This window comes from Camelus dromedarius, chromosome 2, assembly GCF_036321535.1.
Source record: "Camelus dromedarius isolate mCamDro1 chromosome 2, mCamDro1.pat, whole genome shotgun sequence".
Classification (NCBI taxonomy): Eukaryota; Metazoa; Chordata; class Mammalia; order Artiodactyla; family Camelidae; genus Camelus; species Camelus dromedarius.
In genome coordinates this window covers 47437226-47656778 of record NC_087437.1, presented here as the reverse complement: position 1 = coordinate 47656778, position 219553 = coordinate 47437226, and the positions used below count along the sequence as shown (strand labels likewise).

Here is a 219553-nt window from a genome sequence, read left to right as displayed (position 1 = left end):
TCCTTGGCTTAGGGCTACATAACACCAATCTCTGCCTCCATCCTCAGGTGAACCTTCACATGGCCTTCTCCCGTTTGTCTTCAATCTCCCTCTCCTTTCTCTGATACAGACAGACACCAATCACTAGATCCAGTATGGGGCTTTGGATCCTGGATCCTAAATCCAAAACGATCTCAAGATCCTTAAGTTAATTACATCTTCAAAGGCCCCATTTCCAAATAAGATCATACTCACAAGTATCAAGAGTGAGGACCTGGATATATATTTTTGGGAGATACTACTCAACCTTTTACATATGTGTTATAAATATTTTCTTTAGCCTACAGCTTGCCTTTTCACCTTTAAAATTTTTTAAAATTTGGTCAATTTACAATAGTTTCTGATGTACAGCAAAGTGATTCAATTTTTATATATGTTCTTTTCACATTCTTTTCCATGATAGTTTATTACAAGATAGTGAATATAGTTCCCTGTGCTATACAGCAGGACCTTATTGTTTATCTGTTTTATATATAGTAGTTTGTATCTCCTAACCCCCCAAATCCTAATTTATCCCCCCCACCATTTTCCCCTTTGGTAACCATAATTTGTTTTCTATGTCTGTGAGTATGTTTCTGTTTTTTAAATAAGTTCATTTGTATCATTTTTTAGATTCCACAAATAAGTGATACCATATATTTGTCTTTCTGTATCTGACTTACTTAGTATGATAATCTCTAGGTCCACCCATGTTGCCGCAAATGGTATTATTTCATTCTTTTTCATGGCTAAGTAATAGTCCATTTTGTGTGTGTGTGTGTGTGTGTGTGTGTGTGTGTATGTGTGTGTGTGTATATATATATATATATACCCCCCACATCTTTATCCCTGCATATTTTGGATTTGCCTAAGCCAGCCCTATATTCCTTGCAGTAAATTTCTTTATCGTGAAATACATTTTGATAGAAGCGCAATTCTAAGGATTCCTAGCAGAAATGACTAGCATACTGTTTATGTAAGTGTTTTTGTTTATGGTATGGAGAGGGAGGGTGGGGAGAAGAGATAAAGGATTAAAAAGCACAAAATATGGTGTAATCAAAAGCTTTCCTTTGTACTTGCCTGACCAATAAGCACTCTATTTTACAATCATGTTAAGGCATTAAGCAAAAAGGAATGAAATTTTAAGGATGAATTTCAAGCATCCACTAGCATGTGAAGGGTGAAAGCCAGTTACCACTTTAGGGATCATATGTTCATTCAACAAATATATATTAAAGAGGAAATTAATGAAAAAGCATGGATCTTGATCTGAAGACTTCAGTTCAAATCTAGACTATGCCAGTTAATAGTTATGTTGAAACCCCTAACCACTGAAATCAATTTTGAGCATAGGGACTCTCAAAGTGAAGTTTTACTTATATTGCTTGAATTTTTAAAATCATAATGATATCCCTTTGTTAGTTCTGTAAATAATAACTACATGTTTAATATAATTCTGGTATTTCAAAGTAAAAATGACATTGCATATTATAAATTATAAAAATAAGTGTTTTAATATAATAAGTAATAAATAATTTAATCCATTGTTTTTCTTTTCATGGAGGAGACTCATAGGCAAAGACCAGCAGAGTAAACATAAAGAAGGAAGGAAAAAATGAAAATATAGAGGCTAAAACAAATAGAAATTAACAACAACTAAAATTTAATTATGTGAAAAACTTATACGTTTGACATACTACTGCCAAATCTGTTTAAGAATGTCAAAATGCGTGAAGACACAAACCAAGGGGGAAATAACTCTAGATATATGATATCATAAAGGCCAATAAATTTGAAAACTCAGATGAAGTTTGAAATTTCTGGGAAACCATCAAATACCAAAAGTAGCCTAAGAAAAAATAGGAAAAAAGCTAATAAGCATTCAAAAAACTGAAATGGCAATTTCCCATATATACAAAAAAAAAAAAAAAAAGCCAGGCCTAGATGATTTTAGAGATAACTTTTTACCAAATCTTTAAAGAAAAGATTAGTCTTATCTCATACAGGTTTTTGCAGTGCATAGAACAAGAGAAGAAACATCCCAACCCACTCATAAGACTAAAATAACATTGATACCATGCTGGATAGGAGGTAGAAGTAAAGAAAATCGCACTTAACAATGTAGAAGTGAAATTTTAGCTAACTGAAACCAACACCATATTAGAAAAAAATAATTTTGTCCATGTCGGGTTTTCCTAGAAATACAAAGATAATTAATTCAACATCAGAAAATCAACCAATGTAATTGATATTAGCAGACGTAAAGGAAAAAACCCACGTTTGTCTCAATAGCAACAAAAAAAGTCATTGCTAAAAAAAGGCATTACATACTTATAATAAAAGGTCTTAGAAAACTGAGAAACCTGCTAAAGGCTACTTACCAAAACCTACAGAAAACATACTTAATGGGAAAACTTTGGGAGTCTTACCTCTAAAGAAATGTCTGCTAATGCTATTTCTGCTCATTATAGTAGTGGAAGTAATGACAAATTCTATGATAAGAAAAAAGAGCCATTCAGGACTCATAGACTGGAAGTAAAGAGACATATGTAATATATAGCAGATTATATGATTATTTATGTTAAAAATTAAGCAAAGACAGCTATTAGAACTAAAAAGATTAAAACCTGAAAAAGGTTTCTGTATACAAAATCCATGTTTCAAAATTCAGAAGCTTTCCTATATACCTGCAACAACCAATTAGAAAATTAGACAGCATGTCAAAGAAACCAACTGTAAAGAATCTGGGGGAAAAAAGAACCTAGGAATTGACTTCAACAAAAACTGCTAACAACCTATATTTTTAAAAAATTTAAAGGACATTAAAAGAGACCTGAATAAATGGAGAATTATACAGTGTTTACAAAAGAAAAGACTTAACATTGTAAATATGTCCAGTGCCTCTAAAACGATTATAATTGTTATGCAATTCCAACAAGACTTTAGATGGAAATTGAACTAATCCTAAATTTACATGGAGGTAGGAAAAGTCTACCAATAACTAAAACAGTTCTCAAAAAGAAGAGAAGAGAGAATAAACTCATACTACCTGATATTAAGACATATTGCAAAGCCATAATGTTTAAAGCAACTGTTAAAGTATGTGATACTATTGCAGGAACAGAGGAATATAATGAGTACAGACACAGATCCATATGCCAGTTATGCCCATGGGGAGTTAATATATGACCAAACTGGTATCATGAATCACTGGGGGAAGATGCAACATTTAACAAATATTATTGAGAAAATTGTCTCACTCAAATGAACAAAAATAAAACTTGAATCATTCTTACACACAAAGAAACTCAGACCTAACACAAAAGGTACAACCAGAAAATTACTAGGAAAAAAATGTAGGAAAATAGGTTTATGACATTGGGGTTAGAGAGGGGTCTGTAAACCAGATGTAGAAAGCACAACCTGTAAGGGAAGATGTGATGAATTTGTCTACGTTAAATTTAAAAATTTCTCTTCAACAAAAGACATTTGTAACAGATGAATGACAGTCTGGGAATCTATTTTTTGCAGTGTGTGTTGTCAATGGACCAATATTTAAAATTTATAATTTCTGAAAATGAACCAAAATACCCAATAGCAAAGTGAACAAAGAATATGGAGACCAGTCCACAAAATGAGAACCCAAAATGAGCACATTAAGATATTTTCAATCATATTAGTAATCAAATAGTGCAAATTCAAACAATAGTAACATGGTACTTTATGACCCTCAAATTTACAGGAAATTAAACAGTTGTATGATATCAACTGCTGATTAGCATGTAGGGAAATATGATTAGCTGATGGGAGTATAAACTTGAGCCATTCTGGATATTTTAGAAGTATTTAATCACAATAAAAAAATGTATGTATATGAAGCCCATCCCTGCCCCAAGAAAAAAAAGAACAAAATCCCCAAACACCTCAACACATACAAGAATATTTACAGTAGCCTTGTATATAAAGCAAATACTTAGAAACACAAAAGGCACTCAGTTTGATACTTAACTGAATTGTACTTCAGAAGGGTGACAGATTTTCCTGCCCTATGTGGTAAATCTCTTTGAGGACAAGAACCATAGTTTATATCTATGCATCCCTGTGCACATGGCTTGATAGTAGATTTTTCATAGCTGTTAAACTGACTAGTAGTGAACTAGAAGTTTTTGAGGAGTTGCAGAGAGTCCATGGACTGAGAAAAATCTGGTAACATTACATCCATGACGTTGGTTATAGTTACACAATTTATGCTTAGCAAACAGGGGGACTAGAAATCACAGCCAAATACCATGGTCCTGTATTATTCTGTTATTTTCTCTCTTTAGCTGTCTGGTATAACATTCCATGAAAAAAATAGGGCACATTTTAACTTTTTCTGAAGAAAATTCTTTGAAGAGTGGTAGAGAGTTGGAAGTCCTATTTATTCTAGCTTAAAAAGCATTTGCCTAATGAGGTTAGAGAATCATTTTTCTAAGCTATAAACAAGAAGTTAAGATCAGAATTTTGTAATCTCAAATTTCATTCATGTTTCTCCTGTCCAATTTTTCCGTGTCCGGGTATGATTATTTACTTGTTTTTGTTTTTCTTTCAATCAACTTGCTTAAAAAAAATTATTTGTCCTAAATAAAAATATTAATGAATCAAATTTGATGTTACATTTTACAACATACAATTTACAATTGTGAAAATAAAACTATGTACTATACACAATTATTTTTGTATGTTGTGCACTTCATGAGTCTGAATGAGATGATCTCTGAGGTTTCTCCCAAACTAACATTCTGTCATTTTAGGTTAGTTTTTCTACTTCATTAATTTAGTTGTTCACTAAAGAATACCTTGTGGCACTTAACTATAATCTTCTAACCATAAAGAAGTATTAAGATCTGTGCCATGATATTCTGCTTCTTAAAAATAAAAAAAAAAAGACACATTGAAATTTATAAATTCAGCATTGCTGTTAGACAGGAATTTATAAAATATTTACAGGGTATAGAAGTGAGTGATATGGCATATGGTGCGAAGGGAATAAGTTATTTTAAGACAGTTCAGTAGTAACCTATAATAAAAAAGAATATGAAAATGACTATATGTATGTACGTGTATAACTGACACATTATGCTGTACCCCAGAAATTGACATGACAATGTAAACTGACTATACTTCAATTTAAAAAAAAAGCTGAATGACAGAAATGGTCTAATTAACATAAAAAACAAAAATAAAAATGTTTGGAGAATAGAGCGGATGAATTAAAGTAAGTCCATTCTCACCTTGTCAGTGGGGAACATTTTAAACTTTTGAGACTTTCTGAAAATCCAAGTGAGGTGAGGAAAAGCTGCAAAGAGGAGGGTAATCAGTCATAGAATATAGTTTGAGCAATGTTTTAGAAATATAATGCCATAAAGAGAAGAGGCAGCCCTAAATAAAATGTGCATGATAGGCACGAAAAGAGAATTCAATATTCTCAAACTCCCAAACTCCAAATTCAAAACATCATGATGAATGGCCTTTAGAAAGAGGATTAAAAAAAATTACCCACCAGAAATTACATTACTGTGTAATTTTGGTATGATTCCAATTCCTAATCTCAACTTACTCTGAAGAAAAAGGGCAGAAGTATCAGTTATTTCAAACTGTAATGTTTTTTGGTGGTGGCCAGTATCTTGCTATTGAAAACTAGAAAACTTTCAGTTTTTATTCAAAACATACTTTTCATTACATTTTTCAATATATAATTCATTCAGCTCAGTATTTTTAGTAAGAAAAAAGATTGTCTGGGTCATAGTTGTTTGCCTCTTTAAAACCCAAAATAAACAACAAACTTAAAGGTTGTGATAACAAAAATTTATTTTAAAAAGTATCTAAATAACCATCACTTTTAAGGTATGGGAATAAGGCTAGTAGATAATACAGTATTTCTACTTAGCAATGTGAGAAAATTATCTTTTTAGAATGAAGAAATTACTTTTCACAAATATGATTTATTTTGGGTTCAGGTAGTTACCAGTTTAATACCAAAGTTACTAAAGAGAATAAACTTAATAAGGAAATTGTGGTGATGCTTTAATGTGGAAAAATTTTATACAGAAAATTACTTTTTAAATCACTAGTATGAAGCAGACTCCAAGCAACTATTAAGATTTTTAGTTTTTTAAACTTATATATTGAGCATATAAACTTCATATAAACATGTACATTACATGTAACAACTTTTAGCTTTGTCAGTTTATATTTAACATTATAGGTGTACACATTTCTTTGTCTTAGACTTGAAGTTGTCTTAAGAGATTAATTTATGGAAAGCTAAACCAATATATTATATTTGTAAATCCATAAACTCAATGCCATGAATAAAACTTCTTGTAGATACTCTGTATCTTCAGTCACCAGAACTGAAAGTTACAAAGGAATATACATCTGAAAGTTCATTTTGAATTTATAGGGATGAATCTGTTAAGTTGCAGTGTAAACCTGAATAACCAAATTTGTTTCTGTGTTGGGATTTACAGTTGGTCTTAACTATTTCATTTAAATAAATAGTATTGATTTTTTTTAAGTCAATCTGCTTCCCAAGAGGATTGTAGCTATTTGATTTTTATTAGCTTTTTCAAATTTATGTCACTTATAGTGCTTTTAAGTCATCAAAATTCCATTAAAAATTAATCAACAGTATTTGGGGAATATATTAACCTGCTTGCAAAAGGTACTAAGACTGACAAAACAAGCTAAGTAAGGTTAACTGTAAAGTGTCAGGAATTAAGTAACTTAATGTGAAAATCAAGATTTAAAAATTAGGAATAGTGTTAGTTTATTGAAAAAAAAACAAACCTGTATATGCTTTACCTGCCAGTAACTCAGCAATCACCTAACAGGCTATAGACCCCGTAAAACTAAGAAACTGGTTAATATGTGATAATATACCTTCAGAGGAATCTAAGGTGATTTAAAACTGGCAAATTTATAAGCAAGAAGAGAGACTTTTGAGTAGCGCACATTTTCAACTTGTAACAATAACAACTCATTGAAAGGTGAAGATAAAAAAAAGAAAACAATAAAAAAAGATCCATCACTACTGTTCACTGCTGCCAAGAATACTATTGTGATGCTAATAAACATTACTATCAGTTATGAACTCTCAAGTCACAGAAGAGTACAGTGAAAATGTCTGTCTTTGAGTAGAAAAAACCCAGGAGCAGTTAGAAATTTTCTTTTAGGTAGGTTTGTTAAGCCAAAAATATAAACCTGCTACCTCAATTTATGGTCACAGGCTTATTTGAAAGCTGAGTCAAAGCAGAAAGGTTTTATCGGACAAACTGTCACTGGGATGTGTCCTCAAGCTGCAAAGTCATCAAAAAGCACATTATATGGTACTAAAAGTTGGGTTTAATGTCTCTTGAGTAGTTTCATTAAAACCTCTAATTTGATTACTAACACCTGATCAAATGTAAGGCTGTAAAATATACAAAAATATAAAAACCTATCAAGGCATTACTTAAGGTTTGTTTTCTGAAAATCAAATTCCTGAAGCTGGATGTATATCAAAAAAGTGTGAAAACAGAATTACCAGGAAGGAAGCTGAATGGCTAGGTTAAGTAGCCATGAAAAACATCCCAAGGTCAAAGCTTAGGTTTTTATGTAACATGATGTAATGGAAACATCATTGGAATGGGAGCCGAATAACTTGGATTCCACTCCTGCCTTTTATAACTGGTTTTGTGACCTTGACCTAAAAATAACCTAAGTTTCTATTTCTGTAAGAAACTTAGAAACCTAGAGGGTTAAGACCAAATGGTTGGTAAGGTTTTCTTCCAATTACATCTTCTAAGAAACATTTGTATCAGATAGCTCTACCTGGAATGTTACAATCAGATGGAAAGGTAGTTTCTAGGAGTACAGGTATGCATAGAAGACAGAACAGTAAAAATAAACGATTGGTTTTGAAAATACTTGTTGCTGCCACCATTCTCTAAACACTAAATTCCCACAGGTCTTGCAGTAGGAAAACTATGGGTCAACAACTGGTCGTTGCAACTACATCAATAATTGTTAACAATATTGTCTGTTAGCAGCAATGTTTATATTTGAGGCCAATGATATACAAAATTCTATCTTCTTGATAGTGCTATTTAAGAAACTGTTACTGAATTATGGTTGTCTCTCCCTCACTCATCTCAGTTCGTATATTGAAGTCCTTGGCCCCAGTACCTCAAAATATGACCTTATTCGGGGATAGGGTCTTTGTCAAGTTAAAGTGAGGTCATCAGGATAAGCCCTAATCCAAAGACTCATTCCTCGTAAAAGGGGGGAAGTTGGAGATAGACTTGCATACAGGGAGATAAACAAGCCAAGAAGAATGGCCAAGAACAGATCCTTCCCTTACAGCTCTCAGAAGGAACCAACTATGCTAACATTTCAAACTTCCAGCATCTAGAACTGTGAGACAATAAATTTCTATTGTTTGAGTCACTCTGTGACAATTTGTTATGGTAGCCACAGGGAACCAATCTAAGAGTTAAGACTGATTTGCTATTATAAAAAGTAATTTATTCCTTATCATACCAGCAACCCCTATCTTCCAGATCTTCCTATTTCTATTTTAACACTTCAGCGGCTTTTCTCAGAAAATAAATGACTTGTTATCAGAAGTTTGGGCGTGACTTTGCAGTTACATAACTGAAAATGAAATGTGAACAGATTATAAATGACCAGTTTCATTTATAAATGAGTTATGAAATGTTACTTTATTGTTAAGCCCCTTAAAGCTCCTCCTCACCACCATGTAAAATTATTTAACACACAGATAGGGGCTAAAATAAAACGAGAATTTAAAAAAAGACTGCCAAGAAAACCAGATTTTTCCTTCTTGCCATAAAACTGGCTTCCTAGTGTCACTGAAAGAATCACACAGGTGGGAGCGTTCACTGATAGCCTTGGGGAAAACTGATGGGGAATTCAAGAGGGTCCTGTTCTTATTAATGAGAGTATCAATGGACTTAACTGTGTGTTATGTATGTTGCACTTTAGTTCTGGTAGTGCAGTATTTTAATGACTTCATACACGAAAAACTGAGCTTGTTTTGAGTTTAAAGAAGAAAAAGTTTACAGCACCTCTGTTTACAGAAGGAAAGTCTAGTTTCTTCAGTACATCTGTTTCTTATCAATTTATGAAATCAGAACACATGCAAGAAACAAGACGACAGTCACTAAAAGTGGTTAAAACTATGAACTACAATGCATTGAAAATACCACATTTAGGATACAATTATATACTGAAAAAGGTAGCAATGCCAAGAAAACTGGACAGCTATAAAAAAATCTTGTTAGACAATTCTCATAAGTTATGTTTGAAATCATCCATCTTTATATCTCCAAAAAAAGTCAAATTTATTATTTTACATCAACATTATGGAAGTTAAAGAGAACAATTAAGTTGTCTCATGGACTGGAAGGTGACTTATTAATTCCCTTTCATTTCCAAACCTCATCAGGCAGTCACTGCATTTATGAGGTAAATCAGCCGAATGCTTGAAATCTAGATGAATTTTAAGATCTTCAATCTGTCCTGTTGAATATTCACAGTACTGACATAAATAAATCCCTTCAGATAAATGTGAATTTAAATGTTTGCAATACTCTAGCATACTTGAAAAGCCCTTCCCACAGTCATCGCAAACATGAGGGAAAATTTTGGTATGTTCAATAGCAACGTGCCTGTTAACATTTGTATGAAGTCTACTCCGAAAACCACATACTTGACATACGAAGAAGTTTTTACATTTGTCAAATGTAATTTTGCTTAAGAGGCTGTACTGTCCATGTTCTCCATTGTTATACTTATCACTTAACTCTATTAACTTACACGCATGCTCATTCACCACATGGCTGTGCAAGTCTTCTGGATCATTCGTTTCATGTTCACAGAACTGACACAAGTATTGTTCATCACAGCTGTGCTCCTGGAAATGTAGGTAGAGCTCACTGCTTGAGGAGAACTGTACATCACACTGCTCACACCAGTAAAGGTGATCACTGAAATGGGTGTCTGCAATGTGCTGGCTGAGATTCTCAAAAATGACTGTCTTATAATCACAGTATTTACAAATGTAGGGATCCTCTTCATGCAGTTTGGCGTGTTCGATCAGAAGCATGTTGGTGGAGAAACTTTCCTTGCACACTCGACAGACATTTGAATCAGTACGCTTATGCTTCAAGATCATATGTTGTTTTAAATCAGAAAAATACTTGCTGTTGAACTCACACAGTTCACATTTATAGAGGCCACTGCTATTAGCTCTCAGTAAAGGCCATTTCTGCTGGGCAGTCACATTCAAAGCTTGGCTCTTGTCAAGAATTTTGCAAAGTTTAGCTGGTGGCTCTTCATCATTTTGGTCTTGGAGACTCTCAGAAGAATTATTTTCTGCCTCTATATCATAATCTTCAGAAATTGCATGTACTTCTGCAGCAATTGGAACATCTTCAGCAGTGTGAACTTCTATAGGGCTCTCCTCTTGAGTTTGCTGGTTGACTGACTCCGGGGAGTCACACTCTTCATCACAAATTTCAATATCAGTAGATTTTTCTGAAAAAAATAAAAGAAGTATATTATTATTATTACTACTACTATTAAATAAGACCTATTAAATAGATAATTGGCAAAAAATAAATTTATTTTATTCATTATTTTCTCATTGATCTACACAAAATGTGCAAATGCTATTAATTAGTTTCCTTTACCTGCAGAAAAGGTAGCGTGGTCTAGAATTCTAAGTACAGGACTGGGAACCAGGTAGTTCTGATTTCTGTTTCTGGCCTTGATTCCATCTGTAAATTTTGGCAAGTCACTGGATGTCTCTGTATCAGAATCATCATCTGTAAAAAGGGATTTGGAAATATACTAATTATTTATATCAAAGCATTAAACATTACTATAAAACAAAGCACCAAATGTTTTAAATAATTTAGAATTCCAACAGAACTAAGGACTTAGATTTTGTTATGAAAACCTTGTTATCTGTGTACCACAGACATATTGAAAATCTGTCCAAACAAGCAACTACTTTCCCTTCCATGTCCCATTTGGACTAGAATACACTTTTTAAAGTTACTTGGGAATTTTACTTTAAATTACTGAGTTTGAGTAAGTCTTTATTCCCTTAGCCAAGCCTCAATGTTACAAGTGCATGAAAAAACTGAAATGCCAGTCAGTAGAGAAAACTGGGCTTCAACATCATGTCTTTTTTTAAAGACTATTTTTTAGAAGTTTCAAACTTACAGGAAAAAAAAAAAAAAAGAGACGATAGTACAGAGAATTCCCATATATCCTTCATTCAGTTCCTCCACTATTAACATCCTACATCAACATGGTACATTTATTACAATTAATAACCAAAACTGGTACATTGTTATTAACTAAAGTCCATACTTCATCCAGATTTCCTTGGTTTTTACCTAGTGTCCTTTTCCCATTCCAGGATCCCATCCAGGACAAATAATATTTAGTTGTCATGTCTCTAGGCTACTGCTAGCTGTGGCAGTTTCTCAGACACCCCTTGTTTTCCAATACCACGACAATTTTGAGACTGGTCAAGTATTTTGTAGGATGTCCCACTAATGAAGTCTGTCTTGTTTTTTTCATGATTAGAGTGGGATATGGATTACTGGGAGGTAGACACAGTGGCAAACTGACATTTTCATCACATCGTATTGAGAGTACCTACTATTAACATGGTTTATGACTGCTGATGTTGACCTTGGTCACCTGGGCTGAGGGAGTATTTATCAGGTTTCTCCACTGGAAGTCACTCTTTTACTTTCTATGCTCTACCCTTTGGAATTAGGTCACTATGTACAGTCCAACCTTCAGGAGTGGAGAGTTATGATCCAACTCCTTGAGGGATGAATATCTACATAAATAATCTGGAATTCTTCTATATAGGAGGTTTGTTTCTTCTCTCTTATTTATTTAGTTATTCGATCATTTATGTATATCAGTATGGACTCATGGATATTTATTTTATTCTTTGGGCTATAATTCATTTTTTTCCCTGTCAAATTGTTTCAGCTTTGGCTGAACAACTGACTATTGGGAGCTCTTTTAATTGGCTCCATATGCTCCTTTAGCATACTTGTATTAAGTGAGTGAGTGTGTGTCTGTGTGTGTTTGTGTTTTCTGAGTACTTCCTTATTTTCTGGCACTACAAGATGTTCTGGGCTCATCTTGTATATTTCCTGCCCCAGAACTGGAATCAGCCATTTCTCCAAGAAGCCTTAATTCCTTTTATTGGAAAATGGTATTAGAAACTAAGATCTGGGCACTAGATGTGCTCATTGCTACTGAGGTGTCATTACTGTTAGGCTCTCTCAGCTAACAGAACAAAAAATATGTGCCTGTACACTACCACATATATATAAACATATCTATAAATGTTTCTGTACATAACTATTTGTTTCTATATTAAGCCAAACATGAGTTCATACTGATGTCTCTGACTCTGAACGTTTTTTAAATAATTTCTGTTTCTGTGCCTGTAATAGGAGCTCAAAGGAATTGGGAGTTTTGATGGTTACAGAAGGAGATGAGAACAAATGCACGTTGTTATTATTCATCCAAGGCCCTAGAAAAGAGGAGTCAATAGAAAATGTAAGATTGAAAATGATCAAATCCTTCATCCTCTGTTCTTTCCTTCCATTAGTCCTCCAGACTGAAAGGTATAGCTGAGTGGAAGAACTGTGTACAAAAACATTCTTAACCTTTCACAATAAGCGCTCCAAGCTCTGGGTCATTCCTGCTTTGACACTGATTCCTAGCCCACTAAAACTGATTTAGAAGGATGTGCTTTTGATCTATATGTCTGAAATAATGTTAATAATTAAAATTCACTTACTTACTTTCTTACACAAAACTCTTCTGTTTTCTTAAAACAAGTTTAAACACTTGCCCTCATTTTCACCCACATTTTCAAATAAGAAATAAAAAATTATATAAGCAACTTAAAGAAAAATATTTTGGAAAATATTAGATATACCTTTGTTGTCAAAATATTTTAAGTCTGGTTGTCTCATAGAACAAACACTATAACAATGATCAGAAAAAATTCCATTGAATCCATCTGCAATTCTGCTTATTCCAGAGGAATCTAAACATAAAACAAAATTAAAAAAATTTCAAGCATACTAAACATACATACATTTAATGACAGTCATCTGTTTATTCAACATATATAAATTTTCGTAGTATTTATAATAAAGCATTAATATTTCCCTCAATTCTGAAGGCTTTTATATTTCAGATCTGATACTGACTTCAAGCTTTGAAAGAACTATAAATTATACAATTTAAAATATAACACTTTGAAGCACAAAGATACATTTGCCTAAGTCAGAATCCCACAAAATATAAATATGTGATAAATGTGTTAACTCCAAAAAACACTGAATTAACTACTTAGAAGATCTACCATGTAGTGCAGAGAAAGTGAATACACAGGGGAAGGTCTGGGGACCAGTTAGGGCTTAATTTCAAGTCTTGCCTGGGAAGGGCCAGTAAGCAGTAAACCAAGATCAATTGCCTCATATGTGAAAAATGTGTAGGTTGACTGGTTAACAGGTATACCTGAGACTGTCCCAAGTATATGTATGTGAGCTGTAATAATTACAGATGGCCACAAAGACCTTTTATTTGCCAAGAAAGCAGAGCCAACCTCAAAGAAAGGATCTAAAGTTACACAATCAGAATGAAAGCTCACATTTCTGAAAATAATGTATAGGATAAAGTTTTCTCCCAATGATGTGAAATATCTTCCACCAAGGTTATTGTTGTGCCTTATACACAAGCTTGGGAATCACATAGGCAAATCTCAGTTATGCTGTATAAGTATGTAACCTCAGATATCTAATTTTAAGTATCTATAAACCATGGAGTTGTGAGGATTAAATGTCTGTAAAATAAATACATATATTTTATATATACACACACATATATATATAAATAAATATATATATACACACACACAAAGAAGTTAAAAGTTTTCTTTTACCTAAAAATTGACCCAGATATTTAACTCTTATCAGATCATTCATGAGAAAATGGATGGGAACACAACTGCATGGGAATTAATAAATGGCCTAACTTTTAAAATAATTTAATTATACACTAACCTGAATAACGAGAAGGGTGTAATGTCTTCCTTTTTCTTTTTTTAGGATATTCATTCATATCTCTTTAATCTAAAAATGGAAAAATTTAACACATGTATCACAAACAACAAATGTTAATATTGTTATAAAAATTTCTAACCAAAGAATTTACTGGTAATAGGAAATGGGTACCATGCGAAAATCCATAAGAGGCATGTTAAACAATCCTTTTGCTTGTATTTTGTATTTATTTTTCTGATCAAGTTTAAAGGGAGGACACCGAGTTCTGTTTTCTTTCTTACTGAGGTCAAGAACTCTTTTTCAAATGTTCATGTAATTGTGAGAATTGGATAATTACAGTAAATCTTATGCTTAAATTATTTTTTATAAAAGACTAATTGTGCCTACAGCACCATATTAAGAGTTTTACAGGTACATTTCTTATAATTGGGAATATTCTGATACAGTTTTGACACTACAGGTAGACACATTCCCTTAAAAAAAATACTGTCACAAATCTGTATTGACTCCCTGGCTTCCAGAATAAAATGCTCATCTTATAGAAGTTCAAAATATAATTTTCAAGAAAAAATCCTTTTCTTACTTAAGAGATCACATTCAACATTCTACTGAGAACAAAACAGGTATGGCAGCCATTGAATGATTACATTCCCATGGACTGTTATAAAGTGACTCATTAGCTTTACTATATCCCACTTACTTGGTATAATTCTTAATACCGAAGTGAGGAAAAATGAATTACAAGGAAGTTTTCACAGATGGAAAAAAATGCCTGTAGAAAAAGCATGACAGAAGTCATATAAGCAAAAATGTAGTTCATTTTTGAGACTCAAGAATACAGTGGTACCAGATCTTTAATCAACTGGAAAGTTATACAGAATTAACTCAAGTATAATATTACTTTGAACATACAGTATTAAAGTACTAAAATATGTATCTATTGATAAACATGTGACTACATGTAAATATGTGTCATATTTCTTTGAAATGAATTTACCTTCTAACGCTATAGCTATATCTTAATATCAGAATAGGAATTTAAGTCTGCATTAATTTATTCAGCCATGATGAAAGCCAATATAATGAAAGCCAATAGCAAATCACAGACCTTAAACTGTTTAAATCCTTACAGATTATTCAGAAATAAAAATAATAATGATCACTTACTGAGCACCAATTACATACCTTGCTGTGTACATACTTCATTTAATCTCATCATTTGCAAAAATCCACAACAGTCAAAATCCCTACCATTTACCCTTTGTTACTGATAAGGAAACTGAGGCATAAATAGAGGAATACTTAATAAGTGTTAGGGTTGGGATTTGAACAAAAATTGAAATGACTTTCAAGTTTATGCTTTCAATCCCTTTATTTCAGTTTTGGAAACAAATAGGGAGGTAAAGTGATCACCCCAATTCAAGTAATAGATTAGTGTTAGAATCAGAACTGCCTCCTCCATTTCAGATTTGTGTTCTTTCCACGTAGCAGTGGGAAAGTAAGAAAAAGAAATGTGAGGTTTTCTCTACCAGCTTGATAAGCTGCTTTTCTTATCACCAAGGTGATGATATATATGTACAGAGCAGGTAGAACCTGGCATCATTACTAAGACCATCTCATTTTTACTGGTAAGGAACTTGAGGTGGACATATTATATTTGCTGCTTCACTAAGTTCTGCATATATCAGCACTACACGTGATGTGATCATTTACTTAGTAGTGCTGTTTAGTTTCTTGCATTTCCCTTATTTTATTTGATCTTCACACAGTCCTGTGGGGGCACATAGAAGGGCTACCATCGAACCGGCCCCAATTTTACTGATGAGGAAACAGACTCAGTGAAAAGTCAAGTCAATTAAGCAGCAGAACCAGCAGCGAAAAAGCATGTCTTCTGACTCCTGGGTTTGGAACATCTAACTGTGTGAGCAAATCTTCATTGCTAATCACTGCTACCAGCAAGTTACATCTTGCTTCCAGTTCTTATTCAGCCACCAATTGGGAGAGGAAGGGAACTCCCTGAAGAAACTGATGACCATGATAGTTACAGAAATGGTATCAATATAAATAAAACCTCACCTAACAACACAATGCTCCTTGAGTCTACCCCCATCAAGTGCATTAAAAAAATCAAAAGAAAAGCTGTTTTCATGTTTATGCAATAAACTAAAATCTCAAGATTTATTACTAATACCTCCTTTGTATACTTCCAGAATTAACAGTTAAAAGCTTTATACTTCATATTTTAAATGTATCAGAGAGAACACCGAAAACTGTCAGCTAAGCATGTCAAACACTTCAAATTCTTTCAAAAGAGCAAGAAAAGGAAACCAAACATGGCATTAAAATTAATGTTGCAAGCTGGCTTGGATTCAGACCGTCAGGTGAAAGGAATAGGATCACCCTGATGGCAGGAAATGTTTGACTCCTACTTAGGGCTGAATATCGAAACACTTATCAGACCTCCTTTAAGCAAGATGGTAAAATGCCCACTCAAGACTAAAAATGCTTCCATCCATCATTTCAGCAAATATTTTTGTGTGCCTTTTGTTCGTATAACTACCCTGATGAGGAAGTTTGGATTTTTACTTAGGGATGTCATAAAAACATCTGCTCGCTACTCCTTTTGTTGGGCAGATTCTGAATATACAACTTTTCATTCAACCCCCCTTCCTCACTTAAAAAACACACCACAGGTGGTAGAGTGTATGCTTGGCATGCACCAGGTCCTGGGCTCAATCCCCAGTACCTCCATTAAAACAAACAAAAACATAACAAAACTCTACAGATGTAATATATAACATTGCCGTAAAATTAGAAAAAAAATGTAAATCAATTAAATCACTTAGAATCCATTCATCCAGGAAAACCACTGTCAACATTCTGGTGTACAGATGGACGTCTAGATATATTCTCAAGCTAAAGTACTCATACATATTTGACATTTACAAAAGGAGATCATACCATCTAAAACATTTTTTAAAAAGGCAACTTAAGACAAAACACGTCAGTATCTTTCTACCTGTCACTTTTCAACAATAAGAACGTCTACGTGCAAGACAAACTACAGATAACAGGCAGTCAGCACATGTTAAATACTTCAACCTTTTAAAGGCCTCTCACGCAACGTAAATACTTTCCTCCTAATTGGTATAAACATAAGACAAGCATTTACAATAAAAAGCTATTTTATACTAGAGTTTTAAAAGCACATTCTTTTCCACCCGTAGTTTGAAACAAGTATATATTTTTCAGATTTTAAAATAAATAAAACAAAGATGCTGTAGGAAAACTTGAACTAGAACCCCACTATATGTCCAACTTAGAATCAATCTTGGCTTAAGTACAACTCTTTATCTCTTTGCAAAGAGATGAACTGCTTCAAACTACTCGTGTCCCTAGGTGGTACCGAAAAATAAAACCAAAAGGGGTTTTACGTATATATGCACCCTAACAAGTGACTTAGGCTACTGGCTGGGGACTTAAGAGCCGGGACCGACGCCTGATGGCTGCAGCTCGCGGCGCGGGCACGGGATGCGCTGCCGGAAGGTAAAGATGCCGCCCCGCAGGGCCAGAGGGCCAGAGGGCCAGCGTGGCACAGACGGGCGTCCGGGGCCCAGATGCCCGAAGGAGCTGCGCAGGAGCCACCCGGACCCAGTCGTCCCCACCCTCGCACCACGTACCGGCCCCACCCGGGCCCGGCGACTAGCGGGACTCTCAAGGCCGTACTCTAAAGGCACCGCATGGAAAAGAGCAGCAGGGGGCCGAGGCGAGCGGGGGCGGAGGCGTCCTCCGCAGAGGTTGGAACTGCCTTCGGGATGGGGGAGGGGAGCGCCATCCCGCCAGAAAAACGCAGGCAGGGCTCCAGTTTAAGAGACGCCATCCGGTCTTCCCTGCCCTCTCCCGTAGGAAGCTGCGCCCGCACGCCCGTGGCCCCTGCAGCAGTCCAGCGCCCCGCCGGCCTGCTCCGCCCTCGCACTCACCAGTCCCCGGGGCCCGCCCGCCCAGCCCAGGCGCAGCTCGGAGGCGGCGGCGGCCCAGGAGCCCGAGCGCGGGCGGAGGGGCGGCGCACCCCTGCCCGCGGGCGCTCGGCGGCGGGCGGCGCCGCTCTGGCCCTCGCGCTCCAGGGCGCTCCGCGAGGCCGGCCCCACTCCCTCCCCGCGCGCCCTACGCCCAGCCCGCCAGGCCCCAGGCCCAGGCCGTGCGGCCGCACTCACCGCCTCGCTCCGCGCCTGCGCCGCACACCTCAAGGGCCCGCCGAGAGGGCGGGGAGGTGACGAGGTGAGAGTGGGGGCAGGGGATCGGACCGCGTGGCCTCGCCGCACACCCGGCCTGGGAGGGACCACCCGGCTCCAGCCCCGGGGGTGGCCCGACGGCCCGCGCCCCCTGCAGGCCGCTCCGCGCCGCGGCAGGTCCCTTCCGGGCGGGGGACCGCCCCTCCCGAAACGAGCGAGTGATTCCACCCTCTAGAGTTGCTCCCTGCGAGGCTGCCGCGGGAACTTCCCCCCACCCCCGCCCCCGGCCCTTCCTCCCTCCCGCCCGGAAGAAGTGGGAGAAGCGACGCGCGCCATCCGGCCTTTCCCCATCCAGCTCCTCCAGGGGACGCGCGAGAAGGGTCTTGCTCGGGTTAGGCAAAGCTTGGGGCATTTCGAAGAGGGGCGGGCAGCCTGTTGGGAAGAAAAGGGCAACTGTCCACAGAGCAGGAGGGTTAAACTCTTAAAAGGTCGCTAGTCATTATTAGGCTTTAGCCGGATTCACTGACTCAAGTCTTAGTGGAATGAATTGGATTGGATTAGATGATTTTACTCCTGTTCCGACCTTGAGTTTCTAGGAACAAATGTAGAGAAGATTGAATTAAGTAAGCGTAAATAAACTTGTGAGCACGATGTTGTCACATGTTTAATCTTTTTGACAATGAGTTAAGGTTGTTAGTCCTGATTTACAGATTAGTAAAGTGAGATTGTGAGGTTCTAGAGGCTGGGTTTTATTCGTTTTTGTAGCCTCAGCACCCGGGTTCAAATAATTGTTAAGTGGATGCTGAGGCCCATGTGGATTATTGTGTGCCCACGGTCGGTCAAATAGGGCAGCAATGTGTGTCTTCATCCACTCGTCCCCTCTGCTTTTCCTGATTACCACATACTAACCAACCAACAACCGGATAGTAATCGCCATAGACCCCTTCAACTACTATCTCCCAGGAGATAAAGCCATAGTTGAAAGAGACACTAGTTTGTGAGGCTCGATTTTTACCTCATTAACTTTTATCTGTGTTCTCAGCCCCCAAAAACGAATGTTTACGATTGCTGGCATGGCCTCAATAAAGTACGAAAGAATTTAGAGGCATCTTTTTTAATCCTAGGACAGTTAGTACCTGGCACGGAATAGAGAATTGACACGTTTGTGGTTTTTTCGTTCCCTCCTCTCGGTTGGTTGGGCTGTTTCTTAATCTGTTTTGGTGGAAGCCACAAGGGGGTGCTATGGAACCATTTTTAAGGCTTCTCTTTGCCAGCAGCGGTGAAAACCTTGCAGCGGTCCTGGGAAGAAAGCCGTTTTGCCCGCCCGTACCAGTGCCTTCGTTCTGCTGGCGTGGTGCTCTGGCAGCAAGGGACTGTTGATTTGCGCTGGCAGCTGGACATCAGCTCTTGGTTGGCTAAGATGACTCCTCTGCGAACCAACTCCTAACAAAGGTACACCTCAACTACATTTGGACTTTATTTCTTTCACCTCCCTTCTGCCTGGAACAATAGTGATAATTAACTTATCCTTGGTTTGGAATATGTTATTTCCTTATTGGCTCATTAAGAGACATTATCCTGTATTCTACTGGCTTGTAAGGTATTATTATAAATTATAATTCCCGCTGTGAACCTGTGTTAAATGAATTACTGGCAAAGACCAGTCTCTGAGCATAATTTGCCAGTTTCTGAGCATAATTTGCCAAAAAACGAAAGTTTTTTTTGTGTGTGTGTGAACTTGGCCATTTGTATTTCTTTTGTCAATTTTCAGTTTCTGTCCTTTGCCCGTTTTTCTGCAGGCTCTTTATAATTTTTTTAAAAGTAAGCTTTTAAGCGTTTTATTTGGGATAATATTTTACATACGTTTCTTGTTTTTTGTTTGCTTTTTAGTTTTGTTAATGACACAAACATTTAAAATTGTTGTGAAATCAAGTCGACTAATCTTTTCCTTTACAGGTTCTTTTGTTGGCCTTATGCTGAAATAATCTGGTTGCATTTTTTTACTGTAACTTTTTAGTTGATCTGTAATTTATTTTGGAGTATAGGATGAGAAGTATTTTTCTCTCTCTGTCATAATACTTCTTTCTTATTGCTCTTTATCTCATATAACAGCCTGACATTAAATTTGTGAAAATAAAATAGCTTCATCTGATGCTAAAGTAACTTACTAAGGCATTCATTTTCAAACTTTAACTGCATCAGAATCACCAGGAGGTGATTGTTAAAATATAGAGGTCTGTGTTCTATCCCCAGAATTTCTAATTGGATAAGTCTGAGCTGGAGCCTGAGTGGCTGCACTTCAAACAAGTTCTCAGGTGATGCTGCTGCTGCTGCCCCAGGATCACACTCTGAGAACCACTAGCCTAACGCTTTCCCCACCCAACCCCACATTAGCCAAACAGTACAGTACTTCTCACTGTCCCATGAATAAATAGGCTGTAGCTCTTTCTCACCTGTGTGTTTCCACATGGTCTTCCACCTGCAGTTTCTTTCCTTTGTTTCTGTCTGAAAGATGAAACTCACAATTTATCTCTTCTATGAAATCTTTGATTTTCCCTAGCAGGGATCTCTGAATACTCTTCAGAGATTTTACAGTATTTGGTACATTAGCTCACTTATCAAAATACATTTACTGTGGAGCTAATGAAGCTTAAGCTTCAAATCCCCTCAATTGCATGAACCTCTTCTAAGCTGAGGTACTTAATTTTGCATTCATAATTTTATGTTACTTTTCTTAAATTGGTTCCCCCAGTTTTCATAAGCTTATGCCCTCACAAAATTTGGATTCACTCCTGTGTATCATATTGTCTCTCTACTCAGACTTTGAATTCTGGTTCAATTATATTCCACTCTGTCCATCTCCCTGCTTCGCACAGTGTCTTGTATAGATCCTCAATAAAATATTTATTGCATGTCTATCTTATGTCCAGCACTGTACTAGGTACTGGGGATATGGCATGGATCAAGATGGACATGGTCCTTGCCCTGCTGGTCCTTACAGTAGAAAAGATGGGCAATTAAACAGCACTGGAATGTGATGGCTAAATGCGAAGTAAATAAGAGTGTATGGGAACTCATGACAGGTGCCTAGCTTGGTCTAGGGAGAATGGGGCAGGTAAAGAGTCTAGGAATTCAGCTTGTTGAATTAATTGATAAACTCTATCCTGGCCACCTAGCCTGATGACACTTGTGTAGACCTAACTGTGTGACATAGTCCTGATTCAGACATGAGGCAGCTGCATGCTGTAGTCTTACATCAGGGACCTCATATCCCCAGCTGAGACATCTGGATTCCATAATTCTGAGCCACCTACACAGCAGAGGTCTTCCAAACAGCCAGCCTAGTGCTTTTGAAACCAGCAAGCTCAGATCTGGCCAGCCAGTCAACCCACTCAGATACTTTGCTTCCTTATAATGGAACAGAGATGTCTTTTGGCTTCAAAAGACTTACCCTATTTCTCCTTCTCTGAACGTAACCTCTGCGGGGTCAACCTTGACTTGGTATTAGGTCGAGTTCCCTGTTCAGCTATAGAACTTTTTCACTGAGTGTTCAATTTCCAATTGCTATCAGTCTGTATTTTTTCTGTAACGGAATGAATCAATGAATGTAATATCAGACTAGACCTTTTTGTTAGAATATTAATGATACCTTCTACAGTGTTTGTGTGGCCCTTTTCATTTTCTAGAGTACTGACTTTATTTCTAGCACCTGGGAATGAAGGTCAAGTGTTGTATCCATTTGATAGATTTGAACTCAGAAACTCATACCTGTGAAGATCCAAAGGCTAAAAACCCTGTTGAGGGAGATTGAGATTTATTGATGATGAAAAGAAGCATTTCTCCAGTGAATGGATATATCTGATATCCCTTGGAAGAAAACTCATTGATAGTTTAGGTCTTTGGTTGGCATTAATGCTATTCAACGATATCCAGCTTCTGGTGCTTGCTACTCTCAGGCATACAGGCGATTTTACTCCCTGTTCCATTGGTAGCTAGGAAGAGCCATATGACTTGCTTTGGCCATCAAAATGTCAGTGGAAGAACTATGTTTTACTTCTAGGCGGAGGCAATTTATTTCCAGTGCTTGCTTCTCTCACTTTCCCTTCCTCTGTCTGGAGAGCTGTCAGGGCACAAAGCAGACAAAACATGAGCAAGAAACACTTGTTGTGTTAAGTTGATAAGCTTTTGGGACTATTTGTTATTAAAGAATCACTTTTCATCACTGACTGATGCAAGGGCTAAATTTATACATTCATTCATCCAAGATGTGAGTCTAAAATAAAGGACAGAATCTGTTAAAATCTATATTTTGTTAGTGTGCCTTTGGCGTTTAAATTCAATTATTCATTCATTTAACAAGCATTTATGAAAGCCTACTATTTACAAGCTAACTGTGGTAGCCACTATGGAGGGACAATACAAGAATATATTTTCAATTACTTCTATAGTGGTCTTAACAGGCCACACTGAAAATCCATGTAAATCTGTTAGAACTGTAATTTTCTTAAAGTATTTTCATGTAGCAGTTCTCATGTCTTACACCAAGTGGTGCCACATACTAAATGGTAACCATGGGAGCTGTTTCTGATGATCAAGAAATTCCAGAGTTTACCTATTCCAAACTTTGACTAGCCTAAACTGCTTTTCCTGCTAGCAATGGGAGTCAAAAACCGGAAAGCATAATTATTTAAAGTGATCGTAATTACAATAAAACACCACCTCCTGGAGGGAGTGGACTGGGACTCTCTGGTGTCTTCTGCAGTAGACTGTGTGCTTTGTGAAGGCAAGAATGAGTCTATGTTGTTGATTGCTAACCTCTAAAGCTACCCTAGCACAATGCTGATAGAGTGATCACCTAGTATTTATTGTATGAATGAAGCATAAAAGGAAAGGATACATGAAATCATCACTGCAGTGTAAACATTTGTATAAGGTTTAGTCCATTTTGTGTGTTCAAAGTATGTTTAAGAGCCAAGATTTACTTCGTAGGCATTCCTCTCATTTTCAATTTTCCTCCAAAGTATGTTTGAAATGTAAAATCTGTTTTGAAGTAGGAAAATTGGTGGGTGAGGGTGACACCAAAACAAGATTAACTTAGTTACCCTTAAAGCTACAAGAGTTTTAGGTACTTTGGAGCCATTAAGAAAAGAAAAAAAGATTTAAGGAGGAACATCAAAATGAATGTAGGTCACGATTGTTCTGCCTTTCACAGATGTAAAATCCCTTTAAGAATTTTTAAGTGGATTATGTATCATTGCTTTGCTCATAAAAATGATGAGGCTTGGTAGTTTATTTGGACAATAATCTCACTAAATTTATTATTTCCATGTTTAATCCGCATGCCTTTTGGATATTTTTCATGACTTTTTATCAACTTTCCAAACATATATAAGAACAGAGAATAATAAACGTACCCTCATATGCTCATCATCCCATTTTCAGTAGTTACCAAACCATACTTGCTTTATCTTTTCTTTTTTTCCTTTTGCTCTTCTGCCTTCCCTCCTTATTTCCTTTCTTCTTTTTCTCTCTCTTTCAAGCATTTTGAGAAGAATCTCAGGTCATTTCAGTCTTACACAATTCTCTATAAAATATGGAGATTTTCTTACATAGACACATTTCATTTTCACACCTAACAGAAAGAACATTAATTCCTTGATATCATCAAAGACATTAATTTCTATCTCACACGTGTCTTTTTTTCAACTGGTTTGTTTAAAAAATATGATCCAAGCAAGGTCCGTAATCAAACCTACTTGTCATGTTTCTTTAGTTGCAATTAAGCTGGGAAAAAACCTCTTCCCACTTTTTTCATGTCAGTGACTGTAGAAGATGAATTTATGCTTTTTTAATTTCAAATGTTCTAAATTTTGTTACAAACAGAACTCCAAAGATTTACACTTTAAGGAATTTTGCATCCCTTAGTCTTTGCCAGCTTATAAAAAGAAGGCAGAGTTAGTTACAAAACAAAATAACCAGGCTTATGGGGTAGGGGAGAGAAATTACTCTGTTTTTGTTAATTTATTTGGCTCTATAATATTAAACAGATCCAGAGATCTCATTTTCCAAGTAGAAACAAAACATTATTGAGTACAATTAAATTATTTCAGTCACAGTTTCCAAGCTTATCACCATTAACACTTCTTGCTTCTTTGGCTGCTTTATCTTTCTCTCTGTAAGGACCTCTGAAAAATAAAGATTAAACAAAAATCAAGAAATCATTGAGACTGAGACTTCCAGTTCTTGATCTATGTATATCTTACTTTTTTCCTTGTGAATGAAACTTTGACTTAAGACTGAAATGTGTCTAACTTAAAAGCTGTGCTTTCCAACCTCCCTTTAAGATAGAGGTGGTATTAAGACTCAGGTCTGGCCAAAGAGATGTAGGCACAGGTAGTTGTGAGGAGACATGAGGAAAGCTCCTTTTAAAAATGGAGATGAAACATTTTCACTGAGAAAGAAATAGAGGTGGCCCTTAAACATATGAAATTTAAATGCTCAAATTAATTCATATTAATATAAATACAAATGAAATCTACCCTGAGCTGTCATTTCTTTCTGATTGGCATAAATCCCAAAATTTGACAGCAAGCTCTTTTGGAGAATTTGCAGGCAAACAAGCGATTTCATGAATGCAAAATGGTATGACCACTGGGGAAGGTTTTGGCAATACTAGCAAAATTACAGATAAATTTACCATTCAATTGGTAAATCCCACTTCTAGAAATTTATACTTAAAACACACCAGTGCAAATATGAAGTCACATATCTCAAGCTGTGTGTGTATGTTTTAACCTTTTCCTGAGTTTTCTACATCGTACTTGATTGTTGAAGCAAAAATTATAACATATAATTTGGTACTCATTGTATGTAGAGGAAATACATAAGATTATTGGGTTTAAAAAGTGGAAAGAGTAAAGGCACCTAAATAAAGTAAGGCTTCTACATTTTCCTTGAAGTGATAAAACATTCATACCAATAGCCTATGGTAAATTGCATATATATGTTCTAATAAGTAGAGCAAACACTCAGAAGACTCAATGCATTATACTAAAAAAGATTTCAAATAAATCAAGATGGAATCCTAAGTGTCCACCTAATCTACAGAGAGGTGAGAAAAGAGAAGCATAGGATTGAGAAACAGAGGAAACAAACAGAAAACAAATAATAAAGTGACCTACGTAAGCCCTAACATATCAATAATTACTTTAAATGTAAGTGATCTAAATACATCATTTAAAGTCAGAGACTGGCAGTGTTGATTAAACATTTTTTGATCCAACAATAGATGCTTACAGTAACTCACTTCAAATTCAATGGCATAGGTAGGCTGAAAATGGAAGAAAAAGTAAAATGCCAAGTCCATGTCTATTTGATTTCTTTGTAAGCTTTTGCTAATATTATTTATAGTGAGCAACATTTCTTACCAAATTTCTATGGAGACTGCAATTTCAAAATTATTTTTATTTTCTGCCAGATCCCTTGACCCATTTAAAAAAATCTTTTATTTTTTCCAGCTTTTTTGAGATATAATTGATATATAACATTGTGTAAGCTTAAGGTGTACAATGTGATGACTTGATGTACACGCATATCACAAAATGGTTACCACAGTAAGATTAGCTAGCACATGGACTGCCACATGTGGTTACCATTGTGTGTATGTGTGTGTGTGTGGAAAGAACTTTTAAGATTTTTTCTTTTAGCAAATTTCAAGCATACAATAAAATATCGTTAACTACAGTCGCTATGCTGTACATCAGATCCCCCGGATTTATTCATCTTATAAGTGAAAGTTTGTGCCCTTTGCCCACCTTCGCCCATTTCCCTTACCACTTCCCCACTGGCTCCTGGAAACTATCAATCTGTTCTCTGTTTCTGTGAGTATTTCTTTTAGATTCCACATATAAGTGAGATCGTACAGTATTTGTCTTTCTGTGACTTATTTCACTTAGCATAAAGCACTCAAAATTCATCCATGTTATTGCAAATTACAGGATTTCTTTCTTTTTTATGACTGAAATATATATATATGATATCACAAATATATATATATGTATATCTCACAAAAATCTTTATCCATTCATCCACAGATGGACACTTAAGTTGTTTCCATGTTTTTGCTATTGCAAATAATGCTGCAGTAAATATAGGGGTGCAGATATCTCTTCAATGTAGTGATTTCACTTCTTTTTGGATATGTACACATAATTGGAATTGTTGGATTATATACTTTTACTTTTAATTTTTTTAAGGAACCGCCATACTGTTTTCCATAGTGGCTGTGCAAATCTACATTCCCACTTACTTTTCTCCACGTCCTTGCTAGCACTTGTTACCTCTTATCTTTTTGATAATAGCCACTCTAACAAACGTGAGGTGATATCTCATTGTGGTTTTGGTTTACATTTCCATGGTTTTTAGTGATGTTGAGCACCTTTTCATATTCCTGTTAGCCATCTGTATATCTTATTTGGAAAAATGCCTATTTAAGTCCTTTGCCCATTTTAAATTAGATTATTTGTTTCTTGCCACTGAGATGTATGAGTTCCTTATATAGTTTGGATAGTAACCCCTTTTCAGATAGATGGTCAAATCCTCCGCTATCTTGGGCCTCATTGGTTCTAACCAGTTCTTATATCTTCTCTTTGTGGCTGCTTCCTGAGATTTAAATAAAAGTAGTTGGTTTCTATTCAAGGAAGGGGCAGAGGTATGATCCTGGGGACAACAGCCTTGGTAACAAAGAGGAAAGTTGCTTTTAATCAGAGTGCTGGCAATCTGGTGGACTCAGTGTCCCCCAAAAACCATCTCTGAAAAGTCTGCTCAGCCATGAGGGGGAAATGGGGATGTAATCTCAGTTGAGTAATCATTGAGATAGATGGTCAGAATCATCACTATCCCCCCTGAACCCCGTGTGCAGATTTTCCTAGTCATCAGTGGCTTGAGCCTGCTCTTTGATGACTCAGGAAGACCTGGGAGACTTCAGCTTGTCTATAAACAAGAACCGGGGGTGGGGATGGGGGCTGCAGGGTCCTAGTTGGTACCACCCATACCATACTGTTTTGATTACTATATTTTTATAATATAGGTTGAAACAAGGAACTGTAATGCCTTCAGATTTGTTCTTCTCTCTGAAGATTGCTTTGGATATTTAGGGTCTTTTGTGGTTCCATATACATATTTCTGTGGAAAAAAAAGCCATCGGAATTTTGATAGGGATTACATTGAATCGAATCTATGGATGGCTTTGGGCAGTATGGGCAGGCATTTTAACAATATTAATTCTTTTACCCATGAACATGGACTATCTTTCCATTTGTTGGTGTTTTTTTTTCAATTCCTTTCATCAGTCTTATAGTTTTCAGTGTATAGACCTTTCACTTTGGCTAAATTTATTTCTAAGTATTTTATTATTTTTGATGTTATTGTAAATGGGATTGTTTTCTTTGTTTTTCAAGTAGTTCATTGTTAGCGTATAGCCTAGCTAAAGGTTTGTCAATTTTGTTAATCCTTTCAAAGAATCAACTCTTAGTTTTATTTGTCTTTTCTATTGTTTTCCTACCCTCTGTTTCATTTATTTCTTCTCTAATGTTTATTATTTCCTTTCTAGTGCTAATTTTGGACTTAGTTTGTTCTTCTTTTTATAGTTCCTCAAGGTGTACTGTTAGGTTGTTTATTTGAGATGTTTCTTTTTTTCTTAAGATAGGTATTTATAGCTATAAACTTTCCTCTGAGAACTGCTTTTGTTGCATTCCACAAATTTTGATATGTTGTGTTTCCATTTTTGTTAGTCTCAAGATTTTTTTTAAATTTCTCATTTCTTTTTTGATCCGTTGGTTTTTCAGGAATGTGTTGCTTAATTTCCACATATTTGTGAATTTTCCAGATTTCCTACTGTTGTTGATTTCTAGTTTCATACCATTATGTTGGAAAAGATACTTAGTGTAATCTCTACTTTCTTGAATTTGTTGATACTTGTTTCATGGCTTAACATATGATCTTATTCTAGAAAATGTTCCGTGTGTGTGCCTGGGAAGCATGTGTATTCTTCTGTTGGATGGAATGTTCTGTATCTGTATTTACTTGATCTACAGTGTAGTTCAAACTTGTTTCTTTACTGAGTCTCTGTATAGATTATCTATCCACTGCTGAGAGTTAGGTATTAAAGTCCCCAACTGTTACTGTATTGCTGTTTATTTCTATTTTAGTTCAGTTAGTATTTGTTTTATACATTTAGGTGCTCTGATGTTGGGTGCATAAATATTTAATATTGTTATATCTTCTTGATGAATTGACCCTTATATCTTTATATAGTAAGCATCTTTGTCTGTATTGGCCATTATTAACTTAGAGTACATTTTAGCTAAAGTCTGTCCCTTCTTTTTTGGTTACCATTTGCTTGGAATATCTTTTTCCATTTGTTCACTCTCAGCCTACGTGTGTCCCTTAAAGCTAAAGTGAAACTCTTGTAGGCAGCATATCATTGGATGTAATTTCTTTTATTCATTCATCCATTTCATGTCTTTTGATTAGAGAAATTAATCCAATTATTTTGAAAGTAATTATTGATGGGTAAGGACTTACTATTTCCATTTTGTCAGTTCTTTTCTGTTTTATAGATCGTTTGTTTCTTGATCCCTCTCTTGCTGTCTTCCACTGTGATTTGATAAATTTTTATGGCAGTGTGCTTTGATTCCTTTATCATTATCTTCTCCATATCTACTTCAGGTTTTCCTTTGTGGTTACCATGAGGCTTATATAAAATACCATATAGGTGTAACATCCTAGTTCAAGTGATAACAATTATTTAACTATTTGATTATTTGTAGAATGTATGTCATGTGCCTCTGTTTATGCTACTCACTGGGAAATACAAGATTGAATAAAAGAAAGCCCCTACCCATGAGGACCTGATAGTCTTCTGGGTTAGACAAATGTTGCCTGGCCTGGGAAGGGTAGGGTAGGCAGGGCTTCTTGGAAAATAAGTAGGAGTCAACCATGTGACAAAGAAAGGGAAGTTTTGTTGGCTGGAGAGAACACATACACAAAGGAGATGAGAAACAACCTGTTTGGTATTTCTGGAATAAAGCATTCAATTTGAAGTTGGATGTGTTTTTAGACTGGAGAAATGGACAGTGACCAGGTCTGGGGGTGTGGGGGGGTTGTCTTGGTAAGGACCTTTGACTTTATCCTGTAGCCAGAAGGAAGCCATTGGCAAGTGGTGGCATAATCATCAGATTTGCATTTTTGGGGGGAGGGTAATTAGGTTTATTTGTTGATTTATTTTTAGAGGAGATACTGGGGATTGAACCTAGGACCTCATACATGCTAAGCATGCACTCTACCACTTGAGCTATACCCTCCTCACCTCAGATTTGCATTTTAATGGTGACTTCTAGCAATAACAGTATGGAATAAGGATTGCTTCCCAGGAGGTAGAGAGAAGAGTTAAAAAGCTGTTGCATTATTCTAGATGGCAGATGATAAAGACTTTGAAATAAGACTGTAGTGTTAAGGACAGAGGAACAGGACAAATTCAAGAAGTATTTAGGAGGTAAATTTGTCAGAACTTAATAATAAGAGGATGTTTGGAGATGAAAAAGAGGAAATAGTATAGAATGAATTTCCAGTGTCTGGCTTGTGTGACTGATTAAATGGTAGATTAACTGGCATAGGGAGTGCAAGAGGGGGAGCAAGTGTGGTAGCAAAAGAGGATGAATTAAGTTTTGATTTTGTTGAACTTGACATACGATAGAGTTTGGTAGGCAGGTCTAACACTTCGTAGAAAGCCTTAGTCTGGAGATATATGCTCAGGATTCAGTGTCATGGCTTACATGCGGTGCATGGGAGATGCTATCTCAGATCTATTTACTGGTGGATTTTCTGCCATTAACCCTCTCAGGAGCCTGTTGCAAATGATAGAAATCTGATTTTAACAATTTTAGGCATTAGAGAATTGGCTCATAGCAAGTGGGAAAAGGGGGATACAACTGTGGTCACCTCAGAGAGAGGGGTCAACAATATTTTAGAACCTGGGAAGAAGGTATACAAGAGTTAACTAACCTAGCAGACCACAGAAAGCTGAATTCTGTCAATGTTCACCCATCAGAGATCACCAGGAACACACCTAGAGTTCAACAATGTTGTATTTGTTTAGTTTTCTGCAGTGAGGGGGAACACACCCCAGAGGAATCCTGGAAGCATCTCAGTAAGGGAGAATTGGGAAAGAATTCTTGGAGGGTTGAGTTTTTGCTGCCTGATTCTAAGGAGGGATCAGGGAAGTGAGGTACCATCTCTGGATGGGATGTGGTTGAGAAATCAGGGCATTTCAGCACTTGGATATCTCAGAAATCTTTTTTTCAGGAGACTGAAAGAACAAAACCAGACCGGAGATGTCATTGGTAACAAAACAGCAATCACTTAGAAGAAAAGATTATTAGTCATTTTTGCAGCTGTGGTATGGCCTTGTATAGAAATGCTGTTTATATGACCTTGTCCATGTCCCTTGGAAACATTGTTTATGTTCTGTTAGGAATATCACATCTGATTGCCAGCAGGGCTGTTTTTCATTTTCTCAGATCTAACTGCCTGCAAGAGGGTAACTCCAAGGAGCAGGCCAGTTTTCACAGCAGAATCCTGGAAAGCCTCGAGTTAGACACAACAGGCACGGGTATGAGTGAGACTGAAAATATGAGAAAGTCTGGATGAAAAAGAAAGTCTACATAAGAAAGCAGTTAGGGCTTATTATGGATTGAACGTATGTGTCCCCTCCAAAGTTGATATGTTAAAATCGTGACCCCTTATGTGATGTTATTAGGAGGTGGGGCCTTTGGGAGGTGATCAGGTCATGAGGGTGGAGCCCTCATGTATGGGATTGACCCCAGAGAGCTCCCTTGTCCCTTCCACCATGTGAGAACACAGTGTGAGAAGACAGCCATCTATGAACCAGGAAATAGGCTCTCACCAGACACCAAATCTGCTGGCATCTTGATCTTAGACTTCCCAGCCTCCAGAACTGTGAGAAATACATGTTTGTTGTTTAAAGCATTCAGTTTAGGGTATTTTTGTTATAGCAGCATGAGTGGATTAATACAAGTGTCTAGAATTTTTTCTCTTCTTTATGTAGCCAGGCTCCTACTCACTACCCCAATAGAAGACTGAAAGTTTACTCATTAGAGAGGTTGAATTAGAGACTAGATTTGGAAATACGAGAAATAGCAAAGGGACAGAAGGTCCTACTGAGAGTGGGAGCTGAGGAAAGTTTACAGAGTTAATGGTTAGACTCCAGCCTCTTTCCCACACAAAGCTGTCAGAAGACTGATATTCAGGCTTAGTAATGGGATGGTTCATCTCTTGGGAAACCAGTTAATCCAAGGAAAAATACTTACAGATATTGGCAGTATGGATCCCAGCCTGATCACCTTATAGTGAAATCCACACTTAGCTTCTAGCTAGCTTTTTCATGCCTTACTCTTAAATATGGACAGCACCCAAGAATCACAAGAGATTTGGGGAAATCATTTAATCTGAAAGAGAAGATAAAACATTTTTAAAAATTTCAGAAGAAAAGAGATAATCCAAGGAACAGAAGATGATAGTGAATCCATGAAATGAGGAAAGACTGCTCTAAAAATGAATATTCAGCAGTCAAGGAAGAGTTTTTGAAAAATAAAAAGGTATTGGTTAAATTAACAAAATAAAAATTTTTTGAAGTATAGTTGATTTGAAGTTTCAGGAGTATAACATAGTGATTCAATATTTTTATAGATTATACTCCCATTTAAAGTTATTATAAAATAATGGCTATATTTCCATGTGCTATGTAAACAATTAAATTAATAGAAGCTTTAGGAGACAAAACTGAAGACATCTCCTTCAAAGCAGGAAAAAAGAGAACTGAATAAGAAGAGAAAACATAAGGAAATAGGACCATTTGAGCAGGACCAATATCCAAATAAAGGAGTTTCAGAAAGACAGAAGATAGAAAAGAGAAGAAGTAATCAAAGGGAAAAAATATAACATTTCTCAGAAGATAAGGGCATGAGTCTCTAGATTGAAAGGTTTCCCTGAATGCCTAGCAAAATGAACGAAAACAAACAAACAAAAACAAAACAAGACAAAAACACCTTGAAACAAAAAGGGCATTATGAGATTTTAGAATATTAGGGTTAAAGAGAAGATTCTGAAACTCTAGGGTTGGAGTGGGGAACAGATCACATACAAAGGAGAGGAAAGCTGGACCACAATAAAGCAATGCCTTCAAAATTCCATGGAAAAATGGAGTCCAACCTAGAATTCTATAGCTACCATACTATCAATCAGATGTGAGGGTAGAACAGACAAGTAAAACTTCAGAATCCTTACTCCAGTGTGCTCTTTTCCAGAAAGCTCTGGAGCATGAAATCCATTAAAATAAGGGAGTGAATCAAGGAAGGAATATAGGGGCTCAGAAATAGGGAACACAACATATGAGAAAGCTGTGAATTCCCAGGATGATGGAAAAATAATTTCCAGAACACAGTATTGCAGTAGGCCTAGAATAAAAATAACCCAGATTAGAGCAGGAAGGTGGAGGGCTCCAGACATGTCTGCATTTAAAAATGAAGTAAGTAAATAGTTAACCCAGTAGAGTACCTGATATTTTTTTTTAAAGCATCAAGAGGAGATTTGCAGTTCTGGCCCAGAACTTGAAATGAATTAGAAAATTAAGCTAAATGAAGCATTTATTAACTCCACAGGAAATTAAGAGCATGTAAGAAAGGAAATGGCTCAGGTGGGAGTGATATGTATTTACAAAGTTGTTATAATAGAGATAATAGATATTTATTTAACCAAGAAAACCGTGTAGAAGGGAGAGTGAGCGAGTATGTGTGTATGTGTGTTGGAGGGAAGTTGTTCCCTGGAAATAGACGGAAGTATAAGAGATCTAAAAGTTTTTGATCAAGAGTAGAATGCCAGTAAAAGACAACTAAATTTGAAAAGTGAAGTTTCCCTATAATCATGCTGTTTAAAAATACATAGGAAAAAATTAGCTATTTTTTTTTGAAAGGAGAAAAAAATAACATAGGAAAGTGTCAGAGCCAAAAAAGTTGGATTGTCTTTTGGGGACAGAAACTGGGTATGAGGAAGGCTGAAGGAAGGGACTGCTGTTGTATAGTAGAAACCTAATAAAATGATTTAATTTAAAAATGTACATATATTACTTTGATATAAATAAAACATTGTTTTAAAAATCATAATAACTGAGAAAGGAAGGTGGATGGGTGGAAATGACTAGAACCATAAAACAGTTTCTCAATTTCTCTCTCTCCTGTTTCTCTCTGTGCATCTGACTCCTTTCCCTCACTGTGGATCAGTATGGATGCTGAGTGAGGAGCGGCAGGTGGGGGGACTAGGGAGGGGCACAGCCAGCAGCAGACACATCCCAGGTAGAGATGGCTCCTAGCAGTTCTCCACCAGGCTTGTCTAATTTAGAGCAAATAATTCTTCCAACTCCAGTTAGCATAAGGATGACTTATACTTTTCTCTCCATGGCTCTCTTCTGTGTCTGTGAAGGCTAGTTTAGTGTCTTCAGGACCCTTTCTCCTTTGGATAGATCTTATACCTTATTAATGCAGATATATGTGGTGATTATGGGAATGTTTGTAAATAAATAAAGATTTTTACTTGCTTATATTTGCAGATATATTTCATTTTCAGAACAATTTGGAGCTTCATAATACTTTCCAGGGGTAGCAGTTATTTTTGGTGAGGAGATTAAAAAAAAAAGTAATGACTAGTATTCTTATACATATTAACGAAAGCTTATACTTATATGTGGTAGCACATCTTTCTGGTGTAGTGGTGCTCCTTTCTTGGCAGGAGTTGGTCTTTGCTACTCATCTGAGATCTTATAAATGCAGAATCTCAGGCTCTAGAATGTGAGAATCCTTGTGTCAGAATCTGATTTAGTTAGTCTGGAGTCTGATTTTTTTTCTTTTCTTTTCTTTTCTTTCCTTTCTTTTCTTTTCTTTTCTTTTCTTTAGCTCTCCCAGGGACTAGATTGTTAACTAACAATCTGAGCAAATCCTAATTCCCTCCCTGCTTATTTAATATTTGTGACTGAGTTAACAAAAAGAGTTAGTGTTTCCTTTCCCAGGGTAGGGAAGTTTTCAGCTATTATGTCTTCAAATATGTTTTCTGCTTCTTTCTCTCTCTCCTCCTTGTCGGATCCCTAATCCCACTAATGCAAATATTAGTGTGCTTGATGTTGTCCCAGAGGTCTCTTAAACTGTCCTCATTTCTTTTCACTCTTTTTTCTGTTCAGCATCAATGATTTCTACCACTCTACCTTCCATCTTCCTGATCCATTCCTCCTCTGTATCATTTAACCTACTATTCATTCCTTCTAGTGTACATTTCGTTTCAGTTATTGTATTCTTCATTTTTGTTTGGTTCTTCTTTTTATTTCCTATCTCTTTGTTAAAAATTTCTAACTTCTCATTCTGTTCATCTAGCCTTCTTGTGAATTCTTTGATCATTTTTACAATAATTACCTTGAACCCTTTCTCAGATAGATTGCCTTTCTCTATTTTGCTTAGTTCTTCTTCTGGCATTTAGTTCTATGCAATTTTAACATATAGATTCATGTGACCAACACTGCAATCGAGATTCAGAGCTATTCCATCACCACAAAGATCCCTGTGATTCCCCTGTACATTCACACCCATCCCCTTCACTCTTGCACCTCATCTCTAACCCCTGGCAACCACTAATCTGTTCTCTATCTGTATAATTTTTTTCATTTCAAGAATCATATAAATGAAATCATGCATATGTAACCTTTTGAGATTGGCTTTTTTTCCGCTCAGCATAATGCCCTTGAGTTCCATCCAAGTTGCTGCATATATCAGTAGATTGTTTTCATTGCCAAGTGGTATTCCATGTTATAGAGATACCGTAGTCTGTTTAACCATTCAAGCATTGTGGAGAATTTTGCTTGTTTGCAGTTTGGGGCTATCTGAAAGGAATCTACTATGAATAATCACATACATAAATTGTGTAAAATATTTCAAAAATGCCCAGGCTCCAGACTAAGTAAATCAGGATCTCAGGGGTGAAGCCCAGGCATCAACAACTTTGAAAAGTTTCCCAGATAATTCTCATGTGCATCAAGGTTTTCTAAAAGTGCAAACTCTAAAAAAAATTATTTATTAGTAACAATGATTATTATGTACCTACCAATTCTAGACATCTTGCTCTTTTAAACCTCTTAATAACCCTGTGGAATATATATTATTATTCTCTCTTTACATATGGGAAGACTGAAGCATGAGTGAAATGGGTGAAGGTAGTAAAAAGGTATAAATTTCCTGTTATAAAAGAAATAAGTCCTAGGGATCTAATGTACAGCATGGTGACTATAGTTAATAATACTGTACTGTATGTTTGAAAGTTGCTAAGACAGTAGATCTTAAAAGTTCTTATCATAAGAAAAAAATGCAACTTTGCATTGTGATGGATGTTAACTAGACTTATTGTGGTAATCATTTTGCAATATTTACATATTTTGAATCACTATGTTGTACCCCTGAAACTAATATAATGTTATATGTTAGTTATATCTGAAGAAAAAAATTTTCCTTAGAGATATGTTAAGTATCCTGTATCTTAAATTAATTGTGGTTCAAGAGAAAAATTTATAGATTACTTTTCTTAACTCAAGAAAGTATTTTAAGATAGGCTTTCAAAGAATCTTACAGGGGAAAAAAAAATCCCATAACTCATAGATTATAAAGAAAAGAGGGTTTTGTCTTTAAAACATCTTATGCAATTAGGAGCCAGGTGAACTTAGTTACCATGTGAATAATTCAGAGATGCAAATTAACTGCAATAGGAAAATGTTTGGTCTAGTGTGGTCCTCTATATCCATACAGCTCAAATGATATGTGGAAAAAAAAAATCTCTGTCTGGGAACAACCACATTCATTGATCAAACTACCTTACTAAAGTGTGTAGACCAGAGGAAGTGAGGGAGCTAGACTCAGAAATCTCTTTGAGTAGCTTTTTTGAGGAATGACAATACCAAATGCCAGGGATGGTAGGGAGCTTGGAATGTCCATGGATTAACTTGATTATTGGCCAAATGTCAGATGGATGGTGCCTTCAGTTGTGCCTGTGAAGTTTGACGTTTGAACCTGCCTGTGGAATTTGAACTTGCTTAGACACCCTTCATAGTAAGATAAACTAATTCCTTGTAATAAATCTCTCTCTCTCTCTCTCTCTCTCTCTCTCTCTCTCTCTCTCTCTCTCTCACTCACACACACACACACACACACACACAGAAATGGAAAGGATTAGTGGGAGCAACAATGTGGGGAGTGGAAATCAGGAATTCTCTTTCAGACATGTTCAGTTTGAGATGGTTTGACCTCCAAATGGAGAGGTCAAGTAGGCACTTAGATTGCCGATAAACACAAGGGCTAGAGACATAAATCTTAGGGGTCGTGATTATAGAGATGTTTATGTTAAATCCATAGATCATGAAATTGGATGGGGTTTCCAAGGGAGAGAGTGTATATAGAGAAAATGAGGGAAACCATGAGTGAGCCCTGGGTGGTCCAACCTTTAGAGCCCCAATAGTGCACGTGAAAGCAGAAAAGAACATGGATGAGGAGCGGTCCCTGAGGGAAGGGAACCAGGGGAGTGTCATGAGAAGCCATGAGAAGACAGTGTTTCAAAAAGGGAGAGGCCAGATGAGTCTGATGCTGGTAAACTGTTGAGTAAAACAAGGTGGCCATTGGATTTTATAATAACAATAACTCAGTGTTTACATGATACATTTTGGAGCACTTTTATAAAATCTGGCATGTCAGTTTTTTCTCTCACATGAGCTATTGGAAAGTGGTTATGGTCATTACCATCCTTTTTTCTTTTTCTTTCTTTTTTTTTTTTTTTTTTTTTGCCAAGGGACCTCTGTTTATCAGGCAGATTTCAGGGAACTGCTCAGGATTAAAGGGGCGAGTTATGGCAGACCTGGTTAGAACCAGATTTCACCATTTCAGCTCATTTCTCTGATTCCAAGTCCTGGTTGGCATAGGAATCACCTGTGGTACTTTCTAAAAATACAAACACTGGGGACCTACCCCAAGTATGTTCCATCAAAGAACTCTCAGATAAGGGTTAGGGAATGAGCGTTAAGGAGAAAATAAACGCATACAACTCAACAAGTCATAATAATGAGAGACCAGGGTAGAGGATCACTCAATTAGTCTACAGTGTATTCTGAGCAACGTTAAAATTAGACTTCATGGAATTAAAGTCTATGTACAGTTTGGTTAAGCTAGTTCACAAATGTCAGCTGAAACTTCTTTGAGCTTCCTCAGGGTGGAAAGGCTAATTAATGTTAATACCTCAGTTCAATCTGCTAAGGTGTTTTCTTATAATTAGTCTCCAGCTTCTGAATGGAGAAAGCATTTCCCAAAAGGCAGTTCTTTGCGATTGATCTTCCAAATTAAACTTAGTTGTCTCATCAGGTGAATTTCCATGACCAGTTCCTCCAAGTTGAGAATCACTTCACTAGTGAGAGATATATCTGATGGAAACATGTGGAAATAGTCATCTGCACGTTTATGAAATAAGGATGATGTCCAAAGCATGAACACGTCTACCTATTACAAAGCTATTGCAACTTAATAGTAAAAAGACACCCCAATCTAAAACAGGCAAAGGAAGAAGCATTTCTCCAAAGGAGATACAGCATAATCAATAAGCACATGAAAAGATGCTCAGCATCATTAGCTGTCAGGGAAATGCAAATCAAAACCACAATGAAGTATCACTTCACACCTACTAGGATGGCTGTAATAATAATTAAAAAAGAAAATGACAAGTGTTGGTGAGGATATGGAGAAATTGGAACCTTATACATGGATGGGAGGTAAAACAGTGAATAGCTTTGGAAAATGGTCTGGCATATCCTCAGAAAGTTAAACATGGAGCTTTGTGGCCCAGCAATTCCACCCAAAGGTATATGTACCTAAGACAATAGAAAACTTGCATTTGCACAAGTACTTGTACTCAAGTGGGGAGTTCAGAGCAGCATTATTCACAATAGCCAAAGTGTGGAAACAATCCAAATGTCCATCAACTGATGAGTGGATAAATAGAATGTGGTTTATCCACACAATGGAGTGTTACTCACCAATAAAGAGAAATGACTTACTGATACATGCTACAATGTGGATGAACCTTGAAAACGTTATGCTAAGTGAAAGAAGCCATTTCCAGATGACCATATATTGAATTGTATGATTCCATTTATATGAAATGTCCCAAAGAGGCAAATTTATAGAGTCAGACAGTAGATTAGTGGTTGTCTAGGACTGGAGGGGGAAGGGGTATTGAGGAGGTAATGGTTAAGGGTGTGGGTTGCTTTTTAGGGTAATGCAAAATGCTCTAAAATTGATTGTAGTGATTGTTGCCTAACTCTGCAAATATACTGAAAGCCATTGGATTATATGCTTAAAAAAATGACCTTCTGAGTTTTTTTGAGTGCCTTAGGCTGTTTTTCATAACTATCTATCATTAGGGCTTCTTTGTTCAAACTTTAGTTTTCTGCCGTTTTATTCTGTCCCCTGTACTACATGACAGCAAAGTAGGCTTCTCAAGGTTTCTCAATCCGGCCTTGCTCTTTCCTTTTTCCTTGTAATGGTCCACCGGCCCCCTTCCACCTGCCGTGCCTCATCTTCAAAATCCAAGTGAAATGCCTCCTCCTCCATCTCTGCCCATCTCAATTCCCATAATATTTTTGCTCAGTCTGCTAAGTGCTCAGTTATGATAGGGGAAATTTTTGCCTCTCCCCCACCTTCTTATTTTCCAGATTGCCTCCACTTAATTGCTTTCACCCTCTCTTCTTAATTGTTGCAAAATATGTGAGAAATACAGTCAAAATTACTTTTTTAGGGGGGCGGGCAGGGGTAGAGTTGAAAGAACACTTGTATTTTTTGTTTTGTGTAAGCTGTTTGTGGGGACGTTCATATGTTGGATGGTGTGCTTCTGGAATCTGACCATCAAGGTCAGGTTACCCCAAGCAGAACACACCTGAGATGAGAGAAAGCTGGGGGTGAATGAGAGAAGATTCTAGATGTCAGCTCCCCTTTTCTTGAGTGAGTGGGACAGCAGGCACACTGAGACCATTCCTAGGCTGGGAGTCCTCCCGCACCATCTGCTGCCAGCCTCCAGCTGTGCCCCTTGCTCCTGGTTAGAGGAGGCTGTGGGCCCCTCCCAGACACGAGAGGGACAGGAGGACTGCCGCTGGATTGCATTGCCTAGTGTGTCCTCTTCCTTCACGCAGGCCTGAAGAGTATCTTGCAGGTGGTGGAAATAAAGCACAAGGGGACCTAAGTATTTGTCCTTAATCACATATGTTAATTTTTGGGTAAGTTTTAGGGGTTTTTTTTGTTTTTGTTTTTGTTTTTGCAGGAGGGAGTTGGAGGTAATTAGATTTTTATTTATTTATTTATTTTTAAATGAAGGTACTAGGGACTGAACCCTGGACTCTTGCACAGTAAGAAACATCAAAATAAATAAATGATCCAGGTGGAAGGCTGAGGGGGATGATCGGTGGTGTTGCTTAGTTGCCACACTTTTAAAAGTTCCCACGTTTATTCAGAAGCATGCACCAATTTACTGGCACAGCTTCACAAATATTCACTATGAAACAACACCCATGTAACTGATACTCAGGTTAAGAAATTAAACATTGTGAGCACTTCATCCCAACCCATGTATCAATTTCTGATCCCAACCCCATCTTCTCCCAAAAGGTAACTGTTACCCTTCTTTGATGTTAATTGTTTTCTTGCTTTTCTTTATGGTTAGGCCATACATGTGTGCCATGTGTGCAGTATCCTTAAATAATATTGTGTTGTTTTTGCCTGTTCTAGGACTTAGTATAAATCAGATTGTATATATTCTTTTGTATCTCGCTTTTTTCTTTTTGCTCAACATTGTGTTTTAAGTCACTCATATTGTTGCGTGTAGTTGAAATTCATTAATTTTGTTGTTAAGTGATATTTCTGCATGATATATTACATATTTTAATCCATTCTATTGAAAAATGGGTTACTTCCGATGTACATTTTCATAGACGTATTCTGGTTTGTAGGTATATACATTTCTCTAGGATACATGACCGTGAATATAATTGCTACATCACTGGGTATGTATGTCTTCAACGTTACCAGATGCTCTCAAGTTGTTTTACAAAGTGGTTATTCAGATTTACAACCTCACCAGAAATGTAGGGCAGTTCCAGTTCTGCATCTTTATCAACATTTGGTATTTTCTTTCTCCTTTTTTTCCTTGATTTTGTTTTCCTTCTTTCCCTCCCTCCCTCCCTCTCTTCCTTCCTTCTTTACTTCCTTCCTTCCTATTCCAGTGCCAATATAGTATATATCATTGTGGCTGAAATTTGCTTTAGTCCTTCTTCATGGGCAATTAGGATTTCCTGTTTTGTGAAGCAACTTTTCAAGCCTTACTTTTTAAAAATTGAATTGCATGCATTTTTCTCAATAGATTTGGCCTGTCTTTCCTTTCGTGAATTATAGGTGGATGTTGATAGAGAGTGGAGATCTGTGGTCATATCCCACCATTTAGAAAACTGCAAAATGAAGTTTAAGTTATTGTGTGTATGTATGTGTATGTGTTGCAGGGAAGTGTATTGAGTCAGTTCTCCTTTTCAGATGTTACCTCCAGGAAGTTCATGAGCTTTCTGCCCTCGAGCTTGGGCAAGAGACTCTTGGTAAGATTTGAGTAAGTGCCATCAGGGGAGGGCACAGGATCCCCCCACCCAAAATCAGGAGATCATTTACTGGAGGACATCAAAGGATGTCCATTGCTTGGGGGAAGGCCTCCAGTTAATTATTACCTAGAAGCAGAGAGCAGATTGTGGTCTGATCAATCTCCTAAACTGGTGAGTGCCCTTTAATCAGTGCTTTGAAACATTTAAATTCCCATTAGACCCATTAGTTCATCTGGAAACTAATGTTTACTTGGAAATGAGCCAAATAAGAAGGGGATCCTCTGAAACAATCCCCTGGAGGAATGTGTCTTCCCTCCCCTTAAATAGGAATTGAAGCAGGATAGAGCGGAAAGTAGGAGAAAGTCAGTTGCAGTTTCTAATACATTGGCTGCTGGAACATTTCTGCATGTCTTTAAACATCATTTTAAAAGAGCTAATGGGCTGACACTGCAATATAATGACTGATAATTTCTACATTTGAACATTTTTTTCTACTAGAGGATTAATCTTAAGAAGTTTTTTTTTTAAAATAATACTTAAGCTGGTTGGAATTTTGCAAAGCATTATTTCTCAAACAAAAATGGAATTACAGCTTTTGCTAAGCTCCACGAAGGCAGAGATTTGGGTGTCTTGTATTTGCCATTGTGTTTCCAGAGCCTAGAGCAGTGCCTGGTGTAATGCAGGCCCTCAAGCAGTCATTGATAAATGAATGAACAGATGATTTTTTGGCACTGATGTTAGTGAAAACTGATGGCCTAATAACAGGAGGAAGCAAAGATGGTGCTTATTTTTGTGTGAATGCATGCAGGCACACACACTCGCTACTTCAGTTTGACTATGTTTATGACTTTCCAGGGAAAAAGAGGCAGAATTTCTACCCTTAGGAAGATAATACATATAAATAAATAACCAGCATGAGAAAAGTTTTATAGCCGTAAAACACAAGCAATAAACTTAAAGGTCAGGTCCTAGTTCTTAAGGGCAAAAACTGGTTTTCTCCTCTTTGATTTCTGAAGAATCCTCTGACTGAGAAACGTGTAATATAGGATCTATACACAGAAGGTTCTCAAAAAAAGTGTGCAAAGGGAAACCATTGTTTCAAAGCAGTTTACCTGGAATTAGAATTTAATTCATTGCAAATCAGCACATTCTCTGCAGCATTTTTTGCCTATAGGAAATATGCTCTGCAGCAGGAAGTGTGGGGGTGAGGAGGGGCAGTTCACTGTGGTGTTCTCTGTGCGCCTCACCTGGGGCAGGACTTGGCCCCGTGGCACGAATCAGTCCTGTAAAGAAGAGGTGAGGGCATCGAGGATGACTAACCTGGAGGAGGGGAGGTCTTTGGGGAGTTGACAGGATTGTTCTCTTCGGGTATTTGAAGGCCTAACCTGTGGCAGAAGGTGGGCCAAATGAATAACACTTCGTGGATGCTTCCAACAGGCGGATTTTGACTTGTCACGTATCAGCAGAGGAGCAACTTGATCTTCAAAACCTGGAAGACTACAAAATTGCATTCCTTTCCTGGTTTTATTTTGTCCAAGGCATTTCCATGGGGCACCTCATGTCTCCCTTTTATTCATTCCCTTGTTTTCTCCAAGGTTCACTGTATGAGTTCCCTGATTCAGCAGGAAAACACCAGCTTTCTGTCAGCATACCTGCTTTTTGGGGAGTGATTATTCTCTCTGGGTCGTTACATATATATTTCAAGGCTTAGGAGTCCATGGCTGCAATCAGTTAAGAGCAATATACGGTTCTACCTCTTGTCTATAAAAATGAGAACTAAGACCTGTGGTAGAACATAAGTCAATTTCAGGACTGCCTAAACCTCCACAGCATTGCTCCTAATTAGTGTCATATTGCTAAGGATTCCTCACAAATCAATGTGAGAAATGAGTCTCTACAGACAGCTGTGTCTGCTGCCCTTGGTATTATTTGCACATTACTTTATTGTTAATATGCGTGGTATCTTGGATTAAATATATTAGTTTTATCTTGATTTTTGTTTGGATGATAAAATATCAATTATTGGGCTATTACACATCAATCTTTTTTCCTTTAAATTCAGACCTCATCCCTTGTTTGGAAAATTCAAGTAATTTAAGAGAAGTGCTATGTCTTAGAAAGATAGACCCAGAGCAGGGATTTCTAGAAAGTGTTCCAACCTGAAATCTGCTTCTGAATCCTTACACAATCTTGAGTAAATTGCCCAACTTCTTAGCATCTCATTTTTAAATCTATAAAATAATGTTAACAAGGGAAATTTAGCATATTCTTTTTGTTGAAGGATGGAGGTATGTTTAAAAATTCTTGGCATGTCATATTAAATTGTCCCTGAAAAGAAATAGCGTTAAGATGACTGACTTTGAGTCTTGTCATGTTGTTGTTTGGTTTTTAAAAAATCTTTATTCATACTTCAAGCTTGCTTTACAAATAGGGCTCTGTGGGACCTGGCTTTGGGGCACTCAGTGACTGAGTTTACGGAGTGAATTATGGTGAGGAAGCAGGAATCACCGTGGTGAACTTGTCCAGGGAGGGAGAGGGCTGGGATGAGCATGTGTTTAGTTTGAGGGATGACTCCCAAAATGCCAGCAAATCACAGCAGCCCATCAGTTCAGCAGTGCCCCACTACCTTGGTGTGGTGGAAATTTCAGTGTTAAGAAGCTAGGGTTTGTTCTAGCTCAGGTACCAACTAGCAACAGCCCTGAACAGGTCACTTACCCTCTGTGGGCTTTTGTGTCTTTATCTGTAAGTCTAGGGAAAGGTGGGGCTGGATCTGCACTGGCCAGTCCAGTAGCCACCAGCCACATGGGGGCTATTAAGATATGGCTAATGCAATTGAGGTGGAACTGACATTTTAATTTAATTTAACCTAAATGAATTTGAATTTAAATTAAATGGCTGAAGCAGTGTAAAATATTTTTTTTTAAGCATTGCTTTAAAACTTTGGTAGGTACATTTCACTTAAACCATAGAAAATGTGTAGGGTCCTTATTGAGATACATTGCAAATGTTAACGATACACCATATTTCAAAGACAGTGTGAAAAAGACTGTAAACTATCTCAAAAGGAGGTTTTTTTGTATTGATTACATGTTGAAATGACAGTATTTTGTTATCTCTTTTTTGCTTTCTACAATGTGACTACTAGAAAAATTTGAACTACATATATGGCTCACATTTGGATTGTGATGGGCTAGATGATCTCGATTACATCTTCCAATAATAAAACCTGTTGTTCTAGGTAGCTATTGTGAAAGTTCACTTGAGTGGCTTTGAGAATGAATTTTAAAGTAGAGAGTGTGCATTATAAGCCCACTTACTAGCTATGTGATTTGGCAAGTTTTTTTTTTTTAACCTTACTGAGCCTCACTTTCCTCATTTGAGGAATAGAGGTAAACACATCTACCTCACAAAGCTGGGGTAAAGGTTGAATGAAATAGTGTATGCAAGGTGCCAAACAGAGTCCCTGTGATCATATTGAAATAAAATCTCCCCAACCTTCTTGTCTCTCTGATTATAGTTTTTAATACCCACGAGGACCAAAAGAGGAAACCAAGACAGGAGGGTTTTGGCACAAGCACCAGTTCTTATCAAGAACCAAGATGAGCAGAGGTCTCTGCAGTCACGGGAAACGTGGGCTTAGTTAACATGAACCAGCCATATGCAGGTTTGATCCTTGACGTGATCCGGGGGCCTACCTTCTAGCCAGGCATGCTCATGTCTGTCTCTCCCTTTGCTCTTCCCCTTTTGCCCTGACAGTCCTACTAGTTAGTTACATAGTCCAGGCTTTTGAAGCTTCCAGCTCTCAAGAAGTAGGAATGTTGAAAGACATAATTCAGACTGTTTAGGAAAAAGGACATGTCCCCCTCCCTTCCAGTGTATCATTGTGGACCATGGATGTTCCTTGGAGGCAGGTGAGAAAAAACTCTTTGTAGCAGGTGTGAGTGCCTCTTACTTTGTGTAGGCTCCGCGTGTCCTCCCCACCACCCTAACCCCCAACAGAGGTCCCCAGACAGAAAGGTGAAACACAGAAAGGGCAAAGTCTGTACAACACTGCTTTGGGAAAGGGGGCAATCCCAAGTGTCACAGATAACAGATATGTGGCATACTGCAGTTTTATTTGACCAATATTTATTCATCGCAAATTTTTGTTTTATTTAATCAATGTTGATTATTCATAGTGATGGAGAGAATAAGTTCTGGGGTAGAAAAAACATGGATTTGAATGTGAGTCATAATACTACTGTGTATTCCAGGAAAGTTTCCTAACCTCTCTGAGTCAATTTCCTCATCTGATAATTATGTCTCATGCTGCCTGTCTCACGGGACTCTTGTAAGGATTAAGTGAGGCAATGCGTAGTGCCTGGAACATGGTGAGGGTTCAAGAAATGGTAATTATTCTTATTTTGTTCTTGTAATATTTATTTAAAGCTATTATTCAATTATTATTATTTAACAAACACATAAACTAGTCTTTTTTGAAGTAGCTTTTCATCTCTTGCGTGATTTCTGTTAGGGTGAGTTTATTTCTTTGATATCTGTGTAATATACTTTTATGCTTAAAGCAAAGAATTATAATATAAATCAGGAAAGAAAATACTCTCACTTGTGACTTTAACTCAGAGGGTAGTAGTTTCAGTTTTGTTGCCCCCATGGGTGATTGAAGTGGGATCCTTCTGTGGGTCCCGTGAGAGTCAACCAAGGCAGCTGAAGTCATTTGACAGCCCCTTCGGCAAGAGCAGAGATGCTCCAAAGTCTCCGAGGAACTTGGCACTGTTTCCTCTCTAGAAAATGGGGAGAAATCACTAAAGGAATTAAAAAAAAATGTGACCAACAGTTGGTTTCACTCTTTACATCAGCCATAAAGCTGTGTATTCCTGGGAAGAAAAGGCAAAAGGAAGAATGCGCGCTTGTGGATTCTTGAGTCACCTGCCCCGTGGGCTGTTGCCCATTAAGGTTAGTGCCACACCTCACTGCTGCCCAGGATCTGTGCTTTGGGAGCTAAGAAATCTGCCTTTGATCTGATATTCTTTGCTTTCCAAAAGCACTTCCTGACACCCGGGAACGCAGCCTGCAGGAATGCCACAGGCAGCCAAACCCTGGGTCTGCTTCTCCCTTCACATGGGCGTGCTGAGGCTGTCAAGCAGGAAGGGCAGCATCATCTCATTACTTGACCAGGTTCCCACAACCCCTCACCCCTACCTTTATTCCCGCACCTGTTCCACAGAGTTACCCCTTTATAATTGTTACCAGTGGGAATATGAACACCTCTGGCAAAGTTGTAGACTCTCAGGGGCACCACTGGCATGAATGGCGCCTCCTGCGGGTGTGCGGTACCCAGCCTCAACAGCCCCTCCACAGCGGCTCTGCCTGGGGATGGGGTGAAGTGGGAGGCTAGTAAATTGGCCTTGTACATTTTTCATCCTGGCATCTGGTAGTACGTGGTAGATGCTCAACAAAGATTTTTGGAATGAATGACACTGGCTTTACCTTCTACTTTAAGTTGATTTGACCCATTTCCCTGATTTGTGGATCTTTTCATCTAGTCAGTTATCCTATTATCAGGAGATTCCTACTCCATCCAGGAAAGCACTTCCGTTTTAAAGAATTTATGTTACTCATGTTTCTCGTGCAAAGAGCAAAGCTTCTAGAGGGGTGAGCCCACAGGCGGAGGAGTCGGGAGCGCGGTGCCCCGCGTCCTGTCTGCTGGGCTGCCTGGGTCTGCAGGCCTCTTTGGCCCGCGTTCCCCCCACTCTCGATGCTGAGGAACAACTCAGTGACCTTCTGGCCTCATTTTCAATGTCACAGCTGTGGCTCTGGAAAGGAAACCAAGTTTATATTTTCAGAATATAATAGCACTGAGTTTGGGGCACAGCTGCAGCAAAATCACCCAGAAACAGATACACAATATGTAAATACAGTGGGGAGGGATTGCTCCATTTTCCTAATTAGGAGTGTGGTGGTGGGGAAGGGAGTGAGATTGTGAGTGGATTACCTGTCTTGGATTCTTCTGATTGCTTGAACTCATACTTCAGTGAGGAGAAATCTAGCCCAGAGTGCCAGTGGTGCCAGGCTGGGGAAGCCTCTCCGAGTTTCTCCAGGTCAGGTGGAGAGATGGTTATGACACCATGTGTCAGGCACCGGGTGGCCTGGGAGGGTCACTGCCCCCAGGTCCTTTCTCCGCACACTGCCAGCCTCACGTTCTAGGGGAGAACACATCCTCCTTATGGTTTTGAAGAAATTGAGCTGCCCAGAACTGAGTTCACCTGATCTGCTTCTTGATTACTAAAAAGGAGCATAAAGGCATGTAGAACATTCTTTTCTCCTGACAAACCCTGCCTTTCAAAATCCATTGTGCTGCTGCGGACCCCAGAGTCACATCCTTGGGTGTCAGAAACTGATTATAGAGTCCTTCTCTCTTGACCTTCCTGCTGTAAAAATCCTGTCCCCTCTTCCCTCTGCTCAGGGACCCCAGAGAGCTGTGTGTCTCCGCCTGACTAGAGAGGAGATCACACACAGGAAGACACAAAAGAGGAAAATCCATTAATATATTTTAAAACTGTCTCCTGTAATAGCAGAATTCATGTTGTGGCAAGAGGCTTCACACATCCTCAGCTTCCCAGAAGACAAAAGATACTTCATGAGAAAATGGGAAGAGACCCAGTACCAAGGGTTAGGACATGAGAATATGTTTTGCCCTCAAATTTCCCAGGCCATTGGGCTGTTGTCCTACACGTGACCCCTCACCCCACCTGCCTCAGTTTCCTCACCCAAAATGGGAGTGTAGCAGGGCACATACCAGGTTTGTGGAATCAAGCTTTTATAATCCTCTTCCTGAGGAGCAAATGGAAATAAATTGAGCTTGTTAATAGAGGGTTAGTAAGAATTGACAGCCCATGCTATAAAACACAATTTGGAAAAGGGTAAACAGATCATTGAATTTGGTGCTTAGGATTCAGTCCAGGTTTAGGACTTGTGGGGTTTCCTTTTTTTTTTTTTTTAACTTGCCAAGGAAATATGGCCTAGATATTTCAGCCTGGATGAACCAGATGGGGTAATCCATTAAGTTGCCAATCGTTTCTGCCCACGTGGCTGCAAAGCCAGGCACCTAATTTCATGCTCTGGAAATAATCGTGGTGTAATACATCCTTTTAAAAGGGAGACCTGTTTCCTTGCGGCCAAAATAACGATGTCTGATAATTTACCTTTGCCATTATTGGTGGATAGTTATTGGCTTCCATTAATAATTGGCACAAAGATTTTCTAGCCTATTTGCTCCCTCATGGACCGTTAGGCATTTAAAGTAGGTAAGCTGATGGGTACAGTGCTCTTCATCATCCTTATACGTTTGTGACTGGGTCAGGTGTTCTGTCAAGGAAAGCAGAAAACAGAAATACTTACTCTAATATACCTTTTATCTGAATGGCTTAGAAATTGATTCTTTTTTCCAGAGACAAATGACAGAAACTCAACTCTATCTAGCTTCAGCAAGAAAGTGAGTTTATTGACTCATCCAACAGGGAAAAGCAGCCAGGAGTGGATTAGCTTCAGGCACAGCTGGATCTAGGGTTCAAACATTATCATCTAGGCAACTTTCTTCCTTGTGTGTTTTACAGGCAGGTTCCCTTTGTGTCATAGGCAAGATGGGTGACAGTAGCCCTAGCCCCATACTCTCCAGCTTCACATCCCTGATTGAAAATAGGTTTCTCTTCCATTATCCCAACATTGCCTGCTTGGGCCATGTGTTCATCTTTGAACTAGTCCCTGTGACCGGGGGCTGGTACATATGAACTGGATAGTCTGGACTGAGCTCATTCCTCCGTGTGGTGGAAATGGCAGATACTAACCCCAGAAAAAAGTTCCTTTATGTCCAGTTGGCTCTAGTTCAGTCACATGGCCATTCTTGAGTCACACACCTGACCAAGGGAATGTGGTGCTCTGATGGGCCAGGGCTGGGTCCCCTGTGTCATCTCTGGAGATAGAGAAATAGGACACGAACTGAGAGGGGGATGCCCTCAGGAAAACTGGGGCACTGGAGAGAAGTTGGCTAGCTAAAACAAAGCTATTAAGAGACTTCCGTAAAAGCTTACATTTATGGTTTTTTTTTTTTTTTTTGGAGGTGGGGTAGGTAATTAGTTTTATCTATTTATTTATTACTTTTGGTAGGGGTGTTAGGAATTGAGTCCAGGATGCTGTGCTTGCTAGGCATGTGCTGTACCACTGAACCATACCCTCCCCAGCACTTATTGTTTTAAACCTTTGGAGGTTTTACTTGTTTTATTTTTTATGTAACACTATATGGAGACCTGAGGAAACATAAGTTTACCCTGGTTTCAAAAACCTGTATTTACAGAGTGTTTTTGATTTTACAGAGTTCTTCCACCAATCCTTAGAACAACCTCTTGGAGTTAATAACTATTCCCATTCTACGGGCGAGGAAACTAAGGTACAGAGATATCAGTTAACTGACCCCACACCACACAGCTAGTAGTAGCCAGAGGAGGCAGCCCTCCAAGCCAGGCTGCCTCCATAGTCCTGCCTTTTCCCCTCTGCCCTGAGAGAGAGACAGGCAGACAGTCAGACAGACACTCAACGAACCCAGTTTCATCGTGAATAGGAGGAGGGCTCAGATTCAAGAGAGAGTTCAGGGGAGTAAGCAGCAGACTACAGTGACTCACTGACAGTGGGTGGAGGGAGAGGAGGTGACTGAGCCTCCAGCTCAGGTGAGGATGGGGTGGATGCTGCTGCTGTGAGGAAAGACAGAGGTCGCAGGCCGAGATGGTGCCCAGCTTCTCAGGTACGCCCCCCCCCCCGCCCAGTTCTTGAGCCACTTGTGATGACTCCCCAGCAAAAACCAACCCCCTTTACCCTCCGCCTCCCCTCTAAGGCTCCTTCTAGGCCTGAGATCCCGTGGTCTGGCTGGAGTTAGCTTTTATGATGGTCTGGCCTTTATGTCTTCTCTCAGTTCCTCCAGGACTTGGGTTCCTTTGCTGCCAATTTGGATGAAGGTCTCTGTGACCCTGAGAATGAGGCCTGGTATCTGAGTGGCCAGAGTTTTAGCACATCGGTCTCCCCTGCGTAGTCCTAGCACTCCAGTGCCGCTTCAGGGCCAGCGCCACGGCTGGGCCTCGGTGTCCTGCTCAACTTTCACAAGCCCCGGCTGTCCGACCTTCTGGCACGTTGGGTGGGGCCGTACCTCACGTGGACAGATATCCTTCAGTAATGGTCTGTCACCTTGACTCCTGAATATCGGCCATAGCCTGGATGTCCCAGAGCACTGCTTTGCTTGGCCATTTGTGTGGCTGGGGCCACTGGGCTTCCTCTTCCAAGACTCTTGGATGCCACTTCCCCACGTGGGTATCCCCGCCAGAGCCATCGGGTCCCTTGTTGTTCCCCTTGCTCACCGGGCTCTCCCCACCGCGGGGCCTTTGCCCTGGCTGCCCTGCTGGCGGCCCTGCTCTGCTCCCCGGCCTGGTCGGCCTTTCCTTGCCATTCAGGTTGAGCTTTAATGTCGTGTTCCTACTCAGTGTGGCCTGCCTTCATCCCACCTCTTCCTCGATCCCCATCCCCACCCAATTTCTCTTTCCTCATCGCACTATGTATCTGGAATTCTTTTATCTGGGTCCTTGCTTTTCATCTGTCTCCTCACTGGAGTAAGAGCTGAAAGGCAGGAACCTCCCCCCTTAGACGCAGTGTTACACTGGAAGGCCCAGAGCAGGCCCTGCATCACAGGGGATGCTCACTGAACTACCCATGGAATGTTAGGGAATGATTCTTGATTGCCGAGCTCTCCTCACGTCTGGTCCATACTGGAGAAGAAGATGTGATGGATTTTGTGCAGGCTGAATTGGAGGGCTGTCTGCTTGGAGCTGTCCAAGTCCCTCTGCCAGAACTGTCCACCTGGTCAAGCAGACCCCTAGATTCATCTCGGAATCGTCCTCTCAGAATTCTTCCCTTGCCCTGACGCCCAAAGCAGTACTAGGCAGCCCTTCTTCCTCGCTCTGGGAGCATGTCTTTCAGCCTTTACTTACCCACCTGTCACATAGCACTGTGTGCTTGTTTGCGCACTTGTCTTTCTCCCCGATTAGACTGTGAGTTTTCGGCCAGCAGGAATTCTAAAGGGTTTGTCTTTGGATCCCTGATGTCTCATAGTGTTACAGTTCAATTCCATGGTTATTTGTGTGGGAATATACAAGTTGGTGAGCGTGTTAGTAAGTAAGATGTCTACATCTGATATGCAAGAGATAAGTCAGGGTTAGTGACACAATAATAAAATTAACTAATTAGTAGCCACTTACCCAAAAACCACGTCACTAGAGAAAGAAGCCTTTGAAACTTTGGCCATTCATGTGCAAAAGAGTTCACATCACCATTATTGTGTCAAATTCCATTCATCTGAGCCACCCTCCAGTCACACGCTTCTATTCACAAGCCTGGGATGGAAATTCAAGGAGTTGTGTCCTGACCCACTGGAGATAACTCCACAGTCATGGCTGAGACAGTCTCAGCTCTTGAACATCTCTGTTTTCATCGAACCTGAGTTACAGTCAGTAGCTCTTGAGAGACCAGCCTCATTAGTCATAAAAGCGTCTGTGCTGGGGAGGGCACCTACCTCATCCCGCCCACTGTAGCTTAATGACTCACGACATGAGGGTTAGCCAGCTCATTCTGCTCACTCTCAATTCATCCATGGGTTTATTCTGTACATCCCTCGGCCCACTGGGTTATCACAGATTTGAGATCCAAAGACATAATTCAATTTGTGATTTTATGTACTGTCATCCCTGAGATGAAATTTTCATTGTGAAAAAAATTAGTTGTTTATTCCCTAAGCATTTATAAATAGTGTAGTACATTGCAGACATTGTGCTAGGACTTGAGGACAAGGATGAGTACAGTAATGTCCTTGTCTTTGAGGAGCTAATAGTTCAAAGGGCGGTGCAAGACAGGACGGCACATGCTTTCAGTCTGATTTGGTGGGGGCCACGGACAGTAGAAGTCTTGGGGGGGTGAATACAAGCTGGTCAGATGAAGGATGGGGGCAAGGAGAAACAGCAAGAACACAAGATGGGAAAGTGTGGACAGGGCGTGGTGTAAGACCAAATCAGAGCAATCTCTGGGCTCTGTAGGGCACTTGAATTTTAACCTATAGAGCAGCATTTTCCAAAACATCTTTGAAGGAATACTTGTTCTGTGGGATGATAATTGCTCTTGCATAGTAAAAAGGGTTTCATGGTTAACCAAAATTGGTGAACATTGACTTAAAAGTCTGTATTAATACTGTTTGGTTGGTACCTACATTTCTTAAGTGCTGTACACCATCCTGTGATGGGGAGGCAGGATGAGGGGGGAATAGTACATAGGGTCCCATGCTCATGGGACTTACAGGCCAATGAGGAAGGCAGGAGTTAAGCCAATGGCTACAAATGATTTGTTAAGCGTGTACAAGTGAGGAACATCCCAGAAGGGAGACGGGGTTACAGGCTACAGGGTAAGAGTTAATAAGAACAAGAATTAACATTCCTTCAGCCCATGCTGTCAGCCAGACATCAGGCTAAGGACTTCACAGTCATTATTATGTTTGAACAAAACTACCCGGGGCAATGTGTGCTGGGTGCTTTCTTCATTTCCTGATGTTGGACATGGTCACAGGGCATCTCCCAAATGCGTCTGACCACAGGACAGTTTTTCCACAGATCACCCTTTTAATTCTGTGGCAGTTTTGGCACAGGGAACCATGAAGCCTTCTCGACTGTGGAGGGATACAGTCAAGTTTTATTGTCCAAATGGCAGAAAACATTTACTTTGTGATCCTCACTATAAGGTAAGAATAATGTTAGTGGCCGTAGAGAGTGGCTGAGAAAATCAAATGAAACAATGTGTGAAGGGTTTACACAAACACACACACATGAATGCTTGCACACACACACACAGCACTCAGTATAGTGCCTCGTGCAGTGTAAGCAGATAGGGTAGATCAGGACATTTTGGTCCAGGGAGCAGAAGACTGAAATTATAAAAGTGGAAATAGATCAAGATCCAGCAGAAGATAGAAGGGAAAGAAGCAAAGCACAGGCTGAAAGTGTTTCTTGGGAAGGAAGAGGACCCCTTTTGGTGGGGGTGGGGTGCGAAGGCAGGTGGAAAATGGAGCAGCTGGGCGGGTATGGAGGTGATGTGGCACCAGAGATATTTTGGGAGGGAGGAGGGAAGCTGAGGAAAACAAGGTAAGAAGCCTTGCTCTAAAAAAAGAGGCAGGGTGGGAATTGTATACAGTGTTTGATGTACAAAAGCCATATTTTTGGTTAAAGGAAATCAGTGCCAGTCCTCCTATCTGGATAAAAATATAGGCAGCCTCCCTGCTATGTCACCTCCCTGCTTCTCTTTTTATGGATTATCTCTGGCACAAAATACCTTCCCTGGCCACTTATTCATTCAAGCCTTTTATTTCAAGCCTACTGTGTGGCAGGTACTAGAAGTCCAAGGAGATCATCGCCCTGAGGATGGTACTGAGGGCGGTGGAGGCGCAGGGGTGGGAAGAAAGCACAGCTTACCTCTCCTGTTCAGGGGCTGTGAACTTAGAAACTCGGAGAAGGCTGGATGTTTTCCATGCAGGGATTGTGTGGCTTTCTCTTTGCGTGTGTGCACTGATACCTAATTATTCTCCCGAAAGAGCCAGTGGAGATGGCACTATGAATATACTTGAGTAGACATGTCCCATTTGGCCCAAGAAAGATGCTGGCACACTGTATCCTAGAGCCTGGAAAAGAATGTGTTGAGTCAAGCTTAAAAAAAAATTCCTGAAACGTAATTGTCCACTTTCTTAACAAGGAGAACGGGAGTGTATTGAATCCTTTCAGACCTAATGCTCCCTTCATAGCAAACATTTTGCTATTCTGAAATGAGATTCATGGATGACATAACCTACCTACAAACATTTAAAAATAATATAATGTCCTAACTATATTATTAAAGGGGAAATTAAAGTTAAGTAAGTTACCATTAAGTATGTAATTCTCCATGTTAATACTTCAGCATGACCACATCAGTGGTGCAGTGAAGGACAGATGCTGACATCTGTATGGATACCCTCCGTGGATATGACAGCTGGAAACTGGCTGATTTGTGTGTCTTAGTATATTGGCAATTCAAACACCACGAACAGCTTTGCTGATGGTGATGTAATTTTCTAAAACGCTGAAGAACTTTTGATAAAGTTCTGAACAAAACAAGTACCCATTTCTCTCAGTTTTCACAGCAGATGCGTTTTGGAAAATTTAGTGAAATTGAAAAAGGCAAAAGGCACTCAAATACGAGATATTTTTTGTTTACATGTAAAATGGTGTTTGGTTTTAGCTCAGATCGTTAATAACAGGCTTTTCATCTATGTGAATGTCCAGTGAGATGTGAAAAGTTACACAGCACTCAGGGCAATTCTTAGTTGTGTGGGGCCTTCCTGCAAAGTGCAGGACATCTGTCACATCTGGCTGTCTACTCCAGTCATGGTGACAACCAAGAAACACCCTGCAGATTTCCAAAATGTCCACCAGGGGGTGGCCCCATCCCCTTTGAGAACCACTGCTGGGGAATAAGTGAATATAATTGAACTCTACACTAAGAGAAGCTCATTAAGTGTTTGTTGGGTAGAATGACTAGGAATCTTGCAGATCCTCACAAACACTGTTTTGAACTTTACGTCACGCTGTGGAAAGGCTGTAGATAGAAATGGATGCTCTAGACAGGGGTAGCCAAAGGTTTTCATCTTTCAAGCCTACCCCAGTTGGTTGGAAGTGGTTGTCTTTAATGCCATACACAGAGTAATTTTTGAGGTAGTATCTAGCTTATTCAATCATTCAGGAACTATTTAGTGAGTATCTGTCCTGGGCACAGTTCTGGGAGCTGGCGATACAGTGGTGAATACAGCAGACCTCATGGAGCTAAGCTTTTGATCAGCTCAGGAGGAACTGACTTTAAAGGTGTGTGCAGTGGGGTCAGGAGCCAGCTAGGCACAGGCTACCTGAATCTCTACTAACCCAGGAACTTTCCTGAAACTTTATTTTAAAAAATTACGTGTCTGATAAAGGTTTATTTCCCTGTATTTTATTGTCTTCTCAGAAACAGAAACAAAACAAAACAAAACAAAACAAAACAAATTTTAGTTAATTGAAAATTCTGATTATTTGAGTTCTTGTTAACAGAGTTGGTCTATGATTTTAAAGGATGCATTAGAATTAATAACCAGATACCACTTGCCAATAAATGAGGGCTTGTCAAATCAGGAACAAGAATTTATCAAAAAGTAAAAAAGATACCCAGACCTATCAAAACTTATGAACATCCTGTCTCTATGAAGACCTGACCACCAACATTCCTGGGCAAGCCTTGAGAATAAGACACATGTACCAAGCCACTGACTGAGAAGGCAGACGGTTATTGCCAGTACGAGCATGAGCTGATCTCTCCTGGAGTCCAGGACCTGCCCCTTATTGCTGTGGTTTTGTGTCCTCATCTGCAGAATGAGTGAATACCTGCCTCCTTGGGTGATGGGACTGAGGGAAATAATGTTCCCAAGGCACTGAGCGCAATGCCTGGAGCAGGGTTGATCAGGGTGCCTAAATTATCACTACTTGTCCAGAAGAAGTGGGATGAGGGCAGGTGGTGGGCTCTCTTCTTTCTACGTGAGCACCATCACTCAGCAGCGGAGGCAAGGTGTTCTTGTGTGATTGTAACTCCAGGAGAGGAGATAACTTTTCCTTGCAAACAAACTTATGGTTTCATATACTTCATTGGATCTTAAAGGTGGAAAGTACATTAAACACCTGCTCCAACCCCCACATTACACAAAAGAATGAGTTGGTTCCAGAGAGGTCATATGATCTGGGACTAGAAACAGTGTTTAGTTTCCAAAAGCCAGGTCTCCAAGATCTGGTAAACCCATAACACAATTTGGGGTTTTCCAAAGTATGAATGTAGGACCACCTGTATTAGAATCACACGAGGAGCTCTTCAAAATGCATGTTCCTGGGTTCTTCACCCCAACTATTTGATCAGAATTCTGGAGATGGGGCTTGGGAGTCTATATTGCATAGAAGGTCACACTTGAAATCAAGTACCACTCGAGGAGAGATAATTACCTTGACTTACAACACTGTAAAATGTGTGTGTAACCAGTGCCTCCTGGTGAAGACTTGGTCACGGTGGGTCAAACAGGACCAGAAATCCAGGGCTCTTGACCAGTCAAACAATTTCAGCTATTGTTCCCATTGGTTTCTGTTTCAGTTACCCAGTGAATTTTCTCTGTGCTGGGATAGGCCCAGTTCTGGGACTCTTGTGAGGTTGTATATAGCTCAGTGTAGCTCTCTGCTCTTGAACAAGTGCCCGAGAAATGAATTAATACATGTAAAGCCCTGTAACTGTGCCTGGCTCATAGTAAGTGCTCAGTAAATGTTAGTCATCAGTATTATCACTTCAGAGCAGGAAGAACATCTACAGGGGGGTGACACTGGTTTCTCTGACACGAGCCTAGATCATAGGGTCAGTGTCCATTTGATGAGCAAAGATGGCTGGAGTTAGTCATGACAAAGAAAAAAGGAAGTTCCCATCCAAGACTCTGTAAGTGTGAGGCAGAGATCATACTCCTTTGTTTGTTTTTCCTGCAAAGAGAGTGTAAGATCAGATATGACTACTTTTGACAGTTTAAATTGTTTCTCAATTCAGCAAAAGCTACCCATACTAGGATGAGTGTTCAGTTAGGGGTTCATTTATTCTGCTACAAATACACAGAGACACACAAAGAAGGTAGGCTGTTGTGTACTTTTTTGGTTGTTGCAAGTGATTTGTGCATCTCTAAATTTGAAAAGAGAGTTATAGTTCTCATGAACCTGGGGAGTTTCAGCTGCCAAAGAATTCTTAGCTATAATAGTGTGTAATTGAGAGAACATGAAAATGTGTGAGGAAGTGGTTTCTCCAGCATGGTGAAAGGGAGAGACAGTTCTCTTTTCCCTTGAGTAGAGCATTTGTTAAATGCAAAAGAAAATGACTGTGGAGCCAGGAATCCATGATGCCAGCATTTTGCAGTAACATCTCCTTTCATCTCCAGATCTCTCAACAGTTGCAACAGTTTATGGGCACTAATTAAGTTTCACCATACTCATACAACTCACACTGAGTTTTATTTACTTTCTTTTCACTAAGGAAAACCAGGGCAGGGGATGTTTAAAGGGTTACTTAAAGTTACAAAGCTCGGATTTGAATCCAGTACCCAAAGCCTCTGACGCAGCGAGGGAAGGGGCCCAGCTGGGGGAGGCTGGCTTTGCAGTTGACTCATGGCTTTTGTGGAGTAAGACGTGATCTCCAGCAACTCTGAGAGGAAAGAATAAGCTAGAGACTCAGGGAGGGTCTCAGGGACCAAGAGTGGGGACCAGAGATCCCGACGTCCAGGGGAGCCCCATGCACCTGGTATCTCTTCTCACCACGCTCCTTCAGTCTTGGCTTGTGTGTTCCTGAGCGGATGCATTGGGATTGCAGTTCATACCAGCCGCTCTGGGCTCTTCCTGAGAGGTAGGCTGTGAGCCCTGAGTGGAGTATGTGTGTGGAGGGCACTAGCTGTACGGGTGGGAGGGGAGTCATCTGGTGTTGGTGGACAGAGGCCGCTCAGTTACCAAGTGAAGGGGCACCAGGAAGAAAATCACGAGGTACAAGGTTACTTTACTCCTTCTCACTCGCCGTCACGGACCTATTTAAAAAGGAAGAAAAAACCAAGCACAGGCTAGGTCTAAGGTCAACCTCAAACGGCCAATTGTGCCAGCCACTCCTAGGACACATCTAGGCCCAGAATCGTCCAGGTCCCAGAATAAATCTGTCTGAGTCTATTGCAACTTTTGAATTCGGACTAAAAACACTTTAAAATAACTCACTTTCTCTCTTCACACCCTCTTAAGATGAATTTTTAAAGATTCTGCATGAGTATTTTCACTTAGGTGGAATTCGAATCATAAAATGGGACAGTCCAGGAAGCCCCAGGAGAGGCAAGTACACATTCAAGTGGGGGTCTCAAGGGCTCAGAAAGCACCGTATTTCTGAGGTTGAATCAAACACATAAAAATAGCAGCAAATCATTCAGTTCTTCAAAGAGAGTTATGCACCAGACTGCGGGGGATTCTACTAGCACATCAAAATCTGTAAAAGGAAAGTTATTATATTTTTATGAGACTGTTACAAGTAGGAAGCAGAAGGAAAAAAATTCTTGTTGCTATCAGTTTTTATTCCAAATTGCATCAGTTCATTAAAAACAAATAATTTACAAAGGACCTAGTCTATAACTCTAATAGAAAATTAGTACAAATCAGAAGTATGTAAGTATATTTTTTCATTATACAATATTAATACAGCTGTAGGTAACAGTCAGTGTGACTATATGTACATGATGTGTATAGATGAGATTATGCATGATGAATGTATGCCCAATGCTTTGGACAATACCAAGATAATATTACCTTTACTAGAAAACGTACAGCAGAAGCAGTCTACCTAGCAGTCTGCCACCCTCGTTCAGTAAGCTGCTGGGAGTAGTTTATGTTCATGATTCGGTGGTATTGAAAGGTCCCACGGATGTCTTTCAATGATCAAAAAAAGGTAAAATAGTTGATACAGTGTAAGAAAACCTTTGATATAGTTTTAATGGTGAGTTATTTTACAGTCCTTTAAGTCTTGAGAATTTGGGAACTCACGTATGGTATAGAAACTGACTCTTTTAATCAGAACATGCTATTAACCAGAAAAACCCGTCCTCTAAGTTTACACTCTAACAGACAATTTGTGAAAAAGGAAATGTGACCAGGACAAAACATTTCCTCTTTTTATAAACCTTGAATTGAATGTGTCCTTTACCAGTTAAATAGGGTCCCTTGGGCCTCAGAACTTTCCACCAGCCTTCAGGTCTCTATGGTGATGCACCAGCCGCCGAAGCAGAACCCAGGTGATAGGGCGGCACAGGCACTGGGCCACCATGGGGAGAAGGCCTGGCTGCAGAAAACCACTCAGGGTCTTCTTGAGCTTTCTGGACGGACTGTTCCACCTTGCCAGGAGCCTGCAGGGCCACCAGGACCGGCTGGCCCTGACCTCCCACCTCTCCAGGAGAGTGGGCGGCCCGCACTGCAAGGTGGCAGCCCTGGACACGCAGGTGCTTCTGATGGCTGCCTGCACCAGGGACTGGTGGCTCCCCTGGGACCCTACTTACGTTGATGCTTAAACTTCACCCTTCTCGCCCCTCAGAGGTTACAACTCAGGTGAAAGGAGTCCATTTTGCCTAGCCCCCTGGTCTCATGAAGCCGTTCAGCATCCCCGTTCAAATTACCCTCCAGGATGGCCGGAGACGCCAGGGGAGGTAAGTCACCACCAGAAATGCTCAGTTTTCATGGGCATCTCGCTGAGCAAGTGGCTGGAAGGAGAGCGGCCATAACGAGTTTGGAGGTTGAGTTTGGTTTTCATCCTCTGAGGGTGTCCCCCCACCAAGGCTCCCAGGAGGAGGCTTCCAGCAGCGCTGCTGTCTGGGTATTGCGTCCTTGTTGGCATCCTCCTCTAGGCTGCAGTTTCTTGGTGGCTAGGGATCTTTTTAAACTCATCTTTGGCTTGCCAGCAGTAGAATGTGGCCCAGCACATAGTTGGCACTCAACAAATGTCTCTTGGTTGAATGAAGGAATGAAGAAATTACCCTAGCATTTGGCCACATTGGTGAGTCATGCTTAGGCCCTGGCGTCACTGCCCGGGTTCAGATCCCAGCTCCATCGCTTAACCAGCTGTAGGATGGTGGGCAAGTCACTTACCCTCTCTCTGCCCCGTCCCTTGTCTGCGAATGGAGATAGTAACGGCCTCTCCTGCCTTAGCGTGCTCTCCGTGTACTGCTCCCTAGACTACTCCACTTGACATCTCAGCTGTTGTCACTGGCCACCCACTCTCTTCCTGAAGGGGGAAGTGAGGTAGTTAGGTTATCCTGAGAACCTCTTTTGTCCCTGGGGGGATGCAAAGCAGAGGGGCTGAGAGCCTTGTGTGAAGCCGCACTGCTGCCTGCCCGGGTGTGGGGCAGTGGAGCAGTGAGAAGTGGGCACCAGCACTGAGAGAGGAGTGGTGCCTGAGGCTGTCTGAGGAATAAGATAGTAGAAGCTTGCCAGCTTACTCCTTGGAGGGGTGCATCTCACAGCTAAGTTCACTCACTGTATCTGGAAACCAGGATGATTTGTTAGTGGCTCACGTGAAACTAGGAGCTGAAAAAGTGGAAACAGTAATAATCACAATGGCCATCACATTGCCCGCTCCTGCCCTTCTTTAACTACCCTCATGGGTATCTGAGAAAGGGAATGCGAGAGAGTGAGAGGTAGGGATTTGGATGGAGTTTGGGGCTGGAGGAGGGAGGAACAGACAGAAGAAAGAGATAGAGGCAAAACACTTCTCTCCTAGAAATGAACTAATGCTTTTGTGAGGCTATTAAAATGAATCACTGTATGGCAGTAGATCAAATGACAAACATGCGAGGGAACAAGTTTTAATGCCCCATTCACAACATAATTAACTAGCTATAAGAGCAGTTGTGTTCTCCCCAAAGCACTACAGTATCCCATTCTCACTTCTCAAGTACCCAATTGGATTATTGCTTTTGCCTCTGGCTCAACTTGATGAACCATGTTGACTTTTCTCAGCATTATTTGCTGTTTCAAAAGTTGTTAAATAATTTTTTAATTAAAAAAATAGAAAGGTAAAAATGATTACCCAAATCTTCTTTGCAACACAAATTACAAGGAACTATTAGTTTAACATACCCAAAGCTTAGAAATTACATACACACATGAAATGAGTGTCAGATGAATTATCAAACTTTGATGAACTGCAGCATCTTTCTAGGGAACATTTTCTGCACAAGTTGTAGTTGTAGGAAGGAGAGGCTGCTGGCTTCCGCAGGGATCACAACCAGATGAACTTGTTTAAGCTCTTTGAAAGTGAGTTTGCCTCAGGCTAAGCCAGAAGGCACCTGTAGCAGCCTGTGGTAGTCGGAGCTGGTGGGAAAGTCAGTTCTGTCTGCAGGAAGCAACAGGAAGGGGTGGGTACTGCCTTGACTATGAATAAAACATCTCCAGGTAACACATTGGTTAGAAGTGGAGATTATTGCTGGCAAAAAGAAGTGAAAATGCTACTCACTCATCTCACTGGCCGGAGAGCAAAATTAGGTCACTGTTAAGTGTTTTGAGGTCCTTGGATGAAAGGTGCGTGTAAATACCACAAAGGTAATTACAGGGCTGTTTGTGGTCTCAGAAAACTGGAAACAACCTAATATTCAACAATAAGGAAATGGTTAAGGAAATTATAGCATATCCAATTGATGGAATATTATGTAGCCAGCGGAAGGGTTACAAAGAATTGCTACCAACATGGGAAAGTGGTTATTATGTTAAGTAAAGAAGACAAGCTTAAAAAAGAACTGTATCCAGTATGATCTCATTCTGTTTAAAACAATATTATAGAGGAGTAAAATAACCTAGTAAATGAATAATAATTATCTCTAAGTGGTAGAACTGTAGGTGATTTTTATTCTTTTTTCTAGACTTATCCATATTTTCCAAGTTTCATAAAATGAGGATATGAAATAAGTTCATTACTTTTACAAATCATTTGACATTTGTTGAGGCTTTCTTTATGGCTCATTTTGTGGTTAGGTCTCATAATTGTGTTCATGTATGTTTGAGAAGAATATATATTCTGTGGGGGACAGTATTCTATCTTTATTATTTAGATAAAACGTTTTATTGCTTTGCTCAGATCAATTTCCTTACTGATGTGTCTGGTTGAGCTATCAGTTACTGGGGGAGTATATAAAAATATCTCAGTCTGATAGTAGATTTTATCTATTTCTTCCTACAGTTCTGTCAATGAGGCAATGCTATTAGGCACATATAAATTAGTATCATTATATCTTTCAGGTGAATTGAACCTTTAATCAATGTCACTACTTTCTTTACTTTTAGTAAAGCTTTTTAATCTTAAAGTTCATATCAGCTTGCTTTTCATTAGACTTTGCCTAACAAATTTCAACCGTTTTATGTATCTGTGTGTTTTATATGTAAAAACATGTATGTTTAAATCCAGTCTGACAATCTTTTATCTTTTAATTGGATCATTTAATCCGTTAAGATTTATTGTAATTACTGATGTACTTAGATTTATTTTATCATGTTTTTGTGCTTTCTGTCTTGACTTTTCTGCGAGGTTTTTTGTTTCCCCCTCTTCTTTCAGATTGATTTTTTACCCCCTTTCCATTCTTCTCTCTCTACTAGTTTGAAAGTTATTTGACCTATTTGTACTCTTTTAGTGGATAGTCCAGAAATTTTAGCATGCAGACTTGAACTTATCAAGGTGAAATCAATTTTTATCATACTTTTGAAAACTATCAGGAATTTAGAACACACCAACACCATCACCCCCTTTAAGTTAGATACTGTGATAATGTGTTTGGCTTTTGACCCCTCAAGCCGGCATCATCATCATCATTTTAATTATTTAAAAAAAATTAAAAATGATTTAAATTTAAATATTTAGCTATTGAAGTTTCATTGTTATTGTTTTATAAGGTTAGTATCTTTACTTACCTGTTCACTCCTGTAATTGCTCTTCATTTCTGGGTAAATCTCAGCTCTTCCATCTGGATTGTTTTCCCTCTGCCTGAAGTAAATGCTTGACCTTTTCCTTTAGTGAAGGTCTATTGATGGCAAACTCAGCTTTGTGTGTGTCTGAAATGTCTTTATTTTGTGCTTATTCTTGAGAGATGTTTGCTAGGTGTAGGGTTCTGTGGTTACTTCCTCTCAGCTTATTGACAATATTCCTGTCTTCTGGCTTCCATTCTTGTTACAGAGAAATAAGCTCTCAGTCTAATTATCATTCCTGTGAAGTTAATCTCTTTTTCCTCTGGCTGCTTTTAAGAATTTCTCTTGTCTTGGTATCTGTGCAGGTTCTCAGTGATGTGGGTTTCTTTTTATTTTATCCTCCTTGGCTTCTGGAATCTGTGGACGAGGTCTTCATCACATTTCTGGAATTTTATTGTCTTTTAAAAGTAATGCTTGGCTTCTCTTTTTCTGGAATTCTGAATGGGCTTTATGTTAGATTTTTTCTGTCTATCTCCCATGCTTCTTAGCCTTTCTTCAATATTTTCCATCAAGGAAATCTCTCTGTATTATACTCTAGCTATTTTGCAGATCCATCTATTTACTAATTATCTTTTCAAATGTGTCTAATCTACTGTTAAATTGGTCCACCAAGTTTTTAGTTCAGTTATTTTATTTTTCATCTTTAGAAATTCTATTTGGTTCTTTTTAATATTGGCTTGGCCATATTTTAGAATCTTTTGCTCTTTCTAATAGTTCCAGTCCCTTTATTTCTTTAAATTATTGCTGATTACATTTGTATCAGTAGATAATTGAATATACAAATGTATATGTTACATTTTTATATGTTGTCCAAAATCTGAAGTTTTGGGGGGGATCTGATTCTGTTGTCTATTTTTCTCACTCAAAGGCCCTTATTATGGTTTTATGATTTTGGAATGAGGGCACATACTCCTCAAAACTCCACAGGATTCCTTCGAGGCCTAGGTTAGAGGTGGGTGCCTCCAGACAAGTTATGTGTTTGCTTCTGCTAGCTGCCAGAGGGCACTAACTACTTGAGACAACATTGGATGAAATCCTTAGCTTGAGGTTTTTCAATTTCCCAGATAGTGTGAATTCAGGCTATAAACTCTCCTGAAGATCACCTTATGGTTATGAAACTTCGGGGAGATTATAGTTTTCCTTCTCTACCCAGTGTCAAGGTTTGAGAAAGGCGTTTTCCTGGTAACTCCTAGGGAGCTGAGTGTGGGAGGTGGTTATTTCCAGGGCAGCCTCACACTGAGCATGTGGTCTTATGGGTCCCAGCTCTGGCTGAGAGCAGTAAGTCCCATACCTTGGATAGGCCCTGGGTGTTCTCTCCTGTCCCAGGGTCCTCCCCTTAGACTGTGAGGCTGAAGCTCAAGGTCACCAAGTTCTGCAAATGCCCTCAAGGTTAACATTTACTTCAGTCCACTTTCCCCTCTGGGTTCCTACTTTCACATAGTTTTTTGTCCTTCAAGTATTTCAAACTCTTTTTTTAAGCTTTGACCAGAATTTTTATTGTTAGCAGTTAAAATGTATGTCTAGTCCATTATGTGGATAAAATAGAAGGCTGTTTGTTTTGGTTTTGCTTTTCTTTTTGTTTTTCTTTTTCTTTCAAAATTTTCTTTTCTTAAATTACAGTTGGTATATAATGTTGTATTAATTTCTAATGTAAGGCATAGTGACTCATTTATATATATATACACACACATACACATATACATATATTCCTTTTCATATTCTTTTTCATTATAGGCTATTACAAGGTATTAAATATAGTTCCCTGTGCTATACAGTATAAACTTGTTGTTTATCTAGTTTATAATATAGTAGTTAGTATCTGCAAATCCTGGACTCCCAATTTATCCCTCCACCCCCACTTTCCTCCTGGTAACCATAAGTTTGTTTTCTGTATCTGTGAGTCTGTTTCTGTTTTGTAAATAAGTTCATTTGTGTCATTTTTTAAAGATTCCACGTGTAAGTGATATCATATGGTATTTTTCTTTCTCTTTCTGGCTTACTTCACTTAATATGACAATCTCCAGGTCCATCCATGTTGCTGCAAATGGCATTATTTTATTCTTTTTTATGGCTGAGTAGTATTCCATTGTATATCACGACTTCTTTATCTAATCTTCTGTTGATGGACATTTGTTTCCATGTCTTGGCTATTGTAAATTGTGCTGCTGTGGACATTGGGGTGCATGTATCTTTTCAAATTAGAATGTCCCCTGGATATATGCCCAGGAATGGGATTGCTGGATCATATGTTAAGTCTATTTTTTGTTTTTTAAGGAATCTCCATACTGTTTTTCATAGTGGCTGCAGCAAACTACATTCCCACCACCAGAATAGGAGGGTTCCCTTTTCTCCACACCCTCTCCAGCATTTAATAGAAGCCTGTTATTATTACAACACTAAAAATATATCTGTGTATTCATTTTTAACAATTATTTTATGTTTTCTTTCCTCCCCCAAAATGACTTCTTCACAAGGGGTTTAATTTTTCATAAAGCCTTAGAACAAAGTGGGCAGAAATATTAGAAAGACCAAAAAAAGTCTAGTACACTACCATGTCTCTCTTATTCCTAAACTAGATCAGAATCAGTTTTGTACATCATACACTTATAATTGGGTAGGTTAAATCAGTGTGTTAGAAATGGCAGAGAGGCCTCATAATAAGCCCCTTCCTGCATGGATCCCATGGTTCTCTGACAGTAAACCTCCAAGACCCCTTACAATGCAAAGCAACTAAAGCCCAGTTTTAGAACATGGAGGAAATACAGGGCATTGGGTTTTGGGAACCTACAAAATATCCAAACCTTCCTTCAGGGCCAAAACTCTTTTATAAATCAATATATCATATTTGTTGAGAAAATATAAAACATACTGGCTCAAATTTATTTTAAAAAAATTTCCCATGCCCATTCTCTGAGGGTGGGATGATAGAGGGTGCATAACATATCAAAGGAGATGAAACACCCCCAAACCAGGGCCTCGATTCCTAAAGCAGTATTAACGACAGGGTGTTGCCATCTATTGAGAGCAGTGCTTCCCAGAGCAGGCTCCTGGAACATACTAGGTTGCCTGACATTCTGCTCACTGTCTACGGTCCGAGATATTGTCAGGGAGAAAGGGGACTAGGGGAAGAAAAGGGGAAGGATGAGGGATAAAATATTAAATACACTTTTGGAAGAAAACAGCTAGCAATTCCCTTGACAGGGTTTTTGCTCAGCTTCAAAATTTAGTAAGCTTTTTACACAGCTCGATGGAGCCTGAGTTTTTACCATTATGACTGCATTTGTTTGGCTTAAGATTTTGTTAAGCCTCTTAAAATGGAAATACCTCTGGGACACAAACTCCTGCTGAGCAGGGAGCGGCAAATCAGTGACTGTCCACAGGAAGTGGTGGGACTGTGGCAAATTGGAGAAGACACCCCTGTCCACAGGGGCAGCCTCTCCTCACTTGGCCAGCTGTTCATAGGCAGGAATGTGGGCCTTGTGATTTTTTTTCAGAAGTAGAAATCAGCACTTTTGTGAGACGTTTCATGATTTTTAAAGTGTTAACAACTAATCTGGCATTTGAAAAAAACAACCCAGGAAAGGCCAAACAAAACACATCTGTGGGCTGGGATGCTGTCCATGGGTCACCAGTTGGCGACCTTTGTTTTGGACTTTGTTCACTGGATGCCCCATTGTGAAAGAATTTATCACCTCCTTTGCTAGAGCAGAGCAAAAGGAGAGAAGACACGTAGGGCCACTCACGCAGAGCTGTGCGTGGACAGAGAGGAGCCGTGGGTGAGGGGAGAAGCCAGCAGCGAGGCCCTCCCTGTTCTGAGTGACTGGGCCGTGGGCCAGGAAGCCCTGTGGTAGATCTGCCTTTCCAGCAGCTGGATATGAAAGCACAAGTCAGATCCCACTTCAGGATGCTGTTAATTCCAAATGTGAACTTTTGGAGTCATTCTTTCCATATGGAATTCATAAAAGAATGTAAAAAATATTTTCAGGGGGAATATGTAATATCCATGACAGATAAGTAAGTTCCTAACACTATTTACATAAAATGAATGAAAGCTACTTAGAGGCAATTCTTTCCTAGTCATTGATGAAACAGATCTCCAAAGACTTCACCCTGGCAACATTCCTTAGTCTTGTTTGTTACATGAAAAAAAATTTATAACAGATCACTTTAGGTTGTTCAGATGGACTTTAACCAAGCTCTGAATATAAGATCTCATTGTGTTGCATCATACCTGCTCACAACCCTCAGGTGGGCAGCAAATGGGACCCTCCCTCCACTCACCATGGGTTGGTAAATATTCCCACTTTTTTTCCCCCAACATTTGTCAAAAACAGCTTTATTTATGACTGAAATACGACAGCTGGCACATGTTTAATGTGAACCATTTGATAAGTTTTGACATATGTGATAGTTTTGGGTGAAACCATCACACCATCAAGATAAGACCATGAAAGTTTCCTTGTGCCCCTTTGCATCCTCCCCTACCCCCGAGTAACTGCTAATCTGCTTTCTGTCACTAAAGATACTTTTGCATTTTCTACAATTTTATGTGAATGGAATCATACAGTGTGGCCTCTTTTGTTTGTCTGGCTTTTTTCACTCAGCGTAATTATTCTGAGGTTTGTCCTGTGTGCCATGTTTGTCAGTTCTGTTGCTGAGTAGCTTTCCATTGTGTGAATGTAAGCGTTTATCTGTATACTAGCTGATAAAAATTTGGTTTGTTTCCAGCTTGGGGCTACTTACAAATGGGGTGCCATGAACATCTATGTACAAGTCTTTGTATGATCATGTGCTTTCATTTTGCTTGGTAAATAAATACCTAGGAATGGAATACCTGGGTCCTATGGTCCCATATATGTTTCACTTTTTAAGACAATACCAACTGTTTTACAAAGTGGTTATACCGTTTTATATTCCCATCAATAGTGTATGAGAGTTCCAGTTCTCCAACACTTGGTATTGTGTCTTTTTGGTTACACGCATTCGAGTGGGGGTGATGTGGTATCTCAGTGTGGTTTTAATATACAGGTTACTAATGAGCATCTTTTTATGTGCTTATTTGACATTTATACATCCTCTTTGAAGTGTCCGTTGAAGTCATTAATTGGGTTGTGTGGCATTATTGAGCTTGAGAGCTTTTTATGTATTCTGGATTCGAGTCCTTTAAAATGATGTGCCAATATTTTTTTCCAGCCTGGGCTGGCTTTTCATTCTTCTAACAGTCTTTTGAAGAGCAGAAATTTTTAATTTTGATGAAGTCCGATTTAACAATTTGTTCTCTTTCAGATTGTGCTTGTAGTATTGTATCTAAGAAATATTTGCCTAAACCAAGGTCATAAAGGATTTCTTTTATGTTTTCTACAAGAAATGTAGGAATTTAAAGTTAGGGTTTTGTTTTGTTTTTGTAAAGAAATAGTTTATTTATTTATTTGTTTAATTTAAGAAATTATAGTTGACCTACAATACTGTGCTTGTTTAAGTTGTGCAACATAGTGATCTAGTATTTCTGTACAACACAAAATGACCATCACTGTTCCCACTTTATGAGCTTATTGAAATATCTCCTTCCCACTACCCCCAAAGGACAGCCTTTTCTACCTCAGGGAAGAGAAACATAGACCACAGTGATGGAGACCCACCATATGTGCACAAGAAGCTGCCATCCAATGCTGGAAAGGACCGAGCCATGCTGCTAGGGTTTGCAATGATGGCCTTCTCTGTCCTAATGTTTTTCTTGCTTGGAGTAACCATCCTAAAGCCCTTCATGCTCAGGTAAGAAAGAGAAAGGAGATCCAGAATTTCCAAATCAAACCATATGCAGGCACAGTGGTAGAGGAGAGGAGGGGAGGGGAGACTGGCTTTGGTTTCTCCAGCCCTCTTGACCTTTGTCTAGGACAGGGAAGATAGAGTTCCTGGTCCTCGGTCAGTGCTAGGAGGCAGCTGGGTTTGGAGGAAGAGGTGGTAAGAGAGTGGAAGAGACTCCTTTGTTGCTCCCCTCCTCCAATCTCAAAAATTCTTTCAACAATGTATCCATGTACTGTATATTCCTGCAAGTAATAAATTCTTTCTTTAGCATGCAGATATCCCAGGGAAGGGTTAGGTTAAGCCTCTATATGAGCACAACAAGTTTTTTGAGTCTGAGTTTTTTGAGCTTGATAATTATCAACTACTAGTGCATAGTAGTTGCTCAACAAAAGTTTTCTTCCTTTTAAGTAATTTCTTTATTAAATACATGTAATAAATTATCATTCTTACATATATAGTACATGTCAAATATATACTGTATTGTATCCTATTTAAACCTACAGCAAACCCATGATGGAAGATTGTTTTATTATTTTAATTTTCACTTTATGAATGAGAAAGCTGAGGCTCCAAAAGGGTTACGTGCCCAAGATCAAATAGGCAGTGAAGAATTTGCCTATTCATTCTGACATAAGACTCGTTGCCTCCTAACACTTAAATGGAGTTTGCTGCCATGAGGGGGATGGGAGTTTTGTTAGGGCTGTAGAGGAGCTGTTTAATGTTGGAGATTGGCTCACACACATGGGGTGCCTTGGAGGAGGGCAGCACTGGGTAGGGGGAATGCAAGGGTCACTTCCCCTTTGGCTAGCCAGAGAGCAACAGAAGGCCCAGGGGAGTGGGATGAGGGAGGCCTAGGAGTTCAGTGAAGAAAAGGGGTCATAGGGAAGGAATTGTGTGGCCTGCTTTTGTTATTTATCAGACTCATCTCCCACCATTCCTAGGTTCCCATTGTTAGGGCAATAATGTGGGGGTCCTCCTCCACTGCAGCACACAGTGCCACTATTAGGGAAATTTTCTCTCTGACATTAGCAACCAGGAGAATCTGTTCTCCTGATCAACCAGCTTACTTTAATCTAATGGATACCAGGAACCTTGTGTCTGGCTGTATTTTCTCCATCTCTTTGGCTGCTAGGAAGCTCAGAGCCAAATTTGTGGCCCAGTTCTCATAACTATCAAGGATCTTATGGTCTGGGGGTTACATGTTTATACCTCACTCTTGACTTCATACTAGCTTTCTACCTTCCTTTTCCTGTTAATCTATTTTCCATCTATATATCTGCATTATGTATATCTATATAAGTTCAGTAAATATGTGTGTGTGCACATGTGTGTTTGCGTGCAGGTCAGATTATTTTTTAAAAATATGATGTGATATATTTGGGAGATGGTTTGAAGATACCTTCTGTAAGCTAACACTAAACTTTTGTTCATATTTAAGATATACTTTTCTAAGCATTTCTGGAAGTTGTTTGCTGCAGGTAATTAAGGGACTGTTTAAGAGCAGTGAGTTCTCATCTCTGTTGCCTTGTGATCTTGTGCCATCAGAGAGTAGTCTTGCTTCATAAAAGCTGATAGTTGAGAGACTTGGGTAGCTCATACCTATCCCCCCAACTCCCTTAAACCCTCATCTCTCAATGAAATGATGGATTTTGTCTGTTTGTAGACAGACACACAATGCTATTGAGGGACATGCTGATATTTTCAGCCCTAAATACATTTCTGGTTCGACCTGAAAGCCTCCGGCCTTGACCCTTGTGCATAGGGAGGAGTGTCGCACTCTCTATACTGGAGCTTCCTAAAATCTTCAAAGAAGGTTCAAATCAAACTCAGTTTGGCACTTGGTTAGGATTGAAGTTTTAACACAGAAAGGCTGACAGGTCTAAATATTTTAAGATGCCTGGTCTAAATATGTAGAGAAAGTAATTTTGTGAAAAGGCAGGCCACTGCAAAACCTGTGAAAGAACCTCATTTCCCATTTTTGTACTTTCACTTGCCCAACATTTTATTCTTCTAAGGCCATTTCTAGTGATATTTTTATGCCCTGGGCATGCAATCATGTTAAAAACTGCATTGTGTGTCTCAGGTTTTTCCTTAATAAACAAAAATGATTACATGCAATCCAAGATCTTCATGGGAGTGCAGTCTGAACCTAGCTAAGCAGTGCTTTTCAAACATTCTGACTTTCAAATTTGCTTCTTGTGTTTAAGACACTGGGAAGCAGCACAGGGACTCACCTAGACGTGGGCATGAGGATATGTGAGTAGCTGGACCTGCACATTCAACCAAACAAAGCGTTTCCTCTCACTCTCATTTACTTTATCTGGGGCTTGTTCTCTATTTTATACACATATGTTCTTTTTCTTTTTTAGAAAAACTTTTTTGGGGGTAATTAGGTTTATCTATTTACTTTTAATGGACGCACTGGGGATTGAACCCAGGACCTTGTGCATGCTAAGCATACACTCTACCCCTGAGCTATACCCGCCCACAAATGCCCTTCCTCTTCCGCACCACCACGAAGTCTTCATGAGCAGGAGTTCTGTCTGCCCCTTCTCACTGCACCTATGACGTTCTGTGTATGTGCAAATTCTCATGGAATGTTTTCCAAGTGAAAATTAATTCGGTACATTATTTGTTGAGCCTCTACTATGTGAAAGGCACTGTGCTTTGTGTTTTGAGGAACATAAAGATGAATAGGATGTAGCTCCTGACCTTAAGGAACTTACTACTAATAGTAAAAACATGGTAGTTTTCTAATGAGAGATTCCTCATATGATTTGCATTTGCCTCTCGAAGTAGAGTGGGTAAATGGAAATGTTCCTTGTTAATACAACTTTAAAGGCTAGATTGACTAAGAGTCCTGTGGTTGGACTTCTTCCAAAGGCACATTTTCATCAGGACAAGCCAGTGGGCGCATCTTGAGATGAGGAGGCAGGAGAGATTATAAGATTTCTGAGTGTGAATCTCGGTGGTTACAGATTGAGGATACTGTTGCTCAAAGATGGTTCTCCAAATACTTGCATCTTAAATACTGTTACATATATGGATTCCTGGGCCCCAGCTTGCATCAGCTGAACCTGAATCTCTGGTCTTAGAATCTACATTTTAACAAATTCTTCATTCTAACATACCTACTCGGGTGATTCTAAAGTCCGAAAACCATTGACCTACAATGAGAAATATGCTAGGAGGTCATAACTGAGATGGAACCCAGCACTTTGCTGCTATTTATCCCCTGCTGCATGGCCCCCCATGCTCCCTAGTCATTCAGTGCCTTCTGTAATGGTCCTGCATTGCTTTGAGATGGACAAATGCCTCAGATTACCACATTAGAAATACAGAACTAAATTTTCTAGGGCTGAAAACCATTTCTTTTTTTTTTCCAAATTGAAGCACTCAGAGAGAAGCAGCGAACTGCACCATCATCCACACACACATCACGGACTGGATGGACTGCGCTTTCAGCTGTGGGGCGGACTGCCGCGGTCAGGGCAAGTACCCGTGTCTGCAGGTGCTTGTGAACCTCACCCATTCAGGGCAGAAAGCTCTCCTACATTATAACGAAGTGGCTGTCCAGACAAATTCCAAGGTAAGGTCAAGTTTATGTAACGAAAGAGTTCTAATCACAGCAACCTTTCCATGCCAGACTGTTCCTAGCAGGGTGCAGTATCCAGGCTCATTTCTAGATAAACCTGCTTCCTTCCAGTGAACGTTTTGACAGTGGCCAAATTAGGCTAAATGAAGCTAAAAACACTGGGGAGGAAAAATGGGGTATATAGAAAAGAGTGGAATTATTCCAATTTCACAAACTGGTATCTGGAATTTAAAGACAGGGCCAATGAACAGTCTTACTTATGGAGGTCGCATTCCCCATCGTATCAAAAATGTTAAAATATTCTCACAGCCCTCCTTAAATCAAACATATAATTTTTCTTATCAAAGAAATTTAAAGATTATCCTTTAAAGGATACTCAGTTGGTTCATATGACTTAAAGTGTACATTTTCACCTAACTATAAAAGTTGAATTGTATTAGATTAGTTGACATGTGATACTTTGTTGTGTTTCTTTAAGCACTAATTTCAGTCTGATGATTTTGGTTTTCTTTTTGGATGCAATAATTTTCAAGGTCTCAAATATTTTTGTAGGCCCTTGAGTGCCTAGTGGATATGGTAATAAAGCTTTTTTAAAAAGAATCACCAGCTGATGGAGCTTCCTTCTCTCCACTGGTTGTGCCTCCCAGGAACCAAAGCCCACGTACGGCCCCCTCTCCATGGGCCTAGAACAAAAGCCTCAATGTGTTATCCTTTAGGGAAAGAGTTTACTACAGATGGTAGAGGCATTAATAGGTGTTGAAGGCACATAAAGAGCTCAGTATATATTTGTTGAACGGACAAATAGATTCATCAAGTTATTATCCAGGAAGAGAGCGAGGCCCTGCATGTAGGGAAGAGCATGGTCCTTATGAAGATGGTCACTGCCTCTTGTACTATGTCTTTATTCTAAGAATTCTGTCCCACATCCCTGTTTAGTGCTCAAAAATGTCCATTTCATTCTTTGCTCTCCTGGCAACCCTTCCCCAGGAGCTATGAAATAGGTTTTATCACCTTCTGAGATGAAAATTCCTAACAGCTTCAGTCTGAAGTGATTTCAGAATTAAAACTGTTGTTTAAGTGCTTGGTTTCAGAGGCAGTGCCCTCATCTTTCTTCCCCCTCTGTACTCCTAGTGCTTCTACACACCTGAGTGCCACCAAGATAGAAAAGATTTGCTCAACAGTGCTCTGGGCATAAAGGAATTCTTCGATCTCAAAAACGGGACCCCCTTTTCATGCTTCTACAGTCCAGACAGCCAGTCTGAAGATGTTATTCTCATTAAAAAGTATGACCGAATGGTTATCTTCCATTGTTTTGGCCGTCACTGACTCTGGTAGGTGGTGCCCTGATAGTTGGCGTGGTGCGATTAACACAGCACCTGTCCCTACTGTGTGAAAAATACAGCGCTGCAGAGACGAGGTAAGTGGCAAAGTACCTTACATGGCCCGGCACCAGCTCTAACTGTGGGGTGTGGGGAGGAGCAAAGGAAGGAGCAGGTAATCTTAAGATGGTGGCCATATTCAAGTCCTGACCTTCAGATAACCTGCCATTTCTGCTCTTGAGGACCTAATTATGCCTACTTGCAAACTAACCATGTAGAGGCAAAGTTAAGTATGAATATTTCATGGGCAGAAGAAAATTTGTAGTCTCATTATGCATTCATTCTATTTATTTTATAAATACATAAAAATTCACCATCATTTCTACTCCAAATCTCTCCACATGAGCCAAGGAAGCACTTTTTGTTTCCATGTGGCAAAATGAGCTCAAGGTCTTTGTGCTTCATCTGCTATCAACTCACACTGCAGAACTAGTTATATCTGACTTGTCACTGTGGAAGTAGATGAGGAGGGTTTCTAACCTGGTGAGCGCTGAACGGCCAATCGAGTTCTATGCAATAGAGTTCACATTAAAACATTTCTCAAAAAATTCTTAGTGAAGAACAGTTCACTACTCACTATAGGAAGATAATAATCTGATAATTTCAGAAAACATGGACCTACTATTTTACTTCACCATGAGAAAAGAGAGAAGCCGCTGCCTGTAAAATTCACTAAGCTTAGCATTATTTGTACTTAACCTTGCCATGGACCATGTAATTTTTCTTTCAGCAACATTTTTTCCAGTTGATTATGCTTTCCGTAAGCTCATTTTGTTGTGTACATGCTGGAGGGAGCAGGAGAGATGGCTAGAAATGTGTTGTGAAGCAGGGAGAAGCTACACTGGATGGAATTTAACATTCATTTCAGATAACCCGCATCACAGAAAAGTCCCACATCGATAGTCAACAACTGTCCGTACTTTAATTAATGAATCAACCACGATTATTAAATAATGAATGTCACAAAACTCTCCCAACAAGTGCTTTCCAGATTAAGCTGAATATACGAGTTGGAAACAGAGTTCATTCTGAAAACCATTGTACCTCAAAGTAGCTTTACAATTTTACTAAGAAATCTTATAGCAAGGGCAACAGAAAGAATGACTTTTGAAGCAACCTTTATATGTAGATGTTATCAAAACAGAAACTTTGACTCTAAGCCAATTTAATGCCTTTTAGCAAATAATTGTAAGTCACACATTATTAAATAAAATGAATAATTAAATAAAGCAATACTGACTTGACCAGCAGTGAACAATTTTGTATTTTCTCTTCTTTCTAGTGAGGAATAGTGGAGAGAACATGTGTCTTAAAGTAGGATTTTTTCGAGATTTTTTAATAATTACAACTTCTCAGATATGTGTCCTTGGGTAATTCAGCTGAATTGTTTGAGCCTCTCTTCTCAACAATAAATAGGGATAAGCTCTTCTTTCACGGGGTTATTTTAAAGGAAGAAACAAGGTAGGATATGTGGAACACCTAGCTTAATTTCTGGTACCTAGTGGAGGTGCATAAAAATGTTAGTAGATGAAAAAAACTTCTGCTAAGTTTTCAATTTTCAGTCAGCCTTCTCCCTCTTCTGGGGATGTACCCTAAAGAAATGAAATCAGTACCTCCAAGAAATACCTGCTTTCCATGTTCACTGCAGCACTATTCACAATAGCCAAGGTATAGAAACAATCTAAGTATCCATCGACAGATGAATAAAGAAATCGTGATTATATATATAAAATGTGTATACATATATGGAATATTTTTCAGCCTTAAAAAAATGAGATCCTGCCATTTGCAACAACATGGATGCACCTGGAGGTCACTGTGCTAAGTAAAATAATCCAGACACATAAAGGAAAGAACTGCATTTCACTTATACATGGAATCTAAAAATGTTGAATACATAGCAGAGTGCAGAATGCTAGTTACCTGGGGTGGGGGAGGGGAGCTGGGGAGATGTTGGTTAATGGGTACAGACTTTGTTATAAGATGAATAAATCTTCAGATCTAATGTACAGCATAATGACTATAGTTAATACTGTATTGAATACTGGAAACGTACTAAGAGAATAGATTGTAGGTGCTTGCATCACACACACACACACACACAAGGTAACTGTGTGAGGAGATTATGTGTTAATTAGCTTGACTGCAGTAAACATTTCACCGTGTGTATGTCTATCAAATCATCATGTTGTAAATCTTAAGTATATACAATTCTTAGTAAAAATAAATTCAGTCAGTCTTGGTACCTTTCATTGGGCGGTGGGGGTAGGAAGCTGCAGGAGAGGATTCCTCTCCACCTTCTCTTGGCTAAATATGATATGCATTTAAGGTCCAGAACATGCTGTTTAAAAGGTTGTAGTAAATTGTTTTGTATGCCAAAGACTTCTCTGTAATAAAATGTATGTATGCATACATATTTTAAATCATTCTGCAAACTGAGATTCTCTAGATTTCTTAAGTGAATGGCATATCTCTATTCCACTTCTAAGTTTGACACCCATCTAACGATATGCAGTTCTTGAGATTTTTCTCCTAACAAATTCCGAACAATTAATTTGAAACCTAAAATGTATGAAAGTGTGAAATCTTAAGTGTTTCAGTTACTACAGTTTTCCATTCATATAGTGGCTACTTAGTTCACCTCAGGAAAGAGACATTATGCTTGGAGAACAAAGTCAATTTAGAACAATGTTATCTCAAAGTCACTCAAACCACTTGGCAAATAAACAACATTTTAGCAATTACTTGCTGTTAATTGCTTAGAAGTACTAAGTATCAATGCCCATGTGCATTACTAGTCCAAGAAAAGCCCAGACTTACCTTTTGCAAGGTTTGTGGTAACTGAAAGCAAAACCAGTTTGCTTCTAGTCTAACTTCACTTCTAGGTTATTGTCATCAACTGACTTGGGAAAAAGTCTGTCCACAGACACATTCCTACATGTATGTGTAATGCATTTATTTCTGCTTAAAATACAAGCATTTAGTTCTTCATGCTTAAAGGAAGTTAATATTTAAATAGTATTTTTGTAATATTCATCACTTTACTGGGACAGAAAAATTGGCTTTTATGGCATAATAGTTTGAGATTTTCAATCAGCTATATTTAGTCATTATTGATAAGAACTCAAATTCAGCTAAATTTTGATTAGCGACACTGATTTGCTTCTAAGTATTCAAAATAAATGACAAAATATCATTATCACAGTTTTTTGTTAAAATATATAGTAGACTAAGGATTGTTTGGACACAAATAAAAGTAATTTTTTTTTAATAAACAGTTTGTTGTTACAGACTGCAAAGTTAAAGAAAAGCAGACAGTGACAGTTTCTGATGAGAACAAATAGTAAGTGCAGTCACAGGCCAAATTTCTTGCCAGGAACAGCAAGACTGGGAAGAAGTCTTGAATTTAGTGGCACTGTATCATTCTGTATTCTCAGTACAACACATGCATCTTGCTGTGTCAGATACTTTCAGGGCCATCATTAAAGAACATTTAAAAACATTTTTCTTCTAATCAATGCAGTATACCAAAGGACTCCAACCCACTGAGTGACAAAATATAGAAAAATAGATATGCTACAAAAAATGGGGCTAAAGAAGGTGGTGGGAGCTCCTTTTTGAAGCTTCCATTTGGTGTGTCAGTAGTCTTCTTTTGGTAGTGCCACATTGCCCAAGATGTTAAACTGTTATGTTCCAAAAGGACATATTCTTTTGGATATTATTCCAACCAAAAAAGTCAGAGGAATGAATCACACTGAAACCATTAATTGCATCTGAAACTTTGGTTCCATAACCAAAAATATTTCTAGGAATCAGATGAAGGTTAAGTTTTCCAACCACTTTTAGGAATATAAATTTAATCTGATAAGGGGCTTTTTCTTATGAAATCAATAATGACATATTTGGAAATACATACTACAATTAAGAAGTTTAGTCTTATTAAAGATATTCTGAGAGAATATAATAAAATAATGAAGGTTTCTGCCTCCTTGCTAGCCTAGAAGCATTAACAAAAGTTAAGAATCACCTAAAAAATATACAAGGCTCTTAGCATAACAACAAAATTATTGTAGTAAGAGATTAAATAATGTTTTAGATAGATTCATAAACTTAACTGGCCTACAAAATGCATTAAAAACTCTTCCCATACTTAACCAACATGAGGACTGGAGTCTATTGTTGGTAGTGAAAATCCGTTACCCAACTAATACATACAGTGGACTGGTTTTACTTTTCCCCTCCCTGCTAAAACTCTTAAATGGAGTTGTGCAAAAATCAAGTCAGAAGATTTTCTTATAGCTCATAACTGTCACTTTTTGCTAACTAGCATGGGTGAAATATGACCATATCTAAGCCAAGCAAAAGGAATGGTGCTGCATTGATAAAAAGTGTAAAACCTTACTCAAATGGAGTACTTGAACGAAATGAGCTTGTTAAAAAACTAACATCCCAACTTGGGAAACTCCTAATCAATTATAAACTCTTCTGAATTTTAGAACCTTGATGTTTATACCTTTTATAAAAGATGCCTCAACGAAGGCTAGCAAGCAATGTGCATACAAATTGAAATGTCTGCAAACACACACACACCAGTTTCACTAACAATAAAGAAAACAAAACGAATTTCAAATGTTGAATTCAATGAACCTCCTGGCACTACTGCCTTTTTCAAGTGGCTGGAGCAATGATTAAATTTTAACCAAAAATTTTTCTTAGTATCTCCAATGCCATTACAAACAAGGCATGCAACTCTTTTACAAATCTAAAATATAGTGCTCTGTAATATCAGAGCCAGAAGTATTGAATTGTGACTCATCTGTTTTTTTTTCCTTATTAACCCGAGGTAGAGTTACCAATCTAAATCCAATTTTATCAGGACCATACTTATATTGAGCTAAACGCTATAATCTTTTCAGAAAGTGAAAATAACTTTTAAGAGAAAAAAAAAGGCTTCCCAGGTCATGGCACATAAGATACATTTACAATTTTTAATGTAGTAATTAAAAAATAAAAATGGTTTGCTTTGTATTTTAAAGAACAGCCCAGCTGTATTATCCTCTATCACCAAGAATTATCATCTGAGGATGTTGTCAATGCTGAATTGTATAGTTCAGCCTTCACAATCCCCTTGATGAAGAGATAATTCCCTCATGGTATGCACAATATACTCTTACAACTTCTAGCCTTGTCTTAGTGCTTGATCTGAGCAGGAAGAATGTAATTCATTCAAACAACAACTCCCTGTTTTGCCCCCTCCTTCCACATGCCCCTCTTCTCAAAAACAACTCAAGTATGAAAGTTGTTTTTAAGTAGCAGAAGCACCACAATCTATTTAACACCACATATGGTCTTTACACTGAAATATTTGTGATGTCTTGGACACCAAAATCAATTTTTAAGGTAGATTCTGAGTGTGAGGGTCCAGCCCAGATCTGCAGTTTTTGCGGACACAGAAACAAAAAGAACTTAAAAACATTCAGAAAAAGTGAACTTGCTGGCTTTAAAATAATGCTGGAAATTAAATTTCCTCAAAGAGTTGGGAAGCATAGGCTATTGGTCAGGATATGAATTAAATGGATTTACAAATCATTAAGAAACAAATCCAAGTTTATGTACTGTGAAATTTCTATGGTGTCTTTTAAATAGATAGGCTGCTCATAAATTCTTTTTTTGTAAATGCCAAATCACTCAATTTTTGCTGGAAAAAAGAATACAGATGGACTATGTTTTACCTATGTGAAATCACCAATCTATTTAAAATCTAATCTAATGTAATATATACATTCTAACCAAATAATTGATTATTTTCCTGATTAATAAGAACTACACTTTACACAAAATACTTTATCAGCAGCTGTTTTCTTCAAAAAACCAATAGTCATAGTTTCACAGTTGAAAAAGTTACACATTAAAATATTTTACAATTCATTGTATATTCATCAGGTTCCCACTTCCTAAAGGGCTTGTAATATAAAGCAGATTAGAAGGGAAAACCCCAAAGTTGATCACTTTGACACTAAGTTTTACAGAGGACACTAAGAACCACAAAAAGCTTAGGTTCTATTGTAAAACAGCGACCAAATTCCATTCTTTAAAAAAATCCAATTAGAAACATCTTTTAAAAAAACCAAGTTCCACAATATGATTAACAGATTTCAAATTAACAGCAGTCTAAAAATCTTCAAAATGAACGATTATAGCTGAGAATATGATAAAAAGTTAAAACATGATTTGTGAACAGTTGATTATTTCTTGCTAGAATGTGTTTAAATTAGGTTTTATTTTCTTTAAACCTGCTTTTCTTCTTTTCTCCAAAATAGTCATTAAAAGAAATATTGCTTAAGTGATCAAATGAAATTGTTGAGCCAATAGTCAGTTATACCACATTCAATGACAAGGATGGTTGGCTATAGAAACTGACCAATCAGAATTGATCTCCGATACTGAAGTACCTGGAAGTAGCTATATCATCACTGACTGGAAACATCCCAGTCACCCCATGTTGCATTTAACTCAGTTTTTGGTTCTTTGCCTTCTAAGTATTACCTGTTCCCTTTTTCTGATTTTTAATGTTGTTTGCATAAACTCTGCTTGTATTTGTTTGAAATGTACTTTGCATTTAGCTAGATCACTTAATCTATATTGTTTATAGAATTTGTTTACATTTCTTCACACAATTAATTTGGTTGTAATAGCTCTTGAAAATAAATGTAAATGATAAAATAAGCTATGCGGCTTGTGTTTTAATGGTGGAGAGGTCCCAGGGGAAGGAGAGTATCTGGACTGATGTGAAAAATGCAAAAAATTGTATAAATTTTGTGCAAAGAAGCTCAAAGCTTTTTTGGCACTTGGTAAAACATGATTCTCTGTTAAAACTTCAGTTTCTACCATCAAAATTTCAGATTTGTACCATTTCACTGAGTTTTCCTGTAATTAATCCGACATAGAAAATACTAGGATGCAAGTATGTATTAACTGAATAAATCTAAAAGACACAAAATGTTAATCATGAAGTTTTAATAAGTCATGATATCTTTTATATCTGCAAAATAATCTATCTGGCTTCCTGCTTAAAACAGAGTTTAAATTCTTCTTAACTATTCCAACACAGTTTAGAAACATAAGTTCCCCTAATCTTCAAATTTTTTTTGTTGGCAATATTATATTATATACATGCTTTAGTGAGGTACCTAAATCTCCAATAATTATGCCCTTTAAGGGTTCTAAAATAGCCAAATATTAAGAGTATTTGTATTAGAGTCCCTGTTCACTATTCAAGACTTCTACTATAGGTAACTGATTTCATAAATGAATTATTTTTTAAGTGATGCTGTATACAATGTGTACTCTTCATAAAGTTGTATTCCAATAACATGCCTAATCTAGAAAACAGTCAGTAAATTATTGCACTTTTTCTGGTGTGGCACCTGGACATTTGCTAAAGCTATTTCCTAGGGCATTAATCATTCATTTCAAATACTGAGTAAAATATCAGGTTCTAGAGTGATGACTAGCCTTAGCCCCTACTTCTTGGGTTAATGTTTTTCAAAATGTTTAAGAATGTATCCTGTGCTCAAATGCAATTTAATAAAGCTGGAGAGTGAGCCCTGACCACTCAGAAATGGGACATGATCTTAAAATGGTTTAAGGTCCTACTTTTATTATTGAAATATTGAATAAATAGTCTAAAAAGGTAAAAATTTCATGGTTTCTATTCTGCCATGTTACAAAGTATTATTCATGAGTATATCTCAGTAGGGGGGTTAAGAAATCAGGAAGATAGTTTCAATTATGTTAATTTTGGTAACTAATTTCATATGATTGAGGCATTCTCAACTATAAAAGAGGATGGAAGATGGGGGATTCAAGTGAAAATAGAAGGAAATAAAAGGAAAGAGGAGGAACTTTAATCTGTCTTCCTTAAGTAGTTAGATACTAGTCATTGGTATAAATGGGATAGTGCCTGAGCCTCACTCACAGATCAAGAGAAAAGCTGACCATGCTGCTACAAACAATAAAAAATTTGGGGTGCAAAACAATGCATGACTATGGGACAGATCATGTAAATAAAGAATATATATTAATGATAGTTTCTATAATATAAATAGCTTTTAATAAAAAAAATAATCTTTTTAATAACATTAATACTCACTTCTATTTTCTGGAAAACATGCACAAAAATGTATTCAATTCAATTGCAAAAGGAGAAAAAAAATCAGTCTAAGGTGAATACTGTACAATTCTGGAGCAAGAACGATTCCTGCTCATTCTTTCTCTATGATTATTATTTAACTTTGTGGGAGCCCAGAATTTCCCTGGGAAGTAAGAATCGGATTCTTGTAAATACTGTCCAGAAAAAAACCTAAAAACACCACCTTATAACAGGTCTCATTTGTGACTGCTTCCCAAACTTTGCAGATAAGACCCCGAATCATCAAAAGGTTCAATTTATTAAAAAGGAAAAGTCTGGTGAAATCTCAAGAGTCCCTCACACCCCAAGCATTCTTCATCAAACAAGGAGTCAAAAATCCACTTCAAACTATAAATTGAACAGCAATGAAAAAGTAAGAAATTTTCCTTATTTTCCAATCTTAATGTAATTTAACGTCAAACTCCAGTTTACTTGGACCTAATGCAATAATAGACTTTGTTGTGTTCACATTTCAAAACATAGAACATTTGCAAGACAAAAAAAGAACATCATTCTTTTTCCTTCTCCATCATTTCTATATATATTTGGGGGTTTTTTTGTTTTTGTTTTTTAAAAAAAGATACAAACAATCTTTAAAGTTTACCTTTTTGGACTTAAGGCATAACATGAAATTGCGCATAATTCTAAAGCTTAATTTTGAAATGAACTAGTTTAGTGCTATCAAACCCTGTTTGCATTTACATTATTTAAATTATAGAGTATTTTATTTCGGTTCTTGCTGTAAATTCTAATGCTGTTCATGGATTGTGCAATTGCTATGCAATCAGTCTTTGCCTGTTGACAGTCATTAACAGTGCAGTATAGAATCCAGATACTGAGCTTTCAGTTTCTTAAGTTATCATTTCAGTTCAAAGCATGCTGTTTAATTGTGTGGAAGATCCAATCCATTTTTGTTGTCCAGCCACCATGATGTGCATCATTCATTTGTTTCATGAAATATTCCAAAGCCTCTTGCTCAGTTTTATCTAAAGCTAGGGTCTTTCGAATATATGCAATATCATCAAAAGATTGTAGTTCTGGCATTCCAGAGCCAAGCATCATTGAGAAAAGATTTATGAAGAGATTGGCATGCTGCCGAATAGCTAGATAAGCCTTGTAACACATCTCCTGAAACCTACAAGTAACAAGAACAGTTTGGTCAGTATGGAGTAAATCGTGTTACTATCTTCAGGTCTCTGCTCAAATGTCACATCATTAGAGAGGCCTTCTTGGACAAAACTATGAAAAATAGCACTCTTTTCCCTACTCCCTTTATCAGCACTTTCTGCTCACTTTACCCAACACTAAATGTGAACGTGGAACTTTGTTTACTACTCTATCACTAGCACCTAAAATAATGCCTGGCATATTAGGAGTTTAATAAGGATTTATTAAATGTATGAACTGGTCCCATACTAAAACCTCTAGGGTTTAGGCTAGGGCCAGGACTGAGTTACAGATAAAACAGAATTTTTAAAAAGGTTTTTGAAAGTACTTTAAAGTTTAAGACAGACTAATGATATACCATAAGGCAATAAGAAAAATTATGAATAAACATGGTAATTACAGCTGACTGAATTCCTCAGATTATACAACTAAAAAGTGTCTGAAGCACTGTACGTTATTTGTCAATAAAAAGAAGGTGGAGTCCAATTATTTTTATCAGCAGTAAATAAAAGCTTTTAATGTACTATGAAGTTTAAGGATCACTTTCTTTTTGGATCTTAACTAACTCTATAAATTAAACTGGTTTTTCTTTACATTTCCTTCACAGCATTACACAATAAATAAATAAAAATAAACACATTAAAATATTCAGTTTATGCTACAATGTTAATATAATACCTATTATTTTAAACTACTTGAAGAATACCAATTGTTTTTTGTAGAACAGCAAGAATTCTTTATTTTGTGCTTTTGATTTCTTGAGCTTACCTCTCAAATTCTCTTGTCTTTGTGCATTCCTGGGCTCCTTTACTAATCACTATTAAGAAATCTTGTGTCAAAACAAATGGTACACGCTCTCGTTTATAACCAAATTTTTTCTTCTTGTGATCCAGAAAGTGTCCAAAATCTATATGAAACAACTTTCAAAAAAAAAAAAAAAAAAAAGAATGTTATAATTTGACAAATGCAAAAATGTCCTGTTAGTAAATTTAAAAGTGTCAAAACATTTAAAAAGAGGAACTAATACTTGTCCATCATCTTTAACCATGATGTTACTATTGTGACGATCTCCAATCCCCAAAATGAAAGTAGCAACACAATATCCAGCACACGAACGTGTAAAAAGATCAATGGCTGCATCATATCTACAAAAAAGAAATGAAACACCTATGAGTTAGCAAAGAAGTATAGAGTGATCCAGTCCAAACTGGGAAAAGATGGTCAGTCTTTATTACAGTCTGTACTAATACAATGAAACAATCACTGACATTAGTGGAAGGAAGCAATTATGTTCAAAGATCTGAGGAATTTTGAGATTTTGATGTTTTCAAGGATTTCTAAGAAAATTTCTAGATATTCTCTGACCAAATCATAATTCTTATTATAGTGAAAAAATACTTATGTCATCAAAATAAATTTTTTCTAATCATTTTAACAATGAATTAGAAGTAAAATTTTTAATTTTTATTTTTATTTAATGTTAATTTAAAAAAAAGAATAAGCAATAAGAAACACATTTGAGACACTTAAGTTGAATGTACAGGATTTTACCGAATTAGAAGCAATTCTGATCATTTAAACACAATGACCTCAAATATTTCAAAGGTTGAACTTAATTTTCTTCCAAAGTAAATATAATTTTTTTTTCTGGTCTAAGTCAACCATTAGAAGACTTAGCTATCAAAACTTAGATTAACATAGAGAGAAAAGAATAATAAACTCACATTTCTCCCTTGTTCTTGTCTTTGAGCCACTGATGTAGTGTGTGGCTGTTGAACTGCAGTGCACCTTTCAGGCCGCCTTTGCACTGAATTTGCATAATAGTGTGAGAATTTCTCACCACCTCAATAAGTCCCACACAGTCACCAATTGACAGACAACCATAAGGTAACATTCTGAAAAAGGATCAAGACATTTGCAATTAAATGATGGGATTTTAAAATCGCAAATATTTTATCTTTTTTTTAAAGTGAAGATCTAATTGGCTTTATTAGGAGATTCACGAATCGAGCAGCATCCCATCTAGCAACTAGAAGGGTGCTCTCTAAAACAGCTAATATTTTAATAGGCTAATACAAAAATATTCTTTTTGCCTATTATGTGTGACCTTTACTCCTTTAACCTGATTTTAATTTTCTTTTAGTAAGGACACTGTTTCCCATTTTTTCAAATTCCTTTAATGTCTGGTTTAATAGTACTGAGCTGGCTTCTTATACATGCTTCTGTATTCAGTCTAATGTGATGTTTTAACTGAAGCATGTGAAGAAAATCTGGCCCTGCACAGATATCTAGTTGGAAAACGAGTACTGTAATAACCTTTTCAGATAATTGTAGATACTTTTCTTTGATGCTATTCTAAAACTTGACAAGAGATAGTTTCTCAAGTTGCAACATGGAATGTGAAACCGTATCAGTAAACTTTTCATACTCTATTACATTATGCCCCATTTGTCTATCTTGCCTCTGAATGGAACCTTTACCCGTATATGACTTTATAATATCCTGCACTGGTCATTTGGAAGATATTAGTTCACCGAGCTATGGAGATCTTCCAAATATTGATATTTTTCATTATACCAAGTAAAAACAAAATCACAATTGTTAACATTATCAATGACCTCACCAGAAAAGTCTTTAATCTGGAGGAAGCTCACAGCAGTGGATACAAGTTTTTAAAAATTCTAATTTTTGCTTGAAAGCTTAAATTTGATCATTGACAACAAATACTGTCAGTTGTTCTTGAAGAGAGAGGCTCATATGTTCATTTTCAAGAAAATGTCTGTTAAGTACCCATGTCTGAATGACAGTTTGTCTAATAGTTATTCTTGAGGTAAAAATGTTCCATGGTAAAAGCAGCTAGTTCAGCTCACAACTCAAGTAACCTACCAATGCTTTTTCCTTGATACGACTCTACTTTGGTATGCAGAAGTGCTTTATGGGTTCTTGCCATTCATCACACAGAATATGAAAAAGGAATAACACAAAATATGTCATAAAGGGTGTTAATTTAAAGAAACAATGAAAAAAAGCACCTAACATTCCAACTGGCACTTAAGTACTGAAGTATGTTTTTTCTTGCTCTGTTGTTTTCATAAGCTACTGTTCATACTTTCCATGTTTCCTTTACTTTTAAAATTCCTAACAGAATAATGGTCTACACTTAATCTCATTTTCTCACTTAATTCCTTGTAGCCTAATTTCTATGCCTACCACTCTGCTGACTCAACTCTTCTTAAAGCTAATCATGAATCATCAAATCCAAGGGCTTTTCCACAGTCCTTATGCTCTTAAACTCCTGCAGTACCTAATACTGTAAACTGTTTGTGAATCTCTCCCCTTTTGAGTTTTGTGAATCACTTACTCTGGTCTTCCTACCCTTTTGACCATTTTTCTTATGGAATCTTTTCTTCTATCCTAGTAAATACAGGAATTTCTTAAGGTTGTACTCCTGATCATTCTCTCTTATTTTAATTCTATTAATGTTGAACATGTTTATGGTTTAAAGAGTCACATAGTCCTATAAGGCTTATTACTAAAAAAAAAAAAAGAAACAAAAAACCTAAGCAGAGTTATAATAGACCTGAATCTAAGCTTTGTGAAGTATAACTAAAAATGCTATGATTTTACTTAAATTCACTTCTTGTTTAAATTTAAATTTTAAATAAGATTTTAACTTAAATTTCCTTAAAAGAAAAATATTTAGAAAATATTTTAAGATGTGACAACTTCCCAAAGATCCAACTTACCTTCCAATGACCTAGCTTAACTTTAAATGCACTTTTGCACAGCCACTAATTTACAATTAAATACTGTAATTACCAGAATTACATAGTTCAATCCTTTTCTCTACTCTGCCTAGTTCTGCATTTTCTTTGTACTCTGCTCTCCTAGGGGTGGTAGTAGTAATGGCACGTGGCTCTTTCATGACACATGAAATTATGCCAAAAAAGGAACTTGGTTCGTATAACACTAATTGCTTTTGGAAAGCAGCAGGGATTACACAAAGAATCAGGAGTTAAGAATCTGAAACTGATGACTTAATTTTGTCCCTTCGCAGGTTACTTGAGATGTCCATTTTTCTTCTTTGCAATAAAAGGATTCTAATCTTTGTCACCAACACATTTTTGTATATTAGCTACTCAATCTATAAAGAGGCATACAAATAAACTCCAACAAACTCTGCTGCAGCTGGAGTTGACTCCTATTGTTTACCTACAGACAAAAGTACTTTTGGAGAGGCTGGCCTTTGCCTGAATGACTCTGGATTTGCAAAGAGACAGATAAGAAAATGAAAAGTTATTAGAAGCAAAAATGACTAAGAGAAGATGAAGCATGAGAGAAAATTTGGAGACAATACTGGTAACTGGGAGGGTTGGGCAGAAACCAAGAGAATGACAAAAACTTTAAGATTAGTTGCTTTCATAAATTTTGCTGAAAAACTGATTTAAGATTAGACAGTTTATAAAGTTTTAGAATTAAAAAATTTATATTATAGAAGAAACTTTCTTTGAAACTCTTAACTTTTGAATTAAAAAAAGGGTCTTCTGTGTATCGTGTCTCCTATGCTCTATTCCAAATTACAGTTGGCCCTTCATAATGGTGGATTCTACATACTTGGATTCAACCAACTGCAGATGGAAAATATTTGGGGAAAAAATTTCAGAAAGTTCCAAAAAAGCAAAACTTGAATTTGCTGCATACTGCCAACTATTTACATAGCCTTTACATTGTACTAGGTATTATGAGTAATCCAGAGATGACTTATAATCTACAGGAGGATATGCATAGCTTATATCCAAATACTATGCCGTTTTATATAAGGGAGTTGAGCATCCATGGATTTTGGTATCCACAGGGGTCTTGGAATCAATCCCTGGCAGATACCAAGGGAAGACTGTTAGTGACACTTGGAGGCAATTGCAGAGTCTTTATCAGGTTATTAGAGACAGTTCTTCTTAACTAGCTGAATCTCATTAGCTAATCTAAGCCAATGAAGAAGAGAATAAATGAAAGTGCCATAGTGTAATCAACTAGTGTTAGTTACTACTCTATACATTCCTTTATAGACATTATGACTCTATATGCTTTATAATTAATATTTACTAATCATTTACATTTTCAGGATAACTTTCAACATACATGTTGCCTTACTGGTTACCTACCGAAGATCAAGACCTTGATTTTGCCAGATATTTTCCATAATGCGAATAATCTGAAGTGTTAACATATCTTGCCGTAAATCTGAAATTCAAATAATATGTATACACCATTAAATGTCACAAATGCAAATTTTAGTATCATATCATCACACTGTTTTCATATGAAAAATACAGAGCTGTATTTGCTCTTCAAAATAATCTATAAGGAAGCAATAATCTGATTCTTTAACCCATTTCTAAAGTATCTATATAATCTGTATAACAATGTCAGATAAACTGGCAGGTATTTCACAAAAAATGAATTAAAATATTTAAACTACTTATTTTTCAGAGTCCTTAAATTTGAACATGTTTATATTAAAATATTTGGATTAACAGAATTCAGTGCTCAAAGGTCACTTCCCAATGGAAACCCATCAATGATACATATTTTTTTTTAGTATATAAAAATGTATTCTCCCACAGTCTGTACTCCAAGTAAATTAAGACCTTCTTTTATGATTTCATAGCAGACTACACTTTTCTTTTGTACCAGGGCTATAATTTTGTTTTTGTAATTATTTATTTAATGTCTCTCTTTTACCTGCTAGACTGTAAGCTCTAAGAAGGCAGGGATTCTGTTTTGTGTTATGTTTAGAATCTTAGGACCTAGCACATCAAATATTTATGGAATGAATGGATACTCATATAGCTAGACAAATGACAAAAACTGATTTCAGACCTTCTGTTTCTAAACCTAGTACTTCTTTTCAATAATTATACATACATATTCTAAAGGTTAAGACATCTGCTTAATATTAGATATTTTCTCACATGCATATTCCCTAAATGGCTTTCAACAGTCTTCATGGTTCATAAATACCCTGTGTACAAAGATAGCTAAATTCATGTATCATAAGTTCATTAATACTCTTCCTTACCATCCCCATTTTTAAAGATGATCTCATTGTTCTGAAAGAGTAATTCTGACATGATGTCTGGGTTCTCCCAATTCAACCAGAGTGGCCTTTTTGCAGAGGACATAATTCGACACTCTTCAAGCCTTTAAAACAGTTGAAAACTTTACTAGGAACTTTAGCTTTGTTATTCTTTATAGTCTCAAATTTATTTTAAAATACATATATAGTATAGCTTTTTGAAATTTATAAAAATTTTAAACTTTCTCCTCAATTTTACTTCTAAATTCATTTCTGAGTACAAAAAAATACATATTAACTTTAAAAATTTCATATATAATGGAATATGAATTTTCCATAAATACAGGGACATATAATTAGTTTTACAGATATTACAATCTACTTCTTATCCTATGATATCAGAAATTCTGGCCATAGAAACTTTTAAATTCTATTTTTAAAGTAGTAAAAACTCATTCTGAATAAGTACAGCTCTGAACTTGAGAAATTTTTACTACTCTTATTTTGCAGGGTAGGAAATGGGAGAGAGTAGCACATATTATTGAACACAATTATAAAGGGCATTTTGACTTCTTTCAAGATTTTCTCCAGAGAAAGTACTTGTTTAAATGTATTAATAAAACCTCCAATAAAGTACCTTACCTGAGATTTCCCAGTTGATGAGCAGGGTTTAGAGGGGACAGAAAGCCCTGTAGAGCATCCATGAAATCTGGTCGCCGCATTTGCTCAACTAAAAATTTCATCTGTACCTGACAAATAAGCATAATCATGGTTAGAAATTGATTTGATGAAAGGTAAACTAATTGCTAACCTCTTTTATACACTGGAACTACAGTACTGTGTAGTCTTTGAGTTCATGTCTTGGACTGCCTGCATTTTAATTAGAAGGATTTCTATAACACAAAGCAGCACAACTCAGATGGACAGGTGAGAGCGACAATACTGCGCACCTTCCTGTGACAAAAACTCTGCATGTTGACAGAGACAACATTTTGGCTCTACAGCAGGGCTCGGCCACTATGGCCTGTGTGTCAGCTGCCAGTTTTTGTAAGTCACACCAGTCATTTAGACATTAGCTGCTTCCACACTAGAACAGCAGAGGTGAGCAGTTACAGCAGACTGCATGGCCTGCCAAGTCTGAAGTATTCACTACCTAGTTTTTTAAGAAAAAGTTTGCTGACCTTTGTTCTAGAGGAAAAATTATGGAGACATCATGTTATCTCAGCTTAATCATCTTACTCTTAAGTTTTTCAGAAAATACCACATTCACCACATTCTCTGCTGGGTATATGGTCTAGTGAGGCTAAAAGAAATTGTTGGGAGAAATCTCATACTATACTCAAATTCGAGTACATAGCTGGAAAGTAACGTGCTTTTTAATCATTTTTTTAATCCACTGCATCACAGCCTAACTGTGATATGAAAATTTCAATTTAGAAGAAATGCTCGCATTTACAAATTTAAATAGTATCTAATTTCTTTTTTCTTACCTCAGTTACAATATAAATATAACAAATTTTATTATTTAAAAGCAGCCTAGTCCCCTCTTGCTCATAATTCCAGCAGCAGAAACAGTACAATTATTTTCTAATAACCTGTATTTGAACTTACATACCACAATTTCAATAAAATCAACTCACTCACATATTGTATGGCATTTAGATTAATACAGTAACTTTCTTTTAAACTTGGTTTTTCTTCAAGCAACATTAATGAAGATGTTGAAAAATTTATTCATACTACTAATCTACATTGTCTGCTCTTTGGGGACTCACTAATAAACTGGGATTTTCTTTTTTTCATTTCACTAGAGGTGAAGAATGAGCTCACTTTTTACTGTAGGGTGTGTTGGATTGAATAAAGGATAAGGAGTAGGAAAAAGTCATGAAAAACCTTTTCATTTCACGTTCCTTAGTTACACAAACTTAGACTGCCAATGACTTGAGTCAATGACTTGAGTGTGTGACACATTTACTGTGTGACTGAGAGTCCATTTTAAATTTAGAAATAGAAAAACTGATTTCTTTTCTCTCATTTTTAGGGTCATTACTAAAAGAAAATAAGTAACACAGAGCAAGGAAAAATCATCTTTAAGACTCAGGGCTATATAAAGGCGAAAGGAGGGGAAAGAGGAGGGAGCAGACATTTACTGGGCACCTGCCATGTTCGAGAGACCATGATAGGTGCTTTGTATATCTCGTATGATTTAATTCTCACAACAACCTTATAAAGAAAGTATTATTCCATTTTACAGGTGAGGGAAATGAATCTCAAGAGACTAAATAATGTGTCTAACATTATATAGCTTAGAAGCAGTGGAACTTGTATCTAAATCCTAATCTGCTTAATTCTGAGGCCTATGATCTGCAGATATACTGGACTCTCAACCCTGCTGAACAACAATGAAAGGAATCTCAAAACAAACTAGAGTCACATACCTTTTGCGTTTCATCCTTTTTCTCTTGTTTGAGAATGTCAGTTAAGTTAATGAGCTTTTCCATAGCCTCAACTTGCCTATTCAGGTGCTTCAAATACATTCCACATGCACGGCAATAGGACTCCAAAAGCAGGCCAAACCTCTGACTAACTGTTTTATTGTGCATCTCAGATCTAAAACACCAGTGCAACATTAGGGGGGAAAAAGAGAAAGAGAGAGAGAAATAGATTGAGATTTAAGTGAGTACACATATAATCTTAAAAAAAAAATTTTTTTTCTAAATTCAACTAATGTTATAATCATACTAACAATAAAATAATTTAAAATCTATCATTTGGAAGCAAAATAATCAAGAAGTTTTAGGTAGTTCTTGGAAATGTAAACAAAAAACTAGATTTTAGGTTTATTTCAACTATTTTTCATTTACTAATCTCAGAACAAGATATATAAATGTTACAAAAGGAAATTAGGCACTAAAATAATAAAATGAGTAAGAAGGGAGTGAAGAGCTCAGTGAGCACTACTTGACTCTTGTGTACTGTGTCTGAATTTAAGTGAGCACTACTTGACCTTTTCTGTATTGTGTCTGAATTTAAGTTATTTTAAATCTAGCTTCTAGATTCCATTTTTAATTTATTTTAATATTTAAAAAACTATGTCATTACAAATCCATTTCTAAATTTAGAAAAAAGTACATGGTTTATACCTCTAACTTTGTGTATTAAATACATCATATTCTGCAAAATACCTTTTATTCTTAATTAGCTTGTGTTCTTGTAAAAAACTTGGGATATTGTCATTATTGTTCTGAATACCAAGGCAAGATATTTTGGGGGAGCAGTGGGATATTTTAATCCTCACATACAGTGAAACTGACTGCAGCATGATCCTGGACCTAGCAAATTTTATTTTGCTTACAGTAGAATCAAAATCTTTAAAAATATTTCAGCTCTCATTCTTGTGTTAAATTTCATTTAGAATTTTACTGCTTATTTAATGTTAAAGAGAAAAAGCTGAGGGAAACTTATCACTGGTATGATATACATTCAGTATGGAAAACTCTTCTAGACACACAAAAACAACAGTAGATAAGTAATGCATATTTATATATCTACTGAGAATACAAGTCATATACATCTAAGGAATTAAATGGGAAAATAATTTGACTTACTTTAAATGCCAAAAGAAAAAGTGCCCGATCCTTTGATTAGTCAATGCTTTTTTGAGTAAAAATCTCACAAGCAGGTTATCCAAATACTGTTCATATTTTAGGACCTACGTGATTAAAAACAAACATAAAAATAACTCCACACCAATCAGGGTCAGTTTCTTTCTGCATGGTTGGATTTAGAGATTTTTCAGGAAGAGAGTAGTACTACAGGTAATAAAACTGAATTTTAAAAAAGCATAAAACCAGTTAATAGAGTAGGCTTTGGAAGTTGCAAGGATTTAGAAGAAAACATTATTTTTCTATTTTACATTATTTTACCTGTACTAGCTGAATTAGGTACTGAGAAAGTTTGTCATCTGTTAAATATTTTTCCAAACATCTAACAGCAAAACTTCGAACCATAGGATCTGGGTAATTGCAGTCCAGAAGCTCCATAGCCTGTTCAGGTTTGATTGGAGGCCAGTCTTTTACCAAGCAATACATCTGTGTATGAGTAAGATAAAAAATCATATTTAAAAAGCAAAGATAGTTGTGAATGAACCCTCTAAGACATTGTCTTAATTTCTTATTTTAAAAATTAGATAAAAGTTCTCCTTTATGAATTCAGTGCTTAAAATGTTTAGTTCTAATTAATTTTATCAGAGGAAGTCGTATAAACAGTATTTTTCTTTACTATACAGATCTTCCGTGACTTATGGTGGGCTATGTCTTGATAAACCTATCATAAGTTGAAAATATCTTAAGTCAAAAGTGCATTTAATACACCTAATCTACTGAACATCATAGCTTAGCCTAGACTACCTTAAACATGCTCAGAACACTTACATTAGCCCATAGTTGGGCAAAGTCATTTAACACAAAGCCTATTTTATAATAAAGTGTTGAATATCTCATGTAATTTATTGAATACTGTATTGAAAGTTAAAAGGAGAATGGTTGTATGGGTACAGAATAGTTGTAAAGAGATTGCTTGTTTACCACCATGATCGCCCAGCTGATGGGGAGCTGCAGCTTGCTGCTGCTGTCCAGTGTTAGGAGAGAGTATCTTATTATCATACACTGCTAGCCCAAGGAAGAGATCCAAATTCAATATCTGAAGTATAGTTTCTACTGAATGCGTATCACTTCCACACCATTGTAAAGTCAAAAAATCTTAAGTCAAACCATGGTAAGTTGGGACCATTTGTATTATCATTATTAGTTAATTTAAAACAAAGTCTATTTAATCTTTTATACTTAAACAGCCTTTCTGGGAGAAAACAATCTGAATGACAAACCAGACTTGTGCAACAGTTATTCAGTAATTTCAAACATGCATTTACCTGAGCTACTTCATCTCTAGAATTCCATTTGACAGACAGAAGCAATTTGGGTAGAATTTCAGGAATAGTTACACAATAGTGCCTGTGTGGGAACGACAAAACAAAATAAAAACCATTCTTGCATGTTATTCAAAAGGCCTAGATATCTAAATTTTCAATTAGATAATCTTCAAGAAGTTCCAAACACTTTCAAAACTTCTTACCATTACCAGCCTTCTTTAAAATCAAAAGAAATCTGCATTTAACACTATAGCTGCACATACATGTATATATATACTCAGACAGAGTTATAATGGCATAGAAAATGAAAAATCCAAATGGAGAACAGGTACTTAGGAAAAATTATGAATTTATGTTTTAAGACTCTTTGTATAGTTCCTATTTTTCATCTACTTACTTAACATGAACCATGAGCGGATGCAGCACTTCTACTGTGGTCACTGGACAAAATTTACGTTTAAATGAACTTTTTGCAGAAATACACTGCAACTGCTTTACTGCTTTATTTAAATAAACCAATGTACACTTACCAATCTGCAGGATAATTTCTTTGGAAGTGAAAATGAGGCATTATACTATTACTTTAAAAAAGTGTAAGAAAAAACAAAAAATGGAAGGAACTCCTAAAAATGAAAATCTCTAGACCAACTAAATCACAACTAAACTGATCTAAAACTACAGGTACTTTTTTTGGATCTTAAATTTTATTTGAAAACAAAAACCAAAACCCAAATCCTAAAAAAAGTCATGTTAAGGATTTTGAATTTAAAAAAGCCTTCAATATGCAAGGTTAGTACCAATGCAGCATGATCTTCTAGGAATATTCATCTATATCCACAGTTTAAAAATGGACTGTGTTTGTAATAAAAAGTCACGTAAATTATGCTTTATTTACTCTAACAGGTAATGGCAGCAACGTGACAGTATCAGTCAAAGTCAGTTCTTTCTTCTGCAATAGTAGAAAGAAACACAGAATCTCCATCTTAACACTTACCTGTGGCTCCACAGAAAATCCTTCTCCTGCTCAGTGATTTCAGATAGAGGATCTCGTGTACAAATTGCTCGGAGCTGTTCTTTATCATTTTCTCTTAATTCGTTGTCTCTAGCTAGTCTGTTACTCTGTAAAATAAAGTAATATCTTATATGATTTTCTTTGCCATATTCTCCCACCTGGATTCATGAGTGATCTGTAAAAAAAGAAAATTAATTTGCAATAAACTTTACATTGCTTATGACTGGTTGTGAAACAGTTTAGTTTCATTACAAGACTTTATTTTCAGGGATAGAAAAGAACCAACTTAAGACAGTATTTGTGGAACAAATCCAGTAACTCACTTGGTTAACATTACCACCAACCAAAGAATAGTAACTGCCAAAGTTAGGGATAAGACCAGACTGGGATTCTAGTGGGTAGTAGTGAACAATTTACTTCTCTTCCTGATGAGGACCCTTCTTAGTATCTTATTAATTAATCTGCTAATGTCTCTGGAATAAGACGGAAAATAAAAGTAATAAAATAAAAATATAAATTTTTTCATAATCCTTGCCCGAATATATCCTTATAATCACTGCAAGGCTTTCCAATTTTAAAAGTAAAAATAAATAAGGGAACAAAGGAGAAAGAAACACCCCATTAAAACACTGCACATTGAATGTTTGGAAACTGAAAGGATAATACTGTAACTTTTGGTGTAATTCCAAAATTTCAACTAATGTATTTATCCCTTTAAATACAAATATATTAACTGCATAATGAATAATTATGAATGCATATTAATGTATCATGCAAAACAAACACACACCCTTTAGGATGGGTTACATATATTCCCTAATGGCTAAAAACAAAAGTAGACATCCAAGTTGCTTGGTGTTAATACATTTAAACATTGTTAATTTATCCAACAGCATAAAGAAATATTACTGGCACATACTCAGTAAATCTTTATTAATACATGTACTGTGTACCTTGTCCTGATCTTACTGTTGGGCTCAGAAAATAGTAAAACACCCTGCATTAACAGAGCCTCTATTATAGTGGGAAATTAAATGAACAAATAAAAATACTGGAGAGCTGATTTAGATAGATGCTCTGGGTGATGTGACAGAGAATGACTGAGTGGCTACTTTTGACTGGGTGTTCAGAAATGGCCTCTGAGAATGTAATATTAATTTGTGATCCAAATGACAAGAACCACCCACATTAAGATCAGGGAAAGAGTATATTGCAGGTGAAGGAAACAGTGAAAGTACCCTAAGGGGAGAATGAGTGTGGTGTGAAGGAGGAATAGGAAGACCAGTAAGTCTAAAGTCCAGTAGTTGAGGGAGAGGAGTGACAGGAGGCATATTCAGAGCATGCACAATTTGTAGGTCAGGGTAAAGGTTTGGATTTTACTTTCAGTGAAAGCTACTCAAAGGATGAAAATTATTATTTATGTTTTATAAATATTATTACAGCTGCTCTGGGGAAAGAGGGAGACCAGCTGGGAGGCTACTGCAATGGTCCAGGTAAGAGATAATAAATACTTAACCCTCAACTCATCAGGAAAAGTAGTCATTACCATTTATCATCTGGGTTCCAATGGAGTCTTAAGTCTTTTATTTACTTATTTTTGTTTGTATTTTTAATATAAAATAATTTAGAGAAGAAAAAAACGATGGTGAAAAAATTTTATTAGACATCTTAGTAAGAATTTAAACACAGTGGAACCAAATTCATAACCCAAAATGGGCAACATATGTTGAATGAAACAAACTACTTGCTTATCAACTGCCATGCGTGAGCCTGAAATATATCCATCTTGTACATACTCATTTCAGATTTCAAATACGTATCTATTAAGTTCTAGCTTATCATTACTTCTGGGTTTTCTTCTCATATTTGCATTGTTAAAATGCAATACTTTTGAAAAAGTTGATGACATAATTTTGCTTGAGAGGATAGCAATCTTCTTTGCTTCATAATTGCAAAATGCTTCTATACTTTATACTTACAGGTATCAATCAGAATAATCAATCCACGATTTAAAAAAATTTCTACATCACCTTTTCCTTCCAATCATCTTTGTATACACACTTGCCTACAGCACTTATTCACTTACAAAGTAAATTTTGTGCACATCATAAAAGATGGAACAAATACTGCAGATGAGGCATGGTCCAGTTTCTTGTTAAGAAATACTGTGTGATGAAGTCATTCCTGTAGAATGACTAACTGACGCTAGTCATTTTAGTCTTTGGAGATACATTGTTCATTGTTTCCTGAGTTTGAGAAAATTCATCTCAGATACTCTCATCTGATATTTCACTTATATGATCAATTTCAACATCATCATTAGAGTCTGGATGTGATTTTAAAATCACCTGGGGTGACTTTAAAGTCCCTTCTGCCTCCAAGGGACCTTTGGTACTGTTTGGACACATTTTTGATTGTCACAACTTGTGGTGGTGGTGCTACCAGCATCTAGGGGGTAGAGGCCAGGCATGCTGCTAAACATCTTGTACTGCACACAATAGCCCCTATGACAAAGAATTTTTTGGCCCCAAATGTTACCAATGTCGAGGTTGAGAAACTGCTTAAAAGTTCTATTATCTGTCTCTGCATTCATATTCTGATCAGTCTAATAATTACGAAATATTTTCCTCTTTCAGTTTTCTTCTCTTTGTCATTATGATTGGAAAGGGAAAAATTCTGAATTATTAGTCGTGTTCAACGAAAGCCTAAGAAATAACAGCAACAAAAAACTACAAAGATGTTGTTTGTAGACTGCTTTATATACCTCTGGAAAAATGATGCAAAACACTGGGCTGTGCAGCAAGAAGACTGAAGGATGATGTAACAGTGATGATTTATTCCATTATTTCACTATTCGGGGGCCTCTACCCCCGAAACCCTTAGTCCTTCTTGGCCCACTATTGTGTCCTTCATGACACTTACCATGATTTGTAACCTTACATTTCTGTTTTTCCTAGTTTCAGGACTATTTTCACCATTAGACTGTACAATCAGTAGAGGTCTCTTTAGGTCACAACTTTATTACCTAGTTATTATCACATAATAAATACGTACATATAGTCAGCATTCAACAAACATTTGTTAAATGAAGGCAGGTTAAACTAAGGAGAGGCACAGCTGCAGTAGACATATTAGCAGAGAGAATTTTACTGTATTGCAATATTGTTCTAGAGCCTATAGGATCTGTGCCAGGGTAACTAAAACTTATGGAACTTTTCCATATAAAAAGCTTGCACTCAAATCCACTGATTATGACCGACCCTTAAGGAAAACACAGTGATTTGCCTTACCAGTCCTGCATGGGAATAACTAAATCCTGCTTCTCGGGATACAGACCAATTGGCATGCTCTTCAATCACTGACATATCTGGAAACTTTACCACACTGCTGAACCAGTCAAACTCCAACTCTAAGCAAGGAGTTTCCTAAGAGAGGGAATAAAAGTTATTATATATATTATGGTTGCCTGTCATAAAAGAAAAAATATCTAATTTATGATAATAAAAAGCTTACTTTATTTGGATTTGACCCAGTAACACCAATAGGGTTCAGCAAATCTTCTAATCCATGAGGTACTGGCCAAAGATTCAAAGCCATTTTTCCAGATACAAGAGTATCTGTGTAATCAAACAAGTTTATATTTCCCCAGGCCAATGGACAGTGTTCCTTAAAAAAACAAACAGAAAAATGTACACTACTCTGTGGATTTAATTATAAAACATATTTCAAAACACTTTTCTTCCCCCAAAAGAAGAATTCAACAACTGTCTTTATAATGGTATCTATAACAAGTCACATTAACTTTTTCAAAGTATATGTGCTTTCTTTCCTTTTTCCCATTTGAAACTGCATGTATTTTCTTTAATTATAAATAGGAGATAGGAACCAAACCAAGCAAGACAGATATTTGCATGTAGTCACTTAAAAGATATTTATGTATAGTCACTCTGCATGTTTAAAAAGTGTATCATGAACTCAGGACATACTCATTATAAAATAAATTCTGGAAGCTTTCCCAAGGTATCTGTCTATAAGCACATGTATTATTTAAAAATGTCTGACTTATTGATTTTTTTTAAATGAAGAAAAATATCTACTTCTTGAAAAAATTCAATCAGTAGTATAATGGAGTTTTTAGAAGTGAATATAATTGTTCCTTTTGAAATACTTTACCTCTTTAGCACCCTTTCGGCCTTTAACAGAACAAATGGAAAGGCAAAGTCGAGCAGCACGAGGAAGATCAGGAATGTATATATCATAATTCAGCCATTCATTCCATCTATATAAAATTTTAAAGAAAAAACGAATTTATTAAAAAAAGATTTTATCTGGAGTATATAAACAACTCCTACAAATTTCAAGAAAAAGATAAATCAAATGGAAAAACAGGACACAGACTGACTAAAACATACTTCACAAGATCATATCCAAATGGCCAATAAACATGAAAAATAGTCAACATTATTTGTCATCCAAAAAATGGAAAATAAAATCTCATGGAGATATCACTCTAAAAGAGAATGGCTAAAACTATAAAGACTGATGATACTAAGGGGTGGTAAGGAGGTACAGTAACAGGAAATCTCATATACTGCTAGTGGAGGTGTAATTTGTACAATCAATTTGGAAGGCACAACCTACGAAAACTGACCGATGATTCAGCTCAAACTCTAGGTTTAAACCACAGAAATGCAAGCATTTCTGCATACAATGTTAATAGAATTACTTACAGTATCCTCAAAGTTCAAAAAATTCAAATGTCCAACAGTAAGATAGGTAAGTGGTAGTATGTTCATACAACAGCATACTATATGGCAATAGAAATGACCAATAATGAAATCTTACAAACATAATATTGAATATAAGAAGCTAGACACAAAAGAATAGCTACTCCTTGAGTCCATTTATATAAAATTCAGAAACAACCAAAACTAACCAATAGCGTTAGAAGTCAAGATAGCAGTTACCTTTGGGAAGGAGAGAAGATTAATGGATTGGGAGAGACACTTTTGGAATGCTGATAAATGTTCTAATTCTTGACCACAGTAGTGGTTATATAGGTGTTCACTTTGTGATAATTCACTAAACTGTGCAATTATGATTTATATAATTTTATGCATTTGTGCTGTATTTCAGCAAAAATAAAATTAAAAACAAATTAGCTTATAGAAAAAGGCAGATAGAAAAGGGAAGCTAAATAAGATAAAGTTAGATTTCACATTATGATTAAAATTATATTTAATTACTTTTATATATAATGTAATTTCATTCAGAAAAGCCCATTAATTTAAATAAGTCAGTATGTAAATAAAATGAAGGACACATAAGAAGAAAGTATTTAAACTTTAAAATAACTACTTTACAAGAGGTAATAAAACTTGACATTCATAATAAGGACAAAATGGAAAGTTATAACAAAAAGCGATGATAAAATTATTCAAATTTTTATGATAAATTCCCTTCAATTTACTGGATGCTATGTGTGAAATTATGTCTATATCTGGTACACATACTTGTAAAGATCCAAGTACAATAAATAGGGTTTTTTTAAATTAAAAAACATTACAGTAATAGCTAAGACTACAGACTCAGAAGTTAGACTAACTGGAGTAAAAATCTTGTCTCTACTATTTGACTAAATGTGTGAACCTTGCTTTGTTTTCTTATCTGTGAAATGGAACTAATAACAGTACCCTTAAAAAGTTGTTGTGAAGATTAACTAATATAAGTAAAGCAATTAGAACAGTAATTGGTCTATGCTACAAGCTCAAGAGGTAGATACTATGAAAACTTTTCAAAATGGCTTTTTTATAACTCTTCTTTTTTTTTAATACAGAAGACTTAATTAACAAAATGATATACAAATTCTATTTTTAGTTAGCCAAACTAAGGTATAAAACTTTATCAGTAAAATAAGTTCTATTTATTCTAGCACCTTTGCTTGAGTATGGGCAAAGATAAAAAGAAATATATGGTCCATTTATATAGAGAAGACTTACATTTAAAATGGGGGAACTTAGCAAGAAGGAACTCTAAAGGGAAAGGAAACAACAAATGCAGTGAAAAGAAATACAATGAGATTTGATAAGTCCACAGTTAATTAAGAAAAATTAGATACATGTATCTCAAATGTACCTGGTACTTTTTACTACCTCTAAATCTTTAGAATTGCTTAAATTAATGAGAAAATTTCTACATATCTAAGAGAGCTATGTCCTATTAATGTAGTTGTTCTGTACTATGCTAACTAAATAAAACATTTTCCTTTCTTCTTCTAAAGTCCCCACATACACCCACAATTAAGTTCTTTATTTGTAGGCAATGGTTTTAAACATATATTCCAAACTGATTCTGATTTTGGGAGATAACTGGAAACATTTATGAAGAAATCATAAAGTACCAATTTATTTAGCATATAGAAAGCACAGATTTAGAATAATCACTTAATTTCAGTAAGGATTTTTAAGATTCTATCTTCCTAATAACTTCATATACTTTTATCTCCTTTTTTGGCAAATACAGAAAAGTTAAAAATTTTACTGAAATCTTTATACAGCTACCATAGGGATTTTACCTTACAGAGAATTCTTAAAGGAAAGTCCTTTCTAAATAGCACTTTTATTAAAATTTTGACATTTTAATCTTGTATTATTATACAAATTTACCTTTCACTTTTCTAAAGCCTGTTTACTTTTGGTACTTGAAACAACTAGGATAAATCTATCCAACATTGTCTTGGAGTCTTTGCTGTGGGCTTGTCAGACTCCTTAGATGGTTGGTTTTATAGTTTTCACCAAATTTGGAAAACTTTTGGCCATCATTTCCCCAAATATTGCTTTTCTGCTCCCTGCACAACCACCCACCAACCTGTGACAGATATGCCATATGAGTGGAAAATAAACTTTTGTTGTTCTAACAAAAATTTTTAAAATATTCTGGTGCTATAAGTTGCCACAGCATAACTTCTAATTTGAATGATGTACTTTCTGACCTACATTAGTTCAGGTAGGGTGAAGAACTATTTTCCTTCCTCCTGGTAGAAAAGGCTACTATCTCTTTGAACTTCACTTAGGTTCTATAAGGGTGGCCACCTCTAGCAATTTAATTACAAGACCAGAACTTTTTCTTGGCTTTTCTAGAACTCAGTCTGAATTCATTATGAAATCTACTTGTAGAAGATCCACTAGTTAGCTCTATTGCTAGTCTACAAAGGCCATCTTTAATACCAACTTGAGTTCTCTTAAAATATTGCTAGCACAGGGAACTATATTCAATGGCTTGTAGTAACCTGTAATGAAAAAGAGTATGTATGTATATATGTGTATACCTAAATCACTATGCTGCACACCAGAAACTAATACAACATTGTAAATCAACTATATTTCAATAAAAAAATTAGTATTACACTAAGGAATAGACTTTTATTCCCAAATGATTCTAAAAACAGAGGCAAGGAAATGACAGGATGCTAGTCTGCTGAATTATAGGTCTTTTACTTATTTATCTTGGCAATAATCATTTAAAATGTTCCCAATAACTCTCTCTCTCATTAAGAAACTGATTTGTTTTCAAAGACCCTTAATTTGAATGCCATAAACATATATTTTTGGGAGTAATGTAAAGGAGACTGCCTTAGGGTAGTCCAGCTCTAAAGTTGTTTGCCACCTCTCACTTCTTAATGGAAATGGAAATGGAGATAAGAAAAGAATAAAAGGCTAGGTTTATAGATCTGATGTAAGAAATCATCAGCACAAAACTATAACTATACTCTAGGTTCTCTCCTTGACACAATGGGAAGAGAGAATCAGAAAAGCCCTTCTGATAAAATTTTAGAGAATCAATAAAGCGATCCTGTGATTGATACCCCTTTGACAGAATGTCCTCATGTTCTGTACGCAAATGTTGAGTAATTTTACATGACTTGTATAAAATTAACGATGTAAAATATAATACTTTTACTGAGTACATTGCTAAACACTAATATGACTTTGGGAAATATAAATACATATACTTCCTTACCTGGGATTGGAACAAGGTACTCTTTGAGTGTTCACATTATCACATAAGGGTTCCCCTCCATGGTAGATACCTGTTCGAACATAGATCTAAGAAAAAAAAAGTTATGTGTATATACATACATATACACATGCACACATAAATACTAGACAGGACCAATATTAAACATTATCATACAATTTAACTGATAATGAATGACAGAATCAAGTCAAAGTCTCTGTTCAGATGTAGCTTTTCTATTCTCCTTCCTTTACAAAAATAGTAAACTAATACTGATGCAGATTCTTCACCAAAGTTTGTTGCTGCCTTCAGGGGGACATTAGACTATTAAAAATTAATATAGGCCCACAATCCCTTTAAGCCAGGTATGTAATTCAGAGATAAACTAGCATATATACTAAATATTACTTAGTACTCTTAGCAGCTGAAGCAGCACTCCAAAAAGAAATTAGTATTTCTACAACAAAACATATGGATATTTACACTAAGTAGGAATAATAAAGACTGTAAAAAATGTTGCTGCAGGTTAGGTCATGTTTTCCTGCCAAATGAATTCTGTCAAAGTTTGGTTTAAAGAGCTTAGAATTATGGGTATCAGAATTATTAGACTATTAGAATTAGGGATATTAGAACTACAGAAAAGGACTGTAAGCTGAGGTTGACAAATGGTTTTCCAGCCATATGAAAACATACTGCAGGTTAACAGATTATTATATAGTTCAATAAAGAGATTTATATAACATAATTCATATAAAATTATAAACATCAACACTTGAGCTTACCTTGTCAATGTCTCGAATATTTACATTCACATAGGTTGCACAAAGAATTTTTATTCTGAGTGCACTATTTATAACCCAAAGGGATTTTGTAGATGTCTCTCCATTCATATATGGTGTAGCTGTGGAGATGCGTCTGGAATAAGATGGCATTGTAAAACAGTCCATTGGCAGTTGAGAGTAGAGGCTTTCTTTAGCCATCAGCATCAGATTGGGCATCCTCCCAAGCATTATACAGCTTCTTATATACTGTAAGAGATTAAGGTGGGAGAGGAGAAGCCATTTCTTGTCAAGCTCTTCATTTTAAAATCAAAATGTGAGAGAATATTATAAGAGAATTTACATACTAAGCTGCAAAGGTTATAAAAAATCAAACATTATAGATCATATTTCTTAGTAGTTGCTATATTTATAATATTTAAAATACTAACATTTGGGAGTTAGGTTATACCACAGATCAACCAAGCCACCTCTTGAAATATAAATTGTATAAAAACAAAAAAAAAGTCAGTTTTTGAGACTGCAGTTTTATCTTTAACTAGAAGGAAAAGAAAAACAGAAAAAGAAAAGAAAAAAGGAATCAAAAACAAGGATCAGAGGATACCCATTATGAAAACACTATACTTGTTAAAGGAGAAGCAACATCATGCAGAAAGCCTCTGCCATTCAATTTATTAAGTTATATTGATGTTAAATCCAAGGGTTGCTCCCCACTCATTCTTCTGTCCCAATATTTCCTGAGAAACATTTGTTTTGTTAAAAAAAAAATCCCAAACTAAAAACCACAAAGAGATGAGACTAATAAAATTATGCAATATATATATTTAAATATTACAATGCATTAGTTTGAACTTTGAAATGGTAGTTAGGATAAAGATTTTAATATAAATACTACTGTATTCATATTATAAAAACCTATTTCCTTACCCACAAGCCTCCCTAGGCTATAAGCAACCTAAAGGCCAGAACCATGTCTTGCTGGGTATTATAAATCACTATGTGGCATATGCTTGGTACAAATCCAGTCGCTTTTTATAGTTTTTTTTTAAATCAAATAATCAAATGTTTGTATCTGAATAACAATATAACTATTGTTACAACTGCAAAACATTAATCAGCTTATCCACATATGTACACTCAAGTCCCCAGATATTAATTACATAAAATCTAGAAGGATAGTGCCTGTCCTCTCAAATCCATCATCAATCTCTCAAATTAAATACAGTATAAAAATAAACTTATTAATGCTATTTACTAATATTAATTATTTAATTTTCAAAAAATATGTCCTAAAAATACAGATACCAGTTCCTAGTGTGAATGCCTTTTAAATTTAAAATTAGTATCTTTGAAACTTGCTACTCACCTTATACTGACTCAGAGGATATTTTTCTAGGAAGTATTCGTCACATCCACACACTTTTAATATATACTTGCCCTGGTATTCTAAAACACAGAGTTTTAGTTGTTCAGATGATAGCAACATACTTCGAGTTTTTTTCCTGATTGCTTCAGCAATTACTTGTTCTGGCACACAGTCGTGGTTGATTTTCAGAGTATACTTTTGTTTGTCATTATTTGGAGAAACTATGACCCAAATCACCACTATTATTTGCCCTATAATAGGAAAAAATATTAGATACAATCACCACATATATTTCATTTTTTAAGAGATAAATTTCAAAAAAGTATGTACTACCATTACTCTAACCATAATCACAAATGACTTATAATCAAACTTAAATAAATACAGGTAAATATCAGGTAGAAAGCAAATCTTCAAATCTGACAGGGCTGCCAGACCATGCCCAAACCTCACGTTTTATGGCAAGCATGCAAAACTGTGACTAGGGTAGGTCACAAGTACCTGAGACCAAGCTAATTTCTATTCTAAACTGCATGACATACTTCATAGAATACAAGCCCTATGAAGAGGAACTCATGATGGTATCAAAGCTGCAACAGTACCTTAAGTAGAAGTTTTTGGTAACTATGAGATAGAATCATGGAGACTTAAAGAAAAATGCTGAATCAGAATGAGAAAAGATGGGGGAGGTGGGAGAAGAAGACGTATTTTCTAATTTTTTCCTTTCAAAATTAGTTAAGCAGTAAGTCAGGGGACCAAACAAAATGATAAAAATGAAAAGATAAAACTGTTAGAGTAGTTGAGGTGTTCACTGTAAAATTCTTTGAACTTTTCTATATAGTGGAAATTTTTCATAAAGGGTATTGGGGAAAAAAATGAAAAGAGCATTCCATTTAAAAAAGTATGCTAGAGTAAAAAGAAATTTTAAATGAAAAGCTTATGTTATATAAGCATTAAACACTTTGAATATGGCTGAAATAGCAATAAGATGTTTTAATTTATTCTACTGACAATATGTTTAAAAGTGTGTGAGTTAACCTATTCTATAACTTTCAATGAAAACTTTCACTTTGTTACCTTGAAAAATACAAATATTTATTTGATACAATGATATTTTCATTTCCAAAATAATATATTTATATATTCCCATGTTCACTTAATTCTAGAAATTCGTATATTAAGTGTCAAAAGTCACCTTATATATTATCACTCATCATGATCAGAGTTAATTACTGCATTTAACGTTAAGAAATTTATTTTTTCTTTGTATACAATAAGAATGTGTCCCAAAATTTTATAAAATGTTTTCTATCTATACTTGTTTTTATTTGTAAAAAGATAATCAGCTGTAATTCTGTAACAGTGAATTTCAAACTCAATGTTTTTTAGTTTTATTCTGAGATAAACAATTCACTAAGGGATCAGCAGTATATGCACACAATTCATTCAATCAATAAATATTTATTGCACACAAGTTGTGTACTTGGCACTCAACTATATCTTGTCAGTATGAGCCACTCCTTTCTTCAAGAAGCTTATCATCTGGCTGGGATAAAAAGACTATAAAAACAGACAGAAGTTTTCACTATAGTCACCAATTATGGTAGATTTACAATTTTCTTACCTTTATCCAATTTATTATATATGTGCTTTGGCAGTTCTGGTGAAGATTCTACGTTTGGAGGATAGACATACATTGCTCTACTATGAGGTGAATTAAGATCCCTAAGATCCACAGCTTCTTTACAAACATTCAGAATATTTCTTCGGAAGTCCTGTACTTCTGGATCTTTAACCATATCAAATTCACATACTGGCATGCCGATAGCAAAACCTTAAAAAAGTTGTATACAGAATATAACATTCTATTAAACACACAGTAAGACCATGTTTATTATAAATAGGGAACTTGGCAGATTTGGAAGATCACAAAAAAGAAGTTTTCCTGTGTTAATAAAGTTTTTCGTGAATACATACAGTAAGAGCTGACAAGGACTCAAATATTTTTAACATATAAAATATGATATATTTGGCAATTTGGAGCAAAGGTAGCAAATATTATCCATATCAATTATTTTTTAAAAGACTAATAAGACAAAACTGGGATATAACAAATCTAAGTCATCCCTACAAATGACACTTTCTAAAGAAAACTTGATAGAATAGTAGCAAGGTGTTAAAAATAGTTCCTCAGCCTAACAGTCAAAAAATACTTCAGATTTGTAATGATTTTTTTGAAATCTACTTAAGATTACCAAGGTAATTAACCAGTTCAGAAAAAATATTTTACTAATGAGGAAATAATTAAGTTTCATAGTTATTTGCATTTAGAATACGATGACAATGCCATTTTGAAATTTTATCATACCAATTTCTCGATTGAGGATCTTTTCTTCACGGTTGCCTACTGGTTCAATTACTTTTAAAAAGGGTTGAAAAAGCCGAAGGTCACAAAGTCGTCTTGTTTCATCAAAAAATTCTTCCCTTTCTGCTTCTTGGGTAACACTTACAAAAATGTAAGAAGATTCATCTTGAAGAAGTTGATGGAGAGGGTATTTTCTTGCTTCTTTAAATAGTTCATGCTTTATAGTTATTAATGTAGCCTCACGGAGGCATTCTAAAGTCACTATCATTCCATTTGGTAGTAAACATTCTACTAGGATTCTTGGGGGCATCAAGTGGATGCCCCACAGTTCACCTGATGATGGTCTTGGAGGCATTGTTCTGATCCTTTACAAGTTTTACATATAAAACTACTTTAAGGAATTAGATGCGTGGCTGTCCCAAAGCAGAAATCTAAACCAAAGAAAGAAAACATGTTAAGTTTTTTTTCCCCCTTTTTAAAAAGAAAACTCTACTTTCTCATATGCATATTTTTCCCCACAGAAGTTTGTAGAGTCCGAAAATGGGTATAGGTCATTCAGTCTGACCTTGTTTGTAAATTTTAGGCTAGTGAGTATTTACAAATGAAGTGGTTCTAGCAGAAAGGGTCACTTTGGAAAATCAGCAGGAATGAATCTTTTTCTGGTTTTGTCACAATGTAAATTAGTAATTGTGGATGAGTTCTGTAACTTCACTAGACCTCTGTTTATTCATCTGTCCATCAGGTATTGAAGTTATTAACTAAGATTTCTTGGAAGACTAAAGTAAGATTAAAACAATAAAGATTTTTTTAAAAAATGAAAACATTAAAAGAGAAACATCAAAGAATACATTTATGGCTCTACAAAAGTGCAAAAATTCACTTTCTGTAATTTGAATTGATTTGGGTAAGTAAGTAATCATAATTCATCTTAAATATTTTGATGTAGATTGTTGTTCCAAATTAGGCTGAAATAATTGATCCAAAGCAGAAGTTAGAAAAAGTAACTTGTGTTTAATTATATTTAATAAATTCATTCAAATAAAAACTTTTATATGAATGTATTTTTAAAGTCAGGTCTTATCAAGACAGAGCTGAAGCTATGGAAAGAGTAAGTAGTAAGATGCAAGTGAAACCAGAATTCCCATCACATACCACCTTTATCATTCTTTTCTATTTTATGGAACAACAGAATTTGACTGGAAAGGATCTTTTAGATCATGGGTCCATTGCTTTTATTTTTAAAGATGAGTAAAGAAAAGGCTAGAAAATCAAATTCTATTCCTTTTATATCCCCTACCTCTATCCTGTGGTAATCAAAAATTACATAGCTTTGCCTTTTTTTCTTTCTTAAATCAATCTTTGTAATTTTCTTTTTTGTACTGATTACTGTCTAAGTGATATCTTAGACCATTCTGTTTTAAAGTATAATTGAGGTACATATTTACTATAATATAAAGTGTCATCAATGTATTTTCCTTGAGACATGATGAATTTGCAATGATCCACTCCCTCTTTATCAAATAACTCAGTCCTATTATTTCTAACTGAAATGAACTGATCCACATATCCATTGGCTCAGTACAATGTTCCAACAATGTTAAGTACTTATAATACTTTTTAAAATATTAAGTATTTTATTATAATCTGAATATACAATATTAAGTATAATATTACAATCTGAAGCCCTCTCTTTTTAGATGTTAAAATAATCTTCAGGGTTCCTTTGGAAGACACTGTCAAAACCTGCAAAGCACAAATTTACTTCTTGCTGTTTATATTTTCTTTTATTCAGTAAGCTAAACTGTAAAGGTATAAGAAAAAATAAAGTGAGAGAGATTAAGAAAATACAAAAGAAATGAAAGTTAAGCCAGAGGAATGAATCAAAAAAGCCCAGATAACTTATTGCATTCAGTTACTCTATCAGGCGCTGTGGACAATAGCTATAAATGACACTTTGCTTATTCCCCAAAAATGTATTGGTGCTGTCCCCAGGACCATGATAGGTGGTGGGAATATGATGAGTAGGTCAGGCATGGCCCTTGCCTTCACAAGGCAAAGTCAAGACTGTGAAGGTTATCTGTATGAGAGTGTGAAGTAAAATTCATAGGTACAAAACAGAAAAAAATGCTTTCATAAAAAGTACCAGGTGCTATAAAAACACATAGTGTGGTTACCTAACTTAATGGAAGTTGGAGTGGGAAGGTTTTCCACAGGAGGTAACAAATAAACTAAATTCTTTAAGGATAAGCAGCAGTTGAGCAAACACAATGAGAAAAACGTGAGGAGCCCGATACCTCTAATCCAGAACCCTGCCCCCTCTGACTCACGTCATACTCACCAACATCTAATTCATCCACAAATTTTGTTAATTCTGTATCCTGAATATGTCTACATTCCTTCATTATCACTCTTGGTACCTTTGGTCAGGCCACTCCTATATCTTGTCTGGACTACTGCAAAGGCCTAAATGGTCTCCCTATGTCTATATCTGCCCCCTACAACCCATCTTTTACTTTACAACCAGTGTGACTTAGAGCAACAGGACCTACTTTTGATCAGACACTTCTGCTGTACCAATTCTCAGTTGCAAACAAGTGTTTATAGTATGCTCCAGAGTTATATGAAGGAGGTGGAGCAGAAATAGCAGAAATTCCAAGCCCTCCTCCTACCTCTGGAAATACAGAAATCAATTAAAAGACAACAAGGAATATAAAATTATTTTTTAATACTTGAAAATATTTTCTTTGAATTTATAAAAGAGACATACTGAAGTTATAGGACTTTAAATATCCTATTTTAATAGTTATAAGATTTAAATTATCCTATTTCCTATACTTAAAAAGAAAATTCATTGGCCAGCAAAAAGACCAGATGAATCAACCTAAGTGTGTAATTATAGAAGTGACTTAAGCTAAGCTTTTTAAAAACTTACAAAAAATTTGAAGAATGCAAGGGAAAATGCCAAATGACTACTTTTAAATGATGATCTGCCTACGTAAAAAAGTTCAACTAAAAGCAAAACCAAACCACAAACCACACCAAAACAGCAGCTGTGTTTATAGTTTTCTTTGTTGATTTGGCACTAACAGATCTATGTTATGGAATCACGGGGGCAACTATTTTATACAATAAATAACAACCCTCAGAGTCACATATGTCTCCTAAGAACTAGCAAAAGAGAAGTCTAGTAAAACAGAAGATCACTGATGCTAATCCTTATTCTACTATAGTATATTTATGAGCAATTAACAACTATTAAATACTCAAGATGCGCCCTTCTCATTAAGGGAATAAGTGTGATCATAACTATAAAAATATTTGAAGATCCTGGAAGGCAGTCACTGGTTGACATTATGGTAGTACTACACAGAAGAGAGAGGAAGCTAACTTTCTTATTTGTCTTCTTATGCTAGGCCTCATTCTGTTCAAACCATTACCTCAGAGCTCACATGAACAGAAGTGTAGAAGAGGCAAATGGAGCTAACACTTACTGTTTAGTACGTATCACGCACCTTAGTCAAGTAATAATCATTTGGGGTAGTATTACCATTCTACATATAAGAAAACCAAAGGTCAGAGAAGTAAAGTTATTTACCACCAGTAAATGTTAGATACGGATTTTGAATTCAGGTCTAGATGCTTTTAAAGTGCACATTATAGCCATGCTACTATTTGGGCTTCAGGTATGGCGGGAATATTCACTGGTGGTGAACAAAAGAATGAGCTCTGAAGATACACTGGATTGAAATTCTGTCTTCCTCAGTTAATAGTTGTATGGTCTTGAGCAGTTTAATTCACCTTATCAAACCTTGTATCTCACCCAGCTGCCCTGTCCCAAATTGTTAAGTTGGGATAATGGCATATACTTCATCAGACCTGCTGTATTAGATGAAGTAATAAAAGAAAAACTTGTAAACAAAGAGACTGGCACACAGTAAGCACTCAATAAATGTTACATACTATTAACAAACCTAGTAAGTATACCCACATTATCTTTTCAAGCTATTAAGAATTATTCAGGACTGGCATTAGTTAGGGATGGGGAAAAAAGAGTTTGAGTTCTTTACAGAGGGAGGCAAGTAAGTAAGAAGCTTCATAAAGTAGTGCCAGCGTCAAGTGCTGAAATGTGAAGGTAGTACTGGTACTGCAAGGCTCACAGATGAGTTTGGAATAGTATGAGTGGCTCAGATGCTGGTACTTCTAGTTTCCCAGACTCATAATATCCCTATTTAACTGGTACAGTTATCTATAGCTTGAGAGAGAGGAACCCTTAGTAACCCCCTTATTGGGAGAAATACCTGCTTTTGCCAGGTTCTAGGTTAAATAAATAGTATGATAACGATGGTAAATAGACACTTTCTCTTTGGTTGTTGAGTTTATTGGGGAAAGACAAGATGCAAGAAAAACTTTAACAATGGAAAACTGTTCTAACACAATATGAACCTTGGAAAAGTCACAGGAAATCTCCCAACTGCCTGAGGCGGCTAGGGAAGGCATGAGAGAGGTAAAGTTTAAACAGAGTATTACAGATAAGCAGGGGTTTTGCAGAGAAGGGATGGCTTGGACATGGGAGAGCTAAATGGGAGGCTGTTTTAGATTGCCACAAGATTATGTGTGCAAAGTCACAGACCATGAAAGAATGAGGCCCATTACCAACAATATAAGTTGTTTTTTATTACCTGAGTATGCAGTGCATGGCAATACGTAGGGTGTCAGAAAGGTGGGCAGACATGTTAAGGAATTCGAATTTTATGTAGTACACTCTTAAGTAAAAGGGAGTCTCTGGAGCATTTTGAACAAAAGAATGACATGACATTTTTTTCATGATTTTTAGATTCAGATTTCTTTAAAAATTTGCTTTTCAAATATAGGATATAATCAAGGAAACATTAAATCAAGGTGTAGAAACTTAATTTTCCCAAATTTGGAAAATAATCCCTAATGTTGAGAAATCAGAATACATAATATTTTAAATAAAAGGGACTTTACACTATGGAAAAAATTAGATGTTGATAAAGAAGGTAGAATTATCCAAACTTAAATGCATCTATTTACAAAGAAAAAGAACTTATTTGAAAAGCAGTAGAGGGGAATAAATCAATATAAAATTAATATTTTCAATATGAATCTATGCAGTTTGGAGATGTGAAGTGACAAAAATATATTTGCTAAAAATAAAACACTTTAAGAGTCAAGGAACTACTCTATTTGGTTTTTGAGTTCATAACACAAGGACTAAATAGTCGCATAATGACAAATCATAACTATTCAGAATGCTTAGGAAATAAATTGGTTTTGCTTTCTAATCTTACCTAATTTTTAATATACCTAATAATGTTATTTCAACTGAAGCAGTCCTGTTTTCTTAAAAGAGTATATATATATATATATATATATTTCACAATGTATCCTTCTTGATAAATTGCAGCCCTCATTATAAAACCAATCACTGGTTTTGTAAAACACATTATAGCAAAGCTTTTCAGTATCACTGAGGAGTCTGAGAGTATTTTTGGCCCTAAAACCAAAGACAGTGGTTTTGGAGACAGTGCTTTTAAAAATGCTCCCCATCCCCTTGTTTTCTAGCAGTCAGTGGTCACTTATTCTCTGTGGCCAGACTGCCTGGTGAGAGTAGTCTCCTATTCTCCTGTTACTCATTTCTAGTCAGCATCAACACTTGACCATCATTTTCTAACAGTTGATAAACTAAAGGCCAACAGATCAAATGATGGTATGAGAACCTTTGCTTTATGAGGTTAGAAGCACAAAATATGAAACAGATTCTTTGCTGATCACAGATTTTTCTGTTTATTTCCTTGTTCTAGTATTAAAATTACTGTTAAAAATTTCTGTGTTTGGGTAGGAGGCACTGAAAATCTTGGTTCTCAGAAAGCCTGAACCTGCATTTATGTCTTTGTAAGGGTTGGCTCTGCATTAGTAGTCCACAAGTGGTAGACGGCATTGCTCAGGAGTAAACACCTTTAAGGACAAAATATGCAGCAGAAATGAACAGAAAATAGTCTCAGACTTGCCACTGTCACTTGACTTGTATAGAGAAAGGTTTCTTAATTCGTTGGGTAACTCATTGGGCAATTCAGTATTTTGAACATTTGATTGTGCACTCTTTCAGCCCAAGAACACCATGATATCTTGACAATTTGTTTTTTAACTCCTGAATTGCAAGCCTTTCTTCACCTATATTAGAATGATATTTCCAGATTTCATCATTTAAGGCAAGGGTTGTCAAACTGTGGCCCACAGGCCAAGTCCAGCTCACCACCTGCTTTTATAAATAAAGTTTAATGGGAACACAGCCAATAAATTGTGTTTACATATTGTCAGTGATGTTTTTACAACAGTAGAGTTGAGCAGATACTATAGAGACCATGTGGCCTGCAAAACCTAAAATATTTACTATCTGGCCTCTTACAGAAAAAGATTGCTGACCCTGAAGTTTGGCCCTAAAGGGCATAAGAATTACTTGATATAAAGTGGAGAATTTTCTAAATGCACACTGGCTAATAAGTCACCCCCAATCCTGCCTTTGCAACCACAATCCTACAATTTCAATCTAAGTCCTCTGGAAACAAAAACAGAGGCATTAATTTGAAGCCGGTGAAGTTAAAATCTTGAAATAGTAAAGTATCTCATGTAAGTCACTTAATTAGGTATTTTCAGTGTTGGGAGCTCAGTACCTGATACAGAAGTTTTTGTGAAGCACTTCTAAAGTTATCCCTAAAGGTTGCTATTCCTAACCTACTTCATTCCAACAGTTCTGCCATCTGTTTTTTTCACATATTGATAGCAATCACAATTTTCCAGAGGCCTTTTTACCCCCAATTCCTTTAACCATGATTCAGGTGAGATAGTTTATTGTCATCTTCTTTGCCATTACTGGATGTGTTCTTTTGCTAATATTCATTTCAAAATGCAGCAACCAAAATCTAGTACAATACTCTGGAGTCAGTATCACCAAGGCAGAGTACAGAAAACTATTACTTCAGTGTGGATTATAAGTCTCTATAAATACAGCCTAAGACAGCAGAGACATTTTATGACTTGCTATTTTGAAGTATACACTTGCAAATTTAGGGAATATCTATACTGAGTCCCTTGTAGCTTAATCACTTCAAACGGCCACGATTTGCTAAAATAAGCACCTTGTATTTTCTAGATATCTATGTTCACAAATATGGAAGCTGTAATAAATGTCTGTTGAATGACCAAAGGTTTTATAAACACTTATTTTTTATTTAACTGATACATTTAATAAATATTATCTAATGATACATTTACAAATGTGTATATTTAGATATATATTGACAAGATATTTTCCACCCTTATTCTCAGACAGGTCAACAGGAAAACATTAGTTTTGTGGCTAACTCAGCTGCCAAAGTCGCATTTCAATTGTATCTATTTGCTCATTACCTAGAAAATAAGCTTTTCTGTTTTTTTTTATTACAAATTAATCTTTAGTCTGATTTAGAACATTAGAACAAAAACTTGCCTCTACACTTGCTACAGAAATAACATGATTAAATCTCAGTTAATAATTCTATGGTCTGATTACTCTTTAATATTTATTTCCAGAGTTAATTACTCCCTTTCTTGATGTTACCCAGCCTCTTATATGTATTTCTAAAATTGTACCTTAATACACTCTTACCAAAATTATCTACATCCATGTTTGACTTCCTGCTAGGCTGTGAACTTTTCCAGGATAGGGTCTTTATTTGGGTCACTACAGTCCTAGAAGATAAATGAGTAGGTAGGAAAACTAATCTGTTGAAATTATCCCAGGGAAAATGATACAAGGGCCTAAACAAAGAGAGGTAGCAAGAGTAATAAGCAAGAAGGAGATGAATGAAGATATGCTACAAAGGAAAATCAAAAGCATTGAGACTAACTGTATTTGAGGGATAAGAAGCATAATTTCAAATGAATTTCACTGCAGTGGTTATACACGGGAAGCAAGTGTCTTTCAGTACAATTTTTCTGATCCCCAGTTAAGACCTCTAAAATTCTCTTCCTCTAGGAGTCAATGAGCTGTTGTTGGAGTGAGTCCAAAGGGACAGCTGTAAAATACACTAGCTCTGGAAGGATGCGTGTTATTCATTTCTTTCAGTGCTGTCCTTCACTGACCTTTAGAAGCAAACCATCAGAAAACAGATTTAACTCACTCTTTTAGTGATTCAGACAGACCTTAACAACTTCAGGTTGGAAAATCAAGTTCTTACCACTAGGATATAGAAAATTCAAATTCCTTTAGTAGGGGATGAAATTAATTTTCACTATTAAATTCATAGTGCTATAAAAAAGGTGTTATGAAAATACATTTCAGAGACAATGCATTATTTAAGATAAAGGTTCCCTAACATGAGGTCCATAGATGGGCTTAGGAAGGGTCTCACTAACGGATTTTTAAAAACAGTGACAAACAATTATGGTCTACACCATGTAGACTTTTGATTATCAACAAATGTAAACAAGGAGTATTTAGGTGGGTTAAAAGAACCCAGTATAAGTAGCGGAATCAAATGTGGTAAGCAAACGTAAGACCAATTAATAAAGTGAAATATAGATCTCAGATTATTAAATAAATTACAAATTTAATTTCCATAGTTTATATAGATAAAGAAAACATACCAAATATAAAAATATAGTTACTAATTCCCCCAATTTGAACTTTAAAAATTCAAATTTTAGTGCATGACAGGATAAATTAAAATTTCTTAAAAATCTCAGCTTAAAAGAGGACCAAATATTAATAGGCAGAGGTGAAGATTAGAATGATAGGATTATGAGGAAAGGCAAATATAGTTCAACAATGTAGAAAATACAGTAAGAGATATTTCATAATATCACATAATTTAATAGGACAAATGATTCCATAGTTACTTCGTTTCCAGGAAGTATTTTTCTCCTCTTTGTGAGGAGTCAAGGCAGATTATCATAGCTTCACATAAAACAAGCAGCAGGCAGTCAGAAGTAAACTGTAAATCAGGTAACTCTAGAAATCCCATTTACTTTTTCAGACCAAGATGGCAGTATTTGGTAAATTATGACTTTAAAACATAGAATTAAAAGAATGGTTAATACCTCAAATAAAAATATACATTAATACTTTGCCTTGTTTTTCTAGTTGTAGAAAAGAGTAGTAAATTCTAATTCTTTGATTCCTCTTTATTAACCAGGCCACCTTGTGACTAACAGCATGCATTGGTAAGACAAGTGGACAGCATCAAGGGTGCCTCTTTTTGTCCAAAGAGTAAAGCCAATCATTCCGTAAAGAGGATCTACCCAGTGACTTAAGCTTTAACATCTTAACACGTGCAGCAGATGAATACAAGGGACCTTAAAATGTTATAGAAACCTCCACAGTTTTTAGTTCCATACTAAATAATTCAGTATTTAGCAGCAAAGAGAACAACATATATGAAAACAGTCTTGTTCTAACAGCAGAGTACAAATGGTCTAACCAGAGTGTTTTCTTTGGTTCAGATCACTGCTCCATCATCCTCAGCTCTACTGATCCTATGGAGAATTCTGCAATTTTTAAGACTTCTTCAGGAGAGGAAATTTCAGGCAGTTCCCATATTTGCATAAGTTGAATAAAAAGTTATTACCTCACAGTGATGTTGTAAGAATTAAATAAGATAATACATGTAAAAAAAATCCTTAGCACAGTGCTTAGAGGGTAAAAATTCAATGAAGGTTCCCTCTCTCTTACCTACTGGATCAATGCTATCTAGATTTATGTGTCCAGAAAGGGACAGAACTTTATTGTTTCGGGCCTACTGTAAGGAGATGACAGATACTTTTAAAAGATATTTTAAAAAATTATTTCAAAAAATTCTGATGCAATAAAAATATTTTTTATTGTTGTGTTTCATATCTGTACAGATGTCTGTCTTCATCTTTATATTTGTCTCTGTTATTCTTACTAAAACAAAAAATTCCTAAAGGATGAGGCCTATATCTTTAATTCAGTCTGTACACTCTCAGCAGAGCATAAAATCAAATGGTCTTCTGATATATTTCAACAATGATAAAACACAATAGAAAATAATCAAATACAAGTCAACAAAACACTTAAGAAAAAAGCAGATGGAAATACATACAAAAATTCCTGTTTTAGAATAATGCTATACATAATTTATAAAATCTACTTTTAAGTTTATACATGAGATTATATTGGTTTTCTTTTAAAGAAAAAGGGGGATACTGCCATGAGTAATAGCAGTAGAAACGCAAAGTCATGGTAAAAAATATTTTTGGCTCTTTGGACTGAAAAAAAAAAAATGACCAATGAGGAAAAGCAAGAAGTAAAGGGGAATGAAACAGACCACACTACTGATTTTCTCTTCTTGTTAAAATAAATGCCTTTTAATCATATTTGGATTGATCAGAAATAAGCAGGAGTGATCTTTCTGGGCCAAAATCCAACAGCAAAGCTCATGTCCCTCTAGTAAGATACTGTTTATTAGTTCACTGAAGCAATACTTAAAGGAAATTTGGTATAATGTAGAGGGTAATTTTTTTTTAATAAGAAAAAAGATACTCCTAGTAAAACGGTTACAAAGTAGTATCTTTTATACAAAGAGAGAAACAACCCTAAGGTATTTAAATTTGGCAGCTGCATCTACATTTAAGGGCCAAGAGTATACTTCACAACAGTGAAAACAGAAGCCTAATTATGCACCCAATTGCCTCCATGAAAATTTAACCAATATGAGATCAGTGAAGAGATCAGCCCAGCAAGGAAGCATGGCCTACTATAAGGAAATGCAAAATATGGAGGGGTTCTTGAAATGTTACTCCAATTTTCTGCTAAGCAAAAATTTTAGCTCCCACAGAATGTTATGAGAATAGGTTCCTAAAGCTTAATCTTTTGCAATAAATGAAAGTTTATAACCAAACTTATTATTAACCAAAAAACAGGGCTCACTGTCCTTTTCAATTCCCCTTTACAAATGAGGCTCATGTCCCATATGTTTCAGGATGAAAATCTATTTAGTACTTGGAATTAGATGGATGATGCCAACCACACTGTTTCTTTCGTGATTGATGTGTTCACTTAACAAAGTATAAAAGGGCTCTACTTTTCAGCTTAAAGTCAGTATTAAAATTAACTCTCCCCTCTTTTTCTTTCAAAAGCCTGGGGGCTTCACAAAAAATAACTTCACTCTTTCTTATCCTACTGAAGCTAACAACTATCCTGGACTTGGCTGATCTGGAAAATAGTCATTTCCTAGTGATCTAAGGAGAAAGAAGGACAAAAGAGTACATCATCCAGGGCCCATCTAGATAAATTCATTAAAGAATTTAAGAATATTTAGATTAAACATCTTAATTAAATCAGAAACATCTAGAAAAAGGTAACACTAGAAACGAGCCTTCTAGCTCACTCAACTTGATTCTTTTAAAGACCCGTAACAAGCTGAAGGCAAGATATTTCCGTAAGTCATTCACAAATGAGAACTTCTTTCTTTGCAGTTTATCAAATGGCTTTTCCCTCTTTCATTTTTGTTTCTTTCTGGAATATGTATAATGCCTTCATAAGCCTTTCCATAGCTTTGAATACCTCAACAGTGTTCTTTCAAGTTTTCCTGCTATTATGCGGAGGGTGGAGGAACTTTTGCTTCACACTGTTCCTCTTTTGTCTTTTCCTCTCTTTATCAAGAATGAATAGCTACCTTATTTCCTTATGCCACAGGATGAAGACATAATTTAGGGACTCCTAGGCAATTAGTATTCCTTCTGGTGGTACCCCTCTAGTGTCTGGATGTATTGAAACTTGTCTGCACCCCACTGATTAACCTTATGGTCTTTCCTGACAATGATGAAAAGATGAGTCTTGCATAACAAACCTTATGCTCCCATTATAAACAAAGTGAACCTTGGGTCAGCTACAGGTTTCTCAGTAGAATGAGTTGCTCTATCTTCCTTGCACAGAACAGGCAGTTAATATCCACAAAGAAAAAAAAAAAAACCTCAAATACCAAAATAGTAAATTTTCACTCTAATTCGGACCAATAAAGTTGGAGCTAGCAACTTTGATTGGGGGTATTAGCAGACTTGAAATATTCCCCTAACTGCATCCAGATATATTTCATAAAAAGTCTCTTTGCTTTGGAGTATTATTTTCATTTTTGACCAACTCAATATTCCAGATTTAATAGATTTGTACTATCTACCAAAGGCCAAATTGATCTGGGAGAGAGAATGAGGGGCCAATTATAAAGCTTCATTATATCTGTGGTCTCCTATACATTTCCCTATTTCCTGAGGACAAGTGTCATAAAGCTGCAACTACCATATCTGTGCCTATGATTACATACTACCATGCACAAATAATGAACAAAGCAGATATTTATATATCATTGCTGTAACTGGTTGTTGCAAGGACAATATTTTCAAAATCGAATAATAAGATCTGGACTGTGCTGCAATGATCATGGTAGTGATTTTGCCAATACTGAGGAATTAAGGAGAAAGTGCAAATGGACTTCATCAATTTGCTTTGCAGCAGGAAAACAGCCTGCTGGTAAGCGAATCAAAGAAAAATGTTAATTTAAAAATATGGAGTATGTCTTGAATGTGTGTATCAACCTTACACAGGGACCATGCTAGTCTTCTGTTGCCATTCTAATTTTAGTAGTATATTCTGTGGAAACAGGTACTATCCAATGAACTTTTACCAAAAATACTAGGAGGACGTTGCCTTTAGTTTCATTCATCCCATAAAATTAAGCATCAGTGTAATACAGTGTCATGAAAACATATTTTAGTTTTACAAAGTACTTATAAATCTGGCTGAAGATGTACTGAGTAAGTCTGGTTATCACATCAATATGTAGATCCCTGAAATTTTTGTTTATTTACTTAACCTTGCTATTATCCTTTTGCCCCAATACCACAATCTCAGACTTTGTCCTTGAACTGATTTCCTTTCTTAGAAGCCATTATTGTAATCTCTTCAAGTATTCTTTCTCTTATACTGTATCTTTTGATATATTACTGACATTTTTACAACAGATACAAAGCATAGCATACATAGGGCATTGAAATTTTATTTCACTACATTTCACTTAAGATGATCACATAATGTCTATTCTTAATCTGCTCATTTCACATGCCAAATTTATTGGCCAAAACAAGTAGTCCCAAGTTTTACTGAACTTAAATAAACCTATAAAGAGCTACTTGCAAATATGTTCCATTTTCTTCAAACTATACTCTAATGAATTTAAGATACTATGTTATTTGTTCAGTGAATACCACCCAACTCTATCTACAGGTAACACTACACTTCAAGAGGGATGCAACGACACTAGATGAAAGACGTGAAATATAGTAGAAACTTGATTTTTAAAATTTGCTTTTTCAATGATAAAGACCAAACAATAACATTATATTCTGATATCTGCTCCATTTTCTGGCAATAACAGAATGCTTTAGTATTACACAAATAATGGTGAAAAATTCCATTGCAAGCAATTATTGATCAACTTTAATAGTGATTTATCACACTTCAGTATTTGCTCTCTGGTAAAAGCAGTACTACTTCAATAAAGAAGCAAAATTTGGAGTAATGCAGGATAGCTGCCTGGCAAGCAAAGGAATACAAATCTCCCAGAAGTGGAATCAGAGAGATGGTAGCTTAATTTCAGCAAAAGCATCGCCTAGCCCAGCTGTGAAAGCAGCAGTCCTACAAATGACAGCAACAATGCAGTCATGTAAGCACAGGTACTTTTTAAAAAAACTCAGTGTTTTTAGCCAACACAATATGGATAAGATACTTCAGAATCCATTTAATGATGGAAGAGAAATATTAGTAGATACGTTTCACTTTGTCCTTTCAAATATTTACTATTCACTTAGACTTGATACAGCACAATGTACCAAGTATGTGGGAAATGACAGTTACCATACCTTAAAAATTAGAGCAATGAGAATGACAAACTGAAACCAGTGTAGCTGTATAAACATCAACATAAGTGATCAGTCTGTAGAATATTTTCATTTTTATTCATTGGTGCAAATATATCATCAGTTGGCCATCGAAGGCAATCAGTTAAACAATAAATTACATTATAATAATTCAGTAAGTTTAGTGCTTCCTTAATATGTAATGACTGACAAAAACTTTTAAACTGGTTATTTAACATAAGTCATTAAATTATTATCCCCCAAACTGCTTCACCCATAATGATTCATTAGTTAATTTTGCTGAAATTAAAATAAATGCACAGAGGGAAATAGAAAAGAAGGTTTGAAAAAGCAACCTTAAAGAGCTAAAATTCTAAACCTTCACTAGGAAGCAGTACCTCAAGAAAGGGAATGATTGCAAAGATTAAAGCGAAGAGATAAGAGAAATTTCTAGGTTGAAGAGACATTGTGGGGGACATTAACACATACTTTTGTGTGTTTTGTGTCCAATAATGGTTATTATAGGAATGGATACACTGATGGACAATCTTGATGCGATGAAAATTCAGCATGAGAGCATCTATTAGATAAGGAGTACATTTAAATCTCTATTTCTTAAATTGCAAGATTAAGGTTAAACTAAAACTGGAACACAGACGTTTAACTTCATGTAGTCAATACTAATAATCTCTGTTATTTAATAGTTGCTTTATGGCCTATGCAATTATAATTTGGTAGTCTCAACCAATTTTGAATGGTATAAGAAAAAAATAGGCAGAAAAAAATTATTTAAAGTATCTCTACTGTCTCTTTTGGAAGTCAGAAATTCATCTTCTGTCACAAAGTCCTCAAAACAATGAAATATCTTTTTCTAAAAAGATTAAAAGTATGGGCTCTATTTTTATAGCATAATAAACAAAATCACAACAATTAGCTTATTCTTTTTTTTTTTTAAATCTACTTTTGAAGGGAGGATATAGCTCAGTGGTAAAGCGCATGCTTAGCATGCACAAGGTCCTGGGTTCAATCCCTAGTACCTCCATTTAAAAAAGAAGCAAAAGGAAGGAAAAGAAAATAAACAAACAAACAAATCTACTTTTATATCTCCAGGAATCAACTAATTAAAACCTGTGCTTGGTTCCTTTGTTAAACTGGCCTTACAATACTAGTGTTCTTACCCATCACTAGTCTACTTATAATAGTATCATTAACACTAAGATCCAAATAACAGTGCCATATATATGACTGCAGTTTAGTTTCCACAAAAGCAAAATTCTGAAAAGAGCATGAGTCATTATCCCTAGGGTAAAAAAAATTATGTTTCTTTGGTCAGAATAGGAAATTTATTACTGAAACCAGTAATTTAGCCTAGAAATTCATTTTCTGAGTAAAAGGAACAGAATGTTTCTTTTCTCTATTAGAACAGTCCAAAACTGGCAGAACTGTCCATCTGTCTGCTTTCACTACTCTCCATATCTGCTTTGTGGTGACAGAAAAACAACCTTTACTTTAGCTATTTTCAGAACTGTTCTTTTGTTAGGATGTCATTTTCCCAGGACAAAATACGGACACATATACACATGTGCACACTCACACATCCTCTCTCTCTCTCTTACTATTTGCGCATGTATTACAAAGTCACTATAATATATATGAGACCATTCTAAAAGTGGACATTTCTACAAGGTTAAACGTCAAGAGGTTCTCAGGTTCATATGCTATATCTCATCGTAAAATACATTCAAAATTAAAGGGTTAAAATTACCAGGGTAAGGGACTATTGATTTTATAAATGATTTAAAGTTCCCCCCAAATTATCCTAATAAAAAGTCAAAATAATCTTTCTGTGATATTTTCCTGGCCTCCTTAAATTGCTTCTTTTGTTGGTCGCTCTTACTCTGCTCATTAGTCAAATGTGGGCATTTTTCACGACATCACCACTCTCAATCTGCAAGGTTAGAACCTCTGGAGTTCTCAACTCCTCTTACATGATGTCACTTCCAGCCACTAAACCTGCCCTCAAATTCATCCCTTTTTTTTTTTTTTCTTTGCCATCTTCTGTATCACTATCAGACCCTAAAAAGTTCTCACATGGAACACTGATCTGTTTCTAGCTCAACAAGCATTCATTAAGCAATTGCTTTCTACAAGATGCTGGAAATTAACATGAAGCGATAAGTGATGAAAAAGAGAGGAAAAACAATCATTCATATATGTTTATAAATGAAGGTCAGAAGGACAGAATGCTCACCTTTGTTATCTTTCTTTTTTGAGGAGAAGCAATTAGGTTGATTTATTTATTAAAAAAATTTTTTTACTACTTTTTAAATGGAGGTACTGGGAATTGAACCCAGGACCTAGTGCATGCTAAGCATGCACTCTACCACTGAGCTATACCTGCCCCTCCGCCCATTACCTTTTAATCTACAGGTAGAATGTAATAATTACAGGAGAAAGTGTGTGTGTGTATATGTGTCCTATTAAGGGAGACAGTGAACGAAAAGGATTTCTGATAGGTACAGAGGGCACAGCCAGTTAAGTGGGCAATATGAACTAAGGCAAAAGCCCTGAAAGCATACACAATATAATTTCTCCTCTCCCCAATTGATTATCCACAGTATCACTAGAACTGACTACCTAAAACACACATCTAATCATATCACTACTCAATTAAAATAATATGATGAATCTCTAGAATCTATAGAATATAGCTCAAACTCAAAGCCTCATGAACCATTACAACAATGCTCTCTGCCTTTACTCTCTTTTCCCTCACACTCTAAGCTCTAATCCTATTGGATCAATCTTTTCTCTTCAGTTTTCTTTGCATTTGTAAATAACGTTCATGATCTTTCTTCTATCTCCATCCCCTATTGCCATTTCAATCAAACTGATTCTTTAAATTCAACCCAAATATCTTCCCTATAGTTCCTCACAGTCTCATTAAACTTGGCTTTCAATGCCAGATGAACTTTAGAATCACCTTGTTAGGTTCAAATACAATGCTCCAAGCAATACTTGGTCATATTTTAATTAAGAACACTTTTATACTAAGACAGAATTAACATTTTTACAAGATAATCTTCTTATTCTAGTATGTATTTTCACTTTTCTAAGTATTGTTCAATGTTCATCAGTAGTTACTTAATTGAACTATAATTAACATACAATAAACTGCACACATCTTACGTATTAAGCTGGATGATTTTTAACTTTTTACATCTGTGTAACCATCACACAAAACAAGATACAGATGACTCCAAAATGTTTCCTCATGCTCTTTTCCAATTAACTTCTCTCTCTGCCCCCAATCATATTTTGATTTCTGTAATTACAGAGTAGTTTTACTGGTTCTCGACTTCATATAAATTGAATCACACAGTGTATATACTCTTTTGTGTTTGGCTTCTTTCAGTTAACACACTGTTTTGGAGATTTATCCATGTTGTTAATATATCACTAATTAGTTCTTTTAAATCACCAAGGAATATTCCAAAATTTATTACAATTTGTTTATCCATTCTCCAGTTGTCGAAGATATAAGCTTTTTAGAGTTTTGACTATAAACATTCTTACATCAGTTTTTACTGTTTTTGTTTTAGTGGACATATACCATTATTTCTCTTGGTAAATACTTAAAGAGTGAAATGCTGGGTTGTATGGTGTATAGACTGACTGCTTATCCTTAAAAAGGCCTGCTTGCAAAGCCGGCCCTTAGTTAGTGTCTGAGAACTTGGATCTCGGATACTGAGGGGATTTCTATCTCCTAACTGATAAGAGTGGTTCAGTGTACCTAAACTGTTCATGAAAAAAATACGGTTTATGTTTAAGACCTGCTTTCCTTCTGGAACATGGGTATGTGCTAGGCAGAGGGAGCAGCCTCTAAAGCAAGACTTGTGCACTGAATCTCTAACAAGCTTTTCTATTGGCTACATTTCACACATTCCTCCTTGCTGGGGGAATTCAGTGTTATCTTGTATGACTCCACTGGGAGAAAACCCTTGGAAGCTTGCACCTTGTCTGCCTTGGATTTCTCCCCATGTACCTTTTCCCTGTGCCGACTGAGCTTTGTATCTTTTGCTGTAATAAATCATAGCCATGAGTATGACGACATGCTGAGTCCTCCTAGCAAACCATCATACCTGGTCTTGGTCAATTCCGGACACACAATGTAAATGTTATGTTTATAAGAAACTGTCTTCCAGTTTTCCAAAGTGGCTGACCATTTTGTACTCCCACCAGAAATAAATGAGAGTTCTAGTTGCTCTACACACTCATAACTATTTAGTGGTATCAGTTTTTAATTTTAGCTATTCTAGTGGGAATGTAGTAGTATCTCTACAAACTAAAACACTCTGGTTTTAATTTGCATTTACTAATGACTCATGATGTCGAGAATCTTTTTATGTGTTATTGGCCATTTGTATATCTTCTGTGAAATGTCTATGTCTTTAACCCATTTTTATATTAGGTAGTTGATTTTTTTTAAATGTTCATTTCAGGTTCTTATATATTCTGGATATAAGGTTTTTGTCACCTGTAAGTACTGAGAATAATTTTTTTTCTATTTTGTGGTATGCCTATTCATCTTCCTGTTGTCTTTGTTTTAGAAAGGAGGAAATAATTAGGTTTACTTATTTATTTCTAGAGGAGGTAGTGGGCGTTGAACCCAGGACCTCGTGCGTGCTAAGCGTGTGCTCTTGAGTATAGCACTTGAACTATACTCTTCCCTCCCACTCAATGTCTTTTGATAAGCAAAAAATGTTAATTTTGATAAAGTCCTATTTATCTAATTTTCTTTCATGATTAGTACTATCTATACCTTGTCCTAGAAATTTTTGCCTTCTCAGTAGAGTTTTAAAAGATCTCTTTATGTAAGTTCTGTTACGGTTTATTAAGCTTATTTCTAGATAAGTGATCTTTTTGTTAATTTTTTGAATGGGTTCTTCTCTTCCATTATATAACTGGTTATCGTTCCTATAAAGGAAAACTATGGTTTATTTATATATTAATGTTACAATACCAAGAAGTCATACAGAAAAATATGGACAAAGATGACTAAAAAGTCAAAGACTTTTTGGGCAAGTAACATAAATCAAATTGTAAGACCACTGGTAAACTGGAAAAATGTATTTGCAACATATATGACAAAGGGCTAATTTTTTTTTTTTTTTGTAATTTACAAATAGCTCAGACAAGTCAATAAGAAAAAGATGAATAAGATAACATTACAAATACATATTCTGCAGAAAAGGAAATTTAAATGAATAAGCTTAAAAAATAATTAAAATGCAAATAAAAACAAGGATATATTTCCATTTTTTACTTATCAGATTGAAAAAAATTTAAGTTTGATGAAGCCCACTACTGCAAAAATAGCACTCACAGATTGTTAGCAGGAATGCAAACTTTCTAAAAGACAAACTGACAATATGATTCAAAATTTTAGACACACAGTCTTAGACTAGGCAATGCCGCTACTAGGAATATGGATACATCTGTAAAAATTCACCAAAAATTAGGTTAAAGTATATTCATTGCAGCATTATTTATGAAAGCAAAAACTAGAAACAACCAAAATATTCATTAAGGGGAATGATTACATAAGTTATAGTAAAGCATTTTATGAAATATCATACAGCTATTAAAATGAATGATGTAGATCTGTATGTGCTGATATGGAAAGATCACCAAGACATAGTAAGGAGGTGGGAGAAGAGCTGCAAAACAGTGTGTTTATAAAAAAGAAAGGGGGATAGATTTCAGATTTCAAAATAGAGTAAAGACCTTTGTACCCTCAATCATTCCTAAGAATAAAAAAAAAACACCTTCTTTGATGAAGCTAGAAAATTATAATCCTAAACTATAATTTATAAAGATAGGGAAGAAAAGAATGATAAGTGAGATAAGAAATATTAAATTTAAGTGCCTACAGACAGGAAGCAAGCCAATTCTTAAAGAACCTCAGAACAGTTCAGGAGCAGGAAATACCTGAAACTACTAGAATTCCAACACTTAGCATAGTCAAAGACTTTCCAATCCTTCGGAAATCAGAAGGCATACTTTCTGGAAAAACTAAATCCAAGAAACTTTGGACTTAAATAGACACAGAAATAGATAACTGTAAAATTATTACTAAAAATCAGGATTATGTAAGATCCCAAGCCCCTTTCTTCAGTAAAGCTCTACAACATAAGCAGTCCTACACAAGAGAAGGTAGACTTTCTCCAGAAGATCCAAAACTGACTTACCTAGAGAAGATCATGACATTTAGGGATTTCCTATAGCACAGTCCACCAACAGACAAGAGTTCTGCCCTCAAACTCAGAGCTTTTAATCAGCTTTTAATGCCTTTTAAATATGAATGACAGCCAAGGATCTTCACACATTTGAGGAAGTCTCCAATATTAAAGACAGAAACCAAAACAAGAGTGCTGAGAAACAGAGAGAATGACGGGACAGAAGAAAAATGTCAAAGAAATTAATTAAAATATTCTCAGATAAGAGAAAATTTGCATCATTGATCAGAAGAGGAACCAATAAGAAAACAATCAGAGAATAAGTGCTGAAAAAAAACTCAGTAAAAGTTTAAAGTCAAGGCAATTTTCTAGAAGGCAAATTAAAAAGAATGAGATGAGTAATAGGGAAGAAAGGTTAAAAAATTAGAAAAAGCAATCCAAGAAGTCTAATATCTGACTTGTACGAATTCCAGAAAGAACAATGAAAATAGAGGAGAGAAAATATCAAAAAAAGTAAACCGAGAAAACTTCCAAGAACTGAACTAATACGAAGACCCACACCAAGGTACAGCGCTATAAATTTCAGAAGACTAGGCACGAAGAGAAGATAATAGTAACTTCTAAAGAGAAAAACAACACCCCTCCCACCAAAAAGGCGAAATAAAAGATCACGAACCAGAATGCCACTGGACCACTCAACAGCAAAACTGGGGGCCAGATGATAATTAAAGCAGCAATACTTAAAAATTTTTTGAGTAAAAATGATTTTCAATCTAGAATTCTACGCTGGGCATTGGTGGTTCAATGGTAGAATTGTCACCTGCCAATCTAGAATTCTACACTCACCTAAAATATCACATAACTGCAGAAGTAGACTATGACATATTCAGAAATGCAAAAATCTCAAGAAATCCACCCTTCAGTTATCCCTTTACAGGAAGCCACAAGAGGGAGTATACCATGAAGGTATGGGGCACGGGAAAGCAAGGCTCCAACACAGGAAGCAGGTGTAGGTAATTTCCAGGATGAAAGAAAAGAGAAGCCTCATGACAAGAGCTGTGAAACAGACCTAGGGAGTAGTCAAGATTAAATTAGAAAAACTGAAGGTTCTAGGAAGGTGTCTTAGGAAAATAACCAAGCTAATTATCTTAGAGGTGAAAATTATTACAAAGATGGATTGAAGCCTCTGAGAAGACAAACTGAAATGCAACTATAACTAAGTAAATTTTTTAAATGAGGCAATTACTTAATTAAAGTAACAACAATAAAAGCTGTACTAGAAAAGACATAATCACATGCACTTTTTGCTTCATTGTTGAACAACATTTATATGACCATAATGAAAATTACTATTTAACCAGTAATAATTAAATATCTGGATGGCAAGATAAGGAGAAGGAAGATGTCAAGAAAGTTAAAATTATACTTTATAAGAGGAAATCAATGGATGTTGAATATTGGTGGACCAAGAGATAGCAGTATACCCCATTATTATAAGGTGGTAAACAGAAGTAGTGAAAATAGTTGACAATTTTTTTTTTTGAAGAATGACATAGGACAAGTTAGGGAAAGAGGTTAGGGAAAGAGGATAAGAGAAAAGAGGGATAATACACTATTTCTATTAACCTTTCAGTAGTAATTTAAATCTATATTTTATTATTTTTTATTTCAGCTTTGAGGTATAACTTAAAATTCAGTTCAATGAATCTAGGTAAACATATACAGTTGTGAAAAATACTACTACAGTCAAGTTTAAAATACTTTAATTACTCATCCCTAAAAGTTTTCTCACTTCACAGTCAATTCCCACTCCTACCCCAGGTCCTAGGTAACTACTAACCTAGTTTTTGTCTCTTTAGCTCAGCTTACTCTATAGAGATTTATATAAATGGAATCAAACAGTATGTAATCTTTTGTGTCGGGCTTCTTTCACTTTGCATGTTGTTTTTAGCATTTATGTTTAGGTCTAGGATCCACTTTGAATGAAATTTGGAGTTTAGTGTAAAGATAGTGTTAAGAATCTTTTCAATCCCTCCATATACATATCCAGTTATTCCAGCACCATTTTTTGAAAAGATTATTCTTTTCCCCTTGAATTACCTTGGTGTCTTTGAAAAAAATCAATTATATTAAGCATGGTTCTATTTCTAGACTCTCAAATTTCTTCCACCCATCTGTATGTTTATCCTTACTCTCATACTGTACTATTTTGACTACTGTAGTTTTACAGGAAGTCTAAAGAGTCAGGTTCTATAAGGCCTCAGATTTTGTACTTAAAAAATTTGGGGGGGAGCTACTTTATGTTTTTGTACTTCCATATAAATTGTAGAACCAGGGTTTCAATTTCTATGAAAAAGACTAACAAGGTTTTGGTACTGCAGTGACTCTACAGATCAATTACATGAGAATTGCCATCCTAACAATATTCAGTATTCCAATTCAAGAACATGGTATGACTCTCAATTAGGGTCTTTAATTTATGTCAGCAAAAATTTATAGTTTTCAGTGCACAGATTTTGCATATCTTTTGTTAAATTTATTTCTAAGTAATTATAAATTTACTTCTAAATAATTATATAATGCTAACATGGTTTGTTTTTTAATCTCACTTGTGGATTGTTCACTGTCAGTATACAGAAATACAATTAGTTCTTGTTTACTACCTTGTAAACTATACGTTTGCTAAATTCATCTATTCTACAGTTTTAAAAATGCAGATTCCTTAGAACTTTCTACATACATATCATCTATGAATAAAAGTTTTACTTTTTTCTTTCTATTCTGTATGTCCTTTCATTTTTTTCCCCTTATCTTACTGCATCAGTTAGGACCTTCAGTTTAATGTTGAGTAAAAGTGGAGTTTAAGTTGAGCAAACATCCTTGCCTTGTTCTTGATCTTAACTGGAAAAGCATACAGTCATTCACCATGAAGTATGATTTTATTCTTGTTTTCATAGATATTCTTTACCAACCTGAGAAAGTTGCCTTCAATTCCTAGTTTGTTAGGAGTTACTATGTGTTTGTGTTGAATTTTATAAAATACCTTTTCTGCATCCATTGAGATGATCATACAGTTTTCTGACTTTGTCTTATTAGCATTGTGTATTACACTGAATTGATTTTTGGAAGTTAAACCAGTCTTCAATTTTGGGGACAAATCCCACGTGGCCATAATGTATTATCCTTTTCATACATTGCTAAATTTAATATGCTATTATTTTGTTAAGGATTTCTGTGTCTATGTTCATGAGGAATATTGGCTACTAGCTTTCTTTTCTTGTAATGTCTTTGGCTTTGGTATCTGGGTAATACTGGCCCCTTAAAATGAGTTGTAATGTTATCCTTACACATATACTTTCTGAAAATTTGGGTAGGACTTGTATTTTTTCTTTATTCAGTGTTTGACAGAATTACCAGCTATGCCATTAGGGCCTGAATTTTTTTGTTGGTGGTGGAAGGTTTTTAATTACTAACTGAATTTCCTTGTTCTACATAGCTCTACTTAGATTTTCTATTTCTTCTTGAGTCAATTTTGGTCATTTGTCTTTTTCAGAGAATCTGTCTATTTTATCCATGTGGTCAAACTGATAAGTGTAAAGTTGTTCATAATATTTTTATTAACTTTTTAAGAATGTATAGTATCTGTAATAGTATCTATTCTTTCTAACATTGTTAATTTACGTCTCTCCTTTTTTCTTGTTAAAAGTTGATCAACCGTTTACTGAACTTTTTAAAGAATGAACTTTTCATTTAATTGATTTCTTTATTTTCTATTTACTTGAGTCCTGCTCTGACCTTTATTATGTCTTTTCTTCTATTTATGTTGGGTTTAATTTACTCTTTCTTTTCTAGCTTCTTAAGGCAGGAGCTTAGATAACTGATTGTAGAGACCTTTCTTTTCTAGTATAAGCATTTAGAACTCTGAATTAATTGTTTAGCATTGCTTTAGCTATATACCAAATATTTTGATATGTTTTATTTTTATTTTCATTCAGTTAAAACTGTTTTCTAATTTCCCCTATGAATTCTTCTTTCACCCATGGGTTACTTAGAAATACATTATTCAGTTTCCACATATTTGGGGATTTGCATTATATCTTTCTATATTGATTTTTAATTTAATTCTTTTAAATTAGTTTAAATCACACTGCATAACTGCAATCTTTTCACATTTATTAACATATTTTATGTTTGTGGATCACAGTATGGCTTATCCTGATGACTGTTTCAAATACAGTGTATGTGTTGTTGGGTGTGGTATTCTGTAGATGTCAATTAGGTCGAATTGGTTGACTGCTTTATTCAAGTCTTCTATATTCTGTTTTTCTGTCTACTTATCCTACCAACTGTTGAGAGAGGGGACTGAAATCTCAAACCAAATGCTGAACTGCCTATTTTTCTACTTTCAGATCTGTCAGTTTTTACTTCTTATATTTTGTGCCTCTGTTATTAAGTGCATGTATATTCAAAAATTTTTCTATTTTCCTTCTGTATTCATTCTTTTATAATTTTGAAATATCCCTGCATCTCTAGTATTATTCTTTGTTTTAAAATACATGGGCTGATATCAATATAGTTACTCCAGCTTTCTTATGCTTGTTTTCTGTGGAAGGGAATCACCCAACCTTCACACTATCATTACTGGAAGATACATTTGTTTTGATCACAAAAATTTAAAAGAGGAATATAATGACAGTTGGAAGATACAAACAAGAAAATGTTGATTATAATTCTATATAAAAAGATTAAAAATCTGGATTTAAAATATTGTACATAAATATATATCCCTATACCCCCTCCCACTTCCTCTGCTAGAATTAACCACATGTTAACATTGGCTACACTTTGGGGAGCAGGATATGAGTGGGCAGTTAGGAAAGGCAGAAATGAATACAAAAAGTAAAATTTTCACATTATAATTAATTTGTCTCCTCTTTTCTTACTATACTCATTTTCTTTCCCTTATTTAACTTAACTAGTATTGTACATCAACATAAAAAAAAGGTGAGAAAATAGTTGATTGTTCCCAACATCATTCATAACATGAATGAAATGTGAATCTTTCATTATTAAGCCTGAGTGAAACTTCTGGCTTGTGATAACTCTTATTTAATATATCAAGGAATAGACTTCTATTATTATTTTCTAAGGTTGTGTGTATTTCTGTGTGTGTGTGTGTATTTAAGAGAGAGAGAGAGAGGGAGGCAGGAAGGGAGGGAGAGAATATGTGCATTTATAAGTGTTACAGATTTCCTAAAATTAAAATGACCCTTGTATTTCTACAACAAATGCCATTTGATTGTGGGGTGTGCGTACATGTGTGCGTGTATGTGTGTGTTTTAACAGACTATTGAATCTGTTAGTTAATAATTTATTTAGGATAAATAATACCTGAAGTGAGACTAGTCTAGTTTTCTTTGTGTGTGTGAGCCTATAAAACAGTGTACCTAATTTTTATAATAGCTTTTAATACACTGAATCTTTGAAAGAAAAGTAATGAGAAGAGACAATCCTTAATAGACATTAAAGCTTCGGTTACAAAAATAGAATATATAGTACTGGCTCATATAGACCCATGGAACAGAACTGACTTCAGAAATGAACTGAAGTCACTGCTGCTATTTTGTATAGGAAAGAACTCAGAGTCTCTAATTAGGGTACTAGGTTGGATTACTTAACAGATGGTCCTGGTGGAAGTGACTAGCTACTTGGAGGGGAGAAAAAAGTTGAATTCTTATTGCTTTAAGATATACAAAGAAAACTTCAAAATATTCTTGAGAAACATAAAAGACTTGAAGGAATAGAAAAATATAACATTCTTGGTAAGGAAGACTCAAAAATTACTCTTTAAATAATCTGTAGATTTAACATGATTGCAATAAAATACCAACAAGATTTGGGTGTATAGAATTAATCATGCTGACTCTAATGTTTAAAAAAAAAAAAAAAAGGCAAGGCAGGAAACCCAGGAAAAATCTGAGGAGGGGAAAAATCAGGGGGAGAGAAGAGTCTAGCCCTAGCAGACATGAAAACATATGCTAAAACTACAATAATTACAATGGTAAGATACAGTTCAAAAAGAGTCAGATCAAAAGAAAAAAATTTTTTAAATAGACAAAGAATGTATTATATGATAAAGGTGTCATTTCAAATCAATAAGGAAAAGACCATTTGGATCAAGTAGCTGGACACTTGCAAAAAAAGTAAGAGTGGCTTCCCTCTTTACACCTTACATTAAAATAAACTCTACTTACAATAACAAACATAATGTAAAAATGAAACCATAAAAGTACTATAAGAAAACATGAGATGATCCTTTTTAATATGTGCAAGGACATTTTTTCCTGAGTAAAATGGAGATGCCATAAAAAGACAAGACTGATAAATGCAACTATATAACAAACAAAAATTCCTGTATGTAGGAGAAAAACACTACAGGCAAAGACAAAAGAAAAACTAGTAAAAACTATCTGCTACTCATATAACTGACAAAGGGAGAAATCCCTGCTGTATAAATAAAAACAATTCAATATAAAATGGACAAAGGATATGAAAGAAACACAGAAAAAGAAACATAGTTAATAAAATTGCTTATCTTTATTCATAATAAAAATGCAAATTAAATGATAAAACATTTTGCCTACTGGAATTTCAAAACTAAAAAAAAAAAAAAAACTGCTGCAAAATAGCACTAAAAGGCATACATTGAAAAAAAAAGGTGGGGGGGGAATATAAAAGAGAGGTCCATAACCAAATACTTATTCTAGAGTAAGAGAAAAATGGAAGAAAGAAAATTAAAGAAATAAAAGAAGAAAGTTTCTGAGCTGGAGAGACTTACATGTTCAGATTAAAAGGGACCACTGAGCAGCTAAATGTAAAAAAAAAAAAAAAAAAACCTATATTAGACAATAAAAGATAAAGATAAGAGCCTAAAGGCTTTAGTGGGGTGGTGGAATAAGTAATAGCAAAGACATGATTATCTGACTGGCAACTTTTCTTATCAATAAAAGTGAAAAACTAGTAATTACAATCTGTTGGAAAATATTTTGACCAGAAATTTTATAGCCAAAAAATAATCATATTGTAAAGAAAATATAAAGGTATTTCCATGGGTTTTACTTTCCATGTACCAATTCTAAGGTACCTGAGCTGTTATTACTTCAGCCAACCAAAGGTGGAGGTCAAGAAAGAAGATATTACATGCTACAAGTGGTGGAACCGACTCAGTGGCCAAATCACACAATAAATCTTATTTATTCTAAGAAAAAGCGATCTTAGGGTAAAGTTTTACATCAACCATAGAGAGTAATAAGCCCAAACTGGAATGAAATCTGTGTGGCCCAAGTAAAAAGTGTTAAGAAAAAAGAATACAACAAGTTCTAAGGAACAAATTAAAAACGTGGGAGTCATGAAGTATTAACGACACGCTGAAGAATGCATATGCTTATCCTTAAAACAGGAAAAAAGGCAACTTGAAATGTTGGGGGGGGAAAAACAACAAAATGTGTAATAAAATTATGCTTAAAATACAAAGCAAAATAGCACAGTATTGAGCAACTTACAGAATGTATAAAAAGAAGAACCATGTCATCTTAATAAGAAGAATTTTTTTGTGTGGTTCATGATGCTGAATATATAAAGAAATCTAATCTTAGCACTCTTTTTGGCTGTGGAGTGAAATGTTTTTACATAATCATATTAATGTAAATACCATTAACTCCAACTATTAAAATCTACCTGTAGTCAAAACATAAGAAGACTTAAGTGTGGTCATAGAACAGAATGTAAAAGTTACCACACTACTTGACAATGTACTAAGTAACTGCATACATAACGTGCTGTGGAAGGGTGGAAGAAGACCTGAAAGGAAAAATAAGGTACTATCATCATTGTCTAACATAGTGGGGGAATCAGGAATATTACTGAAAGTTGATGTAACAGCAAATGGACATGTGAATATATTAAAAGTAGAAAAGTAATAACAAAAGCTAAAGAAAGGGGGAATGAAAGGATAGTGAGATGCTGATTAAACATGGTAACACAATTAAGAAACAGTAGCAGAAATTTTTAAAAATGAAATTCAAATGCCCAAATTTACTTTAATAATCTTCAAGTACAGTGACTATTAACAGAGGCAATTCTCAAATGCTATTATTCACTAATGTATTTCAGTTTAATACTGGAGAGGGTTATTACAGTTATTTGCTTTTAATAAAAATCTTTTGAAACACTAACTGAGGAACTCTATCTGGAAATCTTTATAAGATATAACAGTTTTTCAAGTGTTTAGTGTATTTCAAAGTGTGGTACCTTAATTTCCATTTTCTTGATTTCAGTTCCAGAAATATTGGCAGAAAAAGTAAAAAGCTGACAGCTGGGTATAAGGATATTACAAGATGACTCTAATTATCTAAAACGTTTCTTTTAAAAGAACAGTTGCTACTAAATATTTCATTGCTAACATTTGGTTTAAGCCATGGCTAGATGTATTCTATGGCATACTGGATCTGAACTTTGCAGCTGGTCGTTGATTTCCATCAACACTTCGAGACTACTGTCTATAGTAAAGCTAAACACATCTAAACTTTGGAAACTGAACTTTAAAAATGCAATGCAAACCCAGTTGAATATTTATATATGTATTATATACGTATAGCTTTTTGTCTTAATTGTTGCAGAATAAAATGCTAACTACACATAAATGTCAGCTGAATTTAATATGGACACCCTATTACGTCCTATAATATGGTTTCTGCAAAGGGTACAAATAAGCATCACAAAGCAGAGTACAGGAGGTTGGATGCAAAACTGAGAGACAAATAGCTTAATATTCAGCAATGTGTTCCTACCCTAGAGGAATAGATATTATTTTATTAACTGTGAATATGGTTTTAAAAAATTTATTAAAATACATTCTCCTCCAAACATTATAAAAGATAAATTAATACACAAGCAGGAAAAAAAAGCTTAAAAAGGTGTGTATGTGTGCATAATTTTACTATGATAGTCTATCTACCTTTTCAGTGAAGCCCAAAATCAGAAAAGCAGCCAGGTATCTTGGGGGCAAATCTCACGTCTACGGTACTTACAACCTGGGTAATTGTAAGCAGATACTTAACTTCTTAAGACCTCATTTTCCTCACTGAAAAGTGGGACTAATCACTCCTTCCCTGACTTCTTTACTGAAATGTTATTCATATGACAAACATTTATTAAGCAATTATGTGCCGAGCTTATGTTAGAGGTACAAGATAAATAAAATGGCATTCCTGACCTCAAGAGGCTCACAGTCTATTGAGGAAGACAAATATGTAAATAAGTAAGCATATAGCTTAGTGTGTGTGCTGTAATAGAGGCTACGGAAGTACAGAGGGAGAGATCACCTCTGCCTAGGAGAGCAAGTCCAGGAACACTTTACACAGAGTACGCATAAGCTGAAGAGAGTATGCCAGGTAAACAAGTTACTGGATGGAAGCAGCCACAGCAAAAGGGGCTCAGCATGAGCACAAGCACAGGAGTCCAGTAAGGCCCAGGTGAGTCTGAGGCAGTTCCCAATGGCTAGACTGCAAGGTGTTCAGTGAGGGATAGTGTAGAAAATGTGCACAGAAAAGTAGTACGGTGCCAAATTGTGAGAAGAATTACAGTAAATGAATGAGACTGCACTCTACTTTGAGGTCAGTGTTCCTCAAAATCTTATCTCGGAGTCACATGTAGTAGGCTTAAGAGCAGGAAGCTTGTTAAAATGTATGTTTCCAGGCCCAGAGATCCACCGAATCAGAATTTCTAGGGTTTGGGTAATTCACATTTTAACAAGTTCCCCCTGGTGATTCTAATACACCTAAAGCTTGAGAAGCAGCAATGTAGATCACAAGGAATTACAAAACATTAAGCAGATCAAGTTTGTATTGTAGGGTAATACTTTGGCAGGAGCATGGAAGCAGTGCCAATCTCTTCTTTGCCTTCTTCCACAGAACCTATTTATTACAGGACATACACGAAATTCTGCTGATTATTTACATGTCTGAAAATTCTGGTGGCAGTGTGGAAAGTAAAAGAGAGAGGAGTAGAAAAGTGGAGAGACTGGTTGGGATACAACTGTGATACAAGAAAAGATTAAACTAAGGCAGTGACTGTGAGAAAAGATGGAGATGAAATCAAGAGGCATTTTCCGGAAAAATACCCAAGATTTGGTGATCAGTTGGCTTTGTTTTGATAGGTCAGAGATGATAGAGTCCAAGGTTAACAGAAATTTCTAATTTGGCTAAGTAGTGATGCTATGAACAGAAAATCATATAAAATAGAAATGTAAAAACATTTTCAAAACTGGAAGTCTAAGTGTAAGGTATTATTAACCAGGTTCCTTTCTAGAACACTTCCCACACTCTCCTTAACTTAGATGTCGACTGTATTCATATCTCTTTCAAAGCAAAAGTAACTCATGCTTATTATAGAAATTCATTCACTTAAATACTGACTTAAGTGTCTATTAAGATCCTGGGACTGTGCTCTGTACCTACACAGAGTACGTGGTGCATGGATGAATGAGGAAAACAAAACAGTCAAAAATGTATCTGATACAATCATTATCATTTTTCGATGTAGTAGTGTCTTACAGCTTTTTTTACTACACATATTTTTTAGTTTACTTCATTGGTTTATATAGTTGTGCTCATACAGCATAGTAATTTTGTATCTTGCTTTTTTTCACTTGAAAAACATTTCCTTAAATTACTATAAATTTTTCATAAGCAATAGTCTTCTGACTACGTATTTCTATGGAAGACACAGCACTTAATATACTATTGAATTATTTTTGCTCCTATTTTATTTACAGTTATTATTTTATTTGAGTTCTATGTTCTTAAAAGTCTGTTTGCACAAGCTCATTTCTGGAATACAACACCCTGGAAATAACTCTTTCAGTCACTAGCCATTCAGTATCAACTTTTCCGCCTCATAAAACGTAAGTGGTTTTATTCAGTGTCATGCAGTTAGTAGGCAGGTTAGATATTTTGGTTCTGATGTAGAATTATAAGCAAACGTCCCATCTTACCACATCAAACCTTTTCTTTCTGCCCTCTCCCCAGTGTAAGAGAGAAATCATGTCTTCTCAGCCCAATGATCATGTCTTCTAGGCCAGCTAGAAAAAAAATAGCACGTGGCAGCTCAGGGGTACACTTTTCTCTTTCCAAGGATCTAGGGGAAGTTCTCTTTCCCCAGACAGATCTGACAGGGATTCACAAAGTGTTTGCATAAAGGGGATGAATATGACATATGGAGATAAGAGTAACACGTAGATTTGTCATCTTATTTACATTTTCTATCCTTAGACTTTCCACTTCTCTAGGTGAAAGAGTTAGCAGAAACCTACTCAGAGTTTTCACAAAATAAATTCTGCCTAGTGTGGTTGTGCTTCCTTTAGCAAATCCATATACATATAAAAGAACAGATGGGAGAAAGAAACATAAATAACAGTAAGTCCAGTGGTCACATTAGTACCAGATGTTGTGAGATAGTTGTAATTTCTAATGTTCTGTTTTCTGTATTGTTCTAATATGACTTAAGAGTAATCCATCTGAGGAATAAAGCAGATTTTTCAAAGTGCTTTCAAAAATTAAGACTGAGAAAATATGATCCATATATGTATATCTGTATTTTTTTTTAAAAAGTAGCTGAATAATTAAACATTTTTTCCCCATTTAGTCAATAAACCTTGTGCTTGTTAACATGCTAGACCCTGGGTTTATGGTGGCAAACAGCACAAACATAGTCTGTGGACTTACACACTCACCACTTTCCTTGAAAACTCTTAAATCACTCTTAACTTACAATGTACATTTTTTTATACCACCTTGTACAGAAATGTTTTGTGAAAAGATATAATACATATTCAGCAATCTAGAATACAACAAAATTATATATGGAATATATAAAATACATGTAGTACTTAAAATGCTGTGGATTTATGCATGTGCATGCATGTATCAGAGAGAATGCACATGCATAGATAATAGTTTGTTGTGGCCATAACTGCAGGCCATCTTGGAAATCAACACAATTGCTTAGCAAGTCTAAAACAACAGTTTTCTTCCAGCAATGGGACCAACTGCTGGTTTTTTTGGTTCAGCACCGGAGACTTGGTATTAGAGGCCATGCTGTATAAACATTACGTATGTCTGAGTAACAGAATCATACTCAACAAAGTGAGTTCATACCTACACAATGAGATCCACTGAGGTGACAGCAAAGTCACATCTTAAATCACATGTCTACTTTAAAGCAAAAGCTCAGCAGTGGGATATGAATGCACTCTTTAAATAATTACTTTTCTCGTGTTTTTACTTTTTGCTGAGTGTGTACAATTAAATTCATGTAAATTAAATGTAATGGGAGTCCACTGTTTACTGATTAGATGTGGAACTTCAGTTTTCTAATCTGTGAAATGGAGAGACAATGTGTATTGGAGCGCTATTTGTGAAGATGAAGGGAGATAACATAAAGTCTGTAATATTCTCCTTTCCCAGATTCATGATACTAAAGTTTGGGTCTGAGGTAACTCACAATATACATACTAAAGTGTACATTTTGAAAATCAAGGACATTTTCTCCCACAGGCTGTCAGTAAGTTCATTATTGCACAAGGGCAGTCTACTGTTGTGTTTTTATTTTTTAATTTTTCATTGTGCCTACCACCACCACCACCCAAAAGATACAAAATTCTATAGTTTTACATGTATAAAAAATGTCTGGGAGTATACTTAATAATTCTTTAAAAGCAAGTAACAATGAAAAATGCTGAACGACTATGCCAAAAATTAGATACTTTCTAAAGCAACTTCTGTATAAATTAATTATAATAATATATGTAGTTTTTAAAAGTGTGTGGGTTTTACTGAGAGAGAAAGACTATGGGATTATCAACTTGAGAAAAATAAGTTACCTTGTGTGACACTGAGAGCAATCTAAAAACTGCTGAAAAGTAAGAGGTAAGAAAACATAACCTCACATATAGTTACCAAAAACTTAAATACAAACTAATAATCTCACTTACATAAGGTGCCAACAACAGTACTGAAACCAGGTAGACGATGCCGCAGAAATCTGCATCAAAGATGCCAGGCAGCTACTTTAGTGATTAAGGCAAAGACTTAAGAGACTGAATCGATGGAAATATTCAAAACACGTGGCTGCTTTCCTTATTTTCACATAAATGACATATAAGTTTTATACAATGTCTAGTCAGGGTAAACTAGGTATCAGAATGATATACAAAAGAGTTAAATCTGTATTAAAGACTTCATAGAAAGTACAAGAGAGAAGTGAGATAGATATAAGAAGCTTTAAAACATGACCTGAGAATTCTACAAAAGCCATGTAACACACAGACCATACGACAATATGACACAAATACTACTTAGTGTATGAAGAAAGACAAGGGAAGGAAATACCTAGTAGCATGAAACAAGTACTGCTTCAGTAGCAGAGTGCTTTTAAAGTATCTGCTGGGGGCAAACAAAAGTCTAGGACCAGAGGGCTTCAGAGAGGAATTCTATCAAACATATAAAGAAGAGCTAATACTACTCCACCATAAAAAAATAATAAAATAATGCCACTTGCAGCAACATGGGTGGACCTGGAGATTGTCATTCTAAGTGAAGTAAGCCAGAAAGAGAAAGAAAATTATGATATGATATCATTCATATGTGGAATTAAAAAAAAAGACAAACAAACTTATTTGCAAAACAGAAACAGACTCACAGACATAAAGAACAAACTTGTGGTTACCGAGGGGGTGGGGGAAGTGGGGGGAGGGAGGGGATAAATTAGGAGTTCAAGATATCCAGATGCTAACTAATATATATAAAATAAACAACAAGTTCATACTGTATAGTGCAGGGAACTATATTCAATATCTTACAATGAACTATGGTGAAAAAGAATATGAAAACAAATATATGTATGACTGAAGCATTATGCTGTACACCAGAAATTGACACAACATTGTAAACTGACTATACTTCAATTAAATATATATATATATATATATATATATATATATACACACACACACACATAAAAAAAGAGCTAATACCTTTCCTTCTTAAACTATTCCAAAAAACTGAAGAGGAGGAAACACCACAAAATTCATTCTATGAGGCCACTATTACCCTGATACCAAACCCAGACAGTGACAGTACAAAAAAAGAAAATTACAGGCCAATATCTCTGATGAATATAGATGCAAAAATCCTTGACAAAACATTAGCAAACAGAATTCACCTATATATAAAAAGGATCATATACCATGATCAAGTGGGATTTACACCATGGAGGCAAGGATGATTCAATATCCACAAATCAATGTGATATACCACATTAACAGAAGGAAGGATAAAACCCATATGATAATCTCAATAGACGCAGAAAAAGCATTTGACAAAATTTAACATCCATTTATGATAAAAACTCTCAGCAAAGTTGATACAGAGGAAATATATCTCAACATAATAAAGGCCATTTATATGACAAACCCACAGCTAATATCATAATCAATGGTGAAAAGCTGAAAGCTTTTCCTCTAAGATCAGGAACAAGACTAGGATGCCCACTCTTGCCACTTCTGTTCAACACAGTACTGGAAGTTCCAGCCACAGCAACTAGACAAGAAAAAGAAATAAAAGGCATCCAAATTAGAAGAGAAGAAGTAAAACTGTCACTATTTGCAGATGATGTGATACTATATATAGAAAACCCTAAAGTTTCCACACAAAAACCATTATAACTAATAAATCAATTCAGTAAAGTTGCAGGATATAAAATTAATATACAGAAATCTGCTGCCTACCTACACATTGATAATTAACTATCAGAAAGACAAAGCAAGAAAACAATCCCATTTAAAATCACATCAAAAAGAATAAAATACCTAGGAATATACACCCAAGGAGGTAAAAGACCCATACTCTGAAAACTATAAAACACTGATGAAGGAAACTGAAGATGATACAAAGAAATGGAAAGATATCCTGTCTTATGCAAGTGCATGCATGTATCAGACTGGAAGAATTAATGTTGTTAAAATGCCCATACTACTCAAAGCAATCTAGAGACTTAATGCAATCCCAATCAAAATACCCATGACATCTTCCAAGAACAAACAACTCTAAAATTTATATGGAACCACAAAAAACCACAAATAGTCAGAGCAATCTTGAGAAAAAGAGAACAAAGCTGAAGGTTTCATACTCCCTGACTTAAGACCATACTACAAAGCTACAGTAATCAAAACAGCATGGTATTGACACCCAAAACTAACACAAAACTGTAAATCAACCATACCTCAATTTTTAAAAGCTACATATCTTTCTCAGAGATAATAAAAGGACATATATTTTCTTAAAAAAAAAAAACAGTATGGTGTTGGTACAAAAATAGACAGATCAATGAAACAGAATACAGAGCCCAGAAATAAATCTACATACCTATGTTCAATTAATCTATGACAAAGGAGGCAAGAACATGCAATAGAGAAAAGATAGTCTCTTCAATAAGTGGTGCTGGGAAAACTGGACTGCAACATGTCAAAGAATGAAATTAGAACATTTTCTCACATCATATATACAAAAATAAACTCAAAATGGATTAAAGACCTAAATGTAAGACTGAAAACCATAAAACTCCTAGAAGAAAACATAAGCAGAACACTCTTTGACATAAATCATAACAATATTTTGGGGGATCTGTCTCCTAAGACAAAGGAAATAAAAACAAAAATAAACAAATGAAACCTAATTAAACTTAAAAGCTTTTGGACAGCAAAGGAAACCACCAACAAAATGAAAAGATAACCTAAAGAACGGGAGAAAAGGTTTGCAAATAACATGACTGATAAGGGGTTAATATCTAAAATACATAAATAACTCATACAACTCAACATCAAAAAAAAAAAAAAACAACCCAATTAAAAAAAGTGCAGAAGAGCTGAATAGACATTTTGCCAAAGAAAACATACAGATGGCCAATAGGCACATGAAAAGATGCTCAAGATTGTTAATCATCAGAGAAATGCAAACTAAAATCACAATGAGATGTAATATCACACCTGTCAGAGAAGCTATGATCAAAAAGAACACAAATATCAAATGTTGGTGAGGATGCGGAGAAAAAGGAACCCTTATACACTGTTGGTAGGAATGCATATTGGTGCAGTCACTGTGGAATACAGTACGGAGGTTCCTCAAAAAAGTAAAAATAGAACTACTATATGACCCAGCAATTCCACTCCTGGGTATATATCTAAAGAAAATAAAAAAACAAGTTTGAAAAGACACATGCACCCCAATGTTCATAGCAGCATTATTTAAAATAGCCAAGATATAGGTGCTTCGTTAGTGCAGTAGGTAGCACGTCAGTCTCATGAAACAGCCAAGATATGGAAGCAATTTAAGTGTCCATCAACAGATGAATGGATAAAGAAAATGTGGTATATACGTACAGTGGAATACTATTCAGTCATTAAAAGAATGAATTTTGCCACTTGCAACAATATGGACCTCTAGGGTATTATGCTTAGCAAAGTAAGTCAGACAGAGAAAGACAAATACTATATGTTACCACTTATATGTGAAATCTAAAAAATAAATGAATGAATATAAAAAAATGGAAACAGACTCACAAATATAGAGAACTAGTGGTTACCAGTGGGGAAAGGGAAGAGACATGGACAGGGGATTAAGAAGTACAAACTACTAAGTATAAAATAAACAAGGATATATTGTTTGTACAATGCAAGGATACATTGTACAGCACAGGGAATATAGCCAATATTTTATAATACTTTAAAAAGGAGTATAATCTAGAAAAATACTGAATCACTACTTGAAGATCTGAAACTAATATAATATTGTAGATCAACTATACTTCAATTTAAAAAAAGAGAAAAAAGGTATCTTCTGGGGATTCTGAGATTCTAGGAATGGACAGGGAAAATAAATCCATAGGAAGCACAGATCAGCTGTGAAAAATGTACTTCTGTTTACTTAATTCACTTCTGTCCATGAATTCCTCATTCTTATAATGTTAAATCTCCATATGCTAACTTCAAATTCCCAGAGTAAGAACAAAACTTAAAAAAAAAAAAGTTATAATAGAACAAAAACCAAGCATTAATGTCAAGAAGCTTGTTAGAAAGAAACCTTGTTATTCACTCTCCAGAGAGTGGCTCCATTAGCAAATCCTCAGAAGGGACTGAATTCAATTCACTACACAACATTAAATCCCCTAAATAAATCCATATGAATATGACATAGTTCATGCTCTCAAGAAGCATACAGATACTCACTGAGTGCTCACTATGTGCTAAGTATTGTTCTAAATGCTTTCATGTATTAGTCATTTAATCTTTATTATAATGCTATTATGTAAGTATTGTTATTATCCCTCTTTTACAAATGAGGAAATACGTATTAACCCAGACAATATTTAGCCCAGACAGGTTAATAACTGCCCCAAAACACAAAACTAGTAATTGTGATAGTCTGGCTTCAGAGTATATGGTCTTAACCGCTGCGACATATTTAGGAGAAGAAAAGTTAAATTAAAGAACCTTACATACACTGACAATATTTTGTGGATTTTCTAAGCCTTTCCTGACTTCAAATATTCTGTACAGTTGTCAGATTAGTTGACCCCATTCTGACTGGGAAAAAAGTTATTTGCAGGAGGAATGTCCTCAACCAATTTATGTCTGATATTTATACTCAACAAAAGACCATCACATGATTCATTTAGCTGTGCTTTAGTAGTTGTTCATTAGTAGATCATTTAGCTGTATATTAGCTGTGTCTGTGAACATCACATGGCTGTAAAAAGAGCAGGCTTTAATTGCATAGATTTTGAGGAAATCTGAAGTACTACATTATCGCTAAGAAAGCTAAAAGTTGGTCACTTCCAGTGAAGAAAAAACAAAGAAACTACCAGTCTCCACACTATAAAATTATTAATATTATAAGTTGCACTGAGTTTTACTACCATTGTAATTATGAAGACAAGCACAGAAATTGCTTTGATAAAGCCAAGTTCAATTTTTACAACTGGCACATAGTTAAAGAAAAAGAATATAAACATTACTTTCATAAATACTTTAAGATGCTGCCTATCAAGTTCTCAATTGCAAATAATAATAGCCATTAGATTTTAAGGAAATCTTCATGTGGAAAATGACTTTAAAATGATGTTATTACTAATATATATATATATAATATGTATAAAAATGATAGTGTGATAGTTTTTCCTTTTTTGCTGTCATGTATGGTTTGATTTTAGATCAGACTTCATAGTAGTACCTAATTTCAATCTTTTCCTCCCAAATTTTTCCATTGATGTTGCTTTACATTTGATTACATGTTCTGTAAATCTACATTCCAGAATAGTAGCTTACTAAGGGAAAAACTCCAAGGTTTTTGTACGTGCCAAGAAGTTAACCTCCTAAGGAAAACACACAATTCACTTGCTTTTAGGCTAAAGGCAGTCAATTGTTTCAAAATGCAATGTTACTTTCAGGTCTAGACCTGCAGTAAGTTCATCAGAAAAGTACTTGGAAAACTACAATCTGTAAAAGAAAAATAAGCCACAGAAATCTGCTTAGCTTGTTGAAAAATGAGTACATACTCAAAATAACTCTAAATAATATCTCATTACCTGAACAGTTTGCAGGTTAAAAAATATTCAAAAGTTGAAGGTGAGTAATTTGAATACTTATAGAAACAACAAATCAATGACATACACACTACTGCCTTCTGATCAAGGACAATTATTTTTGTCATCTTTCCATATATTTGTCTGCACAACAGACATCTAGAAAAAAGAGGCTTGCTATGCCTCTGGAATTATGTTTCTAAGATTAGAACCTATTTTCTGAAAACCATCTAGTGGGATGGGTTACCAAAGGAAATTATGGAACATATTTTCCTAGAAGTCTTTAACAAGTAAGGATGGTGTCCAGTGGCTATTAAGGCTGCTGTGACAGGTTTGCTGGCCTTCATAACCCTGGCAACTGTGTGCAATGGATGATCTACTCTCAATGCCTGTCATCTAACTGCTCTCAGTGCCAGCAACCAAAATGGCCATGCCTGCAGTAAGTCTGATCCTTCAAAGTCATTGATGATTTTGGGAAGAAAAAAAATTTTTCTAGTCCATTCTTTTCTGATGGCAGCTCTTCTCTGCCACAGAATTTTATATAAGGGACTTCAAATATGTGCAAATTTATAATCAGGCATATAAAAAGATTTTAGCATCTGAAAATACAACAAACTGAGATAGACTATCTTCCCTCTAGGAAGTGGCTTCCTTACGCTTCCCTGAAATCAGACATAAGACTTTAAAATGCTACGAATCTCAGAGAATTTAGCAATGATAAAGAATATCAGAAACTTTACAGGTGAACAAGCAAGTGCTGAAAGGTCAAGATCTAAGGCCAAACAGCTGGTTCAATACAGAATCTAGATTTTTGGACTCTTGATTCAGTGCTCTTTTAGGACACAGTCTCTCCTAACCTATCAATCTTTGTTAAAAATGTCCACAAACATCAATAGGAATAGGCAACTACTCAATAACTTACAGAAAATTATTTCCTGTATCCTTCATAACTATACTCAGTAAATAATAAACTAAGACTGGCACATAGCAATTTACCTACTTTTCAGATAGCTTAAAGCATATAGCTACTAACTAATAAAAAGATATGAAAAGTATTTTGATACACAATTATGATTCTACTGCAAAAAGATCACTTACTGATCACCTACTTTTGGGCACTATGCTAGATGCCGAGGACACAAGAATGAACACAAACATTGTCTCCTCTTGTTAAATAATTTATGCTTAAAATTATCGTCTTAATATTGCCTTAAATCTCTATAGTACTTTATAAGATGTATCTCTCCACTGAATCTTAATAACTCCAGGTGAGTTATGATTAGAACAGAATGATTCTATCCCTAGCGCAGCTTTTGTCACATCACAACACTAACTTCTTTGGCTTCCACTATACAAATGTTTAAAATCTGAAGTGTACCAGACCAGATAAGCATAGTCTGCAAGAATTTTTAACCTTTTTCTGTTTTTAAATCTCACACTTACTTCAAATGGCAATGCTGGCCCTGATACAGAGACTTCTTTGTAACAACTGCAATTATATACTAAAAGTTACTAAAACTTAACCTCTTAAAAATGAGCACAATTCAGATAAATTATCAAGCTAACTACTAAAATGATACAGTATAAGTAAGTTTTGGGGGCCAAAAATGAAACATGTTATTCCTTACATATATACCAATATACTTGAGATCCAATTTGAAATTTGAAAAAAAAAGAAACATATTATTCTTCTATTAATATAAATTTAACATAATGATTAATATGTATTTATGTTTCCTTAAATAATTTTATGCAATTTGGATCATTTAAATTATCTTGTTAATCATATGAATTACTCAGCAAGCAGCATACTGCAATTCCTACTGTATTATTGCAGGAAAAGAGGCAAAGATGAGAGATATCTGCCTCCTTTTCCCCAAACAAAGTAGCACTTTGGGATTGGAATTTAGTCTTTCAGCCATCCAGACCAAAGTGCTAAAATCCGTACTTAAGAGTTTCACTGTTAAGAAACGTTAACCTTAAAGAAAAAGCTCTAAGCCACCACTTCTACTACAAACTTACAAACTTTGTATTGAAGCATTTTAACTTTAAACTCTCCAAATGGCATAGTTGGGTAGGGGGAGACAGAACATCTAAAAATTCATTAACCTACATCAATTGATTTGTATTAATAAGAGATTAAATGTGAATAATATAAATAGCTATAAAACATTATCAGTATATCTAAGGTTAAGTGACCTTTCCGAATGCTGGAAATCTCAAGACTGTAAGTTGAATCCTCAGACTTTATTGTGTTGACTCAGGTTTCTTTTTCACACTCTAAGACTTCATTTTTTCCTACCCATGGTTTTTAATTTTTATTATAATTTTTTTCTAAAAAGATTGATAGAGTTCATTTTATACATAAACTTAAGGAAAACTCAAATAGGTTAATTTGCTTTATACAAAAATAAGACTGGTATCAAGAAACTTCAGCAGAGATATTATTATATTGTGTATAAGGTTACTTTCTATTACCAAATAAAGGTTAAAATAACTATACAAAATTAAGATACATGGCTCCCAAATAGAGAAAAATATCAATCACTTCAGTCTGCTAACTGATACTGTAACTGCTTAATCTGACATCAAGAACATTCTTATCTTCTGAAATTGGTCCTGACCAGAGGTATACTTCTTTATCTCCTAGAAGTTCCAAAATACTGTCCCTGAATTTTAAAGTTTGGTGAACAGAGATTTCACCAAAATCTCTGGGTCTTCTTTTGTAAATCATCCTTAGTCTTAATTTGTTCCATTCTTTTGGAACAGTTAAGTCTGAGCTTACATTTTTTTGGAGATGGTTTAAGGTCATCAGTTTAGATTCTCCCTTCCTCCATATTATGTATTATTTGTCATGGTTCAAACCTCTAGGCATAATTATTTTCCAAGCAGGTTGACTAACACCTGGGTGTTTGACAGTGGAACAGGTTTCTAAGAAAATGAAACTAAAAGCCATGCGGTTTTTGGTCCCTAGTCACACCTGTAAAACTGGCAGTCAGCAAAGTGGAAGATAGGGTTTATTACATAAACTGTGTCTTTTTTCTTATCTCAGATAAGTCCACTCATGAGCTCTAACACCTCCTAAGGGTAAAGGAAATGAACATGTATTAAACACCTGATCCAGGACAAAAACTTTCTTGGATCTACACTATCTCATTTAATTCAACAACAAAAACAATAACAACCCTGCTAAGTAGCAATTACTCCCACTATACAGATTAGGAATTCTGTCCAAAGTAATCATGCCAGTAAGTATAGAAGCCAGGTTTTGAACCAAAGAGGTTCAGATTTCCCAAAGCCAATATTTTTAGTACTCATAGGATTTTAAGGTTAGATCACTAAGTGCCATGTAGAGCACACAATACAATTCATCTATGTTACAGATAAGGAAACTAAGGCCCCAAAAGACTGAGACCTGCCCAAGGACACACACTTGTGGTGAGGTTGGGATCTGAATTCGTATCTCCTGATTTCTATGTATAATTATTTTTGCATGTGTGTGTATGTGTGTGTGTGTTTGAGTGTCACTCTTGATATAATTTATATACAATTTATAATATCTCAACTGTCTCCAAATGAAATTCATATGTGTGGCAGGTTCAGGGATATGTATTTTTAGTGACCAAAAATAATTAATGCATTTGGCAAGAATAAAAATTTAATCAGCATTTATAAATTATTACATGTTGTAAAGAAGTCTGTTGCCAATATATTTATTTATTCAGTCAATAAGTGCCTATTATGAACTAGCTACTATGCTTGGCAATGAGAATACAACTGAATAAGACAGTCCTTATCCTCATAAAATTTACATATTGGTGGAGGATACAGACAAATAAATAGGCAATTACCAATGCATGAGTCAATGCTATGACAGTGAGAGTACAAGATGCTATGGGAACAGGAAGCAAGGACACCTAACCCAGACTAGACTTTTCAAAGGAGGTGACATGAAAGATGAGTAAGAGTTAGCCAGTTAAGGAAGGGGTATAGAGTGTGCAAATGTTTCAGGAAAAGCAAACAGCATTTGCACGTGAAGTAGGGAAAGGCCAAGGGAGCTGTAGGAGGAGGGAGGAGAGAGAAATTCAGAGAGGGAAGAAAGAAACAAATCATATAGGTCTTCAAAAGCAAGGGTTTACAATCTTGTCTGTTAGAATTACCTGGGGAACTTCAAACAAACAAACAGATGTCCAGGCACCATCTCAGACCAATTAAATCAGAATCTCTAGGAATGAGACCCTGGCACTGCTAATTAGATGCTTCTAACACGAAGCCAGGATTGAAAACCACTGTTTAAGCTACAGGGGGAATTAAACACACACAATTACTAAGAATAAGGGAAAAGGTGATCTTAAGTAATTAAATATATCTCTGGGCCCTAGTTTCTTTATCTATTGAAAAGCAGGCTGGAGCAAGTTAGAGATAGTATGAGATAATGAAAGGAGTCACAAAACATTAGTTTTGTCAATGGTCTATCACCTGACACCTGTCTGACCTTAGATAAAAACGTCATTTCTCAGAGACAGTAATACTGCCTTCTCTACAGGATTGTTGTGTAGCTCAAGATAAGTATTCTTAATAAAACAGCTCAATAACTGTGCAAATAAAATATAAGCAATGATTTTCCAAAACTTATGCTCTTAAAGTTGCACAATTTTTTTAAGATCATAAATATTTTCACCAGAGACGAAATCTTTAAGGTGCTTAAGAAACATAATTCATTTAACGAATATATGTATGTATATGCATGGCTGGGACATTGTGCTGTAGACCAGAAATTGACACATTGTAACTGACTATACTTCAATTTAAAACAAAAAGAAACCTATTTCATTTAAAGAATCACTCCTGCCTTGATATTCAAGATATTAAAATAATAAAAGAGAACTGATTCTTTTAATACTATTCTAGTTGCTAAAGAGATCAAACAGGATTAAGTTAGCCCCTTTCAAGTAAACAGATCAACAGAGTAAATGTCCTTTAAATAGTAATAGCAAATGTTAAATGTTAAAAATTCTTTATCCAGTAAAGGGCACTAATAAGGAAAGGTATACACAAAGTAAACTGTTTTAGGAAAAGTTATTATGACCTACTTTACTATGTAAGTACTTTATTTATAAATTTAGTTGTTTTTTTTTTTTTAAGGGAATACTTATTTGGGATGGAGAGGATCTTATCCTGACAGGAAGGAAGCTCTGCCTTGACAAGGGCTGTTCCATGCAGAGCCAGGCAAAGCCACTACTCCTTTACAGTCCCCCTTTTACAAATATCTAGCTCTGTGAGAATATATACTTTTATGTAGCAATTTTTTTTATTTAAGAACAGTATTTGTATTTAGTGACATTTCTTTAATGCTATACCCAATTTACTTAAAGTTTAAAAAGAAACCTTTAGACATATAAAAACACTGTTGTGCATTTAAATGTGGTTCATTTTAAATTCTTAAACTAAAACTGGTAAGAATGCCTTTCAAACTTTATATTTATAGTCAATGATAAAATATTAAGTTAATATTTATTCACTTTCTTATAACTTTCCCCATGATGCTATTACCATTATGATGTGCCATCATTTCTTTCAACCACCTATTTTGTGATTTTAATAGGAAAGCACTCTATTTTATAACGATGAAGAATGCACACGATAATTTTGAAAAAAGTTATGGATGAAATTTTAATTTTATCCAAAAACATGAAATGAGAAAACTAAAAAACAAAACACCAATACAGACACACACACACACACACACACACACACACACACACACACACACACACACACACACACACACACACACACACCCACTGGGCCCTCTACAGATAATTTTGGCTGATGACACTGCAGAACAGTTAATCTGATAATTAAAATTTTCCAGAACATGTGATGTTTAGATAGAGATCTATGCTGTCAACCAGAATTCAATGCTTCAGTTAAAAAATGTTAAAACTTGAATACACAGACATATTAACAAATTAACACTGCAGTTGCTTCTAAAGTCCATTAATAAAGACGGTGTTCCGATTTATACAAATCAGCAACATGGTATCTTAAATATTTTCCAGGTCTTTCCTTAACTACACGCAATCCAGCACATAAACAAATTTTCTACGGAGCAATGTAAGCAAATACCCAGAAAACCTAGTTTCTAAGCAGGAAAACACGCGACCAATACTGCCCACAGTGAAATGTGGCCGTAATAATTACTCGACGACTTGAGCTACCAGGAGTTTACCCTACCCAAGTTTTCTAGGGGTTCCTCCAGGCCTCACAAAGTACGATTCAAAATACCATCTCGCAAACCCATGTCCTGCATGTGCACAAAGGCGCAGTGCTGGAATGAGGAAGCTTCATCAAACGAAATCACAACTCTACTTCATTAAAAAATATGCACGCTGTTTTTACAAAGGCCCCTCTTGTTCCGCTCCCCTTACCCTTTACATAACTACGTAAACAGGTCCCCAGTTACTGACATCTAAGAAAACAGCTTTCGATTCCCAAGTCTGGTAACTAGCCACCATCGCCACTATTCCTTTAGCATCCTAAAATAAACCCCTCAAGCCGCGGTCAAAATACAGTGGCCGAACGTCTGGTGTTTACATAGAACAATTCTGGGCGCTACCCTACCTTTCTGAACCACTTGGGAGCTATGAAGCAGGTATCACATAATAGACTTACTAAAGACACAAATCACGAGACAATCTCTCAGGTCTATGAATGAAAGATCCAATACGTTTGACTGTCTCTCGGTTAAAAGGAAAAAAACAACTTCGAGTGTAAGGGTAGGAGGAGAACTGCGGGGTGAGGGGAGCGGTTTTCCTTCCATGCCCCAGCCGGGAGATTTAAACCCAGCAAGCGCAGGGTCGCCGGGCTGGTGGGGCTGGAGTCCTTGGGCGTGACAGCCCCTCAGGAACTGCTCGCGGCTCGGCGCCGGGATCCCTGACGCCGCGGAGATCGCGGGCCGGGTGGGTGTGCAAGGGCGCGGGGGACCGAGCCACTGAGCCGCCGGGGCGGCGGCCCTGGGCGCACTTCCTCACTCTCCAGCCGCCCCATCCCCAAAAATGGGAGAGGAAGGAAACCAGGAGCAAGGCGGCGGCCAGAGGGAGAAAAGAGGGAGCGGCGAGCCTTCGCCTCTGCATCTGGGTGAGGCCAGCAGCAGGCGAGGGAGAGGGAGCGGCGATCGCAGGCGAACTCCGCTGCGGGCCGATGCCGCGAGAGACGACCGGCGGGCAGCCCCCGCCCGAGACGGCGGACGCGCCCGAGAGTCCCCGGCACCCACCCGGCCCCATCCCGACCGCGCCCGCTCCCGCTCCCGCTCCCGGCCAGTCTGCGCTCTACTCACGCTCGGGGCTCCTCCAGGCTCCGCGGCTCTAACTGCATCGGGTCCCAGCCCCGCGGGCGGCGGCGGCGGCGCCGAGGGAGAGGAGAGCGGGCGGCACGGCCCCCGCCTCCCGGCCCCTCTCCCCCGCCGCTCCGGAGTTGCCCGGCCGGGCCCGAGCCCTGCCTCGCCGGCGGCCCCAGCCCCAGTGGCCGCGGCGACAGCAGCCCGAGACCTCAGCGGCCGCAGCGGCGGCACCGGAACTGCCGCTTTCTCCTCCTAGCTGCTCTCCTCGCTAGCCCCCGCCACACGCCCCCGCCCCCGTCTCCTTTCTCTGTCACCCTTGTTTTTTTTTTTTCCTTTTGTTTCCAGAATAAACTTTATTGGTCTCTTTTTCCGCTCACATCGTGTAAACAAACAACGAACTCTTCCCCACCCCCTCGACTCCCCCCTCCTCGGGCAGAGGAGGGTAAGAGCTGAGGAGGGGCCGAGCCTACTATGCTCCGGAAGCAGATGCATAAAGGAGGGGAAGTGAAATTCCAGAGACCAGGAGGGGGAAGTGGGCAAATCGGGTTACAGTGTGCCATTGCGCCTGCGCTTAACTTTTCTGCCCGAAGTTCTGGTGGCGTTGGGGTGTTTTCCTGCTGGGCGTGTGTTTAATACTGTTGTCTTTTGCAGTGGTGAGGCTGTGTGTCATCGTAGGGCTGCATATGTGTAGTATATCTGTTTCTACAAGCAGCAGGCGGGCTAGAGTAGAGATACAGAAAGGAGTATTGGGAACAAGTGAGTCCATTCACTTTTGCGCCCATTAAGGAAATGAGATTTCCTCTCGTGGGGAGAGAGAAGGGGGCGCGGTGGCTAACCGCGGCTGTCAGCGGCTAACCAGAAGTGGATATCGGTACTAGAAAGAAGGCATTTTACGAAACTTTGTTGCGCGTCCTGCCAACGTAAGTGTTAAGTTGTAGCCCATCCCGAAAGAGGAATACACTGCCACAGCCCTCTGCAATCCTTTGACTCACTCGGGGAGACGTTTTGCAATGTCCTTTTTTTCAGATTTGAATCAGCTTGTAGGATTCAATTCTGACTATTCAGAATACGTACTTTTTTCGCGTCTTTGCCACAGAGACTTCAAAAAAGCCATTTTGGCTGCAAATTAGATTCAAAGTGGTGCTTGGTACTGCGTACCATAGAAGCCTGTTTTTGCTTGAGAGTAATGGGATCTTGTTGCCTTTGGGGATCACTACTGGTAAGAGTCGGATTTTCTGCGTGTTTCTCCCCCTAGTGGTCCTTCATTGTAGTGGAAAGGCGTAGAAACAATGATTCTTAGAAGTTTGCCATACAAGTCCTAAAACTAGGGCTTTCACTTGGATTTTTAGAGAGTAAAGGGCTTGGAGGTGACCCACCCTAGAGATGTTACAACTTGTCATCCAGAGCAAAAAGCTCACCAATAACCAGTTTTTGCTCAAATACCACAAGCCTACACCCAATCGTAAGTGAATGTATGATTGTTCAGTGGTGCAGGGTTAGCATTTACTGCCCAATTCACAGTTGATGTATTTGGTTTATTTGGTGACTATTGATCTATTATATGTTTTATCTTGCTTCCAAAGGTGTTTGCACTATTATTCAGTATTTAGTGTATGTTAAGACATCTATATGACAAAACCCATTGCTCAAGTTCCTGCAACTGAAAAAAGAATGTTTTAAAGGAAAAACTGAAATAGTGATTCTTAGACTGTTAATCAAATAAAAATGGAACACTTCAGAATTAAAGAATTATTTTCTGAAGTCAGGAGGTGAAATGTCCAAGACATTCTATTCTATTACTATTCTATTCTATTATTCTATTCTATTCTGTTCTATCATTCTATTCTAACACATTGGAATGATAATAAAAGTTACTTGCCTTTTGGTTTCATTTCCATTGAAAATAAAGGTAACTGATACACAAATCTGACAGTCAAAACATTCTCTAACACTTAAGTTACTACTAAACTTTGAAGTCATTTGGAAACAGGAGTCAACTTGCTTACAAAGAAATATACTTTGGATGTATAAAATTGCCAAGTCAAACAGTAAAAACACCGAGTGATAACACAAGTGAGCCGTCGTGTAACACGTTAATTTGGTTATGGTCAGAAAACATACTTTTAAGATTTCATTTCTTTTCCATTTGTTAAGGTTTGTTTTGCCCCAGAATATCTTGGTGAATGTCCTATGTACACCTGTAAGGGAATATTTCATGTGTGTTGCTGAGTAGAATGTTCTATATCAATTATATCAAGTTGGTTGATAATTTTAGGTCTTCTGGGGTTTGGGTATAGCTCAGTGCTAGAGCACATACTTGATATGTGTGAGGTCCTGAAATCAATCCCCAGAACCATTAAAAAAAAAAAAAAAAGGTCTTGTATATCCTTACTGATTTTCTCTAGTAATTTTGTTGGTTTCTGGGAGAGGAGCATTGATGTCTCCAACTATAATTGTGAATTTGTCTATTTTTTTTTCTCTTCTGTATATTTTTGCTTTATATGTTTTGACGCTGTATTGTTAGGTGTACATGCACTTAGAATTCTGTTTTTGATGAATTGACTCTTTTTATTGTTATGTACTATCTCTCTTTGTCCCTTGTAATATCTGTGTCCTGAAATCTGTTTTTTCTGATATTATGTAGGCATTCTACCTTTCTTTGACTAATATTTGCATGATATATATTTTCCTATCTTTTATTTATCTGTATTGTTTTATTTAAAATGGGTACTTGTAGACAATACATAGGTCTCTCTTTTTTTAAGTCAATCTGCAATCTTTTTCTTAATAGCTGTGTTTAGATGATTTACATTTAATGTAATTATTGATATTGTTGCATTTGGGCCTACTATTTTATTATTTATTTTCTGTTTGTTCCCCATGGTTTTTCTGTTCCTACTTTTCTGCCTTCTTTTAGAATATTTGAATATTTTTAATATTACATTTTAATTTATATATTGTCTTTTGGATCTATTTGTATTTTTTAAAATAGTTGCTCTAGGGCTTACAATATATACACGTAAACTTTCATGGTCTGCTGAGTGTGAATATTATATAATTTCAAGTAAAATGTGGAAAGACACCTTGCAACCATTTAGGTTCCTCTCTCCCCTACTCACTGACTTTTATTTTATACTTGGTATATGTATTGTATTTATATATATGGAAACCCCATCAGACAATTCTGTAATTTTTGCCTTCAACAGTTATACAGGCATACCTTGTTTTATTGTGCTTCAGTTTATTATACTTTGCAAATATTGCATTTTTTACAAATTGAAGGTTGGTGGCAATCCTGAGTCAAACAGGTCTATATGGTGCCATATTTTACAATAGCATTTGCTTACTTCATGTCTCTATGTCACATTTTGGTAATTCTCATGATATTTCAAACTTTTTCACTATTACTATATTTGTTCTCATGATCTGTGATCTGTGATCTTTGATGTTACTACAGTGACCCGCTGAAGGCTCAGATGATGGTTAGCATTTTCAGCAGTAAAACATTTTAAAATTAAGGCATATGCGTTTTCTTTTTTTTAACATTTTTTTATTGAGTTATAGTCATATTACAATGTTGTGTCAAATTCCAGTGTAGAGCACAATTTTTCAATTATACATGAGTATGTGCATTTTCTTGACATAATGCTATTGCACATTTAATAGACAAGTGTAGTAAGAACATATCTTCTGTATGCACTGGGAAACCAAAAAATTTGTTTGACTTGCTTTATTGTGATATTTACTTTATTGAGGTGGTCTGGAACTGAACCTGCAGTATCTCCAAGGTATTCCTGTGCATATTTTAGAGAACCTAAGGATAATCTCCACTCCCAACTCCTATATTCTCTTGGCTAGCTTGCTCACTTCTTTTCATTTAAATGTCAAGGTGCATTTCCCTGACCAGCCTTTTAAAAATTACACACACTCTCTCAACCAGGGCTCCTATTATCCCTTCCCAATTTTGTTTTTCTCCATAGCTCATTACCATCTAACATATTACCTGCTCCTTTGTTTATTATATGTCTCCTTCTACAAGAATGTAAATTACATGAAGGCAAGGATTTTTATTTGTATTATTCACTGCTATGTATGTCTCCAGTTTTCAGAGTAGTGCTTAGCTCAGAGTAGCTACTCAATAAATATGTATTGAATGAACCAATGGATTTTAGTGATATGCCAATCAATAGTCAGGTTATTTTCAATTTTTCCATATTACAAGCAATAATGCTTTGGATATCCTTCTATGGCTCATGTATGAATGCAAATGTCTAGGTAGTACTGTGCACACATTTTCAATTTTGCTGAATTGCTAAATGCTTTCCCCAGTTGCTATACCAACTTACCATCCTACCAGTTGTGAATTTCCCCTTATCTTTTGTAACAATTGATCACGTCAGAATTTTTAACTTTTGCTAAGTGATGAGTAAAAACTGACGTTCTATTTTTGTTAATATTATCTGCACTATAGTCTGTCAGTTTAATCTTCTCTTTGCTGTACCATCTGGAAAGTATTTATTTCAGTGGTTTTTTTTGTTTGTTTGTTTTGTTTTTTTTTTTTTGCAGAGGTCGGTAATAAGGTTATTTATTTAACTTCTTTTTTTTTTTTTTTAATGAATGTACTGGAGATTGAACCCAGGACCTTGTGCATGCTAAGTATGCACTCTACCACTGAGCTATATTCTCCCTCCTCATCTGGAATGTTGATCTGATCCCTCTATTGAGTTTTTAGTTTTTATGATAATGTTTTAAATTTTCCAGAGCTATTTCTTGTTCTCTGATTGTTGCTTAAAGAAAAAAACCCAACCTATCCTGTTCTAATATATGGCATCTAATTTCACAACACCAACACAGAAGCCATGTTATATATGTGATATTGTCCCTTTACCCACTAGTGAGCATAACAATATGCCTGGATGTTTTCTTTTATGTATTTTCTTGCATCTACATTGGGGGTCCTTCCCCCTCAGTTACTCCTCACCTCTGTTTTGTTTGTTTGTTTCAGTATTATGTATTAGAGAATATTGTATTCTCTGCATGTATTATGCATTTCCTCAAATGTTTGGTGACCCAGACTATCCATTTATATTTTAGAATGAGGTGCTAAAAAAGCTGAGTGGCAGGCCTCACAGTAAGATGATTCAGCGGTTAGAATCCCTAGACATTAGTACTAGATATTACTAAGTAATTGTTCCAGAGCCATTTAATTTCTTTTTAAAAAAGGATCCTCTAGTCTTCTGCTTGTGAGGTATGTGACTGATCCTTGGAATTCCTAGGATGAAGGAAGGATTCTGGTTTCTCACTACACAAGATTCAGGTTTTTACAATTACTTCTACTCTGCTGTGCCTGTTTGGTTTAAGCAGAGAGACTTTCTGATTTCAGTTTCTTCAGAGAGGATAGTGATTTGGCTGTGCTGAACTGAGGAGAAGACCTGTCATTCCAGTCATTTTGCACACAAACGTCTCGCCAATTTCTCTGTTTTCATCCCTGCCTCTCATCGATGAGACTTTCATTGAGGATCTGATTCATCCATGTTTGGAGACTGTCAGGGGTTCAGTGAGGTAAATCAACATCTTTCTCTTTGATAAGCATCTTAACTTACAGCAACTTCTCCTTTTCTGTTATCATCTCTCTATTCTCCATTTTCCAAAAATTTGCTGATGTCATTTGCCAGCTAGTATCCCGTTGTCCTCCTTCCCCCATGAGTTTGTTCTTTTTCAAGAATCCATTTAATGTCATTTTTAGGTGGGACTTTGGAAAAAGAGGAATTAAACTTCTGTCAATGTGCTATCCATTTCTGTCTATTTTAATGTATTTATTCTTCTTGATGAACTTATAATCAGTTTCCCATGTTATACATACTCCTCCATACATGGGAATTTATATAGAATTTCATTGAATCTATAGATTAATTTGAGAGGAACTGATATTTCTACGATACCTAATCTTGATTTTGAAGATTCTCTGTTTATCCAAGTGTTCTTTAATATATTTCAGTAAATTACTAACAGGTTCTTCTTATAAAGCTTGTATGTTTCCTATAATCATATTGATAGATATTTTATCTTTTTGATTGCTCTAGGGTATAGACCCCCTACTCCAATTCCCGCATTACATTTCTAATTGATTATAGAAAAGATTTGTATATTTGCCTTGTACTGACCCCTTTGATGAACTGCAAGTTCTGAAAAAGTATAGTTGATTATTTTATGTAAATGTGTAAAAATGTAACTTGTAAATGTGTATCATTTTATAACAAGAATATGAAATGAAAGCTGTTTTATTAAGCTTGATAAAGTTTGTTCATAAATATTATTTTTTATTTTTATGCAGCCATTAATTTGTGAGACTTTTTTTCTATTTTCTTTTTATGCAAAAAAGCATTGTTATGTTAGAAGTTCCTCTTGATGGAGATACTTTTTATTTGAGAAGTAGTCTATGATCAAATAAATTTGAAAAATGCTGTCTTAAAATACCCCCCAGCACCTCGTATAGTGCCAGACACTTAGCAGTAGGTTCAACAAGAACTTAGTAAACAGATTTATTCAGTCCTTCCAACCATCTTCTTTCCTTCAGGCTTATTCTCTAAACTCAGACAGATGGGAAACATTTTCTAAAAACTCTTCAAGGTGAATATTACATAACATCCCTGGAAACCCATGTTAGTGTTTAACAAATCTCAATGTCAGGAAACTTCCTTACCCTAAGGCTATTTTACTGTAGTTTAAGTCATTTCCTTTTATTCTTTCTTTAATGCTATTAGAAAACAGGTTACCAGTTCTTGTGTATAAATTTGAGAAGAATGTTACATGGAACTAAAATTTAGCTTAAGGTGTACTTTAGAAATTCTTTTTTCCACTTTCCGCCATGATTCTATAAAATGAGGTTAATTCTACCACCCACAAAAAACAATGGATTTATGTATAGCACAATATTGGAAAAATATGTCCAACAATTTTAGTGAAAAGCAATACTTCAGTATGATAATATTTATCTCACTCTCCTCAGAACTCTTAAACCTCACTGGTTTAAGATGGTTTCCGAACTTGACTAATCTTTAAAAATACCTGGGGAACTTAGTAGATATAAAGATTTTTAGTCCCCATGCAAATGAATTAAATTTGATTACCAGATAGGTGGTGCTTGGTTACTGTAAGAAAAAATAGACCTTTAATCCAGATTCTCAAATTCCCAACTAATTGGAATATCAGGAAGAAGGAACAAAGGAAAGAGGGAATAATTAAATAAATTTTTTTTCCAGAATTGAAGGACACAAATCCCTAACTTCATAAAAGAGTTTCCCTACTGCCTAGCACAAAGTATAAAAAATGACCCCAACTAAAACATGGTAACACCAGAAATAAAGAGGAGATCCTAAAAGATTCCAGAGTGGAATTTTTAAATTATAAGTTTCCAAGCGCCGTCTCTGACTTTTTTGTCAACTTTTTTCAAGTTGACTTTTTAATGTGCATGTTAAATTTTTATTTTGATGGTCTTGCTTTGACTCTATTTATAATTTCCTAGAGCTATTTTTTCCTTCTTGTGTGTTGGTTCAAAGTATTTCCACAAATTCTTTGATACTTTCATCATAAAGTAGAGCCTAATAACCTTTCCTTTGAGTATAGACTGGGCTTAATGACATGCTTCTAATGAAGGAAAAAGAATGTAAGTGATACTGTATGTTCTTTTTTTAGTATTCTGTTCTTGTTTCATAGATGCCCTGTCTTCTGTCATTTCACAGGACATTAGTAATCTTTATTTGTTTAAGTTTTGTTTTTTTCCCTCACTGCATTGTCTCTAATTCCCTTGAGTTTCATTTTTTTTGGATTCAGGATAGTTGAAAAAAAGTCAAAGAGATGGAAGGGGATACAGGTTCTGGGAGTGAGGTCAGGGAAGAGGAGGAAAACAAAGGCTAAGGTCTGCTACAGGAATCAAGAAAAGTAAAGTGAAAGGAGAAGATTAAATATCCCTGAAGAGGAAGAGATATATGAATATATTTTAGAGGTGTTTGTTCTTTTGTTCACAATTTCATCAACTATCATCAGTAATCAAGTTCCTTAATCCATACCATCTTTGACAAAGATTTCTAATATGTTGTAAGTAAGACATACTCAGTGGTTATTCTACACTGTTTTACTTGAATTTGAATTCTTCTGTTCCCAAAACTGTATGATAGACAAGCCAAGAAGTTATAAGACTGTGCTAAGAAAACTTACATATTGTTTGTATAACAAGTGGATTGAGTGTTGCATTAGTCTGACAGTAGTTTTCAGACGAAGCTGAAGGTCAGTAGAATCATTGTAGACTCCATTCCTGCTGTCTGTTATTTCGAGTATGTTTTTCAAATGCTAAGAGCCTCTTTTGTAAAATGGGCATATTAATGGTACCTACCTGGGGTTGTTATACAGATTTAATGAGATAAATTGCTTAGAATGGTGCCTGGCACAGTGTTGCCTGTCTTTTCTTCTCCATCTGCTTCACCTTCTCTATTTTCTTCTCCTCTTTATTCTCATTTTTTCCCTTTTCTGCTTCTCCTCCTCCACCTCATATTTCTCCTTAGCATAGGCATACCTCATTTTATCACGCTTTGCAGACATTGCTTTTTTTTTTTTTTTTTCCCCCTGATAAATAGAAGGTTTGTGGCAACTGTGTGTCAAGTAAGTCTCTTGGTGCAATTTTTCTAACAGCATTTGCTCACTCCATGTCTCTTTGTCACATTTTGGCAATTCTTGCAAGATTTCAAACTTTATTATTATTATATTTGTGGTGGTGATTGATGGTCCATGATCTTTAATGTTATTATTGCAATTGTTTTAGGGTACCATGAATCACACACATATAAGACAGCAAACTTAATGGATAAACGTTGTATGTGTTCTGACTGTTCCATGGACTGGCTGTTCCCTAGTCTCTCTCCCTCTCGTCAGGCCTGCCTATTCGCTGAGACACAGTAACGTTGAAATTAGGTCAATTAATAATCCTACAGTGACCGCTAAGTGTTCAAGTGAAAGGAAGAGTTGAACATCTCTCACTCTAAATCAAAAACTCTAAATGATTAGGCTTAGTGAAAAAGGCATGTCAAAAGTCAAGATAGGCCCAAAGCTAGGCCTTATGTACTAATTAGCCAAGTTGTGAAAAAGTTCTTGAAGGAAATTAGAAGTGCTACTCCAGTGAGCACATGAATAATAAGAGAGTGAAACAGCCTTTTTGCTTTTATGGAGACAGTTTTAGCAATCTGATACAAGATCAAACCAGCCACAACATTCCATCAAGCCAAAGCCTAATCCAGAGCAAGAACCTAACTCTCTTTAATTCTGTAACGGCTGAGAGAGGTGAGGAAGCTGCAGAAGAAAGGTTTGAAGATAGAATAGTTTGGTTCATGAGGTTTAAGGAAAGAAGTCATCTCCACAACATAAGAGTACAGGGTGAGGCAGCAAATGCTGATGCAAAAGCTGTAGCAAGTTATCCAGAAGATCTTGCTAAGATCAAGAAGGTGGCTCCACTAAACAGATTTTCAATGTAGCTAAAACAGCCTTGTATTGGAAGAAGATATCTAGGATTTTCATAACTAGAGAGGAGAAGTCACTGCTTGGCTTCAGAGCTTCAAAGGACAGGGTGACTCTTACGAGGGCTATGCAGCTGGTGACTTTAAGTTGAAGCCAAAGCTCATTTACCATTCCCCAAAGACTAGGGCCTTTAAGAATGATGCAAAACCTCCTCTGTCTCTGCTGGGACAGCAGGGCCTGGATGACAGCACGTTTGTTTACAACGTGGTTTACTGAATATTTTAAGCCCAATTTTGAGATCTGCTGCTCAGAAAAAAAGATTTCTTTCAAAATACTACTGCCCATTGACAATGCACCTGGTCGCCTAGGAGCTCCAATGGAGATCTCCAATGAGACATATTTTTTCGTGCCTGCTAATAAAACATCCGTTCTATAGCCTGTGGATCAAGGAATAGTTTTGATTTTCAAGTTCTATTATTTAAGAAATGCATTTTCTAAATTCTATAGCTGCCATAGATAGTGGTTCCTCTGAAGAGCTGGGCAAAGTAAATTGAAAACCTCCTAGAAAGGATTCATCGTTCCAGGTGCCATTAAGAACATCTGTGATTTACAGAAAGAGGTCAAAAAAGCAACATTAATAATAAGAGTTTGGAAAAAGTTGATTCCAACCCTTATGGTTGACTTTGAGGGGTTCAAGACTTCAGAGGAGGAATTAACTACAGATGTGGTGAAAATAGCAAGAGAACTAGAATTAGAAGTGGAGCCTAAAGATGTGACTGAACTTCTGCCATCTCATGATAAAACTTGAATGAATGAGGAGCTGCCTCTTAGGATAAGCAAAGAAAGTGGTTTCTTAAGATGGAAACTAGTCCTGGTGTAAATGCTGTGAAGATTATTGAAATGACAACAAAGGTTTAGAATATTACATAAATTTCATTGATAAAGTAGTGGCAGGGTCTGAGAGGACTGATCCCAATTTTGAAAGAAGTTCTACTGTGGGTAAAATGCTATCAAACAACAATGCATGCTACAGAGAAATCATTTTTGAAAAGGATAGTCAATAGAGGTGGCAAACTTCACTGTTGTCTTATTTTAAGAAATTGTCACAGCCATCCCAGTCTTCAGCAACCGCCACCCTGATCAGTCAGCCGCCATCAACATCGAGGCAAGATCCTCCACCAGCAAAAAAGATTGACTCACTGAAGGCTCAAATGATGGTTAGCATTTTTTAGCAATAAAGTTTTTAATTAAGATATGTATATTGCTTTTTTTAGACATAATGGTATTGCACATGTAATAAGCTACAGTATTGTGTAAACCAAACTTTTGTATCTACTGGGAAACCAAAAAAATCAACATAACTCGCTTTGTTGTGATACTTGCTTTATTGCAGTGGTCAGACACCAAACTTGCGACATCTCCGATGCGTGCCTATGTTAGTATTATACAACAGTGTCTTATCATGAACCTTGAATCTGTTTTGGAGGGACTTCAGGCATTTTGGCCACTTTTACAAGTCTTATCAATATGCTGCAACATCAAATAATAAGATATTGGCACTTAAATTTGTTAAGTCATAAGCAGACCTCTAACATAGAAGCTTGATTTCTGTAACACAGCTAAACCACTCAACAAATTTTTACAGAAGGCCTACTCTGTGAGAGAAACTGTGCTGTAGTGGCTATATAAAAATATAACATACTGCTCGTAGTCTAGTGGAGGAGACAGTCAAATTTAACACAGAACTCCTCACAGTTAGAGGCGTTCTCAGAATGCCATGAGCACATACAAGAGTGAACTCTGATGTGCTTACAATGGTCACTGAAGGTTAGGCAAAGGGAAAGCACTTGTAAGGGGTGGTGTGTGTGTGCGTTCTCTGTGTGTATGTGTCTGTGTGTGTGTGTGTGTACGGGTGTGTGTGTTTAGCAGGGAGTTGGGCATAATTCCAGATATACAGAACAACAGAGAATAACATGAAAAACTAAAGAGGTATGAGAGTGCATGTTATGACTGGAAACTAGCAAGTAACTGAATGTAAAATCTGAGAGCCTACTTTGTATCAAAGTTATACAGTAAAGAGAGAGTCTTGAAACACCAAAACATAGGTCTTACCTGTAGAAGAGCAATAAAGTAAGTCCTAACATGGTATCTAAGAATTATAAAATCGGCGTAGAGGAAGTACTCCCATAGCACTTGGTAATAGTCTAAGTATTTGTTTCATACTTTGTTGATGTTTGTTGAATGAAGGAATAAGGAAATGATAAATCTTTAAGAATGTTCAGGAGTCAGCCAGGTTTTGTTTTTCCTTCTGAAATATTACCTTTATGGCACTACTAACTCCAGTGCTTCAATATTTATGTGATACTCCAAAATTTCCTTTATTTGGCCCTTCTAATTATTTGCTGCCATCTAGTGTAATAAAGTTGATGTTGTAATGCTTTTTCCCTAGGTTTATTGAAAAATAATTGGCATATATCTGTGTGTAATTTTAAAGTGTACAGCATGATGGCTACATATATTGTGAAGTAATTACCACAATAAGTTAAGCTAACATCCATTCTCTCATACAGAAATAATAAAAAGGAAAGAAAGGAGAAAAGAAAAAAGGAAAAAAATTTTCTGTTTGTAATGAGAACTCTCAGAATTTACCATCTTTAACAACTTCCCTGTATATTGTAGAGCAGTGTTGGCTACAGTTATCTTGTTGTATATTATATCCCTAGTATTTATTTATCTTATAACTAAAAGACTGTACATTTTGACCACCTTCCTCCAATTCCCCCTCCCTATACCCTCTATCTCTGGTTATCAGAAGTCTGATCTCCTTTTCTAGAAATTTGGTTCTTTTGCTTCATTTTATTTTATTTGGTTTTGTTTTAAGATACACATATAAATGGGATCATACAGTATCTGTCTTTCTCTGTCTAATCTTACTTAGCATAATGCCCTCAGGGTCCATCCATGTTGTCACAAATTGTAGGATTTCCTCATTTTTATGGATGAATAATATTCCATTAGATGTATCTATATATCTCACATTATATAATAGATTTATAATGTCTATATCTCACATTATAGATAATATAAATATATAATATGTATATAATGTCTTGGCTATTATAAATAGTGCTGCTATGAACATGGAGGTGCAGATATCTTTTTGAGTTGGTGTTTTTGTTTCCTTTGGATATATTCCTATCCCCCCAAAATGGAATTACTAGATCACATGATACTTCTATTTTTAATTTTTTGAAGGTTGTCCATACTGTTTTCCATTTTACAATCCTCCATACTGTTTGCACCAATTTACAATCCCACCAACAGTACACAAGGGTCCCCTTTTCTCCACATCTACACCAGTATTTGTTATCTGTTGTCTTTTTGATGATGACCATTCTAACAGTTGCGAGGTGATATCTCATTATGGTTTTAATTTACATTTCCCTGTGACTAGTGATGCTGAGCATCTTCTCATGTATCTGTCGGCCTTTCATATAGCTTCTTTGTAATGTTGTTTTTAATTAACATGATATTCTGTTGGTTTTTTAGGAGTACTGCCCTTCACATTTCATTTTATTTTAAAAAATATTTCATTTATTTATTATTATATTTAATTATTTTATTTTGGGGGGAGGTAATTAGGTTTATTCATTTTTAGAGGAGGTACTGGGGATTGAACCCAGGACTTTGTGCATGCTAAGCATTCATATTTCATTTTAAAATTTAAGCCATAATTAAAATTTGAATAAAAAGTGGGAAAGTGTCATAATGATGGTATTATTTAATAGTAATGAGTATTCAGATTAGAGTCTATATATTAAAGCTAAGTCAGTGAAATAATCTGATATAAAATTCATGGAATCGTGGGTATAAAAGGTAACTAATATTACTTTAAAAATTAAGAACACTCTAAGGTAGTGCAATAGAACATGGTGCAATCTGGAACACCTATGTTACTGTCTCCTGGGTTCCTGTACTCCATCTGCTCAAAGTTCATTAACATTTACTTAATGATGACTTTTAATGTTTAAAAATGACATAGACTGTATCATTTCTTGATAATTAAAAAAAACCCTAAGTAAATTAAGGTCAGAAAATACCATTTAATTTATTCACTGACTCTAATTGTCATCTGCCTATCATAATGTCATTCTCTCTTTCTCCCTCCATCTCATTCCCTTTCTTTTTTATTCTGTGCAAAGGAAAATACTGCTTTGGTTTTTATTTCACTTTAGAAAACCTGTGGCCCTGAAGAAAGTGTTGACTGGGTAGGTCTGCCATGACATCATCACTAGACTTTCAAGGCAAATGTAAAATTAAATTGCTTTTGAAGCCAGCACTTGCTGTGATGGAGGAGACTCCGGAAGGAGGACTTCCTGCCTTTCCAGGCTTAAGGCCTCTTGGAGTTTCCTGTGGGAGTTACCAAATTAGAATTGACATCTCTTATTAGAATATTTGATCTTTCTTCCTGTCCCCAATTCTCCATCCAGTTGTACTATCAAACACCATGAATTCCTACATACAAGAAACTCCGAGCTCCTGTGGGGGGACCTGAATTTTAGCTCCTGTTATAAGTGATGGTATGACAGTCGAGACACATGGGCCTTACTTTCCTCTTTTATAAATTCAAGACTTTAGATGGGCTTTGTGTGTGTGTGTGTGTGTGTGTGTGTCCTTTCCATCTCTAAGTTGCAGTGATTTTTTTATGCTACTTACTTTGCTGAACTTTATTTATGCTCTAGATTTGAGGGAAATGCAAACCTTGCTTACAGAACAGTTCCTGAACAGGGAGGGAAATTACAGTAAAAGAGTTGTTGGAGAAATAAGGAAGGCTGGGGGGTAGCATATAGCTCAGTGTAGAGTGTGTGCTTAGCATGCAGGAGGTCGTGGGTGCAATCCCCAGTACCTCCACTGAAAAAAAAAAAAATGAATAAACCTAATTACCTCCCCACTGCCAAAAAAAAAAAAAAAAAAAAAGAAAGAAATAAGGAAGGTTAACTGCTTGCCATTTTTCTTTTCAGTCCATCTGTTAAAAGATAGCAGAATCATTTCAAACATATCCTCATCCTCTCAGAATTTAAAAAAAAAAAAAAAAGACCTGGTAGATTAAGTCTGAACAAGTGTTTCTGTCATTAAAAGGATTCAATATCCAGTATTGGGAAAGATGTAAGTTCATGATACACAGTTTTTCACAAGGAAGCCTAAAGCTGGGGGTAGATAAAATGAAATGGAAGGTACAGTATGTACTAGAGGCATGTTTAAATATTCAGAACACCGCAGGAGCTGCAGAATATCCTGACTCATCTTTGATAAGTTGCAGGCTATAACCATCTACTTACAGTACTTGTGGAAACTGGAGCTCCTTTTTATGAAGTAATTATTGAGTTTCTAGAGTGGTTTATGGAAATTGGTCTTATTATTGTCTCATAACTAGGATGTTAGACTTAATGAACACATTCTTCAGATAATCTGAAAAAAAGGAAGTTTCACCTTTAAAAGTGAGGCATTTTACTTCATTTAGGGATAGCACAAGGATCCACTTAACCTGATAAAGGAAATAAAAAGTTATGTGTTAGGTTGAGACTCTATCCCTGTTAAGAACCTTTCCCAGGAGTTTGTATAATGGGAAAGAAGATTTAAGCACTTCATTCTTCCTTTTCTATTTTCTACTTTCAAGCCCCTAAAACCTATCCAAAGACATTTATTTAGCACCAGTTCCCCACTATTGAAGGGCCCTTATTAAAAACCTAAAACAATTTATGATGCCCATCTCATAGTAATTATATTTTTGTATCTAGTAATTAGAAGATGACACACATATAAAAACCTGCCATGAATTTAGACCACTTTGAATGGAATTTGATTAGTTATGCCTAGCACTTCTTTACATTTGGAACATAGTACATACATTATCTGGAGATACTATTCAGACTATACATCATGTTAAGTGAGCAAAAGGATTGGATAATCTCTTGTATTATCTCTACAGGTCCAAGGTGCAAAGGTAGGACCCTGTCTACTGCTCTGGAACATCAAAATTAAGCCAGGTTGAGGGTGGAGGGGGTTGAGATGCATATTGGTTGAGTTCTCTCTCTGGAGTTAGTGTTATAAAAACAAAGGGTATATTGAAAATATGTATGTTTTTCTCCCTCAAACATTCTCCGGCCTTGAGATTTGTGTGCTGCCTTGCCACCTCCCCACCCTTCCTTCAGTACCTCTCCAGGAGCAGTGGTTTCTGCCCTTGGAGATTTCACACACAGGGAACATTTAATAAGACAAAAACAAGTAAGTTTTGGGAGAAATGGAGAAATTGTATGGTTAGGAACATTAAAAAAACACCACAATACACTATCATTATCATATTTTAAAAAAAGATACATCAAGATTAGAAAAAACATAGTTTCAGTATAAAGAGTCAAATTTTAGTTAAATAAATTTAACTTAATGGAAAATTGACTGCATTGTCCTTATTTTTCTCATTTTCTAGCAGATTGGTGAAATTATTTTTATGGTCTGGTGGTTTGGAATCACTGCTCAGAGGATAAAAGCATAATCTTCATTTCAAATAACATATTTTTGTTGAATTTTTGTTTCCTACCTAGAACTTATGTTCAAATCCTTTAAGAAAGCCTCAGGTGATACAGGTAATAACTTTGTTTCTTCCACATTGAAGAAAGCCTCAAACTTAGGTCTAACATCGAATGTTTACTTCTTTCCTTATATCCTGTTATCTTCCTTTGGTTATATTTCTTCATTTTGTCATAAAAAGTACTTTGCCTCATTCCCATAAAAACTATCTGAGGTGGCTTTAGCATATATTGTAATAAAATTAAATAAGAAGAAGAGGAAATGGAGATGAGAAAAATAAAAATAAGGAAATAATGCATTGAGAGTCCTGCATAACTTTTAGAGGTGAGCCTCACGTTTGAATCTAGGATTCCTAACAGTCAAAAGAAAGAGGGAAGCAGATTGATAAATTATCTTTTATTGTATAACAAGTTACCTCAAAATTTAGCTGCTTAAAATACCAAACATTTATTATCTCTGGGGGTCGGGAATCTAGGAGGGCTGGAGCTGGGTGGTTCTGGCTCAGCGTCTCTCACAAGGCTGAAGTTAAGATGTCAGCCAAGGCTGCAGTTGTTTGAAGGCTTGAGTGGGGCTGCAGGATCCATTTCCAAGGTAGTTCATCACATGACAGTTGGCTGAGGCTGATGGTCTTGGTTCCTGGCTGGCTGTTGGCAGAAGGCATTAATTCTTCACCATGACTCTGCACAGGGCTGCCTGGGTGTCCTTATAACATGGTACCTGGATTTCCGAGAATGAGTGACTTAAGAGAGAAGGCAGGAAAAGAAGCTGTATTGCCTTTTATGATCTAGTCTCAGAAATGACATACCAATACTTCTATAGTATTCTGTTGGTCACACAGACCAACCCTATTACACTGTGGGATGAAACTACACAAGAATGTGATCCTTGGAGATCACTGGGGGCCATCTTGGCAAATGGCTTCGCAATGATCAAATTAAAAGATTTAGCATTATTAATTTAAAACACAAAGAAGTTTTGTTGGAAAAAGAAAGCTGTTCCTCCTCCCACCTCAAACTGAGATATGAAAGAAATTTAATTTATTTCATGGAAATGCATAAAGAGGATATTATATGAAGTCATATAAAATGCTCTCAGCAATATGCCTGAAAGAATTCTATATGAATGTTTTTTATGTTACCTTTTGTTATAAATTAAGTGGTTGTGTCCTTTCAAAGTTTATCATATACATGTTATATGATTTTGGGAAGTGGGGCTTTGGGGAGATAAGTAAATTTAGATGAGGTCATGAGAACATGGAGTCAGGGTCCTCATGGTGGGAATTTTGCCCTTACAAGAAAAGACCAAAGAGTGCTCTCTCTTTCTGTCTTCGCCATGTGAGGACACATCAAGAGGATGGCCATCTGCCAACCAGGAAGAGGGCTCTTACCAGACACTGAATCTGCCAGCACCTTGATCTTGGATTTCCCAGCCTCCAGAACTGTGAGAAATAAATTTTCATTGTTTAATCCACCCAATCTATGGCGTTCTGTTATAGCAGCCTGAACTGACTGACGTCCCTTAATGTAAACTGATGGCATAAAAACAAAATATCTCTAGGTGGAAGCACTGATAACAAGAAATCTACACAATCAGTCAAAATTCAAAGTGTTCAGATATATTAGCATAATACAAGGATAATCTTTAGGGAAATTAGAGTGATGCTTCCCATGTTGACATAATTCTGTTCCTGGGATTATAGATATCAGTGTTCTGAGGATACTTTAAACCAAAGGATTAACATGTCCCATCTTTCTGAAGCATTAAATTTATATGAAGATTTTGGAGGAAAATCGTGAATATTTTTTATCAAAATATTGTGTCATATAAATCCACAAAAAAAATCAGGAGTCATCTTGTTTTGTGTTTTCATGGTTTTATTAATTTTTTTACCAATTTTATGTTTTACATTTGTTCAATTTGTGTATGTTTTAATATTTTTATACACCAGGAATTACTGGGAAATTTGGACTTCTGTAACATTGAGGAAATCTCATATATTTGCCCCTTTGACCCCTCCCAATTGGGAACATTTTTGCTGTGAGCCCACTTCCTCCCTATCATCCATCCCCTCCCCCTGCCTCCAAAATAGTGTTTAAAACTAGGCTGTGTGATATCTCAGGCTACCTGTGGAGGCTCACACATTTAGTATTTTGAAGAATGAGATCACCTCTTTTCAAACCCCTGCATGCATTTGTTTGTGTAGTTGTTTATTTATGATATTGATTATAGAAAATATTTTATTCATAAGTCATCTCAACTTGGTAACATAATTTCCCATAATTAAGTCGTTTGTTTATAACTATGAAACTTCACTTAGTTATACTTTCCATGGCAGTGAGTTCCCTTTTAATATAAATACATCTGAAATTCTGCTTTAGAAATTACTGTAATGCCTCTCTTTTTCTTCTTAAAAATACAATATTATATATTTAAAATTGTATTTTCAAATAGGGCCACCTATTGATAGTGGCAAGTGAAATTTTGATGTATAAGCTTAAAACCTATGAATACATAAATTACTCATACTCAAGTAAAGAAAATAAGGGAAATGATCAAAGGTTGTGAGCATTGTCCCTGAAGACTGCCTCACTAGCAGAAAGTAAGAGTTAGCAGTACTCCAATCATAATAGTAAGAGTCAGCAGTAATTAAAAAATGTAGACTATATTCAGATACTAGGTTATGTGTGGTAGCAAATTAACCTCAAAATCTTAGTGGCTTAATAGTACAGTGGCTATTTCTCATTTGACCAGTCAGTTGTGGGTCCAGTGACTCTCCAGGGCAGCTCTGTTTCAAATCTATTTCCATATTGTGACTGTTATCCAAAATCTGGCTTCCAGATTAGATCACATACTGGCTGTTAAATGCTTTGAGTTAGAAATGATAGGCATTGTTTTCTTTCCCAGCCCAAAGCTGGCCACATGGGCTTATCTAATGGCAAGGGTAAAGGAATATGGAGCTCATGTATATTTGGTGAGCAGGATATGTCTCTGCCACGGATGCTTCTTCAAGCGTGAGTCTTACTATCATGGACGTGCGAAATAGCTTGAACTTTAGTATGACTTATGGGGATAAAGTCCGAGTAGCCGTGTAAAACCGCCCACCTTTCGGTGGTTTTTAAAAACCAACCACACAAACTATGAAGAAAAATTACTAAAATTTTTAACAAGAAATGAAATAATTAAATCTGCCTTTGAAATCAATTTTAGAATTCTTGTGGACAATGATGCTACTGAATAGGAGAAAATTTGGTGGTAATATGGTACTGTAGATTTGGCTAAAATATGTTTTACCTCAAAAATTCGTATCTAAGCGGAAACAATTGACCTTTTTGAACTTTACCATCGAAGGACACATTTTTATATGCTCAAAACATGTACTCAAACATGTTAAGACAAATATTATTCATGTAGCTTTTCATTGATTTTTGTTTATTTTTATTTACTATGAGAATATTTGTGAATTTGTTTTATTTGCAAAGTGCAAACAAAAATATTTTCAACAAGATGGTGAGTTTTCAGTGAACAGAATAGCAACTGAAAAAATTAATAAATGGGGTGAAATCTATCACATATAAAGCTGTGGGGTGGTTGTCTCCTGAATTTATTAGCTAATACTGTACCATTTACTGAGAACATTTCACCTGAAAAAATTTGCCTTTTAGTATGTTTAACAGGATGGTTAAAAGTGATAAATTGTGAATTTTTTTTTACTGAAAACAATAGCATGCTTCAATGAAAAACTAATTTTGAGGGTAGGTGAATAAAGTTGTTCTTGAGGATCATGAACCATTTGAGACTTAAATTTACATGTGATTAAAAATTATAGCTTTAATGGTAAAACTTCACTTTCTTCATTGAAAATGTTTTTTGACAAGTAATCCCCAAATGATAAAATATACTGACCCTGGATTAAGGAGACTTTCAGTCTTTCTTATGTCACTAGTGGCTTTTTCTTATAGAATGTCTGACATCAGCCTGAAATTTCTGCTTGCACTCAATTATCTTTGTACCTGTATTCAGAGTTTCTCCTTTTGGTGATTTCTCTTCCTAGCTTGTAGTGTAGTAAAAAACAAACAAACACTTACAAACAAAAGTTTTGTTATCTCTCTCTGCACATTTATGGGGTTCTGGGGTCTTCAAAGTATTGTTACCTCAAGAGAAAAGAGAAAATTGACAAGAAATTGAAAACATGCTTGGTAGGAGCTTGCCTCAATCCAATTTTGCAAAATTGGTACATTCTTTGTTACAGCATTTTGTCCACTTACCACAAGTCTGTGCTTTTACTAAACTTTTCCCTGATGGTAACTAATTCAAAACATTGTTTCTATATTCAAAGACACATATTATAAATTAGGATGCAAGGGTTCTAATAGGAAGTTTTTATTTTGGAGTTCCCCATCAGGTTGGCCAAGACTGTTAGAGCCACATTGTTTTTTGAAGACTTTTCCTGCCCAACCCTGACTTACTCCATTTAACTTTGGTAGATATCACCCTCCACAAACCTCATGCACTCCTAATACCATCATAGTGTCTGCTTACTCAAGGACCTTTAGTGACAAAGTAAGGCACCAGCAGTGAAGATTATAAACTGGATCATTCATCATTTGGCTGGCAATGATAGCTGCATTCCAGGTGGTATGTGAGACAGAAATATTTTCTAGCACAAGTTAACAGCCAAATTGCTAACATTTTCACCAATGGTGATTTGGGAAAATGGTGGAGGATACCTTGACTGGTACAATAATTCAGGCTTTGGAAAAGTGCCAGGGTAGTGGTGGGTGGACAATGAATACAAAGACATGAAATTATCTAGCTGGTATTACATTTCATTGATGCTTTGCTTTACAGCAGGCTAATGAAATGTTGACGGCATTTAACAAACAGTTGAAAACCAAGTGTGGAGGTCATAAGGCCTCTTTAGTGATTACAATAGCTTTTATTTCCTGCATTGAGAGAGCAGAAATTACTGAAAACCATATTCGGGACTTAGTTTGAGTCATCAAGCTTCATAGACTTCATTTACTTCTTACTAAGACAGGACAGCAATTCGTCAAGATCAGGGCTTTGGTTGGGAAACTTGGGTCCCTGATACATGGGATGAGGACTTTTGTGTGGATAACCTCAAAGATTTTGAATCCTCAGATTTCTCTGAACCTTCAGAGCCTACAGAGATGACCTGCCCCTCCCTATTAAGAGGCAGCATTCCTACCTTTTATTCCCCATGGGGAAGACACTACAGAGGCCTCTCCTCTGCAAAGCAACAGAAGCCCTCTCCCCTGGCTTTCAGGCCAATAACTAAGATTAAGGCACAGAATAATCCATCCAGGGGTGTGTGTGTGATTGATATATATATATATATTTTCATTTTGCTGTACACTGAAACACTGTAAATCAACTATACTACAAGTAAACATAAATAAAATAGAAAAAAGTACTGATCAAAAGTGACATATTGTATGATTCAATTTATATGAAATGTCTAGAATAGGCAAATCCACCGAGAGAGAAAAATAGATGAACAGTTATCAGCTGCTGGTGGGGATTGGGGGAATGGAGAATGGTCACTACTACTTAATGGGTATAGAGTTTATTTTTAGAGGTAATAAAATATTTTGGAATTAGATAGTGGATAGTTGTACAATATTGTGAGTGTACTAAAAATCACTGAATTATACATTCCAAAATGTAAAATCATGAATTTTATGCTATGTGAATTTTATCATAATTTAAAAAGAGATGATCCCTTGCCCAGACCTGAGTCAGTTTTCAGGTCTAGAACCTGCTGAATGAAGTGGTGGCCAGATTCTCAAGAAGAAGGTCCCTGAAACATCACAGCAAATACATGCTCTGACAGTAGCCTCAGTCCTTGTCCAATGACCTAAGTTCATTTATTCAGGTGACTGTTCTGTTCACTGAGGAAAGAGAACTGTCTGGACATGTTGAAGACTATTAGACACTACAGGAAATAAGTTGACACTGATAAACAAAATATCAAAGTGGCATCATGCCCCCTATTAGTCTGCTTGGGTTTGCAGTCCTAGTCACAATCAAGCAAGATAAAGAATTAAAGGAATTCAAATTGGAAAGAAAGAAGTAAAACTGTCACTGTTTGTAGATGACATGATACTATACATAGAAAATCCTAAAGACACCACCAAAAAACTACTAGAGTTTATGAATTTGGTAAAGTCACAAGATACAAAATTAGCATACAGAAATCTGTTGCATTCTATACACTAACAATGAACTATCAGAGAAATTTAAAAAATCCCATTTACCATGATATAAAAAACAATGTAATATCTAGGAATAAACCTACCTAAGGAGATAAAAGACCTGTATTCAGAAAACTATAAGACATTAAGGAAAGAAATTGAAGACAACACAAACAGACAGAGAGATATACCATGTTCATGGATTGGAAGAATTAATACTGTGAAAATGACCATACTACTCAAGGCAATCTATAGATTCAATGTAATCCTTATCAAAATACCAATGACATATTTTACAAAGTAGAACAAACAATTCTAATATTTGTATGGAAACACAGAAGACCCCAAATGGTGAAAACAATCTTTAGAAAGAAGAACAGAGCTAGAGGTTTCATGCTGTCTTTTGACTATACTACAAAGTTACAATAATCAAAGCAGTATAGTACTGGAACAAAAATAGATCAATGGAACAAAAATGATCAATGGAACAGAATACAGAGCCCAGAAATAAATTCACACTTATATAGTCAATTAATCTATGACAAAGGAGGCAAGAATATACAATGAAGGAAAGACAGTCTCTTCAGTAAATGGTATTGTGAAAACTGGACAGCTACATGCAGAAGAATCAAACCAGACTCCCTATAAACAATGTGTCCATTTAAAAAATTTTAATATAAAGTATGTATACATAAACAAAATCAGTTCAGAAAATTCTGTGTTTTCTACGGAGACATGAAGGATTACTCTCCCCAAATGGCCTATGTACACTAGCTGTGGGTGTGATTGCTAAACAATCATTGTATTTATGAAGCCATTTCTAGAAAACAGTCAATTTGGTTTGTTGGTGGTTGTACTGGAAGGTGTGTTTCAGCCAAAGAAATAGCCTTAATTTCCTGCAGTAGTTTGTCTACTACTAGGGCACATGTTGCTATAGTTAGATCTCCTTGACAGTTTAATTAATGATTAAAAAATAAGCATACAACCCTGTGAATGTACTTAATGGCACTGAACTGAACACTTAAAAATAGTGAACATGGTAAGTTTATGTTATGTATATTTTACCCCTCCCCCCATCCCCAGCAAATACTACTATGGGAGAATTTACAAGTTAATAAAATGTTAGAGTTTGAATTTCCTCAGCTCATCATGAAAGTGTTGAAGTTGACTATGAGAGGATGTGACATTTTAGCTTTAGGCAGTCTCTTCCTAGTCTTTACTGCCTTGCAAGTGAAGCTCCAGGGGTCAAGAGAAAGTGTTCTCTATCTGTTTCTTTCCCACTTTGATGCGGGGGAGAGGGCAAACGTTCTTGTGTGATTGGAGACCATTGAGAAGGCAGCCACACTATTCTTCCTCCATCCCGGGAAATGTGCAGTTTAAAGTTTCTGTCGCAGCAGTTTAAAGAATCCTGGATATTCTAGCAGCTCCACTCAGCGACTTTAGCGGCAATCAGCGGACTGAGGGCGGGGCTGGAATGAAAAAGGTTTGGAACTCAAAGATACGAGATGAAAGTTGCAAAAACCCTGCCCAGGTTTCTGCTCTGGATCAACTTTCCAGGTTATATGATGAAGAGCTCTTACAATTGGTGGTGGTGCGCCGTTCCTCTGACTCGTTCCTTTGCGCCCTACACCAGCTCAGCACCCCTGCGTTCACAGTCCTCGCACCTCGTGAGCGCGCACCCCACCCGCCGGTGTTGCTGGAGCCTCCGCCACCGCCGCAGTCGCAGTCTCTGCCGCCGCGGGGCCTCCTCCGCCAGGCACATGCGCACTAGCGACGCCGGGCCGGCGCCTTCAGTCTCCTCCTCCGCCGCCTCCCGGTTCCGCAGTCACTTCCTGCAGCTGTTTCCCTGTGGGTCCGGTCGGACTGAGTTTTGACAGTCAGCCTCCAGCAGCCAAGGGGGTTCTGCGGGGCCAGCCGCGAAAGTTGCTCGGAGGCAGGCGGAGTTGAACCAGGCCAAGCCGGGCGCCCAGGACAGACGGCGGCAGACTTCCCGGGCGGACGCGGCGCAGACTCTCCGCGGCGCGTCCCGGGGGTTCCGGTAAGTGCGGGCGATCGCGAGTCTCGGAGCATTTAGGACGAGCCCAGGAACTACGGGACTAGCGGTTCCTTTCCGGTGCGGGCTTTCCACCTGCCCTCCACGTGACTGGCTTGCGCTGCTTTTATTTATCTGTTTGTTTTTAAGCAGCATTTCACGTGTACTCTTTGGATCATCTAGGCGTGCAGCTGCCTTGGCCCTGGCGCTTGCCCCAGCCCCGTGGGAGACCGGGGATTCCATCTTTCGTGATGGCATGCTTACGGAATTGAGGTGCGTGCATGTGTGTGTGTGCACTCTTGTGTGTATGCATGCACATTTTAGGAATGTAAGGTATATGTGGGCGATGCTGAAGTATATGTAGCTTTGATTCAAATATGTAGAAGGTTCCCTAGGATTAGGAACCGTCATAGCTAAGTCTGAAAAACATTCGCCAATTCACCGAGGCCTCTTCTACCCCAAATTCCTGCGTTCTTTTGAGTCTTTCTTATATGATATACCTTACCTCAGCTGATCATTTTTCTATTTTTCTCTCTCCTATTCCTGCTCCCTGCGTTCTGTTGACCACTGAATGATGGTCACCGGCTTTCCCTCCTGTCCAGATTTCCCAATTACAGACTTCCCTAGTTTGCTGAGGTGCTAGTAACCTGTCCCTTTATTGTATTCTCTTTCCTCAGAATATTTCTCAAAATGAGAAAGTGCTTGTCTTTAATACGGTATGTGACGGAGTAGGCCCAGTCCAATCATGAAAACTAAGTATGCTTTGATCATTCGTTTTCTTTAAACAGGTATAATGTGAAGCTTTGATTTTCTTTATTGTCCCCTTAACCCCTTCGAATCAGAACATTAACCATCGTAAATCCTTCATTTATGCCACTTCAAGCATCATATTGAATGGCTTTTATGGTTTGAGGAATATTTTATTTACATCAGCCATCATGTTAGTTTCTTTCAATCAAATGCAGTAGTTAAACAGATCTGAGTCGCATCTGTTTTGAGTATCTTTGTATCTTTATATTCCATCATGTCTGCTTTCACCAAAGCCTTCGTTTTAGTATTTCTTTTAGATTTTTATTTTATGCTAAGTTTTTCTTTTTTTGGCATGTATAGTAATACCTGATGTAATTGTCCTGCACAGGTTCTTTTGGGGGAGTTGACATCATTTTGATTGTTAAATATTATAAGAAAGAATTTTGGACTATTTATTCTTTAAATATTATCAAGGTAAAATGTAATCATGGTAAGTCTCTACTTGGTGAGAATCTTTTCTTCAATGCAGGGAATTTTATCACCTCTGGAAGGGGGCCTCTTGTACCTCTGTCCTTTGAGAAGGTCCTTTATTTTGATGGAAACCTGTAGACAACACTGGGTTAGATGCACGCTGGTATTTCCTCAAGTGGGAGTGAGCTTTCATAAAACAAGTCCAGACATGTCTAGGCAATTGGTAGCATTAGATTTTCTGTTTATATTGCTGATTTCCTTTATCCACATGTTTTAACACCTTCCTCCATCATTTCTCTTCTGAGCTGGCAGCTTGTCATTGGCACTTTGGTATCCAGTATGTCTCTGTACAGGTGGTAGGTGTAGTCTTTTAATATTACGAATTATTATAATTAGGTAGTTAAACTTTTAAAAAAACATAGTTCTCCTTCGTTTTCCTTTTTAAAATATCTGTATCTGTCTTTGCTTGATTTGAGAGGAATAATGTGATTATAGAGAACCTGACTTTAAGTGTTCTAAATCTATAATGCCTTTATTAAAATGTTCTCAGAGATATGGACAGCATTTGTCTGCTTGAGAGTAGAATAATATATTTTTTTCTAAATATTTTGTTTAATGAGAAGTATTATTAAATACCATGACTAATAATTTATATCCTTGGCCCATTGCACTGATATTCTCTGTTGCCCCGACCCTGAATTTAGTATAAAAGTTGTTACTTGGTTGCAGTTTCCACATGTGTATACTTATTAACTGTGGTAAAAGAGTCTTTTAACTTCCCAAAACGTTCTTGGTTAATTTTAGTCAATCTATTATTGTCATAAAATGTACACATTTCTATTGCAGATGGAAAATTTCAGCAGCTTAAAATAGCCATATTCAATTGACTAAGAAAAGAGGTTTTAATAGTATTGAGAGTGGAAGGAATAGAGGATTTTGAAATAAGGATTTTAATTTGGGTTAATTAGAATCGTGGGAACTCAAAGCACATACTGTGGTTCATTTTGAGATACTCAGGGGTAGAAGTTGCTATCAGTGGGAGGCAGGAGAAATCATGTATAAAATTAAAGAGGGATTGGAACATACTGGGTCTTTTCTGAGGGAAACAGAATAAACACTATCAGTTATTTAATAAGAAGGGGAACAAACAGTTGAAAGACTGAGGAACTAGAATTACATTGGGGCTTATGGTAGTGTGACCCAGTATTCCGTAGGACACTTACTTAATACATTATTCTGTGTAGGTGATTTACTTCTAGAGGGAGAGAAAACATTCTGATGTTATAGGGGACTCATGAATACAGTTTAAGGCTATATGAGGTGGGGTCCTACACTCAAGCCTATAGGAAGCAGGCTGAGTGGGGACTGAGGTGGCCTGGAGAAGGCAAGCTTGGCTACCCAGGATGGCACCTCTCCCCACTAACTAGCTAATTGTTGCCCGTGTCAGACCCTCGGCCAAGTGTTGCCAGATCATCCTTTTATCAAGAGAAGCCACAGATCTTTTGATTTTTAAATGTTGATGACTAATTCAATTTAAAAAAATGAAAGCAAAACAAAACACTGTATTTTCCAAGCAGAACATATCTGTGACTGCATGTGGCCTACAGGTTGTCTGTTTGCAGCCTTTCCTCTGAAAAGTCATTGGCTCAATTATTTAAATATTTCTAGTTGGTAAGAAAGTACATTTATTTGTCTTTGTCCCATGGTAGCTCTGAGTTATTCCCAGAGTTCCTTGATATTTTAGCTAGTTTCAGATGAAGCATTCTGAGGAGTGACACTCTTTATTTCACTTCTTTTGATAGCATTTTGATGGAATGGAGATATTTGCTAAGGTTCTTTGCTGATAGTTTTTTTTTGTCTATCTGTGAGTATCATCAAGAGTGTTTAAGTGTGCCTGAGGGAAGGGGTCTGGGCTAGGTGACCTTTGATGTCCATTTCAGCCATGTGACATTTAGATTTAATTAGCCACGGATGCAATGCTATTAATGTTCACGGGCCAGAGGGATCTCAGCTGGAGCTGTGCCACGCAAAATCAAGCCAAATCTATAAAGCTGTTCTCAGTGGAAGAGCATTGTGTCAATGTGGATTAACAGACAGAGGAAGTCTACTAGATGCGGCAGAAAAGAAAGAAGTCCCAAAGATGATTTGGAGAAGTAGAGGAAAGGGTCAGACGGTCTAGTCATTTACATGTCGTATTGCTGAGGACACATTTTTAAGTAAGTATTTTTTTGCTGTTAATTCAGATTTGAAGACCCAACTTCTTGTCACCCACTGGATTATGCCCAAGGCTTTCCTACCCAATGATCCTCTTGCAACACGCCGGGCTTCCTCTGCCTAAGCGGCCCTCATCCTCTCCTCCTATGTCAGTGGCCGCCAGGTCTACAGGAACCTTGCAGCTTCCACCGCAGAAGGCTTTTGGGCAGGAGGCTTCCTTGCCTCTGGCCGGGGAAGAAGAGTTACCTAAGGGAGGGGAGCAAGACTCTGCCCTGGAGGAGCTGTGTAAGCCCCTGTACTGCAAGCTCTGCAATGTCACCTTGAACTCAGCACAGCAAGCCCAGGCTCATTATCAGGTAAGGGAAGCAAAGAAAAATCAGGCGTTTAGTGGGAGAACATTTTAGGGCTCTGCTCATTTCAGTTCTCCCTGAAATGACCAAGTGTGCTTGGAATAATAAGGTGGTCTTAAGTATTAGTTTGTTTGGCTAAAAGTACAATGTTCCTACTTTGAAAGAAAGCATCACTTTTCACAGAACTGGGTCTCTCTCAGCCTCCTACACTTAGCTTACCAGTCGCTGTAGGCAAATGTGAATCATCTATGTGTGTTAGAACCTGTGATCCTAAGGAGAACAGGTATTTGAAACGTGATGTACCAAACTCAATTCGGTGTCAAATTGTTTAGAACAATAAACATTCTCTTCCAGCTAATATAATTTATATCAGTTCAGGGTACTCTCTACCTATGAATCTTATCCTTTTTCTTATGACCTCTAACTCTTCCAGCATATCCTGTCACTGCTAAGGAAAACACAGGTATCTTTCTGTAGTGAAAATAAAGTGACATTGGAATACTGAGCCCTGTCCTTCTTTCATAATAATCATACTGTGATTCATTTTAGTCTGTTAGTATGAACTGTTACTTATTTCTAGGATTTAAAGCTTTTACCTCCATGTAGAATAGCTAGTGGAAAGGACAATTTTAAAGGGTATTATTACCTAAGAACAAATAGAAAATTAAATTTTGGCTAGAAAGAGACAGTACAGTATTTCTTTTTATTCTAGATTGTTTTCTGTGTGTAAAACTGTGTAACTTCCTTTTTTTTTTTGAGAAAAGAGACCCAAGAAGCCATTGAGACCAAATGCCATTGAATGAAAGTACCTATTCTGGGTCATCACTGATTTGACTAATATTTGAAATAATAAGACAATATGGTAGAAAGATGACTGTTACAAAGATATTTCTTCTATCGTGCCTCTATAACTTTCTCCAGCTTAAAGTTTTCATTTACTCTGGGTGTAAGTCTTTTTTGTTTTGATCTTCAAAGCTGATAATTATGTCACTTTGTGACTGTGCATCAGAAATACTTTGTCGGTGAATTGTTTTCTCTGGGATTTAGGGGAAGCATGCTGTGTTACTTCTCTTGAGTTCCCTTTGTTTGGGTTTGTTTTGCTCTCTGGTGCAAAGAGTTGAGTTAATTATATCACTCAGCTCTTGGCACCTGTCATTATTGGTTCATAAAGGCCTCTTGTGTTTTATTTACACTTTTTATCTTTTCTCCACCTCCTACTCTCTCTCTGTGTACCACTCCCCATGACAATGGTTTGATACGGGGTCTTCCTTTGCCGGTTTTACCACTCAGTTGGAGTCTGGTAGGATGATGCATCTCAAATCCAAGACCCAGTGCTAGCTTTTGTCTTCATTTGTTCCTATGGAATGTTCTGTTTTATGGCCTGAGGAACACTTGGAGAAATCAAGCCTGGTTTCTAAAGTTTTGATATTTAGCTATATGAAGCCCTTAATAAATCATTAACTTGGGAACAAACCTACTTGTGTGTCATACACATATATAATTACCTTTTACAGAAGAGTTGTTTACTTTTATGAGGGAAAACTCTTGGGCAATGTGTAATTTTAATGTGTGCATGGATTATCCATGAACCTCCTGCCTATTTTTCTCCTAGTATCACTTTGTGGCTTTCCAGACAGTGGTGGATACTTCTGGTTATGCATAGAGAAAATTCAGTTTGAGCAAGGACATTGGATTATAAGGCTTAAATTTGATGAGAAAGAGAATCAGCATTTATTTAGGTTTTTTCTTTTCTTCTACATTTGTGTGTATGTGCTCTCTGAACTTTTTAGCTGATGCGTAGTAATTATACTCAATTTCAGCTCCCTCAGTGAGTCAGTGAATATATAAATTAGGAAATATAAGAAAATAGAAGTAAATTTTAGATAAATTTCTCAGTAATCAGAATTTTTAAGTGGAAAAGTTGGTGGAAAGGGATAGCCTGTCATAGAAACAATTTAGGTAGCCAAGAACTAAGGAAAGTTGGAGTAAAGAAGAAGCAAGTGGGTATTAAGAGAATGGAAACTAATGGAAAGTGAAAAGTGTGGGTATAATAAAAGCAGGTTCCTCAGAGCTTATACGCAAAGATTTGAATGAAACCAGTGCTGCTGGTAGTTCTTAAAGAGGAAGAAGTTTTTTTTTTGTAGAGAAACAAAGCAAAGCAGTATGAAAGTACAGAGCAGTTTCATTAGGATAGCATAAAAGAAAGATAATATAGAAGTGAAATATGGATTTTAACAAGGTAGAAATGGTGACGATGAGAGAGAGTATGGATCAAAGAGTAATAAACAATCAGAGCATGACCATAACCTAAAGGTGGGTGAACCAACATATAAGGAAGGCATAGAAATGTTAGCCTGCAAGATGCATCAAAGACTACACCAAGCGTACAAGAATAGGCAGTGATTTTAAAAGGCTACTAAAGACAAGGGTAAGACCAATAAGTAAGGCTTACCAAGAACCAGAAATAGGCAGAGTGTAGACTAAGAAAGCAAAGTGGTTGGTGAGATGATGGAAGTCAAGTTTTATTTCATCTCTAAAAACCTGCTTCGTAATTTTTTAATACAGAGTGATACCAAGATCACAAATTCATTTTTTCAGTTATGTGTGAGATGAAAGGGCTCAGTGGTAGCCTTTTTGTAAGCTGGACACACATTCGTGTGAAGTAATAAATCACTGTTGATTACATTATTCAAAAACGTTTGAGTCAGTTGATACCATTGTTAAAATCTCAAAGTCTCAGATTGCCCAGAGTATTGTAAACAATCTTCGGTCTGGTTTGAGCGGTTTTATACTAGAGTCTGACCATATCATGTTCCAGTAATCCAGGCCACACAATGGAAACTGCTCAATAAATACTTCCCTTTAAGCTCACTACCGTCTTTCCCTGCCATATTCCTGTTCCTAAACTGGGGCTGCCTTAGCAATGACCCACACGTAGCAGTGGTCATCACAGATTTACTTTTATTCCCAGACTTTTTAACCCAGTCACCATGCTTCAGAATACCCTTAGCTGTTGTTTTATTTCTAATGAGATTACCTATTTTTGCAGTCTCAGAATTATGGCTTTACTTATATCTTAATTTAAAATAAAACCTTTGGAGGAAAAACATGTCTTCATTTTATTAAAATCTGTCTGCAGACTTCAGGTTACTTAGGGCAAGCCTGGCATGGAGTAACATAGCACTGTTTCAGCAGCATAAATGCCCAGAGGAAGAACTACTGTAGGATGGAAGGCTATTAACAGAAATTTAAAAAGCAAAAAGCATGGATAAATTTTGCCAAGACAGCCACAGTTTAAAATAAAGTTAATGAGTTTTTCTACTCATTTGCGTACGCATTGAAAAAGAACTGATAATTCAGAGTACCTTTCTAAAATCTGTCATAAACATGGATTTTTATTTTTAATATTTAGTAGCCAAATAACAACCTACCATAGTAATTAGATTAATTTGAAAGGGAGATGGAGCACATGTGAAAAAAGTAGCTCTCGAATTATAATACTAAAGTAGTGATATTAACTCATAATACAGAGAATGCAATTGATGTTATTTCCAAATTTAAAGTACTTATTTTGGCACATACATTTTCACATGGATCTCCTAGCTTTGGATTGCATGATCAGAAACCCTACTCTGAGCTAATTTTTTTGTTTTCAAAATGTTCCCATCTGATTGTTTTCCAAATGAACTTGCAGTGTACTGAGAATGGTCAAGATATGCTTCATTAGTGGATAGACGCTCTCCATGATATGCTCACCAGCTTTCTGCCTCCTCAGTGGAGTCCACCCCTACATCATTTCTTTACATTTCGGAAGAATAGATATCCCTTCTTCTGTACAAGGCTGATTCCTCACCTGGCACTCTGGATTTCATTACCTGTTATCTGTTCTTCATCTCAATCCAGTTAAAACCATGCTCAAGTTTTTTTTCCATATAAATAAAGGTAGCAACAGCAACCTCCCCTTTCCTTTTAATCCCTCTTATTAGCAACCTTTCTCCTTTTCTCTCCTGTCCTTAGAGTTCTGCTAGGTATACTTGTCCTCTTCAGGTCTTCATTTTCCATTCATTTCCCAGCCCACCAAACTCTGGTGACCATTCCAATATTCTATGGAAATGATCCTGTTCAAGTTCATCTGTGATCTTTCAGGCCAAATCTAGCTCTTTCTCATTTGACCTCTTTGTGGCATTTGCTGCTGGTAACAGCTTCCTCCTTAAAACATTCTAAGGTATTTTGCTCAATATCATGCCTGCAGATCAAAGGGCTTGTAATGAAAAGTGGTTATCACCTGTTCTCCCTTCTGCACCCGTACCCTACCTTTTCTTCTCCGTTCTTCTTGCTACCTCCCATCTTGGGTTGGCTGTAATTTTATTTTGACACTGTCAAGGTTTATTCTTATTTATGCTGTAATCAAATGAAGTTCCCCATCCTCCATTTGCAGGTTGATCCCCATTGTTGAAAACTGATATTCAGCTTTTGCATTATTATCAGTAGGGAAATGTTCACTGCAAAGTTGTTTCTTACTCTTTGTCGCCAATGTCATGATTCCATACTACTTAAAAGAGATGTTCAAATGGATAGCCCTTTCTTGAATGTCACCAGTTGCTCAGAAATCACATCTATTTTAGTTTGCATCATATGTGGGTTATAACTTTGAAACAGCTTTTTGTTTTTCTCTGAATTTCGTACTTTTTTTTTTCTTTAAGTAGGGGAAAGAATCTTATGCCTTAAAAAAGTCTACTAGCTTCTTAATTCTTGTTATTATTTACAATCCACTTCAATTACTTCATGAAACCCACTGATTTCCTGTTCTAATTTGGACTAGTTGTTTTGCATTTGGATCATGACTTCATTGTGTAGCTTTTTGTATTTCCTACAGTTTTTAATTGTTTTCCTCTTTCCCCTTCTTTTTCTTACATAATGTATCTTTATCATAGCTTCATTTTCCTCTCCAGACTCTCGATCACTCTATCTATTGTGTGTTAGCCCACTTTTTATCCTGGATCTGTCTATCTTCTTGCTCCATTTTCAACTGGTTGCCCCCTGGGTTTGCTGCACAGCTGTTAATTTTGAACTTCTCTTTGTTGATCTATGGTTTGAGCTGCTATTTTCTAAATACACATGTTTTCTTTTTTTTTTTAATTTTGTTTTGTTGGAGTACATCTTCACATTACTTGAAGGAAGAAAGGATAAATATAAATCTAAATGACAACATGTCTTTCTCTTTAAAGTGAAGGAATAATGGGAAATAAATTTTTCTGAGTTCTTATATGTCTAAAAATGTCTGTATTGGGTCTTCATATTTGACAGTTCAGTTCCAGCTTGAAAATTATTTTTCCTAGGAATATTTAAGGATGTACTCCATTGTGTGTGTGTGTGTGTGTGTGTGTGTGTGTGTGTGTGTGTCTTCCTAGTGTTGCTGAAGAGAAGTCTTATTCTGGTTCTTATTCTTTTGTGGGTAACCTACTTTAATTTTGGGCTTTTTTTTTTTTTCCTGGAGGCTTTAGGCTCTTCTTTTTATCCTTGGTATCTGAAATTTCACAATGATGGATATGTCTAAGTATGGGTCTTTTTTCATTTGTCCCTGTCAGCACTCATGAATCCTTTCAGTTTGCTTACTCCGGTTTCTCTTGAGCTCTAGGGAATTTTCTTTGATACTATTTCCTTGATAATACTCTTTTCTATATTTTCTTTTTTTTTTTTCCTGGTAATTCTATTAGCACTATCTTGGATTAGCTGGATTGAGTCTTTATATTGCTTATCTCTTCTCTCTTTTATCATTCCTTTATTTTACATTCTGAGAGGTATTCTTGAATTCTAATGATATGTCAGATTTTTTTTTAATTTTGACAATCATATCTTTAATTTTTAAGGAACTCTTAAGTTCTTATTATTTCCTTTTCTAGCATCTGTTTTATAGGATATTAGTTAAGAACATGAGGTCATGGGCTTTGGGTGTTCAAGATGTAGACTTACTATTTACTGGATGTATGATATTGGAAACATTTCCTAACTTCTCTGTGCTTTATAAAGATGCTCATGATAATGATGATGCTAATAATACATGCAAGTTAGTATGTAGTAAGGCATTTAGAACAGTTCCTGGTACTGAGAAAGTCCTTAATTTTGTTTAGTTGTCCTAGGGTGCACAGGAATGAGATCGTTCTCAGCTAGGCCATTTATTTATTTGTGGATTTGGACAAGGTTAATTTTATTTTATTAACTTTTTAATTTGAATAACTTTTAACTTACAAAACACTTACAAAAATTTCTGCATGCACCTCATCAGCTTCCCCAAATATTAAAATTTTACATAATTACAATACAGTTATCAAAATCAGGAAATTAATACTGATAACAATAAGAATATCTAATCTATAGGCTCTTTGAATTTTCCTAGTTGCCTATTAATATCCTTTTTCTGGTTCCAGGATCCAATGCAGGATGAAATTTTGTGTGTAGTTGTTATGTCTCCTTTAATCTAGATGGGTTAAGTTTTTCTTTGCTTTTTACCATCTTGCAATCTTTGCAGAGTTGTTTTGTAGAAGGTCTCAATTTGAGCTTGTGTGTTGTTTTCTCATGATTAAATTTAGGTTATGTGGTTTTTTGGGCATGCCATATTGGGAAGGACATGAAGTCAATATTTTGCATCACTGGTGCTGTTAGCTTTGATCACTGGTTACAGGGGTGCCTGCCAGGCTTCTCCTTTGTAAAGTTACTGTTTTTCCTCTTATGTTTAATTAAAGTACCGTGTGGGGAGATACTTTGGGACTATGTGAATATTTCTCCTATTTTTACTTAGTGATTTTAGCATCTATTGATGGATTTTTTCCTGCAGTGATTATTGTGGTATTTGCCAAATGGTGATTTTTCTGTTTTAATCATTCTTTTTACATGTATAGTTAGAATTTTGCTTTAAAGAAGAACTTTTCTTATTAATTAATTAATTTATTTCACTATGGATGATGGATTTTTATTTTATTCCAGGGATATAATCTCTTACTGTCATTTTTTTGATGTTTTAACTGTCCCAGGTTTGACCAGAGTGAGTCCCTTCAGTCTAGTGATTGTAATCTTTTGACATGTCCCCATAAGTTTTTGCATACTCCTTACTTCTGACAATAAAAAGTATTCCAGGATTTTCTTGTACTTTCCCCATACTAAGCATTTCTTCAAGGAACTAGATTTCTTTAATGGAGAATCCCATTTAGAAACCAGAATCTGAGTGTTAGGTGTGCTTGTTGGTACTGGAGTGTCATTGCTTCTAGATTCTCTCATGACAGAGCTAGTAATCTATATGTATGTATACATACGTTTCTATTTATCTGTGTGTACACATACTGAAAACTGAGTTCAGACTGATGCTTCCAGTTTCAGTACACCATGACAGAGTTCATTCCAGCCTTCCATCTTTTCTTAATATTAACTCCTTTCTTTGATAGTGAGAAACCTGGGCTTTCATTATCCACAACACATGTGCACACACACACTCACACACACACACTCATACACTCTCACTCACTCACCATACATATAAAGTAGTTCAGTGATTGATAATCTATGCCCTTTTGAAAAACAAACCTACTGGTGAGAGGATAATGTTTTTACAGTGTTCTTTTGGTCTTTAGCATTACAGTGTGTAGTCAAACTACTGTTTTACAAAGTTATTTAGTTTACAAGGGTGCTGCCTGCTAGGGTTGTCCTTTGTATTTTTCTTTTCATGTTTAATAAGTATCATGGGCCAGATACTTTGAAACTATGTGAAAAATTTTTTTCTTCCCTCCCCTGTCAGTGTGGTGATGTTATTTATTTTTTTGTACAGGTTGGCTTATTTCTATTTGTACATTTTTATTTTTGGTCCTCTTCAATTATTCTTGGCTTTGATTCTTTTTCTAAGTCTGTAAAATGTTAATATAGTTTTAAAAATCAGAATCATACAAAAAGGTATACTTAGAACTAAGTGTCACACCATGCCATCCCTTGTAGTCCATTTTCATTCCCTTATTATTTATATATTTTTAAATGATTTTACCAGCCTGTTGGTGTTACTATCTGGTTTTTCACTTCTTAATTGTATCTCAGCTATTCCTTATTACAGAATCAATGAGCTTATTCTACTTTCCTCTTTCTTTTTCTTCCCATTTTTTCCTAAATTGTTTCCATTCTGTCATAATGTGTAATATTTGAACATTAATCTTTCACCCTCACCTTCACCTTTTATTTAGTCTTTGATACAATTATGTATGTGAAAATACTTACCATCAGCCCTTCTGAAGTTTTCCTAATCATATCTTGTTGAATGAAACTCTAATACTTTTAAATATTAGACTTTTATGTACTAAATTCCTAAGGTCTTGTATGTTTAAAAATGTCTTTCTATAGTCTTGACACTTGATATAGGAATAGTTGGCTGGACATAAAATTCTTAGTTCATACTTTAATTTGAAAAAAAAATGCTGCTCCATTATTACCTTGTTTTGCATATTGTGGAAGCCATTCTGATTCTTTACCTTTGTAAATTATTTGATCTTTTTGCCTAGAGAGCTTGAGGACTTTTTTCTTTTTCTGTGAAGTCTCATACCTTTTAAATTTTCCCAGGTACCTGGTATGCCTTTCAATATGTAGATTCAAGTCTTCATTTACTTTTGAACACTTTTAGACAATTTTGGACAATTATAATTTCAAATATTAGTTCTGTTTGATTGTTTTTCTTTTCTTCTTTGGGGATTCCAGTTTTACATGCGTTATTTCTTCTTTACTTGTCTTCCACTTCCATTGCTTCTTTTCTGACCCTTTAAATTTTTTTATATCTTTTTTTTTTTTATTGGTTTTCTTTCTTTAATGCCTCTTGTTACATTTTCATTTGAGTCTATTCTTCTTTGACACTTGTATTTATTCCTCATTTTTGACATAACTCTCTTTATCTTTCCTGAGTTTAATTTCCCTTATTCTTATTTCTCACTGTGTTTTGCCCATTTTTCTTTGTACATTTTTAATTCCTGATTCAAGATGATTTTTTAATATCCCCCAATTTTCGTTTGAATACTACATTTAATTCTATTTGCTGTCTTCTTCTGTTTCATTTTCTGGCAGAGTCTGGTTCATTTGCTGAGGTGTGTTGATCTTTTGGTAGTAACTTTGTATAAAGTTGGTTTGTTTTTGTCTGTTTATTATGTGGATTTGTGGTGGTTTATGAGATTCCTAATTCAATGGCGACATCTTCTGTCACTGCAGCAAAGTCCAGTTCTTTAATAATTTGGGGAATTTTTTTTTTAATAGTGGCCAGGAGAGGGTTTGTATGTCTTCTGATTTTCTCCTTGTTCTTTTTTGCCTTGTAGGATGCTAGCTTTTCCTGTTTTGCCTCTTTTCCTCTTCACCTCCCAGTTGCCAAAGGGTGCCTCTCCCTTCCTTTTTGCCTTTTTCTCCTCTAGAAGCCACTTTGAAGATAGCCACTTCAGATCATGTATGCATTTAAGTCCCTCTCCAGCAGTTAGTGGCTAGATCATGCTTTAGTATTTATAAACTTAGGGGACTGACTTTTTCTAGTGGTGGTTATAAAGCAATTTTAGGGCAGCTGCCAGATTCCTCTTCTTTCTATCCTGCACTTTTTGTCAGAGTGCTCTTGTTTACTTTGAAGGCTTGTGGCAGGAGTATGAGTGATTGCTCACTGGGGTTTGATGTGTTTTCTTTTTTACTTACAGTTATTTTGAGGTCTGGGCATTCTGTGGCTTCCAGTTGTATGAAGGATATGGTTTTTGTGCAGTTTTATTTGTTTTTCTTATTGTTCTCTATTGTTTGTAGGATATATGGGGAAATGCAAATCTAGGCAGCTGCTGCCTAGCTATGGGAAAGCTCTTGCATAAATTTCTAATTCTCTAAACTTAGTTTCCTTGTATGCAAAATGGGGATAATTATTATCCCTACTTGATAGAGATTTCATGAAGGTTAAATGAGAAAATATTTATGAAGTGTTTGGAACACTGTCACGTAAGTGGTTAAAAATTGTTAGCTGCCATTATGATCATTATGTATGGAGGCAGTAGCTGCTTGAATACTGCTATGGATCCTGCTTTAGAAATAAAATACCTGAGCCTGTCTAAAGTTGGTCCCTGTCATAGTCCTGTGGATGTCGTCTTCTTCTTCCTTTTTTATGGGGTATGCTTCTGTAACTATGCTTCAGCTCCTGCATCATCTGTGCTTCTGTTTTTACTGATTTCTTCCTGTAGTCATGCAGACAAGCCTAAGCCATCTTTAAAAAAAATCTTCTATTGACTCACTCCCCCCTCCAACTCTATAGTCTATTTCTCTGCTCCCTGTCATGGTGGAACTCTTCTACATAGCTGCCTATACTGGTTGTCTCCATTTTCACATCTCCCACTCTCTCCCTAAGCTACTCCCTGTGACTTTTTATCCCCTACTGCTCTACTGAAATGGTTCTTACCAAGAGTATTCTTGACCTGTGTCTTTTCAAGTATTACTTCTCTGTCCTGACCTGGTGAACCACTCCTTTTTTTTTTTTTTTGTTATTAGTGTTTTAAAATTATTTTGAAATCCTTCAGACATAAAATTATTTAAAATAATATAATGAACATGTGTATTTGCCATCTAGCTTCAAGAATGAAAATTACCAATTCATCTGAAGCTCTCTGCATCCTTTCCCAATTGCAGCTACTCCTGTGTTCCCAGCTGTCGCCACTGTACTGACCTGGGATTTATTGCCTGCCGTTTTTTTGTACTTTCACTACATATGTCTTCCTATATAACATGTAGTGGTTTTCATATTTAACCCCCAAATTAAAAAGGTTGCTCTTACATATTTTCTTTCCCAACATGTTCTTTTTATTCAACATTTTGTTATGAGAATCATTTATGTTGCCATGCATGGCCCTAGGATGTGTGTTTTGACAACAGTATAGTGTTCCATGCCTACTGCAAGTCCATAGTTTGTAGTTCCAAACTATAGACTACAGTTTATCCATTATCTTGTAGTTGGACACTTAAGTTGTTTCCACTTTTCAGTGGTTACAAACAGTTCTTCTAGGTATCTCCTTATATGTGTGTTTCCATTTGGTGATACCTAGAAGTAAAAGTTAGAATGTGGTGGGTTATAATGTATCTAGCTAGACTCTTCTTGTGAAACACCTTATTCTAGACTTCCATAATGCCACACTTGTCTGATTTTTCATCTTACTTCTTAGGCCAGGCATTCTCAGTCTCATTTTTCTGGGTCCTCATGCTCTACTATGCTATATTATAGTGTCCTCAGGCTTCGTCTTTGGCTCTCCTCTCTATCTTCCCAGCTTCCGTCTATTCTAATTTATTCGTCAGGCTGACCCCAGGATAGTCTTTATCAAATGCAATCCAGTCACGTAGCTGCTTTGCTTAACGTCCTTCAGAGTTCCCCTGCTGCCTCTAAAAGTCCAAGTTCTATATTATGGACAAGATCATTAATGATTAGCTCCCTTTGTATATACCAGCTCCTACCTCTTTTTCAAAGGATCATTTAGACCGTTTCTCCAGCAGGGTGGGCCTTTGCTCACACTGTTTCTTCTGTTCACAATTTTCTTTCACCTCGCTCCTTATCTGCCTCGTAAACTTTTGTTTATTCTAAAAGATGACTCAGATGTCCCCTTTTCAGGAAAACTTTTCCTGACACACTCAGGCAGAAGTAAGAAATTCCTTCTTTGTGAACTCCTAGCATTTTCTTCCTTATCTCCATGATAATACTTGATTCATTTGTCCAACAAATATTTATTGATTGCCTGCTATATGCTAGAAACTGTTCTAGAAATCGGGGCTAGAACAGTAAACAAGACAGACAAGGTCTTTATTTTCAAGAAGTCTACATTCCAGAGGTTAGGAAAGAGAAAAAATAGGTAAATGAACATTATTTTAGGTAGTAATAAGTGGTACTAATAAAATAAAACCAGACAATGGTGGTGATATGATGGAGATTGTGTGTTGAGGGAGTGGGGCTGGGGAGATGGGCGTGGCACTTCAGACTGAGTGAGATGCTGTTTGGTGTTGTTTGAGTTGAGACCTGAAGGATAAGAAGGAGCCAGCCACGTAGAGATCAGAAAGCAGAACATTCCAGGCAGAAGGAACAGCAAGTACAGGGGCACTAGAGCTAGATGTGCTTGGCATGCATAGGGAACAGAATGAATGGCAGGGAGGCAGGGACATAATGATGAGGGAGGAGGGGTGCTGTGTGAAGTAAAAGCTGAGAGGTAGATAGGACCAGGTCAGACATAGGTATATTAAAGGTAAATATCTTATAGGTAAGATTTGTTGATTTTATTTCAAGTGTAGTTGGAGGCCAATGGAAGATTTTAAGTGAGAGAGTGACATGAGTCTGATTTATGTCAGAATTATCTCTTTGGCTGATTTGAGGAGAATTGTAGGGGGATGAGAGTGAGAGCAGAGCCCGGCTAGGAGTTGTTGCCTACGACAAATGAAAAACTTGGTAGCTTGGATTACTGTGGCATTTATTTGAGTGTCCATGGAAAGAAATGGAATGATTCAGGATATATTTAGGAGGTAGGCTGACAAGACTTGCTGATGGACTGAATGTGCTGGCTTTAAGGAGGGATGGAATCAAGAAAAGAACCCCTCTGCTTTTCTTGAGTAACTGGGTAGAGGGTAGTATCATTAACTGACATGTGGATGAATAATGGTAGCAGTGATGAGAAAGTTCGGGGGGAGGAGACCAAAATTTATGTTTTAGACGTTTTAAGTTGGATATGCCTCTTAAGACTGCAATGTGTGAATAGCAAGGAGGCAGTTGACCTTTAGTTGGCTCTGAAGGTCAGGGATTGTCTTAGTCTGGTGGGGCTGCTGTAAAATTACATAGCCTAGGAGACTTAAATAACAAACATTTATTTCTCATGGTTTTAGAGGGTAGAAGAGATCAAGAAGCTAGCATGGTTGGGTTCTGGTGCAGTCCTCTTCCAGATTGCAGATGGCTGATTTCTCCCTGTATCCTTATGTGACTGAAAGAGGGTGAGGGAGCTCTCTGGCCTCTTCTTACAAGGGCACTAATTAGGCTCTACCCTCATGACTTCATTATCGACCAAAGTCCCAACTCCAAATACCATCCCATTGGGATTAGATTTCAAAATAGGAATTTTGGGGGGGACACAGTCAGCAGAGACAGAGATGGAGATAGATAATTTTGGCAGTCACCAACTTATTGACTGTATTTTTAAGCTATGAGACTGGGCAATATAACCTGGAGTTTACATGTAGATGGAGTGAAAAGAGGACCAAGGGTAGTGCATTGGATGCTGCAGCATTTAGAGAATGAGAGGTAGGGAGGTAAAAGGGAGTCCTAGAAGACAATAGAGTAGAAGGGGGATATCAGTTGTATCAAGCTGCTAGAGTTGGAGTACAATGAAGGCACAGGCATGACCACTGGATTTGGCTCCCTGGAGGTTACTGTGACCATGGTAAGAGCACCTCTAGGGCATTCCAGTAGCCAAAACATGGAACTTAGCTCATTACTGTAACTGCTTACATATCTGTCTCCTCCTCTAGACCATATGCTAGCCTGGTCTATTTCTAGGGCTTAGCATATGGTAGATGGGGAATTAATGTTTGCCTATAGGTTTGAATTTATAGTGCAGTTTAAAGAATAATATGCTGTTTTACCCTCATTTAGAATGCTTCTAGACCACTGACCCTGCCCACCAGTTTGTATCAGCTTATGAATACAGATTATAAATAATAAATTAAAACACGAGGAGAGAGGCAAATCCATTTTAGTGGAGGCTCATGGTGCATCCTGAAGCCATCTTACTGTAATGAAAAAAGGCCTTGCTTTGGATTCAGAAGACCTGCCTCACACTCTAGTCCCTCTGCTAGGCCTGCTGAAGGTGTTGGGGCAGGTTCCCCACACTCTCTGGATTGCAGTTCCTCAGCTGTCATAAGTAGATAACAGTACAGGTAAGAAATTCCTCTTACAGAATCTTTGTGAGCAGCAAATAAGCTAATGCACATGAGAGTTCTTTGTAAGTAGAAAAGATACTCTGTAAGTGCTATTTTTGTAAAAGTAATTGGATTATCCATTTCATTACTGATTTATAAAGATTAGATCAGAGTGTCATAAAACTCATATTTAGGCAGTGGCATGTGAATAGAAACAAGTTGGGGCAGGACATAGATCACTAGAAAATGTGGTACTTTTCCAGAAATATATAGGAAATTAATTTCTCTTGGCTTTGTTCCCTTATCTTCTCCAGATAAATTTAATCATTCTGTTAGCATCGAAGAGCAGACTCTTCTACTTCAAGATCTAATAATCATATCTAGCTAGTGGCCTGTTTACCCCAGTGTTGCATATCTCTGAAAGAATAAAATGATAAATCTCAGCAATGTTCTCTTGGGCAAGCTACCCAAGCAATAGAAATAAAAGCAAAAATAAACAAATGGGACCTAATTAAACATAAGCTTTTGCACAGCAAAGGAAACCATAAGCAAAACAAAAAGACAACCTATGGAATGGGAGAAAATACTTGCAAAAGATGAGACTGACAAGGGCTTAACCTCCAGAATATATAAACAGCTCATACAACTTAATAAGAAAAAACAAACAAACAACACAATCCAAAAATGGGCAGAAGACCTAAACAAGCAATTCTCCAGTGAAGACATATGAATGGCCAATAGGCACATGAAAAAATGTTCAATATCACTAATTATCAGAGAAATGTAAATCAAAACTACAATGAGGTATCACCTCACGCCAGTCAGAATGGCCATCATTCAAAAGTCCAAATGATAAAGGCTGGAGAGTCTGTGGAGAAAAGAGAACCCTCCTACACTGCTGGTGGGAATGTAGTTTGGTGCAGCCATTATGGAAGACAGTATGGAGATTCCTCAAAAACCTAAAAATAGACTTTCCATATGATCTAGCAATCCCACTCCTGGGCATATATCCAGAGGGAAGCTTAATTCAAAAAGACACCTGCACCCCAATGTTCATAGCTGTACTGTTTATGATAGCCAAGACATGGAAATAACCTAAATGTCCATTGACAGATGACTGGATAAAGAAGTTGTGGTATATTTACACAATGGAATACTACTCAGCCATAAAAAAGAATAAAATAATGCCATTTGCAGCAATATAGATGGACCTGGAGATAGTCATTCTAAGTGAAGTAAGCCAGAAAGAGAAAGAAAAGGTACCATATGATATCACTTATATGTGGAATCTAAAAAAAAAAGAAAAAGACAAATGAACTTATTTACAAAACAGAAACAGACTCACAGACTTAGAAAACAAACTTATGGTTACCAGGAAGGAAGAGGGTGGGAAGGGATAAATTGGGAGTTCGAGATTTGCAGATGCTCACTAATGTATATATATAAAACAGATAAACAAGAAGTTTATACTGTATAGCACAGGGAACCATATTCATATCTTGTAGTGACTTACGGTGAAAAATAATATGAAAATGAATATATGTATGTTCCTAAATGACTGAAGTATTGTGCTGTACACCAGAAATTGACACATTGTAAACTGACTATACTTCAAAAAAAGTATATTTTTTTAAAAAAAGAATAAAATGTTTTTTTCTTCTTTTTTTTTTTAGTGAATGCATTAACTCAATTTGACAACTTCTCCTCACAGTGATTACTCATTTCATTTTACTTCTAGGGTAAAAATCATGGTAAGAAACTTCGAAATTACTATGCAGCGAACAGCTGTCCTCCTCCTGCTAGAGTGAGTAACGCAGTGGAACCTGTGGCGACTCCAGCTGTTCCAGTCCCTCCGCAGGTGAGACCCACGTGTTGGTGTGAGGGCTGTCCTATGCACAGATGGTTATGTGTGCAATTTGTCATCTTTGTGCCCATGAAGTTACAGTTGGGCAAAGACTCCTGAAAGGTCCTCATTGGTGCTTTTAACTTCATGAACTGTGGTGCTGGATTTCATGCATGCAAAAGTCTATGATCCCCACAATTTCTCATTGGCTTTGGTTATGATGCATGAAGTGATGAAACAAAATTATTTCCTGAGTCTTCTGTGCGTTTCTCAAAATTCTGGGTTCAGTGGCCTTGAATGTCTAGGCGAAGCCCTGAGTGAAAAGAGAGATTTTTAAACATTTGTATCTTTATTGCAATTAATCCCATTGACTTTATATTTTGCCTTCCAGCAAGATCAGGTTCTTGAGGCTGCCCTTTTCTTACCTCTATGCAGAGAACCTGGATAAACTCTTTTTGGACTTCGGTATCATGACACACACATGAAAGCCAAGTTCCTTTCGTTCTTTAGGCAAGATATTTCTGTACTTTAGTAGCCTCTGAAATATGGACTCTATTCTGTCTTTGAAGTATTATTTTTCTATAGAATAAAATAAAGTTCATTAATAATGGTCACTTTAGTTGAGTACTTACTATGTCAGGTACTCTGCTAAGCACTTTTCATGCATTACTTCATTCAGGGCCAGGACTACAGCGAGGTGAGGGATGCACTTGACTTTGGCACAGAACTTAAGAGGCAGCCAAAACACTCAGTAATCAAGATAAATAATTTAATGTGATATTTTAAAAATTCAAAAGTAATGTGATAAAGTCAATGGTGAACAAAATGTTAAAAACTTAAAGACAGAATAAGTATTACTGATTTTCCTTTTGCCTCAGGCTGCAGTCTGGCTTGGCATGGCTCTGTTGTGGATCCTGTCTTTATTTAAAATTTTGGTATTTTGTTCCTCATTGATTTTTTTTTGCATTATGTTTGACTTGTAAAAATGTTTCTTAAAATATTTTAAACTTTGATTGCTGAGTTTTTTGATGCTCCCTTAAATTTTGTGCCCATGGCAAGTACCTCCCTTACGTCATTCTTGGCCTGGGTCCTAACTTCATTTCATGCTTGCCACAACCTGGCCTTATTTCTCAAAGTGTGATCCTTGGACCAGCACATTGGTCTCACCTGGGAGTTTATTAGAAGCCCAGGTAAGCTAAGGAACTTCTCCACAGCATTACAAATTTTGTAATGTGGTGGAGCAAGGATTTCTCTTGACCTTAGACCTCTACTCCTAAACATCAGGGTATAATTACTTCTCGGAGTGCCAGTTTTCCAGTACTTACAGTGTGGATAGCAACACCAGCTCTTCCTCCATCCTCATTAATTTGTGGAGTAAATGAGATATGTTACAAACAGAATCAGAGGACAGGAAAATAGCCAGAGAGATCTTCAGCCTGAGTGGTTGTCACAGTGCTGATTCCTGAAGGCTGCTCTAGAATTGAATGGCTGCTTCCTACTGGGGACTGTTTTCAGCTGGCTACATCCTCCTGGGCAAATAGCCTTAGCCTTCTTTCCTAACATAGCCCTTTGTGACTTTTGAAGACAGTTATTCTGTCCCCAGAAAATCTTCCCTTGCATGTGAAACAGTGCTGTTTTCTTCAGCTGGTCCTGATATGATATGCTTTCTAGATTCTTTGTTTAATATTTTATTCTTCTTTAGCCAAAATCTAATTTGTCACGTTTGTTAACCCAGCAATATTTATCGAGTGCATATTATTTTCCAAGCACTCTGTTAGGTTTCACTTAACTTGTTTCCCAACCTGAATACAATTGTCTGGATCTTCTGGGTATTTCCCTCTAATTATATCATGTCTGTAACTAATTTGTTGACTCTCTGAGGACAGGGGCCGAGTTTTAAATACATGCCTATGTATCACTTCTGCATTAGGTAGCAAGCCCCCTGTTAACAGTAGGTGTTCAGTAAATGCTTGTTGATGGATTCTGAGTGAACTTCGTTCTTTCTGGTAATGTGATTTTAGGCCTTACCTGTACTGCCCTAAATCTTCCATGCTGGGCTTTTTAACTTCTTTTCTAAAATTTCTTCGATGGAGATGGCAGTGAGGCATTCATCAATTTGGTACACAGGTGATTATAATGCAAAACCATGATTAAGTGTCTCCCAGCCTTTTTTTCTTTTCTTTTCTTTCTGGAATGAATTATATCCTGTCCTTGTGAAGCCGAGTGCTTGTGGTCATGCTGTAACCTTAGGTTATTTTTCAGCTTGTAGAAGGAAGGAACTTTGAGGAGAAGAGAACAAACTCCACATTTTTAAGCCTTGTCTCCTGTGTCTTTGCTGTCAGATGGGCTCCTTTAAGCCAGGAGGCAGAGTGATCCTGGCCACAGAGAATGATTACTGTAAGCTCTGTGACGCCTCCTTCAGTTCTCCGGCGGTGGCTCAGGCTCACTACCAGGGGAAGAACCACGCCAAGAGGCTGCGGCTGGCCGAAGCTCAGAGCAACTCGTTCTCGTAGGTATTGCCGCTTTCTCTGAGGCCAGAGTGTTCTGGGAGACCAACTGTCTTTAGAGAAAAAGGGTAGAAAGGCATCCTGGTTTAGAAGTCTCACTCTTTTAAAATTTCTTTTCTCCAGAGAGCCCTCAGACATCGGTCAGCGGCGGACCCGGAAGGAAGGGAATGAATACAAGATGATGTCTAATAGGAGAAATGTGTATGCAGTACAGAATAATTCAGGTACCCTGTGGATTTCCACATACCTTGGCTGCGTTCTGCAGATTGTCTCCTCTATTTTTGTTTCCTTTAATGGTAATAGATAGCCCTGAGAATTCGGGGGTAGCTGTCATTCTGTTGAATTGGTCTAGTGGCTTTTCAAGCTGGTGTTTATTTCAGGCCTTGTTTACTTATTTATTTATTTATTTCCTATTTAGTATATTATTTGTTTTGATTTTAAACCAAGTCTATGCTTTAAGGTCTCTGGTCATAGTACCTTTATGCTTCTGGTTATTTGCCAGCTGAGAAATTTAAACAATAAAATGGGCTATTTGGTTTAAAGTTGCACCATATTAAATCTCCATTTATTGGGAAAAATAAAAAGATTGTAGCAGTGAGTGTTTAACCAGGGTAGTGAGTCAGAATTACCTGGGGAGTTTTTATAAAATACGCATGGCTGAACCATGACTTAGAGATCTTCAGTTAGTTAATTGAGAGTGGGACTCTGACATATGTGTGTTTTGAAAATGCTTCCTCAGTGGTTCTTATATATAGCTTCAGTTCAGAACTGCTAGTTGGCAAGAGTGTTTTCTGCTTTTTCCGATTAGCTTCCCTAGGGAGAGTAGGACTGCATGGTCCCTCCCCTTCCCCCTGCCTCCCACGCATACCCGTAGGAGCAGAGGTCATTTGTGTGAACAGTAAAACGGACAGCAACCTCAGAAGACTTAACTGGGAAGACAGAGAAGCATAGAAAAAGGGGACATATAAAAAGCATAATGCAATATGATTAATAAAAGACAAAACATATACCAGGTCACTGCAATAAATGTAAGCTTACTAAAGTCCCAGTTAAAAGAAAAAGACTGTAAGATTAAATAAAAAATACTCAACTGAAGTGAAGGAAACCTGTGTTAATATTAGATTAAAAAACTAGGACAGAAGGCAGTTTAGACTCATGTTCTCTGATCAGAGTACAATTAAATGAGATGTCAGTTATAAAAATCTGAATAAGCAAACAAAATTTTTATGTGTTTGGAAAATTTTAAACATATCTAAATAACTCATGGGCCACAGAAGAAATCATACTGGTAATTGAAAATTCTTAGAACCAAACAGTAATAAAAATGTATCAAAATTTGTAGCATGCAGTTAAAGTAATATTTTGAGAAAAGCCTTAAATATTTATTATTATACTAGAAAAGAAAAACAGAAAATTATTGAACTTAGTTATGTAAAAAAAGAAAATAAAATTATCAATAATTCTACCAACATTTTTGTATATATCATTCCAGTTCTTTGTGTATATTACTTCTGTAAAATAGAGATTTGATCATATTTTATGATATTCTTATTTTACTTAATAGCATATTATAATCAAATATTATAATTAAAGAATTTTCTATAACATTGTTTTTAGTGACTGTATAGTTTTTCATTGCATTCATCACTTAATTTTTTGAGTCATATTTTTGGATCTTTCCTTTTCCCTCACCCCCCCAAAAAAAAGCTTTTATCAAGTCTAATGAAATAAATATCCTTTCTGATAAATCTCTGTGCAAAAATTCTCAACATTTTCTTAGTATAATTCTTAGAAGTAGAATTGGATTAAAGAATTAGCATAATCATACAACTCTTGATATGCTTGGAAATTATTTTTTAAATTATATTCACTTTTTAGAGACATTGCCATTTAGAGTTTGGGTTTGGCCCCACAGTAACGTTTCTGACAATGGTTGGAGGAATCATTTTAGTTTTTAAGATTGAATCTGAATAAACTTGTAATTTCAAAAACCCATTAACATTACATTCTTTTAAAGCTAGGAATCTATACTTTCAGCTTGGAGTTACAAATTATAGTGATAATTGGTCAGCCTCCATTCACTTGGTGAATATTTTGAGGTGAATACATTATTTTTGTCTTTTTTTAGCAGGTCCTTACTTCAATCCCCGCTCTCGGCAGAGAATTCCACGTGATCTTGCCATGTGCGTTACTCCAAGTGGCCAGTTTTACTGCTCCATGTGTAACGTTGGGGCTGGTGAAGAAGTGGAGTTCCGGCAGCATTTGGAGAGCAAGCAACATAAAAGCAAGGTGTCTGAACAGCGGTACAGGAATGAGATGGAGAATCTGGGCTACGTATAATGATTGTCATATTCAAGTAGAGAGCTTGTCCTGCCTGTGGTTTGCCTTCTGTCAACATGCCCTGCTTTGTGATTCTTTTGATATGAGTACATTTCTCTGCCTAATGTTAATACATGTAACCTTGCAGTGGTACCATGAGGGGTCAAAACTGGAGAATGAAGAGAACGTACTTAAGTCATGATGTTTTTTCAGGTCAGTTGCGTTGAGCTGCTTAGAGCCTGTGACCTACCTACCCCATGAGAAATAACTTATCTTGACCAAGTTCTGGTCAACTGTAGCCTGACCACTTAGAGCTTTAACTATTTAAAAACTTTGTCTTTTTTTTTTTTTCAACTTTAGTGTAATGTACTGTTAAATAAATAATTGTATTGAATTCTTCAGATCACAGTGAAAACAGGTAAGCAGAGGTTTCAGTTTTCCAAGGCTTCTTTGGAATCCACCTCAACTCGATGTATTTTCCATAGAATTCACTGTATAAACTGCAATAGAGTCCTTCTCAGGATAGTTTTTATCATGTCCCCCCTTTACTGACATGCAGGTTTTCTTGGATTCAGACATTCCTAATGTGCTTGTGTACTTCAAAAGAGCGAAACTTCATTTCCAGCTTTCAGTTTCACACATTTTAATTCATCTTCTTTCATCCTCTTTTTCTCTCCCCTAGTTGAATTAGCTTATCTAATAAGTTCATTTTCATGGCCCAGCTATGTTGTAGGTTTTCCAAGCCCCACATTTGAATATCCAGTGAGTTTTTATATATGTATTTTTTCATCTGGTTTTAGGAAATGAAATATGTGTTTGATTTTTCACTTATTTCATGATAATAACATGTACTTATATGATGACCTCAACCATATGTTCTGATCTCTTAATATTTGTCTTGGTAAACTTTTTAAGATAAACTGATCCTTACATTTTACTTACATTCTTTTTTGTCTTGCTAGTTTGTTGACTGTCCTGAAAAATACCATGACCTTACTGTTTCCCAGATGCAGAGGAATTTTTTTTAAGTTAGTCAAATTTCAGTATCATCATTTCTAATAGAAAAATACATGAACTTTGGCTTTATCCTTTATGATTCAGCTTCCTTGAAGATAATGAAAATATATTATAGATTACTTTCATATCTAATAATTACAACAGTATTATTATTTTTGTTCTGTTTTTTTAAAAATAGCTCTAGTGTTATACTTAGATTAACTAATAGAGGACTCTCTGAACTTTCATTAACTGTATTTACCTATTTACTGTATTGACGTGGATAAGACCGTAAGTTCATCTCTACTTTTTTGAAAGGTCACGTTCACCAGGAACTTTATATTGAGCAGTATCTTTGCACTATGGTAAATTCACTTTTTATTGCTTATATTACTAATTAAAAATAAAACTCCTAATCTTCCTTGAGAATTCTATAGGCAAAGAGTTGGGGAGAAGGAAAATTATAATCATCATTCCTTTCCTTTAGAACTTCTGAACAATTTTTGAACAATCTAGACCCATATTTAAAATTCAGTTTTGCAATTAACCTCTGGTACACTAACAAGTTACTGTTCCATTGAAGTGGTGGTTTTTTGAAAAGCAGAATTGTTTAGTAATTTTATTTTCTCCCAGAAACAAAAGAATGAAATAATGTTCTGTTGAATTCTCGCTACATCTGTGACTCTTAGTATGATAACCCTTTTTCCAGTAATCTGTGAAGTATAATTGATTATTTTAGGGCAATTTAGAGCTTATCTTATTGGTCAGTAGTTTACTCATTTTGCTGCTAAGTATACTTTTTTGGTAGATTTTAATATTACAGTGCTGGCCACATGGCTCTATGATTATTTAAAAACCTCACTTTCCCTCCTCTCTTTGTATGTATATGTATGTGTGTATATATATATGTATTTATATACATATACACACACACACATATATAACTGTGTATATATAATTTTGTGTGATACCATAGAGAAAATTTCATCAAATCTTTATTTCAGATAATAGTAAAAGATTGTGGATAAGAACTTACATTTTGTGAAAGTGGCATTCATCCACTTTCAGTTTTTCCTTAGCAAATAAAATTAGAGGAAAGATTTGCCCTACTCTCCCCACTTAACAATTTCATATATAAATACACACACACACACACACAAAGCAGTGGACTTAAGGCCTTGAAGGTTATCCTGGCCTTGCATATTCAGGTTTCTAGTCTCTCAGTGCCCTTAATGGATGTTATGAATGCATAAACGCATTTTCTTTTAAAGAAGAAAGTTAGATTTATAGCGTTATTTCTTACTTGTTATATTTCTTTGCACTAAAAAAGAGCTATGTGTTTGTTTTATATGACACTTTAAATACCATATTGCCTACAATAGCTCAGTTTGCTCCTTAATTTCTAGGAAGTTGATAACTTCCAGGATCATTTATAGAGATTATATACACATCCCCTCCCCCCCATAAAAATCACAGATCTCTGTGATAATGGGTTGTGTTTTGGGCTTGTTACCTTGCAATAGTCTCCTGTGTTCCTTGAGTGAAACAAAAGGTGACAGAGATGTCACAAAGGAAACGCCTAAATAAATCCATCTCTGCATGGTACAGTTTCTCATACTCATGCATTCCTTAAAGACAGTGTTTTTCCCTGTCAAAGAAGACTGTGGTTACTACTGCAGTCAGTGATATGTGATCTCCATTGATTTCATTTTGTGAAATTGAGTCCTGTTCTGTAATGTGCTTTAAAATTTGCAGCCTGTGCTCCCCAGGAATGATACTAGTATCTTTTTTATGTTGTGTACAAGGATGGACAAGAGGCCTAATCAACGGAAAACCTTTAGCCAAATAAGTCAAATAGATTTCAGTATTCATCTGCAAGAACGCATAGCATCAAAGTCTCTTTTCCCTGTGACTATCTGTGTGTAAGTTGTCATTTCAAAACTCAATGTTAGAAGATAACAATTAGAAACTCTTCGAAGATATTGAGGGCAAGAAATTGTAAAGGAAAAAATTCAGTGTTCCAATTAAAAGATTGGATTGCTTATGCCTTCAAAGTGGTTTTTTTTTAAAGTTCAGCTGCACAACTGAGTGTGCCAGGTAATCCTTTAGACTCTACGTTGAACAGAAAATACTTTATTGGTCTCATCTTTGTGTATCATGTATTACAACTTGTAAATATGTGCATGTTGTTTAGGACATTTGTCTGCTTGTCTCTTATTGCACTGAATTCTGCAAGGTGAATAGTTGTTTTATACCATTCATTTTGAAAAAGTTCCTCCTCCAACTCTTCCTCTCTATTTCCCCATTTCATTAGTTGGTGAGCCTAGAAAACTGTTTAGAGTTTTTGAAACCCTGAGACTGGATGAAGAATCATGGCAATCTGAGACCATCCTTATGTCCCTCTGACTTAAACAGCTAAAAGGAAAGCATGACATTGTCCACCTTACTTTACAAAGCTCTTCTGCAAAACTGTGTGCTTGCTTATGGCTACCTATCTGTACTTTGAACAAAGATAAATGGATATGTGTGTCTATACCTGGTTAAATCTTCCTCCGCAGATAGATTCTAAGGATTAGTGGTGGGATTAATGATTGCTTCACTCCTGAATTGGCTGGGACTGTGAGCAATGACAGTTTGAGGACTGTCCAGTGACCCATATAAAATGAGTCTCGCTTGTCCAGGGGAGACATGTAACTGTTCTGCATAGTATCCTCTACACACGGGCTTAGGAGTGATGGATTTGGAACCTAATGTGTTTAGTTTCCTCAGTGTCAGAACATAGGCTGGGAGTACTTTCTAAAAAATTTGGTGGCACATATACTAAAGACAACAGAGGTGCTTTAGAAATAGAGAAATGTTTTGTTAGTATAGGTAAAAATTTAGTGTGGGCCTCTGAATAGTTATTTTGAAAATATTCCACCCTACCAAATTTTTTTTTTTTACAGCCAAGTCACCATTCAGGAGTTTCATACATAGTAAAGAATGCTTAAGAATGCTTTGTTTTTGCTTTAGGGCTTTTTTTTTGGCAGTGAACTCCATTGTGAGCTATTACTATCAATCTAACTGAATGGACAAATAGCTGTGTAAATAGCTTCTCATACGACATTTCTACTGATAACTGACTGTGTCTTCCCGTTATGAATGGGAGGATCATTTATCAACTCCCTTTCTGAGTGGCTACCAAAAAAACACTGGCTTATGGTCCCATGTGACCCTGTCTCCGTTAAGCCCAGAATATGAGTGCCTTTAGCAAGTTTTAGCATTTCACAGAGAGATGATAGAGTTATTGCCATTAATCACAATTCATAAAACAGGAGCTTGGGATAGCAAAGGTTTGTGTGAATTCTATGTTCTACATCTTTTTTGTTTCTTCATGCAATCTCAATTTGATATTGAGTAAAACTCTTAATACTTAGTAATTGTGCTAGTTCATCTCTATATTAAAAACAGGCATCTTCACAAATCAGGTTCAAGATATTTTAAAGCAAAATATTCCCACTTAATTTAAAATTCTAAATTGCCTGAGTACTTTGAATTTTTAAAACACACTGCTAAATTAATTTTATTGTAGAAATACTAACATTTTCCTCAACATTTTATTATGAAAAATTTAAAACATCCATTAGAGTTGAAAAATTTTACAGTATACCCACCGCTAGGTTTTACCGTCAACATTTTATTGTACTTGCATTCCTGCATTTCTGTCTGAACCTATATTCACCCATCAAACAATGGAGTGTTTAAAAATACACATTTTAATGTAAATTTCAGATGTTATTTTTCCCTTAAACAGTTCAGCATAGGTGTTATTAACTAGAGTTTAACATTTGTTTGAATATTAAAATCTTTTAAAAAGCAGTGTGTGAAGTTGATAACCTGAGCCAATTAACATAGGTCTTTGTCTCTTGTGGACTCTGGCTTTCCAGTTTCTGTTTTTGTATGTGCTTCAAGTGAGGGGAGACTCCTTTTCAAACTGAAGTTTTCTAGTGTTGGTCATTTTAAATGCTTCATTGTCATACATTTTAAAGCTTCACGATAAGAATTTTTTCTTAACCCCTCCTCTTATGATGTATTTTTGCTGAACTATGCAGCTTCTTTAAAAAAAAAACTGTAAATGACCAGTTAGGGTTTATTAAATCAGCTTATACCTCATTTCAATCTATGGCTGCTTTTTCCTTGGTGTCCTTTCTCCTTTTACTGCTTTCACCTGTTCTACTGGGAAGTAGAGATGCGTGAAGAGTCAACCCCACAGATGATTAGCTGTATTAAACAACTCTAGAACTGATTAAGTAGTTGAGAAAGTTGAAACCATTAATTTATCCAAAGCCTTTGAATTCCTTCAGAATTCTAACTGCCCATGCCCTCTCTCCAGCCATAATTAGCAGGATTAAAAATGATTGTACTGTACACTGAGTTGTTGAAATTGTGAGCCTTAGTAACCATCTTTAGCTTTACTCTAGTCCTGTTTAGGAAAAAAAAATTGACATATACCTTTATTTTTATGCCTTTTTTTTTGTGTATGTGGACAAAATGTGAAGAATTTAAGTGACTTGTTGGGAAGATTCAGTGGGTAAGTCAGAACTGAAACTTCAGTATTCCTGATTCATATTCTTGTGCTTGTTTAATAAGATTCATGGCTTTCAAAATAACTGAACACTTCCTTTGGGACCCTTAAAGTGAAAATGTGTATTTTTACTAATTAGACTTTTATTTTTCAACATTTCACAATTCTTTGAACTTTGAAATTTTTGCATGAATTTTCCTCATTGAATCAATGCAGCTGCTAAAAACCTCACTTTGCTTTTGAATCCTAACTAATAATACAGGTTTTATCAGATTTCCTTTTGCATTTAAATAACCCTCATGATTCACTCATAATTTTCTATGTAAGTGCTTAAGTGACCCCCTCACTAGTGAAAAGAAATGTTCTATATCACTGATTATATGTATATTCTCTACGTGATATATTTTTTTAAGCAAAAGTAACCCCATCCCATGTGTCCAGATGAACGATATTACCTAGGGCAAAGCACACATGAAGTGATTTATTTCTACTCTGAAAATCTGGCATTTACGGGAACAAAACTCTTTTAGAGTGGCTGGTCATTGTTTTACCTTCTTTTGGTACTTGAGCACCTTTCTGTGGTTTTTGTAAATTAGTCTGTCATTTTGTAAGAATTTCATGTTGATTCTGTGTTCCTTGGTGTTCCCCTTGTGGTATCCTCAGCTGATCATCATAATTTAATTTGGGTATGGTTGTGTGTCTGCTTTGAAATGCCTTACTAGAGCATGTCAGACTCTGCTCTGAAGCATTCCGTGTATCTGCTAGGACAGCAAGTTGCCTCTCTTGGATGTATGCTCTAGATCCAGAAGCAAAACTGATTTTGCTTTCACTGTTAAGGTTGCATTTTAGTGCAGATACTGTTTTAAATTAGAGAATAAAATCATGGAAAACCAAGGGGGGACTTTAGAACCCTTCATCTAACGGCATGGCAAACTTTTAAAACTGCTTTTGCTATTTCACTAGAACAATGCCTCTGGTAGAGGATAGAGCTAAAAAATGCCAGCCCAAACTGTATGAAATTGGGACTGTTTCCCACAGTTTTCTCTAAATGTCATACAGGGGTTTAACATCTGTGTATATGTTTCCCAGTGACTACTGGGGAAATCTGTGCTCTGAGGCTTCATAAATGACAAACGTGTCATGAGGTTAAAACCAATCAACTGTGAATTGTGAAATTGAAATTGCTCTTTTGGTTTTATTTTATTCAGCATATTGAATAGAGGAATCTGAAAGTTATTCAAAATTTACACTGCTTATGTTGATGGCTCATTTTGGCTGTGTATCCTCACTTATGTACTGATTTCTGATAAAGGCTTGACGTTATTATGACAGTCATTTTGTGTTCAATTTAATAAAAAGTTTCTGAGTCTTGTCTGCAAATTGTTTGGTTATGAGTGGGAGATCAAGGGAAGCAGGTACTCAGCACCGAGGTGCTGAGGTGTTATTTTTGATGCAGATGGTTGATGGCAGTGTATTCACCATTCGTCAGTCTGCACATACGTGTTCTGCCACCTGCTTCTTGAACTCACGCAGAGTGTTGTCAGCTCTTGGGCTTGCCGTAGAATTGACCCAGCTGCCCACACTACCCATTCCCCCCGTCTCTGAAAGTTAGCCTGGGACTAGAGCAAGTTCTTAATTTTATTGGTATATTTTAAAGTTTATCTTCCCTTCAAATTCTGAGCAAAGTTAGGCTTAGCGCGACCATAACTGCTGCTTCTGGAAATAAACACATTAAAAAGGCATATATGCCCACCAATCCTTTGGGTGTTTCACATGTAAAATACTCTTACAAATATAATCAGCTTATATAAACAATATATTGAGGTATGGTCTTTTAAGCATTCTGGTTAGCTGTATGCAATGTGCTTTAGAATTTAAATGCTCATTTGAAAAAGAAGATTATAGGGCTGGAAGGTGCTGTTACGGTTTGTTTAATCAGGATGCAAGACACATACACTTACTGTCGTGGGAGAAATTCTTGTGTCTGCAAGGAAAAATGTTTCTGAATGAAGTGAAAGGATCACATTGAATCTGTGTGTTGTAAAATACTCAAGGCAGCAGCACCTTTTATTAAATCATCTCCAAGTGATTTTTAGCATGAAAGAAACCCATGCTAATGGGCATAAAAATAAAGTCTTAAACCACAAGAGCTTTTCTTCCTTCAGGCATTTCTGAGACTTATCTGTTTGATGAAAATCTATTCAAGGTCAAGCATGGGGTGTTATCTTTTAAAGTTGCCTATATGGAAAAGACTAGCATTGAATTTTCCCAACCTATTATAAATTGATAAAGGATTGTAAAGAGAGCAGAAATATATCTTCTTGTGGTAAGTTTTAAGATTTTTATCATCTGAGTTGAGATTTAACCCACCAAGTTTTATTCCTATTTGTGAGATATTCATAAACTGTTGAAAATCAAGACCTTAGAAAAAGATGAAGGCAGGTAATTATTGTGAAATGTAAATATTATTTAATGGAGATGTGATTGAGTCCTTACCTTCACCAGAAAATAATCACCTAAAAAAAAATACACTGCATTGTGTGTGTGTGTGTGTGTGTGTGTGAAAGAGATATTGAGGGGGTGTATGTGGAAATATGTTTAAGGTGATCAAATACTTGTAATGAAGTATGTCCAAAGGAAAGAGATGGAAATTTGCCACTGGAAGAAATATGCTCCACCACGGGCAGTCTATAACTTCTGCTTGGCATTTCGGATAAATCTTGAAGTGTGTAATTAGAGTTTCAAATGTTGGCTGGCAGCCACTCCTCCAGACAGGAACAAGATGTCTTTCATGTTAGCTTCAGGTTTTAATCTTTGCTGGTGCCAGAGGCTCTTCTCTATCCCTGTTTTCTAGAAATAGCTACTAGCTTATGGACTTTGACCAAAGGTATCTAGTGCCACCCTGTGGACTCTCTAAATCTTACAGTTAGTCATTTGTGTGGTTGGTATGCTCCCTTGGAAGCAGGATCTTTGGCTGAAAACCACCTAGTGGAAGAAAGGAGTTTTTATCCTTAAATAAAGCAAAGGCAGACATATCTGGGAGATACTGAGGAGTGTATTCTTTTATGGCTTTAGTTGCTAAAGTGTGCAGAGTGGGAAAAGTGGTGGATCAGCCTTCAGGATACACATGTAGGTGTGTATGTATATAAACACATATGTGTGTGAGTGGGGTTTTTTTTTTTATTTTTAAAAATGTCTATTTTGCTTTAAAAAAATCCATTATCCAAACATTTTTGGGTGTGTGAACAACAAACATGGAAACTAAATTAAAATGATAGTCAATGAAAGTCCCAAACTGGAAGGAAGGACTAGAAAAAAATCTCTCATCAAAGACTGTTGAAAATTTAAAAGTTATATACAGGAGCAAATGTTAGCACAGGTGTAAATTGTGCTGAAAATATAAAACCTGTACTACATAATTCTAAGGTTTTCCCATACAATTTATTTTGGAGAACATAATGTTTTCTGATTCAATAAGCTAGCAGCACATTTTAAAGTCTTTTATTAAATTTCCAAACATTTAGAAGGAGACATTTTAAAGTCTTTTATTAGGTATTTCTAATGTTTAGAAAAAGTACACACTAAGATAACTGGTCCCTGTTCTGTCACCTGTGTGTTCTTGGGCATGTTACTTAACCTCTCTAAAATTCAGTTACTCAGAATTGGGGTATGAGTTGTGAATTCTAGTCATTTATTTTCATCTCTCCTGGGAGTATGGGTAATTTGAGAACTGATCATTTAAAATCAGTTGAGGTTTTTGAATAGATAAGTCCTGAATTCATGCTCCCTTGTTTACTTCCCTCGAGGCAATCACAGTTACCAGTTTCTTAGGTATTTTCCCAGAGATAGTCTATGCAATATGAATGGTGGCATTCCAAACACATTTTTTTCCAGTGACCAGTGTGCCTTGGCAATTATTCTATACCAGTACATATGGATCTCATTCTTTTTGACTATGTGGTGTTGATTGTATGATTTCCAAAATTTCCTTTACTGGTCCTCTACTGACGGACATATAGAGTGAATTTTTTTTAGTTAAAAAACTTCTAAAATTGTGGTAAGATATACATAACATAAAGTGTATCATTTTAACCATTTTTAAGTCTACAGTTCAGTGGCATTAAGTACGTTCACATTGTTGTACAACTGTCACCACCGTGCAACTCCAGAACTGTTTAAATCTTCCCAAACTGAAACTCCATAACTCATTAAAAAATGCTGTCTTCTCGAGCATGGCAACCACCATTCTACCTTCTGACTTTATGAATTTGACTACCCTATGGACCTCATGTAAGTGGAATCATACACTATTTGTCTTCTTGTGACTGTCTTATTTCATTTAGCATAAGGTCCTTAAGGTTCATCATGTTACAGCATGTGTCAGAATTTCCTTTTTAGGCTAATACTCCTTTTTGTGTGTATACTACATTTTATTTATTCACTCATGGTTTGATGAACACTTGGGTTGCTTCCACTTGTTGGCTATTGTGAAAAATGCTGCTATGAACGTGGGTGTACAAAAATTAAAAGCTTTAAAAATTATAAATTATTTCATATGTGCAAAGTATAGAGGCTAAGCAAAGAGGCATACATATACTCATCACCAAGCTCGCCAGCACCATCATCATTTTATTCTGATATTTTTAGGAGAAAGAAAACATACAGATTCAGCTGAAGCCCACTGTACCCTTTCCCAATTCTAATCTCATCCCACACCAGATAAACTCTCGTCTTGAACTTGATATTTATTATTTCCATGTACAGTATTAATACCATATATATTCATAAACAATACATAGTATTGTTTAGGCTTTCAGTATTAATATAAATGGCATCATAACATGCAAATATCATTATTTTTCTTTTTTCTCAACACTTTTTGAGATTTATCTATCATGACACGTGTAACTATAGTTTATTCATTTAAAATGCTGTATAGTGTCCCACTGTCTGCACCACAATTCATTCATCCTTCTGGACATGTAGGTTTTTTTTAATATTTCGTTATAAGTAATACTGCAATGAATTTTTAAAAATTATCTCCATAGACTCTAGAAACTAGATCCTTACTACAGCACCTTGAAACTTGTTAGAAATGCAGCATCTCAGGCTCCACTCCAGACCTACTAAATTAGAACCTATCTTTATGCAAGATCCCCAGCTGATTCGTACGCAGGTTAAAGTCTGAGCAGTTAGTTGTTCTCAAACTTAGTCCCACAGCTGAATCATCTGGGAAGTTAGATCCAACAGCAGTAACAATAACAGCAAACTTATATCTACTATATACCCCAGAGATTTTGATTTAATTGATTTATTTGCTCTAGGGTGTGCTGGGGTGTCCAGCGACTTTTAAAAGCTTCTTGGGGGTTGGTATAGCTCAGTGGTAGAGTGCATGCTTAGCATGCACGAGGTCCTGAGTTCAATCCCCAGTATCTCCATCAAAAAATAATGAAAAGCTGAGGTGATTTTAATATGTAGCCAAGATCTAGAATGACTGCTTGGACCAAAACAGCCATGGCTACATTGTACGTGTTGCTTGGCTTTTACTGGGATGCCCCCTTAGAAAGGACAGTTTTACTCACAAGGGACTGGAGCAGGCAGGTAGATAATATTATGGGACTTCTAGTCTAGTAAATTATCAAAACACTTGAGCAAACGCTTTGTCCTGTTTTAAGCACAATTAGTGCTTGGTCCATAGAGTTTACTTAACACACATTTGTCAAGCACTAATGCTATATATCAGATAATCTTCTAAAAAGCACTTTATTTATGTTACCCCCAAATTTATTGGAAAATTTCCTTTCCACTTAAGAAAACTTTGAAATTTTGAGGGAAAAACTTTATTGTGTCAGAAAGTCAGAAGAATACATTAGTAATAAGAAAGTACGCACTGCAGGATGGGGAGTTCCTAGCTTTGGGCTTAGCGGGGCGGGGCGGCACTCCCCTTTCAGCATCCAGTCTGGGGCTCTTCCTGGGGGAAGCTGCCACCCATTCTCCGACAGGGCATGGGTTTTGAGTGCTCAAAGCTACCGCATCTGGAAGGAAGAGAATTCAGTCGAGAATTTGTCCCTCTAGTGGTGAAGACTTTTCTGCCCAACACTAAAATTGGGAAAATTCCTGACCTGTCAGTGGAGTCTTGGGACTACCCACTCCTCTATCCAATTACTCTGCATTTCTGTGAATAAGTCGTAGAACAGAGCATTAAATCACAACTGGATCAGCTATTGCAAAGTTTATGTGACCTGAAAGAACTTTCTCAGAGAGAGGAAATTCCTTTTTTTTCCATTACTTAAATCACATAAACAGACATACATACATTTTCACTGTCAAATATTCCAACACTTTTGAAAAGGGAAAATATTCCTTAAATTCCCATTTTCCCAATCCCACTTTTCCCTTCCTAGAGGTAACTAGTACTATTAGCATAGTGTTTATGCTTCCAAACATTTTTCTCTGTATCTCTAAGTATGTAGTTTTTATGTTTTACTGGAGAAGATTTCTAAGTCCTGTACTTTTAATATCTATTCTAATGCTTCTTATTTAACCATGTATTCTCATCTCTATCCCAGATTTGCTAAACTCTTCCATGTGCTACACTAGATATGAATTTATGCACCCCAGATACAGCTTAAAAATACACTCTAGGGAATGAAAACAAATGACCAAAGTTGAAGAGTTCACTGCTGTAGAAGAATTTTATTTTAAAAGGCAAGCAGTGACACCTTAGTTATATTATATTTCCTGTTTTGGATGGAGAGAGCTGTAAGGCAAAGCCTTTCCCGGAACTGAGAAGTGTGCCTCTGTTTTTGCATAAGGACTGCCTTTCTCTTTGCTCTAGTGCCAGTGGCTCTTGGCAGCCTGGTGCGGGTGGATTTTCATTTGCTGAGTGTGACGCTGTTCCTCCTCTGTTCCCTTCCTCCACCTATGCAGGAGGACTGATGCATTTTGTTCCGTAGGAATTCTCTCTGATTGCTGGCAGAACAGTATCCAGCCGACAGGTTTGTAAGCATTGTGTTCTGCAGGTGTTCACTCTCAGAATGGCTATTGCCTGATACCATTGTATATTTCATCCACATGCCCTCCTGCCAAGTCCTTCTTAGTGGACTGAGGAAAGAGAATGAGCAGCTTCATATTTCTTTGCATGGGATCACCATCTTATCACTTGGTAGCTTGCAAGGAAACAGGAATTCATCTTTGGGCTCAAGGACTCCACAAAGTCACTACCAATTAAGAAAACTGTGGCCCGTGCTGGATTTCAAGAGAGATTTGTATGCTGTCTCATAATTGCCCTATCACAGGTGGTTGCCACTTTTGGAATTCATGGGTTGATGCGCTGAAGAGTAAAAGCAAAGAATTCGAAGAAGGGACCCATTTCTAAATTAAATCTGGCCAAGACACTCTTTTGCTTAAAAACTTTCACTGGTTCTCCAATGCCTAAAATTTAAATTCTGTTGTCATAGAATTAAATCAAAGCCTTCTTAAGGCAGAGCTTATAAACCAGCAGCGTAGGACTGAATTTGTCTTGCAAGTATAGTTCATGTGGCCCCACAGTGTTCTAGAAAAATTAGAACTAGTTACCAAGAGACCAAGGTCAAGGGATTTAACGTAAAATTTTGATTTGTGGACATACTGGCCAGCATTTCTGTATAAATCAGATGCAATGAGTTGTGGCTGCACTCTTTGGATGGGGCATGAGCCCTCCACTTTGCAACAACCCACCGTGTATTGGACTCCTCTGGGGCTACAGGTACTATAAGCATTGCTTCTGCCCCACGGCTTCTTTGCTACTGCAGGATGGGAATCAGGAAAGAATGCTCTAAATTTTCTGATGCAGGTGCAAACCTGTATGTGTCAAGATGTTAATACCCTAGGTGGCAACGCTTTAGTAATGAGGATCAAGAGCCAGCTGATCAATACTCCCTATTTTTATGTCTTAGGGGGTAATTCCAAGGTGTGTTCTACACAGCAATTCTCCAGAGCTCCTGGGGAGTCCCCAATGAAAGAGCTGCAGTTTTCCACCGCAGTATCCGGATCCACATTCACCCTTGAATTGGCTTTCTCTCCTCGTTTTCACTCTTTCCAGTCCCTCACTCTCATTCCCTGGGAACACCTCCTAAAATAAACTGCTTGTTCGTAAGCCCCTATCACAGGTTCTGCTTTTCAGGTGAGCACCAATGCTGAGACCTCCTCCATTCCCTATTTTCTTAACCAGCTCACTTGATTCATCCAGTTTCCCTTCCTGGCTCTGCAGGCCTTTGCAGTTATGACCCTGGCTTAGAGATTCACCTTCAGGGACTCACCCCAGGTATTCTACACCATGACCACCCCCAGCAAGTCCTCAGACACTCCATGCCCTTTGCTAGTGCTGTTTCCTTTGCTTGAAATCCCACTTCCGCAGCCCTACACTGATTCCTTACTACCCTCCTTCCATCAGCAAATTCCTACTCAGCCTTCAAGGCCAACTTCAGTTTAGATACTGCTGGGGACCCTTCTCTAACTCCCCCACACTCAAGCATCTTTAAAGGCCAAGGAGAAAGAGCTAGGAGAGAGGGAGAGATTGCAGACAGAGGAAGAAGACACTGATGGAGCCAGCTCTGGTTGGCGATGATGGGAGTGGCATCAGGAGCACAGATACAGGGGCTTACCTCTAAAAGGAGATGGACTCTTCATTCTCTGAGATAGGAATAATGATAGCAAACATTGCTATATATCTACTACGCCCTAGGCACTGTTCTGTTTTCAAAATGTTTAATAAATATAAGCTTTTCTTCTTCGCAAGGACTCTCATATACTGTGAGGTATGTATTATTACTACCCCCACTTTACAGATTAAAAAATTGAGGCACAGAGAGGTTAAGTAACTGCACAACATCACACAACTGGTAGGGAGTCAGGTTGCCAGGCTGTCTGGTTTCAGAGTTCGTACTCTTGACCAGTATGTCTTATCACTTCTTAAGGGAAGCTAATGTATTAAAGATACATGTAAGGAAAAGAAAGCTGAGATGGGTGATGTTAGTTGACCTAAATTTTCTCAATGGAGTAGGAGACAATGACAGCCACTGTGATTGTAGGAGGTGGTGACCCTGTTTGAATTTGACTAGAAAGTGAGAAAAAGAAGCAGGAAGAGCAAATTGGTCTTGATCTTATGTTTCAAAAGCTTTTAAAATATCAGTAACACTGTGCCTGCCTCTTAGCATATTGTCAAGTACTTGGCAAATGAAATTCTACTTTTGCCAAATAGCATCATTCCTCTCTTGTTCGTTTTCCTTGTGGCACTTCCAGAAACCATAGTGCCTGAGGCCCTGATATGTTTTGGAAATGATAGTTACAGGAGTGAACCTCAGACTTTCCAGAACATGGGGAAATGTGCTTCTGGAAAAAGGACCTTGGCCTTCCTCAGCATTGCTGTGACCACCTAGCACGGGTTTGGGCACGTTTTGAAGTCTGACGTAGCCTCGGTGGTTTCCAGGACAGAGGGGCATTAGATCTCCATGAGAATGGAAGATGCGTCTCCTGTCCAGCAAATTTTCATGCCCAGGATGATGGTTTATCCACAGCCTGTGGAACGTGGGGGGACCTGGAAAGTTTCGCTTCTGTTTGTGTTATCACCTGCTTTATGTAACCATTCTCAAAGTTTTCACATCATCGCCATTAAAGAAACATCACCTGCTTGATGTCTGTGGGAATCTTTCCCTTAACTCATAACCATCCTTGGGGAACACACACAACTGATTCACCACAACATGGGCAGGAATATAGCGTGGAGTGATGGAAGGACACTGTGCTGGACTTGGGGATGTAACACTCAAATGATTACATTTAACACATTTAATCAGGAGCCTAAATCAAAGTAAACCAACCAACCAAAAGTGTGTTTGCATATGTAGGTAAAGTAATGGGAAAGAAAATGTGGGAAAGGGAAATTGCATTTTCCCATTGAGGCTGGTTTTCCCATATTTAGTTTTGTGAAAATCTTGTTCGCCATCACCATCCTTGCCTTATGGAGTAAGGCGAAATAAAAGCCCTTAAGCTGGGGCAATTACCATTTCACTCACCGGATGGCAACAAATGATAGAACAAGAGTGAAGAATAAAAAGTAACATTCTGAAAACAATCAGGCCCTTTCAGCCTCAGGGCTTTCTGAGGTGAGGCTGGAGATCTCAAGCTTCAGGGGCAGTATAATCCCTGGGGTGCGGGTTCTTCAGCCCCACTCTCAGCGGCCCCAAATTAAGTCAACCTGAGCTGAGTCAAGAAATCTGCATTTTAAACAAGTACCTAAGGTAACCCTGATGGAGGGGGGCCCACACTAGTTTAGATGGAATGTTTTGCTTTTGTTTTAAAAAGATAAGAAAATGAAAAGTAAGTATCGCTTTAAAACTTTAATTTATTGCCAGGATTATTAAGATGAGTAGCCTGGCAAAATCTTGATACTTAGGCTGAGTTTGTCTAAATTGTCAATGTTTGTTATGTGTACTGGTCCTAATACATAGTATTCCCTTATTAACCCTTTGTTGGCTGTGGGATCTATAGTGATATCCCCCTTTTATCTATAATTTGTGTCTTCTCTCTTATTCACTTTTGTCAGTCTTGCTAGAGGTTCATTGGTTTTATTGATCTTTTCAGAGAACTAGTTTTGTGTTTGATTTTTCTCTATTGTTTTTCTGTTTTCAATTTCATTGCTTTCTTCTCTTTAGTATTTCCTTCCTTAGGCTTGCTTTGGGTTAATTTTGTTCTTCTTTTTCTACGTTGTTGAGGTGGAAGTTTAGACAATCTATTTGAGATTTTTCCTCGTATCTGACATACACATTTAGTACTATAAATTTCATTCTTAGCACAGCTTTAGTAATGATATTTTGTACTTTCACTTTTGTTCAGTTTAATATATTTTTAAAAATTTCACTTGAGACTTCCTCTTTGACTCACGGATTATTTAAGAGTGAAGGGTGTGTTGCATAACTTCCAAGTGTTTGGAGATTTTCCAATTTTTCTATTTTTCATTTCTAGTTTGATTCCACTGTGGTCAAAGAACACTGTATGATTTTAATTCCTTTAAATTTGTTGAGGTTTATTTTATGGCCCAGAATATGGTCTATTTTGGTATATATTCTGTGGCAACTTGAAAAGAATGTGTATTTTGCTGTTCCATGGAATATTCTATAAATGATTAGATCATGTTGATAAGTTTTTGAGTCCTATATCCTTGCTGATTTTCTATCTGAATGTTTTAGTAATTGTTGAGAAAGGAGTGTTCAAGTCTCCAACTGTAACAGTGGATTTGTCTATTTCTCCTTTTAGTTTTATCAGTTTTGCAGCACATATTTTGAGATTTATAGTTGGTGTTATCTACACCCAGGACTGCTCTGTCTGCTTGCTGGGTTGGCCCCTTTATTATTACGTGATGTCTCTTTCTGTCTCTAGTCATTTTCTTTGCCCTGAAGGCTTCTTTGTCTGATATTCACATATCCACCAGTGCTTTTTTAATGAAAGTGTTCATGGTACGTATTTTTCC

The 219553-nt window shown here is 36.3% G+C and overlaps 4 protein-coding genes and 1 non-coding gene across 12 annotated transcripts; 2 read left to right on the top strand and 3 right to left on the bottom strand.

Annotated features, from left to right (window-relative positions):
* Positions 1-6597: 6597 nt before the first annotated feature.
* ZNF639 (zinc finger protein 639) lies at positions 6598-18577 on the bottom strand. Of its 3 annotated transcripts, XM_031451479.2 has the most exons (6): positions 18392-18577; positions 14878-14949; positions 14178-14246; positions 13046-13156; positions 10755-10889; positions 6598-10599 (listed from the first exon to the last, which is right to left on the bottom strand). In XM_031451479.2, exons 3-6 carry the CDS (start codon positions 14233-14235, stop codon positions 9446-9448), a joined length of 1458 nt encoding a protein of 485 aa, XP_031307339.1. In that variant the 5' UTR covers positions 14236-14246; positions 14878-14949; positions 18392-18577; the 3' UTR covers positions 6598-9445. The 3 variants fall into 3 exon arrangements, with proteins under 3 accessions (XP_031307339.1, XP_031307370.1, XP_064349001.1); XM_031451510.2 differs by lacking the exon at positions 14878-14949; XM_064492931.1 differs by lacking the exon at positions 18392-18577 and having other exon boundaries at positions 14878-18096.
* On the top strand, positions 18225-76080 carry KCNMB3 (potassium calcium-activated channel subfamily M regulatory beta subunit 3). The gene is given in 8 exon segments (XM_064492951.1): positions 18225-18455; positions 19687-19861; positions 59460-59571; positions 68459-68647; positions 72074-72269; positions 73407-73584; positions 73587-73679; positions 73682-76080. Coding segments are annotated over 6 exon segments (810 nt in total). The 5' UTR covers positions 18225-18455; positions 19687-19861; positions 59460-59509; the 3' UTR covers positions 73774-76080.
* Positions 76081-82085: 6005 nt separating this feature from the next.
* Positions 82086-154211, bottom strand: PIK3CA (phosphatidylinositol-4,5-bisphosphate 3-kinase catalytic subunit alpha). 2 transcript variants are annotated; one of them, XM_031451468.2, is made up of 21 exons: positions 153766-154207; positions 107560-107987; positions 106816-107025; positions 105192-105442; positions 103829-104074; positions 103050-103135; positions 99204-99309; positions 98544-98696; positions 98321-98455; positions 95013-95137; positions 94019-94100; positions 93015-93179; positions 92697-92800; positions 91527-91698; positions 89731-89837; positions 89092-89213; positions 88175-88253; positions 84737-84907; positions 84040-84157; positions 83781-83932; positions 82086-82980 (listed from the first exon to the last, which is right to left on the bottom strand). In XM_031451468.2, the coding sequence occupies exons 2-21, from the start codon at positions 107909-107911 to the stop codon at positions 82710-82712; spliced, it is 3207 nt and encodes a 1068-aa protein (XP_031307328.1). In that variant the 5' UTR covers positions 107912-107987; positions 153766-154207; the 3' UTR covers positions 82086-82709. The 2 variants fall into 2 exon arrangements, 1 of the variants encoding a protein (XP_031307328.1); XR_010383543.1 differs by lacking the exons at positions 82086-82980; positions 83781-83932 and adding an exon at positions 85899-85954 and having other exon boundaries at positions 153766-154211.
* On the bottom strand, positions 120136-120237 carry LOC116155889 (U6 spliceosomal RNA). The gene has a single exon (XR_004139792.1). It is a non-coding gene; the product is annotated as a U6 spliceosomal RNA (small nuclear RNA).
* A 23657-nt stretch (positions 154212-177868) lies between the features above and the next one.
* On the top strand, positions 177869-209424 carry ZMAT3 (zinc finger matrin-type 3). Of its 5 annotated transcripts, XM_064492909.1 has the most exons (9): positions 177869-178116; positions 178294-178383; positions 181575-181901; positions 197554-197673; positions 200001-200167; positions 200289-200389; positions 202294-202454; positions 202633-202697; positions 208019-209424. In XM_064492909.1, exons 3-8 carry the CDS (start codon positions 181632-181634, stop codon positions 202684-202686), a joined length of 873 nt encoding a protein of 290 aa, XP_064348979.1. In that variant the 5' UTR covers positions 177869-178116; positions 178294-178383; positions 181575-181631; the 3' UTR covers positions 202687-202697; positions 208019-209424. The 5 variants fall into 5 exon arrangements, 3 of the variants coding, with proteins under 3 accessions (XP_064348979.1, XP_064348986.1, XP_010974560.2); XM_064492916.1 differs by lacking the exon at positions 202633-202697; XR_010383532.1 differs by having other exon boundaries at positions 177872-178116; positions 202294-202697; positions 203447-209424.
* The last annotated feature ends 10129 nt before the right edge of the window (positions 209425-219553 follow it).

Coding starts and splice junctions, on each gene's coding strand:
- ZMAT3 (XM_064492909.1), top strand. CDS start 181,632: ATGATCCTCTTGCAACACGCCGGGCTTCCTCTGCCTAAGCGGCCCTCA. Junction 197,674..200,000: donor CTGTTCCAGTCCCTCCGCAG/GTGAGACCCACG, acceptor CTTTGCTGTCAG/ATGGGCTCCTTTAAGCCAGG. Junction 202,455..202,632: donor GCAAGCAACATAAAAGCAAG/GTGTCTGAACAG, acceptor GTAACCTTGCAG/TGGTACCATGAGGGGTCAAA.
- ZNF639 (XM_031451479.2), bottom strand. CDS start 14,235: ATGAATGAATATCCTAAAAAAAGAAAAAGGAAGACATTACACCCTTCT. Junction 10,890..13,045: donor AAAATATTTTGACAACAAAG/GTATATCTAATA, acceptor CCCTTTTTACAG/ATGATGATTCTGATACAGAG. Junction 10,600..10,754: donor CCACGCTACCTTTTCTGCAG/GTAAAGGAAACT, acceptor TATTTTTTTCAG/AAAAATCTACTGATATTGAA.
- PIK3CA (XM_031451468.2), bottom strand. CDS start 107,911: ATGCCTCCAAGACCATCATCAGGTGAACTGTGGGGCATCCACTTGATG. Junction 89,214..89,730: donor CATCAACTGGGAAATCTCAG/GTAAGGTACTTT, acceptor ACTGTTTTAAAG/GCTTGAAGAGTGTCGAATTA. Junction 82,981..83,780: donor AAGACAAGAGAATTTGAGAG/GTAAGCTCAAGA, acceptor TGTTACTTGTAG/GTTTCAGGAGATGTGTTACA.